Consider the following 288,005-nt stretch of genomic DNA (forward strand, 5'->3'; position numbering starts at 1 on the left):
TCGTCAGCTTTATGTAGAAACAGAAGTAAACTTCAAACAGCCAAGATCGCTAATGTACAGTATTTATTGTTATGACCGGTTCCAGCAACCTACGTTGCCATCATCAGATATGTAACGCACAGATCAACATATTCAAGCACACAGGGATCAGGTATAAACGGGCGTAATACGGTTTTACAAAGATATAGACTATGGCGTGGAATAACATATCTTCTGCAGTACATTCTAGATCAAATGCATATTGTATCGTGTCATATCACAGAATGATATTTCATGGACATCAGAACAATAGTATATCAGCAAGTCAAGCAACAGCAATTATTACATAAAGCATCGTACATATTGCACTGATTATACAAGTTCATGTTCGTACAATGGCAGAACGAAGACTGAGATTCTCAAGTAAACATCATAGATGTTATAACCATCCACCAGATGCCACTATGGAAGTAGTTACAAACAAAAATACGTCCTGCCATATAAAGTATAAAGGCAAACCAACGATCCAAGTATGTTACACTGCACACATGCAATAAATAATCCAAATCACAGTACGTATGACATGTTCGTACCATAAAAACAAATACAATAAAAATATTCATGTCATAAAATGCAAGCAGCATAATGCCTCGACAACCATACACTGTTGTTCGATTCCTTGGTGTAGTTAAGCAAACATGAAGGAACTACAAACGGAACATCAAATATTCCACCCACAACTACTACAAACACGTCGTTACAAGTTTGTGGTAGTTATGCATTGGCTTCTTTAATTGTGCATTAAACGATACACTGAAGATACAGTCCATCCTGTTATCTTTTTTAAGATGGTTTTAAATTATGTGTAACTTAATTTAAGATTATTATAACACAATATGTCTAACGTACATTGTTTTGGATTATTTATTATACGTTTGCAGTACAATATTCTTCGATCGTTGGTTTGCCTTTGTTCTCTAAATGACACCACATATTTTTGTTTGTAACTACTACAACAGTGCCACATGTTGGCTGGTTTTAACATCTTTGATGTTTACTTGAGAACCTCAGTCTTCGTTCTGCTGATTACGAACATGAGCTTGTATAACCTGCATCCACATCTACGTCTACGTCTACAAGAATACTCTGCAAATCACACTTCAGTGCTTGGCAAAAGATTAATCAAACTACCTTCGCAATAATGCTCTATTATTTCACTCTCGCACAGCGCGTGGTAAAAACGGATCACCAATATCTTTCAAAAATGGTTCTGAGCACTACGGGACTAAACATCTGAGGTCATCAGTCTCCTAGAACTTAGAACTACTTAAACCTAACTAACCTAAGGACATCACACACATCCATGCCCGAGGCAGGATTGGAAACTGCGACCGTAGCGGTCGATCGGTTCCAGACTCAAGCGCCAAGAACCGCGCGGCCACTCTGTCCGGCCAATATCTTTCCGTGTGAGCTATGATCTCCCTTACTTTATTATGATAATCGTTTCTCCCTATGCAGCTCAGCGTCAACAAAATATTTTCGCATTCAGAGGAGAAAGTTGGTAATTGAAATTTCATGAGAAGATCCCGCCGCATCGAGAAACGCCTTTGTTTTAATGATGTCCAGCCCAAATCCTGTATCATTTCGTGACACTCTCTCCCATATTTCTCGATAATACAAAACGTACTACTCTTCTTTGAACTTTCTCGATGTACTCCGTTAATCCTGTGTGGTGAAGCCGTCAGCACACGGGCCGTGCTGTCGAACGTTAACGCAGAGCGTGTAAACGTGCCAAGTTCAATGTGCTGCTGAACGCTCAGGAACGATGCGACTTGTGTATACGATACGTGGTATACACGATCGCAGTCCACTCCAGCGGCTGTTGTGGGGCGTTTCTAGTTCGTAAATCACACTGTTTACTCAACAGGTGCGCGTAAAATACCGTTAGCTCTATTAAAACGCACATTTCCTCCATTGTTCATATCCTAGTCACGTTGTTCTTTATGTAATATACACAAATAAAAACGTCAATACATGTTTTAAGACAAAAATCGAAGTACCATGTCCAACAATAAGGAAAAAAGCCTTTAAAAACCTCAATATCGATGTACATGTTTTAAGACAAAAGGCGAAGTACCATGTCCAATCAATAAGGACAAAAGCTTATAAAAGTGCCATTACAAACAGTTCGACACAAATTTGCAATAGTTCTCCACATACGATAAACACTATTTTATCTTTCCCATATTTTAGTAAAACCGTAAGGTCATTCTTACTTAATCACTGTTCCTACCCAGTAGCTGAATCTTTACAACATGTAAATTACGAAACTCAAAAGAAAAAGGAACAAAATATCTTTATACAAGTAGCGCAAGCTGTCCTGTAGATTAAGCCAATCGAACAAACTCACTCCTCAAAAAATGGTGAACTTATATTTACATAACATCATATATTGTAATATATCCTTACATTAAACTAATAATTAAGCATCAAAATCTATTACATACGCGAATGTTTGGAAAAAAAATATTTAGGCATGGCGAGAAGCGAATCATCAACGCTACTCACTACAACAATTTATTTATGGGCAATTCTAAGATGTTGCCAGTTGCTAAATGCTTTAACCGTAACTATGTTACTAACTGAAATTTAACTATAACAAATTGTGCCAAGAACAATGTGTTTTTGGTGGATCCTCAGTGTGTCGTTACTTTCAAATGAAATACTCTCATAATACGCAAGTTACAATAATTCTTTTGCCAAGAATATGATGTCTCTCATTATTTTATTGCAACGAATCACGCAGTTAACAACGGGTTTTCGAGTGATTCTCAATTTGCTGGTGCTCAGAAACGACATATATAGGTATAGGCTTGAACTGAATGCAAATATGGCGCCTCACAGCTCAATGCTTAAGGGAGATGTCGTGGATGTGACGTAGGTGGCGTTGTACCATGTGATTGGTCAACGCTAAGACGCACGCTCAGAATATCTGACATGCTAGATATCGATTGCTCTGCACGTTCGGAAAGACTCCCGAACGTGCTATTCCACGCTATGGCGTCAGAAACTCGGCACGTTCAACGTTCGGATGCACGGTCCGTGTGCCGACGGCTTAAGGATCCCACCCCGCGCAACAGTACTCCAAAAGAGGACGGGCAAGCGTAGTGTAGGCAGTCTCCTTAGTAGTTCTGTTGCATCTTCGAAGTGCTCTGCCAATAAAACACAGTCTTTGGTTAGCCTTCCCCATAATATTTTCTATGTATTCTTTACAATTTAAGTTGTTCGTAATTGTAAGTCCTACGTATTTAGTTCAATTTACGGCCTTTAGATTTAACTGATTTATTGTGCGACCTAAGTTTAATAGATACCTTTTAGCGCTCATGTGGATGATCTCAAACTTTTAATTATTTAGAGTCAACTGCCAATTTTCACACCAGACATATCTTTTCTAAATCGTATTGCAAAAAATGGTTCAAATGGCTCTGAGCACTATGGGACTTAACATATGAGGTCATCAGTCCCCTTGAACTTAGAACTACTTAAACCTAACTAACCTAAGGACATCACACACATCCATGCCCGATGCAGGATTCGAACCTGCGACCGTAGCAGTCGCGCAGTTCCAGAATGAAGCGCCTAGAACCGCTCGGGCACAACGGCCGGCAATCGTATTGCAATTTGTTTTGATCCTCTGATGACTTTACTACACGATGAACGACAGCATCATCTGCGAACAACGTAAGACAGCTGCTCAGACTGTATCCTAAATCATTTATATAGATAAGGAACAGCAGAGGGTCTGGACACTACTTTGGAGAACGCCAGAAATCACATGTTTTACGCGAAGACTTTCCGTCAATTACTCCGAACTGTGACATCTCTGACAAGAAATACGAATCCAGTCGCATAACGGAGACGATATTCCATTCCGTAAGCACACAATTTTATTACAAGCCGCTTGTGTGATACAGTGTCAAAAGCCTTCTGTAAATCTAGATATACGGAATCAATTTGAAAACCCTTGTCAATAGCACTCAACACTTCGAGTGAGGAAAGAGCTAGTTGAGTTTCACAAGAACGAAGTTTTCTAAATCCGTGTTGACTGCATGTCAATAAACCGTTCTCTTCGAGGTAATCAATTATTTTCGAACGCAATATACGTCCCAAAATCATTGGTGTGACCTATGAAACTTTCCAGTCTCTGGGAACGGATCTTTCGTTGGGCGAACGGTTGAATATGGTTGTTACGTATGGAGCTACTGCATTAGCATACTCTGAAAGGAACCTAATTGGTATACAGTCTGGACCGGAAGACTCGCTTTTGTTACGTGATTTAAGTCGTTCCATACTCCAACGATATCTGCTTCTAAGTTACTCATGTTGGCAGCTGTTCTTGATTCGAATTATGGAATACTTGCTTCTTTTTCTTGTTTGGTGAAGGAATTTCGGAAGGCTGTGTTTAGTAACAGTGCTTTAGCAGCACTGTCATCAAGAGCATTTCCACTGCTATCGCGCAGAGAAGGCATTGTTTGTTTCTTGTTGCTAGTATACTTCACATTCGACCAGAATCTCCTTGGATTTTCTGCCAGGTTTCGAGACACAGTTTCGTTGTGGTAATTATTGCAAGCATCTCGCATTGAAGTTCACACTAAATTTCGAGCTTCTATAAAAGATCGGCAATATTGGGGGTTTTGCGTTCGTTTAAATTTGGCATGCTTTTTTCGTTGTTTCTGCAACGATGTTCTGACCAGTTCTGAGTACCAAGGCGGACCAGCTCCGGCGTTTGTTAATTTATTTGGTACAAATCTCTCAACTGCTGTCGAAATTATTTCTATGAATTCAAACACATATCTGATCTACATTCGCGTCAAGCAAATAATTTTTTTTTTTTTTAAATGGGGCTTACGGTATTCAGTCTCGCTACAACTACACTGTGTTCAGTTCACTAATCCCTGTATCCGTTTTGATGCTCGTTATTCGCTCAGGATTATTTGTTGCTAAGAGGTCAAGTATGGTTTCACAACCATTTATTATTGGAGTGGGCTGTTGAACTAACTGCTGGAAATAATTTTCAGAGAATGCTTTTAGCACAATTTCGGATGATGTTTTATGCGAACCTCCGGAATTAAACATGTATTTTCGCCAACATATCGAGTGTAATTTGAAGTTACCATCAACTATAATTGTATGAGTCAGGTACGTGTTTAAAATTACATTCAAACTAATCAGTGCAATATGTATGCTTTTTTGTAATAGTTATTTTTTACTTGAATTGTTGATAAACTGTTTTTTCTCATATTCATGAAGTATCGTTCTATGATACGCCATGGTGTAATATGCATTTCACCAAGATTCAGTGAAATGTACTAGAGAAGGTATGTTACTCCATGCTATAGTCCACTTTTATACAAAACAGTATTATGAACCTTTACATCTGATCCCTGTGTGCTTGAATACGTTGATCTACACCAGTGGAAATTGAAATAAGAACACCGTGAATTCATTGTCCCAAGAAGGGGAAACTTTATTGACACATTCCTGGGGTCAGATACATCACATGATCACACTGACAGAACCACAGGCACATAGACACAGGCAACAAAGCATGCACAATGTCGGCACTAGTACAGTGTATATCCACCTTTCGCAGCAATGCAGGCTGCTATTCTCCCATGGAGACGATCGTAGAGATGCTGGATGTAGTCCTGTGGAACGGCTTGCCATGCCATTTCCACCTGGCGCCTCAGTTGGACCAGCGTTCGTGCTGGACGTGCAGACCGCGTGAGACGACGCTTCATCCAGTCCCAAACATGCTCAATGGGGGACAGATCCGGAGATCTTGCTGGCCAGGGTAGTTGACTTACACCTTCTAGAGCACGTTGGGTGGCACGGGATACATGCGGACGTGCATTGTCCTGTTGGAACAGCAAGTTCCCTTGCCGGTCTAGGAATGGTAGAACGATGGGTTCGATGACGGTTTGGATGTACCGTGCACTATTCAGTGTCCCCTCGACGATCACCAGTGGTGTACGGCCAGTGTAGGAGATCGCTCCCCACACCATGATGCCGGGTGTTGGCCCTGTGTGCCTTGGTCGTATGCAGTCCTGATTGTGGCGCTCACCTGCACGGCGCCAAACACGCATACGACCATCATTGGCACCAAGGCAGAAGCGACTCTCATCGCTGAAGACGACACGTCTCCATTCGTCCCTCCATTCACGCCTGTCGCGACACCACTGGAGGCAGGCTGCACGATGTTGGGGCATGAGCGGAAGACGGCATAACGGTGTGCGGGACCGTAGCCCAGCTTCATGGAGACGGTTGCGAATGGTCCTCGCCGATACCCCAGGAGCAACAGTGTCCCTAATTTGCTGGGAAGTGGCGGTGCGGTCCCCTACGGCACTGCGTAGGATCCTACGGTCTTGGCGTGCATCCGTGCGTCGCTGCGGTCCGGTCCCAGGTCGACGGGCACGTGCACCTTCCGCCGACCACTGGCGACAACATCGATGTACTGTGGAGACCTCACGCCCCACGTGTTGAGCAATTCGGCGGTACGTCCACCCGGCCTCCCGCATGCCCACTATACGCCCTCGCTCAAAGTCCGTCAACTGCACATACGGTTCACGTCCACACTGTCGCGGCATGCTACCAGTGTTAAAGACTGCGATGGAGCTCCGTATGCCACGGCAAACTGGCTGACACTGACGGCGGCGGTGCACAAATGCTGCGGAGCTAGCGCCATTCGACGGCCAACACCGCGGGTCCTGGTGTGTCGGCTGTGCCGTGCGTGTGATCATTGCTTGTACAGCCCTCTCGCAGTGTCCGGAGCAAGTATGGTGGGTCTGACACACCGGTGTCAATGTGTTCTTTTTTCCATTTCCAGGAGTGTATGTCTTAAAGTTGTGATGATGGCAACGTAGTGTGCTGGAACCAGTCATCACAACACATGCTGTATATTGGCATACTGGCAGTTTGAAGGTGTATTTCTGTTTCTACATTAATCGAGATCACCCTCTAACTTCATAATGTCAAGCATATATACATCTTTAGCTTTGCCGAAGTGGCAGACCGAGTGTTATATTAAGTATCAAGTTTTTGTCTATGACATTCTTTCCTTGGTACTACTTTTTTCGCAAGTGTGATTGCAGCTTTGGCAAAATGGTTTAGCGTGTTGGACGCGTTACTTTTGCTTGTATAGCGCGATGCGTTATTTCTTTGTTCCTGCATATGTGAGAACAGCTTGACTTTGATAGCAATACCGTGCTGCAATGTGACACACGCGTTCGAAGATCTGTAAAGAAGTAAAGAAAGATTACGGTGCAACGTGGCGTCGAAGACTAGAATATGGGTGGAGTACATGCTCGACCGGGAACGGGTGGAGGAAGAAACAGGCCGTTCCCCGCATTTGCATTAAGAGATATTCGGAAAATACGGAAAACATAGTTGTGGATGGCAGGGCGGGTATTTGAACTGCCGCCTGCTGTCTTCGCGCTCCCTTTGGCAACAACATTGTTGCAAGGTTCACAAAGGCGCTGTAAGCGGTAGTGGGCAGCTGCTGTCTGATGTTCCAGGAATGACTTCTACGGTGTCACACGATGCAGACTCTTTGAAAAGACAAATATTCCACCAGTTAGATTAATGGTTCTTAAAGCAATGTAGTAATAATCGCCCAGATGAGAGAAATCAATAAGAGAAAAGTACAGAAAATTCACATAGTTCTTTTTTTTTTTTTTAAAGTTTCGTGAATGTTTATACAAAGAGCGACATTTCAGATGGGTACAGTAGGGCCGCTGCCCCACCACACTCTAGGAACAAGGTATCTTCCCAGACGGATCTGTGAATAACACTGACTAGTACCAAGTGTACCCGGGTTGATTTGTCGGGAAATCTCAGAACTATTTGCACACTGATTGCAAAAGTAATACGCAGCGCCACTTCGTAGTTCACATCCTTGATGCGCACTTGGTTTAGAATCATTCTGCATTAGACGTAGTGAAACAACATTTCGAACTACAGCTGTTGCGCCGTTGTTTGGAGTAATACAAAGAAACAACAAATTCTCTTTGGCGCACGAACCCAGCACTGGAAGAGTCCATCCCAAGCAGAAATATTCTAATGTGTCTTGCCCTTATCAGCCTCTGACATACTGAAATGAGAACTAGATCCCTTTATAGAGGGACTCGAACGATATTTAAAAAAAAAAGGGGGGGGGCAGCACTCTGAGAAAAGTACAAAAATGATCCAGGATGGATACGATAAGTAATCAGGAATTAAGAACGGAATTGTTTATTAAAATTGGATGGGAAACAGAACAAAATAGGAAAAAATAGAAAGATAAAATTAGAAGAACCAACGAGAAAAGATTGCCTGAGATGACACAAGATCTAAAGGAAGGACCACGCGTAGAAGACCTCGGTAAAAATGTGATCCGGCTCTGGAAGAAAGCAGAACAGGCATTTACTCTATACCACGCGGTGGAGAAGAAGAAGAAGAAGAAGAAGAAGAAAATTAAGAAATTGGATCCATTCGTGTAATTCTTACCAAGCTGGATTTACAGAGGCAAAACAGAAAATTCGAAAGAGAGTTGTGTGATTCGTTACGGAGTTATTTGGTCGGCGCGATAGGCACGCAGAAATCCACAATCATATTCAGTGACTGATGCGACAACGAACTCGTTCTGCGTCACGTACAGCGGGCCTTAATCGGTCACTATTATTGCACAGTAAAATGAAACGCGTGAAGCTGATATTCAAAGGTTGAGCAAAACTACTGAGTAGACCAAACACTTTTTAAAAAGTCTAGCGCAATGTGAAAGTCAATGAGGCTTACTATAGAATGTCCAGTTAGTTGTTCACAAGATTGTAAGCCCCTGAGTTCTTCTACAGAACTTCGCTTTGGTTTTAAGACTTTTCTGAGTTCTTCCTTTCGTTATACTTGTTATTATCAATATGTTGATTCGAAATGAGTGCAAAGAAAAGAAAATAGAACATTCCTTATAGAACGCATTATGGAAAAAAAAAACAATGAGCAAAAGAAAAATGATAAGCTATAAATGCGCCGCCCGAAGTGGCCGAGCGGTTCTGGGCGCTACAGCCGGGAACCGCGCGACCGCTACTGTCGCAGGTTCGAATCCTGCCTCGGGCATGGATGTGTGTGATGTCCTTAGGTTAGTTAGGTTTAAGTAGTTCTAAGTTATACGGGACTGATGACCTCAGCAGTTACGTCCCATAGTGCTCAGAGCCATTTGAACCTATAAATGCGTTGTTATTCACAAAATATAGATACCCTGTAGCTAGTAGTAGTTGCAACTACTCCCACAAAAATATCAGCGTCCTGATCGTCAATACCTTGAATCAGAATAAATAATTGTCCACTTTTACTGAGCTATCTAGCGGTCGCTTAATGAGCTATTGCGAATATTCCGCGAGTCACCTTGCAAGATAAGTCAAAAAATGTTACTGCACGTCAGATACATCTCGTGTAATCACCGTGGCACTTAAATTAGAGATGTACTGACAGTAGTTCTTTTCGCGTATGGAAAGGAAGGCTATGTACATAATGCCACAAAACGTAAGGCGGCTTACTGAGCGTTAAGTATTAGATGATACTTGTTAACTTGGCAAACTGAATGTAGGAAAATGAATAACAATATTACCATCATATACATTAAATAACAAATACCTTACTAGCTTAACTCTCACTTCAACATAGATTAGAAATACTACGAAACTGATGTAAGCCGCGCTGTCTGATGGCGCCTTGTCACGATTCGCGGAGCTCTCCCCGTCGGAGGTTCGAGTCCTCCTCGTGTGTGTGTGTGTGTGTGTGTGTGTGTGTGTGTGTTGTCCTTAGCGTAAGTTAGTTCAAGTTAGATTAAGTAGTGTGTGAGCCTCGGGACCGATGACCTCAGCAGTTTGGTCCCATAGGAACTTACAACAAATTTCCAATTTTCCGACTAATGTAAATTTCCGTAAAAAGAATTGTAAATGGGAGAGTTGTACATAAGCAAAATAAGAAAACTGCTGCACACCTGGAAGTGACTCCAAGGAATGTGTACAGAACTTGTGGGTTACCACGGCTAACATGCAATGGCAATGTCAGCGGAGGAAAGAATGACTGGGAGAGTAACCTGCTTCCTAAAGGAGAAAACAGGAAACATAGAAGGAATTATTAGACATGCAAGTACGGTAATAACGGTAGTAGGCCTATACAGTATACTTAAGAATTGTCATGCGCTTTTTCTCTGATGTTTCGGCGTAACAGGGAGGAGCAGAGGAAACGCATGTTTTTCACTATTGAATGATTCGGACATGGTTTGATAAAAATAATAAAAACAAGCATTAAGTGATAGATTTTTTTAATGCAGTTTTGAAATATACATACTTTAATCAGGTTCGAAAAAATAATGTCTTGGAGATGACGTCCTTCTGGCTGGATACAAATTTGGATCCTCTCCCAAAAGTTACGCATGGCTCTCTCCCACATTTCATTCGGCACGGCTTCAGTTTACTGACGAATGGAATTCTTCAGGTCATCGATTGTGCGAGGCTTGTTCATGTAGATTTTTGATTTTAAATATACCCAGAAAAAGATGTCGCCGTGTGAGCTGTGGCACCGTCCTGCTGAAACCATATTTCTCTCATGTTCACTTGACGACTTTCAAGTTCTGGACGAAGAAGGTTGTTTAACATTTTAACGTAGCGCTCTGATGTCACAATTACTACAGGTCCCTCCTCTTCAAAAAAATAGGGTCCAACAATCCCCATCTTTGAAATGCAGCACCACACTGTTACTTTTAAACTGTGAAGAGGTGTTTGGAGTAATTCATGTGGGTTCTCCGGCGCCCAATACCTACAATTTTGAACATTGACGCAACCGTCAACATGGAAATGTGCTTCATTACTCATGAAGACTGTAGCAGCTGCATCTTCCGTAAAAATTTTGTCCATTACGCGACAAAACTCTCTGGGCTGCAAAAAATCCCCTTCACTAAGCTGTTGGACAATCATTATCTTGTACGGGTGAAACTTAAGATCATCCTGTAAGGTGCGGTGAAGCGAGCGAGGTGACATAACCAGCGCTACAGCCTGTCGTCGAGCCGATCGTTTCGGACTAGCAAGAACTGCCGTTCTCACTCGGTCTACATTTTCCGGAGTACGAACTGAACGGGGAAGACCAGGTACTTTCTTTTTCATCACAGATCCAGTACTTCTACACGCTGCAACCCATCGGAGTACAGTATTTCGATCAGGCAGTGCACCTTGAAGTCCAACTCTAAAATTTTGACGGAAAAGGCGCTGCACTGTGACTACGGAGTCATTTTTCCTAAAGTACTGCTCGACAACGAACAAACGATGCTCTACGTTCCATAGCGACTGAAACTGCATTGTTTGGGCAGTCGGCCAACATTCATCAAGGTCAATACCGCCTCTCGTCGCCGGGTACTAGCGATTAAAAATACATGCGTTTCCTCTGCTCCACCCTGTACTTGTAATTTCATTTTTTCAGTGTGCAGCTGGAGGCAGGCCACGCAAATACTTTTCATTCGACGGAAGTGTGGACAGAAAACGTGGTTTGCTTTCCGTTACAAACAAAATGAGTTTCAAAGCGGTATTTTAAGTATCCATTCGATAGAGCGGTCCCGGATTAGTCTAATGGGGTAATCGTTTTATCGATATATATTAACAGGGAATGTAAAACACTAAGAATAACGAGTACTCCAGCAGCGACTCAGCAGCTTCTGTTTGTAACGGAAAGCAAATCGACGCTTTCCGTCCACATTTGACGTTGAATGAAAAACGTGATGAGCAGTATTTGTTTGGAACAAACCCAGCTACACATAGCAAAAACGAAGCTGCAAATATCTGTTAACACACCAGAGAAAAATAGCCTGACGACACATAGCAAAAACACGCTGTATATACAACCAGGAGTACCAGTTGCATACTTAACAGATATGATGTCAAAGGCCACCGAACAAACGAGATACGACACAAATTTTACAGTAGCCGGAGATCTTAACTGTAGAATTGATAACGAGAGTACCAAAGCATACGTACTGCTAGAAACACTAGAAGACGATGGTTTCAGAAAGACAAATAGAAAAGAAATACCGCCTGCATAGTACACAATGGGTCCCAGGCGATCGACTTAGTATATTATGAATGAGGAAACTAAGAGTTAAACAAATAAGGAGGACTATGGTAATCAGCAGCGGCCCTCATAAGGAAACATATACCCAAAACGACGAGCTTCCACATCGGAACACCACAAATGAAAAAAGAAGCAATTAGGCCAAACTTCTACTCCCCAAAAATAGAACAGGAAATAATACAGCAAAACAAAGATAGTATCGAAAGGGTGAAAACACTAACGGAGGAAGGAAAACTGGAGGATGCTTTGGAAACATTAACAGAAATACTAACAAAACCCACGAAAATCAGCAGAAGAAGACAAGTGCAAAAATAATTCGACCAAGAATGCTACAGGAAAAGGAAAGAAACCCGAAAGGCACTATATAGAGTAGAAACCCACACAGACAGTTTTTGCTGCACATGCATAAAAAAGGAGAAAATACAAGTCTACAATGAAAAAGAAAAGGAGAAAATTATCAATGGATGCAAAATCAGACCCACTCATAGCAAAGGGGAAGGAGTTCCCCCCCCCCCCCCCCCACAACACCAAAAATTCAGATAAAGAATTGGGAAACAAATTTTAGTAGATAGAGAATAAACAGAAAAAATGACAAGACATGAAATGAAAGCAAAGGAGATCACACAAAGGTTTGAATTAATAACGACTACTGAACTCAGATAAGCAATAAACGAAGAATGCAACAAGAAAGTGGCGGGTCCAGACAACATATATTTTACGTGAAACATCTCAAAGACTCCATCGACAGCATGGAGGAACTATGAAAGGACCTGACGAACAAAGAGCCTACACAAAGAGAAAATTCCTAAAAGCGAGGAGACAGCAAAAATAAAAACCCTTTACAAAGAGAAAATTTTGGAAATTTGTGGTAAGGGCTATGGGACCAAACTGCTGAGGTCATCGTCGCTATACTTACGCACTACTCAATCTAACTTAACCTAATTTACGCTACGGACAACACACACACCCATGCCAAGAGGGGAGATACAAAGAGAAGGGAGAAAGAGCATGCCCGAATTCGTTCAGAGCAGTGCCGCTAGAAAACACTTCCTTCAAAACATTCACGAAAATAAGCAGCAAAAGACTACTCGACGCAGTTGGGGGAATGGCAATTTGGCTATATGAAGGGCACGAGCACGGTACAGGCAGTGAAATACTTAACGGACCAGATTTATGACACACCGCGACACCAAAGAGGTAAGTATACGAAGTCTTTGTAGATCTCAGGAAAGAGTTCGACTCAACAAATAAAGGAAAACTAATACAGATACTGAAAAGAATGACCAGACAAGGAGACCCACTTGTGACAACACGCCTTCAACGAAAATGAACCAAATATACAACACTGTTGATGTATCAGAGTAGGTTATACAGATGAAAGGAGTTCTCCAAGAAAACCTTATGATTCCAACGTTGTTCACCTTTTATACAACAGATATGATGAACATAACAGGGGAAGAGGAAGACTCAGAAGCAGAAGTGATTCTGTATGATGTCGATATGATGATAGGATCAGCACTAAGAGGGGACGTACAGAAAGCATTACAAAGACTAGAAATCTGGGCAAAGGAAATTACTTAAAAGTGTCCGGACACCTCTTCAGCCTGGAATTTCATTGACTGGAGTAAAATTGTCTTCAGTGAAGAGACCCGCCTCGCCCGATGACCAGCAAAGACGTGTCTGAAAACGCCCCAGACACCGTGGGGTACGTACTTGACTGTTTCTCGCCATACTCCATGAGTGATGGACTAGCGTGCCATTTCACTTCATAGCAGGACCCCTTTCATTGTCATCCGTGGTACTCTTGCAGCAGAGCGGTACGTCGACGTCGATATTCTAGCGTTGTTTTGTTCTCCTTCATAACAAGCCATCATGGGCTTACATTTCAGGAAGATAATACCCACCCGCACACGTCGTGAGTTTGTACTGCCTGTCTTCGCGTTTGGGAAACCCTACCTTGGCCAGCAAGGTCGTCGGATCTCTCCCCAACTGAGAACGATAGCAGCTTTATGGACTGCCGGCCGGTGTGGCCGAGCTGTTCTAGGCGCTTCAGTCTGGAACCGCGCGACCGCTACGGTCGCAAGTCGAATCCTGTCTCGGGCATGGATGTGTGTGACGTCCTTAGGTTACTTAGGTTTACGTAGTTCTAAGTTCTAGGGGACTGAGGACCTCAGATGTTAAGCCCCATAGTGCTCAGAGCCATTTGAACCATTTAGCTTTATGGACTGGGCCCTCCAACCAGCTTCGGATTTTGACTATGTAAAGCGCCAATGGGACGGAATTCAGCACGACATCCCTCAGGAGCACATCCAACAACTCTATCAATCAATGATAAGCCGAATAACTGTGTGCGTAAGGGCCACAGGTGGACCAACGCGTTGCTGACTTGCTCAATTCGTGAAGCTCTCTCTTTTGAATAAACCATCCAATTTATCTGAAACTGTGTAATCTTTGTCCGTCAGTTCATGCCCATCACATCTACCAGTTTCCATCCTATTCGGATAATTCCTTCGTGGTGCGTGGTCTTTTTTGTCTTAGAGAGTATTAATACTGGAAATTATACTACTAGAAACAGCATCATCTTTCGGTATGCATATTCAGGAACGAGCTGTAGCAGCCGTCAAAGACTCATACAATATCCCGAACATAAACCAACTTGACAAGTACATTGATGCCACTATTCAAAGCGGCACTGGCGACAATGATAACGTATGTAATAGAGATCATATGGGAGAAACTTAATATCGGCGATATGAGAGCATAAATACACATCAAGACGATATACATGAAACGGATGCTAGGAGTGGGCAAAACAGCGCCACCTGGACGTCATATGAACTCATGAAAGAAATTTGTTTCATGGAGGGCATAAGATTACAGCAGTGGTTGCCTTCTACAGGATCAATCACTAACTGATTAACATCATCGACCGGAAGAAGGAGGAGTTTTACACAATACCAGCCACGCTGGATGACATATGGATGTAAGAACCAGAAGCATGTAATAACAAGACACGCAATACACGGGTTTCACCAATAAATTCCACCAACGAGTGAGGAGCGTAAATGGACGCTATGTGGACAAGAGTGTCAAAAATACCGTGTTACAGCGTGTGTGAAAAGAACAAGACACGAAAAAAATATAACAAAACTTGTGTATTAATGCTCAATATGAGCACAATTTTATCCTTAACACGAGGGTTGGTACTTTAATAGTGGCAACTATTTATCTACAGCTCGTACAAAATAGATACGTGTTTCAAAGTTTTACTGACGTTCAAAGTACTCACCAGCATTGTGTGTAACCCGTTGCCAGCGATGTGAAAGCCGTAGGATACTCTTAGCAGTGCCAGTTGTGTTGATAGTTCGAGCGGCGCAGTCTATTGCCCGACGAATTTGTAGCGCTTCTGAAGCGAATGCTGTGAACTGTTTCCTTCAGTTTAGAAATCGAGTTTAACTCACGAGGGCTTAAGTCAGGGGAGTGCAGTTGGTGGTATAGCACTTAGCAGCCCCATCAGTCAAACAAATCAGTAAGGGCTTGCACTGTACGTGATTGAGCATTGTCCTGCAAAATGATGGTCAGGTCCTGCAGAAAGTGTCATCACTTCTGTCTCTAAGCTGGTCGTAGGTTGTGTTCCAAAAATGAACAGCACAGAGAATGAAGTGATGACACTTTCTGCAGGATCTGACCATCATTTTGCAGGACAATGCTCAAGCACGTGCAGTACATACAAGTTGTGAGTGATTTGTTTGACTGATGGCGCTGATAAGTGCTATACCACCAACTGCACTCCCCTGACTGAAGCCCTCGTGAGTTCAACTCGATTTCTAAACTGAAGGAAACACTTCACGGCATTCGCTTCAGAACCGCTACAAAGTTGACGGGCAATAGACTGCGCCGCTCGAACTGTCACAACACAGCTGGCACTGCCAAGAGTAGCCTACGACTTCCACATCGCTGGCAACGGGTTATACAAAATTCTGGTGACTACTCTGATGGTCAGTAAAACTTTGAAACACGTACCTACTTTTTACGAGCTGTAAATAAATAGTTGCCACTATTAAATGTCCAACCCTCGCATATAAAATGTCTTGTTTTATGTGATGTTAGTATTCCACCACTCAAATGACTTTATCTGCAGTATTTTGTAGTTTTCTTATGCAAGTCCTGTATAATATCTGAATTCCGCTCCGAAGAAAATAATCCATCTCATCGCTGAATCATTTTAGTAATGCAACTGGTATATCGTCTGATCAAGAGTTATAACAGTGCAGGTCGCAGAGTTCCACACGACAATTCGAAATACGCAGTGTAAGGCCGGCCGCAAGATGAGACGCAGGTCCGTGACGTGACGCAGGGTGGCTCACGGTGAGTTTCTGCGAACCACACAGTTGAATGGGGCAGCGCACGTTAGAGCGCAGCGTGACGTGGCGCAGTTCCTGCGCGTGGTGACCCTGCGGAGCGCAGTTTCCTGTACGCAGTTTCCTGCGAGGCTCACGGTGATTCTGGCTGTTCGCGTTCAGCGTTTCGTAGTTCGGAATGGAGGAGAAGCTAATTGAAGCCGTACGTGTTCGCAAAGTACTGTATGATACAAGCCATGAAGATTATTTGAAAACGAAGCTGAAAGCTGAGAAGTGGGAGGAAGTGGCCAAGGAAACGGACATACGAAGTGGTAAGTTGCATTGTAATTCATTGTTAACATTTTACATGAACATAGAGCCCATCACAAAGACTTTTACTACAATTAACATGTACCAAGGTATTGTTTCACAAAATAGAAGGATGACATAAATGTTATGAATTAATTTATATATTTATTTATATATTTGAAACATTATGTCGTAGCACTGTAACTGTATAGATATTCTTAGTTTCTCAGTACTTTCCTTTAAAAACACTTTCCCTTTGCCAAGGAACCATTCCTGTAGTGTTGAAGTATGTAGTGAAGTTCTGTCGAATTGTGAAAGCTTTCTGTGAACATCGTGTTACATTTGATTGTAATAATGGTCGCATTTGATCCTCTGGCATATCTTCCATAGTGTCGTCTCCACATATTTCAGCTTTAGAAGTAATTAAATAGTTGTGCAACACACAAGCTGCTTTGACAACACTGATAACACTTTCTACTTTAATTTCAAATGGTACTCGAAAAACTCGAAAACGCGAAGCAAGTATACCAAAAGCGCACTCTACCGTTTGGCGTGCTCTTGACAGTCTATAGTTGAACACTTTGTTTTCATAATTGTCAGTGACGCTTCGTTTAGGATAAGGCCGCATCAAATGCTCACATAAAGGGAACGCCTCATCTCCTACAAATACGAAAGGGATTGCCTCCTGTATTTGTGGTAGTGCTGCAGGTGACGGAAGCTGTAAAGTGCGTTTCACCATTCTTTTCGCCAAAACGCTTGTGTTGAAAACGCTTCCATCACTGAACCTCCCTTGTGACCCAACATCAACTGTAGTGAATTTATACTCGTAGTCTACGGTAGCCATTAGCACGATGGAGAAAGTGTGTTTATAATTGAAATAGGAGGATCCAGTTTTACGAGGTTTTCTTATTACTACATGTTTCCCATCGATGGCGCCTATACAGTGTGGGAATTGCCATCTTCGTTGGAAACCAGCTGCGATTGATTCCCACTGTTCTTTTGTGGGTTCTGGCATAAATATTGGTTGCATTACTTTCCATACAGCTTGAGATACTTCTGATACGATGTTAGAGACCGTTCGTTCTCCCATTCTGTAGCTGTAAGCAATAGTTCTGTATGTGTTTCCTGTCGCCAAATACCTAGAACGTAAAAGAAAAAAATTAAAAAAGGAATGATAAATTTGTAGCTGTATTTTTTTACGTTTGTAATTAAAAAGTGAATAATTGACATAGCGAAATTCTCATTTGACGCGGTTGTTGCAGGTGTTGAAGCGAAGGCGTTGTGGGAGAAATTGAGACATTCGCTGAGAGATGCTCTCAGAAGACAGCAAAAATCCATGAAAAGTGGGGCACCGGCTGAATCGGTTAAAGAATGGAAATTTCAAAAGCAGATGGGTTTTCTACAACCATATATGGCCAATAAAGCACGAGAGGGGAACCTTATCGAATGCAATGACGATAGTGAAACAACACCACAAACTTTTGCCACTGATAGTCCAACTGATGTAGTCGACGAGGGTGAGGAATCACTGAACATGCAGCAGGGAATCACAAGTGCTCGGGACGATCTTCAGTCACGGGCACTTCCTGAAATTTCACCCCCGCCAGAAGAACCGACATCAGCAAAAAAAATTAAGAAAGACACTATTGCTGGATTACTCAAACGAAGCATTGAACAACATGAAGAACGAAGAAAATCGAGATCAGAGGAAAGAAGAAATCTGTTGGCACAAACGAGTGCTCCAAGTGATCCTCTGTACCACTTCTTCATGTCAATGTACCAGATGACCAGACGCATGCCACCGTCATCTCAGTATGTCGTCAGAAATGACATTTTCCGTGTGGTTACAGAAATGGAGGCCTCGTTGCTGAACATTCCCGTGAGATCTCCACAGTCCAACACAGTTCAGCGGCCATCATCACCGTACAGTAACCAAACCCTCAGTCCATCCTACACTAGTTCAACTCCATCCCAGTCCTTACAATCCAACAGTCCCTCGCTTACAACAGAAGATAATTGTGAGTTTCAACAAAGCAATTTGCTCACATTTATTAATAATTTCTCTGAAAACTGATTTTTAGTAAAAACTTTGCTATTCACATTTGATGTACAGAGTGAATTTATGTGCTATTACAGAACATTTTGGCCATTTCAATATTATTTATGTTTATTCAATAAAGCGTTCATTCAATAAAGTGTTTCGCACATTAATGGCTATACACAAACCAACTCAAATTTTTAATTTTATAGTGCGTTTAAAATTACTTGCGACTTTTGACAGGTCGGCGTTGAGCGAGTGGAGGGGTTGTCGGTCTTAGGAAACATTGTTGCTTCAAAGGATCCGCCACTGTGGCGGCGTGGTCCGCATAACTCACATTGTTACTTCAAAGGAACCGCCGTTGTTGCGGCGTGGTTAGCATCAGCTGGTGTAGCGGCAGCACGGGGCGACAAAGAATCCGTCAAACGTCGCAAGTAATTTTAAACGCACTATAGAGATATAGATATAGGTTAATCATAATAGCTTACCTTAAAAACACAGCTAGTTTCTCCTCGGTTCCAATCGGCCTTGTAGCGTTGCATCCCTCTCTGTCAATTTCATTCTTGATGAGACCATGCACTTCTTGGAATTGATCACGATTTAATCTAAAATAGTTCGTGAATTTTTCATCATCAAATTCCTTAGTTAAAGCGAATTCCCCATGACTTAGTCTTCTTTTCATGTATGCACTTTTTTCTGCTTTTTGTTTCATCAAAGCGATGTAACACACTGTTTCGAATTCGAACTCAGAATCGGAATCCGATTCTGAACTTAAATCTATTAACATAGCAGAAGTAGTCGCCATCTCTGCCAGAGCCGAAGTTCCGCAGCAAACTGCGTATTGAAACTGCGATCCAACTTGCGGTGATTGTCGCCGTGACTCACGCCGCCGTGAGAAATTTGGCGTGAGCCACCCTGCGTCACGTCACGGACCTGCGTCTCATCTTGCGGCCGGCTTAAGGGAACTGACCGAGCAAAGCAATTGTCGCCGGTCGCCTCCCGGAGGGACTACGTCTTCCGTTCAAGTGAGCACCAGGGCTTTCCCGCGAGGGCACGGGGGGACTGCGGCGTAATGCACATCGCTGAGAGAGACTTAAAATGCTGGCTCTATCTTCCCGCAGAAGGCCACAAACATGTCTTCCGTTTCTTTTATCTTGCTTTATGTCCGATCGAAGTAACGGGTACGTTGACTCACAATTCCGCTATCTTCAACGGAAAAAGAGCAAAGAGTAAACTTCCGTGCAATGTTAACCTTCTTATTTAACATGTCTGTCAATGTGATACGCACTCGAGGCATTGTCATACTGTCAAAATGTAAGAATTAAATGCAAGTTTCTTCTTCATGCTGCAAGAGCGTCCACAGGCCATTTCAGGCCACCTAATGTTTGCATGACAGCGCGACGAGATATGAAACTGACCTTTTTTATCATCACGCTCAACATTTCTTCAGCTACGAATGTAAGCGATACGCAAGTTACTACGCAAATTTACCGACAACAAAGGATACTTCGATCAATTAGATTTTGCTGACTTTCCTGGTCTAGCCCGTGGACCAACTCAATACTTTCTAAGTAAATTTAAGTATTCTTCCGAAATGCTTCTTATAGGAACTGACACAGTGAGACCATCGTTTTTTCGTACATACGTTTTACAAGGGGCCTCTGCTTATAAATTGGAAAAAATACGCCGAGTTGTTTTCACTAAACCAGTTATTAAAGATGGTATAGTGGTGATGGTTTTTATGAGTCATCAATCTTCTGACTGGATTGATGGGGCCCACCACGAATTCCTCTTATGTGGCAATCTCTTCATCTTGGGGTAGCATTTGCACCATACGTCCTCAATTATTTGCTGGCTCTATTCCAATCTCTGCCTTCCTCTACAACTGTTACCCTCTAAAGCTTCTGATTTCTTAACTGATGTCCTACCATCCTGTCCCTTTTTATTGTCAGTGTTTTCCATACATTCCTTTCTTCACCAATAGTGCAGAGAACCTCCTCATTCCTTACCTTATCAGTCCACCTCATTTTTAACATTCTTCTGTAGCACCACATCTCAAATACTTCGAACTCTTCTTTACCAGTTTTTCGACAGTCCATGCTTCACTACCATACAATGCTGAGATTCAAACGTACATTTTCATTTTCAAAAATTTCTTCTCCAAATTAAGGTTTATGTTTGATACTAATAGATTTCTCTTGGCCAGGAATGCCCTTTTTGCCAATGCTAATCTGCTTTTTATGCTCTCCCTGCTGTGTCCTTCATGAGTTATTTTGCTGCCTAGGTAACAGAATTCCTTAACGTCATCTACTTCGTGATCACCAAGCCTGGTTTTTAGTTTCTCAAAGTTTTCATTCTTGCTACTTCTCATTACTTTCGTCTTTCTTCGATTTACTCTCGATCAATATTTCGTAATCATTCTGCTCATTCCATTCAGCAGATCCTGCAATTCTTTTTCACTTTCTCTGAGGATAGCAGTGTCATCAGCGAATTATCACTGATATCCTCTCACATTGAATTTTAATTACACTCTTGAATCTTTCTTTTATTTCCGCCATTGCTTCTTCTATGTAGAGACTGAACAGTAGTGGTGATAGACTACATATTAATTGTTTTAACTGTTATAACTAAGAGAGCTTAGATTCGTTTTTCTTCTTGACTTCCTGCTTCATCGTTTTTAATCCGAGCACATCGTACTTGGTCTTCCACTCTTATTATTTCCTCTTGGGTCTTGTACATACTGTATCTTACCCGTCTTTCCCTATAGCTTACCCCCTACTTTTCTCAGAAATTCGACCATCTTGCATCATTTTATATTGTCGACAGCTTTTTCCAGGTCGACAAATCCAGTGATCCTGTCTTGAATTTCTCTTTATTCTTGCCTCCGTTATCAACCGCAACGTGAGAATTGCCTCTCTGATGCCTTCACAATTCCTAAAGCCAAACGAATCTTCGTCTAACAGATTCTCAATTTTCTTTTCAGCCGTTTTGTGTATTATTCTTGTCAACTTGGATGCAAGGGCTGTTAAGCTTATAACACTGCAGCAGCATTTACGTACTTATGTAATCAAATACCAAGTCTGGTTTATTACGTACTATGCCCCAACAGAACAAATCAGTCCCGTCACGGAAAAGCCACGTATAACACTAATGTCTGCTACTGTTATACGATAACCCTAAAGTTGGAGGCAGGTTGTGAAATAAACCTATCTTATTAAAGCCATCAAAATATCCACGGGTGTGCTGCCGGTCTATAGTGCCCAACGGGCACAATATTTCGGCGATCATAGAGGTGAACTGACGGACTGAGCTCCTGTGAACGTGCCGGCACGGAGATCCGTACGCTATGGCTGCTCAGAGGGAACTGGGTTCGGTCGCGGCGGCGGCGGCCGATTTAAATACCCTCCGCCCGCGGCGCGCTCCCTCCGCCGTCCGCGCCCCGCACCACGGTCGCGCGGTGGAACAGATTGCGACGGCGTCTGAGATGACGTCGGTGTGTTGGCTCTGTCCGCTGTGGTCGTCACAACTATACGTTTGCTCGATTTACTTTTGATTAACCCAATCGCTGGTTCCCAAGCCTTGCTAAGATTATAGCCACAGTCACGGTTTATGAGGTCGTCATTGGTGCGAATTTCGATGGCCTCTCTAACAACGCTGTCCCAGTATCTCGACGTCTGTACCAGAATTCTCGTGCGGTCATACTCCATGGCGTGATTTTCCGACAAACAATGTTCAGCGACCGCCGACTTGCTCGGATACATCAGTCGAGTGTGCCTCTGGTGTTCACGGCATCGATCCTCGACGGTACGCATCGTCTGACCAATATACGACTTGCCACATTGACACGGAATCTGGTACACGCCGGCCTTCCTCAAACCGAGGTCATCTTTGGCGCTCCCCACCAGTGCACGAGTTTTATTTGGAGGACAAAACACAGTTCCGACCCGGTGTTTCTTCAGAATGCGGGCGATTTTCCCCGAGAGTGCGCCTGTGTATGGAATAAACGCAGTGCCTACCTCCTCCCTCGTGACTTCATCCATCTCAACAGGTTGTGCTGCAGTGGTTGGGCGGAGAGCACGTTGAATCTGCCACTCTGAGTACCCATTTTTATGAAATACAGTTCTCAGATGTTTCAGTTCCTGGGGTAGACTCTCTGCGTCAGAGATAGTGCGCGCCCGATGTACTAGAGTTTTAAGTACCCCATTCCTCTGTGAAGGGTGGTGGCAGCTGTCTGCGTGCAAATACAGATCAGTGTGCGTTGTCTTCCGATACACCCCATGACCTAGGGTGCCGTCAGCCCTTCTCTTGACCAAGACGTCAAGGAAAGGTAATTTACCCTCCGTTTCAGTCCCCATAGTGAATTTGATGTTGGGGTGTATGGAGTTTAGATGTGTAAGGAAGTCAAGGAGTTTATCCATACCATGTGGCCAGATGACGAACGTGTCGTCCACGTAACGGAAAAAGCAAGTAGGTTTCCATTCGGATGACGACAGGACTTCCTCCTCGAAGTTCTCCATGTACAAATTCGCTACCACCGGTGAGAGTGGGCTACCCATGGCGACTCCCTCCGTTTGTTCGTAGTATTCTCCATTAAAAAGAAAATACGTGGAAGTCAAGACATGCCTAAAAAGTTCAGTGGTCTTCTCGTCAAACTTCTGACTAATCAATTCTAGTGACTCTCGCAGGGGTACCCTCGTAAACAAGGAAACGACGTCAAAACTCACCATGATATCTGACTCATCCAACCTCAAGCTATCAAGGCGTTTAACAAAATCCACGGAATTACGGATGTGATGAGGGCATTTACCCACATAAGGACTTAATATTCCCGTCAGGTATTTGGCCAGCAAATACACTCCTGGAAATTGAAATAAGAACACCGTGAATTCATTGTCCCAGGAAGGGGAAACTTTATTGACACATTCCTGGGGTCAGATACATCACATGATCACACTGACAGAACCACAGGCACATAGACACAGGCAACAGAGCATGCACAATGTCGGCACTAGTACAGTGTATATCCACCTTTCGCAGCAATGCAGGCTGCTATTCTCCCATGGAGACGATCGTAGAGATGCTGGATGTAGTCCTGTGGAACGGCTTGCCATGCCATTTCCACCTGGCGCCTCAGTTGGACCAGCGTTCGTGCTGGACGTGCAGACCGCGTGAGACGACGCTTCATCCAGTCCCAAACATGCTCAATGGGGGACAGATCCGGAGATCTTGCTGGCCAGGGTAGTTGACTTACACCTTCTAGAGCACGTTGGGTGGCACGGGATACATGCGGACGTGCATTGTCCTGTTGGAACAGCAAGTTCCCTTGCCGGTCTAGGAATGGTAGAACGATGGGTTCGATGACGGTTTGGATGTACCGTGCACTATTCAGTGTCCCCTCGACGATCACCAGTGGTGTACGGCCAGTGTAGGAGATCGCTCCCCACACCATGATGCCGGGTGTTGGCCCTGTGTGCCTCGGTCGTATGCAGTCCTGATTGTGGCGCTCACCTGCACGGCGCCAAACACGCATACGACCATCATTGGCACCAAGGCAGAAGCGACTCTCATCGCTGAAGACGACACGTCTCCATTCGTCCCTCCATTCACGCCTGTCGCGACACCACTGGAGGCGGGCTGCACGATGTTGGGGCGTGAGCGGAAGACGGCCTAACGGTGTGCGGGACCGTAGCCCAGCTTCATGGAGACGGTTGCGAATGGTCCTCGCCGATACCCCAGGAGCAACAGTGTCCCTAATTTGCTGGGAAGTGGCGGTGCGGTCCCCTACGGCACTGCGTAGGATCCTACGGTCTTGGCGTGCATCCGTGCGTCGCTGCGGTCCGGTCCCAGGTCGACGGGCACGTGCACCTTCCGCCGACCACTGGCGACAACATCGATGTACTGTGGAGACCTCACGCCCCACGTGTTGAGCAATTCGGCGGTACGTCCACCCGGTCTCCCGCATGCCCACTATACGCCCTCGCTCAAAGTCCGTCAACTGCACATACGGTTCACGTCCACGCTGTCGCGGCATGCTACCAGTGTTAAAGACTGCGATGGAGCTCCGTATGCCACGGCAAACTGGCTGACACTGACGACGGCGGTGCACAAATGCTGCGCAGCTAGCGCCATTCGACGGCCAACACCGCGGTTCCTGGTGTGTCCGCTGTGCCGTGCGTGTGATCATTGCTTGTACAGCCCTCTCGCAGTGTCCGGAGCAAGTATGGTGGGTCTGACACACCGGTGTCAATGTGTTCTTTTTTCCATTTCCAGGAGTGTATGTAGGTGCCCTGATGTTGCTGACAATGGGGCGTAATGGTACCCCCTCTTTGTGAACCTTCGGGAGTCCATATAGTCTAGGCGGTACCGGACCTTGGGGTAACAATTTCTTAGAGTCACCCTCCGGTAAATCTGCGTCCTTGAGAAGCGCCCTCGTCTTATTCTCCACCTTCTTTGTAGGGTCAACGCTGATCTTCCGGTAGGAATCGTCATTTAGCAGGCTCTGCATCTTATCAGTGTAGTGTCCTTATGGGAGACAACAACTGTAGCATTGCCTTTGTCAGCCGGTAAGACTACAATTTCAGAACGCTCCCTCAGATCACGAATGGCCGCCCTCTCTTTACTGCTGATATTTGACTTCATCGGCTTGGATTTCGTCAACGCACGACAAGTTTCACGACGTATTTCCTCGGCTGATTCTGGCGGAAGTCGAGCTGCGACCTGTTCAACAGCACTAACAATTTCTGCGACCGGAGTGAACTTGGGAGTGGGAGCGAAGTTGAGACCTTTCTGCAAAACCGAGACCGCATCATCACTCAACACCATGCCACTCAAATTGATGACAGTCTTGCACGGAACCTGCAGAGATGGTTTGTCAAGGAGACGTGAGAACTTAGCTGTTTGACGTCCCGTAGCCTTCTTATGGGCGGAATCAGCTGACACCCAGGTGACACCATCAATCCAATCCCAGGAACAAGAAGTGAACTTACTAGCCAGTTGCAAATGTAGTTTGAGTAATTCCTGTGAGATAAACTCAAGGCTCCGGCGGGTGAATTGCACTCTCTCACGTACCAATGCGAGGCTGGCTCGTTTCTTGATTCTCTTAGCTGCTGCAGAATCGATGTGATGCATAACCTTAGCAAAATTTGGAACAACATTCTCGGAACGACATCTCTTTAGAAAGGCAAGCGTACTTAGCAAACGACATCTACGGTGGCGCAACTTTTCAAATTTCTTCATGCTGCGATACATCTCTTCCCCGTAAAGGTGTATGATGTGATGCTTGAGTTTCTCCCGGCGTATTTGATAATCAAAATATCCACGGGTGTGCTGCCGGTCTATAGTGTCCAACGGGCACAATATTTCGGCGATCATACATGTCGCCATCATCAGGTGAACTGACGGACTGAGCTCCTGTGAACGTGCCGGCACGCAGATCCGTACGCTATGGCTGCTCAGAGGGAACTGGGTTCGGTCGCGGCGGCGGTTGATTTAAATACCCTCCGCCCGCGGCGCGCTCCCTCCGCCGTCCGCGCCCCGCGACACGGTCGCGCGGTGGAACAGATTGCGACGGCGTCTGAGATAACGTCGGTGTGATGGCTCTGTCCGCCGTGGTCGTCACAACTATACGTTTGCTCGATTTACTTTTGATTAACCCAATCGCTGGTTCCCAAGCCTTGCACTGCGTTTATTCCATACACAGGCGCACTCTCGGGGAAAATCGCCCGCATTCTGAAGAAACACCGGGTCGGAACTGTGTTTTGTCCTCCAAATAAAACTCGTGCACTGGTGGGGAGCGCCAAAGATGACCTCGGTTTGAGGAAGGCCGGCGTGTACCAGATTCCGTGTCAATGTGGCAAGTCGTATATTGGTCAGACGATGCGTACCGTCGAGGATCGATGCCGTGAACACCAGAGGCACACTCGACTGATGTACCCGAGCAAGTCGGCGGTCGCTGAACATTGTTTGTCGGAAAATCACGCCATGGAGTATGACCGCACGAGAATTCTGGTACAGACGTCGAGATACTGGGACAGCGTTGTTAGAGAGGCCATCGAAATTCGCACCAATGACGACCTCATAAAGCGTGACTGTGGCTATAATCTTAGCAAGGCTTGGGAACCAGCGATTGGGTTAATCAAAAGCAAATCGCGCAAACGTATAGTTGTGACGACCACGGCGGACAGAGCCATCACACCGACGTCATCTCAGACGCCGTCGCAATCTGTTCCACCGCGCGACCGTGGCGCGGGGCGCGGACGGCGGAGGGAGCGCGTCGCGGGCGGAGGGTATTTAAATCGGCCGCCGCCGCGACCGAACCCAGTTCCCTCTGAGCAGCCATAGCGTACGGATCTCCGTGCCGGCACGTTCACAGGAGCTCAGTCCGTCAGTTCACCTGATGATGGCGACATGTATGATCGCCGAAATATTGTGCTCGTTGGACACTATAGACCGGCAGCACACCCGTGGATATTTTGATTATCAAATACGCCGGGAGAAACTCTAGAATCACATCATCTTATTAAAGCAATTATGGTATAACGCAACGGAGCAGTGTTACCCTCCGATAGGAATTTTGTTATGTTGACCGTGATATACCTAACGGAGGTGGCGTATCGGAAGCGGAAGTCAGAAATACGTAAATATTTAAACAGTAATAAATAATATTTAACCTGTCCAGACTGTTTAAAGGATAAAGAAATGGTCGCCAGCATAATTAGGCAAGAGAATGATTAACATTCTTGTCCAAGAAAATAGTTATTAGTAACTTTAACAGACAAACACAACCTATATTTTACCACACGCGAGTGCAACGAACTCTTGACACCTGCATATGTTCACGGTTACGATTGGAAGGTGACAGAGCACGACAGACTATTTGCATTAATATAACAGTTAATGAAACACACTATTACTTTCAGGGCTTATTCAAACCGAATAAGTTATGTAACGTTACAATTAACATTCACTGCAGAATCATAAATTGGACATAGGTTAAGTCTCTCTCAGTTAAATACTTTACTGTTTAAAATGAAAGTTAGTTGAAATTCACTAACAGGTTACTTCTCACTGTCTTTTGAGAAAAAAAATAATGGTTTTCATAAATAGTGATCTACCCGTTACTTGCTACCTAGCATTAGCAAAATAGACAGACTGTGGATCCTGTTATACTATTAATAAGCACTTCCAATACACAAGAGAGACAAACACTTACCAAGCATGAACATATAACTTTCCACAACTGCAGTTTTCCACTTTTACTGCAGTGAGACACAAAATTAACATATTTGTAAGAAACAGACTCACCTTTTAAAATTTACTACAGGCAGCACTAAGATCATTAACTAAGCAACACTTTATAAGCCTGTTTTAAGAACTTTTAAATTTTTAAAAGAAACAGCAAATTGTCTTTATTACCACAGTCTTCTACTTTCAAGTAAAGGATTAAATAGGTGCTATGAAACTTCACAAAACTACATTCACTACCTCCCACAATTTCATAAAATCCACAGTAAATCTGAATATTCCCTTCTTACCAGAGATCAAACAACATTCTATTTGGCTTTGAGGCTTTCATTTTTTCCACAAACTAGGACACTAGGTAATCATAGTTCAAATGGAGAGGAACCTAAGAGGTGTTGTGATAGGAAAAGAAATCAAGGTAGGTACATAAATTCAATAATAAGTTACCTTATATTTGAGCACACTAACACATCCAATATGCTGATCCTTCACTGTACATTATTATAGTATTCCGTTACAGTGATTGCGCAATATGGTGGTAACTGCATGTTGGTAGGTGGATTTGCAGGCAGAATTGCTGGACTCTGTCGCGACTGACTCTTGGTTCCACCTTTTCTACCTAGGCCAACCACAATTTGCGCGCGCTACACAGTTCCGTTCCCGAGGGGAACCACTACACCTTTTATATACTAAAGAACTAAGAACCCTAAGTGTGAATCAGCAGTTTACACAACAGCAACCAAACACATTAAATAAAACAGAACATTCGCACATATTGGCATTTCTACAAAAAATTATTCACACAGAAATTACAATTATATACAGTAAGTTTTTGTCTCCCTCCAGATGGGACAAAGAATTTAAATGACAGATGTACTACATTGCATAGAATCAAACCATGACATCAAAGTTTTAACAAAGAAAGGAGTATACAATTTTATGTTATCGATTCAAACACATTTACAGATACTCAATGTTATAACATTAAACCAAAGCAAAAAAGCAAAATAAATCCGTACAGCATTAGAGCTATGGTGTTACAAGCTGGTCGTGCGATGATTCTCCCATCTATCGGCTCTTGCAATCTTCCGAAGTCAGGTGGTGTATCACCAGACTCTCAACTTCTGCACACCAACGTGAATAGCCGTTCTGTTGCCACTTCCCCCAATGATTTTAGAAATTCTGATGGAATTTCATCTATACCTTCTGCCTCATTTGATATAAAGTCTTCCAAAGCTCTTTTAAATTCCGATTCGAATACTTGATCCCCTATCTCTTCTATACAGAGTACTGCTTCTTCTTCTATCACATCAGACAAGTCTTCTCCCTCATAGAGGCCTTCAATGTTCTCTTCCACCTATCTGTTCTCTCCTTTGCATTTAGCAGTGGAATTCCCACTGCACTCTTAATGTTACCACGCTTGCTTTTGATTTCACCGAAGATTGTTTTTACTTTTCTATATATTGAGTCAATCCTTCCAACAATCATTTCTTTTTTGATTTCTTCACATTTTTCATGCATTCACTTAGCCTTAGCCTGCTTCCCTGCCTTGTCTATTAATTTCATTCCTAAGTGATTAGTATTCTATATTCCTGAATTTCCTGGAACATTTTTGTACTTCCTTCATCAATCAACTGAAGAATTTCTTCCGTTACCCACGGTTTCTTCGCAGGGACCTTCTTTGTACCGACGATTTCCTTTCCAACTTCTGTAACTGCCCTTTTAACAGATGTCCATTCCTCTTCAACTGAGCTGCCTGCTGAGCTATTCCATATCGCAATATCTACAGCCTCTGTGAACTTCAAGCGTATCTCTTCATTCCTTATTACTTTCGTATCTACATTTATACTCCGCAAGCCACCCAACGGTGTGTGGCGGAGGGCACTTTACGTGCCACTGTCATTAACTCCCTTTCCTGTTCCAGTCGCGTATGGTTCGCGGGAAGAACGACTGTCTGAAAGCCCCCGTGCGCGCTCTAATCTCTCTAATTTTACATTCGTGATCTCCTCGGGAGGTATAAGTAGGGAGAAGCAATATATTCGATACCTCATCCAGAAACGCACCCTCTCGAAACCTGGACAGCAAGCTACACCGCGATGCAGAGCGCCTCTCTTGCAGGGTCTGCCACTTGAGTTTATTAAACATCTCCGTAACGCTATCACGGTTACCAAATAACCCTGTGACGAAACGCGCCGCTCTTCTTTGGATCTTCTCTATCTCCTCCGTCAACCCGATCTGGTACGGATCCCACACTGATGAGCAATACTCAAGTACAGGTCGAACGAGTGTTTTGTAAGCCACCTCCTTTGTTGATGGACTACATTTTCTAAGGACTCTCCCAATGAATCTCAACCTGGTACCCGCCTTACCAACAATTAATTTTATATGACCATTCCACTTCATACAGAAACCAAGTGGCAGTTATAAGAGTCGAGGGGCATGAAAGGGAAGCAGTGGTTGGGAAAGGAGTGAGACAGGGTTGTAGCCTCTCCCCGATGTTATTCAATCTTTATATTGAGCAAGCAGTAAAGGAAACAAAAGAAAAATTCGGAGTAGGTATGGAGAATGGAGAAGAAATAAAAACGCTGAGGTTCGCCGATGACATTGTAATTCTGTCAGAGACAGCAAAGGACTTGGAAGAGCTGTTGAACGGAATGGACAGTGTCTTGAAAGGAGGATATAAGATGAACATCAACAAAAGCAAAACGAGGATAATGGAATGTAGTCAAATTAAATCGGGTGATGCTGAGGGAATTAGATTAGGAAATGAGACACTTAAAGTAGTAAAGGAGTTTTGCTATTTAGGGAGTAAAATAACTGATGATGGTCGAAGTAGAGAGGATATAAAATGTAGACTGGCAATGGCAAGGAAATCGTTTCTGAAGAAGAAAAATTTGTTAACATCGAGTATTGATTTAAGTGTCAGGAAGTCGTTTCTGAAAGTATTTGTATGGAGTGTAGCCATGTATGGAAGTGAAACATGGACGATAACTAGTTTGGACAAGAAGAGAATAGAAGCTTTCGAAATGTGGTGCTACAGAAGAATGCTGAAGATAAGGTGGGTAGATCACGTAACTAATGAGGAGGTATTGAATGGTAGGACATGTTTTGAGGCATGAAGGAATCACAAATTTAGCACTGGAGGGCAGCGTGGAGGGTAAAAACCGTAGAGGGAGACCAAGAGACGAATACACTAAGCAGATTCAGAAGGATGTAGGTTGCAGTAAGTACTGGGAGATGAAGAAGCTTGCACAGGATAGAGTAGCATGGAGAGCTGCATCAAACCAGTCTCAGGACTGAAGACCACAACAACAACAACAACATTCCACTTCAAATCGTTCCGTACGCATACTCTCAGATATTTTACAGAAGTAACTGCTACCAGTGTTTGTTCCGCTATCATATAATCATACAATAAAGGATCCTTCTTTCTATGTATTCGCAATATATTACATTTGTTTATGTTAAGTGTCAGTTGCCACTCCCTGCACCAAGTGCCTATCCGCTGCAGATCTTCCTGCATTTCGCTACAATTTTCTAATGCTGCAACTTCTCCGTATACTACAGCATCATCCGCGAAAAGCCGCATGGAACTTCCGACACTATCTACTAGGTCATTTATATATATTGTGAAAAGCAATGGTCCCATAACACTCCCCTGTGGCACGCCAGAGGTTACTTTAATCTCTGTAGACGTCTCTCCGTTGACAACAACATGCTGTGTTCTGTTTGCTAAAAACTCTTCAATCCAGCCACACAGCTGGTCTGATATTCCGTAGGCTTTTGCTTTGTTTATCAGGCGACAGTGCGGAACTGTATCGAACGCCTTCCGGAAGTCAAGGAAAATAGTATCTACCTGGGAGCCTGTATCTAATATTTTCTGGGTCTCATGAACAAATAAAGCGAGTTGGGTCTCACACGATCGCTGTTTCCGGAATCCATGTTGATTCCTACAGAGTAGATTCTGGGTTTCCAAAAACGACATGATACTCGAGCAACAAACATGTTCTAAAATTCTACAACAGATCGACGTCAGAGATATAGGTCTGTAGTTTTGCGCATCTGCTCGACGACCCTTCTTGAAGACTGGGACTACCTGTGCTCTTTTCCAATCATTTGGAACCTTCCGTTCCTCTAGAGACTTGTGGTACACGGCTGTTAGAAGGGGGGCAAGTTCTTTCGCGTACTCTGTGTAGAATCGAATTGGTATCCCGTCAGGTCCAGTGGTTGGTTGGTTGGTTTGGGGAAGGAGACCAGACAGCGTGGTCATCGGTCTCATCGGATTAGGGAAGGATGGGGAAGGAAGTCGGCCGTGCCCTTTCAGAGGAACCATCCCGGCATTTACCTGGAGTGATTTAGGAAAATCACAGGTCCAGTGGACTTCCCTCTGTTGAGTGATTGAAGTTGCTTTTCTATTCCTTGGACACTTATTTCGATGTCAGGCATTTTTTCGTTTGTGCGAGGATTTAGAGAAGGAACTGCAGTGCGGTCTTCCTCTGTGAAACAGCTTTGGAAAAATGTGTTTAGTATTTCAGCTTTACGCGTGTCATCCTCTGTTTCAATGCCATCATCATCCCGGAGTGTCTGGATATGCTGTTTCGAGTCACTTACTGATTTAACGGAAGACCAGAACTTCCTAGGATTTTCTGTCAAGTCGGTACATAGTATCCCACTTCTTTGCACACTGATTCTTCATGACTAGTCTAACTTCAGCCTGCTCTTCGTCACTACTAAATGGTCTGATTCTATACCTGCTCCTGGATACGCCTTACAATACCGTATAGATTTCGGACTCTATGTCTGAGCCTGAGGTAATCTAACTGAAATTTTCTCGTATTTCCCGGCCTTTCCAAAATATACCACTTCCTCTTGCGATTCTTGAGCAGAGTATTCGGTATAACTACCTGGAATTTTTTTACAGAACTCAATCTTTCTCCTCTCTCATTCCTAGTACCAATCTCATATTCTTCCGTAACCCTTTCTTCTACTCCTTCCCTTACAACTGAATTCCAGTCCCCCCCTGACTACTAGACTTTCACCTCCATTTCAGTACTGAATTACCCGTTCAATACCCCCATATACTTTCTCTGTCTCTTCATCTTCGATCAACACTGAACTTTTCACAATAACTCACTCCCTATCCTTCCTTCCTGTCCATAATGAATTCTACTATCGTTATGCCATTGTTCTTATTACCCAGTCCTCATCTGACCAGAAACCCTTCCCTTCTTTCCATTTCACTTCGCTGACGTCCACTATCTCTCTAGACTGAGCCTTAGCATTTCCCTCTTCAGATTTTCTAGCTTCCCTGATACGTTCAGACTTCTGACAAACAGCTGATTGTTGGCGTAGGCTTTCTCCAAATGAGTTAGTGCTTAGCCTTTACTAACTTCAGACGCGGACATATATCGCAGCATGAAGGAAAACAGCGAGTAGCTGTTACAGTCTTTATATAGCTGTCACAATCTTTGTGGTTAGCACCCAGAATCTTTTTCGAACCATTAAGTTTATACAAGATACGACAGCGGATTCTATAAGAAGCGATAGGTCAAGCATTTGTCACTAGGGGGAAAATACAGGGCGTCCATAAAATACTCTTAAAATTTAGAACTAAATAGCTTTAAAAGTATACTAGATAATAACAATTGGTTTCCAATATGTGACACGCTAACTCATACAGACTTTCTTATTTTGCAGATGAGGCAGATTTGATGAACAATATAACGTGACAGAAGAAAGCTCAGTGCATAGCCTACCTTATAGAGACGAAATCCGATACCAATTTGCAAGGACACATTCGGACTGAAAGAGAATTAGCGTCACGACCAACTATTCGGGCTTGGCATACGTCATTTATGGAAACAGTTAGTTTTCATCTTGAACAGGGGGTGGATCACTCAAGATCCCAACGTGCTCAAGGTACTGCAGGCGTTTGCATGCAGTCCTGCAAAATCAGTGCGCACGGCGGCTACAGAATTCCACGATCAACGGTAGACGAAGACGTACAGAAGAGGTAACGTCTATATGCATTCAAGGTGCAGCTCCTTCAGCTACTAAAGTCGAACAGAAAAATCTCAGCGCGAACAGTTCGCAAGCCAAGATTGACGCAACGTATGACTCTGGAAAAGTTTAGTTTCTTCGATGAGTCAATTTATCATATACCTAGCAAAGTGAACCGTCATAGCGTCGTGTATGAGTATAAAGTGTCCTCCCGTTACACGTGAAATGGAAAGAGACAGCCCCAAGGTCAGTGTGTTGTACGGACTTATACACAATAGCATCACTGGTACACTCTTTTTCAGCGAGTCTACCATCAACAATATTAGTTACTTTGAAATGTTTCGAGAGTCCGCTGTGACACAATAGGAACGCTTTCAACCTGATGTTTTCCCGCACGATGGTGGATCATCTCACTGGTTCTTCACTGTCCGTCAATTTCTGGATGAAATGTAAATGAATGGATTGAACAAGATAGTCCGATTCGGTGACTGCCAAGACCACAGGATCTCATATTACTAGGCTTCTTCCTATGGACTATTGTACGGGTTCAAGTGTTCTGACCCTGAGGGTTAAAGATCTACAGGCAGCCGCGCATTCCCAGTGCATTTGAACATGTCATCGTAGAGTTCCTGAGGATACATGGGGAACAACTGACTACCAGAGAGACGTTGTCGACGCCACTGGGTGTGCACACTGGGGTGCCTGAATGCGGAAACAATTCGAAGCTTGAAACTATATTAGATAATAATAGGAGGATTTCAGCGTCTGACAAAATAATTCATATTGTCAAATGCTGAAAATCAATATCATTGTCTGTAAATGCATGAGAATAATGAAGTTGGGCATGGAAGGTGTGTACGTGTGTGGTGGTGGTGGTGGTGGTGGTGGTGGTGGGGGGGGGGGGGGTGAAGGAGGATGATCTCGGTTCACTGTTACGCGCAAGAGCAATATGGCTTCGGTAGCAGCAGCTGTGTGTTTCTGTACTGATTATGTTCATTTTTTGCAGGGTGATATGCAGTATTGAGTTCGCTTTGCAGTATCCTAATACTCTAATCACTGTCCTAAGCAACTGCGCAGCTATCTTCAATGATTCCGTATAAGAAGCATACTGTACGTGGAACATAGTAAACATGAACAATCTCTACAATATGTTGAAAAGAGCAGTTGTTATCCAAAGCTAAGTGGTAACAAGCAGCTGAGGTAGCAGACCGATGTGATGACTGTGCGCAGACAGCCGGTGGGCCTTAACTCCACCTCTGATTAGTGGTTTCTGTGGTAACAGTCCTGTAAACAACTAACCGTAAACTACTTTGCTAATCTTATAGATACCCTGCACTTGTAAAAACGATAAAATTCAACATGAATGAGATCTAACACGAACATGATAGCGGAATCACTTGAGAATACGCCAATTACAACTCAGATCCAAAGTCGTCGATACTTCGGTAAAAGTACTCTTGGTATGCCTGCGAAAACTGCGTCGTGCTGTGTTTTCGGTCCATGCTACAGTACGAAAGGGTAACTACCACTCTGAAAGAGCTGTAATTAACGAGACTGCAAAGCTGATTATGAGTTTCATACCAACTCATATCGAAAGCGGCTTTGAGAAGCGGATGATAAAACGTAAGGATCTTCTTAGTTCTAACTGCAGCTTATGATAGTATCTGGCGTGTCACAGCCCTGCTCAAATTCATCAATGTAATTCCGTGTCCGAAACTGACCACTATAATTGGTAACATGCTGGACAATAGATACTGTCAGGTGTTCTCATAGAACTTTAAACGTAGACTTCACAAAATGAATTATAGCATCCCGTGAGATTCTGTTCTGGCTCCACTCCTATCTAATTTGCAGACATACCATCTTCCAGAAGCAAGGTACAGGATATTTATTAAAAGTGATGATACTGCTTTGATCGTCCAGGATCAGAGCTTTAGGGAAACTGAACCAACACTAACATCAGACCTGAAGAAGCTGGTGAGTACTTCAGGCGTAACTCTCCCCGAACGGATCCTCAGAAGAGCGCCTAAAGCTCTTTAATGTCATTCTGTTTATTTTTATATTAATTTTTGCGGCTGATGATTTATAGGACTCGAGTATGGGAGCTTTACATAGAAAACACGCTTCGTTACGAAATCAACCCGAGCTCGTGTGTAATGCGAACACGTGTCTCTTGTTGTTACGGCGTAACGACAAGCGACGGCACGGAGATGACGAACGCAAGAGCAGAGAAGTCAGCCAGTAGTACGCTCACTAGGACCGCACCACGACAGGAGCGGCCTCTACCCGAAGAGCATGTAAGCGCCACTCCTGCCAGCCTCGGCCGGACAGTACAAGACGTGAACTAGCAGACCCGCAGTAGAAGACGCACACTGGTAGAGCCGTTGTTCTTCTGAGACTTGAGCCTTATATTAATTGCTGGTATGGACATTGTATGTAGAAAAGGTCACAGGCTGTTTGCATGTCGCCAATCGCTTGCGACACATTCCTGTAAACCAAAGTTAACTAGTATCAATGTACTTTATTGTAATGAAAACCATTAATGTGATTTGTTTGAACTGTTGTATAGCTATCCGAGAAAGCATCATCCTTTAGGCACCCGAGTGGACAGGACCCCACACTTGCACTTTTCAAATATTACAGTTATTCAGTTGAAAAACGGAAAATTTCACTTTCAAATAACAACAGTACAACTCACATTGTCGCTTTATCACTTAACACACTCCCCTAAAAAGTCTAAAATCTTCCAATCCTGTGTTAGTAGTTAATCTCGTTTCACATTCTTATTGACGTAACTATTGTTATGTAATCACTGACCACGGCATACATTTCATTTACCTTTTACTATTAATACGTTCCACCACAATTAGTGATTCACAAACAAGACACCGTTTCAAGAATAAAACTCTGAACTAATTCTGCGTGCCTTTCCGCCAAATAACTGAATTAATCACACACTTGCAACCCTTAATTTTACTTTCTACCAATTTCTTCATATTGTTTACCCGCGGTGCGGCCGCGCGCGACCGCTCCGTGCTGAAGCCCAAAGACTACTCGATTCGCGCACACCAAGACGGCGCGTGACTACTACGGCTGTGGTGTTGTTGCCATTAAAGTGCTAGCCAGTGCTGCTTCCATGGAAAAGGCTCTCTAGGCTTCGAAAGGGCAGAAGCCAGAGATAAGTAAGCAGTAAAAATGGTTCAAATGGCTCTGAGCACTATGCGACTTAACTTCTGAGGTCATCAGTCACCTAGAACTTAGAACTAATTAAACCTAACTAACCTAAGGACATCACACACATCCATGCCCGAGGCAGGATTCAAACCTGCGACCGTAGTAGTCGCTCGGCTCCAGACTGTAGCGCCTAGAACCGCACGGCCACTCCGGCCGGCTAAGCAGTACAATATCGGTACATTACATAATCAAAGATAACATTCCTTACAACCGTTGTTATCAATTTTCCATCTATGGAATACACAAGCAAACTGGAAACCTAAATTCGCATTTAGAGATAAAGCTCCCCGACATCGCAGTACTTCAAAATACCTAGGTGTACCCTAGGCAGTTGTTTGACAAACAAAATCCTTCTATGCGAAGTGGCGATTAAAATCAAAGCTCAGACCGAAATACCCCTGACAATAACAGTAAGCGCCTGGGGTACCATTGCAACAGTCCTCAAATCATCAGCTTTAGCTCCTTTGTACTCAGTCACAGATTACCGGGATTCAAACTCGCTCAACAGTGCTCACTCTAAAATAATTGACATACAGCTAAATCACATAATACGCCTCCTCACGTGTGTATTCACCCCAAAAACACGTTTTGGCTACCGTTCGTTAGTACTACGTGTTCCACCGTCATCCATAACAACACCACAGTCATTCCCGAAAGTGCAGACAACAATAAAAAACAACCCAGAATTCACAAAGTTCATTATCAGAGCACCAGCAACTGAGGTCTAGAAAACAATCGTGGCTCAAGGTAATCAGCTTGCAGGACAGTCATTTCAACATGCAAGATACCTAGAACAATCAATGGCAGGAGCAAACTCCTTGACGCATCAACAACTAGTTTAAACTCCCTGGGAGAGACCGGCAGGTTTTCATCCACCCAACGACGCAGGTGCATACTCAATCGGATCAGAGCTGACAGGGGCAGAAGTGGAGCATTGCTGCCCTACTATGGATACAAGTCTTCCCCTGAATATGGGTGCGACAAAGACCAACAAACATAAAATCGTAATTATAACATTCGAATGTTTCCTCAGAGCGTTCGAAGGAACAATGGAAGACCAGCACAAGTTGTCTGCATAAGCTTCTAACTGGGTTTCAAACCTGGACTTAAGAGCTACTAACCAATGACGAACACGTGAATGTGTGTATCTGTGTAGAACTATATAAATGGTAATTTATTTATAATGATGCTGTGAAACGAAATGGTATGTCGTGTTGTAAGAGATTTGTTAAAACTCATGTGGGTGAAAGCAAAGTAACGGTAAAATCAACGGTTCGGACTTCTTGTAGGTCAACAGCTGAGGTGACTCATGTTGTACATTTACATTACAGAAACGCTGAATCATATATGCCAGGTTGAAGAGAGAGCACAAGAACGTCAGCAGGCAAATGTGAACAACCGAAACATATATCTCCACAAAGAACTCTTAAGTGAGCACCGATGCACTAAGACAAAAATATTCTCTACACATTTCACTTAACTACAAGTAAAGATGCAACACTGGACTCAACGAACATTCCTCCCACTAAAACCAGAGTATCCAACGACATGTTAAATTCTCTACTCAAATGTTCACTCAAACAAAACGCATTGCACAAACCACCACCGCCGAGCAAATACATACCTGTAACTACAGAATAACAGTCATAAAAACGAACAGCACAAGCATTTATGGGCAACGGAAATCATTTGAAAGAACTCTATTCAAATGTATTCTCCTGTTGACGTTCTTACATCTAGAAATCGCAATGTATAGTTGTATCATTCTCTGAAATGTATTACTTTAGTGCAAAGTGCTATTCTCGAATAGGCTAAGTTCGCATCTTGACTTTTTTCTACACACTACTACAGCTAATAATTTTATGCTGGATTTAGGGTTAAATAAGGAAGGATTATCCTAGATGCAGTGTAAAGATGTTCTAGTTTTGCTGGGTCCCCTACCAACAGAAAAGTGTCACATTACAATGATAACACCGCGTAACAATGAAAAAACTGTCGAAGTTTTTTACTGAAATTTTGTAACTATGATTTGCTGATTTCAAAAAAGGCACTGGTTTTGCTCAATCAAGTCAACTTTTTGAGTTACTGAATTTTCCTGTATTGTGCAACGTATAGTAAAAACCTAAGCAAATATTAATTACTTATTCCACAATTTAGATATTTTTACATTAAAAATTAGGTTTTTTCTTTGCACACAAATGAAGTGGTTTCAGGTGGTAGACGGTGCAAAAATAATCCCGATATATTCTGCTAGATCTTCAGGGTATAAGCACTGGTTACTAAGACCAATGCACTCACAACTTTCATAAAGCGTAATTAGCTACTTTATTTTGGTATGATGGCTGGTGGCCAGGACAAAGCTTGGGCACCACATATAGTATGCAAGACATACATCAAGTATCTGCGACAGACTGCTACTTCTGCGCTAGTGATGTGACTGGGATCAACAGAGAGAATCGGACCAGTCTCACGTATCCTGATCTTGCGGCGGCACATCGTCCTGCAATTAACTGTGGGGGGATTTTAATACCGGTCTATGGGGACTTCCTGACATTACTAACGAAGATTCTGCTCATGTTGGAAAAAGAGAAGAAAATTATTTGCAGTTCATTTTGGTACTCCAATTCCTTTTCCTCAGAGGGAGCTCAATTCTCTAGTTCGCGTTCTAGTTATAATCCTCTGCCGAACTGCTGACATTAAGACTGAAAGATAAAAAAGCCTGCCGGCCGAAGTGGCCGCGCGGTTCTGGCGCTGCAGTCTGGAACCGCGAGACCGCTACGGTCGCAGGTTCGAATCCTGCCTCGGGCATGGATGTGTGTGATGTCCTTAGGTTAGTTAGGTTTAACTAGTTCTAAGTTCTAGGGGACTAATGACCTCAGCAGTTGAGTCCCATAGTGCTCAGAGCCATTTTTTTTAAAAAAGCCTCCTAGTTGACAGTGTTCGATGAACTTTCTACCACAACAGGTATAAAGTGTTCCTCATTTTTTTTTTTCAGGACCAAAACGACTTGATGTACTGTACACATATTGGCACTACCTTGGAGTAGAAAGATTGGAGATAGCCCACTGACAACAGCAAAAAAAATTTTTCCTCTGAAAGACCAAATTTAGAGAAGAAATATTAACGAAGTACACAGCTAATGTTACAAAAATTCAATATATTTCATTCAAAGCTCGCAGCCATTTGAAATCGAATGGGCACAAAAACCTGGCTTTATAAAGAAACACACATGCCAGTTTCGGAATCAGGGGTAATTGTAATTTAATTACTTGTAAGTTGGATGAGAAATGAATGTATTTTTATCTCATAACGCGTGTGTACATTTTTACTTATTTCACTCTGTTCCCCGCTTTGAAAGTTTACAGTTTTGCCCAGATAATATACTACGGCTTTCTTCAAGCACAGGAGATACAATTTTAGACGTGTCTGCTATATGTCTTTAGAAGCGGACACAGTCAAGTACCTCCAGCTCCCAATAGCCAATTCATGGTGCACGATAGGCGTAATCCCACGCAACCATTCTATATATTTTGTTACCTTCCATCTTACCATTCACCTCCTTAATAGCACTCATATTCAAAAAACCAATGCCATTTGTGTCAAGCATATCCCTTGTTTTGTAAATAACAACAACAAAGATGGTAACGAATTTCTCCATTTATTCATTTCACACAGATACAGTTTGATTTTTCAGATAAGTTCAGTTTTTCAGGTACAGATAAGTTCTTGAAATACAATTTGACTCTGATATTTCAATGAAGAGATACTTTTAACGTACACGCTATTACCAATAACTAGGAGAAAAAAAAGAACCTCCCAACAGTGAGACTGGTTGACAATAATTTTACAATTTTTTACCAGCAGCGCTAGTTGAGAATATTTTTACACTTTTTTTCCCAGTGGCACTGGATGAGAAAATTTACGTTTTTCTTTTTTAAATCTACATTAAAAACTAATGCGGAGATAATTTTTTACTACAAGTAAATTAAACAGTCCCAACAGGTAAAACAAAATTCTGATGGACTGTGACACTTAAAAACTAATCAGTCTTGGACAGCTAGCGGCAGGTGAAACTTAAAAACTATTCTATTTACATGGTGCATAGATATATTTAGATGTGTGTACACAGTACACGTACACTGTGCATGAATAAATAAATATTTAGGTCTCAAATATTTGTTTATGCTTTTTACATTAAAATTTTTTTTGTCCTTTTTCACAGCACGCACACATACACAAGGTTTGAGTATATTCTCTCTCTCTCTCTGTCTCCCCTCCTCCTCCTCCTCTCACTCAGTCTCCCACCCCCGTCTCTCGCTACAAGTGAATCGTGTGAGTACCGTTCGCTCTCTCTGTAGCCGCGCCCGTGTTCTTCACCTTCGCAATCTTTGCTGGAGACAATGAGACCGATTTCTGGTGCAGACTCAGCCCAACACGGATCGTAATATCCTACTCTTCAACCACGACTAGAATTTTTCAGTTTTTGTTCAAAGTCTACGTTTATTACTAGAATTAACAGCAATAAAAAAACCGAAAATCGGGTATTTCAGAAAACGGTTATTTCTGAGTGGTTTTAACAGACAGATTAAACTGGAGACAAAAACAATCAGGGCAACCGGTTGATTCAGCGAAAACTGCCGTCCCTACATCTAATACGGCAAAAAAGATGGACGACGGCAATTTGCTGGTCATTCGACGGAACATGAATACGTTGCTGAAGACTCTTTATGCACCAAAGTTTCAAGATTATGCATGAGAGATCCCCTTATATATTACGAGATTAATCTTCACAGAGACCGCTGGTCGTGGTCGTGCGGTAGCGTTCTCGCGTCCCACGCCCGGGTTCCCGGGTTCGATTCCCGTCGGGGTCAGGGATTTTCTCTGCCTCGTGATGACTGGGTGTTGTGTGATGTCCTTAGGTTAGTTAGGTTTAAGTAGTTCTAAGTTCTAGGGAACTGATGACCATAGATGTTAAGTCCCATAGTGCTCAGAGCCATTTGAACCATTTTTTGAATCTTCACAGAAAGTAATCTCGTCGAAACAACATCATCGGCGATAATCCCTGAAGAAGCAATGTACTAGCAGAAGACATACGGTTATACATTACAACCTTTATACGAAAAATTTTGTAACATGTGAAGAGTTAATTACGTTCAATGAACTAGCCAAAGAAAATGTTCGTCGAATGTGTGTCTTATTGTGAAGATGCTCCGGAAGATTATGAGCCACATGACAAAAAGGCATTGTCACGCTAGCAGGAAAACTTTTATCTCTGGTATTCGTATGCCTACAAGAAACAGCAGGTTCATTTGGATCTAGAGTTCAAACACTGGCAGACGAGCATCTCATAATACAGGGTGTCCCAGCTATCTTGTCCACCCAAAATATCTCTGGAACAATAACAGCTATTGGAAAACGACTTTCACCGGTATCAATGTAGGCTGGGGCCCATGAATGTATTCGTTTCGGACCTCTTGATAAGTATGGAGGTGTGATTACACATGTCAATCACATCGCGATTACGGGCAGCATGGGGTTCACGCCTGAGCCTCAGGACGTGCGCTAGCAGCGCATGTCGGGTGTTTCAAGCGTCAACTTCGCGTCTCAATATCTCGGGATGTAATGGGAATATTGCGATGCAATCAACGCCATTGTGTATGTGCTTTGTCATGCTATGGATTGCTGAAGAAAAAATATAGGAGGTCCATTTAAAAAAACATAAGTTTGTGTTAAAAAACACATATGCTTTCGGTTTAGAATGTTTCCAAATATGTACATTCATAGGCCACAGCCCTACATTGATACCGGTGAAAGTCGTTTTCCAATAGCTGTTATTGTTCCAGAGATATTTTGGGTGGACAAGATAGCTGGGACACCCTGTATACTGAAACGACACAGTCGCGTCAACGAAAGTTGACTACAAAGGTGCAGAAAGAGTTTTTAATCAAAGCTTTAGAATAATATGTAAAAAAGAAAGGATTCTGTCAATAATTAGTTTTTGGGATGGACAAACCGACCCACTGTTGGACAATGAATTTTTTTGAAATTGTAGTCCTGCGCCTACTTGTACTATGCATCTTATTCCACAAAAATACACCTCATTAGTGTTACCTTGTGAATTTATTTTTACCATCACGTAAAAAACTTCGTTAAGCGTCTGCAAAATCTATGACTACATCACTGAACAAGGACGCGAAATCAGTAATAGAGAAGAATGAAATAAGATTCATTCAGCTGTTCATTACCAATTGTCTTCTTCCATCTCCCTTCGAAGCTTGGCCACAAAAAAAGAAATTTTTCTGACTGTGAATGAAGATTTCTTTCCAACTGACACAATGAGAAAGAAAAAAAGATGTGACGTTCAAAATACAGCATTTGCACAGTGTGATCAATGGCGTGAAAATTAGTGTTTTCGTTGGTTTTTCGAGACTTATCAGTCTGGCTCGTCTGACACAACACCTATGGTATGAAACAATGGACATTTTTTTCAGTTTTGCGCCAAAATTCAATTTGTAATGCTTTCTAGCTACATAATCTTCGTTAACGAACTTTTACGGAAGATCATGTAAGTAACATTTTATATTTGCAATGAAACCTGAAATACTGCGTGAGGTATGTAATTAGAAATCATAGTTGCACATTATCATTTTCCATGAAAAATGCTAATTAGCATATATCTGATGAAATTTATTTTTAAATGTCATAGATGTTGGAACCGAACAAAAAGTAGATAATAATTACCGAAATGAGACTCGAACCAGCGATTATCATCTCGTGCGCTACCGATAGACCCTCGCGCCCCTTCGAAACCGTCATACCTTCAGTGAATTAAAGTCAAAGTCATCAAGATTTTTTTTAACTTCGCACTGAAATGCTTTTGGCGGTTGCTATCCATGGTCTGAACTTTACGTACCACAAATATAAAAACTTATAAAAAACTGACTGCCAAGTGGCAGTTTTTGAGAAAAACGACACACTAGAATAGATATTAGCGACAATTTTTCCAGTTCTTCATACAGCACAAAAGTGGAGCTTATATGAACTCATCCTCGAAAATAGTAACGAAAAACAAAATAATACAAAAAGAATAAATTTCAGTTGGCGGAATACACAAATAAAAATGCATTTCATAGACTTTACTGAAGCTGCGGAACAGTATATACAAAAAATATTCAAGACGCCCACATTTCCTGTTGTCTACAAATCCACCCGTGGAAAGATTTAGAGGCTTACGAAGGTATGTTTATAGTGTTCAGAAAGAACCATTAACTACCATAGTCTCGGTTTAACAGCTTGTTCTAAGATTAAGAATGTTTACTATTCTTTCTTCGTTACGCTGTCCTAAAATCTCATCATTTTGCCGAATATTGTATGTTTCTTTCAGTAAGTACGAATTTGCCTTTCTCGGAGATTAACCATTATCATAAATGTAGCTCCCGTACGTCGCCTGGCATTCATCATAGCGTTGTATTTCTACGGCACTATACATGGTAGTGTGACGAAATTTGGAGGAACCTTACTGTGGCACTTCAGACTAGACATTTTTTTAATGCGAGGTTTACCGCACCGCCCTGCCACTTGGGTCTGTGCTGACTTCAGTGCAGGACGTAAGCATCCTTCCTCGTTTGCGTCCACTGCGTCTGACGTCTCTGTCGTGATAACTGGCGGCGCAGAATGTCTGCTTCAGGCGACCTAGTTCTGCAGGTACGCTCTGTTTATCTTCACAACGGGCGGCATCTAAACAGTTTCTCTGCACCGAACGGTTACATCACGCAGCAGACACACACAATAGACTTCATGAATGGGTATCACCTACATTGTGTCTGTCAAAGCAGTCTTTTTTATGTTCTTGGTACAAAGACACTGAAAACCAGAAAGCATCCAGTCGAATGTGCCTCAGCAACAAAGTTCGTGTAGCTATTAACACCGGTTAGATAGTTCGCTCAGTACCTCTTCGTGTACGACTACGTCCCGGAAAAATAATTAAGAGAAATAAAAAAACGTACAGTGTACGTGCATCTAAAGAGAAGCTCTCTCAACCTAACCACAAAACTCAGCGGAAAAAAAGATGGCTAGAAATTATCTCCGACTTTGAAGGCGTTCAGCGATATACAGTGGTAGAGTATCTCTCAATATACACACTTTTATATTATGATTGTGTCCAATGACACAACGATACTATCACGTCGTAAACAGAATAAAGTCCAAATCCGAAAGCAGCTTCGGCGATGAAACTTATCACTGAAAGCAAGCTTATCACGAACGGCACAGCCAGACCAGATCTGACTACCGGGACGAAAATTGTAGCTATTTATATAAAGTTTGAATATTCCAGAGCGCTGCTATTCATATATACATTGAATTTTCACAATATACAAACATATTTCAATAACCTTCCAGAACAATAAATACTAAACAACAAATAATTACTGGTGGTCGAGTCTGAACTGGCGTCCCTAACCTACACCACACCGCTTGCACCACAGCTCACGACAATGCTCCCTCTCCTAGAGAAAAAGCGGCCCGATGTCTCACGAGTTCTCACTGGAGCGTACTACAGCACCCTGAATCTAGTCCTCAGCAGTGGTCATCTGTAAGGTAACGCTGGCGGATCCTCTTCAGTACGACGATCATCGAAGGTAGTCCCTTCCATCGAAGCCTCACGATCGTCGAGTGGACCTTCGGTTACCTTGACCTTCCATCCTCGATCTGCGTCTCTCGACTGTACTAGGGCCTCATATGGAGGACATGCATGACGTCTCTGCGTTTTTGTCATATTGAATGGTCACGTTCCTCGACTTCATGTATGAGACCGGCAAACGAGGAAGCAGCACATCAGTAACTTTTCAAATAGTCCCAACTTTTGCGCGTAGGGGTAAAAATCCAGAGCAATCTCTTGGACTGTATCTTACTGGCCGGTGCTTCGCGCTTTGTCTTTCTCCCGGGCGTCCTGGGTCCGTAACTGAACTAGCTACCTTGCTTCTTCAGTCCTAGTGATCACATGTTACACGTACTCATCCTGAGTAGTATCACTATAGTCCACATGATTGTCTTGAGAGCTTCAGCAACTGTTTAGATAATGGAGATAATTCTCGTTTGTTGTTCCATCTCAGTTGCGCATTTTTAATTAGATTACATGTTTCGATCACTGATCTGAAGATGATTCACAGTGATCGAAACATATAATCTAATTAAAAATGTGTAGCTGAGACGGAACAATAAACGAGAATTATGTTAATCCCGAGTATCATCTGGTTGAAAAGGGAGCACTGTATCCACTGTCGTTTTGGCCTCGCAATCGTGGAGCAGAAATAACAGCATGAAGCATGCGATGACTTGCTTCGCTGTGTTGTACGCTGATGTCACTACGGACAGTCCTGTGTCCCAGTCACTATGTACGACATCAATGTATGTCGAGAGCAGCTCTGGCAGAGTATTAGAAATGCGTTAGGAGAGGCCGTTCGTCTGTGTATGGTAGCCAGTTGTAATCCTCTGGATTAAGTCGCAACCAAAATTTACCTCTGGCACTAGTCTCGACTGGAAAACTTTTCCAGATTAGAGATTATCACCGGGGTGCTTCGTGCCTCAAAATGATTTCTTTACTAGTAACTTTGCAATCTGCAGAGCTTCGGCAGTTGGCACAGCCCTGATGATAGCGTAGCTGCTGAGGTAGTCATTGCAACTATTATCCATTGATTACCGTTCGCCAATTCCGGAAATCTCCCCAAGCGTCGACTCTAATTCGGAGGAATGGCGCTGCTGGAGGCAGGATCGGCACCAGATGCCTCGGAAGTAACTGCGGAACATGCTTCCGTCGTTGACATTCCTTACAGTGGCTCACATAGCGTCCAACGGTTCGGTACAGACCTGCAAGTAAGACTTGCACCTGATTCTTTCTGGAATCTTCACGAATCCCATGTGACCAGATGTTGGAGCGTCATGGAAATACTTCACGACAGCTGGCCGTAGTTGCAATGGTATGACGAGCAACAATCTCCGACCCATTGGATCCACAGTTCCGCTTGTACAATGTTCTGTTTATTAATTGCTGTTCTCTTTCAGTAGAATTCTCCTCCTTCAAAGTTTCTATGATTTTCAGCAGTGCTAGATCTTCCCTCCGATCAGCATCAATTCCATTTAACGTATCTATGACTTAAGAATTCATTCACGCTGCTTCGTTCCACTAGAAGATTCCTTAAAAGGCAGTGGGTGTCCTTGTATTGGCGTCCGCTTTTCTATACAACTATGATGTCGTACTCCTGAAGCCACACGGTTCACCTCGCCAACGATCCTTCAGGTTAGTCAGCCAACACAGAGAATGGTACTCCATCACAGCGGTGAATGGTTTGCCAATTAAATACGACCGCAATTTGTGAACGGGCCAAAAACTGCAAAGCACTCTTTCTCGATTATCTCGGACTGGGCGAGTACTCTGGAAGCATAAGCTATCAATTTTTCAGCACCTTCCTGAATCTGCACTATAGCTGCCAGCATACATCCCACAATCGTTCTTCAGTTCAGGCTGGATTTTGTCCCAGCTGTTGAGATCGTCTTCGTTATCCTCGAAGCACTGCTGGGCATTTGGCGACTCGGTCGCCAAATGCTGTCAAATAATTCGTCGGGTGTTGACCAGCATCTCCCGAAAATTTTGATGGATGCCTCATATGCAGCTGACTCCTTGCTGGCTTGGAAACCATTGGTTTCTTGAGTACAGCTTGTATTCCAGTTCCTGTTCGTGTAGGCGATGGGTTTTACGTTGCCTAGCTGGAGCCACGGTGAGGTAGATGTTTTGAAGTACCCAGCGCCTCCACCAAACAACGTCATGTCGTAATCAAGTCCAAATCCGAAAGCTGGGGTGTCAAAGATCTGCCTCGTGATGAATGGGTGTTGTGTGATGTCCTTAGGTTAGTTAGGTTTAAGTAGTTCTAAGTTCTAGGGGACTGATGACCATAGATGTTTAGTCCTATAGTGCTCAGAGCCATTTGAACCATTTGTCAATTAAATACAACACCTATCACAGAAAGCACGTTTATTACGAAAGCAAATATACAGCCACAACAGAACTGACTTCCTTCACAAAAGTTCGGATATTACAAAACGCTAGTATTTATACATACATCGAAAATTCTACACTACACCAAAATTACAAATATAAGATATCTCCAGCGTTTCTAAAACTGATAAATACTAAATAACAAAAAACTGTTGCACGTCTGAACTGGCAACCCGGAGCGCCAGCCAGCGACGCTAACGACTACAATGCACTGTGTGTACAGCAGTTCGCAGCATTATAAAAGAGGAGACACTTTCATGGTGTTCAAAACTATTGCTTGAGGAGCAACCAATCAAAACGTACCTCTGGACAAATTTGAGTTTGATACAGATTTGTGTATATGTTCCCGCGTTCAGAATTCATCTACATTATATAACACTGAAATATTATCTTCAAAATGACTGGTTACAACAAATCGAATACTGTCCACATGGTTGAACGAATCCTATCACCTAATTTGGCAGCATTATCATATTTAACTTGTGTCAATGTTTGCAATAGTTCCAAGCATTATTTGGCACTGTCACCTTCTGCCACTGTTCGATATTGTTTTAGCAAAATCGTTCTTGTTAGTACTGCATAGCAGTAGTATCTTGTGTTCACCACGTATTGTATCCAATGAATTTAGAAAAAGAGAGTGTGATTGTAGGTGAGGGGGGCGGGGGTTTAAAGATCGTGGAACAACAAAAAGAATGTAGAAGGAATCAAAAAGAGAAACTGAAAGTGAAATCAGGCAAATCACCAGTTTATACTTCCTTGTTACAAAAACACAATTTGTTCTCCTAACATTCAATAGGAAATTATGCCACGATCAACAGCATTTTCTTATTTTTTTGTTCTAGCTACCATGATAAAGATCCTCATTTAATGATTTTTGATTCTCCTTGACATTGCTGCTCTATCCCAGTAAATGCTCCGTTTGGAGGCAAAAGAAATTTGTTTGCTACACCAAATAAAAAACAAGAAGATCAAACGATATCACACCTTCTGTAAATAAGCAGCTCAATATATCGGGGCATAATGGAGAAAGAACCAAAGTAAAGCCAATTGCTTTAAAGTGAAATACCATGTAAGATTGGGTTTTAAAAAAAGAGTCGCTTTATTTTTCCATTTTGATCTTGCTTCCTAATGAAGTCTTTCTTTCTACTAAGCAGGGAATGGTTCAACATTTTCTGGAACCTTTAATGTTCCAACATGTTAATCTTAATAAAAAAAACCATTATTATTTCACAAGTTAAATATATAACTAGTGCATGCTAACATGGGTTTTTGTAAGTTGCAGGTGAAATCGGCAGCTGAGAAAATTCCTGTATGTGCTGGATTTTTCGAAAACTCTTTGGTATTGGACAGAGGAGATTAAATACCATTGCAAAAGGAGTTGCATGTGTTAGATGAGTGACAGATAAAAGAGGTGCTGATCATAAGATTGCAACGTATGAAACTAAAAGAATTCTTGTCAAAACTGGAAGTCGCCGAAAGTTATTACAATAGGAACAAAAGACAGATTGTATCTCTCATCTGAATTAAGTATACACAAGCTTTTAAAAATGATACAACAATTCAGCAGCAGCTGATCCGAAAGTTGCAAAATCATGCTTCACCAAAATTTTCAAATCGAAATTCAATTTCGGTTTTGTTTCACCTTCCAGTGATAGCTGTAGTTATTGCATTAGAATGCGGGAAGAAATTCTAAATGCTGTATACACTAACCAGAAGCAGATGTTAATGACAGAACTTCGTGCTCATAGGGTGGAAGCTCGAGATTTTCATAAATTAATGAAGCAATCGCATGGAAGTAAAACCTTTGCATTTGACATACAGCACTGAATATTGGAGAGGCGTTTTACGCCCGACAAGTAGCATTTTATAGCTTATGTGTAACAAATACAGTCACTACACAGCCTATTTTCCTTGTATGGAATGGAGCTCAAGCTGAAAGGGGGCTACAACAAATCACAGATTTTTTTTCTAAGACAAAATCTGACCGATCTACCACATCTCTCAGACTCTCTGCTAATGGGTGTTGTGGCCAGAATAAAAATCGATGTCTGATTCATGCTATTTCATTCTGGCTACTGTAGGGTTCTGCTTCACAGGTAAGGGATTCGTATCTGTATTTTACAGTTCGAGGGCACTCCTCTTTGGCATTCCTTTTTATCTGCGAACACGATATTAGAACGAGATGAGAAAATACTGCGTACATTACAGAAATTTTTAATTCAGAGAAGGATTTACACATTTATAATGTGTGAGAAAGTCGGATTCTTGCAGAAGACTTGGACCTTGAGGATTATAAAGAACTGTGAAAGGCACGGAAAAAGATAGATGGTATCAGACAAGCACAAAATAATAATTTTGGAAAAGTCAAAATTGAAGTGTGTCAGCGATCAGGATATAAAATTTCTAACAGAAATTCATTATTACCTTGACCACCTATCTAAATCATCCACAACACTGGCAAAACATGGGCATAAGATGCTGTCTGCTACTTAAAGTCCTATACTAACATTATCAAGCAAAGTAAAAGAAGAGAAAAGGTGAGATGTGAACAAATTGCTCAGTTTAAGAGTCGGGGTACATTGGAAAGAAGAACAATAACTTAATTTTTTATCATGGGCTTATAGTGTCCATGCAGTAGCTTCTTATTGAACGTGATTATTAACATGAAGAGCCTGGTATGGACAAAATGTAGTACATTTATTGTGTACAATAGTATTCTGCTTGCAATAAATTATTGCGCTCAACTAGTTTTTCATAGCTATTTAAGGTTTTATAGAATTCCTTGTAGTAAATCCTAACCTTACGTTGTTCTAAGTGATATAATTCGCGTGAAGTGATTGTAAGTCTAACGCAACTTAACATTTTCAGGTAATAAAGTTACTATGAATTAATGATGATATAATACTGAAAACCAATCATAATGTGTAATATCCTAGTGAACAGATCAAAATGCATATTTTCCAAAACATAAATGGATTTTCTAACCTCCCAAACAAAATTCTGATGTGTTGCAAGGTGAAATCTAACTAAGTATCTCAACAGCAAACTAATTGTGAAAATAGCATTGTATTTTATTGAATAATTTGCATCAGTTTTCTTGCTTCGTCTGAAAAATTTGAATCAAATAGTTACTCCTCATTTATTTAATCATAAAACCAGTTTTCTGGATTTTTTCGACCATTCTCAGGTGACAACAGACTGTCGGACAAATGCATGCCGCAACCACAGATATAATGACTTGCTACGTACAGGGATATCAGCGATACTAATATACGGTATTTACCAATGAAAGTGTCACTTTTTTTTTATAAAGGAAACTGCTATAGAAAATTGGTTTCATTATTGTATTCAAACATTTGCGAAACAAACTTTATTTAACACAGGGTAAAGTGAAATTGCGTGTCGCCAAACACAATTTGATTTAACCCCTGTGTTAAGTATTACATTACAATAGTGCAATTCGAGTGTCAAAAACATAAAAATTATGTGGATGTTTTCATCCATCTTACCAACAGTGAATGCACTACGTTACTGTAGCGGTCATGCCGTTGCCTGTAAGTTTGTAACAAGAAGTATCTTTTCGATTTTCGCCCCTTGTCAATGAACTAGGGCATTTCCCAAAATAATATCCTCTGCAATGTCGATTAGTTCTGCTTGCATTGTATATGAAATCAGCAAACTGTTTTTTTTTTCTCTTAAAAGGTATATTCAGATAAACCATTTATCTGTATCATCATCACGAAGGACCGCTGAAGGACAAAACGCAGTCTGATACTCTATAAGGTATTGCGAGTGATTTCGGAATGGAGAAATGCCATTCGAGCAGTAGCTGCAAATATGATGAGTGCATTTCAAGCGGTGTAGTAATGTTTCTGCTGTTGTGGGTTAATACGACCAAAATACGATCCCACTTCAGGGTTCACTCCTGTCTGAGTGCACATAAGGATCTGCGGAGTTTGAATTCTCATTCGATCGATGAAACAGTCATCAACGGTGCCACTGATTCGATATATAACGCGGGAATTTTATTGTGCACCTCAATCTCTCTCATTTCGCTGAGTAATAGTGAAGAGAAAGCTACTTCCAAACAAGAGAACTAGAAGCAGAAAAGTGCGAGAGGTCCTTTGCCTCGCCTCAACTCTGAATGCAGGCAAGCAATGTTGCAGAGGTACTGATTTATTTATGACTAGCTGATTACTTGGCGTTTACTGGTTACCACAGACTTCTGTTAGAGACGAAAGAAATCAAATGTTTCTACAGAGTAAACGTCACCATAATATGCTTTGAACATACAGCAGAACACTGTAGACATTATAAACAAAATCTATTAAATATTAACTGTAGTATTAATTTAACACAAAAAGTCATTACAAACGACATTTTCAGCTTCCGTACCACTGGTTAGAATGAATAAAATCTTGGGTCACGAACTTGTGTCTAAATGTGTATGCCTATGTACGTTTGTCCAACGATGCGCCTGGATCGCCTGCAGCAGTTAAAGACGTTACCCCGTAATATCCCACAACTTCTTGTACATAAATTCGTGTATACGTATGTGAAGACGAAGATTAATAATTCGTCACATCGTTTTCTTATTTCAAAATATTAGGTTTGCGGTCCTCTGCTGTTGTGGGCAGGATTCGAGAGACTGTTGAATAGCTGGTACTGTTACAACGTAAGTTCGCTGAATGCCTTTCTCTGCGGTTTGCATTATTAGAAATAATACAACAGCAGAACACAAGTAACAAAATGTGCATACAGGAAGAATAGTCATGCGCGGTGTAGTGTTTTATCATATCGTGATGGCACAGGCCGGATACACTACGAGACCGAGGCTTCACGTTCAGTGCTTACCTTGTGACGCTCAGGTGTACATTCTCCGTACATCAGCAACAGCGTTTCATATTTCAGCAGCGTAGCAAGAAAATCTCATTTACAGTGATTCTGTAAACGCCAACACGAGATTACGTCGAAGAAGAGATGAACCGGCTAAAGTTATTCTTTTATCAGCACTACTCCTCCACAAATGGTGTTCATTGCAGCGGTGTAGTCTGACAGTATGAAACTAACTACCAATCCATACTATCCTTCATCGTTGATAACCGACGAATCTCAGGCAGCAATAAAAGGGATTCAAGTTTCTAGAGAAGAACCAGTTTACTCTAAGTTAGTCAACAGATATAAAAACTTGAGTTTTGGGTCAAGACATGCCTCACTTAGTCGAATCTGCTGAGACGCTTGGACCTCACTCGGAAGGCTCCCCATTGCCAACTCTGTTGTCTGTCCACAGCTCGTGGTCGCGATTCCCGACGGGGTCAGGGATTTTCATCTGCCTCGAGATGACTGGGTGTTTGTATTGTCCTCATCATTTTATCATCATTCATTAATGTGGCGAAATTGGACTGAGCAAATGTTGAGAATTTGTATGGGCGCAGTTGAGCGCCCCACAAAGCAAACATCGACACTGTTCTGCAATGAGGAGGCGATACTTGAAAAAGTGCCCTATGAGCAAACGCTATTTTCAGATTTCAGCTTTTAGCCTGAAGCATTCCTGCCATATCATAATCTGTCGATAGGCTACCAGAAGCAAATGGTGGTACAGATAATTACATCAAACCACTGAAAATTTGGTGATTGGAGCACTAAAAATGAATCCATTTTTGGAGTTTCCACTGCAGGCTATGTGGAATAAACGGCAGGATCTTGAAGCCAGTGACGGTCAGAGCAGAAGAGCTGGGGTACAAGCTGCTAGCGTTTGCCGCAATAAGCTTTCGGCTACCAGGTTCTGAAATCAGTCTATAAGGCTATATGCCTCTGTGCGAGCCCTAATCTCTCTTATCTTTGTGGTCTTTCCGCGAAATATAAGTTGGCGGCAGTAAAATTGTACTGCAGTCAGCCTCAAATGCTGGTTCTCAAAATTTCCTCATTAGCGATTCACGAAAAGAACGCCTCCTTTCCTCCAGAGACTCCCAACCGAGTTCCCGAAGCATTTCCGTAACACTCGCGTGATGATCAAATCTACCAGTAACAAATCTAGCAGCCCGCCTCTGAATTGCTTCTATGTCCTCCCTCAATCCGACCTGATAGGGATCCCAAACGCTCGAGCAGTACTCAAGAGTAGGTCGTATTAGTGTTTTATAAGCGGTCTCCTTTACAGATAAACCACATCTTCCCAAGCTTCTACCAATGAACCGAAGACGACTATCCGCCTTCCCCACAACTGCCATTACATGCTTGTCCTACTTCATATCGCTCTGCAATGTTACGCCCAAATATTTAATCGACGTGACTGTGTCAAGCGCTACACTACTAATGGAGTATTCAAACATTATTTCGGGATTCTTTTTCCTATTCATCTGCATTAATTTACATTTATCTATATTTAGAGTTAGCTGCCATTCTTTACACCAATCACAAATCCTGTCCAAGTCATCTTTTATCCTCCTACAGTCACTCAACGACGACACCTCCCCGTACACCACAGCATCATCAGCAAACAGCCACACATTGCTATCCACCCTATCCAAAAGATCATTTATGTAGATAGAAAACAACAGCGGACTTACCACACTTCCCTGGGGCACTCCAGATGATACCCTCACCTCCGTTGAACACTCACCATCGAGGACAACGTACAGGGTTCTATTACTTAAGAAGTCTTCAAGCCATTCACATATTTGCGAACCAATCCCATATGCTCGTACCTTAGTTAGGAGTCTGCAGTGGGGCACCGAGTCAAACGCTTTCCTGAAGTCAAGGAATATGGCATCCGTCTGATACCCCTCATCCATGGTTCGCAAGATACGTGAAAAAAGGGCGAGTTGCGTTTCGCAGGGGCGATGCTTTCTAAAGCCGTGCTGATGCATGGACAGCAACTTCTCTGTCTCAAGGAAATTCATTATATTCGAACTGAGAATATGTTCGAAATCCTGCACCAAACCGATGTTAAGGATATTGGTCTGTAAGTTTGAGGATCCGTCCTTCTACCTTTCTTATACACAGGCGTCACATGTGCTTTTTTCCAGTCGCTCGGGACTTTACGTTGGGCAAGAGATTCGCGATAAATGCAAGCTAAGTAAGGAGCCAATGCAGTAGAGTACTCTCTGTAAAACTGAATTGGAATACCATCGGGACCTGGCGATTTATTTATTTTCAACCCATTCAGCTGCTTCACAACCCCAGGGATGTCTATCACTATGTCCTCCATACGGGAATCTGTACGAAAGTCAAACGGCGGTATGTTTGTACGATCCTCCTGCGTGAAAGATTTCTCAAATGCTAAATTTAAAATTTCAGCTTTCGTTTTGCTGTCTTCCGTTGCCAGGCCAGTGAGTGACTGGATGGAAACCTTCGACCCGCTTACCGAGTTTACGTAAGACCAGAATTTCCTTGGGTTTTCAGCAAGATCTTTTGCTAAGGTATGACGGTGGTAGTGGTTGTATGCTTCGCGCATCGCTCTTTTTACAGCAGCACGAATCTCTACTACTTTTGCCTGTCCTCATTCTCCCGATATTTCTTGTACCGCAACTATCTTTGCTTCCTGAGCAATCTCCGAATTGCGCTGTTAAACCACGATGGGTCTTTTCCGTCCGTAACCCACGTTTTCGGCACATACTTGTCCAATGCGTGATTAACAATGTGTTTAAAATTTTCCCATAATTCTTCCACGTCCATCGTACCGGAAGTAAATGAAGTCGATTCATTTACTAAGTGGGATGCTAACAACTGCTTATCTGCTCCTTCTAGTAAGAATACTCTCCTAGCCTTCTTGACCGACTTTTTAACTTTCGTAACCATAGTCGTAATGACAATATCATGATCTCTAATCCCTGTCTCAACACTGACACCGTCGATGATGTCTGGTCTGTTCGTGGCTACCAGATCTAAAATATTTCCATTACGCGTTGGCTGTCGATTTAGCTGCTCAAGACAGTTTGCGCATAATGTGTTCAAAAGTAATTCACCTGACGGCTTGTCTGTACCACCTGTAATGAATCCATAGACATCCCAGTCTATACTAGGTAGGATGAAGTCGCCTCCGACTAATATTGCATGATCCGGGTACTTCTGCGATACAGAATGTAGACTCCCTTTGAACGATTCTAGAACTGTCACGGTGGAACCTGGTGGCCGGTAATAACACCCCACAATTAACTTTATTTCCCCTAGCCCTGTTAAACGTGTCCAGATAACTTCACAATCACACTCTACTTCGACCTCAGTAGACACAATATTTTTGTCAACTGCAATGAAGACACCACCTCTAATCTGTCTTTCCGATACACGTTCCAACCCTCACTAAATATTTCAAAACTTCCTATCTCAGAGTTCAGCCAGGCAGAATAATTTGCGCGCCACGCGCTTCCTGGAGGGCAGTAAATTCAGGAACTTTATTCTGAACACACTGAAAATTTACTGCTAATATCTTGATAGCTGAAGTGTCTTTACACTGAGCGCGTCCGTATTTTCCTGCCTGCACGTCGACCGGTGAGTATTCATCAGGACACCTCGCACTACTGCCTAGCCTAAAAAAAACCCATGTGCACGCCACAAGTACTCTGCTACCTGAGTGCATACCCAAAAACCAATTAACAGCTATTTCTGCAGTTTTCTGGATTTTAATTGTTTTATGCTTCTCGAAAAAGACTTCCTACAGTTACAGTAAACGTTTTCAAAAGCTTCTCCTTTTTCTGCTTCTTCTTCTTCTTTCGTTTCAGCTAATAGTTGACTGCATTATATCAGCCATGTCCTCCCTTAAGCTTAAACTTGCGCCCACTATTCAACCAAAACGTTTTCTTTGAGAACCCTTTTCTTTCTTCAATACATGTTTTGTCATTATCAACTTTAATTTTATTGCGAAAGTCTGTGTATTAAGAGTTTCTTCTTGAACAGGTCACATTTCTATACGTATTCATTTCTGATCCCCACTTCTTGAAGATCCCGCTGAACCTCAGTGAATGAAGGTCGATTGGTTTTTAGGGTTCCGAACTTCGGTCTGTAAAATCGGAACCCTTATAGGATCGCTTTGTTGTCCATCTGTCTGTCCAACTGTTAAGAACCTTTTATCCTCAGGAATGTGTCGACGTAAAAAATTTAAGCTTGTAAGTCAATGCAATCAAAATATACGGCCATTTATGTCATCTACTTTGATACTCGCAAACTCACTCATCAAAACATCAGGGTACTTCTCGTTGACCTAGAATCATGGAATGTGATAGGAATCTGGGTTTCACAGAGCAAGTAAAGGAAAATATTTCAAAGTTCTTAATTTGTAATTATATCACATAAAAAATACCTTTCGTCGTTGAAACTTACACTGCATTCACCATTCGTCAAAAGCAAAAGAGAAAAACATTACTGTATGCAATCGTAAAATGTGAGTTGTGTTGTTGTTAGTAAGTAAATAAAAATGTTTTAATAAATCTCCTCTGTTTACATATATAAACGAAGTCCCCTGCAAGCTTCTTTTTGTACATCCCGTCTGGTCTCAGTAGAGATTTCGACACTATCTTAGAATTTCCGGGATCGATATTTTGCTAGTATCGATATCGATAATAGGCAAATATTCTCGATTCCCGGGATGTATGAACTATGTATACAGGGTGTTACAAAAAGGTACGGCCAAACTTTCAGGAAACATTCCTCACACACAAAGAAAGAAAAAATGTTATGTGGACGTGTGTCCGGAAACGCTTACTTTCCATGTTAGAGCTCATTTTATTACTTCTCTTCAAATCACATTAATCATGGAATGGAAACACACAGCAACAGAACGTACCAGCGTGACTTCAGACACTTTGTTACAGAAATGTTCAAAATGTCCTCTGTTGGCGATGATACATGCATCCACCCTCCGTCGCATGGAATCCCTGATGCGCTGATGCAGCCCTGGAGAGTCGCGTATTGTATCACAGCCGTCCACAATACGAGCACGAAGAGCCTCTACATTTGTTACCGGGGTTGCGTAGACAAGAGCTTTCAAATGTCCCCATAAATGAAAGTCAAGAGGGTTGAGGTCAGGAGAGCGTGGAGGCCATGGAATTGGTCCGCCTCTACCAATCCATCGGTCACCGAATCTGTTGTTCAGAAGCGTACTAACATTTCGACTGAAATGTGCAGGAGCTCCATCGTGCATGAACCACATGCTGTGTCGTACTTGTAAAGACATGTTCTAGCACCACAGGTAGAGTATCCCGTATGAAATCATGATAACGTGCTCCATTGAGCGTAGGTGGAAGAACATGGGGCCCAATCAAGACATCACCAAAAATGCCTGCCCAAACGTTCACAGAAAATCTGTGTTGATGACGTGATTGCACAATTGCGTGCCGATTCTCGTCAGTCCACACGTGTTGATTGTGAAAATTTACAATTTGATCACGTTGGAATGAAGCCTCATCCGTAAAGAGAACATTTGCACTTAAATGAGGATTGACACATTGTTGGATGAACCATTCGCAGAAGTGTACCCGTGGAGGCCAATCAGCTGCTGATAGTGCCTGCACACGCTGTACATGGTACGGAAACAACTGGTTCTCCCGTAGCACTCTCCATACAGTGACGTGGTCAACGTTACCTTGTACAGCAGCAACTTCTCTGACGCTGACATTAGGGTTATCGTCAACTGCACAAAGAATTGCCTCGTCCATTGCAGGTGTCCTCGTCGTTATAGGTCTTCCCCAGTCGCGAGTCATAGGCTGGAATGTTCCGTGCTTCGAACGTCTTCCTGTCTGGACACCTTCATTCTGGAAATCTGTCTCGATACAAACGTACCGCGCCACGGCTATTGCCTCGCCATACATCAAATGGGCATCTGCCAACTCCGCATTTGTAAACATTGCACTGACTGCAAAACCACGTTCGTGATGAACACTAACCTGTTGTTGCTACGTACTGATGTGCTTGATGCTAGTACTGTAGAGCAATGAGTCGCATGTCAACACAAGCACCAAAGTCAACATTACCTTCCTTCAATTGGGCCAACTGGCGGTGAATCGAGGAAGTACAGTACATACTGAAGAAACTAAAATGAGCTCTAACATGGAAATTAAGCGTTTCCGGACACATGTCCACATAACATCTTTTCTTTATTTGTGTGTGAGGAATGTTTCCTGAAAGTTTGGCCGTACCTTTTTGTAACACCATGTATATCTACTTAAGTTTGTACGGAACCCTCAGTGAGGGTGCCTCAGTCGCACTTGGCCAGTTTTTTTTTTGTTTAGAAAATAGATAAAAATCCGCTTGCTCAGTCTGTTCCGGCGCATTTGTTTGTCAATACAAAGTAATGCTTATTTCCGACCGGCGAGTGAAAACTTTTCCACGTGCAGGTTCAGTTAGTTGTTACTTTTCTCCTGTACTCACTATTCTCTCGCAGTCAGCCTAAGATCTTCGACGAAAACCTTGATTTCCATAACTTCTCCTTAACAGCTTTCATCACGAGGCATTCTGTCGCGTACATAATCTCTGATTGCGGATTGCACAAGGGTTTCTCAGATTGTCATTCAACGACTGACCCTTCGCTGCCAACAACTCTACTTAGGTGACACGTCCCTTCCATTTTCCTGTTTCTACATGTAAAGACTTATTGTCAGCGGTGTTCAGTTCTATCCACTGTCCTAGTTTATACATACAGCGAAGCGAATCAGATTTTGTCGGTATCTTCCCTGTCGCTGCCAACAGTCTTACCGTTAGTACCACTAGTTCGCTAGCCTCTGTCTGTTACGACATACTTCGAACGCATGTGAACCAATACGTGATTTAGTTCTGCAAGTGTGTGTTTGTATTATTTTCATGTGACAAAATGCATCGCTGATTGTTATACACCGTCGCAAAAAAAAAATCACAACGCCAAAACATAATTAATGTAGAGTAATGAAATTTAGGGCGTACATATATCTAGGCAACATATTTGAGTGATTAACATGCAAGGTCACAGGTTTCATGTAAGCGCGAGACAAGCCATTGAAAATATGAAATGCTGGTACATTGAAGCCGGTGTAACCGCCAGGATGTTCAATGCAAACGTACAAACGCGCATGTCTTCTGTTGTGTAGGTGCCGGATGTGAGTTTGCGGGATGGAGTTTCATACCTGCTGCATTTGATCGGCCAGTAGGGGGACGGTTAATGCTGTTTGTGGATAACGCTGGCCTTGTCGTCCGATGATGTCCCATATATGCTCGATTGGGGACAGATCCGGTGATCGAGCAGGCCAAGGCAACATGTCGACTCTCTGTAGAGCAGTAGTCGTCAAACTGCGGGCTTGCATGCGGCCCTGATGAAGTAGTCGTGCAACCCGTGGTTCTCACCTGTATTTTACAATAATATGCTTCTAGCAACTAATAGCAGAATCCAGAAGCGTCAATTAACATTGAGAGCTAATTAAGCGTGTATTTTCCTAGCTCAGTAGCAAACAAAAATACTTACAGACAGTCATATTTTAAGCGCTCAATTTTAGTCGGCGTTGGTGAATTAGGCCGTGAGCTGCGTAAAGTTTGCCGCTTATATAAGGGGCAGAGTAGTATGTATCGCGGCCACTGCGGGTCTTCCAATGCCGATAATTTACGAGCGTGTGCAACTAGCACTCATCAGCTGCTATGGTATAAAATGTCTAACAGAAGTAAAATGAATTTTTGAAAGTGCACTAAATTACATTCAAAACATTTTTGATAGTGTCTCATATTGCGGTAACTGTTATTAATTAATATAACATACTAATTCATTTAGGTTACCAATTAATAGTACAATCCGTAGGGTGTGGTGAAGTGGCCAGGAGAGGGAAAAGTGCCCATTGCACATCTTTTGCCCTGAACAGCGCTGCTGCCTACCAAGAAGTCGTGACCTTATTTCTCATATACACGCCACTGTTACTGATATTGACAGTAGAAGCTTGCTCCGTCATTTTTTAGGAAAAATGTTTTTATTTTTCAATCGTCTGGTTTAAGATCAGTCATTTATATTATTTTTGTTACTCACTTGAATGGACAGTAATAATTTTTTACAATATCAATGTTTAAACAAAGTCTTTCGGCCTACAAACGTAGTTCCTTGATATTTATTTCAGTTCGATAGTTTCTTCTGTGGATCACTAATGCCGACATCGTGTCCCATCGATAAAAGCGGCCACTACTTGTCACGAAAAGTGACCAAGGTGCTCACCTCAATAAGAGTTAATCCTTCCAGAAAACACGCATAATACAAGGGGTAAAACTAACTTCTACACCTTTTATATGCAACGCTATCGTCCGCTACTCCATCTTTTTGTGACAATTTTGATTTCAATAGTTATATTATTTAAAATCATCTCCGTTCTGTTATACTTGGCCTAATGCAAAAGTCCAATTGAAAATGTCCACCTGCAGCCGCTTGGTATTATTTCACATACTAGGGCTTGATGATGCCCGGAAATGTGGCAACCAAACATGGGCATGACTGTACAATGCGCGTTTACCCGGCTACATACGGAAACATGCATGAGATTCCAATATTTTATTTTATTTTTCACTTAAAAATATTTGGTGTCACACGCTGTAATATATAGATTCAAAATGTGTAATTGGTAAGCTTCTATCAATAACCATGATTCGTGAAAATTTATTTATTTTTTTCCTTTCAATAATCACTTTACCCCCATCCCCTCCCTTCCACCATCACTCCGTCCCTTTGTGAGCGGAGGTGTCGCCCAACAATGTCAATATTAGCTCTTAAACAAAAAAAAGTTGGGTTACGACAGCGGTGCGTGGGCGAGCGTTATCCTATTGGAAAATATCGCCCGGAATGTTGTTCATGGATGGAAGCAGTACAACAGATCGAATCACCTGGCTGACGCGAGCTCTCATCAGAAAACACAACAGACCTCCATCCTGGCCTCCACTGAACTCTCGTTTGACACCACTGAAGGCGCAAACATCGCTGATTTGGGATCACTGGAATGCACGCTACAGGGCGCCTGGCTCGGAGTTGTCCGTGAAGTAACCGACTTGTAACATTCCGTTGTGTCGCTGTGGTGCCAACTGCTGCTGCAGACGCAGTACGATGTTCCAGAGCTATACGCCGAGCACGATGAACTTTTCTCTCGGCCAACCAGAGCCCGATCATCTTGCGACCGGATATTCTTGTGACCACCGTTGCCAACAATCACGTACAGCGACTACATTCCTGCAAGTCTTTCTGCAGTATCGCAGAAGGAACATCCAGCTTTTCGTAGACCTATTACACGACTCGTTCAAAGTTAGTCAGGTGTTAATAATGGCGTTTTTGTCGCCTCGAAGGCATTCTTGATAAACATCAACTCACCAAGTCCAATCTCAAGGGTAACGCTAACGATACAGCGTGTATTGAAAGAAAACCTGATTTGCATCCTCATAGTGGCGCTATTAATACCACTCTTATGTGACTGGCGCGAAATTTGAATAGACAGTTTTTCAGATGTAGAAACAGGCCTACCAACTTTCGTTTATGTCGTGCAATTCTTTCTTGGTCTTGCGATATTTTTCCGTCATTGTATTTCTGGTTACTTGATAGTTTTACACAGTCTTTCTGCCTGAATCAAACTATGTAACGTCGGCATCAATGCTTTTATTTTTATGAAAACGTCGAAGAAAGCTGACGACCTAATTCTGTTGCCTGGGGAACGAGCCAACAACTGTACAAGCAGCTGAGGAAAGCACGAATCACGCATACAGATACTTCCATTTACAACGCCGTAAAATATTATGTTCCGTGTTATCTCGCCTCATATCGCAGGCAAAGTTGGGTTCCTCATGATAAAGGCGGGGAACATTAATGCGCGCAGAATATTCTCCAGTTGATTCTTTTAACACTTGACTCTTAGGCGAAATGTTTGCCGTTTGGAATTTATGCAGCCTTGAAGGACCAGAACAAAAAATGTGAATGAGATGGATGTGAGCGCGAATGTATTCTTCCTGTGAAAACAATGCATGCATTCTCTCGAAGAAAAATGACTTTTCTTGGTCAGCGCCGGCTTTTTATGACTACGGACGACGTTGGCGGGCAGGGGATAGCGTGACAGATTCTGCACGCGACGTCGCCGGCCACGCCCGCCGGAGGCCGATGGATTTTTTGCCCGGGCAAAAATCTCTGCATATCGAGTCGTGCCAGACTTACTACGCATAAATGTGCCTCTAATACGCACTTAGGATAGAATTTATGTCTTGCACGGCGACGGTAATGGAAAGTATAAGGCATATGTTGCAAACTCAAAAGCGATTGTCCATCGAATTAAAAGAATGTGTGTCTTTCGAGATATATAAAACTTAGATGCGGGGGAGAGATTGCGCTGGAATGATAAATCCGTAAATCTGTATAAACAGGTGAATGTTAACTATACAACTGATTTAAACCACTGAGATTGGTTATCAATGTTTGGGTCATTAATATTATCGATTACACTGTTTGTCACAGCAATCTTGAGGTCCCCCGAGAGCAACAACAAAGATAGTTTCTAGATTATCAAATTCTCTCAAACTGAAAAGAATCTATAGGGATGAAATCAACAAAAATGGAATGACATAAAAGGATACCAGTGAAATCTATTCAAAAGTACTGAACCTGGAATATAATGGCGGGACAGGTGGAAGTCTGCGCCGGACTGTGATTTCAATCCGGAGACGCTTGTCGCGAGTTGTCGCTATCCGTTTAGGTCGACCGAGCACACACGTACAGGACCGACACATATTTTCAAAGTCACTGACGTTGGCATTCTAATATCTCCGAACACTACGACTGGATGTTCTTCCATGGGATGTTTGGATTGGGGTGCTGTTCCCAGTTACAACCCCCCCTCCCCCCCCCCCCCCCCCCAAGAGAATGGGTGCAGTATTCGAAAGCAGAAGGAAGGAGACCTCAAGGTCAGTGAACACTCGAGTGGATTGCAAAGGTATGTTCTATGGCCTAGATGGATACAGCGACGGCTCGCGATAAGCGAATACCGGTAACGGTCTAACACATATTTTCATTTGGTACGATATATTCATTTACTAATAAATCTCGAAATTCCGTTTTCTGATTATGTCTAACATCCGCTGAAGTCCACAATGAACAAGGGAACCATTTCCAGATCCGAAGTTCGGTGCAAGTATACTTTTCTTGGCGGTGAACACATCGCCAAGTTAGAGCACATAGCGAAACGAAGAACGTTTACAATTACTTTCGAAGTCATTTTTGCTGTGTGGCTCTCAGCCCGATGCACGTTTATCGCACTGATCCCATTGCGATTGCTTGTGTATCTATGTTGCTGCCTCATTGTCCAAGTTCTCATTTCGCCACACAAGTCCTAGTGATTCCCTCACTCTACGACATCAATGCAGAGACAGTTTTGCTTTAATCAAAGTTTGTGCAGTATGGTGATCAGGTACCTCTCCTCCACTTGCCGGACTGCTAATATAATGGCCTCGATGACGAATGGGACCTTAACTATTACCCTGCTCCTTTATCTCTGAAATAATAATCAAGCAAAATACAAGAACACAGCTTCTTACTTTCATCTTGCGACTGGTTACACATGTAATATCCTGAATTTCGAATTAAATCTTGCTTACATCGATACGGATGCCTTATCTACTGCAGAGAGCGATTGGGAAAACCTCTGTCGTAAACTCTGATTTCCGCCAGCGTATCGTTACTCTGCTGCGGACTGGTCGTCTCAATAAAACCTGCAGCGAGTTCCAAAGCGGTAAAACTCACTGGTGCGCATAGCGCCTTAAACACAAAATAAGAATCGTGCTCTGCAAGTCATTGCAGTAATTCAGTACAGAAGAGAGATGCGTTTTCAGTGGAGTTACAAGCAAGCAACGACGTGCAATTTGTATCACGGCAGTCTTCGTCAGTCTCTCACGGTAATTCAAGAGACAACAGGGGACAGTCAATATTTACGTCCGACATTATATGCTTCCTCACATCTACACTCTGCAAGATATCTTGCGGTGTGCTCATCATAATGCTGTAAGTTCAACCAGTGCCTGTATAGTTGGGTTCGGTTGATTTGGTGGAAGAGACCAAACAGCGAGGTCATCGGTTTCATTGGATTAGGGAAAGATGGGGAGGAAGTCGGCCGCGCCCTCTGAAAGGAACCATCCTGGCATTTGCTGAAGCGATTTAGGGAAATCACGGAAAACCTAAATCAGGATGGCGGGATTGAACCGTCGTCCGCCAGAATGCGAGTCCAGTGTGCTAACCACTGGGCAACCCGCTCGGTCCTGTATAGTCTTCAATGAAATGTAGTCCAATCTAATCCAGTTTTTTTCTTCATCTGGTCACGAATATGCTCTCTTAATAACTGCAACGTCTACGGGATATTTTTGGAATTACTGGTTCGATTGGTTTAATAGCCTCCTCTAGACATGCCTAAGTTACAATATTTTTTTCGCCTATTCTAACCTTGTAAATCCAAAATACCGACAAAATATTGTTGATATTGCCAAAAATGCGAGTTTATCAAGTATCAGACCACATTAGTGACTGGATTCAAGGCTTCCTGGCAGACAGAGCACAACACGCCGCTCTTAACGGAACAAAATCTACAGATGTAAAGGTAATTTCTGAAGAACCCCGAAGGAGTATCTAACTTACGTAGTAGAAAGCATTGGACGCTCTTTAGACTGTTCGCAGATGACGCGGCTGTCTGTAAGAAAGTAGCAACGCCAGAAGACAGTGCTGATTGCAGAATGGCCTACAGAGGATTGATGAATGGTGCAAGCTCTGGCAGTTGACCCCGTATGTCAATAAACGTAACATATTGCGCATACATAGGTAAAGAAATCCACCACTGTACAACTACACTATTAATGACTGGAAACTGTACCTACCGTAAAATATCCACAGGTAACTACACAGAGCGACCTCAAGTGCAACAACCACATGAAACGAACAGTAGAAAAAACAGATGCTATAACAAAGATTCATAGGAAAAATCTTAACGAAATGTAACAAATTCCGGAAAGAAGTGCCTTACAAGGCGCTCGTTCGACCGATTCTTGAGTACGGTTCATCAATCTGGGGCCCTTACCAGGTAGGAGTGGAGAAGATCTAACGAAGAGCGGTGCGTTTCGTCACGGGATCGTCTGATCGGCACAAGAGCGTTACAGAGATCTCAACGAACTCCAGTGGTAGACGATACAAGAGAGGCACTGTGCATAAAGCATAAATTTCGAGAAAGTACTTTCCGGAAACAGTTGGACAACATATTACTTCCTGTCATATACATCTCACAAAATGACCACGACGAGAGAAGCCCAGAAATTAGAGCTAATACAGAGGCTTACCGACAATCATTCTTACCACGCGCCATTCGCTAGTGGAACAACGAAGGGAGGACCAGTTAGTAATATCAGAAGTAGCATCCGCCACACACTGTCAGGTGACTTAAGAAGTATCGATGTAGATGTAAGTCTGAGCGAATAACACTGGTCCATAAAATTTCACTTTTTATTTTTCTCAGGAACGATAGTAGCTGTGGATTTAGTTGTGCTGAACACGAGTACCAAGGTTAAAATTGTCTCATAGCTCATTGTTACCAACAAATAACGTGTCTACGTTCCGTTCCACAGTCATACTTAAGGACCATGGTAAGAGGTACAAAAAATGGTTCAAATGGCTCTGAGCACTATGGGACTTAACATCTATGGTCATCAGTCCCCTAGAACTTAGAACTACTTAAACCTAACTAACCTAAGGACATCACACAACACCCAGTCATCACGAGGCAGAGAAAATCCCTGACCCCGCCGGGAATCGAACCCGGGAACCCGGGCGCGGGAAGCGAGGACGCTACCGCACGACCACGAGCTGCGGACGGTAAGAGGTACAAGCAAAAGCATTGTGACAAGGGTTCCTCTGCTCTAGATAGGTGAGGTGAACGCTTCCAGTACAATTTGGTAACACTGCTTTACACCGTGACTCAAGTGTGCACCATCCAGTCACGTGAAGATTGTAGAAACCAGACTGTGTTGTCTTGTGCTGCGTTAGTTCACTTGCTACTGGAACGAGTGTCGCGGCGGTTGGCAGTGAATGTATGTGAGGTGAAGTGCTGAAACTGAAGAAATGTGTTACTGTGCGCATGTATGCTTTCACAAAAATGTCCCGCACCTGTCATAAAGAACCCGATAACTTTTGCATGTTTCCATGAAGTCTGGTGTACCTGACATTCATCGGATTACTAATTTTTGTATCGTACCTCCCTTAAGAAATGGAGTTAATGCCCATACAAGAGGAATGTTCAATACCCTGACGTCCCATCTTTCATCCGCCCTGTTGCTCATGGCGAAGATTGCCAATTCCTGTTCCTCCCAAATGCACCACCATCAAGCAGGGAGAGTGATGACACATACAGGCGGTAATCGCCAGTGACACTGATCCTACATTTACACCAACATCGTCACCTGTAGAACCACACAAAATCACAAAAAATGGTTCAAATGGCTCTGAGCACTATGGGACTCAACTGCTGAGGTCATTAGTCCCCTAGAACTTAGAACTAGTTAAACCTAACTAACCTAAGGACATTACAAACATCCATGCCCGAGGCAGGATTCGAACCTGCGACCGTAGCGGTCTTGCGGTTCCAGACTGTAGCGCCTTTAACCGCACGGCCACTTCGGCCGGCACAAAATCACACTGGGTGAACTCTGTGATCTGATTGGGGATTCAGATCTTCCAAAGAGTAAATCCGAACTCTTGGTCACACGACTGCAGCAGTGGAGTCTCTTCGCTGACACAGGACGTGTGTGTATGTTTCAGGAGCGCCAGAAAAAACTTGACTGTCGTTCCAGTACTGAAGGTGACATTAAACTATGCAGTGACATTGACAGTAATTGGAAGACCTGTGTACATTATGTACAAACAAAACGAGTGGAGACCCTTTATAGATGGCTCAGAGACAAAGGGTACTTGGTTGTTTGGTTGATTTGGGGGGAGGGGACCAAACAGTGACGTCAACGGTCCCATCGGATTAGTGAAGGCTGGGGAAGGAACCATCCCTGCATTTGCCTGAAGAGATTTAGGGAAATCACGGGTTTGAACCGTCGCGTCCTCCAGAATGCGAGTCCAGTGTGCTAACCACAGTGCCACCTCGCTTAGTGAAGGCAGTACTGTTTCACCTCGCTTAGTGAAGGCAGTACTGTTTCACAATAGTAATGAAAGTCCATCCATCGCTGTCCATATGCTGTCTTAGCTAAAGAAAGTTATAGTACGTTGAAATCCGTTAATGAGCATGAATGGCTGGTATGTGGAGATTTCAAAGTCACTGCGATGCTGTTGTGTTTGCAACTTTGTTACGTCAAGTATTTATGATAGCTGAGTGAGTGGGACAGTCGCCTGAGAGATAAACATTACACACAGAGGGAATGCTCTCCACGACCAGGTCTAGTGCCTGGGTCAAAAAATATGCCAAAGAATATCTAATGGATTCGAACAAAAATGTTCTCCCACCAACCGCCGCACATTAACATGGGAGTCAAGACACCACCTGGTAAGGCTGTGCACAGAATGAAGTAACATTTCAGTATTTGAGTAAGAAGTTTCCACGACTCAGCGCAAAAAAAGATAACAAAGGAGATATTCACTGGTTCACAGATACGACTACTGTTAGGGGACTCACACTGAGTCCACTCTAACTCCTGACCAGCAGTATGTGTGGAATTGTTTTCGTAAAGTGATAACATTGTTCTTGCGAAACAGAAGAGCCGAAAATTAAAAGGATCTTGTGGACGGACTAACTCATACTTACAAGGTCATCAGCTGCAACATGACCATAAAGATGCACTTCTCTACACCCACCTCGACATGTTCCCAAAGAACTGTAGTGCATTCAGTGATGAGAACGGCGAGTGGTTCCAACAGGAAATTTCTCTCATGGAACAGCGGTTCACAGGACGGTGAAGTACTGCTATGTAGGCGGATTTCTGCTGCATGCTACAGAGGTGTGTTCCAGACATCACCCGCAAGAGGAAGGCAAAGAAACGGCGCGAATAAACTAGATAAGTTCAATTAATTTGTATATACTATTGATTATCGTAGCAATATACGTCAAATGCAAAGATCCAACTTACTTGTAACACTGAGCTAGGAGACAATTTTAATCGTGATAGTCGTATTCAACGCATCGAAATCTATAAAGACCGTCTATTTCCATTTCTGCAAAAAACCATCTGTGGACCAGTGTAATTTTCCCTTTAACCCCCTTTCAAAATACATTGTAACTATTGACTGCTGATCTGACACATGACCTTGTAGCATAACGCTTCTTGTGCTTAGGGACTTAACATGCAAGATGCTCTAATTTCGTTTCACAGAGTCGTAGGACGTTTAGTGTATGTCAGATATGTAGAAAGCACAGGAATATTATACAGTTTAACTTTCCGTCTAGTAAGAGACTAATAGATACGAATTTCAAGTTCGGACTGGACAAGAACGATGCAAGAAATCGTCGGTGATTTTTTACAAAATATCGTGCCTTAATACGCTGGCGATTTAGAGAAACCACAGCAGTTACAATAAAGTAGATCCGCAGTCGGGAGCCGTGTACTTCAAATTTTGATGGCCGAGTTGAAGTACACGGCTCCCGAATGCAACTACTGTGCTGTCTCGTTCAATGAAGTAACATGAATAGAAATCATGCCGAGAAATGAACCGTCACCTTTCTACAGGAACAAGCACATAGAAGAACATGTTCCCTTCTTACAGGTCTGATGGGAGCAAGTATAGCAGTACTTTAATGAGACTTCGCTAATTATTAAATTACTATCCGACTAAGTAATGTGGCAACACTGTCTAGTGCTAGCTTCAACAGGGAACATTAACTACTCACTGCTGGCATTACATTTCTGCATCAATACCCTGCAAGCTATCTTACGGTGTGTGTGGAGGAAGATATTTCGTATACTTCTAACATCCCTTTCCCATCTTTTTCTGTTCGTGGATGGCGGAGAGCGAAAAAGACTGCGGTTAATGTCTCAGGCTCGAAATTTTAGCACTAAGTCTCCTGACATACTAGCTGTCTTGCAGCGTCTGTCAGTGGAGCTGAATGATCATCTCCCTGACGCTCTTGTGCGTACTGAACGATACCTCAACGAAAAATGTGTGTATTATTTTGATCTTAAGCTTCACAAATATTCCAAACTGGTGGGAGTCTCATAATAAAGAGCAATAGCAACCACGTTCCTAAGATACTTCTAACCTGAATTTCGGAAGACTGGTATCAATAATTCGGCCTTGTCTGAGCCATTTTCCGTTTCGTTATCAGTATGATCACTGAGCGATTGCACAGATAACTTACATCGGTTTACCTCCTTTACGGAAGACTAAAACTTCTTTCTTGAAATTGGTGGGCAGGGTTTTACTTTCGAGCGTTCTCATTGCTGTCCTTAATATGTTTGCCTTATTTCAGCCTCTGTTTGCAAACACGTTTTGCCTTGGTTTAAAATTACAATGAAGTTCTCTTTGCTTTTGCAGCAACTTGCTGAACCACGGCTGATATTTCTTAACTTATATACGCTGTCGTGATGGCAACAATGACGTTAGTGATGGTGATGTATTTCGGCGCACACAGAGTGTTTTGTACTAAAATATTCTGAAATGAGTGTGGGTAAAAATAATACAACGTTAAAAACTTCCACTACAAAATCTGTAACAACATTTTCCTAAAAATACTCACTCACGCATATAAACACACTCTCTCACACACACACTCTCTGTCTCTCTCTCTCTCTCTCTCTCTCTCTCTCTCTCTCTCTCTCTCTCCCTCCCCTCTCTACGTAGGAAATCCTCTTGTAAAGTCGCCCCAGCAAGATCAGGTTACCAGTGGTGTATCGATACTCCTGAAGCCACACTTAAAATCATTGAAAACCACTCTACATTTTTTTAATATGCGGACAAGGTGAGTGAGGGCAGTAGTACAACAGCTAACTATGACACATACCGTCATTTTGAGATTTGATGGGGGCGAGGGGGAGGGAGAGGAGGGGAATTAAAACAGGTGCTTTCCACATGAAGTTAAGAATGTTATGGAGGACTTCTTTAGCATTTATGGTGAGTTATTGCCAACATGCTCCAATGTATTTGGACATGACCAGGCGAGATGTCACGTCCTGCGAACGATGGTGAATCCAATTAGCTAGAACTGAAGTCTACATCTTCATCTACGTGATTACTCTGCTATTCACAACAAAGTGCCTGGCAGAGGGTTCAATGAACCACCTTCAAGCTGTCTCTCTACCGTTCCACTCTCGAACGGCACGCGGGAAAAACGAGCACTTACAATTTTCCTCTGCGAGCCCTGATTTCTCTTATTTTCTCGTGATGATCACTTCTCCCTATGTAGGTTGGTGCCAACAGATTGTTTTCGCAATCGGAGGAGAAAACTGGTGATTGAAATTTCATGAGAAGATCCCGTCGCAACGAAAAACGCCTTTGTTTTAATGATTGCCCCTCCAGTTCACGTATCATGCCTGTGACACTATCTCCCCTATTTCGCCATAATACAAAACGAGCTGCGCTTCTTTGTACTTTTTCGATGTCATCCGTCAGTCCCACCTGATGCGGATCCCACACCGCACAGCAAAACTCCAGAATAGGGCGGACAAGCGTGGTGTAAGCAGTCTCTTTAGTATACCTGTTGCACCTTCTAAGTCTTCTGCCAATTAATCGCAGTCTTTCGTTTGCTCCACCCACAATATTATCTATGTGATCGTTCCAATTTAGGTTATTTGTAATTGTAATCCCTGAGTATTTAGCTGAATTTACAGCCTTCAGATTTGTGTGACTTATCGCGTAATCGAAATTTAGCTGATTTCTTTTACTACTCATGTGAATAACTTCACACTTTTCCTTATTCAGGCTGAATTGCCACTTTTCGCACCATACAGATATCTTATCTAAATCATTTTGCAAATCGATTTGATCGTCTGATGACTCTACAAGACGGTAAATGACAGCATCATCTGCAAACAATCTAAGACGGCTACTCAGATTGTCTCGTATGTCGTTAATATAGATCAGGAACAATAGAGGGCCTATACCACTTCCTTGGAGAACGCCAGATACTACTTCTGTTTTACTCGATGACTTTCCGTCTATTACTAAGAACTGTGATCTTTCTGACAGGAAATCACGAATCCAGTCGCACAACTGAGGCGATACTCCGTAGGCACGCAGTTTGGTAAGAAGACGCTTGTGTGGAACGGTGTCGAAGGCTTCTGGAAATCTAAAAATATGGAATCAATTTGACATCCCCTGTCGATAGCACTTACTACTTCATGAGTACAAAGAGATAGTTGTGTTTCACAAGAACGATACTTTCTGAATCCGTACTGATTATGTGTCAATAAATTGTTTTCTTCGAAGTACTTCATAATGTTCGAATACAGTATATGTTCCAAAACACTACTGCAAATCGACGTTAGTGATATAGGCCTGGAATTCAGCGGATTACTCCTACTTCCCTTTTTGGGCATTGGTGTGACTTGAGCAATTTTCCAGTCTTTAAGTACGGATCTTTCTGTGAGCGAGTGATTGTGTGTAATTGCTAAATATCGAACTATTTTATCAGCGTACTCCGAGAGGAACCTGACTGGTATACAATCTGGACCGGGGGCCTTGCCTTTATTAAGTGATTTGAGCTGTTTTGTTACACCGAGGATATCTACTCCTATGTTCCTCAACTTGACAGTTGTTCTTGATTGGAATTCAGGAATATTTACTTCGTCTTATTTGGTGAAGGAGTTTCGGAAAACCGTGTTTAATAACTCTGCTTTAGTGGAACTGTCATCAGTGACTTCACCGTTGTTATCGCGCAATGAATGTATTGATTGCGTCTTGCCACAGGTGCGCTTTATGTATGACCAGAATCTCTGGGTTTTCTGCCAGATTTCGCTGTGGAAATTATTAAAAGCATCTCGCATTGAAGTACGTGCTATATTTCGAACTGCTGTAAAACTTTGCCTATCTTTGGCATTTTGCGTTCTTTTAAATTTGGCATGCTTTTTTTCGTTGCTTCTGCAACAACGATCTGACCCGTTTTGTGTACCATGGGGGATCAGTACCATCACTTATTAATTTATGTGCTATATATATCTCAATTGCTGTCGATACTATCTCTTTGAAAACATTCCACAACTTTTCTACACTTACCTAATCAGATCGGTAGGAGTGAAGACTGTCTCTTAAAAAGGCGTTAAGAACATTTTTATCACCTTTTTTTTAAATAGATATACTTTGCGTTTCTTTTTGATGGTTGTAGGCGTTACGGTATTTAGCCTAGCAGCAACTGCCTTGTGGTCGCTAATCCCTGTATTCGTCACAATACTCACTATTTGTCCGGGATTATTTGTTGCTAAAAGGTCAAGTATGCTTTCGCAACCATTTACACTTCGAGTGGGCTCATGAACTAATTGTTCAAAATAATTTTCTGAGAAAGCATTCAGAACAATTTCGAATTACGTTTTATGCCTGCCGTCGGCTTTAAACGTATAATTTTTCCAGCATATCGAGGGTAGATTGAAGTCACCACCGACTATAATTGTATGAGCGGGGTACTTATTTGAAATGAGACTCAAGTTTTCTTTGAACTGTTCAGCCACTATATACTCTGAGTGTGTGTGTGTGTGTGGGGGGGGGGGGGGTGTCGGTAAAACGATCCAATTAATAATTTAGTTCGATTGTCATGTATAACCTCTACCCATACTATTTCACACGAACTATCTACTTCAATTTCGCTACAAGGCAAACTACCTCTGACAGCAATAAATACTCCACCACCAACTGTATTTAATCTATCCTTTCTGAACACTGTTAGATCGTTTGAAAAAATTTCAGCTGAACTTATTTCCGGCTTTAGCCCGCTCTCTGTACCTACAACTATTCGAGCTTCAGTGCTTTCTGTTAGGGCTTGGAGCTCTGGTTCTTTCCCAGCACAGCTACGACAATTTACAACTACAATACCAATCGTTTCTACAACTACCTTACTGTGTTTTACCTGTCCTCTTTTAGACGGACGCCCCTTCTGTGGTTTCCTGAGACCCTCTAACCTAAACCGAGCGAGGTGGCGCAGTGGTTAGACACTGGACTCGCATTCGGGAGAACGACGGTTCAATCCCGCGTCCGGCCATCCAGATTTAGGTTTTCCGTGATTTCCCTAAATCACTCCAGGTAAACGCCGGGATGGTTCCTCTGAAAGGGCACGGCCGACTTCCTTCCCCATCCTTCCCTAATCCGATGAGACCGATGACCACGCTGTCTGGTCTCCTTCCCCAAACCAACCAACCAACCTCTAACCTAAAACACCGCCCAGTCCCTTCCACACAGCCCCCGCTTCCCGTGTAGCCGCCTCCTGTGTGTAGTGTACTCCTGACCTATTAAGCGGAACCAGGAAACCCACCACCCGATGGCGCAAGTCAAGGAATCTGCAGCCTACATGGTCACAGAACCGCCTGCGCCTGTGATTCAGACCCTCCACTCGGCTCTGCACCAAATGACCCCAGTCGGTTCTATCGACAATGCTGCAGATGGTGATCTCCGCCTTAATCTCGGAAGCAAGACTGGCAGACTTTACCATTTCCGCTAGCAGCCCGAAACCAGACAGAATCTGCTCCGATCCAAAGCGACATGAGCCACTACCTGCGGTTGGCTGCATTCTTTTTAGCAAACACTCGATGGAAATGGTAAGCTGCAGCCTGGCTGGCGTTGGAGGTAACTCGAGCGAAGTACCGCCAGCGTATCTTTCACTGCTCGGGAAATTCCATTTCTCATTACAGCAGTAGTATGGCACCTTGCTTTTTTGCTTGAAATCCTACAAATGATTTCTTCAACCGAAGTTTAGGTGTAATGATGTATGAGGCCCAGAAATTCTTGTCACTGTATTTTCTTGTTCTCCTTAATTATACGTCGACATTTCACCTTTGCTATCCGAAAGACTACAAGGTTCTCGGCACATGATCTGCACATGAAACTCAGCAGCGACCATTACTGATTGCCCACCGGCACTCGTCACTCCATTTGCGAGCAGTACATATTTGAAGCCGTCATGGAGACTTTGGCACGAATGTGCCAGTGGTAAAGGTAGACTGCGCAGGTGATGCGACCCGCCAAACTCTTAATGCTAAGTCTATGTTCAGTCAGACAACGGTCAGTTTGCCTTACTGAGGATTCATCAAGGCGGCTTGCTTTCTCTCTCTGCGCTATATGGTGGAGTCCGATCGAAAAGTAGTAACTGGAGTGAAGGTTACCGATCATTTTCCAATGTGGGAAGGCAGGAGAATACAAAATCGATTATGGAGAATGTCCCTAAAGCAGTACTCTCTGCATACCCTGTCTTGCACTCGAAATACACTGCGTAAAAGGAAGCTATAACTTTTTCGAAACCCCGCAATTGTCTCCCATTGCCACGAATAAGTTTGAAATTGGGCTCAAATGTGCCTACAACCTTCCTCTGTGATGGTGCAAAAGCGTGGCGCCCTGCGACGCCATTCTCGGGCTCAGCGATGCTTGAAGAGCGAGCTGTCGACACATGAGAAAAAAAGGCTACAGCTCGGAAGTTCATGTAAGACGTAAGGACGCTTTATGATATTCACATGGCACCAACTTTCAGCACAATTCTCCCTAACTTCATCGTGGACATGTCACATGATGGGGAGATCGTCGCACTCCACCTTACCCACATTTCACCCTTTCTTTTGACGCCTCTATAACGATGTCTGAACTGCGATACCCAGCGTTGAAAACAAGCATTTTTCTTATGGCTGGCCGAGGAAAACATTTCACCCGCCATTCGGAATTGATACGGGGTGGTATAAACGGCGTAAATGTAACCACCCATTCCCTTGAGGCGTTTATTCCCACATATTTCGCAGTCGAAAACAACTGTTCGTGGTGTTATCAGCAACAGGATGACGTTCTTGACAAAGTTCGACACTGCTGTCATGCTCCAGCCGATTCAGTCCAACTCTACGGACATCGTGGGCTGCAACCCCACTGAACGTGATCTGACTCCTTTGGAATGCAGTGAGGCTGTAATTTTTGCTCTGGTATACAGGATGCAACCACTAGGGACTGTTCAAAACCATACGACGAAAGCAGAACGTGATCCAAAGCAGCAAAGCGTGATTACGCTTTCTCAGCCCTCGTGTGGCGTGATCAGAGCTGTGCAACATTGAAATGTGCATGAATAAAACGGTGAAACGTCTCAGAGAGGCACCCCCCCCCCCCCACACACACACACAGTTCAGCAACACCCTCGGTGCCACCCACGCACTTCTGCTGAGCATGTTAAAAATGTACCTTTCACAGACTTCGACGGCCATTCAGCTGAGTGGTGTCTCGTGCCTGCTCTAGTACCGTAGGGCAGGCAACCCCTTCGACACCCCTTGGTGAAGTCTGCACTGAGGAATCTCTGTCCTGAAATGCTGCATAGGCCACTGAAGGAATTGTCTATACTAAGCAGAGTGATATATGAGCCATAGACTCCCACATTTTTTTTCCGAAACATGGTGTTCTCCTTGTAACTTATCTCCTGACTTTTCATCAATAAATACGTGACAGTCCCGGCTCCAGAAAGAACGGCTGCCTTTGCAGTTCACGAAAAGTGCGAGAGATGAACAACTGTTTCCATCTCCACGTGCAGTTCTACCACATTTAGAGCAAGTTGACTCTTGGAAAAGCTCACTGGGTTACGGATGTATGATCTCACTTTCACGCTACAGGACCAAGCCATTGCATACTAAGAAAAAGTTGGAAAACCGCATTAAGTATTTGATGCTACACATCTCAAGTTTAGTGTACACAAACAGGCGATACCTCTCCTTAGTAATCAGGAACATGTTGAAGCACGGTAGTAGTCCTGTTACTCACCGTAATATTTTTCTGAACTAAGCCGCACGGTATCTGAGCCCACTTTTGTTGAGAGGGTGTTATTGTTCTCTGATGGTACACCATCCTGTTGGAAGTACTCCAGGAGCAGTTAGAAAAGTAAAGACAGAACCTGACACGTCTTCCGCAAATGAGCAGATGTCTCGGTTGCTGCATCTAACGACTGTTTCACCTTAGCCGCCACCCACTCCATCAGAAAGTACAAAGTAGCACTGTTCAAGCGTATGTCCTTGTGACCCGTGAGGTTGAGATAAGATACCCACTGTTATATACGTTCCACCACCGTCCGGTATCGATGTAACATGCACAGAGATCATTCTTTAAGGTCCGTTTACACCTATGCTCCTCGTGCCCAGCCGCCGTGCGACTGCAGTTTGCCGCACACCCGAAGTAGAGGCGCCCAGTGTGGACAGAATCACTCGCACGCACATGCTGAGGAAGGGGTATGCATCTACACGCACAGTCGAAAGGCAACTAGGCGCAAGGCGCAGAGTCTTCCAACCAACAGCTGAATTAAGGTGCTCGCTATTTCCATGAGGCAAGTGTTGTTTATCGAATTTCACTGGGTGAGGATTACCTCAAAACACTCGTTATCTATGCTTCCACTTAAAGTCTGCGCCCCATTCCACAACAGCCTTTGCTGCGGGGTTTTCGCGCCACATTGTTTGGATACAAACGTAGTAGTTACCAGTTCTACAGTAAAAATGTTATCACTGTTTCGTCTAGAGTACGCGAGCAAGTTGAACATATTTTCTTATTCGTTCTTATCGTACGGAAAATGTACATCGCCGCACATAGGTTCCTACTCGACTGTTAACTACCAAGACTCTTCCACTCGTCGTAACAATATGTAAGGCAAATTAAAAACACCATGTATAATGCTCCTTTCCTTCGCTCGTTCTTTCTATTACCTGTTTATTTCGCAACTTATCTCCGTTGACTTAAATTTTATCCTGCTTCTACAACAACGCATTTCAAATACTTCTAGAGTTTATCGTGATTCATGTCTTTCTAACACACAATGCTGTATTCCAGACGTACAGTTTGAGAAACTCCTTTCTCAATTATTTGTCAATATTTAACAAGGATTAGTCTCTATCGTCTAATAAAACTTGCTTCTCCCGCCAGCACATACTGTCTCTCTCGTATAATTATTTATGTTCAACAAAACAGAATTCTTTCCGAATATAATTCGTCTTACATGACTTTATTTTTACCAAGTCACTCTTCCCTCTTCTATTATCATTCATCACTTTAATCTCCGTACAGTTTATCCTTAGCTAAGACACCCCTCCAAGCAATTTAACACGTCTTTGTTGCCTTCCTTGATTTCTCTGGAAGAGCTATGTTACCTGTAAAATTAAAGTTACAAAAGAAAAAAAATCTTGAAAGATATCTGAAATAAACACAACGTGGATACGTTAAGTCTTTCACCCAACAGTAAATCATTCGTCCGTTGCTCCTTTCCAACAGTCCCTCTCGTCCACCCACCCCACCACCTTTGTATCTTTTGGCGCCTCTTCACATGCGGCATGACTGGCAGATGCTCAGCTTTTTTTGTTCGTCAGATGTTCGCCAGACGGCACTTGGCTCACCGTCGACTCAGTTAATCTACCCCGCCTCTTTGTGAAGCGTATTACCAGTAACGATGTGTTTATGACGCGTATATTTGAGGCAGGACAAGGAAATGTAATCGGATGTCATAGTTTCGTAAATCTCCACATTAGCTTACAGAGATTAAAGACAGTCGTGGAAAATCTTAACACGGTCGAACGGGTGCAAGTCCAGAATTCTGTTGCGGCTCCAGTTCGCTCTTATCCATTGATATACATCTATTCAAATATCTCAGCCAACAGTCTACGGTTGTTTCTATGAAAGTATCACGAAATAGTTTGTATGTATTCCCTACACATAGCACCGTAACGTGTTCATACTAGGCTCGTAGGAAATAATTTTTAAATGATGTATCGCTTGGGTCGGTGCTGTATGTGAAAAGAATCAAGAGTTCTATAATTTGAGCAAAATCATTTTCAGTTTAGCAAAAGTATTTACACAATATTAACATTGCCGCGATTTTTCTGACCGCACTGTGGATACGGATGCCTACTCCACTAAACGGCATAACACCACACATGCAGGCGTCTTAATAATGCTCATACAGGTTTTACAACACTTGAGAACGGAATAAATTCTTGACACTAGGCCGTACTTTGTACTTGAAACCTAAATGGAGCACTAATTTTCTGCTTAACCTTTAATTACAAGGTTGTAGACTTAGTTTATTATAATATATATAAACAATATTCATTTAAGACTTCTCACAAAAAGCAACTCCATCTTCCAAAATAATTATTTGTATCTGTCTAATCTTAAAGGCATGGGAGCTTTAGATTACAGTTTGTTCTGGCAAATTTAAAATGTTCAGGAATAACACTAATGACGTAACGACCTTTCAAGCTATCACCACAATTTTAATTGAGCTGTTATGTTTGCAGCACTGAGTGCATAATGGAACACAGTTTCCTACTATAGTGGGCAAATCAATACTCAGTTTAAGAACACAGTTCAGGCTTGTCCAATATAAACTAGTAGCTTGACAATCAGTTTACACAAAGTACGAATAATTGAGGCGCATTTACTGTAACATGCAAATCTCACAGTCAAAATGACTGTACTTCAACGCTATCACAGGCAAGTTTCGTCCTCAAAAATCATAAAATTAGAGAAATACTGTTGTATACAAAGTCGTCCAGACACACTTCTTCCCGAGTACCTTCCGCGAATGTTACGCAACGTCCCCGCCGATATACACCGTATGGCAACTTCCGAAGTACAGACGGAGATTTAGATCCTTGTGTGTCTCATTTCGCTGTTCATTCATTGTGTTAACGTTGTCGAGATTCAACAGATATTCCGACTTCTACATTGCAGTCAAAGTAACATCGATGACTGCGAAGTACTACAAAAACTCACATGGTGAAGACGTACTCCTAAGATCCGTGACGGGGCGGCCATCATACAGGTTGCTTATTGAAAACTAGGAGATTTGGTCGCAGTGTACGTAGATTATGTAACACTAGCAAAAAGAGCGTTATTCGTTGTTGTTGCTTTCTCAGGGTTTAATATTTTGTTTTATGTGATCCGTAAAACACACACACACACACACACACACAAGCGCGTGCGCTGGCATGCACGCACCTTCACATAAACATTGAAACAACTCACGCAGCAAAAATGTACTTGGTTAATGTCGTTATAAAATTACAAAGAGGCTCCTGTTCTGAAATTAAAGTCTCGCAAGAGCTAATTAATCCGCCACAGAAGCGGTGCGTAGCAACCATTTGTTAAATTTTAATTTCCACTTTCTCGTGGAGTGCCGGTCTTGGAACCTCTCACCGCTACAAGTGAGCCCCCGCTGTGCTGTGCAGTGACGAAAATACAGTATCTCTAAGCTGTCATAAAATCTGTGATCTAGTACAATCAGATCGTACAGTGAGTTCCTCGAGAAAACTAAAGACGCTTGATGTCGCAAAGGGATCATTACATTGAGATGCGAAAGTCGTCGGATAGCGATATGCACATACACAAATGATGATAGTACCGCGTACACAAGATATAAAAGGACAGTGCATCGGCGAAGCTGTCATTTGTACTCAGGTGATTCATGTAAAAAGGTTTCCGACGTGATTACGGCCGCAAGATGAGAATTAAGACTTTGAACGCGAAGTGGTAGTTGTAACACTGCACGAAATAACCGCAGAAATCAATGTAGGACGTACGACGAACGTGTCCGTTAAGCCGTCGGCACACGGACCGTGCATCCGAACGTTGAGCGTTGAGCGTGCCGAGTTTCTGACGTCACAGCATGGAATAGCACGCTCGGGAGTCTTTCCGAACGTGCAGAGCAATATCTGGCATGTCAGATATTCTCAGCGTGCGTCTGAGCGTTGACCAATGACATGGCACAACGCCACCTACGTCACACGCACGCCGTCTCCCTTCAGTACAGAGTTGTGACGCGCCATATTGTCATTCATTTCAAGCCTATACGTATATATGCCGTTCCGAGCACCAGCAAATTGAGAATCACTGCAAAACTCATTGTTAACTGTGTGATTCGTTCCAATAAAATAATGAGAAACATCATATTCGCGGCAAAATAATTATTGTAACTTGCGTATAATGAGAGTAGGCTATTTGAAGGCAGCGACACACTGAACATCCACCCCAAACGCATTGTTCTTGGTACAATGTGTTATAATTAAATTTCAGTTATTAAAATATCTACGATTAAAGTTTTTGACAAGAGGTAAAGTACTATCATTAGATATAGCACATCTGATGTTGGTATAGCGTAATGAATAGCATCATTGTGTGCTACGGAGGATTTTTTGTTGGGGCGGTGGTTCGCGTCCTGACACGACAAATTTTTTTTTCCTAACATTCGCGTTTTTATTAGGTTCTGATACTTTATTATTAGTTTAATATAAGTATAGACTGTAATGTTTGATTTTATGTAAATACAAGTTCACCTTGTTTTGAGGGGTGACTTTGTTCGATTGGCTTAATCTAAAGGACAGCTTACGCTACTTGTATAAAGGTATTTTTTCTCCTTTTTCTTTTACGCTTCGTAATTGACATGTTGCAAAGATTCTGCTACTGGGTACGAACAGTGATCAAGTAAGACTGACCTTGGGGTTTTACTAAAATGTGGGAATGATGAAATAATGTTTATCTTATGCGGAAAGTATTCCAATTTTGTAACGCACTGCTTGTAATGGAACTTTTATAAGCCTGTGTCCTTATTGATTGGAAATGGTACTTTCCTTTTCGTGGACGATGGAAGATATGTGCATTTTAATAGAGCTAACGTGGGAATTTTATGCGCCCGTTGAGTAAACAGTGTGATTAACGAACTAGAAACTTCCCTCAACTGTCGCTTGAGTGCGTTGCGATCGCGTATACCACGTTGGGGTCCACGTACCGTATGCACAAGTCGCATCATTCCTGAGCGTTGAGCAGCACGTTGAACTGGGCACGCTCAACGATACGTTCGGCAGCACGGTCCGTGTGCCGACGGCTTTAGGACAGTGCGGCGAACTGTGGCGTTAATGAGCTAAGACAGCATACGACTGACGCCAAGTGCCTTTGTTAACAACACATCGCCTGCAGAGGTTCTCCTGGGCTCGTTACCGTATCGGTTGGATCATCCTAGACGACTGGAGAATTGTGGCCTGATCAGATGAGTCCCGATTTCAGTTTGTAGGAGCTGATGGTAGTGTTCGAGTGTGGCGCAGATCCCACGGAGCCATGAACTCAAGTTGCCAACAAGGTAATTTGCAACCTGGTGGCGACTCCATAATGTATGGAATGGACTGAGTCCTCTGGTGCAACTCATCAGTCAATGACTGGAAATGGTTATGTTCGGCTGTTAGGAGACCATTTGCAGCCATTCATTGACTTAATGTTCACAATCCACGATAGAATTTTCACTGGGCCAAAATTGTTCGCGGTTGGTTTGAAGAACATTTCGAACAATTTGGATGAATGATTTGGCCACCCAGAACGCCCATCACGAATCCAATCCAACATTTATGGGATATAACAGAGAGGTCAGTTCGTGCACAAAATCCTGCACCGGCAACACTTTCGCAACTGTGGACGGCTATCGAGGCATCGTGGCCAAATATTTCTGCATGGGAGTCCCAACGACTTGTTGAGTATATGCCACATCGAGTTGCTGCACTACGCCATGCAAAAGGAGGTCTGACACGATACTACGAGGTACACCATGACTTTTGTGGTCTCAGTCTATAAAGGTCAATCATTGTACGAACTTATCTTGTATCCTTAGGGTTTCCAGAACGTAGTCATTTGAGATTATCAGGAATTTGAAAGCATTGCAGGCGACAGTAACTTAAAGAACTTTTAACTGGTTTATCAGCATCAGGCTGAAGTGTAGGACGTTGACTCGAGATCAAGTGAGGCAGCTGCTTTCTGACTTTACGCTCGGCTAGTGGTTGACAATCTTGAAACGTTAAATGTGTTATTACACTACCTTCGAAAGCAGTATTAACTGTGCGATGAGTAATTATTAAACTAGTATCATTTTTAAATACGGCCGTTAAGCGCAACAGTCTGTGATTTAAGCATGCACGTCGAGTATCTGCAAATGCCTTATTTAATTAAAAATACTGCAATGTGAAATAAGCACAGTGATATGTCTTCGGCCTACAAAAGACGCGACAACGGACCTAATTTATTGGTGGATTAGTGGCGTTTATGGAGGAAACACTATGAGCAATGGAATGGCCAGAAAAACGACGATAGCGTTTAAAGATGGTCGTACAAACGCTTATGATGGATTTGATGTAATAATAATTTTTTATTACGCTTGTGTTTAACATGAAAACTGCACTTACTTCAAACCCCGCCTCGTACTTAAGCAGTTGAACAGCAGGGAGGAGTTCATTTATTCAGGCGTGGTGAATATGGGTGCGCGGAATCTAATGGAAGTGATGTACAATGATGTTACGACAACAATGGTCAACATTTTCAACAGCGCGCTTTAAGAAAAAGAATTCTGTTCTCTTCTCCACAATAATGTATGGGTAAGGGGGTCACTTTATTGTACTTCGTTTTTTTAAGTTTTCTAAATATGTGATTGTGCACTAGATTTGTCACCGTTAAAGCCTGGAGACTAAGAGACAAGAAAACGTTTTTTTGGCAACATGGAGTGCCATGGGTCAATTTAAAAGTTTCTTTAGAAACACGATATATTCCGCATTACATATTGTGTGATCTCCAGGAATTGTCCCTATCGTACGGTATCAAAAGTAACTGGTCTTGGAAACCAAACAAGTTTCACTTTAAGTAGCCGCTGGACACCTGAGGTTTCTTGAATTAAAACATTAAGCAGAACAATTTGATCGACATGTGAAAGCTTTTCGGAGCGTACGCGTTCACGCTTTATATGCCTTAGCAGGAATCGCTGTTAGTCAAACAGTCTTAACGGTACTCGCGCAAGAAAAAAAAATAAAAAATAAAATTAAAAAAAACCAGGAGCCGATAATGCTATCGTGATGTAGCCGTAGCGCACTTGGATATAGCCAGAGGATAGTGAGTGCCGCGGTCGCGAGACTACACTGTTCAGTCGCATTAATGTGACCACCTGCCAAAAGCCTCAATAACGACCTTCTGCAACGTGGGCGTGCAGGAAGAGAGTCAGTGAGGTTCTGGAAGATACCGACAGGGATGTGGCGCCATGTCGACTGTGCCGTGGACATCAGCGCTGGGTTTCTCGAGTGCGGATCCAAGGCGCGAACAGCTCGATCGAGGTGGTCTCACAGCTTCTCGACTGGGTTTAAATCCGGATAGTTTGGTCGCCAGGTGACTACGGTGAACTCATCCTGTTGCACTCTGAACCACACACGTACACTGCAAGCCGGGTAACACGTTGTCCTGTCCTGCTGGAAGATGCCATCGTGCCGAGGAAAAAAAAACACTCTGCACTTAGGGATGTACACGGTCCCCAAGGACAGATGCATACCTGTGTTGATCCGAAGTGCCTTTCAGAATGACGAGATTACGCATGGAATGCTAACCGAGTCAGGGATTAGTGAACACAGGGTTGTCGTAGCGAGACAGAATACTGTACCCCCCAAATCCTCCAAAAATAAACGAAAAATATACCTATTCAAAAAAGCAGATAAAATTCACTTAACGCCTTCCTGAGAGACAATCTGCACTCATTCCAAATTAATAAAATAAGTGTAGACCAGATGTGGCTTAAATTCCAAGAAATAGTATCGGCAGCAATTGAGAGAGTTATACCAAATAAATTGACAAAAGGCAGAGCTGATTCTCCTTGATACACAAAACGGGTCAGAACACAGTTGCAGAAACAACGAAAAAAATATGCAAAATTTAAACAGACGCAAAATCTTTTACAGAAGCTCGAAATTTAGTGCGGACTTCAATGCGAGATGCTTATGATAGTTTCCAGAGTGAAACTTTGTCACGAAACCTGGCAGAAAATCGAAAGACATTCTGGTCGTATTTGAAGTGTGCTAGTGGCAAGACACAATCAATGCTTTCTGTGCGCCATAGAAATGCAGATACTATTCAAAACAGAGCTGTCGAAGCACAGTTACTAAGAACAGCCTTCCGAAATGGCTTCGCAAAAGAAGACGAAGTAAATATTCCAGAATTCGAATCAAGATCACCTGCCAACATGAGTAACGTAGAAGTAAATATCCTCGGAGTAGTGAACAACTTAAATAATTTAATAAAAGCAAGTCTTTTGGTCCAGGATGCAAATCAGGTAGGTTCCTTTCACAGTACGCTGATGCAACAGCTCCATACTTAACAATCGTATACAACAGTTCGCTCGACGAAAAATCCGTACCCAGCGACTGGAAAGTTGCACAGGTCACACCGATACGCAAGAAAGGTAGTAGGAGGAATCCAATAAATTACAGCCCCATATCATTAACGTCGATATGCAGCAGGATTTTGGAACATGTATTGTGTTCGAAAATTAAGAGTTACGTCGAAGAAAACGGTCTATTGACACACAATCAACATGGATTTTGAAAACATGGTTCTTATGAAACACAACTAGCTATTTACTCATATGAAGTATTGAGTGCTATTGACAAGGGATTTCAGATTGATTCCGTATTTCTGGATTTCGGGAAGACTTTTAACACAGTACCACACAAGCGGCATGTAGAGAAATTGCGTGCTTATGAAATATTGCCTCAGTTATGCGAATGGATTCGTGATTTCCTGTCAGAGAGGTCACAGTTCGTAATAATTGACGGAAAGTCATCGAGTAAAACAGAAATGATTTCTGGCGTTCCACAAGGTAGTATTATAGGTCCTATGGTGTTCCTTATCTACATAAACGATATGGGAGATAATCTGAGCAGCCGTCTTAGGTTGTTTGCAGATGACGCTGTCATTTATCGACTAACAAAGTCATCAGAAGATCAAAACAAACTGCAAAACGATTTAGAAAAGATATCTGTATGGTGCGAAAATTGGCAATTGAGCCTAAATAACGGAAAGTGTGGGGTCATCCACATGAGTGCCAAAGGAATCGGTTAAAATTCGGTTACACTACAAATCAGCCACATCTAAAGGCCGTAAATTCAACTAAATACCTAGGAATTACAATTACGAACAACTTAAATTGGATGGAACAAATAGAAAATGTTGTGGGGAAGACAGCGTTTTATTGGCAGGACACTTAGAAAGAAGAGCAGCACGATTTGTATTATCGCGAAATAGGGGGGGGGGGGGAAGTGTCACTGAAATGATATAGGATTTGGAGTAGACGTCATTAAGACAAAGGCGTTTTTCTTGGCGGCGGAATCTTCACCGAAATTCCAATCACCAACTTTCACCACCGAATGCGAAAACATTTTGTTGACATCGACCTACATAGGGAGAAACCATCACCATGAGAAAATCTGGAAAATCAGTAAGCGTACGGAAAGTACAGGTGTTCGCTCTTTCCGCGCGCTATACAAGATTGGAATAATTGTGAAGGTGGTTCGATGAACCCTATGCCAGGCACTTAAATGTGATTTGCAGAGTATCCATGTAGATGTAGATGAAGAGTAACAGTTAATGCCTTCTCTGGGAAAATGCTTCTGTAGCTATCGAGGTCACATTGATAATGTCAAGCCCATAGTTCTGCATGTCGCATAGTTATCGCTGGAAGACAATACATAACATTTCATAGGCGAAGAACAAAGATAACAAACCATACCGATATATGGACGCATTAATACAGGGTGTCCATAAAGTCCTTTTACAACTTCAAAATTTTATTACAACGGCAGTTGTTGAAGTATTTTAACATTTTTATTGTAGTATGGCTCAAATGGCTCTGAGCACTATGGGACTCAACTGCTGTGGTCATTAGTCCCCTAGAACTTAGAACTACTTAAACCTAACTAACCTAAGAACATCACATACACACCCATGCCCGAGGCAGGATTCGAACCTGCGACCGTAGCAGCAGCGCGGCTCCGGACTGGAGCGCCTAGAACCGCACGGCCACCGCGGCCGGCTATTGTAGTAAGTGTTTATAAAAGTTTTTTTTGACAATGTTTAATAGATTTCTATATGGGCGCCTTTAGTTCCACAAAGCACATCAAGACGGCAATCGATTTCTTGCCATGTTCGCTGTAGCATAGCGTCATCAATGGTGGCCATGACATTACGAATTCTTTGCTTCAAGTCAGCAATGTCCCCTATCTGAGTTTGATACATGATATCTTTTACATACCCCCATAAAAAATGTCCAAGGGAGTGATATCTGGCGAACGCGGTGGCCAAGGAATTGGCCCATCCCTCCCAATCAATCTCCCTGGAAATGTTTCATTGAGGAACCGACGAACATGCAGCCCCGATGTGGTGGTGCACCATCTTGTTCGAAAATGATACTTGGTTGTAAGTCAATCAATTGTGGTGCTACATATTCGATCAGAAGGTCGAGGTAACATCTTCAGTAATTGTTGCACACAATTCCATACCACACATTCACTTTTGGACTATCCCGGTGAAGCTCCCTAGTCAAAATGGTTCAAATGGCTCTCAGCACTATGGGACTTAACATCTGAGGTCATCAGTCCCCTAGAACTAACCTAAGGACATCACACACATCCATACCCGACGCAGGATTCGAGCCTGCGACCGTAGAGGTCGCGCGGTTCCAGGCTGTAGCGCCTAGAACCGCTCGGCCACCCCGGCCGGCCTGCTCCCTAGTCACATGGGGGTGTTCAGAGCCCCAGATTCTCACATTGTGTCTGTCTAATGTCCCAGAAACGTGAAAAGTTGCCTCGTGACTGAAACAAACTCGCTTGAGGAATGCTTCATCCTCCAAAAGGCGTTCCAGAATGTTGAGTGCAAACTCTGTCCGTTTTGGCTTGTCATTTGGCTCAGGTGTCTCTAACAGTTGCACTTTGTAAGCGTACAACCGTAAGTTCTTGTGGAGGACCTTAAGCACAGCTGAAAGTGGTAGTGGTAGTTGGAACTGTCTGGCACCAGTGCGGATGGACTTCGTAGATGAGCGAGTGAAGACGTTTAAAACGCGATCGATATTTTTCTCGGATGTACTTGGTCCCCGCTCCTCTCTTTATTCAACAATGTCACTGTCTCCATAATTTTTTTGTGCCACGTATGGATTGAAGGGCGCGATGGTGGATCTCTTCCATACTTCGTTCTGAAGTTTCGTAGAGCCTGAACATCCGATTTTGTCTCAATAAACCAGGACACAATTTGTGCCTTCTCTTGAGGAGTTGCCATTTTATAGAGGTTCAGTTCCTTCCATCAACAGAGTATCTGAAACACAAAATTTTACTATATATTAAAACTTTGGTAAACATTGATTACGATAAAAGAAATTTTGTTAAAATATTTCACCAACTGCCGTTGTAATAAAATTTTGAAGTTGTTAAGGGACTTTACGGACATCCTGTATATCTCCGAGAAGGATTTAACGAAGCTACTGCCGTGGTTTTGTTTGCACTTGTTTCAGCGGAAGGTAAGCCCGTAAATTAGACAGACTTGAGCTAAGTGTCACCATCCGTGTTGTCCCGTCAGACGTGTGGGTGCTAAAATTAAACCAAGGACCGGCGTGGAAAAAGAAAGATTTCGAACGAATTATGACGGCGGTAGACAGACAAGGGGAGCACATTCTGGCGGCGGACGCAAGCGTTTTGGCATTGCGTGGTTCTGACGTCACGGGGAAGACCACGAATAGCAGGAGGCACAGCTGATCAGCAGCCGGCAGTTGCGTAACCCGCGAACCAAGCCTTACGCGATATAAATACCGCGCCCCGCGAGGCGCTGCCAACGTACATCGCACGTGCCGCACACGCTCCTTTTGCAGGGAACCGCTGCCGGCACGCGCGCCGGCGACGCCTGCTTGTCCAAGCCACAGCGCACACCTTCCGTTTATTCTCGCGTCCTCGTACAAAAGACATCACCTCTCCATCGGGGTCCTCTTTCACGGCAAAGGTACGTAGACGCGAACGAAAGTAATATAATTAAACGTCTGCAAATACAGTGACGGAAAGTCTTGTATCATTAACACCTTGACCGAACGCTACCAAACTGATGCTTCATTATTTCCATGCCTATTAGATACCAGGAGTCATATTTCTTCCTTATGCGACTTCCTTTTTTCCAGTATGTTTCAATATAGAAAATAGCTAGTCTCCAGTTGAGGAATCTTGTGAATACGTGGCGATTTTGGGTGCGTCTGGCGTTAGTGGAAATTTTCGTGTGGAGATCGTAAAACAGCACAGCACGTCCAGAAGACGACAACATGCAGTTCGCTGCCATCTGCTGAACTTTGAAGGCCGATTCTTAGGCATGACGGACTTGCGAGAATCATATTGACAGATCGCAGAGACGGTTGGCTGTGTTGATAAAACTGCAGACCCAACTGTGAGAAGATGGTGTCTGGACACACTGTGCCAAGAAAACGCAGCATGAGTCCTTGAAAAAAGGAAAAAAAAAGCAACGAGAAGATTGATCGACTAGCACTGACGATTACTCAGATGATGGCAGCTGAAATCTGGACAGAGGTTACAGAAAGTGTGTCACCATGAAGCTGGGTTAACATCTCGAGATGTCATTACTCGCTTACCGCTGACATACCACAGACAACAGACGTGCACAGCGTGGAACCAGAGCCAACTGGGACAACGAGTGGCGTTCTGGTGAAAGGTCATAAGAAACAGCTGTTATTGTGACCTACAACTCTCCAACTGCTGGAATCATGATGTGTCGAGGAATTGTATACGATGACAGCACTGATTTGGTAATCGTTTAAGGAAGGCGGAAGGCTCGCCAGTATGTGGGGATAATATTAAACCCTGGGAAGAATCTTAAAGGGGGGTGTAACGGAAAATGTAAACATTTATTTAAAAAATCACTACGCCATATTTATGACTGTACAAATCTAAAATTTTACACATGTAAAGCAAAAGAGCTGTGTTTTAACGGAAAAATATAATAAAATATGCAGGATTAATATTTCGCCAGAAATTTGAATTTTTAATTTATTTTTTGACGTTTTTATAAAAAGTCATAACTCAAATTCTAATCATGCAATTAATCCGAAAATTTTATTGTAATGTCTTGAGAAGGTTATAAGCCACTGAAGTACAGTTATTAATTTATGGTACAAATTGTATCATTAACAGAGTTTTTCACTATGCACATCTAAATTTTTTTTTTACATACAATCATCTAAAAATCAGAATGTAATTGCAGGATCTCGTATTTTTTAGTTCCAGGGAGACAGCAACACGTTTCGAACAGTTCCTGAAAATTTCATAGCATTAGCGCATATACCTTTTGAGAAAATGCTTCTTATAACGTAAAAACCGTAAAAGAGAGAAAATGAAGTTCAAAGATTTTCTTCTCATACTTCTGCATGTAGCAATCTTACCTCAATTTTAAAATCTTCCATACTGATACTACTCATCCTCCAGGTTTCTCTTCTCTCCTCTTCGAATCTGCCTGGCCTGCATTTGCAGGTAAGACACTGATCTGTTAGCTTTCTTGACCCTGCTCTCGTCGATGGTGTAAAATTATTTTGTTGTAACTCTCTTCGGCAGTTAAATTCTGACAGAATTTCCGTAATTGTAATATAAAACTGCATCATAGACACCTATTTTGAGTACTTCAATTCCAAAGAATGCCCATTTTGAACATCTAACCCAAATTCAATTATTGAGGCTTTCATTTGCATTTTGTGTCCTTCTGTGAAGACGCTTTCTCAATAAATCAGGGTTTGAAAGAAACCTGAATGTGGGTTTAATTGCATTCATAACAGGTTCTGGTAATGAGTGTTTATGTGTATACGTCTCATTTGTTGTTGAACTTAAACCAATCGACTTTCGGACACAGTTGTACATTGGTGTTTGGTCAGTGGATAGTTGTGGAAAAAATTGCCCACACAGCACGTTTCATTTCCCTAAATTATGTGTGTTTTCCTGATAGCTCTCCTATAAAATAACGAATTAAATAATGAATTTCTTTCAGATAAAGCCTGCCTTTTCCTCCTAGTGGTTTTCCATCCTCAAGTACTTCACCTTTCTTCTCTTTCACCAAGCGACGAAGCCTACCACCAAGCCTCTTTTGGATGTGGCCAACACATTACAAATTTTCTGTTGTATTGTACGGATTTTTATGTTACAGCTTTGAACGAAGAGGGGTCCTCATCTCCAAGGGATTTAGTATATCTAACACCAAACTGGCCCTCAGATCTGGAGAACATCCTCACAACTGCAGCAGCCTCCATGCCCCCACTTCAGCCACTATAATTTTTAGAGCACGCTACTGCATGGTTTTCTTGTTACAGTTTCTCACTATCTTCACTGTTGGACATTTTCCTCGTTGCACGCCGTTGGCAGTATTTAGACATAATTTCTACATCTAAGACTTTACCTCAGTCAATACCAATAACAGATGCAACACCATACAGAGATGTGTGACCCCTTTTCATCCAGGCCCCTTCTACAGACACACACAGATCAGTAGCATTTGTAGGAGATTCACTGTCATGAATATCCACCCCAGGATTTATTTCTTTTTGGTTTATTTCCACCAATTCCTCCACTGCTTTCTTCATAGAAACTTCGGCAGTATCGCATACAGCATCAGACATTTCTTTATTTATTTTTTCAAACCTTACACAAGGTGGAGGCATGTTCTGAAAACCACACAATAAATTACCTCCTTCCCTGCCCTGTCCAAGGTACCTCCGAGCATATGCTAATCCAAAATTGCTTTCATAGCTACCAGCGTCAGTCTTTTTTTTATTTTTTTTAAACGAAGAACATGAAAATTCATAGCCACAAGAATTACAAATTAATTTAAAACCACAAGCTATTCCCACTCTTCTTTCTTCAACAACGATCTTGCATTCCGTATTTTTGCAGCTAAGACATAAACATGGAAACTTTATAGCCTGGCAAAGGAGCTCTAAATCAATAAATTTGAATCCAGTGGAATCCATATCAACATCATTCACGCACTTGTACAATTCTCCTGTCCCAAGTTTCGATGCTGACGCTGAAAGCTTATGTTCTTCATTTCGAGCTGCTTCCTCTATTTTGTTGGTAAACCGATTTCCATGAAACCACCGTTTCCTAAACACGGTTTTTCCACCACCCATTATGCATAAATCTTGACTTGCGAATTCAACCTTCCACCTACTAGTGTGTGTTAGTATTGTCAAAACGTAAATAAACCACACGCAAAAATGTTTTCAAGCAAAGATATAGATGTCAGAAAATAGCCTTCACACTGAGAAAAATTCCGCTGAAGCAAGCAGTTTCCCAAATGTCGGAAAAGGCGGGGGGTGGCCGCTAGTGCAGAGTTAGCCAGTTTAACAATTTGAAGGCATTTCTAAAGCTATCACGACAAAATTCACACACAACACAGATTAAACTGTATAGATCAAGAAAATAATGTTTTTGAAAAATCGATTTTTTGGACCAAAATCCATTAATTACCCCCTTAAGTGATTTTGCACTTATCATAAACCAGGGTACCAAATGGCATATTCCAAGCCGAGGAGTGCACGGATCCTTGGCTGGCCTGAGCAGTTCCCTGATTTGTTACCGATTAAGCATCTCTAGGATGCGATAGGGGGACTTGTAGTTTCAAAGCAGTCTTGGGTTTGCAATCTTCGTGAAGTGACAAAGAATGTGTTTCAGGCATCACAAGAAAATCTCAGAGCGGCAATCAGAAGCTGTTTCCTTCCATACCACAACGAACACAAAATTCGAGCCCATTGTGGTCTCACTTCACACTGATGATGATGACGATGACGATGATGATGATGATGACAGTCATCTGTTTCGAATGGAAAGAAATCTCAGTCACTTAATAGCCGTTATCACATGAATACCTCCACAAAATTTGATAAGTATAGGACAAGCGCTTCATGGTATCAAACTTTCCATTTTCCGTCGGTGAACCGTGAAAAATATTTTAAATAAAAATAGACTTTCTCATCTGGTCATACTGGATTGAAAATTTCAAGGCATATCAATAAATTGCAGCATCTACAAGAAAATTTTGATTTCAAATCTACTGATAAAATCTAATTAATGATCAATGCAAGTTTCTCGCCTGAACCGTTAATGAAAAAAGAAATGGATAACTTGACACAGTAGATAATTTTTAATACTTCAGTGAAGTTATAGAGTAACTGAATTTTAGAAATAAACAGATGAAGCAACGTGGCCACACTGGAAGAGCATACCAATTAACGAAAAGTAACAATAGTGGTTTGACCCTCTCAGTGAACATCAAAATCAGACACTACACGACAGAAAACAAGCTAGCAAATCTTTACACTGCAGAAAGTATGCTCTCGACTATGCTAGCGGAAGCTAAGAAAAACCAGAATGAAAGAAAGACGTTTCATACAGTCTAGGAGACAGGAAGTATGGATCAATGTGAATTTACAGAGGAAATAAAGTTCTCAACAACGATGAAAAAAGTGGAAACATACCCGAAACCGTAAAAAAAAGTGAAGTTATTTGTTACCGTTGTTAGGATGGACAGCAGCAGACTCGCAAAAAGAATTTTCAATAACAATTAGAAGAATAAAACAGGCAGACAGTCCTTGTGTCCAAGAGAAACACGAGAGAGAAGGGGTTGAAAGAATACATGACACAAAATAAGAACACATTTAGAAATACTGACACAAAATTTCAAAGAAAGCCAGACAGAAACATAACCACTGGGAGAAAGGTAGAGGAGAACCAACAAAAATTAACACACTGACTTATTTGATGTGATCCTTCGGTCAAAAGCGGAACAAGAAAATAAGATTATGATGAAGAAGAAAGAGTAATACACAGATCATTGGCAAAACTCAACAGTTTGAACGTGAGATGTAATCACCAGCACTTTCACGGTGACACACGACAAAGCTGGAAACAGGGCTCGAAGAAGGAAGACACCGAAGTTGTGGCGTAGTTACTAGTTTCGTCGTAACTGTGGAAATGAAGTTTGTTAGGTCCCAATGTAGTACGCCAATCATTAGCCGTTACAATGGAATGGACTCAAAATGTCAGTTGTCAGCCTACCATACGATTCCATGGACCAATTCGCTGCAAAGCAGTGCCATGATAAGGCTGGGGGAAGAGAGCTCATTTCCATTTTGCGGGAGAGGGAGGTGTGGAAAAAACTAAGTAAAACGTCGTATAAAACAGAACTATTGAAATACCATGTTTGTTAATCAATAAACACACTAATAACATACTTATAAATGGCACCTACTAGCTACAATCAACTTAATCCCTTGCCATACTTTGGCAAGTCTGATTTGTGAAAACAATTTTGCATCAAACATAAATATCTCGAATCAGACTCGTGAAAACAAATGAGGGCTGAAAGTAAACATCGCGAGTCACACTCGCGGGAACGAAAATATCGCTAAACGTAAACACTTTCCGAGGCTAACTAAAAATGGCTCTGAGCACTATGGGACTTAACATCTTAGGTCATCAGTCCCCTAGAACTGAGAACTAGTTAAACCTCACTAACCTAAGGACATCACACACATCCATGCCCGAGGCAGGATTCGAACCTGCGACCGTAGCAGTCGCGCGGATCTGGACTGCGCGCCTAGAACCGCGAGACCACCGCGGCCGGCCGAGGCTAACTCATGAGACAAACACTTGACAGTTAAATAAATCGTGGTTTAGTTCTTACCATTACGCCTCATTAATTGGTCACAATTCGTTAAATCTGCGTTACAAAACAACCATGCTAGAGGTCATGTACTTCCGTATCTGAAAATAAATTTAATAAACTATTACGTAATGTTAGGAGAGGGGCGTTTACATGAAGAATCCGGTGATGGCGACATGACCGATTACAACAGAAAGCGTGCTAAACATTTACTTGTCGACGACGACAGTGAAGAGGAAACTTCCACACCCAAATCATGTGTATCGTGGATTTGGCAGGAAGCGAAGAAGACACCAATCATTTGGACATAGTCTGAGACTCGTGGCATAAAAGCTTGTGTTTCAAATCACGTAAGTGAACACTCAGGATTATTAAAACCGGTTTCACTGGCTTCCACGAAAATGATCGGAATAACAGTGTATCAGAAAATGTTGTCATGGACTTGTTAAAATCCATACTGAGTAAGGGATTGTTAAAATCCATACTGGAAACTAATATACTTTGTTTCTTGACAACTGGTACTCCTTCTCAACTTCTTTTTAAAATTACAGCAGGAGCACACAGATATTATTGGGACAGTACGCAGCAATAAGCAAAATATGCCAATACATATTCGGAAACAAATTTTAAAGAAAGGAGAACGTTTATGGAAAAGTTGTAATAATATGTTAGTTATGAGATGGAAAGACCAACGTGACGTGTATTTGACACCAACGAAACACGAAAGAATACAGATGGTGAAAAGATAGAGAAATAGGCAAGAAAAACAATGAAGCCCAAATGCACTCTCGAATACAAATGGTGAATGGGGGAACTAATCGTCAAGATCAGATATCGGCCTGTTCCCCAATCATGAGAAAACCCGTCAAAGCATACTGAAAACTTACTTCGTATGTCGGATATGGCTCTGTTCAAAATGTACATTATCCATAAAACAATACTCGATCAAAGAAAGGAAACATAGTTGGTTACCGAAAAAAAATATAGAAGACGTAGTTTTCAGAATTTCTAATTACTGGACTAAGAAAAGTGTGGAAAACTGTCACTAGTTGAAACACATCTTAGCGTCCAAGCGCACGCAATATTGGGCCCAGTTCCTAAAATATATCGATCCGACGCCTTTATTTAAAAAAACAACTAGGACGTGCTAAGTTTACATACAACACAAGGGTATGGAGCGAAACGACGTGGTAATGCACGGATTGTAAAGTGGCTGTACATCTACCACAATGCTTTCGAAACCACCATACCAGGTACTATAGGCAATTTTTAGAGTTGTAAGTTGGTTGGGTAGTTCCATATCCCATGGATCATTTGCACGATGCATCGTAGTGATGTGGAAGGAGTCTTTCTACATTCACTTTTTTATCATTATTATTACTATTAAATATACAGATGTGAGCTAGTAATTCCAAACTGCAACATTTTACGCATTGCAATAACCGAAATTCTTCTATGGAATAGAAGGAGTTGTCAAAGAGAAATTTTTCAGTTTGTTTTCAGATTTTAGTTTTACGTCACTGGGTAGATGATCAAAAAATTTTGATGCAGCACTGTGCACCCCTTTTTGTGCTAGTAATGAATATCGTTTTTCCATCTGGTATTGTACTTATGTACATCATTGTTCCTTCTGGACTGCAGTAGATTATTTAGAACAAATATCCAGTTAGATATTCATAATATCTACTTTTAGGTGTCGTGTTATTGCAACCATTCTCAGTAAGTCACTCCTGGAGACGCCCAAGAAGATTATAATCTCTATTAAAATATTCCACGAGAACAGTATCGTAAACACACAGCTATCTAACAGGAATTCGCATGTCAGCTTGTGTCACACTTCTCTTGCGCATCGCTCTGGCCCGTTAAGCACGCGTCATCTCCAGCCGCTTACGGATCTGTGGATGGTTTTTAAGGCGGTTTTCCATCTGCCTCGACGAATGTGGGCTGGTTCCCCTTATTCCGCCTCAGTTACACTATGTCGGCGATTGCTGCGCACTTTCTCCACGTACGCGTACGCCATAATTACTCTCCCACGCAAACATTGGGGTTACACTCGTCTGGTGTGAAACGTTCCCGGGGGGTGGGGGTGGGGAGGGGGGTGTCCAATGGGGGCCAAATCGCACAATAACCCTGGGTTCGGTGTGGGGCGGCGGTGGGGTGAGTGGACTGCTGTAGCCTGTTGTGGGATTGTGTACCACTGTGGGCTACGGTCGTTTCTGGGTCCCCAGTTCCATACAATACAAGACAAGACAATACAATGTCATTCATACGTGACGCAGGCAGGCTGCTACGTACAAAACCAACACGTTCTAGAGTTGTCTATCAAATTCTGATTCGGTCTGTTAAACCGGATTTCAATGCATTACCTGCAACAGTAGCCAAACGGTGTTGTAGGTACTTTAACGTTCGGGAGAGCCCTGTCGACAGGTACCACTGCAACCAAAATGCATGAACATTCTTTATTCCACACGCCTCTAGGAATGAAAAGAGGAAATATTTGTAGCCAAGAAATATCGTTGAAACTACAAGAGATTCAGGCAAGCAACGTAACGTGTTGAACAAAGATCCTAGTGCGGTGGACTATGCGCTCGTAACTCGTCCACAAGGACCTAACGATTCCACGTCCCTATGATGGGATGGGAACAGGACAGCGCGTGTCGCTTGGGTCAAGTGTGGCCGCGAACAGGGAACAGCCGGTCGAAATGTGGGGCACAAGTGTAGTAGGCGTCACTTCCACCATGCGGACAGGCCGACACGACGGCTTCGCATTATGAAGCGCGTGTCCTCTGCGTTCGCTACTTCAAACGTTGTACAGGCAAGTGTGCTGTAGCTGTGTCGTTGTGAGAGTAGTATAAAGTCAATGAAAGGAAAAAAAGTTCAAAAAGCAGCACACGAAAGACCGGCAGATGCCGCGTTGCCTGACAGTAAATTCACTGTGACAGACTGTAAATTGGCCGAGAGTTTAGTGGCGGCCCACAGAAAGCAGCCAAACTCCTTAGCAATTCTCTGGACTGTTCGTGCCTATACTGAGCCTATTATAGTACCCAAGAATACGTAGGAAAAGAAGAACAAACCGCAAAAGGCAAGAAGAATGTTGGAAGGAACATGATGATGGACGAGAATACTACCGCTTCAGCAGTGCCAGTGTCAGAGCCAACACTCGCTATTCTTAATGCGTTGCTGGTGACACGCCAATGCAGTCATATCCACCGCCAACAGAAACGACGCACATGATAATGAATTACTCATCAACAACTGTACTTAACGTTTCACTCAAAACACATTCGTTGTTCATCCGGATGACTAACAGCTGGCAAACTGAATATAAAATTATAAACAGCACGGAAACGATGCAATTAATCAGAAACCTACAAATTTGTGAGACAGACCCGCTGGCTAATACGTACCTTAAAGGAGGGTGGGGGGTGGAGGGGGATATTTAGTGCTGCCGATAGACATGAAAGTACAAACACTATCCTAGCTTTCGGAGCTATTCGTTCCTTCTGCGGGGAGAAGAGTAGGGTAGGTTAGTGAGGTCTGAGGTATGTTCCCTTCCTTTTACCTTCTCGAATCTATCATTCAGTCTTCCCTGGTGAAGAAACTAATACGGGGGTGTCAGCACAACCTCGTATGCCTCCGAATATTTTATGTGAAAACTCTTGAAGCTTGTTAAACAAAAAACTTGACTAATACATTGAATCTTTGTTCTTCATGTCTACATATTTATTTCTCAACCTAGCCACCATGCCGACGAACACATTTCTCTGAACGAGAGAACGATTTGTTCAGAGGTGCTCTTTACGTTTTGGAAACAGATGAAAATTGGATGGTGCCAAATTGGGACTGTATGGAGGATGATCGATGACACTGAACCCACCCCAGGCGTTGGATTGTTGAAAATGTCGCATCGCTCGTGTGTTTGGCTTTGTCATGCTGAAGGAGAGGGTGCTGCACGTGTGGACGAACTCTTCCAGTTCGCGGCTTCAGTTTTCTAAGAGTCTCACAGTACCATGCAGAGTTTATGGTGCTACCTTTACGCATGAATTTCAAATGCAAAACTGCTTGAACACCCTGGAACACCGTGAGCTGACTTTACGTGCTGATGACACAGTTTTGAACTTTTTTGGCGCGGTGGCCCTTTTGTGGCGGAAATTCATCGACGTTCTCTTGTTTTCGTGGTCAAAATGGTGAACCCAGTTTTCTTCACCTGTCACAATGTTGTTAAGGAAGCCATCGCCCTCACACCTAAAACGAAAAAGATATTGTTGACTGAAGTTCAATCTCCTTTGTTTCACGTCAGGAGTGAGCATTCGAGGCACCCATTGTGTACAGTTTTCCGTAGAGCAGTTCTGCAAGGATGGTCTGTACACGTTCTCGTAATACGCCACTCTTACCTGAGATCTGTGTCTGTGTTACATGACTGTTTTCTCTGATGAGTTCATGCCCCCCCCCCCCCCCGGTCGGAGTTTCGAGTCCTCCCTCGGGTGTGTGTGTGTGTGTGTGTGTGTGTGTGTGTGTGTGTGTGTGTGTGTGTGTGTGCGCGCGCGTGTTGTCCTTAAAGTAAGTTCGTTTAATTGAGATTAAATAGCGTGTTTGCGTAGGGACCGATGACTCCTGGGAACTTACCATTCCAAGCTCTGCCACACATGTTGAGGTTAGCCCCACGGTTTCCTTTATTACTAGCACCAACAACCCAACGCTGTACATTACTAACGTCGATACAGTCATCGGTGTACACACTTTCATTCTGGGTTGCAACTTTCATCAGCGAAGCGGAAAAGTCCACCGAGTAATACCTCAACAGATATTTGAAATAGAATAAAAAAAAAAAAACATAGGCATCACTTTTCACCACGCCCTCCTAATTCCAAATGTTAATAGACCGTCGTGTGTTTTTATAAATGTGTACTGGCAGTATTGGATATTTCAACCTCTGAAGTAGTTTTTTCGAATAAGTTTTCCTTGTGATATGGTTCAAATGGCTCTGAGCACTATGGGACTTAACATCTATGGTCATCAGTCCCCTAGAACTTAGAACTACTTAAACCTAACTAACCTAAGGACATCACACAACACCCAGTCATCACGAGGCAGAGAAAAATCGCTGACCCCGCCGGGAATCGAACCCGGGAACCCGGGCGTGGGAAGCGAGAACGCTACCGCACGACCACGAGCTGCGGACCCTTGTGATATGAAGTCCACTGACACGGAGGACATATGCATGTTATTAAACGCAATATCAGTACTATGGAGTATCAAACATTTCGTTCTTGCTTTTCCTCAAAACGGAGATCCGCTTTCATGTTTGAAATCCGCTTTAAATCAAACGATGTAAGTTTCGATAACAGTCAGTGCCATAACGCTGCAGTCTCATATTAGTCTGAGCCTTGACAGCGATTAATTTTTGCGATGCCTTCCATTTGCTGCTGCCATAAGTGGAAAGCTTTTCGATTTATGCTCTTACGCCTATAAGCACTCAAGAGCGGATACTGTACTCCTTTTTATCAGCGGATTACAGACAGTGGCATGGCGGTGTGGCTGCGCACGAGATGCGGACAACAGCCTGACGAAAATAGCTGCCAACCGATCAAAACCTTTGAAAATTCACCCACTGAGGTGAAAAACCAAACAGGTAAGAAAATAGACTACAAACTGAATCATGTTCTCTTGAAAACTCCAGAGGGGTGGAGGCGTGGGGGTAGGGGTGCGGGCAGATATGAGATCACATCCACTTAAGAATAAATCACCCTAAAAAATTCAAGTAACTCAGGATTAATGTAAAAGACAGTCATAGGAATCTGACATCAGGTCGCCATTTCTTTATTATGTTACCGTCACCGAGCGAGGTGGCGCAGTGGTTAGCACACTGGACTCGCATTCGGGAGGACGACGGTTCAATCCCGCGTCCGGCCATCCTGATTTAGGTTTTCCGTGATTTCCCTAGATCACTTCAGGCAAATGCCGGGATGGTTCCTTCGAAAGGGCACGGCCGATTTCCTTCCACATCCTTCCCTAATCCGAGCTTGTGCTCAGTCTCTAATGACCTCGTTGTCGACGGGACGTTAAACACATATCTCCTCCTCCTGTTACCGTCCTAACGAGATATAGCAATTGTCATCCATAAAAGATGCAAATAAGTAAAGGAAATAAAGCTTCTTTCGAGAAACTATTTTCAAACTAAAGTGATGGAGCCTTTTCTCAGGAGAATTAACGACTAATACACGGTTAACAAATACTTGCACTGTATCACACGCCTACAGTAACTCGCAGAGCGTAAACCCAGAAGCAGAACGTAACACATCACTAGCTTAAGGGTTTATAGACACTATAACCGGCGCTTCAGTCCTCATTGCTCTACATATCGACCACAAAACTGTTATTGCGGCAGGCAACGAGACAAGTATGCAAGGCTCCAGCGGCTGTAGGAACAAATGCAGCCGCCACGATTAACTCAACGGGCCCACACCAAGTGTACTGTCACCACAGTCTAATATGTACAGTCGCGACACTCTCGCTGATTTTTGTTATACACCGCGACAACAGCGCCCCAAGCGGTGGAGAAGCTACGCTGCTGAATATGTTATTCAGTAAATGTACACAGTATCGTTTATATTAATTTTTAACATGATTTTTACGAAAGGCAGCGTATGTAGCGCAATCAATTGCAGTAATAATAGGAAGAAGACACCACATTCATCGTTCTTCAGGTTTCCTAAGGACCCTGGGAGGTATGAAACATCACATTAGAGCGCTCTTTATTTACGATTTTTTTCTAAACTGTATTGAATTACTGAATTTCTTTTTCTTTTTAGGAGCAAGAAATGGTTAATAAATAGTAGAAGACAGGACCACCTGCTGCAAAAAGATGTCCTTTATTTGCACATTAACGTGAAGTTCTGTCGTTACATTTAGAGTCAAACCAGTTCATGAACGCGGAAAAGAAGACATTGGTGTGGAATGCAGTTCCTACGTTATTTGACATGTCGAATAAGCCACAACTAGTGACGATGAAGAGACAGTTGCCATACAAACGTGAAAGTGTTACTGCAAGTACAATAAAACTGCCCTGACACAGAAGAAACAGCTACCACAAGTGTTCCTACACGAGAAACACATATAAAATCACTAACAGCGGAATCTGCAACACAGACATCTTTTGAAGATGAAATACTTAGATTACGTGAAATTATTCGCGTGTTGGAAAATCGTGTGAAATGTAAAAACGTGCAAATCATTAGACTTCGTACAAAATTACTAAGCGACAAGGAAACTGCCCATCGTAAAAATAAACTGCAACCACAACGTCACAGGACACAAGTACAAAAGGACAAGCTCATTTTAAATGGTTCCAAGTACTTGAAAAAAAGATGCTCTCGATTTATTGATAAGCCAAATCAGTGTACCACTGAATGGAAAACGTGGTGCGAAATGGAAAGATAAAACTAAATTATTTGCACTTAATTTGTTGTATTATAGTACTCGGACATACAGTTTTTTATCACACTGTTTTAGCCTTCCATCAGTACATACCTTACAAAGGTATGTGGAAGATATACAATTAAATTGTAGGATAAATAATAACATATTTCATCTTTTAAAGCAGAAAGTGCAGCAGTTACAAGAAAGTGATATAATTGTTAATTTGTCTATGGGTGAGATGTCACTAATGGAAAATTTGATATATGACAGCTCTAGGGATCGTGTTATTGGATTTGAAGAAATGGGTTTCATACGTACATCTGTGGTTGCTAATGCTGCATTAGTTATAATGATTAACGGCATATTCTCACATTTTAAACAGCCATTAGTATATTATTTCTCCAAAGGACCAGTAGGAGCCACCCATCTGACGCGCATATTTTTTGAAGTAGTCAAAAACCTCACAGAAATTGGTTTGGTTGTAAAAACATGTGTGACTTACCAAGGCTCGAACTTTGTGGAGTGGAGGCACAGACTGGGTATCACACCAGTTAATCCATGCTTAGTACACGAAGGGAGTAAGATCTACTTTTTCTATGACACCCCACAGTTGATAAAAAGCATATGTAATAATTTATTCAGGTATAACATTATCCACACAACAGATGAAGGATGGATTGGCTCTGTTTCATGGAAGGACATTTGTCAGTTGTACTCAAGTGATTGTGAAACGAAGTACAAATTGGCCCCCAAGCTCACTAAAAGAGCTGTCCAACTGCAAGCATTTTCAGAAATGAAGGTAAGCACTGCAGTTCGTGTGTTGAGTCATACAGTAGCAACAGGCATTGAGACACTTCTTACTTGTGGCACCATATTATTATCTGCTACTGCTACTGCAGATTTTTGCCAAAAAGTAAACGATATTTTTGACACATTTAATGCATATAGTGTTAAAGGGCCTGTATCCTTAAAGAACTGCATTACAAGTGCCTCAAGACATTTGGAAATATTAAAGACACTGAAGTCATGGATACAGTCATGGAAATTTGTAGATGTTGATGGGAAAAAATTTTCATCTAGGATTAAGTGTGTTAAAGAACTTCTGGGTAACATAATCGCTTTGAAAATGTTTCTTGATGATGTTTTGGATAGAACCAAGTTATATTTATTAACACGCAAAATTAAAAAGATGCACTGGAAAACATTTTCTCAGTGATAAGGCATAAAGGTGGTTTTTGTAGCAACCCATCACCACGACAGTTTTGTGGTGCATTCAATAATTGTGCTTTAAGCAAATTAATGAACACACACAGTGTAGCTACTTCCAATTGTGAGGGGATCAGCTGGGGTCAGACAATAGTGGATATGAAAGCAGTACCCAAATTACTTGTTTCACCACTGTTGGACATCAGTAACGCGAGTTCAGTGATCAGACTACCAAATGTGGAAGTCCAAACAGACCTCAGAGAGGCAAACAGCATGAGATAAGTGTTTGGTTATGTATTAAAGAAACTGGTTACAATTCATCACTGTTATAAATATAGGACAGTACTTGTAGATGGCAGCCAAGACTTAGATGCAAATGATAAAATTTATTGTCATTTTAAAAGTTATGAAGGCAACTTTGGAAGCCTATTTATTTGTACAGAAGATGTCAAAGAATGTTTAACTCAGTGTGAGACTAAGATGACTTCTATTTTTGATGAATATGCTCACATAAGTAATTGTGGTGTTTTCTTTGTGAACATGTTGATGGACATCCCCAATTTTCCACCTGGGTGCTATGCTGAAATCAAGCTGCTGTTAATAAGACTGTTTGTGAAAGAAAAATTAAATTCAGGAATCGAGACTTAGTCTGTAGGAGCAAGAGAAGAAATAAAAATGTGATGAAGCTGGCTCACTTGGGTTTCTAAAGTGTTAGGACTGACTCATTCATTTAATTTTATTTTCGGTAAATGTATCAATGAGATATAATAAAGTTTTAAAACAGTCATGCTTTTTATTGAGAAAACCTGATACCAGAAAGAATAAGATGGAAATTGTATTTTGTGAAGCAGGCTTCCTGCAAAACAGAACGCAATGAAAAGTGATATGTCGCTTAATTTTTACACAAGGATATACAGTGTGTATTCTCTTACTTTCAGTGGGGCCGGCCGAAGTGGCCGTGCGGTTAAAGGCGCTGCAGTCTGGAACCGCAAGACCGCTACGGTCGCAGGTTCGAATCCTGCCTCGGGCATGGATGTTTGTGATGTCCTTAGGTTAGTTAGGTTTAACTACACTCCTGGAAATTGAAATAAGAACACCGTGAATTCATTGTCCCAGGAAGGGGAAACTTTATTGACACATTCCTGGGGTCAGATACATCACATGATCACACTGACAGAACCACAGGCACATAGACACAGGCAACAGAGCATGCACAATGTCGGCACTAGTACAGTGTATATCCACCTTTCGCAGCAATGCAGGCTGCTATTCTCCCATGGAGACGATCGTAGAGATGCTGGATGTAGTCCTGTGGAACGGCTTGCCATGCCATTTCCACCTGGCGCCTCAGTTGGACCAGCGTTCGTGCTGGACGTGCAGACCGCGTGAGACGACGCTTCATCCAGTCCCAAACATGCTCAATGGGGGACAGATCCGGAGATCTTGCTGGCCAGGGTAGTTGACTTACACCTTCTAGAGCACGTTGGGTGGCACGGGATACATGCGGACGTGCATTGTCCTGTTGGAACAGCAAGTTCCCTTGCCGGTCTAGGAATGGTAGAACGATGGGTTCGATGACGGTTTGGATGTACCGTGCACTATTCAGTGTCCCCTCGACGATCACCAGTGGTGTACGGCCAGTGTAGGAGATCGCTCCCCACACCATGATGCCGGGTGTTGGCCCTGTGTGCCTCGGTCGTATGCAGTCCTGATTGTGGCGCTCACCTGCACGGCGCCAAACACGCATACGACCATCATTGGCACCAAGGCAGAAGCGACTCTCATCGCTGAAGACGACACGTCTCCATTCGTCCCTCCATTCACGCCTGTCGCGACACCACTGGAGGCGGGCTGCACGATGTTGGGGCGTGAGCGGAAGACGGCCTAACGGTGTGCGGGACCGTAGCCCAGCTTCATGGAGACGGTTGCGAATGGTCCTCGCCGATACCCCAGGAGCAACAGTGTCCCTAATTTGCTGGGAAGTGGCGGTGCGGTCCCCTACGGCACTGCGTAGGATCCTACGGTCTTGGCGTGCATCCGTGCGTCGCTGCGGTCCGGTCCCAGGTCGACGGGCACGTGCACCTTCCGCCGACCACTGGCGACAACATCGATGTACTGTGGAGACCTCACGCCCCACGTGTTGAGCAATTCGGCGGTACGTCCACCCGGCCTCCCGCATGCCCACTATACGCCCTCGCTCAAAGTCCGTCAACTGCACATACGGTTCACGTCCACGCTGTCGCGGCATGCTACCAGTGTTAAAGACTGCGATGGAGCTCCGTATGCCACGGCAAACTGGCTGACACTGACGGCGGCGGTGCACAAATGCTGCGCAGCTAGCGCCATTTGACGGCCAACACCGCGGTCCCTGGTGTGTCCGCTGTGCCGTGCGTGTGATCATTGCTTGTACAGCCCTCTCGCAGTGTCCGGAGCAAGTATGGTGGGTCTGACACACCGGTGTCAATGTGTTCTTTTTTCCATTTCCAGGAGTGTAGTTCTAAGTTCTAGGGGACTAATGACATCAGAAGTTGAGTCCCATAGTGCTCAGAGCCATTTGAACCAACTTTCAGTGGAATAAGTGCGATTTTACGCTAATTCTTAATTATTTCTTCAAGAATATGTTACAGCTTATGTCACTTCATTCAATAGTTTGTGCTCTGTTTACTTATATTTCACGATCATTTATGTCTCTCGCTGTTCTCCTAACACTTGTGAAGTAAAAATATACTAAATATTTTGTAAATTACGTACAAAACGAATTAAAAACAAACATTATTTTTACGTCGCATCTACCATCAGAGGAAGGCGAGTTTTCTGGCCGCTATGGGCGCTAGTGTCACTTGAACTGTCAAATGGTAACAACTTTCACAGCAGTGAGTGCCACGACTGTACATATTAGACTGTGCTGTCACTTTGTCACTACTGCCAGTGCTGCTGCCTGTCGTCTGTGGATAGTGCACGTCATTTTGGAAGTTACCACTGTATCGCTCCTGACAACACTTGGCGCTAACACAAGACAGAAGTCACAACGGAGGAACGATCGACAGAGTGTTTCACACCTAACGTAGCGGCCTTTTTTTCTGAAGACAGTGGGTTCAAACGTATTTCGTTCGAATGTTCTATACAAACTTGTAAGGACGAATTTTATGTTGAAGCTCACATTGTCTACCTCTACTGGAAACTGGAAGAAACAAACTCAGCTCTATAATTAAAAATGCCAATTAGTGCAAAATCAGAGTAATCGTAAAAACCTCTCAAAACAGCACTTTTTTTTTGTGCCTTGCGCTGACGGCCTGAACAATGCTTAAGGAAATAAACACCAATTTTGTGAGAAACAATGGTACTGTCTTTTTACAACTTTTATTAAGTATTTTCTGGGCATTTTAATTCCCTGTAGCTATGATTTTTAAAACAAAATCTATCTTTCTCTTTAAAAATTATTAAAAAGAAACTGGGCAAGGAAGGGAAGGGCACACAGATCTTTGTTTGGAATTACAGGAATTGGGGTTCGTGGAACTTCCCAGACATTCCTCGCTACAAGCGCGAAACATGTATGACTTCTGCAGTAATAATGATTTAAACTAGTTGTTGCGTAATACGAAGCCATCTAGTGTCACAATCGTGGACAGTTAAGGAGTAGCCGAGCTCTCTATACTGGAAAAAGCACGTGTCAGTCTATTGCTCGACTAGAGCCACAGACACTAATTGTCCAGCTTGCCACTGGAGAAAATTCTTGTCTGGCTGCTGTTTAAACAGGACCCTGCAATGACGGTGCGCGCCCGCGCTCGACACCCACCCACCCACCCACACACACACACACACACACACACACACACACACACACACACACAGAGAGAGAGAGAGAGAGAGAGAGAGAGAGAGAGAGAGAGAGAGGGGGGGGGGGGGGTTAGCGGTACACGTTTGGCTACTCACATTAATACAGCATGCAGCGGAACAGCATATAATGGAAAATACAAGTTAGCATATTGTGTCGTATCCCTTAGGCTAGGTCAGTCACACAATCCTGCCTTCTCGGAGGACAAGCATCCAAATTGAAACGCTGGCCACAAAAGCTTTGTTTCACTGTTGCAAGCAGATGAAAATCTTACGATGTAGGATCTAAAATTGGCGATGCTCGTGGTTACAAGCTCTTGAGGAGGAGCCACGCTATAAAATAGATGAAAATATATTTTTCAATAATGCATTACAGAATTTTATATCAAGAAGCATTTCAAAGATTTTCCGCGAGGATTTGAAGAATAAATAAACATTTTTCAACTGCTGACATTAAGTGAAGTTCTTCCAACAGCTAGTCTTAAGGCTGTGCCTTGAAATTCCTGTTAGCTCCTTGTAGCAGAGGTTTGGAGACGTGGCTCCTCCACAATACAACTCCTAAAGGCTTCTAGAAGGCTTAATGAGCTGTGGCTACGGGAGTCGTACCAACCTCGATATGGTTTTCGCCTTCTGCTGCATACAACGAAGGATAATCAACAGAGTTCGCTCTCTAATTCTTGTCTATGTATCTCTCAATTATTCTTCGATGCACCACTAATCGACGTTTAATACTAACGTCGGGATCGTGTTACAAGATACTCCTCTACCTCTGGCATCGGCAATTCCATCCACTGTAGTAAAGAGATGCTACGATAGCAAGTCGGAGCAAGAGCGCACTAGGATACGGCAACGTGTGTCCCTACCTAGCGTTCCGAACGATTAGATGAAATTAGAGGGCGAGACATGTGTCGTTATTTTCAGTTGTTACAAAGATCTTTGCTTGGAAACACTATTTGCTTGTTAATGTGGGTTATTTGCATTTTTAATTTTTTTTTACCTTCTACATCTACATGACTACTCTGCATTTCACATTTAAGTGCTTGGCAAAGGGTTCATCGAACCACAATCATACTATCTCTCTACCATTCCACTCCCAAACAGCGCGCGGGAAAAACGAACACCTAAACCTTTCTGTTCGAGCTCTGATTTCTCTTATTTTATTTTGATGATCATTCCTACCTATGTAGGTTGGGCTCAACAAAATATTTTCGCGTTCGGAAGAGAAAGTCGGTGACTGAAATTTCGTAAATAGATCTCGCCGCGACGAAAAACGTCTTTGCTTTAATGACTTCCATCCCAACTCGCTTATCATATCTGCCACACTCTCTCCCCTATTACGTGGTAATACAAAACGAGCTGCCCTTTTTTGCACCCTTTCGATGTCCTCCGTCAATCCCACCTGGTAAGGATCCCACACCGCGCAGCAATATTCTAACAGAGGACGAACGAGTGTACTGTAAGCTGTCTCTTTTTTTGGACTTGTTGCATCTTCTAAGTGTCCTGCCAATGAAACGCAACATTTGGCTCGCCTTCCCCACAATATTATCTACCTTAGGTACCTTTTGACGGTTTTGGCAATGTGTGCATCCGATGGAACTGCGAAAAACACGTATTTTGAGAAACGACTGCTGAGGACAAAAAATTCATAGTACTCTCTTGCAAACGAGAATCTGACCACATTGGTAACAGTTCACACCTCTTCCCAGAATGGGAACATGGAAATCAAGAGCCGCTACTGGTCTAGAATGTACTAATGTCCGAGAGTTAAGCGAAGTCGGAAATAGAGGAAAAAGGAAAGAAAGCAGGTGAGCAATCACTGTAAACGGCCGTCAATATTTCCCTTAAGGGAAAAAATTTGTTGTCTGTGAAGAAAGAACGTTCCCTACTTCGAATATACATTCAAGAATGATGAAAAGAATTATATCCATAATGCTTGAGCGATGTTTGCACTGTCCTTGTAGGCACAATGTAGAGTCTTCGTGGAGGTTTTAACGTAATGACACAGACAAACCGTTTCTTCCAACACCTTGTAGCAGGTAAGAAAAGACCTCCAACTCAGCAACCTCGAATCCGCTGTAAAGTGTCATTCATAAGCTTTGAAGATGGTTACGACACACTGAAAATGCTCGTCATCAGGCAGTAAAAGCTCGACCAAGAGTCAGTGAAGCACGGAAGTTGGCTTCCATTGTTTGCGTGCAAAGTTATTCAACTACTGCAGCCAGGCACACACCAGCGAATAGTAGCAGTGCGAACACAGCAAAAACGAGAAATTGCTCCATATATCTGGATCGGCCGGTGGTCGCCTGCGTAGATTCGGTGTGTTTTTATACGTTCCTGTAGGTGGAATTTTTTCTTTTCAGATGATTCTGTTCGCCAGTCCTGCACTTAGAAATACGGTTGTCATGGTCTAATGGAAACGTTATAGAATGTACGAATTCAAGTATACGAAAGATAGAAACCGGTGCTCATATACTAATGAAAAATGCTAGTGAGGGAAAGAAATGTGGAAATTTATGGACTTGACTTCTGAGGGTTACCATAGTTAGAATATCACAGCATCTCCCAATTCCTCAACTTCAAGCATCTGAAGAGGGCTGATATTTTCTTCGACATTCATTCTTGTAAGTGCTATCTATCTAAAAACAAAACAAAAAAACTATGCAAGAATTCAACTGACGACTGATTCAATTAAAATTACAAAAGCTCCATTCTATTTTTTCTTTGATGCATCATAGTCTGTTCAGTTAGATGCGACATTTTACTTAGGGGAAACCAGGTGCTTTTTAGCGCCGTAACTTGTGCTGGTGTCGGCAGATGTTCTTGCAACGAAGCCACTTTGGAGATAATCACAGCCCTCCTGTCCGGCAGAAAAGCACAGCCGCGCCGCGTGCACGATGACTGGCTCCAGTCGCAGCTGTATAGTGCCAGAGTCCCAAATCAGAAACACTTCACAAGGTGCCAAGAACACTGCGGAGGATGGCACTGTGCAGGGCGCTACCGAGAGAAATCACTCTACAAGACGGGATATTTTGAACACCGAGATCAAACAGCGTGTGCAGGGCTGTAGGGCCACTGCTGCAATAACGTACAGCTGTTTACAGAGTGGCAGCTTCCTAAAGAACCGTACATGAGCAGCAAACAGCAGTAGGCCTATACATAACACGTCCCGCTCATAGCAGTGCGGCGAAGATCCGGATAGTGGTTGCCCGTACATTCAAACGAACGTCATGGAAAGAGATAAGTTTGATGGTAGACTCTTGGAAGACACCCGACCAAAACACTCAAACCAAATCATACACATACTAGTGGATGTTATTGAGAATGTAGAATCCCAAAGAGGTACAAAACAAGGATCAGATCACTATCTTGCGTTGAAAACTACTCGTCAAAGAATAGAATACAGTAGTTGCAGGAGAAGAGAAGCAGACCGAAAAATAAACGCAGATCTGCTGGAAGATGACCACTTTAAGGGCAGATATGCAATCGAAATTGGAAACAAGTTTGCTGTCCTGGAGATGATGTACACAAGTTATGGTCCAATCTCAACTCAAGATCGGAGTCAAATAAGTCGCAGATGAGGTGCTGAAACCACTGGAGAGGAGGAAGAGGAGGAGAAGTACAGGATGGTTAAATGATAGATGCGGAGATACTTTCAGTAAGAGAAAAGCGCCTAAGAGTGTTTTGGCTGACAAACGGAAAGCACAAGGTAGGGATTCATGGAAGCAGCTAGACAAGCAAGGAAAGTCTTCCAAAGAGTAAAGCGAGTATGTATAAACAGCAAGACAACACTGAAAAAAGATGATCGAACAACAGGCAATACAGGAGACTTTTGCAGGGCAGATGAAAGTTCTTTAAGAAACGATACAACAGAAGGACTGACATAATCAAAGGTCATGCAGCAGAAATAATAACAGATGAAACGTAAGATATGAGAAACGGGAAAATACTTCGAAAATGTTTTGAATGTGGACGAAGCCATCAACAGCGTTGCGGCAGAAGAAGAAGAAGAAGAAGAAGAAGAAGAAGAAGAAGAAGAAGAGTATAGAGAAAACAGAGTGACATTATCAATAGGGGGAAATGAACTATCGAGCATGGAAGAGGTAGAAATCATAAAAATACAGAAAAGAGAAAAGGCACCAGGAACAGATGGCATACTTGCAGAGATGCTGAAAGAGGGAAGAGAGATCGTACAAGAGAGAGTGCACCACTTCCTCTATTTAATTTGGAAGAGAGAAATGATCCACGCAGAATGGAAGAAATCTGTCATCTGCCAGATATTTAATAAACGAGACCCAATGAGATGCAGCAACTATAGAGGAATTACCTTACTACGTACAGCTTATAAGACCTTGAGCGTCTTGTTGCTTTTCGAAAGAAAAAATAATCAAGGTAGACCAACTATACATAATAAAGCAAGTGCTATCAAAGAGCCAGGAATTTCGCAGAGATGTTCACTGTCTTCTTGTGTACTTCCTTAAAAGAGTATGACAGCGTGAACATGCAAGCGATATGGCAAGAAATGGAGAGCTCGCAGGTTCCCAGAAAACTAACAAAACTAACACAAGCATACGTACATTATACGAGAGACAACGTGCACGGTGAAAGTTAGTAAGAAGGTTTCAGAGAAGTTCAAGGAGAGGACGGCAGTGCGACGGACCCCCCTTCTGTTTAATCTGATACTAGAAAATGCACTGAGAAACATAACAAGCCTACAGCTACGCAGAAGGATCAACACCCTGGCCTATGCGGTAGATATAGTTTTAATAGCAAAAAGTAAGCAAGATACCGTTCAGGTGGCAAGAGTGTTAATGGAAGAGGCAATGAGAACAGACCTGAAGATGAATATGCATAAGACAAAATACCTCATAGTGGGCAGAGAAAACGATAACAGACCGTTGGAGATGGCTGGTAAAATCTTTGAAAGGGCAAAAGCGTTCAAATATCTTGGGGAAGTACTCACTGAAAGTAATGTATAGACCAGCGAATAAGGGCGAGGATTCAGGCCCTCGTAAAGTTGCCCAAATCCAGGCTTCTATCGAGATCCAAGAAGATTAGGATCTACAGGACTGCAATACAACGTATGTGGCAGAGATCATGACTCTAACCCAAACCATAGAAAGAAAACTCCTGACATTTGAGAATGCTGTTCTGAGACGTCAGTGCAGGATGGAGTCAACTGGTGAAAAAAGAAAAACCGCAAATTGCTAGAGTTGAAGAAATTGCTGGACATTGTGGCTGTGATTAGAGAGAGGAGACTGAAGTGGTATGGGCACGTAATGCGTCGAGAAAGTCAGCTCATCAAGTAAGTAGTGGTAGAAGACACCATATGCAACAGACAGAGGGGAAGATACGGCCGAGATGGATTGACGCGATCAGAGAGGATATGAGTATGATGGGACTAGATGCAGAAGAATGCATGGACCGAAGGAGATGGAGCAGGCTGATTGGCGAGCCCAACGATCGCCTGCTTTTTGTGTGCCCAATCTAGTAAACGTAACGTTCCTTGTGTGTGGACGCATCGTGTTGGACGGGTGCAGGGAGCTACATATTCTCGTTTGTGGTCGAAGGAGTACAGTTCACGGTCAGAAGTAAGAAGATGAGGTACCACAACCAGAAGTAGGATTTTTCATACACGCAATCGATTCTTACCGCCTCGTTATGGACGATGACAGCCCGTATTGAGATGTTCTGGTGGGTTTATTACTCGCAGGTGAAGTTAGCCATCGCCTGAACGGGCCAGTGAGGTCTCTGAATCTCAATCGAAGAGGAAACTAAAATGATTCGATTCAACTTCAAAGTACTTCTTTTTAAATACATTTTGTTAAACTCTAATACTCAATAGCTTGTCACATCATCATTCGCTATTTGACATCTACTGCCGAATGCCACCCCTACATTTACGGTAAATTATCATCTTTAATTAGACACAACCACATTGCACCCGGACGTTTTCCAATGTTACTTACCAACTTTTCACTCCGTTTCGTTCGTTCCCTATCGCTTAGCATCACACGTCGCTTGGATACATGTCCCATCCACTTCCATTTCATTTTCATTGCGGTGACAATGACGTCTTGCAAATTCACTCTGTTTCCCAGCCCTTTTCCTTGTTTTCCTCTCTCTACTGGTAATTCCCAACATACATCTCTCCGCTGCTCATTGAGTGAACCCCAGTTTCTGTAAGGTTCTCCCATAAAAGACGACGTCCTTCGATCAAGCCAAAACTAGTGCTACATGTAGATTGTAATCTTTCCTTTGACATCTCGGAAGCTTATCTTTAAAAACTCTATGCAAACTTATGTGCAAAACGTGGGGACAAAAGTAGCTTTCGCATGGTGTGTCACTGCCAAGCAACATACAGTATGGACGGCTATTGAAAGAAATACGCCATGAGACGAGCACAAATGACACTTTCATGCAACGACAATAATTACATTAAGTCCCTGTATTGATTCCCTGGACATTATGAAAGTCGGGACATGGTTCTTAATAGGGTGTAATATCACCACGGACAGCAATGCACGCGGTGCAACGTGTTCCAACGCTGACCACGTAGTTAGTAAGGAGTTCTTGTGGTAGGACTTTACATTGCTCCGCAAGTGCGGTTGACAACTGCTGGATGATGCTTGGGGCATGTGGACGTGCTACAGTAAGTCTCCCCAACGCATATCAGAAGTGCCGGCCGCTGTGACGGAGCGATTCTAGGCGCTTCAGCCCGGAACCACGCTCCTGCTACGGTCGCAGGTTCGAATCCTGCCTCTGTCATGGATGTGCGTGATGCCCTTAGGTTAGTTAGGTTTAAGTAGTTCTACGTCTAGGGGACTGATGACCTCAGATGTTACGTCCCATAGTGCTCAGAGCCATTTGAACCACAAGTTCTCGATGGGATTTAAGTCGGGAGAAAGGGCAGGCCAGTCGATTCGCCGAGTATACTCTCTTTCCAAGAGCTCCTCCACCTGTACGGTCCGATACGGTCGCGGACTTGAAAATGAAGTCAGGGCAGAATGCACCCCTGATAAGAAGCACATGGGAAAGCATAACAGTGCTATAATGTCATTGGCCGGTGAGTTTAGCGTGTTCAAAAATTTGGAGATCAGCACGCCCATGCAACATTATGCCTTTCCACATCTTAACACTTGGACCACCAAAGCGATCATATTCGACACCATTCCTGGATGCATTACGTGTTCCCCCCTCTCGCCACATGAGGTAACATCCAGAATCATGTGGATCGTTTTGGTGGTCCAGGTGTTATGGTGTCGGAAGGCATATTGTGTGCGCGTTTTGACCTCCAAATCTTTGACATGAAACATTCAGTTGTCGACGTTATTGTGACATTGTACTCCTTCCCTATGTGCGTCTTTTCAGGGGTGCATTCGGGCCTGACTTCATTTTTATGGGTGACAATGTGAGACCACATCTACTGCACAGGTCGAGGAGCTCTTGGAACGACAGGATAGTCGGGGAATGAATTGGCCTGTCCGTTCCCCCGACTTAAATCCCATCGGGGCCGTGGGGTTGCGGTAGGGAGACGTATTGCACCACGTCCACATGCACCAACGACTATCCAGCAGTTGTTAGACGACGAATCGAATCCCCCTACAGCAAGAACTCCCTATCAACCTTGTGGCCAGCAGGTGAGCACGTAGAAGAGCATTTATTGCTATTCACAGATCACACACCCTATTGAGAAACATGTCCAGAAATTTTAGAAATGTACATCAATCAGTCGCTTATAATCTCTTTCTTGCAGATCTAACTAGATTTCAACCATTGTGTGGCTATTATCAGTGCGATAAGACGCAAGACAAATCGTCATTATTGCTTGCATCTTACCATGATAGCCACACAGTGGTTAAATGTAGGTAGATCTACAATAGAGAGATTATTAGCGACTGACTGCTGTACATTTCTCAATTTTAATAAACACTGTCGCTGAGGACACACGTCCCACATAGAATTGAACCTGATAACCTTACGCAGCCTCTTGTAATGTCCAGGGCGTCATCATAAATCGCGGTGACTTCAATCTAATTGTTGTTTTTGAATAAAAGTGCCATTTCTGTTCATCTCTGTAGCAGTTCTTTCTATGTGTAGTCCAAGTTTCACTGAGGTATGTTACTTGGGAGTGACACATCATGCGGAAGTTACTTCCGTTCTTAAGTTCTGAACATCTGTATAGTTTTCAAAAAGCACACCGCACAATTCTTAAACGCTTGCCTGCTTACTTCTTTTATTGTACAATGAGAGAACAAAAGTCACGGGATATCTCCTATATCGTGTAGGACCTCCTCCGAACGGCGTATCGAGCGAAGTCGTACAGTGATTAGCACACTGGATTCGAATTCGGGAGGAAGACAGTACAAAACCCCGTCCGGCCACCCAGATTTAGGTTTCCCTGATATCCCTCACTCGCTTCAGGCACATGCCGGGACGCTTTCTCTGAAAGGGCACGGCCGATTTCCTTCCCCATCCTTGGCACAATCCGAGCATGTGCTCCGTCTCTAATGACCTCGATGTCGGGGGGATGTTAAACCCCACTCTCTTTCCGTCCTACTTTTTTTTGTGCCGGTACAGAGCACCAACTCGGCGCGTCATGGTCTCAAAAAGTCGTTGGCAATTCGCTGCAGAAATACTGAGCCTTGCTGCCTCAATAGCAATCCAGAAATGAAAAAAACTTGCCGGTGCAGAATTTTGTGCACAAACTGACCTCTCGATGATGTCCCATAAACGTTCGATGAGATTCATGTCGGGCGATACGGGTAGCAAAACCATTCGCGCGAACTGTCCAGAATGTACTTCAAACCAAAAGCTAGCATTTGTTATCCGGTGACATGGCGGATAGTCATCCACGAAAATTCCACCGTTGTTTGGGAACGTGAAGTCCTTGAATAACTACAAATAGTCTCAGTTGGTTCATTTGAACCGGAGGAACAGATCTATTCCATGTAAACACAGCCTACACCATTATGGAGCCACCACTAGCTCGCACAGTTTTTTGTTGACAACTTGGGTCCATGGCTTCGAGGAGTCAATACCGCACCTACCATCAGCTCTTTCCAACTGAAATAGGGACTCCTCTGACCAGATCACGATTTACCAGTCGTCTAGGGTCAACCGATATAGTCAAGAGTGCAAGAGAGGCGCTGCAAGGCGACGTGCCGTTAACAAAGGCACTCGCGTAGGTCGTCTGCTGCCATAGCCCATTAACGACCCATTTCGCCGCACTGTCCTAACGGATACGTACGTCTCACACTGATTTCCGCAGCTACTTCAAGCAATGATGCTTGTCTGTCAACACTGACATCTCAACGCAGACGCCGCTGTTCACCATCGTCAAGTGAAGATCGACGGACACTTCTTTGTCCGTGTTGAGAGGTAATGTGCCTGAAATTTATATTCTCGGCACACTCTTGAGACTGGGAACTCGGAATACAGAATTCCTTAACGATTTCAGAAACGGAATGTCTCATGCTTCTAGCTCCTACTACCATTCCGCGTTCAAAGTCTGTCAACTCCCATCTTGCGGCCATAATGGCATCGCAAACCTTTTGACATCTCCGCCAAAGCAGTGCCCTTTAGTACCTTGTGTACGCAATACTACCGCCATCTCTATATTTGCATATCGTTATCCTATGACTTCTGTCAACTCAGTGTACGTTCTGTAGCAGCAGTAAGCATCTGTCGTAAATGGTAAACTCTATTAGTAACTACTTTTTCTTCAGTTGGAAAATCATCAAATAAATACTTGGATTCCAAGAATGTTTGCAGTGAATGAAGTATTGCTCTCAGATTTTGAATTTCTAGTCTAAGGACAATATCCTGGGTTCCGTGGAGGCAAAACACTGAAAATAGACTGTGATGAAACAATATTAACATGGCAATATTTTCATGAATGATCAAAGAAACAAAAACGGGAATATGCAGTACCAAACGTCTGCAAAAATATGACTTTCGTTCTTTAAAACGTTAACTGCGAATTATTTGACTTTTGTACTCTTAAAATAGCAATTTCTTTCTTCAAGTAAAGTTCCATGAACACTGAATTTACCGATATCACTCATCTGCTTTGATACATGACGTTATCTAAGCGGTCGATATAAACCACATCACAGTCGTTGCCTTCACCAACACACGAACAAACTTTCACAATTTAACCTTACTTAGACATCGGGCTGAGATGCAGATTAGTCTGTCGCCGTTACCTACATTCCTCTGGCTAAATAAATGGGCAGCTAGATGCCAAATAAACACAATAAAGAAAAGTACATTCCAAAAAATAAATTGGAATCAGAATTAACAGTCAGCATTCTGTTTGTGCAAGTACGTCACATGCCAAATCACGATTACGTAACGGACCGAAGCCGACGTCTGGTATCAGTAGGTTGAGTCAACCCGACAGTTTCTTTAAGTTCCTCACTTTGCTGGGTTATTCGCTGGTATTGTATTTTGTCCAGGGGCAGAGGTCTCAGAAAGGTTGGGAACAGCGGTTCCGACGTACATTGGGGAAGCGACTTACAGCTTCTCACAACCACTTTTCAGGACTGGGGTCGACTGATAAAAGGGCTTCGTAGAAAGCATGCTCTCTCTCAGCCAAACTAATAGATTGTTTCGATAATTTTTTAATTTGAATATTCGGTCTCATAAATTATGTAAATATATGTTTCGGAAGGTGCTGTATACCAAATACCTTGTTACTAAGTTTTAACAATTTCCGTAGCCCTTCTGACGTCCTATTCCCATGTTATGTTTCACTTTTGTAGACCAGTGTAGCTGTTTGTCATTGACATACCGTACATTTGTGTGAATCATTATCGACTGTCGATATTTCAAATGCAGATGAGTGCTGGAGAAGCTGAGTGAGTGAGTGGTTTACAGCACGCCTAGATGAGCGCGTCTTCTACTTTTAAGATCGAGTACGACTTCTCTCAACACTACATACGGTGTCAGCCAAAGTATGCCAATACACGAAAGTGGACATTGCAAACTAAAAAATATTCCTGGAAACATCCGATTAATCTTGTTTTCATCGAACTGATACATACTGCATCAGACATTAACTAGTGTACTATAAACGATTAATGTCTCTGATCTGTTGAATGAGTACTGAACGCGAATTGTCGTGTTGCGTGGTGTAAGTGCAAGTGGTGTGCTTACTCTGTGTTATTGTTAGAAAAACTTGACACGAATTAATTGGCCAATGCAACTTCCAATACCAATAAAGAAATACAGTTATTGCAAAATACATTCAGCCCCTTAGGCACCGAATCATCTGGCCCTGTTCAAAACTGATAACTTTGGCCCCTGTGCACGTAACAAATAAATTAAATTGTCTTACCTCTACAGCAGCAACGGTGGAACGCGATATATTCTGGTCTCTCATTATATATATATATATATATATATATATATATATATATATATATATATTGTGAGAGACCAGAATATATCGCGTTCCACCGTTGCTGCTCTGGAGGTAAGACAATTTAATTTATTTGTTACGTGCACAGGGACCAAAGTTATCAGTTTTGAACAGGGCGAGATGATAAATATATGCTATCTACAAGCTCAGCAGTTTGCAATGTTAGCCATACTACTTTGAAACGCATATGAAATTCATCGAGAACACTTATGAAAAACCCAACTTCTTTGAAAAACATATGACCTGGACAGGGAGGCGGTATTGATTATGGTGAATTACTAACTCTGAGTTTTTTTTGGCAAAATTATATTGCAAATTAAGTTTATCTTTTCAAAAACATCTAACAAATGAAGTTACATTACTCACAATTGATTCACAAACAATGAGATTTAGACAGTAAGTATTATCTAACCTCATTAAACCAGTATAATTGCAAATTATCACATTACATACAGCTGTTAACAAATCTTAGAAGCATTACAAAAATGAAATACCTAACTAGCCTTTTTACCAAAACAGTCTACGTACATTCTGAGGTTACTCAATAATTACAAATTGTCAGCCAACTCAGCTATACTAACGCGCTGGTAAAAACAAAAATCATAATTGTTTAACATCTTTAACACCTTTTGCATGAAGACTTCCGCTTCCAAGTTCAACAATATTGACATACCTAAATTAATCTAACCCTTGGTGGCTTCACACAACACACCACAAAAACTGCCCACTCCATCGTCTTTCCCTCACAAACAGCTACCTGCAACTGTGCGCCCAGCTCTCTCTTACTCCAACACTACAATCTCAGACCCGAAGCAGTATCTTTGGCTCTGCGGTCGCGCACTGTCAGCGATTCGCACTATCGAGCCTATCAGAGACATTAATCGTTTTAGTATACTCCTTTCATTTTAATTGATTAATATTCTTATCTTATTCCGGTGCCGTGCCACATACAAGTGTGCCCCAGTCGTCTTCTTTCAGTGTGTGTGTGTGTGTGTGTGTGTGTGTGTGTGTGTGTGGGCACGCACGTTTTCTTAAGCAAGCCGTTTGACACAACCTAAATCAAAATTCACTGTCCGAGTTCGATCAGTCCAATTCATTTGGATCGGAACACCAATGTAAGTGCATGAACTCCGAGTAAGCAAACTGAACAAATTTGGGTACCTCTTCCTCAATATTTTCCTTACTTGTCTACTACTTCGCTCTGGTGTATTTCTATATGATATTGAATAAATATTCCCATGTTAATATCTCGTAAGCTACCATGGTAGAACTTGTATTAGCATATTCCACAACTGATGTAACATCATCGCCAGAATTCCCAAAGCATGGGACAAAATAAGTGAAACTTTTTGCTAGAAAACGATGAGTAGCGATGATACAGTAGTGTAATATCACCATGTGCTTTATATGCAGCTGTCTAGAAGCATTTCCGGAGCAGATGAGAGCATGAAATGGTAAAGGAATACTGAAAATACCAACTCAGGGGGCCAAGCGATGGAAGTGTTTCACACTGTCCCAACGCTAATTTCAGTACTATGTAACCATATATTACAGAACGACATTTACAAAGTTAAGGATAATTATTAATATATTCTACAATAGGGTGCTTAGTTCTTTGCCTCAGCATTGTGTAACAGACGGCACTGAAGATGTACTAAGAACTAAGAAATGAAGAGGAAAATTCCAATGCGCATGGTAGTTAAATATGGCTAGTTAGGCTGGGATTCTCCTAGCGAGGGTAGAAAACGCATATAAAAATGTTGCGGCCATATCAGGACAACAAAGCCACATAAACTTACTACAGAAACGTCTGTACTACGTGGAAACAGCAGTGACGAGGGAATGGAGAATGTGAACGGGTGAATATAATATAGTCTAAAATTGCGTCGGACAACATATGAAAATATCCAGTGATTGTGTATCTCATCCTTTGATAGAAACAGTAAAGATCTGGTACGAAAAACTCAAAGAGCATAGATTATTACCCATCAGCTGGAGAAAAAACAAAGGTGTTGCCACCAACTGCCGTGCATATGCCTTTCTACACACTCTGGACTTCTACAAGTGCAACGTTACACAAATAAATAACAGAGCTGATTTTAAGATCTAGACTGAGGAAAACGAATATAAAACATCAATAACCCACACACACAAAAAACTTAAAAGATCAAATAAAATGTTTTACATAAATCTGCCACACAGGGAAAAAAATACACACGACAAAACATTTTAATCGAAAGAGCTGAAATTAAAAGTCTCCTATATAATTGTGAAACTAGGATAATTATATGTGAGTAAATGTCTAGTACTAAATTATAAATACGGCCAATTAGAAAAACTGGTAAGGAGAAGTCTTGCAAATTAAGAAGTTATATTGCTACATATCAGAACACACACGAATATGTTAGAAATCATGCGAAGACATAGTTTATGTTTCTATGTCTATAGCGAGTCGTAGTTAATCAAACGGATTTTTAGACGCATTTAGGTAAAGAAAACAACAACAACGACCACCACCTTGAGACAAGAAGTGAAGAAAAATTTGAAAAGGCAGAGTAGAAGAGAACAAGGAACGACAGAAGAAGAATTTTTTCGAAGAAAATCTTGAAAAGAATTGAAGATAGGAAGCAAAAGAAGACTAGCGCAAAATTGTCCAAGAGGAGAGAGATAAGAAATATTAGATAACAGGAAAGGAGCAACACGGACTTACGTATTGAAATTGTTCGCATTGATAGAAAATTTAAACGCTAAAAGGAATGATTTATAATAATGTTGTGTTTCTGTTCCCTCAATCTCAGTTCCTTCGCGCAAAGGTAAACGCCAACCTGGATAAATACAAAAGATGTTGGCAGCTGCAGAACGTAGAGATCGTATTTGTGATAGGTTGCCGACAAAATGGAAGGAAGGAAGGAAGATAAATGTTTGACGTCCCGTCGATAAGCGACGAACTCTGACATAGGCAGGAAACTGTTATGGGACAGCGAAACATTTTATTAGGCATTACATTTTATTAGGCATTACATTTGATACACTCTTTTGGCAGACAGAAATACACCTACCAAAATAGCTGTTGCAGAGAGCAAAATAATACAAAGCTGGTATCCAGCGCGTTGCTGCAACAGAAGAAATAATAGTGGAAATGTCGTTTGAAATAGTTATCTTGTTTAATTAGGAATGAGAATAAGGATGATATTTATTTTACTGTCGATAGTGAACGCATTTACAGACATTGAATTATATATAAAGGAGAAATATAAAAGATGTTCATTTCAATTTTGTTGACTTTGTTATTCAAGAGCTTTAAGGTAGTTTTCGCACATATCTCCAAAGAAGCGATGTTCTGAGGCAAGGATTGAGCTCATCAGCTGGTGTTGATGTAGATGTCACTGAAAGGAATTGTCTAAGCTCGCCAGATAATATAATGAGAGCGCCACTGAATAGCTGTGCATCTGATCGTAAGAGTTCGATCAAAAGCTTCAACTGATTTCATATAAGCCATGGTGCATTCGTCCCACACAATGAACTTGCAGAGTCTCATAACTTTAGCCTTTCCATATTCTTCTGAAATGTTACATGTTGAAGCTTTTGAGAAACGCATATCCAATGGGAATTAGGGCGTAAAATTCTCTGCTCGTTCACCATCTAATCAAATAACCGCAATGCCTGATGAAGCAAGAGCCAAAGCAATTACATTTTGAGATCGAATGTGAGACGACAGCAAACAGATGAGGAACGTTTTTTCAGTCTCAGCAGGCACATCAAAGAAGAACAGACCACCTCTGCCAGTTGACACGGCATTTGTAATTGTGTCGTAGGCCAATTTTTGTTCCACAAGCAAAGTTTGTTCGTTTGCTTCAACAAATGCACGCAGATCATTAGCACTGTACTGTTGTTCTCTCACTACTCCGCAGTTCAAATGGTTCAAATGGCTCTGAGCACTATGGGACTTAACTTCTAAGGTCATCAGTCCCCTAGAACTTAGAACTACTTAAACCTAACTAACCTAAGGACATCACACACATCCATGCCCGAGGCAGGATTCGAACCTGCGGCCGTAGCGGCCGCGCGGTTCCTACTCCGCAGTCATAAAGGTCTAGTGCACAACGTTCTGGCGCAATCATGCCAAGACGAATGAGTTCTTTGTTGTTGATGGTTAAGCCTAAGTCCTCGATTTCGAGCAGAGATTGATTGAAAATATTGTCCAAAAAATCCCTGGAACTTTTATTGCTGTTGGCACGAACATGGCACAAAATGTCTTCGCTCAAATCCTCTCTCAATTTTTCGCACAAATCTTTAGGGCTGGATGGCGAACATGAGGTCAAAATGATGGCGAATAATGTTCGAATTGGGTACTGATGACCTCAGATGTTAAGTCCCATAGGGCTCAGAGCCAATGTTCGAATTTGTCGTGGATGACAGCTGGCACATGCATCCGTCAATGTTGTTTCCCAGCGTTCGTCACTTTCGAGCAAATGAAGATTGTGACGCAAGCTTCTCTCTACGTAAAGGCTCGTTTACGCTGGGGCAACATGTTCCAACATTGTGGCATGCTACAGAAATGTGGCGTGCACAGTCTTGTAGTATGCTACAGAAGGCAACGTCTTGCGGCCTATGTTGCACGCGGCAGGTTAATTTATATCAAAGCAACAGAATTTGTGAACACAGAGTCGTTCCTGCAGGAGAGTGGGTGATAAAGTGATTGCGGCGGCTACTTACTTGGTCATCGCACTCGCCGCTAACGATGGAAATGAAAATAAACGGAAAAGGAGACGATGATGGAAGAGAAGAATATTTAAAGAAGGCCCACGAACGAGTATACTAGGAGATCCTGCAGCAGATGATGGTGCATTATTTAGTAATTTTACGAGAAAGTCCAATGAAGACTTCAATTATTTATTACAGTTAACTAACCTTTTTAGTCTAAAGAAAGATACCAATTGCCAACACAGTGTTTCATCAAGAATTCGACTGACCATCGCATTACGAATTTTAGTCACTGGGGATTCGTACAAGTCACTAATGTACTTATTCGAAGTATCATATTCTGCTACTTCCCTCATAGTGAAGTTTGTGAACCTATTTCATCCGTGCTGAAGAAATACCAAAGTACACAACGTTCAATACTCACCTTATTTAAATAATTTTTTATTTTCATTTTTAAGTAAGTTATAATTGAAATTAAATAACTGGTACAAAGTATTTCACTTATTTTTTAAATCGCAAAAATTGATGGAGCTCTTCTGATGTGCCTCGTACTTCAATGAATTCCTCACTCTCACCAGTATCATTGTCAACGTATACAATTTCGCAGTTAGCTTCTGCACAGTTTTCCAATATAGCAACCACCAATGGTGAGATGCTGGGAGTTCGTTTCTCACACTCCCCCAACGCTGCTCTGAATAGCGCATTTCCTGTGATGTGTTTCACAAACGTTTGTGTTGTGAGGGAAAAATTTCTCATTTCATTGGCGATGAACTCTCCATACACACTCCATTCATCTCTGTTGCTAACAGTTCTTAAAATCTGATAACCTTCCTCAACTCGAGCATTTCTCGCCATTTCCTGAGCTGTTCTTTTTTCGGCTGTAGTAATGCTCTTTCTCTGCGTTTCCTCAGAAGACGTAGTTGATGTTTGAGGCACATTGTTTTCAGAAGGCTGACTTGAATCTTCATCTTTTGTTTCTGTGTCCTGTGTGTCGTCATTCTGAAAAAATAGGGAAAGTAATGATAATGTTTTACTTTTCAGACTCCGAAGGATACTGAAGAATGGAAGAATGTTGCCAGAAATTTCGAAGTTAAGTGGAACTTCCCTCACGGTGTAGGAGCCACAGATGGCAAACATGCTCAAATTATATGCCCTGCCAATACTGGAAGTGAATCTATTAACTACAGAAAAACATTTAGCATCGTCCTTGTGGCGATTTCAGACGCAAATTCCTGCATTCAATATTTACATGTTGGTTGTCAGAACAGCCTATTAGATGGAGGAGTTATTAAGAACACTTCGTTTCATAAAGCGTTAACGGAAAATAAATCAAACATTCCTCTCACAGAATCTCTTCCAGGAAGAAAATTTGACACCATTAGTTTTATTAGTGGTGGAGACATTTCCATTGATCACAAATGTAATGAAACCGCATGCTGGAAAGTTACCAAGATCGGAGGAAAGAATATTTAATTACCGACTTTCTCGCGCAAGACGTACTCGTATTGTCGAAAACGCTTTCGGAATAATGTCCTCTGTTTTAAAATGTTTAGGAAGCCAGTGTTACTTAAAGTTGAGAACGCTGAAACAGTTACAGAAGCTTGTACGTATCTCCATAATTTTAAGGCAAAGTGCAACGTCCACAACTATTTATTCATCTCCAAATAGTTTGGACACAGAAGACATAGATAATGGTGTAATAACTCTTGGAGAGTGGAGAGAAGATACTCGCCACCATACAGGCTTAGTGAATTTATCAAAGGTACCTCGAAGACCTTCCTGTGATGCACAAGCAGGACGAGAGGAATTCAAAGAATATTTTATGACACCCACATGGAAAGGTCGAGTGTCAAGAGAGATAGTATCATCCTGCACCAATATATATTAATTATGTTCGTACTACAATGTATATTCATTTACGTAAATGAATAGATTTATCTAGATGAACTCGAACTGTTTAGTTACTTTCTTCCTACAAACTTGTTTGTGGGGTCCACTGTAGAATATACTTCACCCGAGAATGTTCTCAGTGTGGGTTGAAGGGTGGGGGAAGTTGTTCAAAGCAAAGAATATTCTCCGATTTCGTATGAATAAAGCCAAAGAAGTTTCTCACAAGCGGAGAACATTCTCTGTTTCTGTGAGTGAGCTCCGTAGCATACTTCGAGCTGAGTGAGTTGTGTTATGATTAAGCGTTACCGAGTGATTTTAGCGCAAATGGCGGAATTTATGTTTCTTGAAAGGCAAAAAATGATATACGTAGTACGCAGGAACACAGAAGAAAGGAACTGTAGAAGTTTGTATAGATTTAACAGTCAAAGCATTAATTGGCTGGTGAATCACTTTCTTCCGGAAAATCACGAAAGAAGAGGAGGCGCCCTTTCCAATGAATGCAAAATGAAAATATTTTTGCGCTATTTAGCGGATCCAGGCTTTCAGATAGGTGTAGGAGAAGATTTGGGAGTACACCAGACTACAGTATCACTAACATTTTCGTATGTTCTACAACAGGTCAACAGGAAAGCACCATTGTGCATCAGATTTCCGAGAAATATTAACGAACTAGAAACAGCGAAAGTTAAATGGCAATCGAGATACAAGTTTCCATGTGCGGTAGGGGCCCTAGACTGCACTCACATACCTACAATGAACCCTTCTTCACATGGAGACGAATACGTTAATCGAAAGGGCTTTCCATCTATAAATGTGCAGCCGACGCGTGACAACAGTGAAATGTTTACGAGTGTTGATGCTTCATGGCCAGGGTCTGTACATGACGCTAGGATATGGAGAAACTCCGATGTGTATCGTATATTGCGTGAGAACCAGTGCAACGCCCTAATTTTAGGAGACGAAGGATATGGCATTGCACCGTGGTTAATGACACCATTTTAAAATCCCGAAACACCTGATGAGAGGGTATACAACAGACTTCACTCTAAGGAAAGGGTGATAATCGAACGGTGCTTTGAACAGGTGAAAAGGCGTTTCCCAATTCTGCAAAATAAAATAAGGCTTGCCCAAACAAAAATCCCCAGTGTGATAATAGCCTGTTTTGTTTTGCACAACGTAGCAAAACATGTAGGGGATGAGGATTTTGAGGCACCTAGTGATGACGACAACAATCTTCCAGTACTGGGAGAAGAGGAAGCAGCAAACGTACGCGTACGTGGAACAAATAGAAGACGGGAAATTGTAAATGTAATAGGACGACTGTAATGTATGGGAGTCTGTCCAAACATTGAATAATTAACCCAATTTGTATATTTTTTGTAATTACAATAATTATTCCCTCATGAAAATAAAGCACAGTGCTCTGATGTTACATAATAAAATGCTGTTTAGTGGTTTTTTTTTCATTCTCTATCATCGATTTTACTTTCAACAAAAATTGTTTAACATGTAACTATTCAAACTGGAACAGAATTTTCAGGTACTACTGTAAATAGCTTTGGGCACAACAGGTTAACATGAACTGCTGGAACCTTAATGTAATTTCTGTACTGTAACTTCAGCAGATTGATGGCACAAGTTTACTTTACCAAAAATGTTCCAAGGATGTGGTGAAGGTATTTGCCAGCTGCTACAGTGAATAGGTGCACAACTGTCTAACCTGCAGCATTTAAAATACAAACAAGTTACTCTTTTTGCTTTACTTCACCAGAAATTGTTTAAAGAATGTGGTGAAGATATTTGCCAGGTGCTACAGTAAATAAGTTGGTTGGATGGTTTGTTGGATTAAAGGGACCAGACTGCAACGGTCATCGGTCCCTTGTTCCAAAACTTAAGAACTACTACACAGAGTAAAAAAACGGATAGAGACAACAGACAACAAAGGACAAGAAAAACTCAGACAAAGAACAGACATAACAAATTAAAATCACACGGAGTGTGGCAGTGGTTGGCCGACCATAGAATAAAAAAAGGAAAAGCCAACCACCGAGAACACATTAAAAACTCAGTTTAAAACCGTAGGCCAAAGGCCAGAATCAACACAAAACAATAAAATAAAACAAACACTCATATTAAATGATAAACACCCCCTGCCCGAATAAAACGTAAAACTAAGCCAGCCATAGCAGGGTCATCAGTTAAAAGGGCAGGGAGCGTATCAGGCAGCGCAAATGTCCGCCTGACCACAGCTAAAAGGGGGCAGGCCAACAAAATGTGGGCCACTGTCAAAGCCGCCCCGCAGCGACACAGAGGAGGGTCCTCCCGACGCAGTAAGTGTGTGTCAGCTGGGAGTGGCCAATGCGGAGCCGACAAAGGACGACTGAGTCCCTGCGGTTGGCTCGCATGGATGACCGCCATACAATCGTCGTCTCCTTAATGGCACGGAGTTTATTGGGCGTGATCCGATCGCGCCATTCAGCGTCCCAAAGCGCAAAAACTTTTCGGCGGAGGACCGCTCGCAAATCAGTCTCTGGGAGGCCAACATCCAGAGATGGTTGCCTGGTGGCCTCTTTCGCCAGGCGGTCAACATGTTCATTGCCCGGGATACCGACATGACCGGGGGTCCACACAAAGACCACAGAGCGGCCGCAACGGGCAAGAGTATGCAGGGACTCCTGGATAGCCATCACTAGACGAGAAAGAGGGAAATACTGGTCGAGAGCTCGTAAACCGCTCAGGGAATCGCTACAGATCACGAAGGACTCACCTGAGCAGGAGCGGATATACTCTAGGGCTCGAAAGATGGCGACCAGCTCAGCAGTGTAAACGCTGCAGCCAGCCGCCAAGGAACGTTGTTCGGACTGGTCCCCTAGAGTGAGCGCATAACCGACACGACCAGCAACCATCGAACCGTCAGTGTAAACAAAGTCAGAGCCCTGATACGTCGCCACGATGGAATAAAAGCGGCGGCGGAAGGCCTCTGGAGGGACTGAGTCCTTCGGGCCCTGTGCCAAGTCGAGCCGAAGGCAAGGGCGAGGAACACACCATGGGGGTGTACGCAAAGTGGCCCGAAAAAGGAGGTGGAACAGTGAAAACCCTAAGCCCGGAGAGAAGCTCTTTGACTCGGACCGCGATCGTACAACCTGACCGGGGCCGACGTTCTGGCAGATGGACGACCGATCGCGGGAACAGGAGACGATAGTTTGGATGCCCGGGCAAGCTAAAAACATGGGCAGCATAAGCGGCCAGTAAATTTCGGCGCCTGAACCGCAATGGAGGGACACCTGCCTCCGCAAGTATGCTGTCCACTGGGCTGGTCCGGAAAGCACTAGTGGCAAGGCGTATTCCGCTGTGTAGGATTGGGTCCAGTACCCGCAGCGCAGATGGGGATGCTGAGCCATAAGCCAGGCTCCCACAATCCAGACGAGACTGGATTAACGCCTGAGCCGTAACAGGGTAGATCGGTCGGCGCCACAGCGGGTGTGACTCAAGCATCTCAGAGCATTTAGATGCCGCCAACACGCCTGTTTAAGCTGCCGAATATGAGGCAGCCAAGTCAGCCGGGCATCAAAAACTACACCCAAAAACCTGTGGGTCTCCACCACAGCAAGGAGTTCGTCAGCAAGATAAAGCCGCGGCTCAGGATGGACTGTTCGGCGCCGGCAGAAATGCATAACGCGGGTCTTGGCAGCCGAAAACTGAAAACCATGCGCTACAGCCCAAGACTGCGCCGTGCGGATAGCGCCCTGTAGCTGACGTTCAACAGCTGCAATGCCAGTAGAGCGGTAGTAAAGGCAGAAGTCGTCAGCATACAGGGAAGCGGAGACAGAATTTCCCACCGCCGCAGCGAGTCCGTTTATTGCGATTAAAAACAGGCAGACACTGAGGACAGATCCCTGTGGTACCCCATTCTCCTGGACTCGGGAGGAACTATGGGAGGCCGCGACTTGCACGAGGAAGGTACGATACGACAGAAAATTTCGGATAAAGATCGGCAGAGGGCCCCGAAGACCCCATCCATGAAGCGTACAAAGTATGTGATGACGCCATGTCGTATCGTACGCCTTCCGCATGTCGAAAAAGACAGCGACCAGGTGCTGACGGCGGGCAAAGGCAGTACGGATGGCCGACTCCAGGCTCACCAGATTGTCGGTGGCGGAGCGGCCTTTACGGAAAACACCCTGAGACGGAGCCAGATGGCCCCGAGACTCCAGTACCCAATTCAAGCGCCGGCTCACCATCCGTTAAGCTTGCAAAGAACGTTGGTGAGGCTAATGGGGCGGTAGCTGTCCACCTCCAAAGGGCTCTTGCCCGGTTTCAAAACGGAGATGACAATGCTTTCCCGCCACTGCGACGGAAACTCACCCTCGACCCAGAGACGGTTGTAAAGGTCGAGGAGGCGTCGCTTGCAGTCCACTGAAAAGTGTTTCAGCATCTGACAGTGGATGCGATCTGGCCCAGGAGCGGTATCAGGGCAAGCGGCAAGGGCACTGTGAAATTCCCACTCACTGAATGGAGTATTGTAGTATTCAGAATGGTGGGTGCGAAAAGAAAGACTCCGGCGTTCCATCCGCTCTTTAATGGAGTGGAAGGCCAGGGGGTAATTGGAAGAAGCGGAACTCAGAGCAAAATGCTCTGCCAAGCGGTTGGCAATTTCGTCGGAGTCTGTACAAACTGCTTCATTCAGTGAGAGCGCAGGGACGCTGACAGGTGTCCGATAGCCATAGAGGCGTCGGATCTTGGCCCAGACCTGCGATGGAGAGACATGGAGGCCAAGGTGGACACATACCGCTCCCAGCACTCCTGCTTGCTTTGGCGGATAAGGCGGCGGGCCCGCGCACGCAGACGTTTGAAGGTAATGAGGTGTTCAATGCAGGGATGTCTCTTGTGACGTTGGAGCGCCCGCCGGCGATCTGTAATCACTTCAGCGATCTCAGGCGACCACTAAGGCACAGTCCGCCGCCGAGGGGACCCAGAAGAACTGTGAATGGAAGATTCGGCGGCAGTAACGATGCCCGTGGTGACCGATTGAACCACCACATCAATGCCATCATTAGAGAGAGGCTTAATAACGGCAATGGAGGAAAACAAGTCCCAGTGAGCCTTATTCATTGCCCACCTGCAAGGGCGCCAAGAAGACTGACGCTGTGGCAGTGACAGAAAGATCGGAGAGTAGTCACTACCACACAGGTCGTCATGCACTCTCCATTGGACAGATGGTAAGAGGCTAGGGCTGCAGATCGAAAGGTCAAGGTCAATGGCGGAGTACGTGCCATGCGCCACACTGAAGTGTGTGAAGGAACCATCATTTAACAGCGAAAGATCGAGCTGTGCCAATAAATGCTCAATGGTGGCGCCTCGACCTGTCGCCACTGACCCACCCCACAGAGTGTTATGGGCGTTGAAGTCGCCCAGTAAGAAGAAAGGTGGCGGCAATTGGGATATCAGCACAGCCAGGACATGCTGCGCGACATCACCATACGGTGGAAGGTAAAGACTGCAGACAGTAACAGCCTGTGGCGTCCACACCCGAACAGCGACAGCCTCTAAAGCTGTTTGTAGAGGGATAGACTCGCTGTGAAGAGAGTTAAGGACATATATGCAGACGCCACCAGACACCCTTTCATAAGCTGCCCGGTTCTTATAATAACCCCGATAGCCACGGAGGGCGAGGGTTCGCATTGCTGGAAACCAAGTTTCCTGAAGAGCAATGCAGAAGAAAGGGTGAAGGCTGATAAGTTGGCGGAGCTCAGCTAGATGGTGGAAGAAACCGCTGCAGTTCCACTGGAGGATGGAATTGTCCATGGCTGAGAAAGGCGTGACGGGACTGGGAAGGCAGATTACGCCTCTGGGTCACCTGCTGCCTCCGATGGAGCACCCGTGCAAGTGCTATCCATTGCGTCTGAGGGACCGGCGAGATCGAGGTCCTCAGCGGACGCAAGAATCTCCACCGCATCCTCAGACGCAGAGCCCGTAGGTAGCGGTAGAGTAGGTGCCACCGCAGGTGCCTTGGTTTTACGGGTCTTCAATGTCGTTTTCTCTCGCTGTTCCTTTGATTGTTGTCGTTGAGAGGGCTTATTGGAGTCAGTCTCCGGGACTGAAGATGATCGCGAAGCTCGACGACCAGCGACCTGTGGCTTCTTCAGCCACTGGTTGGTGTCTCCTGTGCCGCTGGTAGGAACCTGGGAAGGGAGTGACCCAAAGGATCCCTTCCGAGCGAGAGAAGCCTAAGAAGACTTACGCTTCTCCGGCTTAGAAGTGGGGACTGGTGTCCCCGGTGGTTTAGTGGGTGCTGCTCCCGAGGTAGATGGTGTGGGAGCAACAGCGAGAGAAGGGGCCCCCATCGTCAAGGGGACAGGTGAGGTCCTCTGACTCTGAGAGCTGACTGTTTGTGGTGCTGCTAAAGGAGCTGGAGCAGGAGTGACAGTTGAGGCATAAGATGTCATCATGCGCACGGGATGTAGCCGTTCAAATTTCCGCTTAGCCTCAGTGTAAGTCAGTCGGTCCAGGGTCTTATATTCCATGATTTTGCGTTCTTTCTGTAAGATCCTGCAGTCTGGCGAGCAAGGTGAATGAGGCTCTCCACAGTAGACACAGATGGGAGGCGGAGCACATGGAGTATCGGGATGAGATGGGCGTCCGCAATCTCGACATGTGAGGCTGGAAGTGCAGCGGGAAGACATATGGCCGAACTTCCAGCACTTAAAGCACCGCATCGGAGGAGGGATATAGGGCTTGACGTCACAACGGTAGACCATCACCTTGACCTTCTCCGGTAATGTATCACCCTCGAAGGCCAAGATGAAGGTACCGGTAGCAACCTGATTGTCCCTCGGACCCCGATGAACGCGCCGGACAAAATGAACACCTCTACGCTCTAAGTTGGCGCGCAGCTCGTCATCAGACTGCAAAAGTAGGTCCCTGTGGAAAATAATACCCTGGACCATATTTAAACTGTTATGTGGTGTGATGGTAACGTTAACATCCCCCAACTTGTCACAAGCAAGTAACCTGCGTGACTGGGCGGAGGATGCCGTTTTTATCAAAACGGACCCAGAGCGCATTTTGGACAAGCCCTCCAACTCCCCAAATGCTCTACAAAGAACTGAGACTTCACGGAGACAAAGGATTCCCTATCATCTCTGGTACAGACGAGATACCGGGGCGAATACGTGTCACTGTCATTCATTGCCTTTCGTTCCTCCCATGGTTTGGCCAGGGATGGGAACGCTTTGGGGTCATAAACGTTACCTTTAAAATGAGCCCTCGAACGCTTAGAGACTGCTGGTGGCTGGCCAACAGCAAGAGATGATGTGCCACGCTTCGTTGCGTGTCATCCACCCTGATGCCACCTACTCCGACCAAGGGCCCTCCCCAAGGGCGCCACCCAGCCACAGCAAGGGCCACCTGGCAGGATGGCCATTGTCGGGAGTCCCGATGCCCCAGGAAGGTGGGCATCTACTCCTTGGCATACATGGGGAGTAAACGGCGCAGGCATCAGTAGAGCGATCCCTGTGTTGTCAGGGGGCTACAACCAACAGGGTACATGGCGGCCCCACCACAACGGATTGGCTACCGTGCTGGATCTTAGGTGCAAAAATGTATGAGGTCGTCGTCGCAGCGAAAAGCAACACTGCACAGTGCAGCGTGGAAATCGCACCCATGGACGTATCCTCGCCCAAGAGATAGAAAACGAGCTGGACACCATTGCAACGACGAGAAAGCCGGCTAAAGGTCTCAATGCACAACAGATACAGTGCACCATGTAAGGCGTCCTTCCCCAATTGGCTCGCTCTTCGGAACAATTTAGAAAGATGGAGGTCAAACCCGAGAGGGGACCATCACATAAGGCCGAAACATTTGAGACTCCTTTTAGTCGCCTCTTACGACAGGCAGGAATACCGCGGGCCTATTCTAACCCCCGAACCCGCAGGGGGGAGTAAATAAGTGCACAACTGTCTAACCTGCAGCATTTAAAATACAAACAAGTTACTCTTTTTGCTTTACCAGAAATTGTTTCAAGGATGTGGTGAAGATACTGGCCAGACACAAGAATATAAGTGCATACACTTTTTTAACATTTCAAATTGGATTATATTACTCTTATAGTTTCATTGAAAAGAAATTTGTACTGAATAATTTTTGTAGGAGGATATGGAATTTGGTAAATGAGAAATGTAAATGAACATTCACTTAAAAAAGATGTTTTTATTAATAAAATTCGGTACGTAAATAAGACACCACACAATTTGTTTTATTTTTTATCTTAATCACGCATCAATTTCTGCTGCTTTCGTTTCAATATGTCCAATTGGTACAATAGCACCAGCCTTTGCAGCTGTGAAGTAGACAAATTAAGTGTCTCATCTGTTTCCACACTTAATCTCCGACGTTTAGACACTCTCTCATGCCCCGAAGCAGGCGATTGAGAAGGTATGACGACTTCGGGGCCCATGAGATCCATATGGTCGGCTGCAACAATTAGTGGTAGCTGCAAAATTGATTCTTATTCATACAATGTGCAGTCTGTGTCAGCTACTTCCGAATTCCGTGGTGAAGTGATGACAGAGGTGGTACCATCACCTACTGCACAAGCTCCTAATAAAAATTTAAAAAGAAGTAATAGTAGTGTGTCAGGATTCAGTTTCTAGTTAGTAAATATACCAAACAGGTTTACGCAAAAATGTGGGAGGGGTTCGTTCAATTTCATGCATAGTACATTGTGATACTTTTACTGAAAAGTGGTGATATAGTAGACGAAATTTACCAAACATTGTTTCATTTTCACATGTTAAAAATACGTATTTGTCTGAATCACAATTTCAAAGCATTAAGCGCGTAATTAAAAAATCGGAAAGTATGGGACTTACCAGGAACTCTGTGGATAGTTGGGTTGCAGTCATCTCCGTCCAAAAACTTTAAAAATATCTGCTCCCAATTTTTCAGGGAAATCTTAATGTCTCCCGTCTTATTAACATGCGTCTTGGCCTTGATACGGGATTTCATGTTGTGCAGTTTCTTCATTATGTGCCCGTCCGTAATTTCTTTCCCGAAACTAACCATATAACGGTGTTGTATTTCTTTAATACAATCCGCCTTCTCTCTTTTTGCGGCCGGAGTTTGCGATTTACTGATGATTGCGGGGTAATCTTTAATAATGTTGACAAAGGCTAATTCTGAGTCTTCCATTTCGGCACAGAAGTAACTGGAGAAAAACTTTCTGATCACAAAACACACGCAAACGAAACAAACTGAGAACCAAAGATGTTGGATTTTAATCTCTTTGCTGAGAAGTTACTCAGTAAGGAGTGGAGGTAGAGAGAAAGTACTCCAGGGTCAGTGATTATGCCTCCTAGTTTTTATTCATACGAAACTGAGAACTTTCTTTGAGAATATTCTTTTGCTCTGAGTATCAACTCTGGAGAATGTTCTCGTTTTTATTCATACAACCCATTAATGTAGAGGTACTTTGTTACATCGATATGTTTATATTGCAATGATATTATTCTTATGTGTATTCTTTCTTGTGTCACTTTGATCTTTGACGTACATGTAACTCTGATTATTTTTGGGAGCGTAAGCGGTTATTAGAGCGTCAACTCTTGGTCGTCATGTTGAAAAGACGCAAATTGTAGTCAGTTTATGAAATGTGTATTTTAACAGTGAGGAAGATATTTTCAAGTATGTTTTATATTGTGAAGTGATGTTGCAACAAAAGTAATAAAAAAGAAGTGGAACTTAAATTCGGAGTGCTGATTACTTTTTACATCACCATTGTTCTAACTTGCAAAAGTTTAATCTTCAAGAATGGTTTATGAAACACATCTATAAAACTTTTGAATATCGCAGAATATCACCTAGGCCTCTTTGCATCCGAGCTTGGAATCATCACTACCTAGATTTTCGCCGATTGAGCCATGAGTTCACAACGAGACAAGCGCGGGAAACACGAAAAGATGAGTGCCTAGTTTACCATTATTTCATGAAATGACTTTATTAACTGTGCTCTAATGACACCTGCCACATATAACATTTTTGTTGCCCGAAAATGCAATATTTAGCAGCGTGAGCAACACTACAATCATAATTAATTTTTGACCTTTGTTGTGGTAGGATTGTTAGACCATGGAATAGATATACTACAGCACTCAGTTAAGAAATATGAATAGTTATTCAAATCGCGGTACTTACAACTGAGCTGTCCATTCCTGCACGTAGTTCTGTCACATCTAAGATGAATTTTAATGATTCATATTAGAAACATTTTTTTTCCGTATTACCCGCTGAGCCGCCTTTTTATTCGTCACACGCGTGTGTTCGCCATGAAACGCACTTCTCAGATTTTTAATCTTCTTCGACACAGCATTCTCATAGATTTCATATTTTGAAGCGAGATTTCGTACAACGTCTATTTTCGCCATATTATTTTTATAATTAGTTTCACGTATGTTCCACAGAACCTCAGCTTATCTGTAGTTCTCTATGAATGCTAAATGCTTCTCGTTCGACCACTCCATATTTTCGAATTTACCGCTGCCATACAGAAAATGTCGCACACGAAACGAGCTAACTACGGCACATTGCGACTGCTTGCGACATGACGTACGATGTGGTCTATGCCGCATGAATCATGTGACAACGACCGTCATGTAGCATGCATCACTGTTGCATGCCACAATGTTGCAAGATGTTGCCCCAGCGTAAATGAGGCGTAAGGCACTCTACATCATCAACCGCTCTCAAATTTGCAAACGAATTAGGTCCTTTGACACTAGTCCACAGCATTCTCGAATAGTAACACTCGGCGTTATTTGAATGTAACGCACAAATACCGCCCAGTGCGTCAGAGGAATACAGATTTTGATAGCCATCAAACATGCTTGCCTTGCTTACGTCGTTGGGATTTCTTGGATGCACCATTCCATGTACAGTACTTTGGAATTTCTGATTACAACAATGTCTTGGCATATGCAGCTTCTTCACGCAGCGCAAAAAATGCTCTACGGGTTGCGTGCACTGGGTCATTGAGGAAATAGAAAAATTACTGTTTGCACTGGCAAATTTCGATTACATGTAAACCACAATTATCGGCATCGAAATGAGTAAGATAAAATAAAACGCTGATCTGTATGTTTCTGTCACATTCAAACACCTCACTACGCACTTGGCGGTACGACACGCGCGACACCTACTGTAAGTTAATTGCACTATGCCTATAACCTTCGCGCAAGCTCAAGCTATAAGTTGACGAAGTTTTATCGGAATCATATGAACGTTATGGCAGCGCATAAAATACGAACACACATTGATTTTTATATATTAGATGTAAGCAGCGCCCTTAGGGCTAGGCATCGGCTAATAATTCATCTCCATGGAGCAACGTTATTAACCTAATTCCCAATGCATATAACATCTGCATAATTTAGCATGCAGCGTCACGTCTCGCCGCAAACATACCCATGTCACAGGTCAAGATGCTACACGATATTCTGGAAAACGTAGCTTGAACCGCCGGTTCTAGGAAAATAAAAACGTACACCAATTGTCAACTGTGACGTTTTACGGCACAATATGATCAATAAAATGATATGGTATTTTTGATATTGTAAGTCACGAACTTCGTTTTTCTGACGATTCTAAGTAAGATAACCATGAAACAATCTGAATTACAACACTGGCAGCTATCCCAAGCTATCAAAATCATGTACACGTGTGCTTGGAACTATATTTTGACGTTGGACATTCGACCTGGGGTTGTTGTTGTTGTAGTCTTCAGTCCTGAGACTGGTTTGATGCAGCTCTCCATGCTACTCTATCCTGTGCAAGCTTCTTCATGTCCCAGTACCTACTGCAACCTACATCATTCTGAATCTTCTTAGTGTATTCATCTCTTGGTCTCCCTCTACGATTTTTACCCTCCGCCGACCAGAGTGGCCGTACGGTTCTAGGCGCTACAGTCTGGAGCCGAGCGACCGCTACGGTCGCAGGGTCGAATCCTGCCTCGGGCATGGATGTGTGTGATGTCCTTAGGTTAGTTAGGTTTAATTAGTTCTAAGTTCTAGGCGACTGATGACCTCAGATGTTAAGTCCCATAGTGTTCAGAGCCATTTGAACCATTTTACCCCCCACGCTGCCCTCCAATGCTAAATTTGTGATCCCTTGATGATTCAGAACATGTCCTACCAACCAGTTCCTTCTTCTTGTCAAGTTGTGCCATAAACTCCTCTTCTCCCCAATTCTATTCAATACCTCCTCATTAGTTATGTAATCTACCCATCTAATCTTCAGCATTTTTCTATAGTACCACATTTCGAAAGCTTCTATTCTCTTCTTGTCCAAACTATTTATCGTCCATGTTTCACTTCCATACATGGCTACACTCCATACAAATACTTCCAGAAACGACTTCCTGACACTTAAAGCTATACTCGATGTTAACAAATTTCTCTTCTTCAGAAATGCTTTCCTTGCCATTGCCAGTCTACATTTTATATCCTCTCTACTTCGACCATCATCAGTTATTTTACTCCCTAAATAGCAAAACTCCTTTACTACTTTAAGTGTCTCATTTCCCAATCTAATTCCCGCAGCATCACCTGATTTAACTACATTCCATTATCCTCGTTCTGCTTTTGTTGATGTTCATCTTATATCCTCCTTTCAAGACACTATCCATTCTGTTCAACTGCTCTTCCAAGTCCTTTGCTGTCTCTGACAGAATTACAATGTCATCGGCGAACCTCAACGTTTTTATTTCTTCTCCATGGATTTTAATACCTACTCCGAATTTTTCTTTTGTTTCCTTTACTGCTTGCTCAATATACATCGGGGAGAGGCAACAACCCTGTCTCACTCCTTTCCCAACCACTGCTTCCCTTTCATGCCCCTCGACTCTTATATAACTGCCATCTGGTTTCTGTACAAACTGTAAATAGCCTTTCGCTCCCTCTATTTTACTCCTGCCACCTTTAGAATTTGAAAGAGTATTCCAGTCAACATTGTCAAACGTTTTCTCAAAGTCAACAAATGCTAGAAACGTAGGTTTGCCTTTTCTTAATCTAGCTTCTAAGATAAGTCGTAGGGTCAGTATTGCCTCACGTGTTCCAATGTTTGTATGGAATCCAAACTGATCTTCCCTGAGGTCGGCTTCTACCAGTTTCTCCATTCGTCTGTAAAGAATTCGCGTTAGTATTTTGCAGCCGTGACTTATTAAACTGATAGTTCGGTAATTTTCACATCTGTCAACACCTGCTTTCTTTGGGATTGGAATTTTTATATTCTTATTGAAGTCTGAGGGTATTTCGCCTGTCTCATACATCTTGCTCACCAGATGGTAGAGTTTTGTCAGGACTGGCTCTCCCAAGGCTGTCAGTAGTTCTAATAGAATGTTTACTCCCGGGGCCTTGTTTCAACGCAGGTCTTTCAGTGCTCTGTCAAACTCTTCACGCAATATCGTATCTCCCATTTCGTCTTCATCTACATTCTCTTCCATTTCCTTAATATTGTCCTCACGTACATCGCCCTTGTATAGACCCTCTATATGCTCCTTCCACCTTTCTGCTTTCCCTTCTTTGCTTAGAACTGGGTTTCCATCTGAGCTCTTGATATTCATACAAGTGGTTCTCTTTTCTCCAAAGGGCTCTTCAATTTTCCTGTAGGCAGTATCTATCTTACCCCTAGTGAGATACGCCTCTACATCCTTACATTTGTCTCTAGCCATGCCTGCTTAGCCATTTTGCACTTCCTGTCGATCTCATTTTTGAGACGTTTGTATTCCTTTTTGCCTGCTTCATTTACTGCGTTTGTATATTTTCTCCTTTCATCAATTAAATTCAATACTTCTTCTGTTACCCCAGGATTTCTACTAGCCCTCATCTTTTTACCTACTTGATCCTCTACTGCCTTTTCTACTTCATCCCTCAGAGCCACCCATTCCTCTTCTACTGTATTTCTTTCCCCCATTCCTGTCAATTCTTCCCTTATGCTCTCCCTGAAACTCTGTACAACCTCTGGTTTAGTCAGTTTATCCAGGTCCCATCTCCTTAAATTCCCACCTTTTTGCAGTTTCTTCAGTTTAAATCTACAGTTCATAACCAACAGATTGTGGTCAGAGTCCACATCTGCTCCTGGAAATGTCTTACAATTTAAAACCTGGTTCCTAAATCCCTGTCTTACCATTATATAATCTACCTGAAGCCTTCTAGTATCTCCAGGATTCTTCCATGTATACAACCTTCTTTTATGATTCTTGAACCACGTGTTAGCTATGATTGAGTTATGCTCTGTGCAAAGTTCTACCAGGCGGCTTCCTCTTGCATTTCTTAGCCCCAATCCATATTCACCTACTACGTTTCCTTCTCTTCCTGTTCCTACTGTCGAATTCCAGTCACCCATGACTATTAAATTTTCGTCTTCCTTCACTACCTGAATAATTTCTTTTATCTCATCATACATTTCATCAATTTCTTCATCATCTGCAGATGTAGTTGGCATATAAACTTGTACTACTGTAGTAGGCGTGGGCTTCGTGTCTATCTTGACCACAATAATGCGTTCACTATGCTGTTTGTAGTAGCTAACCCGGACTCCTATTTTTTTATTCATTATTAAACCTACTCCTGCATTACCCCTATTTGATTTTGTATTTATAACCCTGTATTCACCTGACCAGAAGTCTTGTTCCTCCTGCCACCGAACTTCACTAATTCCCACTATATCTAACTTTAACCTATCCATTTCCCTTTTTAAATTTTCTAACCTACCTGCCCGATTAAGGGATCTGACATTCCACGTTCCGATCCGTAGAACACCAGTTTTCTTTCTCCTGATAACGACGTCCTCTTGAGTAGTCCCCGCCCGGAGATCCGAATGGGGGACTATTTTACCTCCGGAATATTTTACCCAAGAGGACGCCATCATTTAACCATACAGTAAAGCTGCATGCCCTCGGGAAAAATTACGGCTGCAGTTTCCCCTTACTTTCAGCCGTTCGCAGTACCAGCACAGCAAGGCCGTTTTGGTTAGTGTTGCAATGTCATATCAGTCAATCACCTAGACTGGTGCCCCTGCAACTATTGAAAAGGCTGCTGCCCCTCTTCAGGAACCACACGTTTTTCTGGCCTCTCAACAGATACCCCTCCGTTGTGGCTGCACCTACGGTACGGCCATCTGTATCGCTGAGGCACGCAAGCCTCCCCACCAACGGCAAGGTCCGTGGTTCATGGGGTATCAGCATCTAATTATGGTTTGTGCCGTCCTACGTTCCGATGACAACTCCAATCAAGTAGGTACACTTGTAAGTCCTGAGCGACGACAGCATTTTTTATTTTAATTTTTTTTAAATGAGGTATTGGGTAGACATCAACGTAGGCCCTTACGATCGAAGCTCCTATACATCGAACAAATAATCAGTAGGCATCTAAATTAGCCCTCATCCGGGTAAGTCTAGTTTTAGTTAGCTCTTCCCCCGGTGACAGCAGAATGGCTGAAACATACAAGATTCATCTGTGAGCATAATCACTGACTACAGATATGTTAGCGGCAAGAATGCCCTTGCAACCCACTGCAGCGACAATGTAACGTACAGCAGGTGACGCTTCAAAAATATTCTGAGAGGAAGGCGACCTCACTTCACTCTAAAACAATCCCAGTTGTAAAGTTCTTATGAATCCTACGCAGGTCAATGAACGCCATTCAGCAGAAATTTCCCCCATCTCATGATCTTGTCGCATAGTTTCACATACTCATGTGACTCAGTGCCTAACTTCAGACAATACTCGTAGGTGTTCCTTGCGGGTAGCTACACAACCATGGTAACCAGAAGTACGCTCCGAGCGCCATAACGTCACGTTGCTACAAATAGATAGTCAGTACCGAGACAATGCAATTGTTTGGCGATGGTGGCGACAAAACTCGACCGACGAAACTGAATTTCTATTTCAAGGCTTATCTCTAGACCTGTGTAATTCAGAGGAGACAAAAGGGCCACACTAACTTGTCACAATGGTCTCTCACAATCTTTTTGGCAATCTCGATCTGGCTCAGAGATGGTGTTGTTATGAATACTATTTTGTGGTACATTTTACGCAATAACTAAAGTGTCAGCTTGATCTTTAGTACTATGTGTAGTGTGTTTTACCCAGACAGATACGCTTAATTATCGTGCTCTCGTAAATAATTTTGTCGACGGTGCACTTCAAACGACAATTCATTCTTAGCTGGCTAAGGCTGATAGGAAATTTGCTTTACAACAATTAGGAAATGAGAAACTGAATTCTGCTGAACAAATGGTTCAAATGGCTCTGAGCACTATGGGACTCAACATCTTAGGTCATAACTCCCCTAGAACTTAGAACTACTTAAACCTAACTAACCTAAGGACATCACACACACCCATGCCCGAGGCAGGATTCGAACCTGCGACCGTAGCAGTCCCGCTGTTCCGGACTGCAGCGCCAGAACCGCTAGACCACCGCGGCCGGCCTCTGCTGAACACCGGACATCAAAAACAGGCTAAGTTGCAAAAAAAAAAAAAAAAAAAAAAAAAAAAAAAAAAATATATATATATATATATTAAATGCCATCGCCAACAACCACAAATGGAAGCTAAATGCTGCAAACACTGATAAGTGTGCATATGAGGCATGGAAGACTGCAGGAGGTGTGTGGTGAGGCTAAAGCGCGCGAAGTGCCACGAAGCTCTTACAGTTCATCGTGAATGCTAGCAACGACAATAACACCCCGAGAATTCAAACATTATTCTGTTATTAAAATCTGTTGATTGTGCCTTCAATTTGTTGTTTTCAGTTTTTTTTGACACTTTAATGTAATAACAACGAAATGAAGCAATGAGCGAGAAAAATGGAAAATCAGTTTGTGTTAAAATGAAACGACGTAGAATTGAGGATAAGTCTCATCTGAGTCATAAAAACATGCTTTTAGAAGGAAAAACTGAGCCTAAAGAAGAGGTATGTATAAAATAGAATTAGTCTGTATGATCACAGAATCTATGTCTACGATATTCCAGCGCCTGTGTTGTTCAGACGTACGATGCAATAGGCACTACGGCGACAACACCTATTACGAAATACATGAACTGTGTTATACAACCATCAGCTGTATAATGGAAAGACGACAATGAAAATCTGTGCCGGACCTGGACTCAAACCCGGATATCCCGTTTATAACGTGCGGGCGCCTCACTTTAGGCTATCCGAGTACGCCTTACGACCGCACTCAAACTTCCATATGTCGTTAACCATGTGTCTATAACCTTGGTTCAAATGTGTGTGAATTCCTAAGGGATCAAACTGCTTAGGTTCAAATGAAATGGCTCTGAGCACTATGGGACTTAACATCGGAGGTCATCAGTCCCCTAGAACTTAGAACTACGTAAACCTAACTAACCTAAGGACAGTACACACATCCATGCCCGAGGCAGGATTCGAACCTGCAACCGTAGCGGTCGCGCGGTTCCAGACTGAAGCGCCTAGAACCGCTCGGCTACACGGCCGGCATACTACTTAGGTCATCGGTCCCTAGACTTATACACTACTTAAACTAACTTATGCTAAGAATAAAACACACACACACACACACACACACACACACACACACACACACATGCCCCAGAGATGACTCGAACCTCCGGTGGGAGGTGTAACCTTAGTCATACACACTGTATATTTCCGTACAGGAGAGACATTTTTAATTGGAAGTCGCTTGTCCGGTATCGGCGGATAAATAAGATATTGCAGTGCCTGCGGCGTTCAGAGATACGATGCTATGTTTATCCGGGCATGATTGATAGATAGATAGATAGATAGAGAGGGAGAGAGACAGAGAGAAATAGTGTTCCCAGAAAAGCTGAGTAATAAAAGTTATCATTAATATAACCAAGGACTTGGTTTTACCGTCACAACCACGTGAAAATAAATTGTCAACTCAGAAAAGTTACCTACAACAGATGCTGTCTTATAGGAAGGAAGGTAATAGAATATTCTTCGAAGAATTCATCAGTTAAAATAGCTTCAAGTAAAAATAAGATTCCAAAATAAATGACAACATGAGGATGTGCTCGTAATTATTGAAAGCGTGAGATTTTTTCAAAGATACATACCTCGTTTTTGCCGATAAAAGTAGGGCACTCAGCACTTTCTACATTTCTCGAGTAAAATATTACTTTTCAATCATAAGAGAAAGGGAAAAAAACCGTAATATATACATATAAATTAAAAGTCCCAGACGCGTTTATCTCAGGTAGCATTATAACGATTTTTACACGCTTTTCACTGACAGACTGATTCATGAAGATGGTTTGTGTATTCCTCTGCCTGCCTGTGAAGGATAATCTCAGGCACTTCTGTACAGATTTTGGTAGGGTTTTAACTGGTAGACAGTGTGACGCCCGAGGAATGTTTGTGCGTATAATTTATTACCGCTACGACAGATAAAGTCTGGACGACTTAGATACTACGTGCTACCCGTGTGAAGCCAGGGCGGGTCACTAGTAGTAAAATTAATCTCATTCTAGATAGAGAAATAAATAAAGTGGTTCATGTTTCTTTCTCAAAAGATTATGGAGAAAACAAATGAAACTGAATAACAATCTGTTTCCAGATGCTCTGCCGAGTTGTTTTACCATTTTCTGCACAATATTTCGACTACCCATGCAGCCGCCGTATACAGGCGCTCTGGGTGTTGCTGTTATGTGTACTCGCTGCCTGGACTCCAACCAGACTGTCGGGTACTGTTCGTCTCACGGCGCTATTTACGACGCCCACTAAGCACCCGGCGAAGGGCCTACCCGACGGGAGGCTCTAGTCACACGACATTTATTTATTTTACTACTCTCTTTGACGCTCTTTCGTTTTTCAGAGCTTGCATTGATATTCCGTGAAACGCAAATTCTCTCAGCGTTTTCTATTTCTGGTGGATGTGATAGCCGACGCCATTTTAATAAATTGAGTGCCCGACCCAAAGTCTCGTTTAAACTGAACCTCTCATCCGTGTTTACTAGGTTCCCTGTTATCTTTATTCAGATAAGACTTCTTACTTATACTGTAGCAGAAAACTGGCGTCTGCACCACTAAACTGGTCTCATAGTATTTCATTTTACGATTGTATTTGAGGCGGTGCTCGGCGACAGCTGATTTGCTCGGTTGTTTATTCGAGTATGTCGCTGATGTTTCTTGCATTTCTCCTCGACTGTTCTGATAGTATGCCCCACGTTGAGACATGCCATATTCGCATGGAATGCAATACACATCCGGATTGCGATACACACACAGATTTCGGACATCTAGATAGTCTTTGACATTCCAAATAATATTTATTATCTTAGCGAAGGGAGCGAAATACACCACATGCTACGTTTCTAGAGTCTACCTATTTTTCGGATGTTGGGCCAGCGTAAGGTAGACAAGCGACTTTTAGCTTCTATTCCTCGGTCTCAGTCTGAACTTCTTGGCCGTTTTTGATACTGACTGCATCGCCCGTTCAGTTTGATGATCCGCGTACGCTTCCTCCGGAACACTGTTCGCAGGTGGTGTAAATTTGTGGTAAGTTATTATGGGACCAAACTGCTTAGGTCATCGGTCCTATAGCTTACAAAGTGCTGATCTAACAAACTAAATTACGCTATGGACAACACACACACCCATGCCCGAGGGGGGACTCGAGCCTCCGACGGGGGGAACCGCGCGGAACGTGACAAAACGCCTCAAACCGTGCGGCTACCTCGCACGGCGCAGGTGGTGTTATTTTTCAGCGTGGCTGTCTTTGTCTGGAAGTGCTTGAGCTCTATGGATCGCCGAAAAAGTTCTGTGAAACAATCGTCGAACTCTTCCGCGATTAGTTCCAAGGAAACTGACAATGGAAGCCTCGTAAAAAGGGAGACTACACCGAAACTGGTCATAATATCCCTATGCTGGGGCCGCAATAGATCGACGCGGTAAACTAAGTCAGAGGAGTTGCGGATGAGATGTTCGCATTTCCCCACATATTCTGCAAGAACGCGTTTCAAGAATTTTTCCAGCTTGCTTTATTAGGTTGGTGCATAAGTTCGTAGCGTTTTTGTTATGCCTGTTGGTACTCCGGCTGCTAGTGGTTGTCATTTTTTATCTGTAGTTCACTGTTGCTATCTGAGTTTACATATTGTTATTTTGTCACATGGAGACAGTGAGTGGAGCTATGGGTGCCAGAAAATGCAGTGCGGGAGAAATCGGAACATTTACGACGTATTCTTCTGTTTGAGTTGAACAGAGGGGTGACAGCAGCGGACGCAGCCAGAATCATTTGTGCCATGTAAAGGGACAATGCCACTGGACAGAGCATGGAAGTAAAATGGCTTTCTTGTTTTGAGGAGGATTGTTTTGATATTAGTAACTCTCCACGTCCAGGAAGAACTTCGGGATTTGATGAAGATCGTTTAAATGTGTTAATCCGGAATGATCCATGTCAGTGTAATTGAGAACTGGCAAATGTGATGAACTGTGATCGTTTCACCATCGTGTAACATTTGCATGCAATCGGGTGTATGGGCACCGCATGCTCTAAGCCAGAATCACAAAAATCAGCAGGTGTCATATTTGAATCTCTGCTTGATCTTTTTCAACTGGCTTGTGAAACATCACCAATCGTTCCTATCCTTTATCGTTACTGGTAACGAAAATGTTGTCTTTATGATGACATAAGGAAAAGAAACAAAGCAATAACTCCCCGTACGAAGACCTACACGCACCCACAAGACATAATGTAATGCACCTGGTGTGGTGTACTACGAATTGCTTCCCCGAGGTGTAACCATCTCTGCTAAGATTTATTATCAACAACTAAGACGTCTTGTAAACGCGATCCAAGAACGACGACCAGGAAGACTGCGTCAAGTGATACTATTCCACGATAACGTCCTCCCGGTTGTGAACAGTGAAGAAGAACATACAGGGTTATTACAAATGATTGAAGCGATTTCACAGCTCTACAATAACTTTATTATTTGAGATATTTTCACAATGCTTTGCACACACATACAAAAACTCAAAAAGTTTTTTTAGGCATTCACAAATGTTCGATATGTGCCCCTTCAGTGATTCGGCAGACATCAAGCCGATAATCAAGTTCCTCCCACACTCGGCGCAGCATGTCCCCATCAATGAGTTCGAAAGCATTGTTGATGCGAGCTCGCAGTTTGGCACGTTTCTTGGTAGAGGAGGTTTAAACACTGAATCTTTCACATCACTATGCGTGAAACTTGCCCGCACGCGTTCAACCGTTTCTTCGCTCACTGCAGACCGACCCGTTGATTTCCCCTTACAGAGGCATCCAGAAGCTTTAAACTGCGCATACCATCGCCGAATGGAGTTAGCAGTTGGTGGATCTTTGTTGAACCTCGTCCTGAAGTGTCGTTGCACTGTTATGACTGACTGATGTGAGTGCATTTCAAGCACGACATACGCTTTCTCGGCTCCTGTCGCCATTTTGTCTCACTGCGCTCTCGAGCGCTCTGGCGGCAGAAACCTGAAGTGCGGCTTCAGCCGAACAAAACTTTCTGAGTTTTTCTACGTATCTGTAGTGTGTCGTGACCATATGTCAATGAATGGAGCTACAGTGAATTTATGAAATGGCTTCAATCATTTGTAATAGCCCTGTATTGTTGATGACTGAAGTCTCTGTTATATGTACCCGCTGCGTTTATTACACTTACAAAAAAGCGCTACGAACTTATGCACTAACTCAATAGGTGCGCCAATATTAAATATGGGTCTTAGAAGTAGTCCTCTCTTTGTGCCTCAGGAACACCATAAAGTCGTGGTGGCACTGTTCCTCGTGTTTTAAGACCCTTAATGATGTTACTTGGGAAGCCTGAGTCACTGAGAAGCAGCATCATCTTACTCTCGATTTCATTCGTACGACCCACAAATGTCTGTGACTATGCAATGCCATTCATAGGATCGAAAATCCTCTTACTGTAGTCCTCCCTTAACTTTAAGATCGTAGCGTTGCCCTTGTCGAGTGGCAGAACTACAGCAGCCTTGTCCTCTCGCAGATTTCCCACTGTCACCCATTCGCCCTTTGATCTTAGCATTGGTGCTCTACGGGTTTCGGAGCGAACCTGTTCTGTTGCTTCCGGTGGGATAGAAGCTACAACATGCTCCGCAGAGCTGATGTAATCTGCTATTGGTAGCATTTTTAGAGTAGGAGCGAAATGTAGTCTTTTAGCAAGGACCTTCGCTGTATTCTCGACCAGATGTCTGTAAGTGAAATTAATTACAGTACGGCAACCGCATCCTTTGTCTTGGCTTTTTGACCAGTACATCGAATGTCGCTTTCTGGCGTGCCTACGTTTTCGACTGTACTTATTCTGCTTGTGACCAAGTCGTATTATCAAACTGTTCTGGCTGTCCCTGCCGGCCACGGCGGCAACGTAGTGATGCGCGCCAGTCCAACAGCTGCTTAACAGATGTCGCCTTCGGCGGAGGAACTACCTTGGCCGCATCCCCCGCAGGCGCCAATCCGAGACTATGAGGACATCACCTGGACGGGCTCGCTATCCCCTATAGCGGCGACCAGTCACGCCACTCCAATGCATTCATCCACGCGGTGATATAACCCATGACCGAGGGCTGCAGAAGCAGTCTCATCACATAGTCGTGACTGGTAGTTCTTCAGTTACCGTGGACTAACTGGGACGCCATAGCAATGACCTACTATTATCGTAACCAGAACAGTCAAATACTGGATCGCTATTTGGACTTAGCCTCAGGCACAGATTGTCTTGCTGGAAGCACAGGATACATGTGTTCAGCGTTCTATTCAGTTATATATAAAGTTGAGTTACTGGACTTGGACTAACTTATTGTGTAACTGGACTTGGACTAACTTATTGTGTAATGATTCCAGAACGCTACACTGGCGTCAGCAGAGTGACATACTTCACCAGCCAGAGAGCAAGTTGCAAAACAATCTAGTCCCAAGAATCTGTTGAAAGTTTAGCCGACATGACGTAAAGATGGAGATGATGAGGCGCTTTTGAAGTGTCATTTAGTATTCGTCGGTTATCACGGATTCTCTCTCGCACTAGAACAAGGCACGCATGGCCCATAATCATATTTGCCGCTGGGATGTTGACGTGACGGTCTCTTTTTAGCGAAAGTAAGTACAAATTGTTCTTCTCGACACCTTTTTTGGAAGGTCAACGGACTAAGAAGTCGACCTTCATTTTGGCGCACGTTATCCAACTTGTGTACCTGGCACATCATCTCCTCCCCATAGAGAGAAGTGATCTCCCTTAGTTTTTTCAGCGCGATTCATTAATAATGTGCTCCTGGGTGTTTCGCCGAGTTGTTTCCATTTTCAGCACAAAATGTCGACGAGAGACCCAGCCTGAGATCTACTTTTTCCTTATGCGATGGAAGATATTATGAACAAATCAATAGCGTGGCGATGAATAGTCAGTCTGTTATCGCTTGTCCTGGCAGTCGTCTATATGGAACACTTTCAGTCAAAGGCATTAGAATCCACCAAGTTGAAAACCAACGTGTTTCTATGAGAATGTGGACGATGTATTTGCAATGTGGCCACATGTAGGGGAAATGCTTCAAGAGTTCCTGGAACATTTAAACTCGCATTCATCGTAATATAAAATTCACGATGGAATTTGAAAAAGAGGGCCAACTACTTTTCCTCAACGTTTTAGCTAAGAGAAGAACGGCCAGATTCTTGTGTCACGGTGTATATAGGCAATCTATGCATCCGATCTCCATCTCCACACTTCGAGCCATCACCATCCGCCACAAAGAAATTCGGTGCTAAAGACTCGGGTTCATGGAGATTGAACATTTTCAGACATGGGCAGCCTCGCCGAAGAATTATAACGACTGCGAGCAGTGTTCCGGACAAATGGGTACAAAGGTCATCATACTGAACGGGAGATACAACGAAAATCAACTACGCCTGAGAAAGAGATTTGGACTGAGACCGAGGAAGGGAAGCCAAAAATAGCTTATCTACTTTATGCTGGCCCCATGTCTGGAAATGGTAGACTCCTACGGAAACATGGCATCCCGTGTATTTCGTTCCCTTCAACTAAGACAAAAAAAAGTATTCTTTGCAATGTTGCAGACGACCTAGGTCTCCGAAAGCCGGGTGTGTGTCGCAGTCCATGTGAATGTGTCATGTTTTATATGAGTCAGACTATCAAAACAGCCGAGGAGACATCCAAGAAACATCAGTTACACACCTGACTAAACCATCAAGCAAATCAGCTGTCGCCGAGCACTGCCTCGAATATAATCATGAAATGAAATATGATGAGAATATTATGGTGCAGATGCCAAGTTTCTTGGGCACCGTACTTTGGAGTTTATCTAAATAAAGATGTTGGCCGGCCGGAGTGGTCGAGCGGTTCTAGGCGCTACAGTCTGGAACCGCGCGACTGCAACGGTCGCTGGTTCGAATCCTGCCTCGTGCATGGGTGTGTGCGATGTCCTTAGGTTAGTTAGGTTAAAGTAGTTCTAAGTTCTCGGGGGCTGATGACCTCCAAGTCCCATAGTGCTCAGAGCCATTTTCACCCATTTTTATAGGAATTATTCTGGTTAAGTTTGAATTCTATATACCACTATCATTATTACGTGTTATGAGTGTCGGAAAGAAAACTTTCATTTGCCCAGAGTTCCTCCAGAGTACAAACCGTCTATGAATAATGAGGCTATTACTTACTAAAGAAGCAGTACAAAGGATTAGAATAAAGAATAAAATATTCACTTATCATGGACACAAGTTTACGATTGGAGACCTAAGATTAGTCCTCACAATGCCTAGATATAAAAAGAGTTGACTCCAAAATTGAGTGAAATACTCCCATTTAATAAAGTGAAGTCCTCGAAGGTGTTCTTTAAGTTTTGGAAGCAAATGAAAATCGGATGGGGCCAAATCGGGACTGTGTGGAGGATGATCGATGCCAGTGAATGCAACGAGTCGAGTTGTTGCAGGCGTCGCAGTGCTCTTGTATGGTCTGGCACTGTCGTGCTCAAGGAGAGGGTGCTCCATGTGTGGACGAACTCTTCCAATTCGAAACTAGATTACAGCGCGTTCTTTCTCACGCACCGACGTAGCCGCGTTACAGTACATTTTGTCACACGCTACAATTCGGAGCCCTCTAGCGACAGACGTCTGCAAATATGTACATATGAAAAATAAAGATGTAGCATGTTAATAATGTTTGTTTCATTCAAAAAAAACTTATGAGTTTTCACGTTAAAAACTCGGAGGCATTCGTTTTCAGCACGCTCTCCTACAACTGGTCATCGGCATAACAAAAGAATTCAAGTACATATTAAGGAGTAATAAAGCAAATTACAACAAATTAAAAAGCTGAATTTAAAATATCATGTAGTCTGCTTCCTCGCTGCCCCTAGTTGGATGATATTCTGAACTAAGTTAGTTATTTAGTGGCACACATTTTTACACACTTCACAATGTGAAGAGAACAAAACAATTGGTACCACGCGTTGCAGACGGCACTTTCGCTTTTCGCGCGCAGTGGGTCAAAGTTATTGGATACTAGCATGAATAAGAGGTCTTCTCCTATACTGGCTTTTGTAAGATCAAAGGGAAAGTAATACAAGATATTATCTCCGCACAAAAAGAAGAATACGACATCACGAATAAAACATCGAGTGACAACGAAAAGTAAAAGACATCGAGCAAGATCGAAAAGCAAAAGAATATATAAATTTCTTTTGTGAAGACTGAAATACTATGAAAGATGAAAGCAAATAATATGATATGCAAATGCAATTCAAAGATTCGTGTGAGGTGCAATATGTAGAATCACATGGCGATAACGAGAGATGAATGAAAAACACAGATGAAAAATAAGTAATGCCAGATCCCAAAGGAACTCGCAAAATTATTTACAGTACAGCAGTGAAAGAAGAAAAAAAATGGTTCAAATGGCTCTGAGCACTATAGGACTTAACATCTGAGGTCATCAGTCCCGACTGCCCGAGGCAGGATTCGAACCTGCGACCGTAGCAGCAGCGCGGTTCCGGACTGAGGTGCCTAGAACCGCACGGCCACAACGGCCGGCAGTGAAAGAAGACATTTCCGCAGATGTGGAGCAATGCCATAATTGTTATTTTACAGGAAACGGAACAGTCTAAATGTAGACGGCTACAGACCCGCAACCATCCACTTTGCACGATACACATTAAAATTTTCACAAACCACATAGGAAAGACATTGTATTGTAATCCGGTAAAGAAATAAGCGCACTTTAGATTATATACTACAATGGAGGATTTGAAAGTAGTAAACAAAAATACACGACGCAGCAAGAAAAACGAAATACCACTTTGTCAGGAAGTAAGGGATTCTGGAAAAGTTTTATTCTCAATTTCAATAACATCTGCACTAACATCCTTTGAGCAAAAGACAGCGATTCAACCTATGTGCGTATACTTAAAAATACACGGGGTGTTCTATAACCACAGAGTGAAAATTTTGCGGGCGATCAAGGCTCCAGAAACAGTATTTTGAGACGGGGCATCAATGGTTGGAAATTAATATTTCAGGCGGTAGTAGATACTGAATAAGCAATGTGTACGAGACAAGTGTCATCAAACTGCTGATGTTTCTACATAAACGTTTGTTTTGCTAACTTGATAAACCAAACACAACAGTTTGAAATGTTTCCACAGTGAAATGTCTTTTCTTCGGAATTGCATGAGGGCGCTGGTGTAGGAATTGAAGAGGAACCTAGTTATACTGTCCTAGCAGTCAGTTTCACGGAAGAAAAGTCGGGTCTTGTGGGTAGTGGTACAGCGCGTGCCTGGAAACCGAAACGTTGCGGGACGAATCCTGGCTGCAAAACGGAATATTTCAGCTGGCTTCAATCTAGCCTTCACCTCTCAATTTGCTAAGATTCTACAAGAGCGAAATGTGGTTCGGATTCCACGTTAAACTGTGGATGTCGTTTCTCGGTAGAATTACCGTGGTAGATCAGGGACACGTAAGTAGCAGAAGTGGCGTCTAATCGAAAAACGTGACCAGATCGTAGAACGAGACGGAATTGAACGAAAGATGACAGGAATATCTGGCAAAATTGTATGCGCCGTTGTAATGAGTGTACTGACGTCGACGACCATCACTTTGTACAGTTGCTGCAAGCTACGTTGTTGCTAAAAGATGAAACTTGTTTCTGTCAAAAAACTAGATATTCATTCACAAATATTAGTTCTTAAATCAATATACTCAAATAACGAAACTCTTCCAACCACATAATTTTGGTCCTAAAAGTCTGAGCACGTTAGATCCGTCAATACTACAGTTTCCACTGGGCTTCTTCAGGACGGTGGGAAACGCAAACTCGAAATAAAAAATAAACTGCTTCCGATCTCTACATCTGTATTACGCATGGCAGCTCACGTTGTGTGGAGGAGGATACTTGTGGTATCATTATCGTTTCCTCCTTCGCTGTTCCATTCGTGTATGCTGTGTGTACGAATAATTGTCGGTAAGCCTCCGTACCAACTACAATTGTTCCGTTTTTCTCCTTGCATCACTTCGCGAGACGTATATGGGAGGAAGTAATATGTTGCCTGAATTTCCACGGAACGTATGCTCTCGGAATTTTAACAATAAACCTCTCTGTGATGCACAGCGCATCACTTTTACCATCTATACACTGGAACCTGCTGAGCATTTCCGTAACGCTCCCTGACGCACTAAACGACCCCTTGACGAAACGTGCCGTGCCTCCTTGGATATTCTCTCTCTCTTCCACTAATCCAACCTGATAAGGTCCACAGACTGACGGGACACACTCAAGAAGGGGTCGGACGAAATTTTTGTAATGCACTTCCTGCTACGGTGAATAACATTTCCATTATATTATTCCGATTAATCTAAGTCCGGCATTTGCTTTACCCAGAACTAATTCATGTGATCATTAAACTTTTAAGTTACACTGGGCGGTTATTCCTAGGTGGTATTTCATGGCTGTATTGTTTCCCTTGATTTAACGACAACAGCGTATCAATGGATCTATGCGTAAAATGGTGTATTTATTTGCTTTCAGGGTCAACGGCCAGTCCCTGCGTCAGTCATCGATCTTCGCAGTCTTGCTCCTTTCCGCCAGTCTTCTGGTGCTGTAACCATCCTATTGACAACACCATCGCCTCCCAACGTCACAGCGCTGGGCGCCCACAATCCAAACATCCGAAAGTCACAAAGCATCCAACGTTGTATAATAGATAACTTACGAATACTGCGAACAGTAATGACTCTTATTTGTGGTACTTTCGAAGTTAATTTTACGACAGGTAATCATGAAGTTTTAATTACAAATTACGTTATTAATTTTTTTCTTTGTATGCGCGTACGTGTCTGTAGGCATGGTACACAATGAAATCCCTACGCCACAGAATCGTAGCACACCGCCAGAGAAACGTTAATGGTGCGGCCCATTGATAAAGTGGGGTATCCCGAGTTCTTAATCTTTGAGTAAAGATAATGAGGTCGTTCTGTAAAATTGCGGATAAAAAGATACGAACTTAATCTCGTTCTGAACTGTAGAGATTCCCGACCTCTTGTTTTTATTCTGCCGGGAGCTTACTTTTTCTCCCTAGAACAAGAAATCAAAGTGTGCGTAGCAGCTACAAGTATGTCTTGCGTAATGTTGCCTGAATTTCAGATCACTTCAAATTGATTTTCACCGTTAGCTGCAAACGTCATTGTGGAAATTACAAATCCATCAAAGGGGCTCTGGCAAGACGTGTAATTACCTGCTTTACACAATATTCTTACTGCTTTGTGATGCTGAAGCAATACTTCATTTAAGTTTTATTAATACGTAAAGTAATGCCACTGGATGCTTGTTAGCGAAACTAAGCAAATTTCGCAGGTGCCTCGTCTTGCGCAATTCTCCTAAGTTCAAAATTAGCGTGTGTAATTTATGTACGAATTGATTAAACTCTTTTACCTGTTCTACTGAACACCAACGACTCTTGCGCACAGGTTTTCTACTAGCGTTTTCACCACTGAAGTCTATTTGCAACACCTATAGGTCTCTTTTTTTGTTATTGTTTCAAACTACGCAATGGGAAATTCCGCGAGATTTATACTAAAACTGTTTGCTGTGAACGACTTACAGGCTGTTTCAGTTAACATTGTTCTCTTCGCGAACAGTCCCTTCAAGTTAGTGCATGTTGATTTATATGGGTCATATAGATAAAGAACGGTATTGAACCTTGTGGGGTTTAATACTTTATGTTCCTCCAGTCGAGATTTGGCTTCGGTCTTGTGGAACGGTTTGCAAATGTAGGGGCTCCGCTTCCTGCTATGAAGTTAAAACTCCAACCATGGAAAAGGGATACTATTTCCACCTAACATCCTAGTTCCATAAATAGAATCTTACAATCCATATAATCAAAAAAATTTTTCAATGTAAAGAGTGTTGTGTAGCTGAACCATGCCTTCATTCATGTGGTGATACACTGATATTGCCTGTAGAAATGTCTTTACACAAAAAAGTTAACAAGTTCTGTTCGCAAGAATGGATCGGTATACAATTGGAGGTTAGTTTCTCAATTTCTCTGTTTAATTGGAAGCAATGAATTGTTCTGCAACTGCATGTGAAGTTCTTATCTGCGATTTACAGATAAGTGTTACTACTGAAGAGCTAAGCATGTAAGGAAATATATCATGTTATTTTCTAATTGCAAAAATATTTCAGGGTTATCACCAAGAAGAGGACCGACACTGTTGTAGAGGGGCACTGCATTGGTAGATGGATGGCCCTGGGAACGGCCCTCCACGAGCTACATTAATAAATACTAAAGCTTGCAGCGCCTTTTTTTCTTGCTATTCATTTCAGATTCTTGGGAAATCATAATCTACCCTATTTTCTTCGTAACAATGGACAGCTATTAAGACGATTGCTATTTTAAAGAAGGTAAAGTACGATATCTAATGGTTCAGTGGTAATCTGGTAGAGGAGGTAATCTTGTCGAGGCAGCGAAATTCAGGAAGCCATGGCAAGAGCACCGACGAAGGAAAACTTCGCGCCAACTCGATGGAAAGTGCTCTGCAGCCAGATAATTCACCATTTTTCGTCGAAAACTTAGGAAGCAATAATCATCGTTAATTAAAAGAAACAAAGCGGATCTAGATTTTTTATTCTACGACTGTCCTATCTGAGCGATCACTCGCTGAGATCTGCTTAACTTTTGCTGACTTGTCGAGGTGAGGGCAAGAGAATACTTCACGCGCTGTGACCGAATGCTTTTTTAAATCATCGTGCACTTATTTTTCAACATAGTTCTTCTACAGTTCAGTGTAATTTACCTAACGTTTTTCCAGTGGGTAGATTCCATCCGCGATGGGCCATTCTGGAAGGTCTATTTACACCCATCTACATTCTCATAACCTTTTCATTTGATACAAAACGTTTACCACTATGCAGTGCCTTTCCGTGTTGGAATAAATGGCAGCTACGGTATGCCAAGTATGTTGGATGTTTAAACGATTTGTAATACAAAGCCTTCGCTTTTCCTATTTTCTAGCCGCCTTGATGGGCATGTGAACTGTCTTATTTAGAAAGATAATATTTGCTTTTGTGATCCAAATTTCTTGCTCCGCATTTTTTTTATCCACTGGTCTGGAGGATTTGAGAAATATTCGTCAGTTATTATTTTTAAGTATACGAGGTAGACATAATTCCAGAAAACATTTACCAAAATCACACTGGCAGATTAAATCTGATTTACCATGTTCTCCCTCAAGACTACTGGCTTCGAGCGTCTGTTTACTGTTTCAAAATAAAATATCGAAACATCGATCGCAGGCATCGCTGTGTTACGAAGAAATCTACGGATCACTGCATGCTGGCCCTTATTTTGAGTGGATCAGAGGTAGGATTCTTCCTACACGTCGATCAGGGGGCCTGAAGATGGCGTAATGTAGCGCTGAGACTCGTTGCTCAAATAAAATAACTGGAAATTAGACGAGTGGAGGTGTTTTGATTCGACATTTTATACTGAACAGCCGAAATCCCGCAACGATCTCTATAAAGATGGACTTACAGAGATTTACTGTTTAGTTTCTGGCGTGGGGTGATGCACTCACGACTCCCCCGCAGTAGCAAATTACTGCACAGAATCAGTTGAATTCTTTTTGAAACTGCCCAGACATTGCTGGAAAATACATTTTCGTATTTTCCATCGGTCAACGTTCAACAAACGGCAGTGGTCATCTTTTCTACAGTTAATTTGCAATATAAAATGTACCGCATTCTTTCTTCCAATGTGCCTATGGCACCTGGTATTTCAATCACATTTACTTACCGACTGTCCAATACCATAGACCGATTTAGATTTCTCTCAGACTAACGAGTTCGTCGCGGCGATTCAGGCGTCGGTTCAACCGCGGCTATCGCGCCGTTGAATTGCCAGGCACATGACTGAATCGCGCGGCTGAAGTACTGTGGCACGACATGTCTGTGCGCTTGTGCGAGCGTTACGAAACGGATTCTAACGAGAAGTGTAGGTTTTCGCTTTGTAACTGAAAAGGAAACACAGATGCCACCGTCAATTATAAACAGTTGAGAGAAAACTGCAAAATTTCTCAACTGCTTCAGAATGTCATTTTGATGAGTTCTGTGCTGTGCTGTGCTGAAGGGTAACCTGACAAAGAAAAGTACGTAAGTGATGACTAGTATGAAACCACGAGACCAAACTAATATTTTTGGTGGGCAGAGCTTTTGTAGTAGCGTGTTTTGCCGCTAGGAGCACATAGAGCTAACATTCCAGAGTCAGCCGAGTGCCGTCGCTGGAGGAGGTCAGGACTAGTCTCGGCATAGTTTATAGTGACAACTATTTAGTGTGATCGTCGTTTTTGCAATGGCTGATTTTGGCGAACAGCGCACAGTAGTGAAATAATGTAACAGAAACTCTTAAGTGTACTACTAGGACGATGCCACGGGAAAAACTCACGTGCTTGAGTGGTTTTCCCGTTTCAAAAATGGCAAAATGTCAACTGATGACAAACCTCGTCATGGTCTTTCTTCCGCGGCCCGAACACATGAAAATGTTGAAAACATGCATGCAATCACCAACGAAGATCGACGACGGACCACTGAAGAAACTGTGGAGCTGTCGAGAGTGACTTCTGGAGTTCAATGCAGCGAATTGTGACAGAAGATTTGGGAATGACAGGGGTGGCAGCCAAATTCGTGCCACGATTGTTGACTGCTGAACAAAAGTAAGGTGGCTTACAAGCATGCTGTACTTTGAAAGAAACGTCCCTAAATGATCCAAAATGTTTTCCAAAAATTGTCACAGATGACGAAACTTGCAGCTCTGCTTACGACCCTGAACCAAAGCAACAACGAAGCCATTGGAAGAGTTCAGGTTCGCCTTGCCCCTAGAAAGCTAGTCAGATGTGAGAGGAGTTGTCCATTCAGAGTTTGTTCCGCAGGGTCAGGCAGTTAACCAGGCTTTCTACTTTAAAAAGTTTTTAAAAGACTGCGCAACAGTGCGCGACGTAAGCGGCCTGATTTGTAGCAGCAGGGTGACTGGCTTTTCCTAGATGACAATGCCGCTGATAACGCAGCACTGCGTGTATGACAATTCTTGACCAAAATTGGTGTGACCTCTGTTCCTCATCCTCCATACTCATCCGATCTTGCCCCCTGCGACATTTTTTGTTTCGTAGCCTGAAAAGAGACATGAATGAAAAGCATTTGCTGACGCTGCTGAAGAAAAAATCCTGAAAAATGGAATAAAATATTAGAGAAGTGTATTAGTGCAAGTGGAGAGTACTTTGAAGGGGATTGAAGGTTTATGCTTAAAATGTGAATAAACAGGTAAAACAGAAGCTCTGTTTCTTTCGGGTACCCCCTTGTAGAATATTAAAATACGATGAATCAAGTCTTCAACATTTAATATATACAGAGAATAAATCAGTACCCACTGACGAATCAGATGCTACAGGTGAAAATATAGCGTCACGGTTTGATGTACAGTACTTCGGATTGGGTTGGATGCAAGAATAGGTTGATATCGATATACGGGTATTTGTCTACCACAATATTACTACATCTGGCAACGAGGCCGTTTTGGTAGGTTTATCGTGAGGCAACGCGTAATCGCGTTGGCAGTACATGCACAGCTGACCTGAAAGCATTAACAGTGCAATGCGTTTCCCTTAGTCACGACTGTACTTGTTCACTGCAACGTCACCTCGTGTTTCTGATAATGGCCAAGTGCAACAATATCGTGGTTGAGTATTACAGGTGTGTGTTAAGTGAACTGAAAATTATAGTCTTCTAGTGAACTGTAACACCTGCTGTACTTCCTCAAAACTGACGTAATTTCAAATTTTGCGTCTATCTTCAAATGTGGCATAGTTTTCAAATCGTCTAATAATGACAGTAGTGAATGCTTGTCAGGGTTATCTGCTTCAGGCTTTGATGAATTTTGTCTCTTTGTGTTTGCTGCAAGTACTTGAAAAAAAAAAAAAAAAAGTCTTCTCCTCTGTCATCCTCCCTCTCTGACGAGAACTGGAGACAACTCCACCCTGAAGGTAAGGATCATTTGTCTCATCCTTATGAGCTGCTTCCAACTCTCCTGGTTTAGCGGCCATTACAAGAGACGGGAAATTTCGCATACGGAAATATAGGAATTTTTGTTGTGATGATACACCTAGCGGGCTGGACTGTCCTCGCCAACGAAACACCAATGTGTTACTGGCTTTGTAGGCTTCCAACTGTGTTGCCACCTAAGCTGCACAAAGCATTGTGCCTGCCATTTCTCAAGTAGGAATCTTTTACGCACGCGAATATTTCGCCTATTTTAAGTAAAATACGTAACTCCAGCCCTATACAAAATTAAGAACAAATTTCTTTAAGTGCTTACACGCGCAAGAGGCATCTATACCGTAAATTAATTTGAAAATATTGATGAGCTTTTTTTAGGGGATGAAGACTTTAAACTTCTTCCTGGTTACAAAGTAAATACACTCCTGGAAATTGAAATAAGAACACCGTGAATTCATTGTCCCAGGAAGGGGAAACTTTATTGACACATTCCTGGGGTCAGATACATCACATGGTCACACTGACAGAACCACAGGCACATAGACACAGGCAACAGAGCATGCACAATGTCGGCACTAGTACAGTGTATATCCACCTTTCGCAGCAATGCAGGCTGCTATTCTCCCATGGAGACGATCGTAGAGATGCTGGATGTAGTCCTGTGGAACGGCTTGCCATGCCATTTCCACCTGGCGCCTCAGTTGGACCAGCGTTCGTGCTGGACGTGCAGACCGCGTGAGACGACGCTTCATCCAGTCCCAAACATGCTCAATGGGGGACAGATCCGGAGATCTTGCTGGCCAGGGTAGTTGACTTACACCTTCTAGAGCACGTTGGGTGGCACGGGATACATGCGGACGTGCATTGTCCTGTTGGAACAGCAAGTTCCCTTGCCGGTCTAGGAATGGTAGAACGATGGGTTCGATGACGGTTTGGATGTACCGTGCACTATTCAGTGTCCCCTCGACGATCACCAGTGGTGTACGGCCAGTGTAGGAGATCGCTCCCCACACCATGGTGCCGGGTGTTGGCCCTGTGTGCCTCGGTCGTATGCAGTCCTGATTGTGGCGCTCACCTGCACGGCGCCAGACACGCATACGACCATCATTGGCACCAAGGCAGAAGCGACTCTCATCGCTGAAGACGACACGCCTCCATTCGTCCCTCCATGCACGCCTGTCGCGACACCACTGGAGGCGGGCTGCACGATGTTGGGGCGTGAGCGGAAGACGGCCTAACGGTGTGCGGGACCGTAGCCCAGCTTCATGGAGACGGTTGCGAATGGTCCTCGCCGATACCCCAGGAGCAACAGTGTCCCTAATTTGCTGGGAAGTGGCGGTGCGGTCCCCTACGGCACTGCGTAGGATCCTACGGTCTTGGCGTGCATCCGTGCGTCGCTGCGGTCCGGTCCCAGGTCGACGGGCACGTGCACCTTCCGCCGACAACATCGATGTACTGTGGAGACCTCACGCCCCACGTGTTGAGCAATTCGGCGGTACGTCCACCCGGCCTCCCGCATGCCCACTATACGCCCTCGCTCAAAGTCCGTCAACTGCACATACGGTTCACGTCCACGCTGTCGCGGCATGCTACCAGTGTTGAAGACTGCGATGGAGCTCCGTATGCCACGGCAAACTGGCTGACACTGACGGCGGCGGTGCACAAATGCTGCGCAGCTAGCGCCATTCGACGGCCAACACCGCGGTTCCTGGTGTGTCCGCTGTGCCGTGCGTGTGATCATTGCTTGTACAGCCCTCTAGCAGTGTCCGGAGCAAGTATGGTGGGTCTGAGACACCGGTGTCAATGTGTTCTGTTTTCCATTTCCAGGAGTGTATTGACAAATTTGCAACATCAAGTTAAAAAATAAACTGCCGCTTTCCGAAGCTTATACATAACAAACGGAATGTGAAAGCAATTTCCAAAATATCCAATAGCGAGCGCCGTATTTTGGTAAACAACAACACAAAAGTATTTCAATGAGTTCAATAATTTTGAAACATGAAGTTATACGTTTGCTGCACTTCTCCATGCTACTCTATCATGTGCACGCCTCTTCATCTCCGGATAACTACTGCAACATACATCCTTCTAAAACTGCTTACTGTATTCATCTCTTCGTCTCCTTCTACGATTTCTAACCTCCACGCTCCCCTTCAGTACTAAATTGGTGATTCCTTTGATGCCTCAGAATGTGTCCTACCAACCGATCCCTTCTTTTAGCCAGGTTGTGCCACAAATTTCTCTTCTTCCCAATTATATTCAGTAACTCCTCATTAGTTACATGATCTACCCATCTAATCTTCAGTATTCTTCTGTAGCACCACATTTCAAAGGATTCTATTCTCTTCTTGTCTAAAATGTTTCTCGTCCATGTTTCACTTCCATACATGGCGACACTCCATACATTTACTTTCAGGAAAGACTTCGTGACACTTAACCCCATGTTGATGGTGTAGGGACAGCAACCAGCCCCAACACCATCAACATTTGTCTTCAAATAACAGCCACTGTCTCCAACCCTGTCATCATATGACAATATTGCACATACACCTATATTCGATATTAAAAAATTTCTTTTCTTCAGAAACGCTTTTTTTGCCATTGCCGTCTACATTTTACATCCCCTCTACATGTTATTTTGTTGCTCAGATAGCAAAAGTCATCTACAACTTTAAGTGTCTTGTTTCCTGATCAGCATCACTTAATTCGACGCCATTCCATTATTCTTGTTTTGCTTTTGTATATGTTCATCTTATACACACCTTTCAACACTGTTTCGTTTAGCTGGTTTTCCAAGTCCAAGACTGTCCCTGACGGAATTACAATGTCACCGGCAAACCTCAAAGTCTTTATTTATTCTCCCTGAACTTTGATTCCTTCTCCAAGTTTTTAACTGGTTTCCTTTACTGCTTACTCGATGTACAGTTTGAATAACACTGGCGATAGGCTACAACCCTGTTCACTTCCTTCTCAACCACGGCTTCCCTTGCACGCCCCTCAACTCTTTTATCTGCCATCTGGTTTCTGTACAAGATGCAAATATTATTTCGCTCCATTTCAGAATTTCAAAGACAGTATTCCTGTCAATACTGAAAAAGCTTTCTCTAAGTCTACAAATGCTATAAACGTGGATTCGCCTTTCCTTAAACTATCTTCTAAGAGAAGTCGTAAGGGTCAGCGTTACCTGGCGTGTGGTCAAATTTCTCAGGAATATTCCCAGAGGTCGGCTTCTACGAGTTTCTCCATTCTTCTGCAAAGAATTCGAGTTAGTGTTTTGCAATCATGACTTATTAAACTGCCAGTTCGGTAATATTCCTACCTGTCAGCACCTTCTTTCTCAACAGCTGTACATGAAGGAGGCGGCTTCTTACACATATTCGTGAAATTTGGATGAGTTTCTGCTGTCGAGACACCGGCTAAAACAAACATTTGTACAACGACTTGGTATTCCAGACTACACTACTGGCTATTAAAATTGCTACACCAAGAAGAAAAGCAGATGATAAACGAGTATTCATTGGACAAATATATTATACTAGAACTGACATGTGATTACATTTTCACGCAATTTGGGTGCATAGATCCTGAGAAATCAGTACCCAGAACAACCACCTCTGGCCGTAATAACGGCCTCGATACGCCTGGGCATTGAGTCAGACAGAGCTTGGATGGCGTGTGCAGGTACAGCTGCCCATGCAGCTTCAACACGATACCACAGTTCATCAAGAGTAGCGACTGGCGTGTTGTGACGAGCCAGTTGCTCGGCCACCATTGACCAGACGTTTTCAGTTGGTGAGAGATCTGGAGAATGTGCTGACCAGGGCAGCAGTCGAACATTTTCTGTATCCAGAAAGGCCCGTACAGGACCTGCAACATGCGGCCGTGCATTAACCTGCTGAAATGTAGGGTTTCGCAGGGATCGAATGAAGGGTAGAGCCACGGGTCGTAACACATCTGAAATGTAACGTCCATTGTTCAAAGTGCCGTCAATGCGAACAAGAGGTGACCGAGACGTGTAACCAATGGCACCCCATACCATCGCGCCGGGTGATACGCCAGTATGGCGATGACGAATACACGCTTCCAATGCGCGTTCACCGCGATGTCGCCAAACACGGATGCGACCATCATGATGCTGTAAACAGAACCTGGATTCATCCGAAAAAAATTACGTTCTGCCATTCGTGCACCCAGGTTCGTCGTTGAGTACACCATCGTAGGCGCTCCTGTCTGTGATGCAGCGTCAAGGGTAACCGCAGCCATGGTCTCCGAGCTGATAGTACATGCTGATGCAAACGTCGTCTAACTGTTCGTGCAGATGGTTGTTGTCTTGCAAACGTCCCCATCTGTTGACTCAGGGATCGAGACGTGGCTGCACGATCCGTTACTGCCATGCGGATTAGATGCCTGTCATCTCGACTGCTAGTGATACGAGGCCGTTGGGATCCAGCACGGCGTTTCGTATTACCCTCCTGAACCCACCGACCGATTCCATATTCTGCTAACAGTCATTGGATCTCGACCGACGCGAGCAGCAATGTCGCGATACGATAAACCGCAATCGCGATAGGCTACAATCCGACCTTTACCAAAGTCGGAAACGTGATGGTACGCATTTCTCCTCCTTACACGAGGCATCAGAACAACGTTTCACCAGGTAACGCCGGTCAACTGCTGTTTGTGTATGAGAAATCGGTTGGAACCTTTCCTCATGTCAGCACGTTGTAGGTGTCGCCACTAGCGCCAACCCTGTTGAATGCTCTGAAAAGCTAATCATTTACATATCACAGCATCATCTTCCTGTCGGTTAAATTTCGCGTCTGTAGCACGTCATCTTCGTGGTGTAGCAATTTTAATGGCCAGTAGTGTATTTAAAAAAGCGATTTGAAGAGAACTACTCCGCAGGTCAAGTATACAGTTGACTTACGCAACTGCGCAATACGGACTAACACAACAAACCTGAGACCTCTCTGATACGAATGTCACCTCTGCGCCGCGCCGAGAAATTTCACCCTGGCCGCTACAGACGCTGGAATCGCGGGCCGGAGTGTTTTTTAATTATTCGCGTGCCTGTGGGAGCGCTCGGCCAGCCCGGGAAACAGCGCAGGCCGCGACAATTACCGGCCTGCGAATAGTCCGCAGTGCGCAGCGCCGGCCGCCCAGGTGCCGGCGTCGTTAATCACTCCGTGTGCTGCGAACATCTGGCCTACTGAAAAGCCGCCCCACTCTGTATTTTACCTTAGAGATATATGACGCCCTTTCCGCCGTGCGTACAACGTAAGTGGCAGGATTAACTGCACCACCGCTAGCCGTAGAAACAGTTCCCTAAATGTGCTGTACGAAGAATCACCATTTCCCTTTCTGTCCCTACTCCTATTATCGTGACCTTGTGCAGCATTCTATATAATTATTTCTCTTTCTCGCGTCTTTCCGTCCCGCAATCGCTCCTATTAGGATAATATTTTTCGCAGTTCTTACATGCTCAGTTTTTTGGTACTGGACGAAATAACTGACCATCCTAATACTTCTAATAAAAAAAAGAAAAAGAAAAAAAAAAGCACGACGTACCATGGAGAAATTATCCGAATGGGACGGAAATCGGTAGATGTTATGTACATGTACTGACAAACAAATCACTACAATTTCAGAAAAAAACTGGATGACTTATTCAAGAGAAAGAACTTCACAAATTCAGCAATTTGGTCCACTTCGGCACTTATGAATGCAGTCATTCGGCTTGGATGTTGCATGATGTCATCTTGAGGGGTATCATGCCACATTCTGTCCAATTGGTGCGTTAGATCGCCAGAATTCCGAGCTGGTTGGAGGGTGGTGCCCATAATGCTCCAAAAGCTCTGAGTTGGGAGGAGATCCGGCGACCTTCCTGGCCAAGGAAGTGTTTGACAAGCAGGAAGACAAGCAGCAGAAACTCCCGTCGTACGCGGGCGGAGATTATCTTGCTGAAATGTAAGCCCTGGATGACTTGCCATAAAGGAAAACGAAATGGAGTGTAGACAATCGTCGACGTAACGCTGTGTTGTAAAGTTGCCACAGATGACAACCAAAGCGGTCCTGCTATGAAAAGAAATGGCATCCCAGACTATAACTCCTAGTTGTCGGGCCGTATGACGGGCGACAATTAGGCTGGTATCCAACTGATATCCGCAGCGTCTCCAGGCAGGCATTCGCTGTTCATCGGAGCTCATTTCGAAGCAGGACTCATCACTAACGACAATTCTACTTCAGTCAATCAGATTCCAGGCCGAAGACGTTTCTGGAGCCGTCCCGGACAGTGGTGTGATACCGACCCTAACTGTCGCCCGCCAAGCGGTCCGAAAATCTGAAATAATGGTCTGGGGAGCCATTTCTTTTCATAGCAGGATTCCTTTGGTTCTCGTCCACGGCACTCTTACAGTACAGCTGTGCGTCGACAATATTCTACGGCCTGTTTTGTTGTCATCCATGGCAAGCCATCCTGGGCTTACATTTCAGCAAGATAATGCCCGGCAGCGCACAGTGATATTCTACTGCTTGTCTTCACTCTTGCCAGACCCTATCTTGGCCAGTATGGTCGCCGGGTCCCTACCCAGTTAAGAACGTTTGGAGCACAGGGACAGGGCCTTCCAACCATCTTGGCATTTTGACTATCCAACGCGCCAATTGCACACAATTTGGTACGATAACCGTCAGGAGGACTTCCAACAAGTCTGTTAATCAATGCCAACCCGAATAACTGCTTGCGTAAGACCCAGAGATGGACCAACGTGTTACTGACTTGTTCAATTTATGAACCTCTTTCTCTTGAATAAATCATCGGATTTTTGTGAGACTCATCATTGGCTTGTCCGTACATGTACATCACATCCATCGCTCTCCATCCTATTCGGATAATTCCTTCATGGTGCGTCGTTTTTTTCTAAGTGTATAAAAACCTCGTCTCTAATGTTTGCTTTCCAACTTATCTGTAACTCACTGACATTGTGTTTATTTTTCCTCTTGTACTACTACGCTTCGGACATGGTTTAATGTTGGCGACAGATTAAAACTGTGTGCCGGACTTAAATCCTGACGCTTGTTTTTCGCGGGCAATTATTACTTTATCTACTGATCTATCCATTATGTCTGGATAGACCAATGGGTAAAGTAGAAATTACCCAAGAAAGGTAAGGCTCTGGGTCGAGTCTCGGTCCGTCACACAGTTCTACTCGGTCAGGAAGTTCCAAAACAGCGTCTGTTCGACTGCAGTGACGGTTAGCCCGTCCGTGAGAGAGCACTGAGAGTTCCTGTTGCTACTAAGGCGAGTACACCGTTTGTTTATTATATATTTCTACGAGCTTCAAACAGGAGTGACTTTTTTTCAGTTACCTTTGTAGTCACTAGTATATTTTTGTAATTTCTTGCGTGTTTGAGTGCTTGCTGGGAGCAACCTTTCATTTCATTTTAAACACAGCGTAACGTACAGTACCACCGTTGCTATCGACCATTGTATCGACCCTCGTATCGTACAGGCTTAGTGTCAAATGGCTCTGAGCACTATGGGACTCAACTGCTGTGGTCGTAAGTCCCCTAGAACTTAGAACTACTTAAACCTAACTAACCTAAGGACAGCACACAACACCCAGCCATCACGAGGCAGAGAAAATCCCTGACCCCGCCGGGAATCGAATCCGGGAACCCGGGCGTGGGAAGCGAGAACGCTACCGCACGACCACGAGATGCGGGCAGGCTTAGTGTCGATTAGACCGTCATGAGAGAGCACTGCGAGTTCCTGCTGCTAATAAGGCGAGTACAAATGGTTCAAATGGCTCTGAGCACTATGGGATGCAACAGCTGAGGTCATCAGTCCCCTAGTTAGAACTACTTAAACCTAACTAACCTAAGGACATCACACACATCCACACCCGAGGCAAGAAGCGCAAGGCGAGTAAACTGTTTGTTTATTACATATTTTTACGAGTTTCAAACACGAGCGAGTTCAGAAATGGATAGGCACTGTGTACAGATGTGAGCTGAGTTGGTGACCCTTCGCTCACAGCTGCAGGCATTGTTGGCTTCTGTCACACAGCTTGAGGTTGCTGCCAAAGGGCATCACCATGGGGGGTCGGACGCAGGGATGCGGGGGACGTCGAGCACGACCCACGTGTCTCCCCCCCCCCCCCCCCCGCCCCAAACGATCCACTGCTGCAGCCGCCCAGGGTACTTCCTGCACTGAGGTTGACCTCTCGCCCGTGGTCGAGTGGGAGATCACTTCGTTTGACGAACAGGTTTCAGGCGTTATCTGTGGCTGACGAAGTCTCTGAGCCGGATGCAGTCGTCCACCCTGTTCCAGAGGAAGCTCCTGGCCCGAAAGGTCTGGGCATTCACAGACGGTGGGTTTGCTGGTAGTTGGGAGCTCCAAAGTTAGGCGCGTAATGGGACCCCTTAGGAACATGGCTGCCAAGGAGGGGAAGGAAGCCAGTATGCCCTCTGTGTGCATACCGGGGCGCAGTCATTCCGGATGTGCAAAGGGTGCTTCCAGATGCCATGAAGAGTACAGCCAACTGCAGGTGGTAGCCCATGTCGGAACCAATGACGTGTGTCGCTTTGGGTCGGAGCAGATTCTCGCTGGTTTAGAGCGGATAGCGGAAATGGTAAAGACTGCCAGTCTTGCTTCCGAGATTAAGGCGGAGCTCATCATATGCAGCATCGGCGACAGAACCGACTGTGATCCTTTGGTGCAGAGGGAGGGTCTGAAACAGGGGCTCAGGCGGTTGGTTCTGTGACCGTGTACACTGCAGATACCTTGACTTGGGTCCAGAACACACAGGAAGCGGCTACGCGGGTAGCAGGGGCTGTGTGGAAGAAACTGGGCGGTTTTTTAGGTTAGAGGGTCTCAGGAAACCACAGAAGGGACGTTCGTCTAAAAGGGGGCAGATAAAACACAGTAAGGTAGTTGTAGAAACGATAGGTATTGTAGTTGTAAATTGTCGTAGCTGTGTTGGGAAAGAACCAGAGCTCCAAGCACTAATAGGAAGCACTGAAGCTCAAATAGTTACAGCAGAAAGCTGGCTAAAGCCGGAAATAAGTTCAGCAGAAATTTTTTCAAACGATCTAACACTGTTCGGAAAGGATAGATCAAATACAGTTGGTGGTGATTTATTGGTGTCAGAAGTAGTTTGCCTTGTAGTGAAACTGAAGTAGATAGTCCCTGCGAAATAGTATGGGTAGAGGTTATACTTGACAATCGTACTAAATTATTAATTGGATCGTTTTACCGACCCCCAGTCTCAGAAGATATAGTTGCTGAACAGTTCAAAGAAAACTAAAGTCTCATTTCAAATAGGTACCCCACTCATACAATTATAGTCGACGGCGACTTCAATCTACCCTCGATATTCTGGAAAAATTATACGTTTAAAGCCGGCGGCAGGCATAAAACGTCATCCGAAATTGTACTGAATGCTTTCTCAGAAAATTATTTTGAACAATTAGGTCATTGAGCCTACTCGAAGCGTGAATGGTTGCGAAAGCATACTTGACCTCTTAGCAACAAATAATCCCGGTCAAACAGGGAGTATCATTACGAATACAGGGGTTAGCGACCACAAGGCAGTTGCTGCTAGGCTGAATACCGTAACACCCACAACCATCAAAAAGAAACGCAAAATACACCTATTTAAAAAAAGCTGATAAAAATAATCTTAACGCCTTTTTCAGAGAGAAAAATTGTTAGTGCTAGTTTTTCCCGTGTGCCGTTCGAGAGTGGAACGGTAGAGAGACTGCTTGAAGGTGGTTCACTGAACCCTCTGCCAGGCACTTAATTCAAATGGTTCAAATGGCTCTGAGCACTATGTGACTCAACTGCTGTGGTCATCAGTCCCCTAGAACTTAGAACTACTTAAACCTAACTAAGCTAAGGACATCACACACATCCATGCCCGAGGCAGGATTCGAACCTGCGACCGCAGCAGTCGCACGGTTCCGGACTGCGCGCCTAGAACCGCGAGACCACCGCGGCCGGCCCAGGCACTTAATTGTGAATAGCAGAGTAATCACGTAGATTGAAAGATTCGGTTTGGAAAAAAAACCCTTTGTGATATCCTTTCCTCCAGGATTACTGGCCCAGCAAGATATGCAGACCAGCTTCTGTATAGTTTGGAAAGAAGGAGAAAGCTATTGCTAGCAGTATTGCTGTGGGGTACTCGTAGTCGTGATGTATAGACCAGTCGGTAAGAGCGTTGCACGTGAAAGACAAAGTCCCTGGATCGAGTCTCGGTCCGATGCGTAATTGTAATTTGTCAGCAATCTTCGAAACAGCACACACTCCGCTGTAGACTGAAACATTTTTCTTGTAAGCTGTCAGTATATATGTGATCGCTGAGGCCTGTTGATCTGCAGTCATATTAAATTGTGAGTGCATGTTTTGTTAATGCATCCTTGTCAACAGTCGAAACTTATCAACATCATTGTGTATTAGACGGTTCACTGGAAAACTACATACCGCCATTGACGATACAATATCGCGTAACTTGAATTTTCGTTTTTTTCTAGACTTCGGTTCATAAACGCAGCGCACCTGCTGTTGCTGTGGCAATGACGAATTTTTAATTCTTCATAATAAAAATTAATCTGAAAGAATAGTGTGTAAGTCAAACAAGGTAAATAAGAGATGTAATTTCCGTGTAACTTCCAAAGAATGTCGAGAACTGCGCGAGTGTTAGCGGACGCTGTTATCGTCTATAAAGAGGTTGCAACGCCGGAAGACTTGAGAAATACGACTAGAAGCTATTAACCACACTGAAAAGACAAATATTCACTTTCAAGCACAATTTTCTAGTGGGCAACGAAGAAGGCCAGTTTTTGTGCAGTGTTTGCATGTACAAAGGAGATTACTAGAACAAATCTTATTTAGAACGTTGGAATCGTCATTCCAAAAAGTTTCGAGTTGGATTAATACAAAATACAGGAAAGTTAAGATAGTGGTTTTAATGCTTGAGGTATTCTACAGTTCGCATGCACGCACGCAAAGAACGTCCATACAACCACGTGAAACTGTCAGGAAAGATTCGCCGTTGGGATATTGTTCAACTCACGCTTCACGTTGGCTTGAATGTCGGTTATGTCGTCAAAGCATTGGCCCTCCATATGAATTCCTGCACTTTTTCGTTTTGTGGCAGGTCTATATTGATAAAACGAAGTCTCGTTACCCGTGCTCATTTCTTTCAGAAAAGAAATTCCGCGTTTTGCTTTTCAATCAAGTCGCGGCAAGAGCCCATGTCGTCGATTTTGTTCTGGAATCAAAATGTGCAGGACAAACTTTTCGTGTTTGCAATAGTGTTAAAGCGCACATACGAGACCGCCTTTTTCTAACTGGGAAGGTTGGGGGTTCTGAATGGTTTGGGCGGATATATCGTGGTTGTCAGCGGCTTCTACGATCTTTATAGAAGATAAAATACCTAATAAAATCTATAAAACCATTACAGGTAAGCATGTCCACTCACGGCGCTGGAATCTTCTCCACCGTCGCAACAGCTGTGTTCGCAGATCTCAATAAAAGTTTCTGCAGACGGTACCTTCTAGTGGTACCACGCATTAAGGCAGCGGTAGTCAACCTTTTCCACCTGCTGTCCACTTCTGTATCTCTGTTAGCAGTAAAATTTTCTAACCGCCCACAGATTCCACAGTCATAGTGGTTTATAAAGGTAGTAACTTCACAAAATTTACAAAACAAAGTTACAGAAACTTAAAGCATACAGTAATAATTACTTACCAAATACTTTACGTTAATATTTTATGAAAACCTAAGGAAAATATTTTTAAAATCCCTACCGCCCACCGTCCAGCAGAAAAGCTTGAACGGCCACTCGCAGACGGCAGAGACCAGGTTGACTACCAGAGTATTAAGGTTTCTTCGCATATGGAACGTGGGAAAAGTGCCAGTTTTCATAGCTTTGTGGAAGCTATTAAACTGATTTTATTTTCATGGTATGTACCGGATAGATATGCAGGGAGCTGCAGGAATATAAGTAGTTTTCGTCCCGAAAGTCATTTCCTACGAATTTTTAAGCCAATTTTCACAGGGTATATAGCGTCTTTCCTCTAGTTACGCCAATTTGTCTTTTTCCAGTATTTCTGTTCAATTTTCACGCAAGTTAAGCCATTCTTTGCATACCCTCGATGTCCCCTGGTAACGCGGCCTGATTTGAAGACCGTGCAGTTTGAGGACAGGATCTTCCAACCCACTGTCCCAGCCCTAGAGTCAGCACTTTGGCGAAGGGCTAGTGCGTGAGTAACGTTCCAGCATGGGCCATACAAATGTTATGTAGGCACTCTCTTTTGTGGGCAAACTGCAAATCCCCAGTTAATGAATCGAATCCTGAAATGTTCACAACTGAGCGAAAGAGTCATTCCACCTATTTTAGACATTGTTATTCTCGAATAAACGTCTCGAAACGAGATTTTCACAGCATCTATATCAGTAAACGTGTACGGGCTTATTTTGAAGGGGAGCAGGAAACGGCAGAAAAAGACTTAAGGGGAAAAAATAAATAAAAATTAAAAAACCACACAACGTAACTGTCACGATTATATTAAAAAAAATCACCAAAATAAAAGCGTTCGAAAGTGCGCGTTTTTGCAAATCTGCAAGATCAAATCTGCTGCTGGGTGACTTTGAGTATCGTATTGCCCCATCCCGTGTATTGTGACATGCATGAATCCTCGTTAGAGTGCTGTCCAGACTGTGGACGAGACGTCGCTGCTCAAGCCTATTCCACTCTCGAAGGCGTCCACCCAAGTGTCCGGGACAAGGGGAAGGAGGGAGACGACAGCGGCGGGGTGGAGGGGGACTGGCGCTGCTGTGAATTATCATCTTGAAAGACGAAAATTTTGCCAAAATATTGGCTGCTGGGCTGGAATAATGAGCGTGGTATCGCCATAACAAAGCCGGCATCTCGCATCGATACCACAGAAGCTTACGATCTCTCGCTGCACTCCGCAACGACGAATGGTGACGCCGCACCCTCTCCCCCAGAGCCGCAGCACCACCACTCGGAGGCCGAAATAAAACGGAAAGAGAAAGGTTCGACCACAGTTCGTGGTCTCCGATCAAAAAGACGAATCGACTAGCTAGATTTCATGTGTTACTCACATCTTACATAGAACTGTACTTTTGAACATTGAAAACTTTGTACTTCGAGGGAAGAGTTTAGTAAATACGAGCATCAAGTGTTGCTTTAATATTCAAAGTCACTTGTAAAAATTCAGCACATTCTTAGGGGTATGGACTGTGTTAAGTACACCTTTTTATCATTCTTGTAATAAAGTGAACTAATATTTCACCTGTAGTAGTTCCGATCAACTATCTCCAAAAGCAATCAGAGAGCCTACAGTTATGACCGGACGATTGTGGTTTTGTCAAGTCATAACAATGAGTTGGAAGAAATTACCGTCGACAACTATGAAGTAATGAGATCCCATACCTGATACAGGCCCAAAACATACAGATCCACCTCCATGCTGAACACATGGGATGATGTACCTGGGATGTGCACTGGTAACTAGCTGTCTTCATGCTATTCTTCAGTGATCATCAAACATAAGTCGGTGAAGATAACCCAACGCCAATGATCCATATTCCAATCAAGGTATTCATTTGCTCACATCCTTCGCGCACCGTGGTGCTAGGAATGGGGGTGGAGAGGGGGAGGGGGGTTTGTACTGCTGTTAACAATGGAAGCCTAGAGGTCAAACTGATCGTGTGGACAGGTTGGGTACTGTCTGCGTAGACCCAGTACACCAACCTGACTCCAAAACGACACCGCGCAGATGTGTTGCCTTGTCGTCGGTGTAGCAAAGAATCATAATTAGTAGGTTGCGGTTATTGACCGTGGGTGACCATCATGTGGCGGATCTTTAACATTTTGTCTCTCAAATACAAACTGCATCTTCGAACGTGTCGCTGTGGCGCACATAATTTGGTGGGCAACTTCCTGTGGTAAAAATCCTTACTGCCATACAATGACAATGAAATGATCCTTCGAGTCATGTTAACACATAGAAAACTGTACTCTAGAAGTAATATCCTACTGCCGGTTAAAGAGACAACGCACTCTACGGAGCACTGAGAATGTAAATTTATTTTCGCCCTCACTACACACATGGTAATCGCCAGTAACGATTTACAGCGGCCAATAACAAGTATTGAGAAAGTGGTTGCCGATCAAAAATACAATAGCTATGGAACTCATGACGCTGTCGTAAAATCCAGTTTGAGCAGTCTATCTGTATGGTGCAACTGACTATATTTATGACACATTAATCCTGCGGTCAAAGGCTACCACATTTGTGAAGTGGAAAAACTTTATATTTTTCAACAGTATAGGCTAATTGTCAAGACTTTGCAAGCGACGAACAATTTTCGAAACTGAAGTGGATATTACAAATATTTTTATCCTATATAATTTCATGACAAAAACTCCATCATTTGTGAAACGTTTAGGTTGCAACTAAGGGTATTATCCGCTAAGTAATTACTTTATAACAGAGACAGACTGTTCCACTTCAATGGAGGGCACCAGATTTTACCTAAGCGGCTGTAGATTCAGGATAAAAACTGTGTGCTACCTCACACGACTTATGCTATTTTCTCCGAAAACTCTGAAAAATTGTCATAGGAAAAAGGAAACATATCAAAAGTCCCTGTTTTGATATGCTAGCGTATATGTCCTAAAGGCGCAGCCTATGAGGAAAAATGCTTTATGAATACAGTTTGAAAGACAGAAGACAAATACGTAGAAATTATAGTGAGAGGGCATTTTTCAGTCCTCTTCACTGTCTATAAAAATTATGAACTATTTTGTTCACAGTGTTAACATTTAATTGCTAATCTGTGACTGCATGCTACTGTTTGGTGTATTTTAAATGTTATTGTTTTACGTTATTTTCAGTTCTGAACAATTGGATTATATCAGTACTCTGGTTGTCAGCTTGTTTATAATTTCTGCACGTTGTTGCACAAGTACCCCCTCTCAACTGTGGGAATCTAACTTTTGACATGTATGGTATTTTAGATTTTCTAGAGCGTTACCTCCTTATGTCTGAGATATCTGTAGATGTTAATCGCTGAAGGAAATTAATTACCTGGGCTTTGAAAAATCTATGTCAAAGACTATGAATAAAATAGTTTAAGTATTATCAGGATCACTGTCAGCCGTTGGCGACAATGTTTCAATTTAAGTATTAAAAAATTGAGCTTATACATAAACTTGAGCACGAACTCTGAATAGTGGTATGGGTTGTTACTTAATGTGCGATCACAGCAGATTTCGGACAGTTGTTGCCAACACTTCCGCAAGTCTACCACTCCTTGTAAAATGAACTTGGTATGCAGAATCTCATAAATATTAGTGGCAAATCAATGAGCAATGCAGAAGTGACAAAGCCAATCTGTACCTAACTTACTTGATCGAAGTCAATGACACAGTATTTATCCGTTAATACAAATACGTTTGACAGTAACGTGTCTAAAGCCTTTTCCAAATCAAAACAATCATAACAAACTGGCGATAAATAGCGTTCTTAATATACTTTTCTGAAAAGTGGCACAAAGAGTAATTATTGTGGATAGTTTGGTGGCTGGTAAATATGACCAGAAATACCTGCGGATTTCGGCATGCCGCACACGTCTCTCAAGGCGACTTCTACGCCAAGCAGCAGTGCCGGCGGCAAACCAATTGCGTTATTATATATCACATAGAGATCGATGTGTAGGATGACGAGATTTGTGGGCAAACTGCCTGTGGCAGTCTCCACAACATAACCACGCAGTTTCATGTGCTGCACTTTGCGGCAGATATGAAAAATACATTGTTGGACAGTAGAGAAAACTTTTCCCAAGTTTTTCGGTTTCACTTGCCACTTAATACAGAGTATTATAAGGTCCGACGTAATAAAGCTCAAAGCTTGAAACTCCAGTCACAATAGAGACTGACGCCTCCCTGGCAAGGAATACGTGATGTTTACGCCACACTCGGCGGAGAGTGAAGTGGAGCAAACTTGCTCGTTCAACAATTACCAACTAATGGTAATTTAGCTGCTCTCCTATGTAAAATTGATTTTAGGCTAATAATGAGATTCTTAAATAAATGTAGCATTATCCACGAAACACCTGGAAAATTCCTAACACAAAGATAAGAGATGGCTACAGGGCCTTCAGGCCAAAACAAGGTGAAAGAATATTCTTCGCAGCGCGCCTTGTAATTTTCCTTCGTGATTTCTTGTCAGACCAACAAAATAGTTATCTCTGTTATTCTTGTGGTCTTCAGTCAGCAGGGTACTGTGATGCAGCTCTCCATGCTAGCCTATCCTGTGAAGCCTCTTCCATCACTATATATACCGCAACCTACATCCACTTCAACCTGATTGGTTTTCCTCTACAATTTTTAGCCCCCCTCCTCTCTCAATCACTAAATTGGCACTTCTCTTATGCATCAGGGTATGTCCCATTAACCGATCACTTCTTTCAGTAAAGTTGTGCCATAAATTTCTTTTTTTTTTATCAATTCAATTCAGTAACTCTTCAAATGTAACTCGATCTACCCCTCCAAACGTCAGCATTATTTTATGCCATCACATTTCAAAACGTTCAATTCTTTTCTTGTTCGAACTGCTTTTCGTCTATATTTCATTTCCATACAAGACTACAGCCAGACCAATAACTTCATAAAAGGCAACCGAACACTTAAATTTATATTAGACTTTAATAAATTCCTCTGTTTCAGAAATGCTTTTCTTGCTGTTGCCAGTCTGCTTTTTATATGTTCCCCATTTTGGCCACCGTCAAAATTTTGCTGCTCAAATAACAAAGATCATTTACTACATTGGTGTGAAAAATTTAAGGACGGAAGTAAACTTCGCGTGTTATGTCACTGTCAAGTAACACAGTTCCACGGAACTTGGACCACGCATACAGTAAAGTACAATACAGAAGGCATCTGAAAGAAGTACGCAATGGACGAACAAAGCTACCACTTTTACTCAATAAAATAATGACATGTCATCGCGATTCATGATGGTCCCCTGGACAATACAAAACGCGACACGTGGGTGTGTGATCACTATGGACTGCAATGCATGCTCTGCAACATTTTCCCTTGTTGGCCACAAGGCTGATAAGGAGGTCTCGGTAGAGCGTCCCATTCTTCCACCAGCGCAGTTCACAACTGTTGGATGGTCGTTGGTTCATGCGGACAGGCCGCAATACGTCTCCTCGACGCATCTCATATGCGCTCGGTGGAATTTAAATAGGCGGAATGGTCAGGCCCATCCGTTCGCCGAATATTTTCTCGTTCCGAGAGTTCGTCTATCGGTGAGACCGGACACTGTCATCGACAAAAATTATGTCAGAGTCGAATGCACTCCCTAAAAGAGCGCATAGTGAAGGAGTACTGAGACACAATAACGTTGACCTATGACTGTAACGTGTTCAGAGATTTTGATGTCAGTGCGCCCATGGAACCTCATACCTCCCCACACCGTACCATCAAATGAAAATGTTCAAGAATGCTGTACGTAGATGCATATGGCGAGAGGTGGGAACATGTAACGCACCTACGAGCATTGTCGAACAAGATCGTTTTGGAGGACCAGGAGTTATGGTGTGAGGAGGCACTATACTGTATGGGCGTTTTGACCTCCAAATCTCTGAACACCGTACAATCACTGGTCAACGTTGCATGGGGGCTTAGTTAATATATAATGAAAATAATTTTAATTTTTAGTTTTAGTAGCTGTTTGTCCGATTACGAAGTCTCGTAACGGTTGGCCCTGACTAGTATTATTACACTATATGACTGCATAGAACAATAACAAAGAATGAAATGGAAATTTTCATTAACACAATTAATTAATTAAGTCCCCAGCAACTATAAAACCTACGAAACCAAAGCACAAGTGTAACTGTTCTGCGTGTGGAAGTATAACTCAACGTACGCATCTGGCACGGTTCTTCTTCAATAACACAAGAAATTTTAAATATCATTTATACTGAATTAATTAAAGAAATTAAAAATACCATAATTACTCAAGAAAACCAGAATTACACTCTAATACAAGAACACAAGCCAGATGCTTTGTTGACTGAACCTGTAATGACGCATTATTCAGGACATTGAAATAATGAGAAAGAAAAGAAAAGTAGTTTGTTACCTTAATTTATATTGATGAAAAGCACTCTAGAAATTACAATCTCTCCACACCGACTCGCTACTATCACATCTCAACAAGAACTTTTCAGTATCACATCTCAGCAAGCACTGCCTACTAGCTCATCTCAACACGAACACTCCTCACTACGACATCTCAGCACTGACTACCACGATTCCTCGACAAGCACTGCCCACACGACATCTCAATAATCACTGCCAGTGGAGGCGGCGGAACAATGCTCTCTAGCGATCTCTGGCGCTGTGGCTCAGTGTAGCCACCTTTCATATGCCCTTTCTCCACGGCTAGAATTTGATGGTATTTTTGCCAGCATTGGTGGTGAAAATACCACCAAATTCGTCAAAAAAATACAGACAAAAATAAAAGATAATATTAATTCGTAAATATCATATAACTAGATAAAATTTTGGCTTTGCACTGACCTTTCAATAACCTATTATATAGAATACAGTAAGCAATACAAATTCTTTCATACATGTGACTTTACATAATAGTTTACACAAGTATTATGTGGTTAAACAATTCAATCAATATCGTCAGCAATGATGAATATGTGCAGGTAAGAGTCTCATAACTTTTCACAACCAGTAATACACAAAAAATCAGTTTATACAAATATTCACATAAACGCTTTCCATAGCTCAAGAATAAGCAGTTGACAGTTCCAGCAGTAGCACCCAGCAATGGTCAACAGGTGCAAAACCAACAAATGACATTTTTTTTTAGTAGAAACAGTCCATCAGTGGCACCCAGTAATGTTGAATAGGTGCAGACACCAACAAGTAACACCATTTCAGTATAAGCAGTTCCATTAGTGGCACCAGCAATGTTGAGCAGGTGCAGACATCAACAGGTGACATCTTTTCAGTAGAAGCAATCCATCAGTGGCACCCAGCAATGTTGAGCAGGTGCAGACATCAACAAGTAACACCATTTCAGTATAAGCAGTTCCATTAGTGGCACCAGCAATGTTGAGCAGATGCACACAGCAACAGGTGACATCTTTTCAGTAGAAGCAGTCCATCAGTGGCACCCAGCAATGTTGAGCAGGTGCAGACATCAACAAGTAACACCATTTCAGTAGAAGCAGTCCATCAGTGGTACCCAGCAATGTTGAGCAGGTACACACAGCAACAAGTCACATTTCTCAGCAGAAGCAGTTCCATAAAATTCACTATCACTGATCACACTGTTCATCAGAGTTTATAAGCAGAAATTAAACATGTCCTAGTGGCACCAATCATGTAGGAAAGGTACAAGTAACAGTCCATAATTTTTACAATCACTGATCACACAGTTCATCAGCAGAAATTAAACATGACTAAATGTCACACATCATGTTGAAAAGTGCAGCACCATCACTAATCAGACAGTTCAGGCATCTTCTTTCTACTTGAGTGTTCTAGTCTGCCATCTTCATCCTCCTTGTTCCATATGGACCAACAAAAAAAATATGCTCCTCACTTACTTTACCTCTTATCCACCAAAACTCCAATAATCATCAGCATAATCTCAATACTTCACTAATACCTCTTCAATACGTCGATACATATAAACCTTATCATCAATATCATTTACCCTACCTCTTGTCCACGAAAACTCCAATAATCATCACTTAATCTTAATACTTAAATAATACCTCTTCACTACGTCGATATATATAAACCTCAGCACCAATATCATTTCACTTCCATAACAACTCTTTCCTCTAGTCAGTCTCCTCGAACAAGTACAGACAAAATCCTAGTGCAACTTCAATTCATCATCCCATACAATCCAAAGACACAGTGTCCACACACAACCTCTGTGTAATCCATCTGACCCAAATTTTCTACTCATTATAAATTATAAGATACATTTTGGTTCCTTGTCCATCATTAAATAAAAGAAATGCATACATGACCTCTAACAGACTTAGTTCGAATAACTCTCAGTAATTAAGTACGATTACGGAGTGTGAATGATCATAATATTTCACAGTGTGTACACCACTTCAAGAATCATAGCAGAAGCAAACATGTGGAGTATTTTTTGTGTCAAGTGTCACTTCCTATTTCAATTGCTCACGAAAAATGCAGTGTAATAACTGTCAATGGTCTAAACCTAGTTTTGGTATGTCATGTCGTTAGCTTCCTTCCTATTAGCATAAATTTATACAGCTTCCATAAAACCTCAGCTCATGTGACTTCTATGAAGTTTCTTGTACTCATGTCGTTCGTCGAATTATAGCAGTTCATTTTCTTTATCTTAAAAATATAAGGCACTGAGCATAAGCAAAACATGCAATAGCGAGTAAATATACCAGTAGAGAACTGAATGTCAACAAGTGGATGCAGCACAATTCCTACAACGAGGCTCTGCCAAGCGAACAATCTATAATTAATACCACAGTGTAACCTAAACTCTATATTTGTACACAGTATATCAGCATTTCTATATACTAAATTGAAGAGTAGTTATGACAACAAAACAGAAATGTGTAAATATGCAATCCATACGCACAGCAGCAAACATATATCTTACGTAATAAACAAGTCATTAGCATCATATCAGCATAAGCAAATAAATGTTCATATGTAATCTTAATAAGTAAACATGAAGGCGCAAGCAGATAAATCACAAAGTGTAACCTACATACCTAACTACAGTCAGCACAATTAATCAGGTGACAATTATAATTTAAATAAATAAGCACAGCAGGCACATAATAAAAAAAATATGTCATCAGTGAAAAAGCAGTGCAGCCAAGCAATGCATAATATATACAAATAACAACCCTGTTCATTAGTCAATCATTGTCAAAATCAGTTAATGTGCGCAAGCACGTCGCTTCACTAGTAAATTCATAGAACATGAAATTTAGCACAAAGTATGAATCACGTAATCGCGAGCAGCAAATTACGTCTAAAGTACGTACCTAAGTGGAAATATGTTACCTGAAAAATAAACTCAATTAATCGTTACCTTTTTGGTTTTTTACTTTTTTTTTTTTTTTGAAATTACGTTCTTCCTGAAATTTTTTTCCATAGCAAGTCGTCTTAACGTCGGACACACACAGAATTTACCTGAAGGTCTTAAATATTTTACACAACCGTATCCTGAAAAATACTGAACGTTAATAACATAATTTATAAAGTCACCATAGCTTTATACTAAATTTAATCCGAGAAATTCCACTGTGTATTTGTTTACGTCTGCCAGTGCATTCGCACTGAGCGCTCGATCAGCTGTAGGCGCGTGACGTAGGAAGTGATTGCGGTCAACGACTGCCTTGTGCGGCGCGCAGACTGTTGCTTTGAGTATGTGCCGCCGCCAAAACACAGCGCGGTACTCTTGCATTCTCCGTGTGTTTACATACAACTGTTGGTTTCTCAAAAGTATGTCATTCCACAAAAATTTTAATGTTTGATATGTGATGTATTCCCTTAGAGCGTCGTGATTTAAGAGTTTCTACTTCAATAGTGTTATCATGAATAATTTTGCGAACTCTATACGGACCGTTATAAAGCAGAAAAAATTTGCGACACAAGCCTTTTCCTTTGTGAGACAAACGGTGGGACTTAATTAATACCTTTTGACCAACTGACAAAGTTTTTAAACGACCAGGACGCTTAGCTGATTTCTCTCTTCTAGCAGCCGCAGATGCAATATTTTGTAGAGCCAGGTTGACAACTTCAGAATGCCGCAGTTTCCGTGAAGACGGAAAAGGAACGATTTCAGAAATGCGATTTGTTGGTACTTTATTTTTTAATATCAATAGAGGCGGTAAAGAAGTTGACTCATTAGGAAGTTCATTCAGAATGTTTTGAAAAATATGAAGATACTGATCCCAAGTTCTGTGATTCTGATGACAATAAAGACGGCACAATTTATTGATTTCCTTCATCCATCTTTCTGAAGCGTTAGATTGAGGGTGAAAAAGTGAAATGAAGATTGGTTTAATTTTACGACGCCGTAGAGTACGAAGCCAAATTTTAGAGCGAAACTGTGATCCATTATCTGATATAACCTTATCAACATGACCCACTTCTTTAAGAAAATGTTTGATGAAAGCATTAGATACTGAACGAGCTGTTGCTTTGCGTAAAGGTGTAAAACACACATATTTTGATGTCAATTCCACTGCTACAAAAATGTACGCAAAACCATTAGTAGAACGAACCACTGGACCGAACAAATCGACTGCAGCCATGTCCTTTAATTTCGCTGGAATGATAGGAAACAACGGTGCTCTGTGAGAAATTGTTGGCGGCTTAGCCTATTAACATAATTTGCATTTGGCAAGAACAGATCGAATACGTTTTTCCATATTACTGAAGTAACAATTTTCTCGTAATTTACGAAAGCATTTTCTGGGACCAAAGTGCGCATAACTGAAATGTGTAAACGAGGTGTGGCCAAATCATCCAATCTAACAAAGCGTCTAAGAAAATTACAGACACCAAGGAAACTACGAACATCACGTTTTGTGGTAGGAACAGCATAATTACGAATAGCGTCTAGTTTCTCTGGATCAGGAAGAATACCTTCTGTAAAAATAATGTGACCGAGAAATTTCACCTGTGAACGACCAAATTCAGATTTTTCTAAGTTCACTGTAATGCCAACTCGTGCAAAAATACGTAATAATGAATCCAAAATTTTGTTGTGCTCATTCCAAGAACGTTTAACAATAAGAATGTCGTCAACATATGAAGTAATATTGTCACGAAGATAAACAGGTAAAATTTCGTTTAAACTACGAATGAAAGCTGCTGAAAATATAGTAAGTCCAAACGGTAATTTCCGAAGTCACTTTTGGGTAAAATCGTCATATCCAGTTAATCTTTACCTACTGTTTAGACAGATGGATAGTAGAAGAGTTGTTTTTATAGATGCAAAGAATAGTGAAAGAGTAGGCAGCGGTGCTGAAAACTAAAAGGGAAATAGCACCACTACAGCTCGGGGCCCTGTGAGCGCTACGGCACATATTCACTTAGTGTAGTGAATCCCCTGAGGACTTTAATAGCTGCACATAATTTCCAGTTTGTGACACTGTGGCAAATCTGGCGGAAGTGCGCACGTAAATCGATCCAACCATGAACATGGACGTATGTCATTCCTAGAATTGCAAAAGATCTTAAATTTCCGCACAGTCAAGAAGTGTTTACAGTCAAAGCTTCCGCCTCGCGGCGACAAAGACCTACCGCGTCTGTCCCAGTCCCAATGTCGATTATTGTCAAGTTCCCGCGCCTGGCGCTCTCTTGTTACATCCCGTAAATGAAACAAATTACTTTCTTCAAAGCCCTCTGCTATCTGTGATACTAAATTTCGTCTGCTGTCTTTTCCTGCGATTTCGCTTTCAATATATTTGTCTTGCTTTTGTAATGCCTCAGATTCCCTTTTGACGCGTTCATTAACTTTTCCCTGATTTTCAACATGCTTATTTATGTTCTGGTACTCTTCGGTTTCTGCAAATGGCAATGGTGCTGTATCATCTGAGTCTCTGTCCCCATTTAAGTTAAGACTTGTCAATTTATCTGGAATCTCCTCAACTCTTTCCGATAAGTTTACGTCTTCCGTCAGTGTCGCAACTCGGGTTTCGGTATTGTCACATTTAGTAGTTGACTGTTCACACTGTTGCGTTAAGTCATTTGTTACGGATTCCTCGATTCTCTCAAATATTTCTTCCTTATCATGTGCAAGTTGTAAATTTAACTCTGAAAATTTTTGAACTATCACGCAATCTTTTTCTTCCCGTTCTCTGTCCTGTTCCTCTTGTCTGATTACTGTTGAAATTAAGCTATTATTGTGAGCATTCAAAACCGGTTGTACTTCTTCTCTAATTTCTTTGTTTGATTCATCATTCGTATTTTTGAAACATGTCCCTATTCGTGAGTCTAACCGTGTTGTCACTGCTTTCATCGTGGTTCTAATTGTTCCTATATCTGTTTTAAATTCAGATCGAAACTGCTCCATTGTTCCCATACCAGTTGTAATTATTCCTATTTGTGATCCCTGTGAGTCTAACCGTGTTGCTAAAGTTCCTATCTCTGTTTTAATTGTTTCCATTCGTGCTCCCAAATTTAATATAGCACTCATCAACTGCTCCGTAATAGCCGGTTCGAAATTCTTTTCGCCCCCAACATTTCCCGCGAAACCAACTTCTTTCGTCATGGCTGTAAAGCTATCTGTGTTCGATACTATTTCAGAATCTTCTGTCGTTAATCTCGGATTCTGTGAATTTTCTGATTGAGAAAAATTTTGAAATGGTTCCGGACTACTTTCCCGACTTATTACATTGTTTTCCACTTCATTATCCATCATAATGTTTTCCTCTGTTGGCGAGTTCGCCATGTTAACAATTTCGTCATTCTCACTATCCATCATTTTCGCCTTTTTCATTGATCGCGTAATCATTTACAGAATATACAAAACTCATCGCTATATGAAAATTACACACAATGACACTTTATCATCAACAATATCATTCACACGAAATGCTTCCCTCAAACACGATTAACGAACAATAGAAGTATGACAATTACCAAATCTACACATGCAATATAGACTACAATTACTAACTACAAATTACTACAACAATCCTACTGTCTACTATTTTTACAATCAGAAGAATTCCAAGGGACGATCCGAAGCAGCGGTCGCCACGTGCATGGGGGCTTAGTTAATATATAATGAAAATAATTTTAATTTTTAGTTTTAGTAGCTGTTTGTCCGATTACGAAGTCTCGTAACGGTTGGCCCTGACTAGTATTATTACGCTATATGACTGCATAGAACAATAACAAAGAATGAAATGGAAATTTTCATTAACACAATTAATTAATTAAGTCCCCAGCAACTATAAAACCTACGAAACCAAAGCACAAGTGTAACTGTTCTGCGTGTGGAAGTATAACTCAACGTACGCATCTGGCACGGTTCTTCTTCAATAACACAAGAAATTTTAAATATCATTTATACTGAATTAATTAAAGAAATTAAAAATACCATAATTACTCAAGAAAACCAGAATTACACTCTAATACAAGAACACAAGCCAGATGCTTTGTTGACTGAACCTGTAATGACGCATTATTCAGGACATTGAAATAATGAGAAAGAAAAGAAAAGTAGTTTGTTACCTTAATTTATATTGATGAAAAGCACTCTAGACATTACAATCTCTCCACACCGACTCGCTACTATCACATCTCAACAAGAACTTTTCAGTATCACATCTCAGCAAGCACTGCCTACTAGCTCATCTCAACACGAACACTTCTCACTACGACATCTCAGCACTGACTACCACGATTCCTCGACAAGCACTGCCCACACGACATCTCAATAATCACTGCCAGTGGAGGCGGCGGAACAATGCTCTCTAGCGATCTCTGGCGCTGTGGCTCAGTGTAGCCACCTTTCAACGTTATTGTGAAACTGTACTCCTTTCCCCATGCGCGTCTTTCCAGGGGTACGGTCGGCCCTGACTTAACTGTTATGAATGACGATCCATGACCGCATCGAACAGCGTAGGTGAAGGAGCTTTTGGACAGAAAGTTTAATTGGCGAATGGACTAGCCTGCCCGTTGCCATCGAGCATGTGTGGGATGCGTTGGGAATCCGTTTTGTAGCACGACACTTGCACTAAAGACTAACCAGCAGTTGTCAACCGCTCCACAAGAACTTACCAGCTACGTGGTCAGCAACGGGAGCACGCTGCAGAACATGCATTGCCGTCCATGATGATCACACACACTATTAAGAGCCACGCCTTGCCTTCCGTAACGTTCAGGAGATCATCAACAATCGCGAGGACTTCAGTGTAAAAACTGTCTTTGAATAAAAGTGACATTTCTATTCGTGTCATAGTGTATTTCTATCACTTAGCTTTTGTACTACACTGTAGCAATTCTTTCTATTTAAAGTCCAAATTTCATCGAGCAATGTTGCATGACAGTGACACATCCTATGAATATTACTTTTGTCCCAAGTTTTGCAGACCAGGGTACTTTTAACGTGTCATTTCCCAATCTAATTCCCTCAGCATCGCCAGATTTACTTCAACTACATTCCATTATCCTTCTACTACTTCTATTAGCTGGTGTTCATCTTATAATCTCTTTTCCAAGAAGCTTTACATTTACTTCATCTGCTCTTCAAAGTCTTTAACCGTCTCTAACAGAAAATGTCATCGGCGAACTGCAAAGTTTTTATTTATTCACTCTGAATTTTAGTTCCCATTCTAATTTTCTCCTAGATTTTCTTCGCAGCTTGCTAAAATTACAGACTGAATAACCTGTCTCACTCCCTACTAAACTTCGGCTTCCCTTTCATGTCCTTAGACTCCCATAAGTGGAAGCTGGTATCTGTGCAATCACCTTTAGCCCTGCATTTTATCCGTGCCATCGTCAAAGTTTCGTAGAGTGGAGTGTAGTCCAGTCAACACCGTCAACGGCTTTAACTAATCAAATACTATAAATGTACTTTTGCCTTTCTTCAATCTATCTTTTATGATAAATCGAAGTAGTAGTATTGCTTCGCCTGTTCCTACATTTCTCCGGAAGCCGAGCTGTTCTTCCCCATGGTCGGGGTCTATGAGTTTTTCCATTCTCCTGTAAACAATTCGTGGCAATATTTTGCAACCATGAACTGATGGTTCGGTTGTATTCACTCTTGTCAACTCGACGCGCAAGTCGTGGAAGTGTCATCAAATACAGAAGAAAGAGTTACACCAGGCAGATCAAGAACCCCAGATGGCTGCAGTGCACTGTGAGACACTACATTGACAACAAAGAGCCGTATTCAATTAAGAATGAAGTAGCGAACTGCGATTATGGTTCCACATCACCTGTAGAATATTTCAGAATAAATGTAAATTTGTGCCATAACGGTACATAGCAAGTCAATGATGAGAGAAAACAGTGTCTCACCCTGCACGGGAATCACGGTAATACAGTGCGAGCGTAAGAGATTTGGGCGGCTCCTGGAGGCATGCTATGATTGCGGAAGTAGTTAAGGCGACCGCTCACGACAAGGGGGAAAACCGGGTTTAAGTCCCGGTCCGGCACAAATTTACATTTGTTCTGAAATATTCTACAGCTGGTGCGGAGCCATAACAGCAATCTGTGAGATCGTTCCAAACCCCAGGCCGAGATATCCCGGCCAATAATGCCACATGATCATTTCATTCTTTCCACATGTGTCAGCACCTGCCTTCTAAAGAGTTACATAACTGAATTTATCTCAAATAGACCCCCTATTTCTGCGTATAAATATACAATATTTCCTTAAACAACAACAATTGATGCCAGTATATTGGCGATAAAAGACATTGTGAAAAGGTAACTCAGTTTCACTGCCTTGGTCACAAATCGTCTTAGTGGAAAGATACTTAACATATGTTTAACGACTCAGATTTGTGTGAGGTGAGAAATTCAGCTCCTTACCCTACGTACAGAGTGGACTCGGAATCCACCGATAAATTTTCACGGTACTCTGGTATAAGTCATCTGTGGTCTCCAGTGGATCGTTGAGAGTAACTGCATTTCGTTTGATTTCTTTGCCCCATGTATTTTGATATCTGTACGCCACTGAAAAAAAAAAATATTTGCAGACAGTGCAAATTTCGACAGTGTATAATTCGTCTTTCTTGCAAACAAACTTGTTCCATTCGCTCACGGTACTTGCTGTTGACATCTTTACTCTTAGCCCTGAAGCACTTCGTACCGCAACGAAAGAGCAACGACAACCACATCTGCACCTGTGTTTTGTGTCGTGCGTTTTGGTGATTGTATTATTGCAGCATTTTTCCACTATCCCCAAGGTATTTTCACAGACTCAAACATACCTGGTGTAACAATCCGAATAAAATATAATCAAATTATTACTCTGCAATGAGCCACCGGAGACCATTGGTCCCTTATATCAAAATACTCGGAAAATATCTCGGAATAGCCTCTGAAATTTTCTCTGAGTAATTCACGTTCATCCCGTATAAATGGAGCTGTACTGCAACGGTGTTACTTGAGAAAGCCGTTGCAAATTTAGAAACGGATGCAAATTTGCGCGAGAAAACGTCCTGTTAAGATATCAATGATAGCATTTTTCTTAGAACGGCCCAACAATGGGTAAAAAAACACTACACACAATGTTTAATGTTCACTCAAGAAAGTCCAAAGTGAACGAGCTCTGTACTCAGGACACAAGCAGAAATGTGAACGTATTTGGGTGCCTGTGAAGGTCGGGCTAGGAATGTGCCATCCATAGTGCTACTACAAGTAAAGGAGTTTCAGTGGTTCTTGCCGACACTTCCACGGTTCACATGTCGTCGTTCCAGCACTTCTACAGTGGTTGTTCGCTCAACAGCAGACGTATGACTGTTCATCTGCTCAACTCTCTTGCAGCGCGCGAGACAATCTCTAAGTCATCCTACTTGTGCAGAAATGTTTAGCAACGATCATACGAGGAGCGAACATGAATTTGCATTATTATGGGCAACAATCAAATATAAATTCAAGCTTTGCACGGCAGGGAAATCACTTGTCCCTAACTAACCCGCTGCTTACGGTTTATGCTGTTACTCCTTTGTAGAGCACCGTCAGAGTACAAAATACAACTCGGCGCACAGTCTTGAAAATATGGGAGCTCGATCAGTGACTCGTTTTCCATTTTTGGAAGAGAAAAACGCTTAAACTTTATGTGGGATTGTCGCTATATTTACAGACGATACCACTAAGTATGACACTGCGGTTAAGTGGTAATGTGCAAACGAGTCTGCGTGAGACTTGCGTTTAAGTGTAGGAGTCTGTAATTAGTGTTTATTGTGTGTGTGTGTGTGTGTGTGTGTGTGTGTGTGTGTGTGTGTCGTTGGGTTGGTAACACTGTGCAAGTACACAGCGCACTCACGTTCCTTCAACAAAATTTGCCATCCCGCCTCTTCCTGTACAACCAAATGAGGAGACACAGGCTTAATCATTCGGATAAAAAAAAAAAAAAAAAAAAAAAACAAAGAAGGGTCTCATCTCTGTGACATCACCCGTGGATTCATCAAATCCATGCAAGATCCTCCCTCAGCAGTTATTCTTTTTAAAAGCTTAAAAGAGAGAATTTCATAATGTTTCGATCACAACAAATGGTGATTTCGAAAAATTTATTAGCGATGTTGGTTTGAACACCACACTGCTTTACAAAGTGTTCTTCTTTTGGTTGTGGTTATGTCCTTGCCTTCCCACAACCTTTGAACTGACTTACCCAACCAGTTGTAAGGAAACCTACAGTTTAACATGGACTTCGAATCATGGCGCAGTCCGGCACGTTCCACTTTAATAAACAATTCCAGACGTGAAAGAAATGATAAGTCAGAGTTAAAAATCGTAGATCTGACGAGGATCGAATCCCTCGTAACTTGGCACTTAATCAGTCTCTTACTTTACACGATTATCTCACTTCTCATACAATTGCGTTTTTATGAGCAACTTAAAACAATATCAAAATTACGATTTATAAATAAACTTCTTACACGATGGAAAAACAAAAACAGTGTTGCTTTCAACGAGAAGCCATACGTAACTTGATCGCTAATTACAACTGGCAATTGCAGTTTTCGTACAGTAAGGACTTCCTTCGATACTCACACATGAAAAGAAACTGGTAAGTGGTGTATTTACACTGTCACTCTTATCAGGTGGCATTGCTGCATCTCCTGTTTCACATTCCGAGAATCTTCTTCATGATTTGGTAGGCCGTAAATAATCATTCTACAGTTCTAAATAATCATTCTACAGTTCTCGATGCGATCGCCTGCGGCTTCTCTAGAGTACAAGCTGTCTGCAGAAGAAGTCTCGAAAAGTAATTTTCAGTTTCACCTTTCCCTACTTCAACCTTCTCTCGAGAACATTTAATAATCCATTTCCTGACTTTTTTTATTCGTTGAATGTGTTTACCATTCGACTTTTCAGCTATTAAATATGCACAGTTTATTCATTTAAAACATTGGGACTGCTGGCTGACACTTCTGTCTGATTTCCGCTGACCTCGAGAAGCTCGCACATTTTCCAGAATTCTTGGGTTTGGCACTCGTAATTTTGGCCTAATCTCACGTTGGCTGGTAGAACAACACATTTTTTGACGTGAAATACGACAGAACATAGCAACACTAGTGTCTGCCTACGTACACACATTCAGCCATGAGGACTTAAACGAATAATATTGCTCCCATATTTAGTCGTATTTTAGCCGGCCGCTGTGATCGAGCGGTTCTAGGCGCTTCAGTCCGGAACCACGCCGCTGCTACGGCCGCAGGTTCGAATCCTGCCTCGGGCATGGATGTGTGTGATGTCCTTAGGTTAGTTAGGTTTACGCAGTTCTAAATCTATGAGGACTGATGACCTCAGCTGTTAAGTCCCATAGTTCTTAGAGCCATCTGAACCATTTAGTCGTATTTTACTTCAAGAAATGTACAGTGCTACAATCCAACGTAAGATTAGGGCCAAAACGTCAGTGCCAAATCCAGGCAGACCTGGAAAATGTGCAAGTGGACGACACTCGCTGATCTCGGCAGAAACCATACAAAATCCCACCACTGACGACCTTTTAAGTCAATAAAAAGAAACGCATATCGTAATACAGAAACGATTTTTTAGCTTAAAAACTGATTTTAAATATGACCACACAAATGAAAAATTTATTTATGTCTTTTTGTTTTAACTTCGCATATCGAATAAAAATATGTATTCAACTTCTTTGTGGTTAACTTTTAGAAAGTTAGGGTATACGGTGTTGATGTTAAGACATACTCAATAATTAATATATTCGCCCAGCGTAGGAAATGAATTAATTACTCAGATTAAGAGTCTCAAGTTCTACTGATTTTGTGTATGAGGGGCAGTAAAATGAAAACCGGAGAGCCGCCACAATGGAATCACGGAATGGTTCCATTCAAAAGTAATCACCACACGTTTTAAGACGTGTATTCCAGTAGGAGAACACGGTCGGCCACTGACAGATTCACAACCGCACCCACTCTCGCACTTCCTCGACCAACTGAAACCGTCGTTCACGCATGTCTTTTTTCAGGTCGCCAAAGATGTGAGAAATCACACTGTGAACGTTCCGTGCTGTAGAGACGAAGTTTCAGTGTTTCCCAACCAAACCGCTGAAGCGTAACCTTCGTCCGATTGGCAGTGTGGGGGGCGGCCGTTATCGTGCAACAGGATGATTCCGTCCCACAGGAGTCGTGGGCTTTTTGCTTTATGACGCGTCGCAGTTTCTGCAAAGCGTCTTCATAGTGCTGCTCATTAACTGCGGTTCCAAGCTCGGGGATCTCGACGAGCGGAGGGCCCCTGCGGTCGAAGGAGGAGGCCACCATGATCTTAGTGGACCTTGAGTGGACAGCTTTGGATTTCTTTGGAGAGGGAGATGTTTCCACAGTTGGCTTTGCCGTTTGCCTAGGGCTGTCGGACGGAATCGCTGAATAATACTGCAACACCCTCTGTACAGCCCGGATCTTTCACCGTGTCATTTTCACACCTTTGGCGACCTGAAGTATGATATGGGTGGACGTTCGATTTCAGTCGGATAAGGAAGTGCGAGAGTGGGTGCGGATGTACATCAATCAGTGGCCGACCGCGTTCTACGAAACACGAATTAATTGTCTCGTTTCCCAGTGGGATAAATGTCTTAACGCGTGGGATGATTACTTTTGAAATGAACCATTCCAGGCTTCTGTTGTGGCGGGTGTCCATTTTTCATTTGAATGCCCTCATATTTGGATGGGTCTCATTCTTATGTTAAAGTACAGACAACTGTTTCTACTTGGGACGTTGTCCGGAACACCTGAGCCACAGAGGACGGGAGCAGCAGCCACGTACCTGCAGAGCGTCGTCGTCGTCGTCGGCGCCGCTGTGCGCCTGCTCCGGCGGGGGCCCCGGTCCTGGGGAGAAGGCGCGCAGCACCACGATGCACTCCACCTGCGCGTCGCCCACCGCGCCCGTCTGCGTGCTCACCTCCATTATCGCGGGCAACAGCTTACCGGCGGACCGCACTAGCTTGGCGTTCTTTGCGTTTCTCGACACGACTTCAGCGATAACTGCCAAACAAACATATCGACATCTCATTACAGTTTGTGGGAAAGCAACATCGCTAACGCCACACTGTAACCTCATCACCCACATTTCGATTATTTATATCGTGTCTTGGTTGGAATAGTTGTGTAAGACGCTCTCCATGTCATATGGAATAAATGTTGCCACTCGAGGAAGCTGTTTTGTATTGTTCCGCAGTTCAGAATTTCATTTGGACCTCCAATCAATTGCTGTTTATTAAACTGCCCAGCCAAGTCAATATCAATCGCCTTCAAACTGCGATACACAGGTACACTGCGCCGCCAGCGACGACGCCATGCACGTCGCAGAGGCATTGCTGTGGCACGTTAACACAAGTGAACGTAGCAAGCCAACGCCCAGCGAGACACCCAGAGCTATGCATTCGCACTCCTCGACGTTCGCACTGTTCCACTGCAGCACATGATGAAAAATATACTAGCTTTCTTTTTCTTTTTTAATGTTTGGTTCCGCTGACAATATTATTTTCACCAAGACTGTACATTTGCTGAGAATGTAATTTATACTGCTATTGGTCAGTTTTGGTTAGTTATTTTCAAATGGACTTGACAGTGGAAGAGGACGAATACAAGTCATGCGACATATGAAAACCAGGCAGCGTGAAGGGAAATATGTTACATTCTTGGCTTCGTAGACTAAAGATTATATGAGTTTTGTAGCCTCTGTGATACACAGCGTGATTAGATGCCATGGTTGTTTACGTGTATAGGTTTTGGTGTATGGGTGTCATAATTTATTACCTCAATCCCTGGTCCTGTACAGTCAAGTCCATTTGAAAATACCTCTATCACCGAAATTGATTAATTGTAGCATTCTCAACATATGTACAGTTTTTGCGAAAATAACAAAGCCTTTCAGATAAAAATTTAAAAAGCGATCATACAAAGTAGTAACATTGCTTATAAGCGTCAGAAAAAATTTGACAAACTATAACATCCTATTGTAAAACTGTTCAATACTTTTGAAGTGGGCAGACACCAATATAGCTATAAAGATTGTGGGGAAGCGGCCTGAAACGTTACAGGAGAAGAAAACGACGTAGTGGCGTTTTTTGAATGTGTCGGGACACAGGATAACAGTCGTTGGTTTGCTTGAATGGTGAAGACAATGAAACCATTATTTCCGTTCACAAACATTTTCAATTGTGCAGTTTTGATTATTTCCCTATAAGTTTATTAAAAAAATGGTTCAAATGGCTCTGAGTACTATGGGACTTAACATCTGAGGTCATCAGTCCCCTAGAACTTAGAACTACTTAAACCTAACTAACCTAAGGACATCACACACATCCATGCCCGAGGCAGGATTCGAACCTGCGACCGTAGCAGTCGCGCGGTTCCAGACTGAAGCGCCTAGAACCGCTCGGCCACACATGCCGGCTAAGTTTATTATTTGATGGATTTCTTACAAATGTAAGTTCGTCCTATATGTAGTAATATTTCTACTGTAGGTCTGCTGGATTTTGAGATTGCGACAAATATTAAATTTGTGCGTCAGCGTGTAGAATGACGCAGGACTGTGTTGTTTTGCCCTGCTCCTTCGCACGCCCTATCGATGTTCAAATGCAGCATTCCTTCTTACAAATGGATATTTACAATTTAAAATAGTAACTAGCAACTACTAACACTATGTTCATGTCTTTCTGGAACATTTTTTTGGAGGCAATGGTGAATAAGGACACACCGATTTGAGATATTCATGGAATGAAAGTAACATGAAATCTGTAGTAACCCTCGTGAGAAAGTGTAATTTGGGGTGGCTTATGCCTCTTTGAGTTTCAAGAAAGCGATGACGAACGAGAAACTCCAGACGAGTAGGTGTGAAACTACGTTTGGCTATATTTTCACCATGTGATGAAGTAGAAGTAACAGATACAAATATTTTTACTGGTGATGATTATCCATCTTCTATTTACTGCTACGATTTATTCGCCTAATGAAAAGGCAGCGGAGTATGTTTGAGGTGCACGAGCTGTTCAAAACAGAGCCAAGCAGATTCTGCTGTAGTTTCTAAGCAGACATACAGACAGTCGATTAGGCAACGACTGACTCACTATCTGTATCGACAATACTATCCAGGCTGATACTTTAAATCTGACATGTCAGTTTTTTAAGTTCCCAGAGGTAATGTCACATTTTAAATTTTGTTAATAAGCTTTGTTACTTTGTTAGGGATATAGTTCTTATCTTTAACCCAGATACTATTATAGTTCAATTCTTTTATCTTGGCGGCTCGCGCAGACGCGGGAGATTGCCGCGCTGCCAGTTGAAAACAACGCACGCGCCAAGAGATGCAGCGCCATAGTATAGTATACTGTAGTTCTCAAACTTACGTTTAGGCGGGAGCACGCAGTTTGTGAAGTAAAGCCACCACGCCCGCATTAACCCTTTCGCTGTTACAGAGACGTGTTCCCCGCATTCAGCGCTGTGCGCGATTTTGTCATCACTGCACTGCTCGCCTGTGGTAACACATGGTGTTCCGACTGCTTTGACACACTTATCATTCGATTTCACAATAACTATTTGGCCCAAAAATTTCGTTTTTACACATCTTCTCGACTGATACCTTCCCCCCATTAATGACTTAATTTTGTTTCGATGTTCAACGCAGTTATTGTGCAGCATTAAATGTAGTAAACCACTGCACGAAATTTTGAAGAGTTTGCAGAGGTAAAAGTCCATAGCTTATACTTTCCGTATGGTCGATTTTAGTTGCCAATATGTTGAGAATGAAATGTGGACAAGATACCTAAATTTCATATAAAATTTACTGTATAACAATATCTCATTTAATTTAAGTACCAGATAGTTGTCGTATGTAATACTGAGAAATATTCCGTCTTTTGCGACTGTAATAAAAGTTTTATTTATACCAGAGACATTTCGCTTTTTTCTAAAAAGTTCTGATTAAAACAAAGTTGGCGAAGTACACAAAACTGAATTGTGGACGTAATAGAACATAGAAATTGAAATACATTGTCAGTGAGGCGAAGTCGGCAAACAATTTGTGTTTGTCACAACGGACAGCAAATACTTGCCAAAACATAGATCAGCCGACGAAAACATTGTATATGATGATGTTGCCAAAGCAGCGAAGCAAAGAATTGCGTTAGACAATCAAGTAGCTCGGCAACATACGAGCCGAAATTCTGCTCTAAATAATACTTTTAATACTGTCGCAAAATATATCTCAATATGAATAGTAAAACAGCGACTGCGGAAGAGAAGATATACAAACAAAGCTGATAACATGAATATTGTAAGTGTGCCTTTTCATTGTTTTTAATTGCTGTGAAAAGAAATATTGGAGGACAAAATTAGAAAAACAGAAAACTTATGATTATAATGAAGAGACAAAGCACTAGAAATTAAAAAAAAATGCATTCGAACGAATAAAATTCATGAAGTAAGACACTTCGATGTTTTTGAATAAAAAAGCACCACACAAGGTTTGAACTCAGAACCTGTCGCTTAGTAGCCATGAACCTTAACCATTACGCTAACGCAGCTCGCCGTTCAACATACCTCATGGAGGACTCTAAAATATCACGCAAAATATCGACAAACACTGTTGGTATGACTATGAATTACTCACGTTTCGTCGAAGTACAATAGGAAATAAACAATTACCGCTGTTCTTTATTGCGAAAAAGCGGTTCGTGAGAATGACACAAACACCTTTCCTTGCTATCGCCTGAATTAGGAGGCTTATTGCTTGTTTGGTTTAATTAATTAATAGAATATGAAGCAACTGGTATAAAGAATGCTTTTTCCAAACTTCCTATAAAAGAAAGTCTGATATCAAGACAATGCTTTTGTTCAATTACTTTATTTATGACTGAACGTTTCTAAAACTGAAGACACTCGTCGGTGCTCTGCACTGCAGTTGAGCTCTGGCAACGTCGTTCTCTGTTCATTGGCAGACTGTTTTTTGTGACGACAGATGCGCAGAACGAACCTAAACTCAGCCGCCGTCGTAAATGATGCGCACTATAGTTTCATCTGTATGTCAATAGTTTAATAGTACAAAAGGAATACCTCTGCTACGAGAAAAGATGTGTCATTTTGCCCTACTGGGTAGCCCAAAACGGTACTATGAAATGTATGTAAAACTACAAAACTACAAGAAGTAACAACATGTGTAGTTCAATAGCAGTTTGTACGGCCTAAGTATGTTTCTCTGTTATATTGTCTCAAAAACAGTTGCCAAATAAAGCAAGCCAGATAACAATGAATCACTGAATTTGCACATCGTTTATACCATGTCTCTGGTTTACATCCCACCCTCAAGATCTAACATTTTTTCCAATGATTCACACGGATTGAACAGATCTTTGTGAGAACACGCTTAGAACTGTATTCTTATTTTTTACTACATCTCTTTCAAAATATCTTTGTACATTTTACAAAATGGCATAAACTCACTTTTTATACCTTACATATAGTATAAATTCGATTTTGGTTCCTGTTTCAGAGTTGTGCAGTATTTTAAATCCTAATTCTATGTTCATGATTTTATATTTTCCTTCGCATTTCCCAGAAATGGGAGCAGGGGCTTGAGAAGAAGTTCAGAAATGTGATTATACAGTAAAATACTGAGCTGTTATTCGATTCTGAAGAAATTTGATTAGGAAACGAGCCACTAAATGCAGTAGGAGAGTTTTGCTGTATGGACACTAAAATGACTGGTGACGGACAAAGTAGAAAGGCTCTAACATGTACACTAGCAATTGCAAGAAAAGCGTTTTTGAAGAAGATAATTGTATTATCATCGAAAATGAATCTAAGTGTTAGGTAGTCTTTCCCGAATGTTTTTGTCTAGATTGTAGCACTGTACTGAAGTCAAACGAGGATGATCAAGCGATTTTCCTCCGTTTAATCCGCCAACCGTCTTCAGAAAGAAAGATATAAATAAATACAGCCGCGCGGAGTGGACGCGTGGTTTGAGGCCTCTTGTCACTGACTGCGCAGCCCCTCCCGCCGGCGGTTCGAGTCCTCCCCTCGGGCGTGGGTTTGTGCGTTGTTCTTAGCATGAGTTAGTTTAAGTAGTGTGTAAGTCTAGGGACCGATGACCTATGCAGTTTGGTCCCTTAGGATTCACACACATTTGAAATAAATACGTGTGGAATGCAAAAGGACAACGCTCAATAACTGCGAGTGTAACAACTTATAAAAAAAATAAGCTCCCAATTTCGAGATACTCTTGGTGTTTAAAGGTACTGATATAGGCTCTAATCACTTCCCAGTTACTTTGAAATATGGGAAAGAAGGAGGAAACAAACGAATGTAAAGAAAAACAAAAGTCAAAACTTGAAATATAAAATTACTCTACTACAAGAAGAAAGCACAAGGAAGCTATATCAACAAAAATTCACTTGGGAACAACAAATAATTGAAACTAAAGATAATATTGAAGAAGAAAGGGAAAGATTAAAAATGTTGAAAATAGCTAACTATGTAGAAGGCAAAATGACAGTATCAAACTGCAAAAGGGATCTGAAAATATGGAACACAGAAACTGCTTACATTATTAAAGAAAAAGAACAGCTTATTTTCTGTTGCAGTCGTGGGGTTTTGTGTGCCCACTACATAAATTTAATAATTGACTCCAATTTGTCCTATGGTTTTCCTTATTCCAAATATTGTGACGCTGTTTATTTTATCTCATACTGACCGCAGTTTCTGTTGTATCTTGTTACCGAAGTGCGCCCAACTGCGGAAGAACGAAAACAAAAAGTTGCAATAATGAAACTGATGACAGACCTAGTCGTTGTAGACAAATGAGTTCATTATCCCGATTCTGCGCTTGCTGCTAAAAGAACTTCGTACGAGATCTGTTCAAAAAATTCCGGAAATTTCGTAATTTCGCGCCAATGGTGTGTTGGAGCGAAAGCAGTTGGCATCCCTACACAAGCCTCTGTTTAATGTGTAGCTGCCGGAAGTTTCATTGTTGAATGTCTGTTAGTTATTCTTCAGTGCTGTATTAAGAAGAACGATGTGTTGCACAGTTTGCAGAGTTACAGCAGCAACGTTTGTGCATTAAATTTTGCGTGAACCTCAAGAAAACCTTTACAAAGACACACCAAATGACTCAGGAAGCCTATAGTGATGATTGCCATACTCGGTGCTATGATTCACACGGTTTAAAAAACGGCCGGACGGAAGTTAAAGATGACCCACGTTCAGGACGCCCACTGACGTCACCTACTACGCTCATGTCAGGAACGTCAACGAAATTTTATGTGCAAATCTAAGATTGATTGCAGAAGAATGTAACATTTCAGTTGGTTCATGCCACGAACCAAGTTCGTGCCACGGCTCATGAGTCAAGACCAGGAATACCTTCGCCTCGCAATTTGTGAAGTGCTTTTGGATCGCGCAAAAGAGAACGAGATGTCCCTTAAGAGAATCATAAGTAGTGATCAGACGTTGATCTTTGGTCAGGTGTTGAGACCACGGTTCAATTTTCACAATGGGTCGGGAAAGGTTCAACAAGACCAAAAAAGGCTCGTCAGGTCATGTCCAATATCAAAGTCATGCTGATAGTGTTCTTTGACTATGAATGATTAGTTTATCATGAACGCCTAACGTGCCTCCGAGTCCTTCGCCATATTAATACGAAGAATAAAAAGTAAGTAACTGTCAATGCTTCATTACATTACCCATGAAGAAACCGTCCAATGGGTGACGTAATACAGCACTGACAGTGGCTAGCTGGCTGTTACCTCCCTGTTCCACGGGACTCTTCGTCACGTTCGAAGCCTCTGTCACGATTAGCAAAAATTTTTCTCGATTGTCTGATGATACCTAGTACAGGCGAAACGCCTCACGTGTGAAGATTAAATAAACCTATCTTGTGCAACCAACACCGTTTTTTTTCTGTTCTAAAGAATAAATTTGAAGTCGAAATACCAACAGCCTAATCGACTGGAGTAGAGGGATAGCTAAAAACTATCACTTCCCCTTTGAGAGGTTGCGTAAACGGTTGAAAATTGAATTTCCTTCGCCATATTAATACGACGAATAAAAAGTAAAAAGCGATCTACAGCTCATGCCGTATTTGCTAGAATATCTGGTAATTCAGGTGTCAAACACACACTAAAATTTAAACGGTTATAAAATCAGCGTCGGATCAGAAAATAACGCACTTTCAATGGTTGGTTGCAGTAAGCAGAGGTTCGAATTAACAAATGACGGTGACCGAAACAACAAAGTTTGTTTCCATATACAGAAGATCAGCGTTCATGCCACAGTGACACAATGGTCCTACGTTCACCAACACAGAGATCATCTGAAGTGGCAACATAGCTAAAAGACCTACGTAGTCGGACTGCAGCCTTGGCAGCAGCATCATTCTCGAACACTCCGAAGTGACCAGGGACCCACATGAGCATCACGTTGGCTCCATTATCAGCGTATGAGTGGAGACATTCTTGGATTCATTGTACTAAAGGATATGTGTATGCCACATAGAGGCTCTGGAGGGTACTAAGTGAATCGGGACGTAACACACAACTGAGAAGCCTGTGTCGTCAGACGTACTGGGTGACTTATTAGAGGGTAGAAATCTGCAGTAAAAATCGAGCACTCTTCTAGAAGCCAGTTTCTAAAATGTTTGTTGCCAGAGACAAAGGCACATCCGACACTTCAGTCAGTCTCAGACCCATCAGTGTAGACGAAGGTGCTGTCTCCAAGTTGTGTGCAAAGTTCGATAAACTTACAGTGATACACTGAATCTACAGTAGTGTCCTTGGGTTGGGAACTAAGTCCAAGATGAATGCTGGCCTCTACATGAAGCCGAGGCAGTGAAGGGCTTCTCATCCGTTGGGAACATGGCAGGTAACGTAAGGTTAAGCTTCCAAAGGAATATACGAAAGCGAACTCCAAGAGGCAACAAAGAAGTTGTGCTCACCCCGTATTGGCGGCCAACGGAGTCATCCAAAAAGGGCGCATAGGATGGCTGGTTGGGCATAGAAGACAGACGGCACGTGCCTCTGCTGAGGAGAACATCACGCCAGTATGACAGACTCTTGGACAGACTCAAACTGGGATAGTGTGGAAAGCTCACGTGTAAAATAGATGGTCATGCAGACAGGTAAACGAGACACCAGTAGCCCATTTTTGATAGGACAAGGGATCAGAACGAGTGGAGGAAGATTTTCTGATCTGCTCCCCATGACATACCACTTGAAACAAGTATGATATTTAGAGATTGGCTGCTGCCAGATATGATTTGTGGGAGGACACACAGTTTCCTATCGAGCGTAAGCCCCACGGATTTCGTGGTTTCGACAAACCGAAGAGGAACAGGGCAGAGATGTAAAGACAGTGGAGGGATGAACTCCTTACTCTGCCAGAAGTTCAGACAGATAGTTTTTTTAGTGGAAAAGTGACAACCGTTGTTGATGATTAAAACGGTCTAGACATCACTGAAGTCATCACTCAAGTAAACAGGTCCAATGAGAGCTGCAAGTAGGTAGTGAAGTCATCAACAAAGAGGGAGCCTGAAATGCCTGGCGTAAGACAGTCCCTGATAGAGTTAATTGCTATGGACAATAGGGCAATGCTAAGCATAGAGCCTTCTCCAGAATAAAAGAGTTCGACAAAGCCGAACCGACAAGTACGTTGAAAACCTGGTCTTTTAAAACTCCGAAATAAAATGGGGCAGGCGGTTTCGAAGCCGCAAATGTGCACTGGACAGAGGACTCCCATCCTCCTGGAGGTTTCATAAGCCTTTTCTATATCAAAAAACACAGCTACAGTCTGGCATTTCTGCAGAAAATTGTTCACAATATGGGTTCACGGGATGACAAGATGATCAACTGCAGAGTGGTGCTTACAAAATACACATTGCACATTTTTTACCAAATTCTGAGACTCAAGCCACAATACCCGCTGACCACTGATCATGTATTCGATCATCTTGCAGACACTGCTGGTGAGAGAAATTGGGCAGTAGCTGGATGGAAGATGTTTGTCCTTACCAGGCTTGAGTATGGGAATTACAGTGGCTTCGTGCCAACATCTGGGAAATGCGCCATCTGTCCAGGTGCGATTATAAAACAAAAAAGGAAGTGCTTGCCGTCAAGACATAGGTGCTGCAACATCTGAATGTGAATAACATCCAGTCCTACAGTGGAAGATCACGACAAAGTGAGACCACGTTCGAGTTATCTCATAGTAAAAACAATAATGCAGCATTCGTGATTCTGAGAGGGGAAAGATATCTCCTGAGACATCTCGTTTCCAAGGTATGAAGGTGGGATGGTAACGGGCAGGGATCGAGATATCTGCAAGGTATCGACAAAATGACATCGTTCGCTACAGCCACGACAGGAATCGGTAGCTGTACCTTGTTGCCATAAATCAATGTAGGTCACCCAAAACAACAGAAGAGGGAGTAAAACGGTTAAAAGAATTAGTAAAAAAGAGGTCCCAGTATCTTTTCTGCTATCTCTGATAATACGATGACATTCTGTGCACAACTGTTTATAACGAATACAATTCTCCTTTGTGGAATGGCGTTCAAAGACACGGAGCGTACCTCTCCCTGTGCAAATCGCATCACAGCATTCCTCAGTCCACCAGGAGACTGGGACACATCATGGTAGGAAAGATGTTCGGGGGATGGAATACTCTGCAGTGATAAGTGTAACATTCATATGGTACTCCACCTGGCCATCACTGATGTGGAAACGTTGTTCGTCGAAAGTTGCCACTGAAAAGTAGAGCCTCCAGTCAGCTTTAGAAAGCTGCCAGTTGGTCTTGCTCACCGATTGGACATGAGTTATCAGACGAATTATGAACAGGAAATGGTCGCATGAGCATGAATCAGGACGGCCCACTCTACATGGCGGGCGAGCTGTGCAGTACAGAACTGGTGGGCAAGATGTGTAGTACAGAACAAGAGATCCAGGTGCGAGAAAATGAGTGTGGAATATGAAAGAAATGTGGTTCACCAGTGTTGAGAGAAATTAGAGTAAGCTGTTGAGAATATCTGCCAGGGAAGAGCCTCTCGGGCAGGGTCTCAGAGAACCCGAAATGGGATGGTGGGCACTGAAGTCGCTGAGCAGCAGAAAGAGTTGTGGGAGCTGAGCAGTAAGCTGCAGTATGTCTGCCCTGGTGAGAACAGATGACAGCCGTATGAAGAGTTTACAAAAAGAAATGGTATAACTTGGGAGAGAAAGACAGACAGCAACAGCTTCAGCTGGGTGCTCAATGAAATGGTTTGGCTAAGGATATCGTACTGAATGACCATCGTGAATGAGCAAGTTCCTTCCTCGGAAGAAAGGTCAAAAGGTAATGTGAAGCATTAGAGGTCAAAACAGTCTTGAGAGATGTAATTTCGTTTCTTGGAGGCATAAAACAACTGGGCACTGTGATCGCAATAGCAGCTTGCCATGAATGCTCCATTGGAGAACAGCCATATTACATGATAGGAGATATTTCTCTTTTACGAGACAATTACTTCAGTGGTTGTGAGAGCCAATTTCGGATGCGTACTACTACAGTGTTCTGAGGCTGGAGGATCCTGTTCCATTAATGCTTCGAAGGTACCAGTAATATCCCTAGGTCGGTCAGGTGACTCCAGGGTATAGAATCAGTTGGTGACTCGCAATGGTGAAGTGGAGGTTGGCTGGACAGAGATTTCACGCGGTGTCACTGGTGCAGAGGACCTCCAAGTTGGAGAAAGAGAAGAACGTTTGGCTTTGTTCGACTTCTTAGGAATTTTGTGTTTGTCAGACGAAGACCCAGATGTTTGCTGACTTGAAGTGCACAAAAAGTTATCTTGGAAGTTTTCCCTTTTAAATTTCTGTTCTTCTGTCTCATCACAGGTGACTTCACGGGTGTAGGCAAACGTTTTGGTGTGTTGAGCAACTGTAGTGGACAGAGGTGAGGATGTCACCTTAGCACTACGCCATTTCACAGCCATATAACTGAACCGGAGGTCGCAGGTCAGTGTGGCCACATTTTTCGTGGGTTGTGGCGTAACAACAAAAATGCTGAAACTGCCAGATGGTGGTATGCATGCTATTAGCTGGCTAACATTTTGCGAACAACATTGTGCGGTACCTTTTCCTTCACCTGGATCTCCTGAAATACTCGCCCACCAAGGTATATGGGGCATCTGTGGGCTGACGTGGCACAGTTACCAGTGCAGTTGATGCAGCAGGGAGGAGGAGATGGGCTATCTCTCTTATGAACATCCTTGTTGCAAGTTACATATTTGGCTGCCTTTTTACAGGGCATGTGAGTGTGGTTATAATGCTGACAATGGTAGACTGCCTTCATCTCTGACGAGAACTCCATTCGATCAAACACTAAGAAAAGGTTGCAAGCAGATGCTAATTCTGCATCAACCCTCTTCATAACCCAATGGGCTGTGGTTACGCCCTGATCAGGGAGGTAATGTGTATCTCCGTCAGTCACACTATCAAGCAGCTGAGTCTATATGACGCCATGCAAAGAATTCAGGGTTCGATGAGCCTCTACATGAACAGAGTATCTGTGGAGGAGCATAGCTTTAAGCAGTCTTTGGGCTGGAGAGGCACTGCCTGTTTCTATAAGCAGAATTCAATTGCGTAAGCGAGTGAAAGACATTAGTGGGCCTACAACTGTATCCAAATCTTTATGAATGACAAACTTGTTCACGGAAGAGAAGTTCTCACCTTTTTCCAGAATGAGATTTTCACTCTGCAGCGAAGTGTGCGCTGATATGAAACTTCCTGGCAGATTAAAATTGTGTGCCCGACCGAGACTCGAACTCGGGACCTTTGCCTTTCACGGACAAGTGCTCTATCAACTGAGCTACCCAAGCACGACTCACGCCCCGTCCTCACAGCTTTACTTCCGCCAGTACCTCGTCTCCTACCTTCCAGACTTTACAGAAGCTCTCCTGTGAACCATGCAGGACTAGCACTCCTGAAGGAAAGGATATTGCGGAGACATTGCTCTCATTCATTAAAAGCCTTGCAATCTGAGAAATCAGTCTAAATTCCAGTCAAATTGAGTACTTCAATACCCCTCATGATTTCCTAGTAGAAATTCATCTTACTACGGACGAAAATGTCAAGAATAAAATTAAGGAACATTTGAAGGGATTTGGAAAAATTTCAAACACTATTTCCCTGTTCTGTATAGTTATAACAACTGGATTCGCAATCACTTGGAAAAGTCAGTTTTGAAATCTACATGAAGTGTAAATTAAAAAGAGCAGCTACTCGAATCTACCAGTGACTAAGTTACAGAAAATAAATATTTGTCACCCATAAGTTTCTGTTTAAGCTTAAAGTTGGAGTTTCCTATGCTGTCAAATAAGCGGTAACAAGATTATTACCTGTCGTGTCCACATACCAGTGCTAAAAAGGCTTTTCCTTCTTAACGTATATAAAAAATAAATCCGAAACAAACTTCACAGCGAGAGTAATTTGAAACTGTGTTTACCTTCTGTCGTTCCTGATTTTAAAGTTACGTCACGTACAGAGCAGGCAGATCCCCCCTCAACGAATTCCAAGGAAGGGTTCAGCCAGTCAGTTCCATTGTGAAAACTTTTAGATTAACAGAAAAGTGTGAAACACATTAATATTGCATACCAAGACCTAGCCATTGTGCCAAAGCTTCATCAGCCCTTTTGATGTGGTACAGGTGAAATGTAAAGAGTTATAAAAACATTAGGGCTATTAAAACATTTGTTTGAATCCAATTACTTCCGTGCTACAGTAAGTACTTCTTTGTGTTACATACGCCATTTTACATTACTGTTCCAAGCACATCAAACCTTCATAATTCTCAAAGGAGTTCAGGGGATTCAGAAAGCAGATCCACTCGTTAGTGACAGGTCAGTCCCACCTTCCCAGCGCTGCCTGTTTCCCGGTTGCACTGAGCCCTGTTGACACCCAGGGCCGGCCGATGGTGGCCGAGAGTTTCTAGGCGCTTCAGTCTGGAACCGCGCGACCGCTACGGTCGCAGGTTCGAATCCTGCCTCGGGCATGGATGTGTGTAATGTCCTTGGGTTACTTAGGTTTAAGTAGTTTAAGTCTAGGGGACTGATGACCTCAAATGTTAAGTCCCATAGTGCTCAGAGCCATTTGAACCATTTGACACCCGGGTTCGGCCGGGTACCCGACGAGCCGCAGGTCTCGACGGCGCGTCGCGGCTCGCGCACTTCGTTGCCGGTACAGTTGAGCTCAGCTACCCGTGGTGCGGGTAAGGGGACGGAGCGATATGCCGCTGTCGGGCTCGGGCGGGTAAATGCACGGCTCTGACAGTAGGTCTACCACAGCGAATTTTTTTAAGGGTGCAATAATCGCTCAAGCAGTCACACTGCAAGGATCGACATGCCAAACATTTTAAAGTTATGATATGTTACTTCCTGGCAGATTAAAACCGTGTGCTGGACCGAGACTCGAACTCGGGACCTTTACCTTTCGCGGGCAAGTGCTCTACCAACTGGGCTACCCAAGCACGACTCACGCCCCGTCCTCACAGCTTTACTCCTGCCAGTACCTCGTCTTCTACCTTCCAAACTTTACAGAAGCTCTCCTGCAAACCATGCAGAACTAGCACTCCTGAAAGAAAGAATATTGCGGAGACATGGCTTAGCCACAGCCACAGCCTGCCTGGGGATATGATATGTTGTGTGCACTGCAACAGTAATAATTACCACAAACTGGATAAAAACGTTAGTAGTAGAGCAATGAGGAGGCCACCCCACTCTCCATTGTTGCCAAATTTATTCAAGATGGCGGATCCAAGATGGCAGCGATAGATATGACAACATCGCAATGACGTCATGGTAGGATTTCAAATTTTTGCGGGAAGATAGGTCATTTGGGCTACCTCCACTAACCTACCCCCTCCTCTCCCCCCTCCAGAATATGGCGGGAAGTTCAGAGTCCAGCAGGACAACTCAACACACCACGGCTACCTCCACTAACCTAGGAAAATGGCGGGAAGAAGGTCACTTGGGCTACCTTACTAACCTAAGTCATCCGACCAGCACCTCTTCCTAGGAATTGGCAGAAAAAGGACTCAGCCTATGCTGGGCTGCTGGATAGGATTGACCGAAGTCTTTATTTTGCAGGCAGTCTTTATTTAAACAATTAGAGGCAGTACCACCATCCAGTGTGTTCACCACGAGGCCCGGAGTCGAACTGACCTACTACACACTACTGCCACCAGAGGGAGCCGTCGTCGCAACCCGTGACGTAATCCAAGATGGAGGTCGGGGTGTGGGAAATTGGCGGGAAAAAGGAGTGTACTTTATTTACTTCTGAACAATAATTTATTAACGAATGGATTTGACATAGGATATTTATTACACTGATACAAAACACTCACCCTGACGTGCTTGGGCTCACAGTAAATAGTCTGCAGACCTGCAAAAAACTCGTACAACTGTCGAAATAATCCAGTACTCTGATGGACAGACACGCAAACTACTCGTAAATTACCGAAATAATGAATAGCAACCCCACAGACCTGCAAACTAATCGTAGATTGCCGAAATAATGCATGGAAACGCTCTGCAGACATGCTTGCTAACTATTGCCTGTTGAAATAATGCATTGCACAGCCTACAGACCTGCAAAGTACTCGTAAATCACCAAAATAATGCAGTTTACTGATGTGCAAACACGAAAACAACTAGTAAATTGTCAAAATAATGCATGTAAAACGCTCTGCAGACACGCTCGCTAACTATACACTGTCGAAATAACGTGTTGCACAGCCTGCACACCTGCTCATAAGATAATGCAAAAATCACGAAAAAAACTTGTAAATGGTCAAAAAATAATGGTAACGGGGCATGTGAGCTGCATCACCACGAAATGTTCACACAGCGACCAGGACCTGTTTACGAAAATAGCCCAGAATAACACCGACTACATTCTTCCTGATGGTCCTAACGAGACATCACATGTTCACTTCCTGGAAATCGTGACGCCCTGCTGTCAACATACATCAGAAACGTTAAACATTCTCACCGCTAAAAGCCTTCGTCACGTCTGTGCACGCTTGATAAAACACTGTTAATCATAAGAGCATTCTTAATGTTTGGGAAGAGAGCACTGACTAAGCACTGACGGGAGGGGAGGGGGGGGGGTCGGAACTATTACGCAAACAGAATTCGAAGCACTGTCCTACAGGAGGGAAAAATGGCGGGAATTTTCGGTATCTTACAGCTATTGGTCTAGAGATATCCTAATGCCACATTGGCAGATGAGTGACGGCATCCCCGCCAGTGAAGGATGGTCTGCTTCAACTTGTCTTTGAACACATGCTTTCTCAGAGCTTTCTGTAGACACCTTGCCTCCATCTTGTTCGAATCGGTTTGTAGGGGCTCCTATGCCCCAGCACAAAGGATATCTTGTGAATGAATGGAGTGTTCTGATTGGATTTTACTGAACTTACCCTCCAAATAACTGATGTGACAGATGTGGAAGCACTGTCTTTTTTTCTGTAGATGAGACTTTTAGCAGCAAAAATATTTTGTACAGATCACCATATTGCATTGACAATTAAACCCTGCAAAGTGGCCTACAGATTGTCAAATACAGAAAAGACTCTTACTCACACTGTTCTGACACTGAGGACAGAAGCTGGAATATTAGAGAGAGAGAACCCAATCTCCAACCTGACAATATACCACCACGTACCGTGTCGATGTAGTAAACACACAATTCATATCCTGCACCATAGAAAATCGCCCCTTTTGCATCACGGATATAGTTATCGACTGACAGACACTTGTACATATAAGGCAAACACATATAGCATAAGCATGTGCACCGTAGTTATACTCCTCGCTGTACTAGATATTTCCCACGAGGTCGGGTGGTCATCTCCCACCCCTCACCTAGAGTGACCACAGCGCACTCAGCAGATGGAAGTCACTTTCAGAACTGTTGTACAAAGGCTGAGTTGGTTCCCGTCGGGGCGAGTCATCACCTTTTCTGCTCCCAATCTGCTTGCTTGCTTTCTACACAAATCTCCAGATTCTTGGATTACAAGAATACATGTATTTTCACATGGTTTGCCTGAATATTATACCATATACACAATACTTCTCGTTATCAACCACATACTAATATCACTTACATAGCAGTACCTCTACACACCTGAAATTTTAGTGAGGTGGATTGTGCTGTAAACCACTAAGTAACTAGAAACTTATCTCGCCTGCAAAGACCTTTACATGATAACTCGATAAAATAAAAGAAACTGATGTTTCCACTCATGCATACCAATGTCGGTTATGTAACAGATTCCAAATCATCCCTATAATTTACATAGTCAAATAAGGTGTTTCTCATGCCTAGAGAACCAGCAAACGTGCCTTTCACCTGCTAGATGCACAGACCACAATCGATGTTCCCTCAACTAAATAAAGGCGCAAAATGTGCAGAAGCAGTCAACTGGGCATTTTACATGGGAGGGAATAATGGTCCAGTGCAAACACACGTCCATATTGAATCTTCTCAAATTTTCATGCTATCACGAAAGCTGTCAAACACATACTAAGTATTGGTTCACTACTCGGCCCTCTAGGGGACGACATGGTTAAGTCAGCTACATTCCTACACCTCAACAGGCCTCTCCATTTGGACAGCTTCTACCATTAGCTGGAAACATGAATCATTCTCGCCACAGGTCACCAGCCACTGCCCACCAAGCATGCATAGACAGAATTGTCCTAGAAAAACCGGCCACATATCTATTTTATCCCTGTACTTACAATTAAATATTACGATCACGGTCTCAATTGGTCGACATTTGACAATAGGCGAAGTATCAGAAATACACCATGCTGATGGATGTGGCTCTGGAAATAGAAATATCTGTACCATTCTTATGACTTGACATACTCTTCCCTTTGCTATCACAGTATTCCATGTGAAATCCATACCTTCCTTACGACTGGACGTAGTCATTTCCTTTGCACATGTCGGAACACAAAGACATATTTTAAAAGCCTGATGCTCAAGGTGAACCTATCATACAACCCCTACTACTAAGTATAATACTTGGCCAATAACTGATTGCCTGCGATACGAAATAATACTGACCAAAAATCAGTGATGGGTGGACATGTGTCGTAAGTTTTCTTGCGAGTGGTACCACTGTGTCTTAGAAAGAGAGGCATAATCATCTTACAAACCGCCAGATGTTAAAAAACAAGATCGCAATGACCATATTACTATCACAAGCTGTGTTGATTCTACAGGTGCATACATATATCCATGTTAAAAGTTATACTGGCTTTATAAATCGAGGTATGGCATTACCTCTGAATGAAGTGGTTTTATCCAGACAAATACCGTGACACTGACTATAGACGGTGATCGCCGGAGTGAATTATAATCAGACCAGCAGTGCGGTTACACATTGCCGACGGTGCAACCTCGTAATAAAATTACCGAATTTATAATGTGATTCGGCTAAGGAATATTGTATGAAACCGTTATTTGCACTCCATCACACCACCGCTCGATATAATTCTCCAGTATTTGTAATGCATTCTATCTCGATGTCACGTCAGATGTTCGGTGATATATCGACTGGGTTATAGGGGGTGGTTGACTGACAAGGGAACCTCCCCATCGCACCCCCTTCAGATTTAGTAATAAGTTGGCACAGTGGATAGGCCTTGAAAAACTGAACACAGATCAATTGAGAAAACAGGAAGAAGTTGTGTGGAACTGTGAAAAAATAAGCAAAATATACAAACTGAGTAGTTCATGGCAACATAGGCAACATCAAGGACACTGGGAATGCAGGAGCGCCGTGGTCTCGTGGTAACGTGAGCAGCTGAGGAACGAAAGGTCCTTGGTTCAAATCTTCCATCGAGTGAAAAGTTTAATTTTTTATTTTCAGTTTATGTGACAAACTCTTATGTTTTCATCACTTTTTTGGGAGTGATTATCACATCCACAAGAAAACCTAAATCGGGCAAGGTAGAAGAATCTTTTTACCCATTCGCCAAGTGTACAAGTTAGATGGGTCGACAACATACTCCTGTCATGTGACGCACATGCCGTCACCAGTGTCGTATAGAATATATCAGATGTGTTTTCCTGTGGAGGAATCGGTTGACCTATGACCGTGCGATCAAATGTTTTCGGTTCCGATTGGAGAGGCACGTCCTTTCGCCTACTAATCGCACGGTTTTGCGATGCGTTCGCAAAACACAGACACTAAACTTATTACAGTGAACAGAGACGTCAATGAACGAACGGACAGATAATAACTATGCAAAAATAAAGAAAGTAAAATTTTCACTCGAGGGAAGACTTGAACCAAGGACCTCTCCTTCTGCAGCTGCTCACGCTACCACGGGACCACGGCGCTCCTGAGCTCACGTTCTCCTTGATGTTGCATATGTGGCCCATGGACTACTCAGTGTATATTTTGCTTATTTTTTCACAGGTCCACACAACTTCTTCCTGCTTTCTCAATTGATCTGTGTTCAGTTTATCAAGGCCTATCCACTGTGCCAAGTTATAACTAAATCTGAGGGGGGTGCGATGGGGAGGTTCCCTTGTGAGAAGGATCACAAACAGTTGATGGTATGCTGATTGAGGTCGTAAGAAATGCACATTAGCTTTTCAGATCTCTAGTGTAACACTCGCCAGTAGAAATGCTGTCCGGGATTTGGAATCAAACCTGTGACGTCAATATCCACAGGTGGAGAGGTCTCGCGCCAGCAACGGTAAACACGCGCTCGCGGGTCAGAGGCATCTCGCGTATGAGACTGGCGTGGGCGTGCCGCCTGGCGTGCGCGCCTCAGAGTCCTTTAGGGGGCAGTTTGCTGATACGTCATGGTTGACGATAGTTCTAAAGTAATTTTACGTGTAATGAGTGTTTGTGCACTGCATTATTTTCTGCTGTTTAAGCGTTGTGAGAGTGTTTGTATAACGTCACACATGAAATGTTTTTTGACGATTTACGAGTTGTTTTCGTGTCTGTTGCATTATTTTGTGAGCAGGTGTACAGGCTGTGCAATGCATTATTTCGACAGTTTACGAGTTGTTTTCGTGTCTGTACATCAGTGTATGGCATTATTACGGTAATTTACGAGTTGTTTGCGTGTCTGTACATCAGTGTACTGCATTATTTCGACAGTACACTGCTTCCTCTCTCCAGCAGCCCAGAGCAGGCTGAGTCGTTTTCCCGTCATTTTCCCCCACCCCAGACCTCCATCTTGGATTACGTCACGGGAGGGGCGACAGCGCCCTCTGGTGGCAGTACTGTGTAGTAGGTCAGTTGGACTCTGGGCCTCGTGGTGGTACTGCCTCTAATTGATTAAATAAAGACTGTCTGCAAAATAAAGACTTGTGCCCAACCTATCCAGCAGCCCAGCACAAGCTGAGTCCTTTTCCTGCCAATTCCTAGGAAGAGGTGGCGGTGAGATGACTTAGGTTACTGGAGGTAGCCCAAGTGACCTATTTTTCCGCCATTTTCTTAGGTTAGTGGAGGTAGCAGTGGTGCGTTGCATTGTCCTGCTGGAATTTGAACTTCCAGCTATTTTCTGGAAGGGGAGGGGGTTAAGTTAGTGGAGGTAGCCCAATTGACCTATCTTCCCGTCAAAATTTGAACTTCCCACCATGACGTCCTTACAGCGTTGCCATAACTATTGCCGCCGTCTTGAATGAATTTGGAAACAATGGAAAGTGGGGTGACGTTCTTGTTATTCTACTACTATCGTTTTCACTTACATATGAGTTGTGGAACTGCAAACATGAAACAAACAGCAGTATAAGTTCTGTATGTCATAGCATAGCAAAAAACCATTCCAGGCAGAATTTAGGGATTAGTTGGTACATGAAAAAACAGACTGTGAACAGTAAGACAGTCTGAATCTTCACTGGTCAAAGTAATGCTTTTGCACACAGCATACAATTTGAGTGTCAGTGAAATTAAATGGATTGTTGTCAAAATGGCATCAGAAAGTCTGTTCAATCTAGTGATGGTTTACCAAAATCCTAGACATTGCGATAGTAATGTGATATTATACAGTAATGAGTGGGCTCCATCTAAACAATAATTCAATGCTAACTGTAGCCATGTTCAGCAGAAATACTCTAACTCCCTTAGTGGTAATAGACGGCCATGCTATCTGCAGCATGACTTCCCATAAGCAGTGAAGATACACACTTAAGCGCCAAAGAAACTGGTATAGGCATGCATATTCAAACACAGATATATGTAAACAGGCAGAATACAGCACTGCAGTTGGCAACATCTATATAAGACAACTGTCTGGGGCAGTTGTTATATCTGTTACTGCTGCTGGGTCATTCCATGTCAACACAGTAAAGTAACATTTTCAACCTGACCATCTCAGATTTCTTTCAAATTTGGTGCATTCAATGACCCAGATATGAGATGGAAAAATACCAGTTTTCAGATGTGTGTTACAAAAGTGAAGGTCTGTTAAGTTTGGAATTAGTGCGAAATTTACACGCATCTGTCACAACATAAATGACTGTAATTCTGGTTCTAATTCAGTTACAGCACCGAAAATGGTACCATTGGAAAGCTAACGAATAGACCTTTACATTGATATGCTTCATTGCAAGTTTCTGAGAATTTTCATACTAAAGGTCATTTAACCTTTGACCGTGAGTATCTCATAACATCCCATCTTCCATTTTTTTCAAAAAAATATATTTAATTGCTCCAGTATGTTAATATAAATATGGTAAATATCAAGATGGCACACCAAAGGCATCATGCACAAAAATTATTTTGTCAGCATCAATACACTACCGATATGAATAAGGTAACACACGTACTGTATATGAAACACAAATTATGATAAAGTAAAATCCATAAGTCATATTGTACAAAAATATTATTATAGTGGTATTATGAATTATTTACATTACATTACATTATTTACATTACAGTTGTAATGAAAAGGCAGTGAAAAGTTATTACATCTCTCCTCACAGTTCTCCAACTAAATTGTTAATGTTCACCAGATCTGATGCAGGGAGATTGTTATGTCCTTCCAGTTGGTGCCACTGAATCCAGTCTTGTGATAATGTCACATTTTCTGATGACACAAGTGTCTGGTTTGACAGGAAACACAAACGACAGAGATAGTCCATGTGGATGCAATGAGTTGACCTTAACTGCATCTTTTTCTTCACATGTTTGTAAGACATATTCAACCCACCAATGACTGTCATACATACAGGCAACAAATCCATGTATATTTGTTAACAGCATTTCATTCACCATAGCAATCACTGACTCTTCTCTACTCTCTAAAGAAGCAGAATATATCTCTGTCTTTACTAAACCTTTGTTAATAGGTATTACACAATGAAGCTTATGGGTACCTGGTATCGTCCTCCAATTTTTCAAACGTTGTTTCAGTTTGGCCGTATCTTCATCATGATGGGAAACCGATGTACAATGGAAGACACATGAAGGAATATTTTCCTTGCACCACTCGAACAACTGTTGTAATGTCAAAATATGATTTTCGTAAGGTCGTTTGAGGCTGGCAAGTTTTGCTAATCTCTTTACAGTCCCTGCTACCCCATCATAAGGTCCTCTACCATGTGCTGTAGCAAAAAAATGCCATTCTGCTGTAACATCAAAGTCTTCTTGATGGTAGGACAGATTCATGAAGTTCTTTCTGTTTTTGTATTGGGCAGCACATCCATCCGAAAGGTAATAAATGTGCTTTGGATTTGAAAACTGACACTTTAAGAAAGTGATGAAATTTGTCTGGAAAGAATAAACACACACTGTATCATGTTGAAGGCAGTCAGATATTTCCATGTATGATACCTGTCATATTTCATTAGTGCTTGCGTCCCTGTAGTAAGCTACAAATGGGTGAATTGTAGACTGTGAATGATTCCAGTGGAATCCTTGTACCTCATCATGAATGGTGAAGGAGTAATTTTCTGCAAAGTCAGAAAGAACTAGAAACTCATTTACTTTGAGCCCTTCTTTAGTGATTTTACAGAAATGTGACTGCTGCTGGGAGATAAATGAGTGCAGTAGGAACTGTTGTAACCTCCATGCAAACACCTCAATGAAATCATCTGTTGACTTTGTTATAGCCTCTAGAACTACCCTGCCTTTAGTTAACCAACTTCGTCAATGCAGTTCTTACCAAACAGACCATACATATAATCAGTTAGTATTGTCATGCCTGAAAATAGGGACATGAACATAAGAAACATGCTGGTAGTGCATGATTACATGTAACAAATGCTACACAGTGCTTGTATGATGGTAATATGTATTCTTCACTCTTTGTTAGTGCTTTAAGTTTACAACCTTCATTCATTAACTTGGAGTTCACACACACACACACACACACACACACACACACACACACACACACACACACACACCATGTGTTCCACTGGCATTGGCAAGAACACAGAGCTTTGGCCGTAACTCACAAAATTTGGAGAATCCAATGTTTATATCTACGTATTTATCTTTGAAATATGCATACAGTTCCTTAAGGTCGTGCAACACTAGCTGCTTTTGTTTATGTACCACAATTCCATTTTCTTTCACAGACACAAAGTCTTTTCTTCCAGGCATCATACGGCTCATGTCATGATCACAGTAATCACGCACACACTGAAAAGTTTTCTCACGTAATGTCCTACCTGACTTTGGATTTGGTGTCACTAATATACTATGTCCTGTTACTAACTGTTTCTCTCTCTGTGCCATGCAATCTGAAGCAGAAAATTCTTTCACAGTTTTCCTTCTACTCCAGCTCTTTGGAAGAACAGTTAGAACTTGTGTTTTGTCACACATACAGTCTGAATTTTGAAACTTGTCTTTCAGCTGGGTGATAATTTCACTTTCTCCATTTTCACTCTCTTCTTATTCCCATTGTGCCACAGAAGTATGCTCCAACACAGAGGCTATTTTTTTTCAGTTTTTGCTTTGGGTACTTTTTCTCACTCTAAAGCCTCTTTTTCTTCATGGGAGATTCACCTAAATACTGAAGGCTACTATTTAAAGCATTGGGTGGAAGATCTGATGCTACTTCATCTTCACTTAAATCTTCTCCGGAAGTACCTGGCACAACTGAGGCAATGTCTGCAGTGACTGTTGGGTTTTGTGATTTTTTTTTCTACATTTACTGCAAATTTTCCCATCTAACAATGCTTTAGGATATTTGTTTATCATCCACTCCTGAACATTCCTTAAATTCTTCTGCACTCTTGCATGACCTCCTTCCCTAAATGTATTGCAACAATACAATTTTGACTTGAAATCAATTTTTTAACTAAATATTACTTTACGACACATTTACAATGCACTTTGTTAAACTAGCCACAGCCATAATACATATGAAACAAAATTTGCTTAATATATAGAGATCAGTGGGCTACTGGTGACTAGTTGAAATAAGAGTGTCTCTGATTGACTGTTCACAAAAACTGGTTGAAATAAAAATCTCTCTGATTAGCTGTTCACTAAAACAGGCTACTGTTGATTGGTTGAAATAAAAGTGTCCCTCATTGGCTGTTCACAGCTAGAAATGTTAAAGAACTGGTCTGAATAGAAGTAACTGCTATTGGCTGGTGTTATAGAAAAAACTGGATGCATAGCTGCTTGCTGCAAGTTGACGGTGTACTTAAGTTGACAAAATAATTTTTTGTGCATGATGCCTTTGGTGTGCCATCTTGATATTTACCATATTTATAGTAAAATACTGGAGCAATTAGATATATTAAAAAAAAATTGAAGCTGCGGTGTTTTGAGACATTCAAGGTCAAAGGTCAAAATCAATGACCTTTAGTATGAAAATTCTCAGAAACCTGCCATGTGACGTATCAATGTAAAGGTCTATTCACATTAGCTTTCCAATAGTACCATTTTCATTGCTGTAACTGAATTAGAACCAGAATTACAGTAATTTATGTTGTGACATACGCATGTAAATTTAGCACAAATTCCAAACTTTCCAGACCTGTGACTTTCTTCATAGCTGTAATACACATCTGCAAGTTGGTATTTTTCCATCTCTTATCTGGGAGATTGAATGCACCAAATTTGAAAGAAATCTGAGCAGGTCAAGTGGAGAGGTGCGTAGAAATGACATGGAATGACCCTGCTACAACAGCAGGTTATCAAGATTTAAGCGAGTTTGAATGTGGTGTTATAGCCAGTGCATTAGCGATGGGACACAGCATCTCTGAGGTAGGGAGGAAGTGGGGCTTTTCCCTAACAGCCATTTCACAAGTGTACTGTGAATATCAGGAAACTGGAAAACATCAGATCTCTGACATTGTTGCAGCTGGAAAAAGATCCTGCAAGAACGGGACCAATGATGACTGAAGAGAACCGTTCAATGGGACAGAAGTTCAACCCTTCTCCAAACTGCTGCAGATTTCAGTACTGGGCCATCAACAAGTGTCAGCGTGCAAACCATTCAAGGAAATATCATCGACATGGGCTTTCGGAGCCGTAGGCCTACTTGTGTACCCTTTATGACTGCATGACACAAAGCTTTACGACACCAACATTGGACTGTTGATGACTGGAAACATGATGCCTGGTCGGACGAGTCTCGTTTCAAATTGTACCGAGCGGATGGACATGTACGGGTATGGAGACAACCTCATGAATCCATGGACTCTGCATGTCAGCAGCGGACTGTTCAAGCTGATAGAGGCTCTGTAATGGTGTGAGGCATGTGCAGTTTGAGTGATATGGGACCCCTGACACGTCTAGGTATGACTCTGACACGTGACACATATGTAAGCATCGTGTCTGATCACCTGCATCCATTCAAGTCCATTGTGCATTCCGGTGGACTTGGACAGTTCCAGCAGGGCAATGCGACACCCGACAAGTCCAGAATTGCTATAGAGTGCTCCAGGAACACTCTTGTGAGTTTAAAAATTTTCCTGGCCACCAAACTCCCCAGACATGAACATTATTGAACATACCTGGGTTGCCTTGCAACGTGTTGTTCAGAAGAGATCTCCACCCCTCCTACTCTTACGGATTTACGGACAGCACTGCAGGATTCGTGGTGTCAATTCCCTCCAGCACTACTTCAGACATTAGTCGAGTTGCAGCACATCCGCATGCTCGCGGGAACCCTACATGATATCAGGCAGGTGTAACAGTTTCTTTGGCTCTTCAGTGTATAATGATACAGGATGCATGCATTTACAGAAACATACATGTGAGAATCTAATGTATGTGGACTATGCAGTCCAGCATCTGTTGGTGAATGCATCAGCTGGCAGCCATATGTATATGGTGATAATTATTGAACTATATGAAAAAAAACCTATATTAGTTACAAACAATGGCATGCACGCACTTTATTCAACATGTAAACATCATCACTACAGATATTTGGAATTAGGTTATGACATGTTCTATATGCCTGCCATTACTGGCGACGATGTGGCACAGACAAATAGTGAAATTCTGTATGATCCACTCAAGTGTCAGAACATCGATGCTGTTGACGCCCTCCTGAATGGCTGTTTTATCTCAGCAATGTTTTTGGGGTTACTGCCAATCCAGGCCCATGCCAGTGGCTTCTGGGTATCCCACAGCCAGAATGCCATCCCCGAAGTGCTCCTCCAGGGCATCGAACACTCCCATGATTTGACGCATTCGAGCTCCGTCTTGCATGAACCACATCTTGTCGAAATTAGGGTAACTTTGGATAATGGGGATGAAATCATATTCCAAAATCTTCACGCACCATTCGGCAGTCACTGTGCGATCAAGGAATATCGCACCAACTATTCCTTGACTGGACATTGCACACCACACAGTCGCCCATTGAGGGTGAAGAGACTTTTGATTGTGAAATGCGGATTCTCAGTCCCCCAAAAAGAACCAATTTTGCTTACTGATGAACCCATACAAACGGAAGTGGGCTTCGTCACTAAACCAAACCATGCATGTACGTACTAATTCCCATCATGCCTGACAGCCAACCATGCAGTTTGAACGTCCTAATGCAAGCCGTTCAGAAGTTATGATGATTTTATTTCATATAGTTCAATAGTTGTCCCTCTGTAAATAGCTTCTATGAGAGGCTATGGAAGAATTTGGTGGAGCTTGCATGTCAGAATGTACATGGCAGGCAGAAGAGGTTGTTCAGCATTATGACATTCTGTGCATCAATAAATAACAAAATGTATTATTCCAAATATATGTATGGGACTACATCATTTTTAATCACATTCATATCTATCCAGCCATATGCAAAGCTTTATAACGTATCCATGCACAATAAATAAAAAAGTTTATGTCATGTTTCTTTTCTTCTTTTTTCTCTTATAAAATCCCTTATCTGCTTGCACAGGTAATATCACACATAGATGGATGAAATGCTTGCTTCGTAGTAACTGACTTGCCTGCAACACTACAGGAAAAAAAGAAGATTGGTCCACTTCTGCCCTACAATACATGATCTGTAATTGTGAGCCTATCAGATCATGGTAACAGGATCATTATCATGTGATTACTTACACACTGAGATAAAGATAGCTTCTAACATGATATGTATTTTCAAAAATATTATTTCAGCCCAATTAGCAACTATTATAAGTGATATTGTCAAGTACTGATGGAGTAACATACAATATGTTTCATGAAAGTGATGCTGTTCTATCACCGAAAGGACAGAGCTGAATATTGTGTTTATATTTGATGATGTTGCTGTGGAAAGTAAGGAACAGAAACGATAATATTTCTGTATTGGTAGTCAAACAATGCTAGCTCTTTTTCATTTAAGTCAAACTCACTTGTGGATTCCAAAACAACTTTAAGAGATAACGCAAACCTTACTGTCACTTTTGAATAAGATAATATGAATTTTGAACACATTTTCAAGCATGTAGGAACCGACATAATGCTCAACAAATTTAGAACTGTATGTGGAGTTTGCAGATATCACACAAAGTACAAAGTTTTGGTCACTGATAAAACATGACAGTTGAATGAGGGATTATACAGATGAAACTTCCATTTTTTTTTTAAATAATGCAACAATATTTATGGGTACATAGAGTGGTGCAAACTAACAAGTGACTGTACATAACCCTCAGAGTTGAATTAATTAATATACTTATAAATGTACACAAAAATATGAAATACATTGATGTAATGCACAAAAGTACAAAGTACAAAGTTTTGGTCACTGATAAAACATGACAGTTGAATGAGGGATTATACAGATGAAACTTCCATTTTTTTTTTAAATAATGCAACAATATTTATGGGTACATAGAGTGGTGCAAACTAACAAGTGACTGTACATAACCCTCAGAGTTGAATTAATTAATATACTTATAAATGTACACAAAAATATGAAATACATTGATGTAATGCACAAAATCGGCACTGGAAAGGTATGGCAGAACTTTATATGTTAACAGATTGGGTGATGGACCTTGAAGTTGTGAAAATTGAAACAATAATTGTCTCGCAGAAATAAATGCCCATCAGAAAGCCACACTAGGATTGTTAACACAAAATTTGAGTGGAACGTTCAATAGATTAACATAAAATTTGCTGAATTCTGAAGCACAACCAATATGTTAGCTGCAAAGGCTGTGGTACTTGAAAATATGCCAACAGAGATGAAACAAATAAAAAGAAAATATGAAACTAGTCAGAGTGTATTTAAGCTGCATACATGTCAATCATGATAACAAAATGCAAAGTCACCAATGCATGTAAAGCAGTTCGATGCAAATTATGATTGCTCAGAGCAGGACAGCTGGAGAGAGAATCATCTTCCAGAGAAACATATAAGCCTGCTACTGAAACTAACATTACCAACACAAATGACTAACATAAATGGTGAAGGAAATACAACTGGTGATTTCATTACTTGTCACAACAATATCTAGGTAGATATAACATATGGACTCCGCACGAAGAATCACACATGTTGGTGCCTTTTCTGTAGAAGTAACCAACAACACAACATACACGATTAATGAACGAGATGAATTTCCTGTTTCAGTCCATCATCATGATTAATATTTTGTGATTAACACTGTCTAGATCACTTATTAAAATTTCCTTATTTCTTACATCACCTCAGTTACTACCATCATCAGGCATCAAAATGCTTAGATCTTATAAAGGAATGTTCTTTTAAAAGTTCTAAGCTTTTTGTTACTTGATCATGACAGGAGCCAAAATGTCACAATAAATAAAGAAATGTTAATAAGTGATGTGCACAATTATATTCACAAAATAACACACATTGGGAATACAGTATACCTGGTTTTCTGCATTTAACATTGTTAAAAACTTCAAAACATTACAGGTATTTAGTGAAAGAATTAGGAATGTATACAGAAATACTACTATGAGTAATGTACATCTGGAAAACAATTCCCTCATAGCATAAATAAAAAGTTCACACAGTAAGAAACACAAAAATATTATTAAACCAGCTGTACAACAAGTCTACCCAATGAACTATAAGAATGATAAGACTGCACACAGAATTGGCTTTCACAGGAAATTCGGCATACATGAAGAAAATCATATCAATCATTTCAGAGCTCAGAGAAATGCACATTATCGAATAATTATGGAGACAGTAGTTCAAGAATGTAACAAACCAGCAAGCAAAACATTCCTATGCAGGTGTGTTACAATGGTAGACTTAGATGACTTATGGCACGTTGATCTTATGGATATGAAGCAACATTTGCAGGAAAATGAAGTTTGAAATTAAATTTAATGTTCATTGATACATAGTTCAAATTTGCTTGGACCTTATGTGTACAAACAAAGATGGAGAACGCAGTAGCACAGGCGATGGACATGGACCAACTGATGCAGAAGGGGACAAATCACAGAGCATCAGGCCAGCAGACCTTCGAACTGATAATGGCAGTGAATTTTATAATAGATATTTCAAGGTACTACTGCAGCAGTATGATATACGCCACTACTCATCATTCTCCAAGATGAAAGCAAGTATCATGGAACATTTGAATGGAACAATAAAAACCCACATGCCAATGTGTTTTAACTTTGTGGATCATACGAACAGACTAATATCCTTTGACAAATAATAATCAAACATTACATCATACACATTAAACCAATTGATGTTTGAGATAATGAGCTTCTAGATATTGTTTACAGTTACATTAAAATGGTGAATTTATGTAAACAAAAACTTAATGTAGGTGATTTGGTACATATTTCACCATACAAGACTGCATTTGAGAAATCATACTTAACAAACTGGTCAACAGACGTGCTTACAGCATCCAATGTATAGCAAACGAATCTGAAAAAACACACACATCAAAAAGAGTTTTGCATCACCCCAGTTCCCAGAACTCACGAAGATAGACGTTAACTCTGGATATCGTATCACAGCACAGACATAGTCCCTTTGACTGTTCAGAGATGTCACTAACACCCCCCCCCCCCCGGCCCCTCCAATGATGTAAACAACCATGCATGAGCAGTGTCTATTAGACGGAGGAGGTTTGACAGCGCTCAGTTCCAATCATTCCATCAGGAAAGAGGTACACGGCTCCTGTTGTCTGTAGTTCAACCATGGGTAGAAGGTCAATACCGCTGTTCGATCGTGTCCACATTGTTACTTTGTGGCGGGAAGGGCTCTCAACAAGGGATGCGTCCAGGTGTCTCAGAGTGAAGCAAAGCGATAGTGTTCGGACATGGAGGAGATACAGAGAGACAGGAACTGTCGATGACAGCCTCGCTCAGGCTGCCCTGCCCAAGGGCTGCTACTGCAATGGATGACTGCTACCTATGGTTCATGGCTCGGAGGAACCCTGACAGCAACACCAACATGTTGAATAACGCTTTTTGTGCAGCCACAGGATATCGTGTGACGACTCAAACTGTGCGCAAGGCTGCACAATGCGCAACTTCACTCCCGACATCCATGGCAAGGCCCATCTTTGCAGCCACGACACCATGCAGCACAGTACAGATGGGCCCAACAACATGATGAATGGACTGTTCAGGATTGGCATTACGTTCTCTTCACCAATGAGTGTTGCATATGCCTTCAACCAGACAATCATCGGAGACGTGTCTGAAGGCAACCTGGTCAGGCTAAACACCTGTCCAGCGAGTGCAGCAAGGTGGAGGATCCCTGTTGTTTTGGGGTGGCACTACACGGGGCCGACGTACGCCATTGGTGATTATGGAAGGCAGTCGTAATGGCTGCACGGGCTGTACGATATGTGGATGCCATCCTCCAACTGATAGTGCAACCATATAGGCAGCATATTGGCGAGGCATTTGTCTTCATGGATGACAATTCGCGCCCCCATCGTGCACGTCTTGTGAATGACTTCCTTCAGGATAGCGACATCACTCGACTAGAGTGGCCAGCATGTTCTCCAGACATGAAGCCTATCGAACATGCCTGGGATAGATTGAAAAGGGCTGTTTATGGAAGATGTGATCCACCACCCACTCTGAGGGATCTATGCCAAATCACTGTTGAGGAGTGGGATAATCTGGACTAACAGTGACTTGTGGATAGTATGCCACGACAAATACAGGCATGCATCAATGCAAGAGGACGTGCTACTGGGTATTAGAGGTACTGGTGTGTGCAGCAATCTGGACCACCACCTCTGAAGGTCTTGCTGTCTGTTGGTACAACATGCAATGTGTGGTTTTCAAGAGCAATGAAAGGGGCAGAAACAATGTTTATGTTGATCTCTGTTCCAATTTTCTGCACAGGTTCCGGAACTCTAAGAACCAAGGTGATGCAAAACATTTTTTGATGTGTGTACATTTGAAAGGATAGCAATGGTAATGAAATACCAGGAAGTTCCTACACTGAAGAATTATAGAGAAGCATCAAACAGCAAGTGTTTCTCAAAGAGACGTTGAGGGAGCAGTGTGTTTGTTCAATGGCTAGATTTCCCTTTACCACAAAATAGTTGCATGGTTGTCAAAGAGATGGTACATAACAAAGTAGCACAGCAAGCATAACAGTCTGAGCATAATACTCATACATGGTAGTGGCAGTATTACCCACAAACTATCTGTAGAATTATGCATTCCAACATATAACTATTCTGAGCCAGAAGCAAAGCTGGAAAAACGGGTAACACATGGTGATAAAGAAATTATCTGTTGAACGAAGCTTGCAGTGAACCTGATATTGCAAACACAACAAATAAAGATCAAGCAGAAGCAAATACGTGCAAGAAGAGAGAATTGGTATACGACAGTGTATTGCTTTATTTACTGTTGATAAAATAATGTGTGCCTAACTTTACATGTACGCAGGATAAAGTCTCTGAAAGTTGTGAACACCACACAGTGAGCACTAAAGAAAACCCAGGAGGGTTTAAAAAATGTGCGTTCAATCACTGTCAGCAGCTGAATGTACCATGAAGCAGAAAAGAATGAAACTGGTTAAAATACCATGGCTTCTACTGACACATCAGACATCAGCTAGAGTCCTCCCATTCACAACCCTGCACTGGCATGACTTTCAGCTACAGGAACTGCTGGAGGTGGTAGCCACGTGCACACGAGGTGTGCTTGCTTTGGCCAAAAGTTAATGTGTGCATATCTGCAGCTCTACTTGTCATTTTTACAGTGAGCAGCAACCTCTCTTTTCCTTACATTGTTGGTATTCCAACCTGGAGTTTACATTCATAAAACTATCACACAAAACAAAACAAAACACACACACACACACACACACACACACACACACACACACACACACACACTTATAAATGATCAGACCAACTTGTCAAATGAGACAGTTTTTAAATTAATAGACCACTTAATATAGCATTAAATATAGACATACGACCATACCTCTACCTACGTCACCAACTCAGTAACCCCCCCCCTCCCCACCACAACCCACCCACACTCAATTCCCATTCCCCACTAATACCTGCTCCCAGTTGCTCTGCCTATAGACAGTGTTTACACACTTGTTTGTGTTTTCACTAATGGAGCTTCTATTGGTGTAAATATACATAAACTCCATAATAACCACATAAAAATGTATTACACCCTGCTATTCCAAACTCTAAGACACAGTTTCTACTTCTATATGTGGCTGTTGGGAAAAGTATATATACAGGTTGATTTTACTAAATGGTTATGACGTTCGGTTTTGTGGAGCACTCAACTGCGCGGTCATCAGCACCTGTACAAAGTCCTAATTTTTTCACAGTCCAATTTTTTTTCACACAATCCAACTGAGCCACTGTCATGGATGATGATGATGATGATGATGGGTATGAAATGACAAGGACAACACAAACACCCAGTCCCAGGGCAGAGAAAATCCCTAATCTGGCCAGGAATCGAACCCGGGACCCCCTGATCCAGAGGCAGCAATGCTAGCCACTAGACCATGAGCTGTGGACTTACTAAATGCTGATGACCTGCAGGAAATGGTTCTTAAGGGGGTAAGGAGAAAAAGAGGTCATATAGACAAAATGCATTGTGTCTATGCTTCAGGGTATTTATCATATCATCATTCCTGTACAGTACAAAGTCATGCACGATATACTGTGATGAGAAAGCCATTACACACAATGTTCGAAGTAGCTCCCATGGCCTTTAAGCAATTGTGCACATGATACAACAGTGACTGATGCAGAAGTTCAAACGTACCACCTTGCAACTGAAAGGCACCACCTTGCAACTGAATGGCATCACACAACTTCTTTCATGTGACCCCCCCCCCCCCCCCCCAAAGTAGAAATTTAAATGGTTGAGATCTGGCAATTGCACACCAAGAATAGGTTAAGCATACACAACTTCTTTCATGTGCCCCCCAAGTAGAAATTTAAAGGGTTGAGATCTGGCATGCTGCTGAGCGACCTCCATCGATCCCTCAGCCAGGACAGAGGTAGTCAAAATGTGTCTGAATAGAAATGTGTAAAATGAGGTGGGTACTGAGTGTGGAAGGGAGGATTGGGAAAGGGTGGCTGAAAATTCTGAAGGAGGCAGCAAGCATGCAAGATAGTCATGCAGTAGGAAAAGGCAGCAGATGCACAGGATAAGGATGGGCACTGGAGTCAATGAGTTTGTGCTATGGACAATGACAATGATGTGATGGAGTGGACAGAGAGGATGCAAGACAGAGCTAAGGATGACTGTTGGGTAGATGCTGTGGTCGCCGAGATCGAGGCCAGGAGGATTACATAAATGAAAGATCTGTTGCAAGGGTAACTCCCATATACGTTGTTCAGAAAAGCTAGTACTGGGGAAAGTAATGAGATGCCACTGGTTCTGAAACAGCCATGGAACAGAAGCATTTTCTGTCTAGCAGTGTGTTCCACCACTGGGTTGTCAGCTTCGCTCTTGGCCACAGTTTGGCAGTGACCCTCCATTCTGATAAGACAGCTGATTTGTGGTCATTCCACCATAAAATGCCGTGAAAAAAAAAATTGGAATATGACATGGTTGCTTTCACAGGTGGCCCTGCCTCTACTAGGATAGAATACGACTGTGATAGGATTACAGTAGGATGTGCTGGGTGGGTGAATAGGAGAGGTCTTGCACCAGGATCTTCCACAGGGTTATGACCACTGTGACACGGGTTTGGGAGTGGGAGTGGCATTAGAATAGACCAGGACATTGTGTATATTACGTGGACGGTAGAATAACAATTTTGGAGGGGCAGGAAGGATTGTGCGTAAGATGTTGCTCATTTCCAGGTGCGACAGAGTGTCAAAACAGTGGTTAAGGTTATGGTACAGTTGCTCTAGTGTGGAATGATAATGGTGACAAGAGGGTTGCTTCTTTGTAATTGTTTCTTGGGATGGTGTGAGGATTAGGAGTGTGTGAGGATATAGTGCATAAAACTGTTTGTGGACTAGGTTTGGGGGTTATTGCTTGTCTGTGAAGGCCTTTACAAGATTTTCGGCATACTGGTCAAGGGAATTCTCGTCACTGCAGATACATCGTCCTTCGGGTGGCCGAGCTCTATGAGAACAAGTTTTTGGTGTGGAAGGGATGACAGCTGTCAATAGGTAGAGACTGTTGATAGTGGGCTTCATATGGATAAGTAGAGCCATCAGAGAGGTGAATGCCACTGTCCAAAAAGGTGGCACAATGGGCTGAGGAGGTTGAGATGAAGCATATTAGAGGATAGTTGTTGACATTGTGAGGGTATTGTGGCGCTGAGTCCAGGCCATTAAGATCTCATTAATGAACCTGAATCAGACAAGGGTTTGGGGGATAGGGAGACGTCCTCTAAGAGAGCCCTTAAACAGATTGACATAGAAAACTGCCATATGGGCAACCATGGCCATTCTGCGGATTTGTTTATATCTCTTCCCACCAAAGGAGTGGTTGTGTGTGAGGTTGCAATTGGTTAGATGTATAAAGAATGATGTAGTGAGTTTGTACTCGGAAGAATGCTGGGAGAGGTAGTGTTCGATGGAAGCAGTTGGGCAGTTCATTGAAGACCCACAACATGACCCCTCTGGAATTCATTTGTCATGAACTGCACTTACAGACACCATCACGCTCGTTTATTTTCATATCCAGAAAAGTGACACACAAGTTGAGGATAACAATGAAAACAATTATTTATACAATTATTTAATTGAATAGATAAAAAATCTACTCACCAAGCAGCAGCAGAACGCATACACAAAAGACCGCTGTGATTGGTAAGCTTTTGGAGCCAGTGGCTCCTTCTCCAGGCGAAGGGTTGAAGGGGAAGGAAGAAGGGTGAAGGTAAAGGACTGGAGAGGTGTAGGAAAAGGGGTAAATTTTGGGAAAGTTACCCAGAACTGTAGGTCGGGGGAGACTTACTGTACAGGATGAGAAGGAAAGACCGATTGTTGGGGACTGCATCAGACGAGATTTGATAATCTGAGAACTTAAAGGCAGAAGACAGGGTAATATACAAGACAGAACTTACTACTAAAACATCAAGCTAGAGTTAATAAGCGTGAGAAGCTAAGTTCATTGTACATAGCAGAGGTGAGAGGGAGCAGTGAAAAATAGACGGGAAATACAATGCAACATGTAGAAAACTAAACGGAGTGAAGCTAAGAGTAGTTACAGTGAAGAAAAGCTGAGATGGAAGAAATTAACATAAATCATGGCCAGGTGGGTGGCGAGAATTAAGGACATGTTGTAGTACTAGTTCCCACCTGCAGAGTTCTGAGAAACTGGCATCGGGGGGAAGAATCCAGATGACGTGTGTGGTGAAACAGGCACCGAGGTCACGAATGTCATATTGCAGCAGCGATGGTCACAGGGGTAGTAGCCATAGGATAAGGAGATGTGTGCATAAGGGGCATAGGGTCTGACAAGAATATTGCAGAGACTGGGAGGGCGATAGAAAGCTATTCTAGGTGTGGTGGGCAAAATTTAAGACAGAATGGATCTCATTTCAGGGCGTGATTTTAGGAAGTCCTAGCCCTGTTGAAGTAGCTGATTAACACATTCCAGACCAGGATAATACTGAGTCATCAATGGTGAGCTCCAAAGCTCTTTTGTGGAGGGATCAGCAGTACCAGGACTGGATGTGATGGTCTGGGAAATCTGCTTTTTAACTAGGCTGTTGGGGTAACTACGAGCAGTTAAGGCTGGGGCAAGACTGGTGGTGTACTGCAGTAAAGAGTCTGCATCTAAAAGTGTCTGCATCTGAACAAATACTTTTGCCTCAGATGCCAAGGCTGTATGGGAGGGAATGTTTGACATAGAAAGAACAGCAACTGTCAAAATATAAGTACTGTTGTTTGTTGGTAGGCTTAATGTGGAGACGGAAGTGTGTACCTGGCCTTCGGTGAGGACGAGATCAACATCAAGGAAAGTGACATGGGATTTGGAATAGGACCATGTGTAATTTAATTGGGAGAAGGTATTCAGAGATTCCAGGAATTTTAGCAGGTCAGGCTCACCATGAGTCCATATGGTAAAGATATCATCAATGTATCTAAACCAAACCAGGGGCTGAAGACTTACGGATCCCAGGAAAGCTCCTTCCAAGCGACCCATGAAAAGATTGGCATAGGTAGGAGCCATCGTGGTTCCCATGGCCGTACCCCTGATCTCTTTGTATGTCTGCCCCTCAAGGTGAAGTAGTAGTTGGTCAGCATAAAGTTGATTAACTAGGAAGTATGTCATAGGTTTGGAATCAGGTGGGCGCTGACTGAGGAAATGTTCAGCAGCAGACAGACCATGTATGTGGGGGATGTTGGTATAGAGGGAGGTGGCATCAATGGTGACAAGCACTCCCCTCCTACATCAAAGATACCAACCATTAACTAGATTGTCTGAAGTCCGTGCCTGTCCCACTCCCACCACATACCTTGCTTGTCAATTCTACCCCTTTTCCTAGACCTCTGCAGTCCTTTCCCCTCACCCTTCTTCCTTCCCCTTCAACCCTTCTGCCTGAAGAAGGAGCCACTGGCTCCTAAAGCTTGCCAATCACAACAGTCTTTTATGTGTATGTCCTGCCACCGCTTGGTGAGTAGATTCTTTATCTATCCAATTAAATAGCATAATTTGAAGAGCTGTTCAATACAGTACTCATTTTCTTTACTTTCTGTTTTATAATAATATGACATTACCCTTTATTACTTGCAATACATTAACTTCATTTGTATATTTCTAAAGTGATAATACATGAGTGGTTATTTACCTCTATGTAATGGCAGTAATGTAGAAAAGGCAGCATTGAATACATAAAAAATTTAAAAGCTGTAAGTAAATAAGTTATGTTCAATCTTACAACACATTTTAAATGCTCAAAATTGTTGTTAACAGTTTGCTATAGCACAATACATCACATAATGCTTGGGATACTTAAATCACAACCTATGATGCACAAAAACTGCCTTTTCTTTCAAGTTGCTATAATTTTTTGGCTATCTGACTTCAGCACAACTAAAAGACAATGAAACACATTAACTCTCGGCCAGAAGGCCTTCTTCTGAAATAGACAAAACACACACACACACACACACCCAGCAGCCATAGAGAGTGGTCACATGTGTGTGAGCTGTGTTTGTGTGAATGTGTTTGTGTTGTCTCTTTCGGAAGAAGGCCTTCTGACCAAAAGCTAATGTGTTTTAATAGTATTTTTATTCTGCCTATCTGCATCTAGTTGCAGCATTTAGTCAGATTCAGCATTATAATGTGTGTGTTCAAAGCTGAATTTATTGATGACAAAGAAGTGCTTCCTACGTGGCCAACTGGTAGGCCTGTTGATAAAATACCAATACTAATTTTTTTGGAAAAAATATTGATACATATTGGTGATATTTTTTTCACCGATATATCAATATCAAGCGCTGATATCTTTATTTAGTATTATATATTTTTCGCAATTTTTGGTAGATATTTGAAATTGTTCTCTTGAAAATGTAGTGGAACATAATTTCACTTTCACAGTGTGAAGAAGTCTTACTACACTTTCAGCTTTCATCATGTCCAGTCTTTCTCTTTCACTGTGTGAAACAATTTAGGTGGCACAAAGAAGAAGTCTGATGGCACTAAGGAGAGTGGAGGGGGAGGGTGAACGGAATAACAAGACTTTTGATTTGAAGAAATAGCACACCAGAAATATTAAACAAGAATTTTTGAAGCAACTGGTGTGCTATGTCTTCATATTGGCATTCTTCAAAAACAGCTGCTGAAAATGATGAACAAAAATCTAAATGACAAGGCTGGTCTTTGCGGTGAGCGAAGATGCATGGAGGGAAAATACTGACATGATCAGTGCTCATCACTACCAACAGAAACTGCAACATTTAACTTAACCGCACAATTCTGAAACTACAACTTCTAGTTTGCTGGCTTTTGCACAAATGAAAAAACAGGGAAATCAACATGAGGTGTTTCGAACAAATCGATATGTGAGGAAACTGAACGATGGACCCACTGGACACCTTTTCCACGCATTTGCTATTGTTAGCGAAGTGGTTATCGCCAAATGTGAATGTGCGTCATTTTCCTTTCAATTCTTTTTCTAGAGGGGGATAAGCAGGCTGCTAGCTTGCTGATGTACAGAATATCTAATAACAATTCAATACTTACATATACATTTACAATGTGCAGCCAATATTTTTATGGGCCAGTATATTGATATTTTTTCAGTCGATATACCGAGGACCAATAATGGTATTTTTTTAAAATATTGATATATCGGATTCCAAATATTTTTCAGTGTATCAACTGTCCTACCAGCTGGCTCATGTGCTCCTTGCAATTGACTGAATGTTTATTTTTGACATTAAAATTCCAAAGATTGTGACTAATTACAACTGGTTCTTAACAGGACACGTTTTTTGCAAATTAGTCCTGTCAGACATGGTGCCACATGTAACATACAAGGCATGACGGATCTATGTGGACGTAATTTATCAGCTACTGAAAAATCATTCAAACTCCATATAATGTTGGAGTGGCTCTTTCTCTATACAAGTGTTTCAGGACATATTTTCCCAGACAGATGATAAACAGAATTCAAGCAGGATGAACTAGCCGTTAATACTTATGGGGGAAGACAGGATGCAAAATGTACATCATCACCAAAAAGTCAAAGAATGAGTGTGAAGAACACTGACAAAACCAATGTGCACAAATAAATAACAAAATGGAAACCAGCAATACAAACTGTACAATGGGAGACCATCAGCTGTTGCCACTGACAAAAATTATCAGATGCAGCTCACCATAAATCCTGTGATGATAGTCTCTGACATAATTGATTTTAACATATCTTAAAATTCAGGACAAAGCAAGAAAACCATAATTTGTTGTTTTGCCAAAAATAATTCCTGGCGTGAAACAATGACCTACAAAGATGACATATGTGTTGACACTTTTCATGTGTGCATTTTTACTTATTGCTGAAATGCTGTATCTCCGGAGTGGTATTTGGTATTTTGGGAAAAACAGTTTTTAATTGTAATAATAATATGGGTAGCTACAACAAAAGAACTTTGACCCATCTTTCCAAAACGGGGATTTTTTAAACAGAGAATGCCCGCCCCGACAGCTGAGTGGTCAGCCTGACGGATTGCCGTCCTACGGACCCAGGTTCGATTCCCGGCTGGGTCAGAGATTTTCTCCGCTCAGTGACTGGGTGTTGCGTTGTCTTCATTATCATTTTATCCCCATCTGGCGCAGGTCTCCCATTGTGGCGTCAAATGTAATAAGACCTGCACCAAGGTGGGCGGACCTGCCCCCAAAGGGGCCTCGCGGCCAATGACGCCATATGCTCACTTCCATTTCCAATCAGAAAATTACGACCTTTCAAATTAAAAGAAGTAACAAACATTGTGAACCATTCCATAGACACAACATTTCAAAGTTGTATGAAAGTAATGGATATTGTGTGGGGAAACATCTTCAGTGTTCTGTATTGCAGGTCAGAAAATTTTATGGACAAAATAAGAAGATAATGGTTTAATACTTTGTCTTGAATTTTAACACATATTAAATTCAATGATATCTGAGACTATAAAGGTAAGACTTTCATTTTCTTTACTTGCCTGATATGATACTGACGACTACGGCATTAGTAAGTGGGTGACAGCTTGATTCATGCAGACAGGCAGGTCACAAATTTGTGAGTTTGCACCAGAATAAAAGTGACCACAATGAAATTCAGGTGATGGTGCAAAACTAAAGGGATTGGGAATTTCATGGAAAATGTGTACCTGAGTACTGGATGCTGATTCAAGGGAGATAATGGTGAAGTCTATTCAGGTCTGCTTAAAGTGTTTGAAGTCAATCATGATGCTTTACACCCTGACCCGGTGACACAAATACAAATGGAGACTTACCTTTACGATAAAAAAATGAAGAATCAGTCCATGGAATGCTTAACATCTCATCTGCAAAGCCTCATAAATTTAATAGAAAAAACACAAAATATCACAGTGACTGTTTTGTTTGAGAGAAGAGACAACATTAGAGTGAGACAGCATCCAAAATTTACTATGATGATGTGTGACATTGTATCACTGTGCCCCTCACCCATTGTACAGCTAGATGTGCTGCCCTCTGACTTGTTATATTTAATAGTCTTTGGCCAAAATGATTTGATGACAAACTTACGACAACACTGGCTGGAAAGGAGAGAATATAGGTCGGCACACACATTATTTTTTTCAAAGAGAGTTATAGAGATGGTTTTAACAATGTTGCAAATGTATTACTTTAATGGAGAGTATGTCGAGTAGGTATTTTGTGCACAGGAAGCAATGCCAACTAAATTTGCAATTTTGACGCTCTACATAAAGTAGTAGAGAAGTTATGACAACTTTTGCGGGAGTTTCAATAGTTACAGCACTTCTTTCTGTGAGAAAGACATGTGGAGGAGGACTATGGGGCAATAACACCCACAACACCATCTCTACGTATCCATGGATACTTTCTGTGAGAAAGACATGTGGAGGAGGACTATGGGGCAATAATACCCACAACACCATCTCTAAGTATCCATGGATCCATATACAGACATCAAGCTGCCCATGCTTGCACTGAAATGTCTGAAATATTTGTCTATGAGATAAGCACTGTACGGTGGGGTGATAACGTGTAGTATGAAATTGTCACTTTCTCAACCAGTGTAAGAGCATAAATAAGCATGAAGGTCATCACTCCTTTGGTTTTCAAGAATGAATGTAATGTGAAGAAACTAGGAACATACAACAACTTCTACACTGTAGCTGCCACAGGAACTCCCAAGACCAGATTATGTTAATTACAGCACACACAGAGGCATTTAAACAAATATTGTAGCCATGCTCCACATATGAATGGAATGGGAAAAACCCTAATATGTTGCACAGTGGGAAGTATCCAACACCCCCCCCCCTCCCATACAATAGAAGTGGTTTGCAGAGTATGTGCACATTCACCAATACCTTACAGAAAAATAAAGAAGTCTGTACATCCACCGAGATACACAGGGTGTCTCACTCAAACCTCCCTGATTTCAAAGACCCAGGAAAAAAAAACCCACAGTACATACGACAATGAAAAATGCACCACATTACAGAGCATCTCAAAGAATTTATTTCTTTATTATCAATACACCTCAACATGTAAACCATTTGTAGCACGAAGAATATCGAGTCTATATTAAATTTCTTGCCAAGTTCTTTGTAACATTTCCTCTGTTATTGTTGCAATTGCATTAGTGATACGATGTCGCAATGTAGTAATATTGTCCACTATGGTCGCATACACTTGGTCCTTCACGAATCCCCACATGAAGAAATCAAGTGGCGTAATGTCGGGTGAACATGGTGGTAAGGCAATGGAGCCTCTACGTACAAGCCAACGATTTGGGAATTTCCTATCCAGGAACTTTCGAACAGCCATTGATCAATGCGGTGGAGCTCCAACTGTTGAAAAATGATGTTGGGTTGCAAGTCTTGTATCTGAGGGTACACAAACTACTCCAACACGTCCAGATACACTGACCCATTCACAGTTTGTTCCGCAAAGAAGAGCGGTCCAACAATCCTGTCGTGCATTAGCCCACACAAGACGTTTAGTTTAGGGCTATAGCGAACATGTTCAATGACAACGTGCGGATTTTGTGAACCCAAATCCGAACATTATGCCTATTAACCCTTTCTGATAGATGAAAGGTTGCCTCATTTGAGAATAAACATCTTTCCAGGAAGCTGGATTCCATATCAATACAGTGCAGCATATCCGCAGCAAATTATTGTCAGCATGGTTCGTTGTTCGGCGTCAGATGTTGCAGAACTTGTACTTTGTAAGCACACATACGAAGACGCTGATGAACTACATGATGCAATGTTGATCGAGGTACATCAAGTTGCCTAGATTCTTGACGAATTAACTTACGTGGGCTTCTGAGAAATGTTTGTCTGATCTCCTCCACTGCCTCTTCCGAAACTCTGTAACATGCACTGCGACAATGTTTCAGAACACTTGCTGTTGCCAGAAACTTCCTATACCATTCCTGTGGATCACATTCATACAAACAACGATAATTTCTTTGCACAGTAATCAGCGATTTTGTTTCTGCAAACCACGCTACTGCTTGCGTGCGCTGCTGTGGAGTCGCCATTTTCACTTCATGCGACCACGCTGCACTCTGGTCAAGATACTTAGCACTTCTGACACGGGAATATAAATTCTTTGAGATGCTCTACAATGTGGTGCATTTTTCAATGTCGTATCTGGGCCATTCCGTGCCAAGTGGTCTAATATCGAGAAATGTTCCCACATGACCATCATGGATTTTGATGAAATTTTGTATGAACATTCACACATGTTCTCAATGAACACTGGTAAAGTTTCAGTTTCAGAAATTCAGTACTTTTGGAGATACAGTCACTTGTTTAAGACCATAGCACAGCTTTCTATAGTGTGTCCTTGAATTTTCAGCAACTTTGAGATAAGATATCTCTGTAAGTATTTGCATGAAAGAAACAAAACTTGGCCATCTTATACAACTTTTAGAGCTCTTTAAAGTAAAATATTAAGAAAAGGATTTCTGAGCAATTTTCATATAGATAATTTGAAGGAAAGTTGGGCGAAAAAATAGCTGTTTAAAAAAAATGCGAACTTTAGTTTTTTATATCTCCAAAAGTAATTGTGGGATGTACATGAAACTTTGCACACCATAACTCACCAACACAAGGTCTTAGGAAATAAAATTTCATTCTCCTATTGCTTTCCATTATTTCACAAATCTAGGGTGAAGTTGACAATTTTTCAAAAAGTGCTAAAAATGGGTATTTTTAGTCAAATTTTTCAAAAAAGTGCTTTCTTCAAACTCTTCTAAACTATGGTCATTAGAAAGAGCATATTCTAAACTATCTAAAAAAGTGGATTTGGTTTTGCAATGCAAGCATATAAGGCCCTAAAAAGTAGCATCATCAAAGAGGTGCATTGGAAGTTTGAACACATTTTTCTGGCACTCAAATTATACCTGAAACCTTTTATTATGCCTAATAAATGTTTATTAATGCCTTGAATAATTGAAATAAAAAGATCTGGTAAATAGGCAATGAGACTGTCAGAAAAACTTGAAAACTATGAGAAGTAGCCCTTCTGCTTTTATCGTAAGTGTTCATCTGCATAAAACTCTTCTAATTTTTTTTTTTCGGGGGGGGGGGGGGGGGGGGGGGAGAGAGAGAGAGAGAGAGAGAGAGAGAGAGAGAGAGAGAGAGAGAGAGAGAGAGAGAATTTTTTGTACTTCTCAAAACTGTAAATATTTGCAAGTGGAAAACGAGGTCCAAATTTTTTGATTCAATTGTATAAAACATTTTTCCAAAAAAGAATCGGTTTGCTTGAATTGTGCATCAAGTGATGTAAATTTTCCAATCAATATTGCAGAGATTTTAATACCTAGGTGTTGTAACCTGTGCATTTTTGTCTTAAAGTTATTAGGGAAACATGTGAAATAGGTTGGTTAAACATCTAAGAGTTTTAATTTTGTATTTAATCACACTTAAATGTAGCCTACTACTTTGGTAAATACATAACCACTAGTTTCACAGAGAAAATTCACAAGATTCACTGTTTATAGAAAATATAATGGCAACAATTACTTTAACAATCAGATTGTTTCATTATTGTGAGCCTTGTTTGAACAATCAGTATTTCAGTGGTGTGTTTGCAGCATAGTGAGTGGATTCTCTTGACTGAGTGTGGCTTGTTAAGTGATTCGTAACACCATCAAAGTTTGTAGTCTAATTTACAAAAAATTGTTTTGATTGTGTCTTTTATAGCATATATCTCTTATTAGATTTTTTCATTGGTGTTATACGTTTGTATAACTTCATTCAGTAGCAATTTGTCTGAAATTTAAGCAGATTACAATTTGCACTTAGAGGCCAAATACATTATTTAGTTACTGATTAGAGATGGATGCAGAAGGGAACAGCATACCTTCCTGCTCAATTGGGCAAGGAGATAGTGGAACAAAGTGTCATGTCACTTTCTTTGCCAAAAAAGCTGCTGTAAAATGGTTTGCAGATTTTAGTGATGAGGAAAAAGAGTTGTTGGCCCGACATTCTGAAGCAAAGCTGGACAATATCTCTCAAGTTTGCCTACACCATGAAACCCTGTTATTGACACAATATGAGAGGCTACAAAAAATGCTTCAATCCCTTTGGGAAAGTGAGTCATAATGTTAAGGCAGGAATTCGCACTCTTGATACTGAAACAGCTAATAAGGCTTCTGATATGTTGAAGAAGCAGTTTGTTAATAACATAAAGCCAGGTCAGAAAATTTGTCCGGCTTGCAGGACTACCTTAAATAAACACTTGGACGAAGCTTTATCAGCCTCACCATCACATTCTGATGAGGACTTTAAACCAAAAGAAGAATTAAATAGTTGCTTATTGTCTATCGTATTTCACCCCTGAAGAGAACAGTAAGCTACAGAGATAAGCACCAATATGTGAAGAAGAAAATTCAAAAGGCTCAAAATGTGATTAAAAACAGAATTGTAAATGCAATGGGAGTAAACCGACAAATTGAAGATGCTAGTGAAATTAAGGAATGTGGAAACTGTGCCGACTATGAACATTTGCTGACTGAACTGAAAGCCAAGATGCAGAATGCAATTCATAAAGAACAGATGCAAATTTTAACCTTGGCTGTAAATTGGACAGTCAGACAAACAGCAGCTCAGTTCGGCATGTCCAAAAGAATGGTGAAGAAGCTTAATGCAGAGAAGGGCATTCTGACACTTCCCGAAAATAGGCAAAGCAGGAAATTACCAGCAGAAGTTGCTAGTAGAGTGCGAAATTTTTTTGAAGATGATGAGTATAGTAGGGTGTGCCCTGGAAAAAAAGATAATATTTCAGTTAGACTTTTAGATAGAAAGACATACATGCAGAAAAGATTGTTACTTTGCAATTTACGGGAAATATATGTTATCTATAATAATATAAATGGTCCAGAATAGGGTTCTCAAAGTTTTGTGAACTTAGACCCAAATGGTGTGTAACATTAGGATCAGCTGGAATGCATGCAGTTTGCGTCTGTGCAATTCACCAAAATGTTAAGCTTATGCTTAGTGGAGCTGGTATACGTGAAAATTATAAGGAGATTCTCAGCAAGGCAGTTTGAACTCTAACCAGTGCAGGCTACATCGCTGTGAAAGGTGTCCTGGGCCCGAAGCTATAGCATCTGAAATTGCCAGCTATTTCCTAGATCATGAGCCACAGCAAGTTATTGTGTTTAAGCAATGGATACATACAGATCGGGCCACACTGGACACGAAGCAAATGGTAGTGGATGAATTTATTGGAGAATTAAAAAATAAAATATGGAGTCTGTCATGCCATCATTACATTGCCAAGCATCAAAGCTTGCATCTTAAAGGCCTTAAATGTCATCTGAAAGACGAAGAGCTTGTTGTCCTAATGGATTTTGCAGAAAATTATTCTTTTATCATTCAGGATGCTGTGCAAGGCTTCCACTGGGACAATAGTCAAGCAACAATTCATCCATTTGTTATCTAATTTCGTCAAAATGAGAAAGTAGAATCTTTAAATTTTTGCATTATCAGTGATTGTTTGTGGCATGACACTATTACAGTTCACGTTTTTGTCAAGGACCTCATCAAATATATAAAAGCATGGTTCGCACAGATATCCCACATTCATTATTTCAGTGATGGCTCCAGTGCTCAATATAAAAAATTCAAGAATTTCCTAAATTTGTGCTATCATAAGAGTGATTTTGGAATGACAGCCGCATGGAATTTTTTTGCTACTAGTCATGGGAAATCACCTTGTGATGGGATTGGAGGTACAACAAAGCGGTTAGCAGCAAGAGCAAGCTTGCAACAGCCACTTAATGGACAAATTCTTACTCCCCTAGATCTGTTTCACTTCTGCTCTGAAAACATTAATGGAATTAAATTTGTTTTAGTCAGTAAACATGAAATTGAAAAAAATATTGTGTCACAAGAAGAGAGGTTTAAACTTGGACAAACTGTAGCAGGCACTAGAGAAAATCATCAGATTTTACCTATTGATGAAACAACAATTCAGGTCAGCAGAGTTTCAAATGATTCTTCATCTTTTCTAGCTAAAATGGGTCACGGTAATGAAGGAGGCATATTAATGTCTGCTCTCCAACCAGGACAATATGTTGCATGCATCTATGAAAACGTGTGGTGGATTGGGAATATCTGCGAGACCTCCACAGAGCAAAGGGATGCATTAATAAACTTTATGCACCCACATGGTCCAGCAAAGTCATTTTATTGGCCACCAAGAAGTGACAAGTGCTGGGTTCCGGAACACCTCATTATTGCAGTTATGCCAGCTCCATCAGTAAATTCGTCTAGATGGCAATACACCATTCCTCTTGATATTCATCAGAAAATTAATGTAGCATATCAAAAATTGAAATAGGTTAGTGGAAACAATCTAAGGAACCCAAGAGTGCCTTCTAATTTTACACAGAGCACTTAAATAATTTTACTATCAGGCTTGGGATCCTGTGGTAAAAAAACCCACCTGTGGCTGTTGTTGCTAAGCTATCAAGTGTGGCCCCTATGGCAATGGGAATGCTGCTTTTCTCAGGTGAAATGACACTAGCAGTGGTTAAGCCACCATTGACCATAGCAACTCATTTATACACTTCTTTTCCATCAGTAAGCTGGTGTTGTTCATTAAACAGGCAACTAATAGTTAGATGATTACGCAAATAAATTTTACCATTTACATTCATTCTTAATAATAATTGTGTGTGTGTGTGTGTAATAGGTAGATAGATAGATAGATAGATAGAGAGAGAGAGAGAGAGAGAGAGAGAGAGAGTGGGGGGGCGGGGGAGGTGAAAATTGAGAAATAACATTGTTTCTATTTTTATTCTTTTGCTATTCGGACTTAAGCTAGGTCCTATTCATCCCAGACATTAATAAACATGTATAAGGCAAAATAAAAGATTTCAGGTATAATTTGAGTGCCAGAAAAATGTGTTCAAACTTCCAGTGCACCTCTTTGATGATGCTACTTTTTAGGGCCTCATATGCTTGCATTGCAAAACCAAATCCACTTTCCTAGATAGTTTAGAATATGCTCTTTCTAATGACCATAGTTTAGAAGAGTTTGGAGAAAAACCTTTTTTGAAAAATTTGACTAAAAATACCCATTTTTAGCACTTTTTGAAAAATCGTCAACTTCACCCTAGATTTGTGAAATAATGGAAAGCAATAGGACAATGAAATTTTATATTCTAAGACCTTGTGTTGGTGAGTTATGGTGTGCAAAGTTTCATGTACATCCCACAATTACTTTTGGAGATATAAAAAAACTAAAGTTCGCATTTTTTTTAAACCGCTATTTTTTCGCCCAACTTTGCTTCAAATTATCTATATGAAAATTGCTCAGAAATCCTTTTCTTAATATTTTACTTTAAAGAGCTCTAAAAGTTGTATAAGATGGCCAAGTTTTGCTTCTTTAGTGCAAATACTTACAGAGATATCTCATCTCAAAGTTGCTGAAAATTCAAGGACGCACTATAGAAAGCTGGGCTGTGGTCTTAAACAAGTGACTGCATCTCCAAAAGTATTGAATTTCTGAAACTGAAACTTTACCAGTGTTCATTGAGAACATGTGTGAATGTTCATACAAAATTTCATCAAAATCCATGAGGGTCATATGGGAGCCTCTAGACCACTTGGCATGGAATGACCCATCTACTGTGGTTTTTCTCTCCTGGGTCCTTGAAATCAGGGAGGCTTATGTGGGTTATCCTGTATAACAGCAACTGCACAGATTCTGAAGGCATCCATACAGTGAATGTCTATGGATTGTGTTCAACGTGGATTCCAATGTTGTTACGAATGATACACAACATATTCTTCTGAGATCATTACACTTTGGTTAAAATAACTTCATGACTGATGTTTCAGCAAGTGAAGTGATAGGGGTCAGGTGTCCACCAACCACAGTTCTTCTGAGGACTCCACGTGCTTGTCATTTTACTTGTTTTGTAGATATGTGCAGAGTATTAGAAAGAGAGGCAGGTTACATAGGGTGGAAGGGAGACATTCAAAATGAGGAGTTTACATTTCTAGTTTGAGTACAGGTCATCAAGAGCACCCATAGCAAGAGCAACAGTGACACAACCCTACCCCTCCCCACCCAGCTCTCAGGAAAAGGAAAATTGATAGTGTAGTCACATGTTTTCATTTTAAGAAAATGATTTAAAAGTCAGTGTCACGAAGGTTTTTAAAAGGTTGTAAATGGAACTTTTTTGTGGCTTCTTACAAGTCACCGTTCATCTTTCTAGATATCAAAAATACTATACAACCCACTAGGCCCCCACCTATGAACTATCGTATCAGCGTCCTTGCATGTCATACTCGTATGCTATCTGGCAACATTGCCGCCCCCCTCCTCCGACTGGGCACACATACATATGTCAACAACAAAGACATAAGGTAACATTTTTAGTTTTACTTAATTCAACAGGCCATGACTTATGAGAAAATCTATTATGCAGAAGGTAGAAGTCAGTATTACTTTAGCACTAACATAATTTATTGTACACAGGTTATGGTTGGTATCATAGACAACCACCTTCTATTATCATTGACATGTGCATACCCAATTACTGGCATACAATAGTAGAGAAACATATTTAAAAATAGGAATTTCATCCCTCAAAACACCCATACAGCTGGAAAAATATGACCACTTAAAATCATTAAAATTTCAAGTGCATGAGAGTATAGCCTGGAAATGTATAGGAACACACTGGGAGCACGAGGAGGGCGGGGGCACTCCAGTGACAGTGTGAATTCATTTAGAGGAATTTGCTGTATTCACTTGGCAAAATAAGGCAATATGGAAGTACAACAATTCATCTTTAATTACGCAGCAAGAATATACTGGACTATTCTGAAGCATTGTTTTTTAATAATCAAAAAAGAACATTCGCCACCATGCAATGCAGTATTGGCAGTTCAACAACAACAAAAAAAAAAAAAAAAAATTCATTACTTGTGTGTTGCATGTACACACCACAATTTATTAATATCTTAATTTCTGTTATTACTGCATGTTCCAGGTTGACAGCTTCTTGCCACAAGAATGTAGCAACAAGGACAAGAGTCACTTACAAACACCAAAAATCCTGGGAAGAGCAGCAGAAACATTACATGGCTGCTAATTGAGTGGCAGTCTACCAGAAATTTTAGTTTCAAATATAATGAGACAGACAACTGGAAAACTCACACTGCAAGGCAAATTCTCACATTTTGTATAAGCTTAAGCAAGAGGTACTTTCATGAAAAAAGCCAGAAGCAAAAGTTGTTCAAACAGTGTACTGACTTCAGCCAACAAAAAGCACTTATATTGCGAATATTTGTCTTAAGAGACTGAGATATGTTTTCAGGCAATTTCTCAATTACCAGACAGGATACTAAAGTTACCAGTTTCCACGTGTCTGTCTGGCATTTATATTGAGCTTTACAGTATAGATACAAAATAATAACCCAAACACATACACAGTTGTTCACTCCTTCCTTTCCTTTCAGTTCTATCCTGATTCATAGTAATTATTCATAGTAGTGTTAATACATTTACATACAAATATCCATCTCCAATCTATCCAGAAATGGATTGCGATAACATGCAATGCTCTCATATGGTTTTTTGTGTAAATGCAGCTAAGCCGTATCACAGATATTAAATGTAGCAGACAAACCCATAATGTAGCAAACGTATAACCCTAGAACAGGTGCCTCCAAAACATCAAACACTACAATACTCATCAAATTTAACAAGCACCAAAATGTTCAAATGGCCCTGAGCACGATGGGACTTAACTTCTGAGGTCATCGGTCCCCTAGACCTTAGGACTACTTAAACCTAACTTATCTGAGGTCGTCACACACATCCATGCACGAGGCAGGATTCCAAACTGTGACCATAGCGGTCGCGCGGTTCCAGACTGTAGCGCCTAGAACCGCTCAGCCACCCCGGCCAGCTAACAAGCAGCATGCACTTGACACAAAGTGGTGACGATGAAGTGTTATTCCTATTAAATAATATGGTGCTTCAGAAGCTAATTGGTGATCAGTGGAGGTGACGATAAATTTTTACAACCATCTTCTACCATTTTTTGGCTGAGTCACTAAGATGTCAAACACAGTAAAGAACACCCCATTTGGTTTACAGCTAAACACGTGAGATCTAAAATTTCTTGTCACTTTTTTTTTTTTTTTAAATTAATGTACTGTCACAAATTCAGTTGCCTGGAGTAGTTTCAGTTTATGTCAGAGCAATAGGCCTACCTATTAAAACTGTCTCCATTTCAGTATCATACGTTGATAGTTGATGATTTCATACCACTTAACAGCTTTAGAGGTCTTTCTCGGTTGAAACCAGTCAGAAGAAAATGTGCCAAACAAACAGAACCTCTTACAAAGTAATAAAATTAATAGTCTTTGAAATGATTTACAGACACAACGCTCACATTTTTCCTGGGTTGCACTTCGGTTTGAAACAGTATTTACACTTAAAAAAAAAAAAATCATTCCAATGTCAACATCCGATATTATTAATTATTTGAACTATACAGTGCTAAATGTTACTTTGTATAAATCATGACATAGCCTAATTTTTTTTATTTCAAAAAATCCTTCACTACAGTTTCATTTATTTTGTGCCACAGGAATCTTCCTAGCTATCTGATTGGAATGGCACTTTATATGAACGTATCAGAATTTTAACGAAATACGCTACATCTTACCAATGTAAGAACATGGAGGAAAATGTGGTTTTTTTGGATGACAGAGCACTCTTTTGTGAACTATTTTCTTTTTGCGTAGGCTAAAAGGAATTCTTTCCAGACTTTCTATTCCACAAAAGCTATGCGTAACTACTAATCTCTCTGTAATCTGATAAAAGAAAGAAGTGGACAAGGCTTATAACAAGTCTTGAACGAAATGTAAATAACAATGACATTGACAGACTAGTAGTTGCACACATTCTTCTGTGTTGCATTTAACTGCCGATATGGGTCATAGAACAGTAAGTATATCAGCTGACTCGTTACTGAGCCTAAAGTGATCAACAAAACAAAAACAGATTTCACCGCACTCAATCGCAAAAGGTGACGGCTTGATGCCCCTACTTTAATATAATTCATTTTACAAAACGAGGAATTTTGTAAAAGTAACGAAGCGTCCTCCTGTAATAACAACCATAACACCTCAAGTCTGCATTATTCGAGACCTTTGAGCTACGCATACTACTGTTATTACACCCTGTATGATAAAGCACGCCGGTAAACAAACACATAACCTCAACGACACCGTGTTATAAATACAAGCTCTGTACACGGTAACACCTGTTTTTCTGTGTTTCTTCTTAGCTATTGAAAGTCTTAAAAATTAAAATTAAAAAGAGAAACAAAACTTACAACGTGATTTGCGACAAAAAGCTGTAAATATATTCCATACAACTGCCATCTACAGTACCAAACGCCAAGCACTCAAACACGCATAAGGTATTTCATATTTCCCCCTCTGATGAACGATCAACGAATGTTTCGATTCTTTCACTACATCGACTACACCAAGCGTTATTTCCTTGCGGTTCAAACACGCCAGCTCCCACTATCAGTTGCAGATGTAAAGCGGATAATAATCAGTGGAGTAAGTTTTGTTGATAAAGGTTAGATAAATTTTCAACAAGTCTTCCACCAATTAGGCAACTTCATTAATGTAACTGCCGAAGAAAATAGGCCTTCTGGATTAGAGAAGATCAATTTGTTAATCACTTGTCGATATGATTAACTACTTTATTTGTAGGCAGTATTTTAATTGAAAATCGTTCATTGCACTTCTTAATTGTTATCTTTCGTCAGAACAATCATTTTTGTGGTGTCATTCATTGTTGCATTCTAAGACAAGCTTAATTAGTCTTGTCTGCCCAACTATATGCATGCCTAATTATCGTTTCTAATTTGATAATAAATACCCATCAAAAATAAATTTTGCCACTCAATAATCGCATCTATCATGTTACACACAAGAAAGCTGGTGGTCGTCTTATTCCAGGTAAGAGTGTTCGAATAACAATGTTACCGAGTCTGAAACTGCAGGGTTAGATACTGGTGTCCATGACGACGTGTAATAATATGGACACATGCAATAACTACGATCTTTCAAGACACACAGGATTGGAAAAGAAATTTCAATATCTGCATCCATCCTCTTCGAAACTCTGTGAAACAAATGGCCGGCCAGAGTGGCGACGCGGTTCTAGGCGCTACAGTCTGGAACCGCGCGACCACTACGGTCGCAGGTTCGAATCCTGCCTCGGGCATGGATGTGTTTGATGTCCTTAGGTTAGTTAGGTTTAAGTAGTTCTAAGTTCTAGGGGACTGATGACCTTAGAAGTTAAGTCCCATAATGCTCAGAGCCATTTGAACCATTTTACATTCCAGAGTATCACCTATTACTGTTTCTTCCCGTCCAGTTCACGTATGAAGCCTGGGGAAGAGAGACAATTTAAATGCGTCTATGTGCGCTGTATTCTGTCTTATCTTGTCTTCTTCGTCTCTGCGGATGCTATATATAGGGAGCTGTTGGATATATCCAGATTCCCCAATTCATACTGGTTCTTCAAACTTTGTAAATAGGCATTCGTGAGATAGTATCTCCAAGTGTCTGCCACTTAGGCTATTTGCATCACTGTTATGCACTCCCGTGAGTAAACCTCTGACCATCTGTGCTGCCCTTTTTTTATGAGGTCAATATCCTCTGTAGCTATTGTTTGACAGTGCCTCACGCACTTGAGCAGTATTTTAGGGTTGTGTTGCATGAATATTTTGTACTAAATTTACTACGTAGACTGGTAACATATTCCTAATATTCTACCAACGAACCACAGTCTGCTACCTGCTTTATCTACGGCTGAGCCCGGGTGATCATTCTATTTCATATCCCTAAAAACTGTCAAACCTAGGTATTTGTATAAATTGACTAATTCCAGTTGTGACTTACTCATATTATCTTTTATGAACGTACAGTTTTACGTTTTTGGAAATTATAGGAACTTGTCACACTTTGTGCCACTTCGAAATCTCAAATCAATCTGACTGGATATTCGTGCAGCTTCTTTCACATAGTTCGGTACTTCATTACCAGGCGTTGGACAAAAATATGGAAATGTATGCTTGAACGTAAATGCAGATGCTATCCAAGACAGAAAATTGCACTCTTGAATTTGACTACAAACGGCACCAGTGCATTGTTCTCAATACACTGCAAATGTCAGTCGTTGTCGGAACAGTGCTCTGAGTAATTGTGAGTTCATTATATCGAGCTACGTGAATTCGAACATGGGTAAATAGTTGGTGCTCTTACGGTGGATGCTACTGTAACCAAAGTAGCGGGAGTGTTCGGTGTTCCAAGAGACACTGTACTGAAGATTTATATCGCATCAGTGAAAGCGAAAAATATGATCCGCTAAGTCACAACGCGGGCGACAGTGTATGTTGAGTGACCCTAAGAGGCGATCATTGAAGAGGATTGTGAAGAAAATAAGTACCAATGGAACACGAAGAGAGTTCTAGAAGTAGGGAATTGTGTGGCTATCTGTAATTACAAACCCTCACATTAGTGATGCAGATGGCGGTAACAGGAAAACGTAGCGCCGATGCTATAAATCCTGGACTATGGAGCAACGGGAGAAAGTCTTTTGACAGTATGAGTTATGCTGCATACTGTTTCCAACTTCTGGGCTAGCTTATGTTCCTAAAAGTGAAACATAGTGGGCCTTCGATGACGATTTGGACAACTATATCATGGTACTCCATGGCCATACGTGTTACTCAGTTACGTCACAATACTGCCAAAGATTATGCTATCATTTTGGCTGATCAGAACCCAAAGACCTTGTAAAAAATAACTAGACTCACTGATGGCGCTGCAGTCGCGGGATAATTTGAACCTTCGGCTGGACGCCATTATAGTGGTTGTAATCTGATGTGTTGTGTAGTACTGTTGTTTACGAAGACCCTGATTCAACGTTGTATATTTGTTGGGACGTACATACAGTATTTGTTACTCGTAATTCTACTGTCTGTGCGTTCCAATCAAAATAAGTACAATGGTGAAGAGTCTTGCAGCGACTAATTGTACAAATAAATTCGAGAAAGGAACGAATATTACATTTCACAGGTAAGGGAATATTTTAAATTGTTTTGTATGTCAGTGCACTTGCTTAATAAATGTTTTTGTAACACGGTATTAGTATCATGTCTGTGCATCTATTTGCAGGTTCCCTTTCTCAAAACCACAGCTGTTACAAAAAATGGTTACACGCTGTCAGGGGGCAACATTTCCGACCGACAGAATACCATTTTATATGTTCTGATCATTTTGAAGAAAGTTGGCTGATCTGTAGTGTTTTCATGGTCTAGGTTAGGTTGAAACTTGATAATTTGGTCGTGAGTTGCCAAGCACTATGCCATATATAACGCACTTCTCGTCATAAAATCTAAAGCAAGGTAGAGTCAGAAAATATCTATTAATATAGTGGGCAAATCTTCGAGTATTTTGATGCATTTTGCGTACATCTATCGTAAATGAACTACGAAAAATGCTAGGGGTCCAGTACATAACTTTTTAGCTACGGCAGATTCCATGTAGTACGTAAGATAAATTCATAAACAGTGACTAGTTGCTGTTTGTTCATAAATTAAAAAGTATATTGTAGTAACGTATTTAAATGAGGCATTATGTTTATGACCTAACTCAAGGGAAGGCGTTTTATAACCAAAAGCGATGTATAAACATTCGAACTCCGCGCGTCAATTTACCACTCTAATGGCCGCCGGCCAGCTATTCAATTTGTCCGCTCTTCACAGTCGACCACTCGTGCGGTTGTGGGGGCCTGTCAGAACCATTCCATAGTGCAATGTTTGTTCCCCAATGGTGATATTGTGTTCCAAAACGACAGGTCCACTGTCTGCAAAGCTCGCATCGTTCAAGACTGGTTTTGTGAGCACAAAGATGAATTACTGCATCTTCCCTTGTCCCCATAGCTACCAGATCTCAATATTGTTGAACCTTTGTGGTTTACTTAGGAGAAAAAGGTGCTTGATTGCCGTCCACCACCATCATGATTACCTGAACTTGCCACTATTTTGCAGAAAGAATGATACAAGATTCCGTTGGGAACCATACGGAAGCTGTATCTATGTATTTTGAGACGACTGGAAGCTGTTTTGAGTGGCCAGTGGTTTCTTATGCCAGTATAGTAATGTGTTGTGTTCTTGGTGTTTCGATTTTTTATCCACTCCCTCTAGATAAGAACATCACACGCAAAATGTGTGAAGATAAAAGAAAATATGACATCTAGGTAACCCACACACCATTTTACTCCGATCTATCTGAGTCTTGTGACACACCCCTCAGATGTATGTTTGCACAATATAAATTACTTTGTTTAGTTGTTGTAGAGATCACTTCTATCTCTACCATCAGATTTTAATATTATTTTGGTTTTCAATATAGACCAACTTTTCACACCAGCTTTAGTCACTAGTTTTTATAACTTACAAGAGGAGGCCGCCAATTGTGAAATTCAGATTCGATTCATGCTGCGCATAATAAAAGCTCATGGCCAGAGGTGTAATGTGGCAAAGCACCAAGATGCACTTCTCAGCCGTTGTCGAGAAAATCGACAGTTAAAAGAAACCGTTCCGGTGAAATACTCTCTACGCCGGATCGAATCTCGCGCCATGCAATTTTTTTTATTATTAGTTTTTTGTAATATATATATATATATATATATATATATATATATATATATATATATATATATATATATATATATATATAATTGCTTATGCATGTTGGTGAAGGCGGATCGCTCTCCAATTGTACCGCCTCCATTTTTCCGTTTGTTTAACAGGGTGTACCTAAGCTCTCACGTCCGCACTGATTTTCGACGATGTTATAAGTTGCGCTAGGGACCGCATTTACCTTCTTTCGAAGTTAGCAGGTTACTACGCTGTTATGCGGCAGCTCGTTTCGGCCCATTCAACATCTTTCCTTCAAGTGTAACGAGCGAGTAACGGAGTTTATATTTCATACCTGCCACAGCAAATTTGTGTTCGTGGGGTCTCTATTCCAATTCGAACGTTTGACATACGCTATACGTATTCGTTTCGGAATATCGTTTCTACGTCTTCCGTTAACTATACGTGTTTAACATTATGAAGACAATTAGTAACATTTGTGAAATACAACTTTGTTTGCGGAAAACATAATGATGTTCGAAGTCGCCAGCTTTTCCACGACAAACGACGTTCAACAACTTATATGCATAATCGTTGCAACTAATTGCCGGGAAATATATATATACATATATATGTATGTATGTATGTGTGTGTATACACATTTGAATTACAAAAAACAAATACTAAAAAAAAGGTTGCATGGCGTGAGATTCGATCCGGCGACCTGCGGATTACGAACCCGAGCGCTTACCGCTGCGCCACGACGCTGTAGAAGACTATTAATCGTAGAGAGTATTTCACCGGAACGGTTTCTTTTAACTATCGATTTTCTCGACAACGGCTGAGAAGTGCATCTTGGTGCTTTGCCACATTACACCTCTGGCCATGAGCTTTTATTATGCACAGTATGAATCGAATCTGAATTTCACAATTGGCGGCCTCCCCTTGTTAGCCTATGCAGTCAAAAATTAACCATGCTGGCACTGAAATGCCCTCTATAAGGTAATAGTTCCACAGATATCTACAAAAATCTATCCCAAAGTAAAAATAATTATACAGTAGAACCTCAGTTATTTTAGACACTGCGTCTTAAACGGTACCATTTGACACAATGTTAACAAGAAGATATCGGACTTTACGACTTTTTTCAATGACTTTGGGTAGTAGCATGATTTTACCATTACTTAATGAAAACTCCAATCAGCATTACAAGATGATCTCTTTCAGAAATCAATTCTATTCTCTGCCTTTTGTGTCCTAATCCACAGCCTTAAGGGATGCAACCATATCGTTTCGTAGCATGTTATGGCCCATCTGTTTCAGACTCACAAAAATATATACAATTTGCCATTAAAATTGCAGCACTGTGTAGCAAATGTAGCAAATATCAAACTGACATGAAGTGCACAATATTCTCATATATGCAAATGATTAGCGTTTCAGTGCAACTGTATAAAGGAGTAAAGGAGGTAGGAGCAGTGCTATTTACAAGTTGTACATAAGGAAAGATTACACAGCACGTTTCTAGTTCAGAAATAGCATTTGAATATAGATAGTTTCTTTAGACAACCTGTTATGCTTTGTGTAATAAGGACCTTCTACCAGCACATGCCAGAATCCGAGAGCGACAGCATCATGGCCTCAAGGACCTCAGCAGCCCCACGAAACTACCACATGAGATGACAGACACAAGATTACAGTTCACTCGACCGTGCAGGCTCGTACCTTGGGTCAGGAAATGGGCTTGTTTGCAGCGAGATGAGTATCGTCACAAAGAGTGAGGTGAACTCTGGAGCCGCACGGACTATCCAGATGGCGAGAGTTGTAGCGGTTGCCCTTGGTGCAGCAGCAGAGTGAGGTACGCCCAGCTGTAGTGTGCCCAGTGGCAACACTGGACAGAGGAGTGTTTCATCATCGTTTCAGAACTGTCCTTGCTGTGTACAGCATTGTGATGGACGTATACACATGTGAAGGCTCCGAGGGTAACAAATGTTGCCAGACTTCAGTTGTCATCATCATGTGGGACCAGCAACTAGTGTCATGATAAGGGATGTCATTGGGTACAAAAAATGACCACCTCTGATTCACGTAGTCCATAACATGGAAAGCAGCTGTTACTTTTATGATGAGTTGAGGCTGGAGGCTGTGCCATTAGATTTCAACAAGAGAACGCAAGACAGCATGTTGCTCGTGCAACTGACTGCAAAACATCTACCGCCAACTGTATGCAACTGGTATGGTCGTAGCACGCAAACGGGTCCGTAACAGGCCCGTCACAGGAGAAGCGGGTGCAGTTGGTGTGTTAGCTGCTGTTGCCATGAACTCACACATGAGTACACGGGACATTGCGAGAGCCGGTGGAATGAGTCAAAGTAGTGTCATGCGCATACTACATCGTCACCGCTTTCACCCGTTTCACGTGTCGCTACATCAGCAATTACATGGTGATGACTTTAATCATCGAGTGCAATTCTGTCAATGGGCATTAACAGAGAATGCGTTGCAGTTCAACCTGTTTACCGATGAAGCGGGTTTCACAAACCACGGGGCAGTAAATCTACGGAACATGCATTACTGGTTCGTGGACAATCCTCGCTAGTTCAGACAGGTAGAGCGACAGCGACCATGGACTGTAAATGTATGGTGCGGAATCATTGGCGACCACCTCATTGGTCCTCACTTCATTGCAGGGGCCCAAACAGCTGCAGCCTACATCGCATTTCTACAGAATGATCTGCCAACGTTGCTCGAAAATGTCCCACTGGAAACGCGTCGACGTATGTGGTATCAGCATGATGGTGCACCTGCACATTTCGCAATTAACACTAGGCTGACCCTTGACAGGATGTTCGACGGGCGTTTCATAGGACGTGGAGGACGCATAAATTGGCCAGCCCGTTCTCCTGATCTTACACCTCTGGACTTCTTTCTGTGGGGTACGTTAAAGGAGAATGTGTACCGTGATGTGCCTACAACCCCAGAGGATATGAAAGAACGTATTGTGGAAGCCTGCGGCGACATTACACCAGGTGTACTGCGGCGTGTACGACATTCATTACGCCAGAGATTGCAATTGTGTGCATCAAATGATGGCCACCACATTGAACATCTATTGGCCTGACATGTCGGGACACACTCTATACCACTCCGTAATTGAAAACGGAAACCACGTGTGTACGTGTACCTCACCCCTCATGGTAATGTACATGTGCGTCAGTGAAAAAGACCAATAAAAAGGTGTTAGCATGTGGACGTAATGTGCTGCTCCGGTCTCTTCTGTACCTAAGGTCCGTTCCCTTTGGATCCCTACGTAATTCGGTGCTCTCCGATACACACGATCGAACAGCGGAGGAGTGGTACTCAAGCGTCAACTTTAGGTTACAATATCTCCGGATGTAATTAACATTTTACAATGCAACAAACGGCACTGATTACGTATTTGTTTATATGTTCAGATGTGCTAACAAAACTAACGGGGTTCCATTTAAAAAAACGCAGGTTTGTGTTAAAAAACATACTTCCGTGCAATTTTTTATGGTTTGTATTAACCAATTACACTAGCCCCTCTCCTAACGTTCGGTGTGTGGAATCGATTCGTCAGTATTTGATGTGGTTTAGGAAATACATCCAGCGGTAATGTTAGGTAACTCACCCTGTATATTCACACTGAATCTCTGGTCACTGATTCCCTCGACTACGATAAACGACTGGAAAAATTCGTATCTGCCGGTAACTAGGTCGGTCGGTCGGTTCTCTAACTAATTTTCAAAAAAGAAGTTTTGAACAATTTCACACAAATCCCTTTCCTTGGTATCAATTTTATTTGCACGACTTTCATAAGCAGTGTGTCTATCGTACTTCTGGGTCAGGCTTTCTTGTTGCCTGATTTCCGATTACGTCGTTGATGACTTCATCACACAGATTTCCCCTCCACTACACCCCCCCCCCCCCTCCTTGACTCCACAGGAAAATTGCCCTATGCATAAATGGCGGGAAATTAAAAAAAATGGTTCAAATGGCTCTGAGCACTATGGGACTTAATCTCTGTGGTCATCAGTCCCCTAGAACTTAGAACTACTTAAACCTAACTAACCTAAGGACATCACACACATCCATGCCCGAGGCAGGATTCGAACCTGCGACTGTAGCGGTCATGCGTTCCAGACTGAAGCGCCTAGAACCGCACGGCCACACCGGCCGGCGGAAATTCAAAATAATCCAATTGTGCTAAGCATAAAATTGCAATAAATTTAAAAATCCCAATAGCTCTAAATATAAAACCCAAGATGACGGTCCTGAGGACAGCCTCTGTGATGTCAGAATCGAAAATGGCAGCCCAAGGTGACAGACCTAGTCGAATTGTCGTAAGCATAAAATTCAAGATCGTCAGATTCCAAGATGGTGATCCAACATGGTGAATTTGAGGCTACTTGTCAATCCTGCATGGCTCTGAGTTTAGGATCCAAGATAGTAATCCAAGATGATGGACATGACGATTTTGGTACACTCTGCATGGTTGCCAGGTTTCCTGGTTTTTCCCAGCCATTATGATGTCACATTCCAAGATGGCGACCCAAGGTGGTAGACCTGAGAATATTGGCTCAGCCTGCCAGATTTCTGATGCAATCACTGATGATGTCACAATCCAAGCTGGCGAACCTAGATTCTGGACTATTACAGCCTGCATTGTCCTACATTTAAAATCCAGGATGGAACACTGGCACAGCCTGCATGGCTGTCGGATTCCCAGCTCATCGGCACAGCTCACATTGTTGCCTAGTCATTTCTGTGAAGTAAAGAATCTTAGAAGGCAGATCCTGTGGATACTGGCACAATGGCCATGTTTCCCAGCGAACTGGCGTAGCCTACGTTGTTGCCAGGTCACTTAAGGTTAGAATCTTGTCGTAAGTTTAAAATTTTGGAAAATTCAAAGAGTCCATTGGCTTGCCGCAAGCCAGACTGTTCTAAGTTTAAAACTATGTAGCCGATTTGTGCTATGTGTGTATAGCAGGATAAGAGAGGAACAGCTGCATCTTCATTTAAACAAATGCCACACTACTCCCTGCCTCTGTAGCCACTGCAGCCGTTCGTGGCAGAGAAGTCCCGGGTCCAACAGTGGAGCGAAGAACCAAAACGCCATATCGTGTATGTCCGCCAGCTGGTGTCACGCGACTGCCGCAAAAATACCTCATGCTTGCTGCCGACTTGACTGCCAGACGCAAGGTGAAGACTGCGATCTCCCGGACCACCACACAGCACACATGAACTAAGTTAAAAATTGCAGGCTATTCAAAATTCCAAGATAGCAGTTCTGATTTATATTTATGATGGTGCTGTAGTCATAGCCCATGTGTCCTAAGTTAAAATGATGGGAAAGTTTCGAAATACTAAAAAGTCATTCTTTATCTCACACCGAAAAATAACCGGAAAGTACAAATTCTCCTAAGTTTTAGTTGTGCAATGGCCCACACTTACACCCCGCATCACTGTGTTATTGCAGCTGTCCAGGTAAGAAATTCAAAAATCACAGTTGCACTCTTGTCCTTTGTGTAGGATGTGTGCAATGGCTCATTTGCTGACAGGTTCAGGTACAATGTTTTTAAAATTCAATACAATATGTTTAGATGCTAGAGGGTGACCAATCTTAAGGCTGACTGCCCCAAATGGGTGAGTGGTGGGGGGGGGGGGGATATTCCACCCTTCAGCCAAACGAATATATAAAAATTTTATAATGACAATTAGCAATTAGACACAAAATAAGAGGCTGTTTCTACTATAACTAAAAATAAATAAAGGAAAATATATACAGTTTAAAGACACATCGCATTAAATTGAAATTCGTCTGATGAAAAAACATTGAAGCACTGCACTTTCACAAAAAATCTGAAAGACCTGCACAGGGTGGGAAATATTGTCAGAGGAGAGAGTATGTTCCATAGCTGTATCGGTAAAAAGATTGGTGTCTGTTAGGTAAAAAAATTATGTAGATGATAGGCAGGAGTTGAGGTGGATAGTGGCAAATACAGAGGTGAGGGGTCGTGTGGTGTGTGGTTACAAGAGGAAAGGGATAGGGATGGGTGGAGAGGGAAAAAGGAGAGAGGAACCCTGAAGAGATCTACGAAAAAACAAAACATCTGGCATGTTCCCTCCGCATTTGAGAACGGAACATAATTTACGAATTGAATCGCCACTATCAAAAACGCTACAAATACAAGTGTCGGAAAGAAAGACACATTACAAGAGTAGCGCTTAATACCCTAATTGTGCAAGCATTCTGAGATAAAAACTTTGCCGCCATTAGCAGAAGAGTGCAATGCCATCTAGCAGATGGATGCTGAGGCTGTAATCGGGAGCAGCCACAGAAACACACACGAGAGTGCTTGACTATTCACATACAGGGTTATTACAAATGATTGAAGCGATTTCACAGCTCTACAATAACTTTATTATTTGAGATATTTTCACAATGCTTTGCACACACATACAAAAACTCAAAAAGTTTTTTTAGGCATTCACAAATGTTAGATATGTGCCCCTTTAGTGATTCGGCAGACATCAAGCCGATAATCAAGTTCCTCCCACACTCGGCGCAGCATGTCCCCATTCTTGGTAGAGGTTTAAACACTGATTCTTTCACATAACCCACAGAAAGAAATTGCATGGGGTTAAGTCGGGAGAGCGTGGAGGGCATGACATGAATTGCTGATCATGATCTCCACCACGACCGATCCATCGGTTTTCCAATCTCCTGTTTAAGAAATGCCGAACATCATGATGGAAGTGCGGTGGAGCACCATCCTGTTGAAAGATGAAGTCGGCGCTGTCGGTCTCCAGTTATGGCATGAGCCAATTTTCCAGCATGTCCATATACACGTGTCCTGTAACGTTTTTTTCGCAGAAGAAAAAGGGGCTGTAAACTTTAAACCGTGAGATTGCACAAAACACGTTAACTTTTGGTGAATTGCGAATTTACTGCACGAATGCGTGAGGATTCTCTACCGCCCAGATTCGCACATTGTGTCTGTTCACTTCACCATTAAGAAAAAATGTTGCTTCATCACTGAAAACAAGTTTCGCACTGAACGCATCCTCTTCCATGAGCTGTTGCAACCGCGCCGAAAATTCGAAATGTTTGACTTTGTCACCGGGTGTCAGGGCTTGTAGCAATTGTAAACGGTAAGGCTTCTGCTTTAGCCTTTTCCGTAAGATTTTCCAAACCGTCGGCTGTGGTACGTTTAGCTCCCTGCTTGCTTTATTCGTCGACCTCCGCGGGCTACGCGTGAAACTTGCCCGCACGCGTCCAAATGTTTCTTCGCTCGCTGCAGGACGACCCGTTGATTTTCCCTTACAGAGGCATTCAGAAGCTTTAAACTGCGCATACCATCGCCGAATGGAGTTAGCAGTTGGTGGATCTTTGTTGAACTTCGTCCTGAAGTGTCGTTGCACTGTTATGACTGACTGATGTGAGTGCATTTCAAGCACGACATACGCTTTCTTGGCTCCTGTCGCCATTTTGTCTCACTGCGCTCTCGAGCGCTCTGGCGGCAGAAACCTGAAGTGCGGCTTCAGCCGAACAAAACTTTATAAGTTTTCTACGTATCTGTAGTGTGTCGTGACCATATGTCAATGAATGGAGCTACAGTGAATTTATGAAATCGCTTCAATCATTTGTAATAGCCCTGTACACACAGTGGAGGTATGCATGACTGCAGTCGAGCGGCACCATAGGTGGAGTCCTGGTGCTGTGACAGAACGGCAGACAGTGGCATGACTTACGTCTACTGGCGCACTCGGACTGCTAATAACATAGATTTTTTTTCTGTATGTACCTTTTACATCCAATACATCACAGCCTCTTGGTTGACGTGGATTGGATTCCTGAGGCATGTGACACCAAATGTTTATGAAATTTTCGTCCGATTGTAGTTCAGCAATTACGTTGTTTTCAAGCATTCCAACAGAATACACGGCAACCATCTGTCTCTGGAAGGACGTGACCAAACAGGTGAAGAGGTGTCACTAGCAGCACCTCAACGTCATCATGCTACCCTTACAGACGTGAGCCCAATTGTCACACATATCTGTATTTCCGGTGGGGAGTGGGACTACTATTTGCTAGTAAGGTGTGTTTTCGGCGAGCTTACATGATAAGCACATGTCTAAAACTTTCTTAACTGCTGATGACATTGACACATCTCGAATATGTCACAAAACGTAGAATCCATCCTGTAATGCTTACTATTTTCCAACAAGAACTGTACTTCGTGAAGTCAAAGACCAATTTCTTGGTGCTTACAACTAGCACACTATGTTTGGAAAATGCACGGTTAGTACAACTAAAAATGAGGCAGAAAGATCCAGAGCGTAGAAATACGAACATCTGGATGGAGGTCAACCAAGAAAAACAACTGTCCAAAACGACAAAAGAGGAAATGGACATACACAATAATACCATAACCCAGTCCATTTTGCGTCGGAATCAGCGCATTTTGTGTCGAAATCACTGAATTTTGTGCCAAAATCAGCGAATTTAGTGTCACACCATTTTGTAAGTTCCCAGTTTACTCAAGATTTATTATTGCACCAGGTCATATGGAGTACATGAAATGATTACACTTACAGATCAACAGTAAAAGTGGTTTCGAGGTTCCAGGTAACGACCCACAGTGCAATACCGATATCAATGCGTGGTGTAGTCTCCCTGGGCGGAAATGCAGCCGCTGACTCTGGCATCCAGTCGATGGTACAGATGGCGAATGTCGTCCTGAGATACTTTATTCCAAGCTTTCTCTACCTGCTCACGTAGTTCTGTAACAGTTGTGGGTCGATGAGTCGCACGAGTCACTTCTCGTCCGGCCGGCCGGAGTGGCCGTGCGGTTCTAGGCGCTACAGTCTGGAGCCGAGCGACCGCTACGGTCGCAGGTTCGAATCCTGCCTCGGGCATGGATGTGTGTGATGTCCTTAGGTTAGTTAGGTTTAATTAGTTCTAAGTTCTAGGCGACTGATGATCTCAGAAGTTAAGTCGCATAGTGCTCAGTCATTTGAACCATTTGAACTTCTCGGCCCATCATCTCCCACACGTGCTCGAATGGGGACAAGTCTGGAGACCGTGCTGGCCAGGGAATTTGCTGCACATCTTGCAGAGCACAATGAGTTTCACGGGCAGCGTTCGGGCGAGTATTATCCTGTTGTAATAATATATCACCTTCCTGTTGCAAGAAAGGCAGCATTCTGCATGTACCGAGTGGTGGTCAGCAACATCTCCAGAAATACCAAAGACGTACGAGAGTTGCGGCTTATCACACTGCAGACCATAAGGCCTGGGGTAAGGCCAGTGTGTCTTGGACGAACGCACTCTACGAGACAATGTTCATCAGGTCTACGTCGTATGCGCAAACGACCTCCGCTTGCGTGTAGGCAGAATCTGCTTTCGTCGCTGAAGGCCATAGCGCGCCATTCTATCTTTCGGGTGATCCTCTGACTGCAGCAGTCGAGCGATGCACGTCGATGCTGTGGCTAGAGACAAGAGGTGTGCGTGCACGTAATCCCATTGCTAGTAACCAGTTCGCAACTGTTCCTGTTGACAAGTTTGCTCTGTTATTTTGAAGAATCAACCTCAGTTGCACAATTAATATTTTGAAGAATCGGCCTAAGTTGCATATTAGTCTATCACAGTTGATGATGAGGCTGCAATATGCTAAAAAAATTCCTCTTATCTGTGCTGTGGTATCTGTACGATCTGCTACTGCTGCCCTTACAATACGACGACCCTGGCGGGCGTCTATCCTGCGTGGACATCCAGAACCTTGTCAACGGCTGTCGGAATGTTCACATGTCCACTGATACCAGCGTCGTTGCACAACTAACGCAGCACATTCAACTTGTTTGGCAGTGCTCCGAAAGGATATCTCGCCACTCGGAAGGCCACAATTTGACCAATTTCAGACTCGCTCCGTTGGTTGTAAGAAGAACGAGTGCGTTTCCGTGGCATGCTTGCTTGCCTACTTCACGCGTTTACACCACACAGAGTCTTCTGACTGTGCGTAATCTCTGTCAGAGGGTAGATACAAATGGCGCTCTGGTAGCTACTGCCACTACGCTATCTGTTAGCGGAACTACGCTATCTGTTGGCGGACGCCGTTCAAATTATTATCAGTACATCTCCTATCCCCCTGGTGGCATATGTCGTCACTGGATCAAAACTGACGTTGTCTTTCCAGGTATTTTTTTTTTTGCTGGCAGTGTGTTTTGGAGTACGATTGGCGACATGTAAGTAGCAATGAAAAAGTTACAGTTACGACTCTTTTAAAAATCTGCGTAATACCATATTTTAAACCATTTTGTTTAAAGAAAAACCACGTAACTCCACTATATTTTTTTCTTTCCCTCAGAGGTGTGTGTGTGTGTGTGGGGGGGGGGGGGGTCTTTGCCCCCAGGAATGGACGCCCTAGGCCGCAGCAATATTATTATACTGGTCAGAAGGATAATCGTTAAGAACGTAACCGGACAGCAATTTGTTGAAATTTTTCTCCTTCTACCCCCCAAATTACAGGCGCTAGGCTACTGCGTAGTTTATCAGTACTGTAGGGCAGGTACTGCCCGCTCGATCTGTCTGTATCACGGTTCTGTTCTTTTCCTCTGCATACATACCCTGCAAACAGTTGTGAAGTGCGTGCAGAGGCTACGTAGCACTGTATAAGATGTTACACTTTCCTCGTGTTACAATCGCGCATCGAGCGCGGGAACAATGACTTCTCAGATGCCTCTATAATTAGTGTAATCTGGTCTTCGCGGTGTCTGCAGGAGGGGTACGTAGGGGATTGCAAAATATTTCTAGATTCAGTACTTAGTGCTGAATCTGTAAACTTTCTAAGGAGGGTTACATGGGAAAAATGGCGTTTATCTTTGTGAAAATGTTCAGACAGAAGTAGTACCCGAAATTTGTTTCATATACTGACGAACCTTGCCTCCAACGAACACACTTTTTTGTGGAGGGGGTTAAGAAGCAAGCCCTGACAGCCAAAAGGACAGAATACAGATGGGACTATGACGTTTAGCGTCAGCCACTACTTTCAAAGATGTGTTATATAATGTAACGCATATGCTCGAGAAATCAGCCACGGGTAAGTTTTAAAATGTATCATGAGAGTTGAGTCTGGCGGCAGGGGCTTTCCACGAGAGCCACGTGAGTCCAGAAAGGCCCGGCCAGCAGCGGCCAGTAGTAGGGTTTTTGCCCATTGGTGGGTAGCAAGACCTGCAGCCAAGTCCACAGTGCGTGTCTGGTACAATGGCGGCTAAAGTATGAAAGATGGCCACATTGAAATACTTGATACTTCTATTATAATTTGATGTTTCACAGTACGACAAATCCAGAAATACCAGCGTGCTTGCGGCATTGAGGCGCATTTATTAAAACTTTCATATTACAAATATCATAAATACTGTAGAAGTTAGCTGAATAAAGTTAACAAGTAAACTAGCTATAATCACTGCAAATTAATAACTGCTGAATACTTCACGCGATCTTTATAAACGAACCATTGGAAGATAGCTAAGGATCTGACTACCATTCCTCGAAGTCATACATCGATACATATTTTATTTATTGAATTATTGTGTTTTATACATTTTCTATTATGTATATGTGTCAGATCATAGTGTGCTTCATAGATACATAGCACATGAAAGCAGTATGGTAATTTTCAGATATAGCTGTATATGACCATGCGGCTTTTATTTCAGTTAATAATAGCTGTTTCTAAATGATAACTGAAATTTCTGTTCACCAGTATTAAAATTTTTGTAACTTAAAACCGGTAAATGATCCTTAAGATCTAATACCATAAATAGATTTGGTGTGAAAAGCTGCATCAGTTGAGCAGGCTCAACTTATATTTCATATGTTCTTTATTGTTTGTTATAAGTGCGTATAAACTAGATAACGTTTAATTATTTATGTATATGCTCTTGTGTGTACAGTATCGTGTTTGGTCTCTACAGAAGCGAGGGAGAGTGTTCTTCAATTTAAGTCCTATAACTAATCTGTAACTTTATTGTTACACAAATGGTGCTCCCTTTCATAGCTTTTTGTAAATCGTGCTATCTGATGAGAGGGGCGAGTGTTTCTCATTGGTGTGAGCAGTGAGGCTTTCAGACATTTGGTTTCGTGGAGTGGGTCTTGGAAGCAAAGTGGGATTTCTGGGAGAGATAGACAGTTGAAACGCTTAGTGTGGAGACAGGATAGGGGGAAGACTTAGTGCCGAGACGGTAGAGAGGAGAGACTTGATGTTGCATAGCAGTTGCTGCAGTAAAGTGATAGCTAGCAGTCGCCAATACTTTCAAAATTTGCCCGTACTTGGCAAATTCCGCGGCTAGTGGGAGTTTGACGCAGTGAATTCGTAGCAACTTTTACTGTGAGTGATCATTATAAGTTGTACTTGAAGCAACTTTGAAGTGATTTACTTGCTGTTCTAGGTTTATTTTTGACTGGTTAAAAGCATGGGGCTGTTACTTGGCGAATTAGTGACGACATATTGATTTCGGGGGATTCTAGTACCATTCTGATTATGCAGATTTAAGCAATCTTAACTGCGATTGAATATTTATCAGTTTGTATGTTTTAAAGTGAATCATACTAAACCACCCGTTCTAGAAATTCTTTCAAGTGATTTATTAAATAAATTATCACTCTATTCAACATAGATTTGTGATGTAGTCTACATTAATTTATTATTAGCAGATAACAACCTTTATTCCCTTTGTTATTATTAATTTAATTGTAATTGTATTTTGAATTTCTTTAAAATTTCGCTTTAACTTTCCAATGCTTTATCTATTTGGCCAGAGTATCATAATCTGTAACTGTTACTTTAGCTACCTTAGCTAATGAGCATCAAAGAAGATGTGAGCGTCTCGACCCTATGATAACGTTGAGTCACATTCTCTGAACGGAGCCGCACATAGCCCAAATACCAACGACCACAGATCCGGTAATTTTGATATGTCGCAAATATGTTTTCTCGGCAGGACATCTGATTAGAAAATCTATCCATATTCCTTGCTGTATTGTTTACGATGTAGGAGCAAATTTGCGGCTTTTCTAAATTGGAGTATTCGCTTCAAAAATGTAATAAAATTGACTGTACAAAGAACCCCAAAATTTGTATAGAAAATAATTTCGGAAAAAAGTGATTCGGACGAGACTGATCAAAGTTGCGACAAATACAAAGAAGAGGATCACAGTGACAGTTGTCTGTTATGATTTGCGAACTTATATGCTTTATATTTTACGTGTCTACTAATCACGAACAACCTTTGCTGTCATACCTGTGCTCTCTGAGCGATTTTCCCATACTCAGAGCTGCGTCTGTTATGCTTTGCTATCTTGTCTAAACTCTTCAAGACAAAAACGGCCTTGGTCAACGTGAAACGAGATATCTCACACTCCACGTGGCTTCCAAGTTTTGAAGTAGCAAAATGCGATGTCTATTCCATTTGGACTCTTCTGGATTAACGGTGTGTTTTCGCTTTGTGTGATATGGTGTGCTTCTGAACGATGCTGCATTGAATTATACTGAGAAAGATGGAGAGAGGCAAATAAATCAGCTTATAGTTTGTATAATGAAGTGCTATTGAGAATCGCACACAATATTTTTATATGGCGACTCCGTAATACAAGGTAATGTGTTTTTTTTTTTTTTAATTTTACGTTTTGGGGAGACATACAGGAAACGCAAAGTACCTAAAGCAGGACGAAGAGCCGAGTGGTACCCGTGACTGCGATTGATGTGGGACAGTTTCAGTTCGGTTTACAGGCCATACTGGTTCTTAATCAAATTTAGTGTGATTTTTGTTCTTTTTTAATTCATGACTATTAAGAAGAATAGGTCTTTGTATGATAATCATGTATGTGCCACGTGGTTCATGTAATGTTTAACATGACGGTACTTTCGTGCTCACTGCCTTTGCTGCCTGAGCAGCGTAAGGATATTTATTTCTTTTAAAATATTTTTAAGAGTTTTTCACTTTATGATGTTGTGGGATAATTAAAAAGTGTGTACTTTTTACTCTTTAACGTTGAGCAAGCAGGGGTCGAAGCAACACACCTGAATATACATCACTGTGAGCGAACGATTGACCGGCACAGTCGGAGCAACAATGTTTTTCAGCGGCAGCGACCGTGAGATTTCCTGCGCCACTTGCCTTTTAATTATAAAAAGAAAAAAATGGAAGGAAGCTTTAGAAACATTGAGTCTGGATGTCGTATGTCATAGCGGAAGGTTGTCTGTGTAAAAACTATTTACAGTAATTACGATTATGACAAGCTTCTGTTAATTGTGATATTTGGTTACTGAAAAGTGGAAATAAATGTTATGTTGGTGGACTGCTACAGTTAACTGCGCTGTCTGAAACGTGTATTCGATAAATCATTACCCTGTTTTACTGGGAGCTTGAAGGAAATTTAAATGAAATAGATTTTGTATAAGTACAAAAAATTAGGCAGACAACGATAATATTGTTTATTAATCTCAGTTTAGGAACATATTGGAGTTATCCAAAAATTACTAGCTCCATATATTGAAAGTTTGTTTAACCAAAGGGCAGGAAAGCCATGAAAATTACAGAAACAATTCAACGGATATTTAGTTAAAGTAAATTTGATTTCACGTTGATGCTATCGCAACCATTCCATGACCGCAGCGAACGAGTAAGGAGTAATACAGTCCCTAGCGAATACTACAGCGACGAAAATAAACAGTATTATGAAGCTGATATTTTAAGTTGTCTAAAATGCAAAAACTGTAAAATATTCCCGAAAAAAGATGCATCCAAAATGAAATTTTATTGATATACAACATCTCAATAAATATATATACAAAACTATAAAATTAATATGTTTGTGGTGCAACAGTCCACGGTCCTATCACGGCAAATGTTAATCTTATTGTGCTGTGTGAAAACACTTGTATTGATAGGGAACTAATAGGAAGTAATTGTCAGAAAATCTCATATCTTTATTTATTTTTCATTCCTTTGATCAATTTAATTAAATATAGTGTAATTTTTAAAAATGGTAGCACTGAGTAGTCATGAGGCTTTGCACTAATACCTTGGATAAGGATAATACGAGGTACAATTTTATACCTTTAGCTCACTAGTTTTTCATGTTGTACGAACTGTACAGCCCGGAGATTCTTGATCTAAATGACGCTTATGGGATCCAATGTTAGTTTCAGTAATGAGAAATTTGCTCAGTTAACAATAGTAAACGCAGAAGCGAAATAATATCCGACGCGTTAAGTATGAGTGTCTGAATCGAGTAGGGCTGTCAGATCGCGAATAATGTTATCTTTTGGTTGTTATTCAGTTAGTGATGTGGACATCTTTAATAATAGCAATGTTATGTGGAACGCATGGCCACTACTACACAGAATGTATTTACAGACACCGAACAACTGGTTTCAATGAAATTTTCATGTACAATAAAAAACGTCTAACATTGAAAGAAGAAATACATGCAAAAATAATACGGTCGTTCAAAATTTGATAATTCACGGAGACATTGAGTAGTCTGTATCTGCATTCGGTCGGGGTGGATAGTCGTCATCTACTTTCACAAGCTACGACATGGTCGCGAATACAACAGTGACCCAGAAAGTGTAGAACAAATTTCTTTATTTCTGTCTATGATCACAAATTTGTTAGGTCCTCAGACTACCGATTTCGGTCAGCAATGACTATCTTCAGATCTGTTTTAAAAACATGTCCTAATATTATGGAGTCATATTGGAGTTGTCAAAACACAAACACAAAATCAGCTTAGCATCGTAGCACGTTCGTAAAATATGGTATGCACTAGAATCGTCTTGTTAACAGCGCTGCTGTCCATAACAATCTGCTGCTGTGCTCAAAAGTCGCAGTTTCCGACAAACTATTCAAGGCTCTGTAACATCATAGATTAAGGGTCGACCAACGACAGCAATCGCACAACTTGCGTACGGGCCGCTAGACGCCGCCGCGAGCGCTAAGAGTGCATTGCGATCGCAGGCGCGCGTGTTGCGTACGGGCCGCGAGGTGCCGCCACGAGCGCAACCGTATATAAGTGCCGACGGAGTTCGGCCAGCGCTCATTTTGTTGGCATCTCATTTTTGCCTCTTCTCCTATTTGCTTAACTGCTTAGCTCTTATTCGTTTATGGCTCATGTTATTGTGCTCTCTTTCGGCCATTCTAATTGTTTTGATTTACTCCCAATTGAGAAGTGCTCATTTTGGCATTTGACTTTTGCATATTTCTCATATTACTAATAACATGCTCCTTAGCTTTTTACAGTTGAATTGATTGACGTAGTCTCATGTACTGTTTGTTCATTTTAGCCTGTTCATATTTTGATGTTCTTTAAATACTGTAATAATTATCGGAAGCATTTCTTCCCTTAAACTTGTGTAAAGTATTCTCGATGTAGCATTTGTTCTGTGACACAGGTGTAAGGTTTCAAATATAAATTATATACGAAACTGTGCTTTAAAGGGAATTTATTTTTTCAGTTTGTACTACATCAGACGGCAATTTTGTGTTGTTGTTGTTGTTGTTGTTGTGGTCTTCAGTCCTGAGACTGGTTTGATGCAGCTCTCCATGCTACTCTATCCTGTGCAAGCTTCTTCATCTCCCAGTACTTACTGCAACCTACATCCTTCTGAATCTGCTTAGTGTATTCATCTCTTGGTCTCCCTCTACGATTTTTACCCTCCACGCTGCCCTCCAATGCTAAATTTGTGATTCCTTGATGCCTCAAAACATGTCCTATCAACCGATCCCTTCTTCTAGTCAAGTTGTGCCACAAACTCCTCTTCTCCCCAATTCTATTCAATAACTCCTCATTAGTTATGTGATCTACCCACCTTATCTTCAACATTCTTCTGTAGCACCACATTTCGAAAGCTTCTATTCTCTTCTTGTCCAAACTAGTTATCGTCCATGTTTCACTTCCATACATGGCTACTCTCCATACAAATACTTTCAAAAACGACTTCCTGACACTTAAATCTATACTCGATGTTAACAAATTTTTCTTCTTCAGAAACGACTTCCTTGCCATTGCCAGTCTACATTTTATATCCTCTCTACTTCGACCATCATCAGTTATTTTACTCCCTAAATAGCAAAACTCCTTTAATACTTTAAGTGTCTCATTTCCTAATCTAATTCCCTCAGCATCACCCGATTTAATTTGACTACATTCCATTATCCTCGTTTTGCTTTTGTTGATGTTCATCTTATATCCTCCTTTCAAGACACTGTCCATTCCGTTCAACTGCCCTTCCAAGTCCTTTGCTGTCTCTGACAGAATTACAATGTCATCGGCGAACCTCAAAGTTTTTACTTCTTCTCCATGAATTTTAATACCTACTCTGAATTTTTCTTTTGTTTCCTTTACTGCTTGCTCAATATACATCGGGGAGAGGCTACAACCCTGTCTCACTCCCTTACCAACCACTGCTTCTCTTTCATTTCCCTCGACTCTTATAACTGCCATCTGGTTTCTGTACAAACTGTAAATAGCTTTTCGCTCCCTCTATTTTACTCCTGCCACCTTCAGAATTTGAAAGAGTATTCCAGTCAACATTGTCAAAAGCTTTCTCAAAGTCAACAAATGCTAGAAACATAGGTTTGCCTTTCCTTAATCTTTCTTCTAAGATAAGTCGTAGGGTCAGTATTACCTCACGTGTTCCAATATTTCTACGAAATCCAAACTGATCTTCCCCGAGGTCGGCTTCTACCAGTTTTTCCATTCGTCTGTAAAGAATTCGTGTTAGTATTTTGCAGCTGTGACTTATTAAACTGATAGTTCGGTAATTTTCACATCTGTCAACACCTGCTTTCTTTGGGATTGGAATTTTTATATTCTTCTTGAAGTCTGAGGGTATTTCGCCTGTCTCATACATCTTGCTAACCAGATGGTAGAGTTTTGTCATGACTGGCTCTCCCAAGGCCGTCAGTAGTTCTAATGGAATGTTGTCTACTCCCGGGGCCTTGTTTCGACTCAGGTCTTTCAGTGCTCTGTCAAACTCTTCCGCAGTATCTTATCTCCCATTTCGTCTTTATCTACATCCTCTTCCATTTCCATAATATTGTCCTCAAGTACATTGCCCTTGTATAAACCCTCTATATACTCCTTCCACCTTTCTGCTTTCCCTTCTTTGCTTAGAACTGGGTTTCCATCTGAGCTCTTGATATTCATACAAGTGGTTCTCTTCTCTCCAAAGGCCTCTTTAATTTTCCTGTAGGCAGTATCTATCTTACCCCTAGTGAGACAAACCTCTACATCCTTACATTTGTCCTCCAGCCATCCTTGCTTAGCCATTTTGCACTTCCTGTCGATCTCATTTTTGAGACGTTTGTATTCCTTTCTGCCTGCTTCATTTACTGCATTTTTATATTTTCTCCTTTCATCAATTAAATTCAATATTTCTTCTGTTACCCAAGGATTTCTACTAGCCCTTGTCTTTTTACCTACTTGATCGTCTGCTGCCTTCACTACTTCATCCCTCAGAGCTACCCATTCTTCTTCTACTGTATTTCTTTCCCCCATTCCTGTCAATTGTTCCCTTATGCTCTCCCTGAAACTCTCTACAACCTCTGGTACTTTCAGTTTATCCAGGTCCCATCTCCTTAAATTCCCACCTTTTTGCAGTTTCTTCAGTTTCAATCTGCAGTTCATAACCAATAGATTGTGGTCAGAATCCACATCTGCCCCTGGAAATGTCTTACAATTTAAAACCTGGTTCCTAAATCTCTGTCTTACCATTATATAATCTATCTGATACCTTTTAGTATCTCCAGGGTTCTTCCAGGTATACAACCTTCTTTTATGATTCTTGAACCAAGCGTTAGTTATGATTAAGTTATGCTCTGTGCAAAATTCTACAAGGCGGCTTCCTCTTTCATTTCTTCCCCCCAATCCATATTCACCTACTATGTTTCCTTCTCTCCCTTTTCCTACTGACGAATTCCAGTCACCTATGACTATTAAATTTTCGTTTCCCTTCACTACCTGAATAATTTCTTTTCTCTCGTCACACATTTCATCTATTTCTTCATCATCTGCAGAGCTAGTTGGCATATAAACTTGTACTACTGTAGTAGGCGTGGGCTTCGTGTCTATCTTGGCCACAATAATGCGTTCACTATGCTGTTTGTAGTAGCTAACCCGGACTCCTATTTTTTTATTCAGTATTAAACCTACTCCTGCATTACCCCTATTTGATTTTGTATTTATAACCCTGTAATCGCCTGACCAAAAGTCTTGTTCCTCCTGCCACCGAACTTCACTAATTCCCACTATATCTAACTTTAACCTATCCATTTCCCTTTTTAAATTTTCTAACCTACCTGCCCGATTAAGGGATCTGACATTCCACGCTCCGATCAGTAGAACGCCAGTTTTCTTTCTCCTGATAACGACGTCCTCCTGAGTAGTCCCCGCCCGGAGATCCGAATGGGGGACTATTTTACCTCCGGAACATTTTACCCAAGAGGACGCCATCATCATTTAATCATACAGTAAAGCTGCATGTCCTCGGGAAAAAATACGGCTGTAGTTTCCCCTTGCTTTCAGCCGTTCGCAGTACCACACAGCAAGGCCGTTTTGGTTAATGTTACAAGGCCAGATCAGTCAATCATCCAGACTGTTGCCCCTGCAACTACTGAAAAGGCTGCTGCCCCTCTTCAGGAACCACATGTTTGTCTGGCCTCTCAACAGATACCCCTCCGTTGTGGTTGCACCTACGGTACGGCCATCTGTATCGCTGAGGCACGCAAGCCTCCCCACCAACGGGAAGGTCCATGGTTCATGGGGGGGAATTTTGTGATATGAGGGAGAAATTTGAGGGGCGAACCCATGGAAATAGTCTTAAGTGATCCTCTTTAAAAATAAAAATTTGTGTGACACTGAAAGACGTGACACTGTAGGCACCGAAAATATATATATATATATATATATATATATATATATATATATATATATATATATATATATATATATATAATTATACGTCACAGCTCGGAACATTAGTTTGTGTGGCAAACACGCAGCTCTGTGTATCTCGGTCTCGGCAGTGCAGAGATGTGCTCGTTTACTGAGAAGTTTGCAGCATCGAGGTTGGAACATACATGAGTGGATCAAAGTGCGCGTTGCAGTTAAACCCACTCAATACCTTGCAAAGTGATCGAGCCACACATTCATCTGGAGGGAAAGATCAATTTCTTCTTAGAGGATCTTGGTACGTAGGGTCGTGCGTGATGTTCGTGTATTGAGCTTCCCATCTTCATTGTTTGTCATTGGATCATTGTTAGCCTCCAGAGGAACAGAGATATGTTACTACAAACATGTGTGCGACATTTCAGAGGCGCAGTTGGCTCGGTTTTCCCCTCGTGGACGGTAATACCTATCCACCCCGAGCTGCTCTTAAGGATGAATTTCTTGTAGGAGAAGATATTCATTACTTGGGCTGGCAGTAAGGCCTCCAGGCCAGTACCCATAAATCATGCCCAAGGTGCATTGGGGAGACGAAGTGAAGACATTCAGCCGCTGTCAAAGGCTCTCCAGACCTAAATGCAGCTCTTCTTCACGAATGAGATTACCTACCAATAGAGCTCCCGAAGTAACTCTTAGAAAAAAAAACATCGAATTAGGTGCAAGCACATGTGGCAGGTAAAGTAAGCATATTCTATTGTGACGTAACTGCTTACTAACATGTTGATAAGCGAGCGTAAATACTGTTATTGCTTTTGTATTATCCGAAATTCTCCTGATGGAGGAACAGGGCTTGTGAAGTGTGGAGTATTGAACTCATTGAATTCTCCATTGCTGGAACGTGGCGAGAACGGCCAACTGCAAACTTAGGACGTTGGGTGGCCGAGGAGCGGACTTCTGGGTCGTTTCCCTGATTTCCCTCCAACGACACTAGAGCCATGTGTGAAGGTTGGCAGGGTGCTCCCAGGGCAGAGTACCATTAAGCGCCTTCTCAGCGCTGTGCGAAACGCAAGTGATTCCTGGGGTAGCCAGAAACGGTCTCTGTTTTTCCTAGAAGCATACGCAGAGAAAGAGCCACCGCCATATTACCGTCCACACAGAATAAGAACGAGCTGCATTTTGCGCTCAGGTGAATTTTCAGCAAATTGGGGTGAAAAGCCATCCAGTACCAACATTTAGTCAGTATGGGAAAACAACAAGTGCTTTTGGAGAAAATTCTGCATGCTTCCTCTGTAAGTTTTAATGTGAGGTGAAATTCCCGGCTGTCGCGGTGGCAAAACTCGGGACTGGTCCCTCCCACCGGTAGCGTTTAGAAGCGGTGAGGAACATAGGAGAGGACGGTCAGACGGAGTCAGGTTCGAGGACGTGGTGTGTGCTGTTCGAAGATACGCGAGGTGTCGGATCCTACTTGGCGCTTCTTTCGCTGTTCTTTTTGAGTAAATGTCGCGGTTAGCAACTGCGTTTCGTTTTGCCTGAGAAACTCATAATTTGCGTCTTTATTTCGCCACGTGAGTTCCCGTTTTATGGTGGATTTCTTATGCTGGCACAGTCAGTCGATCTTCTCCAGTATCACTACATTTGTGAGCTGCTCAGAATTTGAAAGGTTATAGGCTTGTCGAGTAGCGTTTTTTTACAGAGCATTCAGGTGTCTTCAGCATTTATTCAGTGCAGTCAATGTAGACAGGAATTTTATCTCATTACTGGATGATATCTTTCTGTTTGTAGTTGCATGCATAGTAATTTTTGTATTCATGACGTGATGAATTGTCACTGTAGTTTCCCTTTGTCTGTGAATCATTTTACTCTTGAAGCAACAGATTAAAGGTTAAATTTAACGAATATAATTGTTTTTTCTGTCCTACAAGCATCTGAAGAGGCGACCATTATCTAAACTAGATATCAACATGCGGCTCTGTATGCCTTAATTGTGCACTTGCTGTGTCGGCGTTCCAGTGTAAAGCAGGGGCTATCATTACCTGGAATATTTTGTAATTAACCAGGTAAGATAACTGTTTCATTCTTTTCCTGTATGAATTTCTGGGGGTTTATCTGTTGGATATTAAAGTTCACCTGCTTCTGCATTGATCAGCGCGAGTGGTTATAATTGACAGTGTCGTTCTGTGGTGTTGTAAAGGTACCAAGTGTCGAACAGCTGTAGAATTAAATGTGTTTTGAGTCCGCAACTGTGACAGGCACTTGCATTCACTATTGTCGAACCCCATATGGTTAACAAGAACCTTGAAGCACTACAAACGCGCAAATACCACAACATTAAACTTTATTAAATATTATGCTGTGTGTTTGTATTAGGATAGAAAGCCTTTGCATTGTTCTGTAACCTTTACAGTGTACTATTCAGGAAATATACTATAATTTTTGACGGCTTACACATGAATACTAAACTGCTCGAACAGTGGTAATCGACAACCCCTCTGCGCCGTTGTTTGCAATACTCATGTGTACGACGGAACGCCTGCCTGTCAGGTGCACATTTCCATGTACACTCTGTTACAAATGTGTTCCTAACCTTTAGCGTTGAAACGATATATATAGTACAGGATCCTGAACTTACTGCTGAATGATTTATAACTAGCGGTCGGCAATGAATATTTAGGTTTTACTGACATAAATGATGTCACTCACGGAAGAGCAAAGTCTGCATACATTATAACGGATTTTGCCACTCCCTAGCTCACTAATGATGCGGTGGATCTGGTTTGTATTATTTACTTAATTATTTATTGGACGGCACCAGGTGAATAAAGCATTGTCTTCTGTAACAACCAGATACTGTTCAGTATCTACTGCGGTTCCATACATCGACGACTTCACGCAAAACACTGGAAAAAGAACAAAGTGTGTGAACATCACCGGCGATTGCGTATTATTTTTCTATGTAGTGCGACAACCGTCGCTGTACAAACATAAACAGTTTAGAGCAGTGGTCGTCAATCTTTCCTGCGCAAGAGCCAATACAGACAGTGTTGAGTGGCATCTTGAGCCGCTTATGTACCGATCTTATTATCACTTGGGAACTTACATAAATTAATATTTTTGAGCCCCCGATACTCCATAATTGCCTGACGAGGTGTTGTGCTGTCTCTGTGAGCGGATGATTAAATGATTAATAACAGTAATTGTACTTACATTGTGCAATATAAGAGACGATCACAAATCTTTACTAGGTGTTTTGAATGTCAGTTTTCGTCGTATTAGAAAAGCGTGTAATCTCTCAACAGAAAAAATAATTATAATGTTCACATTTAGTGTAACCTCCCAACAGAAAAACCTCGTTTAAGTGCCCAATAGAAAAATTTCTTTCCAATAATAAAATTTCAAGTTTTAATGTGACCTTCCATTAAAGGCTGACTGCATATCGAGATTAATAAGTTTTGACGTCATCAGCGCTGCGTCATGGCCCTGTGAAATCATCCTGAATAAACTGAAAAATTCTTACCACACAATGATGTCGCCGGATAACGCTATCTATATATCTGCTCCTATAAGAAATTTTTGGCACAGCCCAGTGCAGTGCTGGCCACTAGATTTTCATTTGTAGGAAAACAACTCATTTTCTTTTGCTTAATCAACATGAGTATGCACAGGAAAAATTCGTAAACTCTGTAAACTCAGATAAACGACTGGCAAAAGTTTTCTTCAGAACAAAAGTTATTATTGAAACATTTCTGCAAGGAATTACATGGGACTTTAACATTACAATTGTGGTTAAATCAGTTGTGGCAATTAACATAGGTGCGTGGCAACAAAGAACAATAATTTTTTTTATTACCTTATACTACATCGCTCAGGCACCGCCATCGTTCTGCACGACAGGCCCAACACAAGTCAACCGCTGCACTGCCCTGTCCGAACTCCAGAACTCAAGTGCTCTGTGCGAGCTACAAAACACGACTGCTCTGTGCGAGCTACTAAACTCGACTTACTGCCAACACTGCTCTGACCTGCGATTCTATTTAGCATAGATATTCCAGGCAGCGCGCAAGCAATCCATCGTAATTACATCTGCTCAAGTGCGCTAGCGAATAGTAATGAACCCCTAAAAAGCATTAATTTTATTTCGTATTTCTTGCTACAAGTATGTACCGCATTTGAAGATGAGCGTCTGTAACAGAAATGGACGAATCCACGTTACTTCCGTTTGCAATTTATACCGCAGCAGATGATCCGTAAGAGTCGCGCACGCCCGTGAGTTGTCGTTAGTGGAAGACAAACAGTAAAACATTCTCCCTCTCACATCCCCTAACCAAGCAGTGACCCCACGCAGATATACCACTCTGTCCCAGAGGTAAACGGCCAACTTTACTTAGCTCATGGCTGAATTCACGAACGTCAATTAAAATTAACCAGATCTTAAAATACTACTGCGGTTTTTTTTTTTTTTTTTTTTTTTTTTTTTTTTTTTTTTTTTTTTTTTTTTACTGATCAGGAAAGCTACACGCTTAAGAAGCTCTTACAGTTATTGAAGGTTTTGGATTCGACTGTTAGCTGCTAGGTGCACATTATTATAAAATAGTCTGAGAACCGCGGGCCGCAGGAATATTTGATTCGGGCTGCACGTGCGCAGTTCGACGGCCACTGATTTAGAAACATGTGTATAGGTACCCATTCAAGCCGTCATATCGCCTGATATGCTCCTTTCTTGCCTTTGGTTCCTTAATTCAAGATCCTCCTGCGTCCATACCACTTTTACTTCAAAGTTGCAGGATACCCTGTAAGTAGTGTGCATTAGTTACTTCTTTTCTTCAAGTAGAGACCTTCCGTTTTCTACAAGGATAGTGACGAGACACAGACAATTCTCTTATTTTATGAGCGTAACAATGAATAAAATCTACTTACGTAACTGTACCAGTGGACAATGATGGGTTTACGCTTTTTGAGGCCCTGGACGCAACAAAAATCGTGCCCCCACCCAAAAGAGAATAAAAAATTATGGCACATTTTATTCAAATTTTTAAACACTTGAAATATTGTGTAATATTTATGATTTATCTAGAATAAAATTTGAGTTTGATGTTTGTATAATTTATTTTCTTCTCAGCGACTGTCTCATTTTAGAGGAGGGTCAGCTTGTTCAGACATTAAGTTTCCATCCTGCGCAACATTCGGCTCCTTGAGCGGTAACTTCCACTGTGCTCATGTCGTTCCTTATGTAACGTAAATAATGACAGCATAATAATAATCACAGAGTTTCGAAGTAATAATTGGACAGAAATAGACATCGTGCTAAGATCCGTCATCTCTATTATTTTATGAAACTTGAGTTTCGTAACTTAAACGCATAGTTCATTCTAGAACCAAAACACCACTAATACAAAAGCACTGTTTCCGAAATACAACTTACCTCAGCACGTGTTGCTGCAGCTGAAACACTTGTCAAACAATGCTTTCTAAAGAGAATGTTCACACAACGATTATGAAGTTCAGCGATTACGGCGTATTCTTTGGAGTTTTTGACAATAGAGTAGTCCAGTGGTAAAAGCAGCGAACACATGCCAAAAGCATCTGTACCTGGTTTATACACAGAGTTTATTTTAGTCATTTCTTGCGTACTCCTGTGAAGAATAACGTCTATTTTTTTCTGATTTTTCAAATTATTTTTATGTTAGTGTCTGTAACTGACAGCGTTGTGTAAGCTGACTTTGTACTGCTGTGCTCCAGCCATGGTCACAAGCAATACGTAGCACCAGAAACAGCAGTACTTAGTTTGCGCTGATCGCATACTTTAGTCGTATTACAGGCTTCTACTTCGAAGAGGTCAGTAGCTGTTAATTTATTGTCTGCGTTGAATACCGCTTTTCATTTCTCCATTTCTAGCGCATTTTCGGAGCGTTAGGGTGGCATTTTCTGACATTGTAGTGTAGTTTTAAACGGTCAAGTCCCACAGTTGCCTGACTAAATTTGCTTTTACGATCGTTCCTAATAGTAGTACACCAGTCCTTGCAGAGTGAGTGATAGCCAGCAGTGATTAGCTTGTATTAGGTTGCTAGAATACGCTGGTATGACAAAAGTCATGGGATACCTCCTAATATCGTGTCGGGCCTCCTTCTGCCTGGCACAGTGCAGGGACTCGACTGAACAAATCGTTGGGAGTCTCCTGCAGAAATAGCGAGTCATGCTGTCTCTATACCCGTCCATCCTTGCGATAAGTGTTGGCTGTGCAGGATTTTGATCTCTCGATTATGTCCCGTAAGTATTCGATGGGATTCCTGTCAGCGATCCGGGTGGCCGAATCATTCCCTCGAATTGTCCAGAACGTTCTTCAAACCAGTCGCGAACAACTGGAGCTGTTTATATAGCGCATTGTCATCCATAAAAATTCCATCGTTGTTTGGGTACGTGAAGTCCACAAATGGCTACAAAAGGTCTCAGTTGTTTCAGCTGGTCTAGAGGATCCAATCTATTCCACGTAAACACAGTCCACACCATTATGGAGCCACCAGAGCTTGCACAACGTCTTGTTGTCACCCTGGGTCCATGGCTTCGGGGAGTCTGTACCACACGAACCCTGCCATCAGCTGTTACCAACTGAAATCAGGACTCATCTGACGATGCCACGGTTTTCCAGTCGTCTCGGATGCAGCCGACATGGTCACGAGCCCAGGAGAGACGCTGCAGGCGATGTGGTGCTGTTAGCAAAGGCACTCGCGTCGGTCGTCTGCTGCCTTTGTCCATTAACGCCACATTTCAAGCCATTGTCCTAACAGATAAGTTCGTCGTACGCCCCACATTGATGTCTGCGGTTATTTCACACAGTATTGTTGGTCTTTTAGCACGCAAACGTCGCTGCTCTCGATTGTTAAGAGATGGCCGTCGGCCACTGCGTTGTCGGTGGTGAGAGGTAATGCCTGAAATTCAGTGTTTCGGCGCAACTTGATGCTGTAGATCTGGGGATATAGAATTCGCTAACGTTTTCCGAAAAGGAATGTCCCATGCTTCTGGTTCGAGCTACCATTCCGCGTTCAGAGTCTGTTTATTCCCGCTGTGCGGCCATCATCACGTCGGATACCTTTTCACGTGGACCACCTGAGTAGAAATGACAGCTCCGCCAGTGCACTGCTATACTACCGGTATCTGTATATATGCATATTACTGTCCCGTGGCTTTTGTCGCTCAGTGTATTTCTTGTTGTGCAGATGAACGCAGGTAAACACGGATAGGGACTGCATCTGTTGTTGGACGTGGTTGCAGGGGAACTGGCTACGGTCTGCAAACAATTGGAAGCTACACTGCCCACGACCGACAGGCATCAGGTTACTCGCAGCTGTGGTGGCAAAAGTGTTTTGATGCTCCTGACCTGGCAAATCAGAGTGAATAGCCGTTATCCACGACCGATAGGCTGCGGTGGCCTATACCCGGATCACATTTATAAAGTGATTGACAGCGAAGAACAGTTGAGTGTGGAGGAGGGCGATATTGTCGGTTTAGCGGTGTATGTGCGCGCGCGTTCCTTACTGGTCTATCTTCTCACGCCGGCTTTTAATGTGCGGTATCGAGTTCCCTTTACAAGCTCATTATATCCTTGTGGCTTAAAAAACGCACTCCCATGTATAAAATGATACCGTATTCCTATTATTTGTATATCTCAACAAAAGCAATAGGAACAGCACTGTGCCGGCCGCTGTGGAAGAGCGGTTCTAGGTTCTTCAGTCCGGAAACGCGCTGTTGCTACGGTAGCAGGTTCGAATCCTGCCTCGGGCATGGACGTGTGATGTGTCCTTAGGTTAGTTAGGTTTAAGTAGTTCCAAGTCTAGGGGACTGATGACCTCAGAAGTTAAGTCGCATAGTGCTTAGAGCCATTTGAACAGCACTGTTTTTGCAATAATCAGAACTAATCACGTTCAGCTGTCGTATTCGATACGTAAGGGGTGTTAAAACGGATCTGGATGTAAATACAGTAACTAACAACATGAAAATAATATAAACTGATTGAGTACTTAGGAATCACTCTACTGTGCATGCAGAGTGTCACACTTGTGCAGAGGAGTATTCTTTCATAATGAGATGAGATTTATTGTACAACTGCGGTACACACCATTCAGTCAAAAATACGAAATACAAACATAAATAAAGACGAATTAAGGCCAAGGGTTAATGCCACTTAGTTCAGAATCACTTCCTTCCTCGATACTGTAGTCATCTGAGCTCTGGTCCGTGGACGAACCACTGGAATTGCCCAAGGATTTCATTATATTTTCTATATTACTCTCGACACTCAATTCGTTTTTCCAAGCTTCCTTAAAAACCGTTTTTGCGTGACGAACAACATTTCTCCACTTCTCTGGCGTTATTTGTGCCATTGCTTCCTGTAACAGTGTTTGAATTTCTGTCACAGTTACAGTGGCAGTGGTATGGCGGAAGCCTACGAACCTTGTGGCCATGTTCTTTAGCTACCTCGTCCAGTTTCTGTTGAAACTGTGGCTGATTTTTCTTTACTATTTCCATGAGCTCCACCTTAAATAAATCGTCCTGAATTTTCATGTTGTGGCGTTTCAACGATTCAACAATATAAGCTTTTTCCCTTACCATTGTTGGAGCTTTATCTTCAATAACTGAATGATATCCATTACAGTCCACAGACGGCCGATCTAAGTTTTCTGGTAGGTGCCCCTTGAACCACTTCAGAAAACTATCATGGTTCATCTCCTCGTGGCAGTCGTTTGTTTTCCTCTATTTGTAAACGAGGAGACAGTTAGGTACGAAATCAGATGTAATTCCAGCATGCATGACAATAATTCTTGTGCCCTTTCGCACTGGAACAGCATAATTTCCACATATACTGTCATCTGTCCAGTCTTCTCTGACAGAATGACTGGCGTTTATCCTGGTTTCGTCGAGCCACACAGTGTCTACAAACGGCAATATAACGATAGTTCTTAAAAATGGACAACGCCGCACTATGAAGTCGCCTCTCTCCATTGTAATTCTCCGTCCATCTATTTTTTATACCGAAAACCGTGGGCTCTAGCAACCGTTAACAAAGCCGTTATGCTGCCACTGGATAACTTTGGCTCGCGAAGAACAACGCACAGTTTTTAAATAGTTGTATGTCCTTCTCTCTCGTAATATCCATACTTGTCACGCCGAACAGCATCTTGTTGGAAAGCGTCCAAATTTGTTAGATGTGGTTCTGTCCTTCTCTTCTTTCCGGGTGTCCGCTGTTTGGATGGACCAGGCTCTTTCCCTTCTGCACAGTACTTCTTCTTACAAATTCTGACGACAGTATTTTTGTGTATCTTCAAGGCGTCTGCAGTTTTTTCGACTATCTTCGTTAGAGGCAATAAAGTTGCATCATCATCGCTCTCTTTCTCTAAATATTCTCGCACCGAGCACACAGACTCACGTGTCTGACCATGCAAAATCTGAGTAAATCACTGAACATTCCGTTTAGCACCCACACTTTTTTTGTTCACTTCCACTACGAGCTTCAGACCTTCTGTAGCGCAAAATAAACTCGCCAGACAGAGGAACAAAGCACACAACGAAACGGACAACTGTTCAGGTTACCAGCCGCTAGGGTCGTCCAGTAGCCGCTACCTGCAGTGGAAGAGAGACTTGACAACGGTGAACGGAACTGGAGGAGCGGCCAAGCGCGTTCACTGATTGGCTATTGCTGTGGTAGCAGCCCTGTGAACAGCTAGACGTCAATCACTTTGTTATTGGCTGGCTCTGAGCACTATGGGACTCAACATCTTAGGTCATAAGTCCCCTAGAACTATGTGAATGGGGAGCACTGCACCAACGTTTTAAATAGATGAATGCTGAATAAAGAATGCAGCTTTATGAATTTGTACAGCCTTCCCTCCTGTCAACAATATTCCTTAACAAAGAGTTGGCAAACTCGAACGATGGGATTTGTCTTGTAGATGAGAGCATTGCCACAGCTAGAATTATACTTGCTTGTATTTTTCTTAATTCAGATGTATATGTGTTCCTAACTCAAAAAATTTTGCCCAGCAGCTCAGATATTGTCAAAGCATGTGTGTTATGATCGCACATGGCGGTCTCAGGGGCAGCAATATGTTGCTTATTTTTGTAATCAGCATCACTGAAATCCCACAAACACCTATGCAAAGCATAGATATCCAAAAAGCGAACATATTCTCTCTTCCTCACTTCATATTTCAATTTGTCTACACTCTACGAACACACATAACCTCAAAACTCCTGCAACTAGTGTCGCCAATGTTGGAACACGCCGAAAGTGGTTAGTTTCACCGAGTTGCGCAAACGCGGGCGCGCATGCGCAGTTGCCTGCAACCTAGTGTCGTGTAAACTAGGCTTAAGTGTTTTGATGCGCCTGTCCTGGCATGCGAGAGTGAATGGCGAGCAATGTGGGCTTGTGAATCTCTGGGCGAAATGCGACATGGATAATGGCTATGCGTTTGTCCCTTTAAACCTTAAAAACGTATTTGAGGTTATAAGGCAACGGAATGATCCACCTAAATTTAAATAGGGAAAATGACCGTGTGATCCAGTGCCGACCTGATCTCGTTACGTTACAGTGGTTGACCTTAAGTGTGTTAGTCAAGAGTGATTAATCCACTAAATTTCGGGCATGTGGCCACGAAAATGTTACTTTTTCCGCTGATATTTCGGCAGTGTACTGTCCAGCTAACCTCAGAGTGTGTTGCAAGGCTGACAGCAAAGTATTTTTTTTTCTTTTTCTTTATTGTTATTTCAATTCCCCACAATTCGGCCGGCTGGCACAGGCCAAAAACCGCTCTTCAGCCAAAGATTACAGAAACTGTATTTAACAATGGTTAAAACACATAAAGGGTGACAATAACAGATGGTTTTGTGAAAAAAATATATAGGTGGACGATAGTGACGATTTTTACACAAAAATAATTGACAATGAATGAGGATTTGTAAAATTCAAATAGGTGAAAATACTGATGGTTTGTAAAACTAGTTTGACGATTTTACATTACAGTGAAAATAAAGTCACTCTTGAATGTGAATAATGCCATGGTGTAACGTTGATGCTAGGTGATACAGGAAAAAATTGTCATGATGAAACGGCAAGGCACCAAGCAGGCCTTATACATGATCCACCGCAGTGGTATTGCGCATGTGGATCACAGATGCTGGTCGGCGGCAAAGATGTACCCTTATACATACCCCACCTGTGGTGAAAACGTTAACATTCAGTTCGCTTATCGATGTGTGTTGGGCGGCGGTAACACGTTGATGACTACTCTGCTATTCAATTATACCACGAGCCGGATTCCAGGCCTTATACAAATTAAAGTTATTACTTAATCTAATTTCTATGGCTTCTTTGTAAATAGAATCCCAAATGGGAGAGGTGGATATTGAAATCTTCACGTCACTGTAGTTCGTCGAATGACTCTTATCTACAAAACGTTCTGCCACAGCTGACTTACCCGGCTGTAGTAAGCGTGTGATCTTCGGCGTTCCATGCACCTTGTAGGGAAGCAGCCTACTCACGCTGTAGTAAATTCACATCAGTTTCCATTGTGTGCCAGCCAGTCTGCTGTAACTAGCTTTGACGTCATAAATGTTGCGCAATACCTTAAAAATCAAGCAAATGACCTAAAACTTTTATAGCATGTCAGGAATAATGATAAATTAATGTATGTTAAACATCAGTTCAATAACTTAAGCCATTTCCGAAATTTGGACGTTTTTCTGCAAAAATAATTGGCGCAACAGAAAAGAGCTAGAGACTTCAAAATTTATATTTAGATTCACTTTCATAATGATTTAATAAAAACTGTACTTTGGATTTCACAAATTAAGATTTTAATGGAAATTCATGATTTTCTGGTTTTCGTCTCAAAACTGAAGGAAGCAAGATAGATTAAGTAGGCTAGTAATTAAGGCTAGGATGTTTAGATTTAAATAGGTTGGAGGTCCGCTATGACTAGGAAGATGTGTGAAGTTTCTTTTGAATACCTATAAAATTGTAGCGATAGCGGATCTCAGAAGGGACAGTTCAGAGCTCATCTGCTGCGTGCAGTGCAATTAAATTAATTCTCTCGCCCACAATATTTAACTTAGCCACGTCAAAATTTTATTATCAATACTTACCTGTGTGCTGAATGCACAGTTAAATTAAGAGCTTATTCGGCCATCAGCAAGAGAAGCTATAATTTATTATGTAACTTGAAGTGGTGCGTTACTAGCCCAGCGGCTAGTCGGGACAGCCGATTTGATCAGGCGTTCCCTCAGCCGTCCGCACCGCGGCTTTATATAAAAGAGCGCGGCGCGAGGAAGCAAGGCCCCAGTTCTCTCCAGACGCTGAATGACACGCCATCTGTGTCGGCAGTCGCGCCGCATCGGTATCACTGCGACAAACAGCCTCGGGTGCCGTGTTAAGTTACTAGAGATGCGCGTAACCATGAAATCATTTCAAGTGATTTTCATTTTCTAGCTTCAGTTTGCGTTTTGTCGTATTTTCACGTGCCGTCGCGGGACAGACATTCTACCAATTATTTAGCGTGGCGTTTGATGAAATATTTTCATCAAATTATGGCGAGCATTCTTTTTAACATTTAATTCGGACATTTATAGTTGCATCAGCGCATTAGACTCTGAACTGCTCTGTTAGTTAGGTTGTAGGGATATTGGTGTTTTTCATATTTGAATTTGAGAATATACTCAACTATTTTGGAAAATCGTTTTTGATTGGAAATCCCGGACAATCTCCTGATTCCTCAGAGTTATAAGCTGCAGCTATAACATTCTTCTCAGGTGAAGTGGGCACTAGGAACTCTTATTACAAGCTTCACGTTTTGTTAAATCGCTCTCTGGGGGCTAACACGTAAATAGAGAGCCAGTGTTGAGAACGGCGAAAGACAGCTTTAACAATATTCTAATAGCCAGAAGCTGATTCAACAAACAAACATTTATACAGCTATTATATTTCCCTTCTTAGTCGCCGCCCCACATATGGTGCATCGGCCGGGAAATCAACTAAGTGAAAGTGATTTTAACTATTCGGATTCGCGAGTGGAATGCGACACGCAGCTGAGTAATAGAACAGTGAAAGTGTTACGTGTGCATGTGGACGACGCAATTGGATTAACAACGCATCTGGATTGACGGAGCTGGCACTGAGTCTAGCGGTGCTGCCGGCATCGCGAGTAGCCAGTTTCGCCGCACCGCAGTCGGAGCCGCAGCAGCCGGAGACGCGCCTGTAGTTACGGGCCACGCTAACACACAACAGCCGTCGGAGTGCCGTCTGCAGTTCAACGTGCCACGTCGCCTCAGTAATCCTGGTACGCCGCGCCGACAACGTCGTGCAGAAGGAACTAAGTTAAGTGAAAAGCTGTTAAAAATTTTACTAACCTGCACTAAAAGACTGTCGGCGATGGAACCGCCAAAAGAAACTGAGTTTAAACTTAAATTAGAACCTATGTCTGTTGAGGGAACTGTAAATCCAGACAACAGTTCAAGGGTAAATATGCATGAAAGTAGTAATGTTAAGGTGAAATATGAAGTATTGTCTACTGACAGTAGTTTAAAAAGGGGCAATGATTCAATAATAGAGACCCCTGTAGTAAAACAGAAACCAGAAATTGTTAATTTATTGGATGATAGTTTCTCTGATGAATTAAAAATGAAACAACCATCAGAGATGGTAGAGTTTAAACAGGAGAAGTTAGATATGACTGATCAGTCAGAAGTTTCATTTAGTTTTGATGATTCTGGTATTGGAACTAGTTTTTCGTCACCTGAGTGTGATAAAAAGTCAGCTAGTGGGCAACCAAAAGATGCTGGGGCTGTTGATTTAAATGTTATATTACGAGCAATAGCTGCCAGCAATGCTGAATTAAAGTCTGAAATAAGTGAACAGGTCAAAAGCAGTAATGCAGAAATGTCAGCCAGTAATGCTAGAATGACAGCTGAATTAAAATCTGATATAATTGAGGTAAATAACAGGATTGTGACCAGTCAAACTAATTTTAATAAACGATTGGAGGTAATGGACGATACCTTCAAGGCTGGTTGCAATAAGTTGAAAGAGGATCTAGACGGTTTGAATTGTAAAAATGATTACAATCATGAGGATATTAAGAAAAAGGTTGCTCAACAGTTTTCTGAAATGTATAAAACAGTTAAATCCGAAGTTGCTGAGGTTCGCAAAGACTTCCAAATGGAAGATGCGAAGCTGGAGCACAAGTTAACAGAAAAGATCGAGGCGGAATCTGAACTGTGCTCAGATAGATTTAAAGATGTTAATATAAAGGTAAACATATGTCAAGCTGACATAGATGCAATCAAAACTGATACTACTCATATTGTACAAAGAGTAGATAATGTGGAAATGAAAGTAGAAAATATTAGTACTAACATTGCTAACATTGAGAGTAAAGTAGCTTCAGTAACTTCTGGTAATGGTAGTATACAACAAGTTGTAGCTGCAAACGCCGCTTTTATCGGGTGTCGGCAGTTCTTACGGTTCGATCCAGATAAAAATATCCATCCACTAGATTTCTGGAACGATTTTGAAGATGTGATTCCACCAACTTGGTCTGAACGAGAGAAAATCTCATTTATTAAAAGCCATTTAGCAGGTGACGCCATGCGTTGGTCAGCTGATGTTATGTTAAAGTGTAAAACATTAGCGGAGTTTAAAACAGCTTTTATTAATGAGTATTGGTCTAGTAACAAGCAAAATGAAGTGTTGAGAGAATTTTGGAGTGGAAAACGCTTCAATGCAGGCAAGGAATCAATTAAAGAGTTTGCTAGGTCATGGATCTCACGTTTGTCACATTTGGACGAAAAGCTAAAACCTGAAATGATTATACTAGGTCTTGAAGCCAAACTGCCATGGTATTGGCAAACTAGAATTATATCTGCCCCTAGAGATAATCTGGATCGTTTCATTGAATATCTGGAACGTGTAGAACGTGTTGCTGCCAATGTGGAGCAAGCACGTAATAACAGAAATGCTAATAACAATAATAGTAATTTTAGGAACGAGCAAAATGGCAATGTAAACATCAGAACAGTAGGTGTTCGCCATCCTAAGAGAGGTAGGAATTGGGGAACTAATTATCAGAATCAACAATGGCATCTAAATGACAGTAATGTTGTCCCAAACAGAAATATGCAGGTAAACAACAGCGCGGAAAGCAATACTATGCCAGTTAACTATAATGAAACTAAAGGAAACAGCAGTAGGCCGAGGCAGGAAAACTAGTTCCCGTCTATGAGGACACTGGCGCTCACCAGGCGGTTACTTTTCCTAAGCCAGTAGTTAAGGGAATTGGTAAGACAGATCAAAATACTCAGACTGAACATGTGGATGAAGAGTTGGTAGCACCTAAGGATACAACAGAAATATTAGATCACTCACAGTATTTGATAGATACCGTGTTAGAGACGCTTTCTAAGTGGGAAGAGAAAGAGAAGGCGCAGCAGTGTAATGATAGGGAGGAGCTACAAAATATTGAATTGTCAGGTGAAGAAGCAGAAGAAATTCATGCTTATATTTACGATGAAGATGATGTGCTCTTATCTAAAGTGCCTGTGCAGGATGTTGATAATGTACTAATAGATTTAGGACAGGAGATAAGTGAGAATGTAGAGGGTAGGCTGTTGAGGGTCGATGAACCCAGTAGCTGTGACCAGTTGTCACTTGAGAAGGAAACCGACGATAATGGTGAAAGTGGTTTAGCTGTAACTAATGTTATGCCCGGTCTGGAGGCGCAGAATCGCTCAGACTACAGTAATTTGGGTTATGTTCAGCACACTAAATGTAATGAAGTCGTGCGGTGTTTCGATTTAAAATTAATAGACCGACTGGAAAAGGCAGCTGAAAATGTAATTCAGGAAACCCCTACACACTGTAACCTAAATGTAATGAAGACAGATGTTGATCACTTTAGTTGGAGACAAATCCAAAAGGAACTATTAGATGAATTTGAGAAACCACCTGTACTACCTAGAATAAGCCACCCTATAATAATAGTGAATATGTTGGGTATCAATGTACGTTGTCTCTTAGACAGTGGAAGTGAGGTGAGTGCAATATCACAGTCCTTCTTTGATGCATTACCAGGTAAAGACAAGCTTACAGTAATGAGAGTATCAGGACTAAGAATAATTGGTGCTACTGGCAAGGTGTCAAAAACAGTAAAGCAAGAAGCTTTACTGCCTTTTAACATTAATGGTAATTTAATTGATCATCCATGTTTAATTGTAAACAATCTCAGTATTGAGGTTTTAATTGGCATAGATTTCCTGTCAAAATATCAGAGTGTTGTTGACTTTGAAAGAAGCCAGTTAAAAATGGTCTTGCCAATAACCGGAGTAATTACAGTACCTTTTAGTGATAACCATGTAGTAACTAATGATGAAACTTGGGAGCTGCCTATACGAGTTTTGAAAAATAGGAGGTATTGGGACGAGGATGTTAATCTTAGTACAAGTAAGCTAAACACAGAAGAAGAAGAAGGAGCAATTATTGTGGACAAAATAGAAGCTAAATTGCAGGAAATCGATAAGATTTCAGACGATCAAAAGGAAGAACTGAGACAGGTTCTAAAAAGGCATCATAAGGTATTTTCAGATCGACCTGGCATAGTCAAAGGTTATGAATGTCAATTAAAGGTGAAACCCGGCCAAGTGTTTTTCAGGAAGCCATACCAAATACATGTAGCTAGGAAGGAGGCAGTTCGAAAGGAGATACAGAGAATGCTAGAGTGGGGTGTGATTGAGAAAGCGGTCAGTGAGTACAATAATCCTCTTGTAGTTGTACCAAAAAGAGACGGGAGTGTCAGATTGGTCTTGGACGCTCGTTGGTTGAACGAAATAGTGGTTAGGGAAAGTGATAGACCGCAGAACATGGACGAGTTATTGCAAAAGTTCCGGGGAGTAAAATTCTTAACTTCTATGGACATCACGTGTGGATATTGGAATTTGCCACTGGCGGAAAGTTCAAGGAAGTACACAGCTTTCTTGTACGAAGGAGTTTGTTACCAATACCGTGTGGTACCTTTCGGACTTAATATCTCTGTTTGTGCTTTCGTACGTGTGATGTGCCATGTTTTAGGACCAGCTTTAAGTAATAAAATAACAGTCTACGTAGATGATCTGTTAATAGCAACTCCTACCTGGGAAGAACACATAGCCTTATTAGAGGAAGTGTTAGAGGCTATTGAGAGAGGTGGCATGAAACTAAAGATTGAAAAGACAGAGTGCGTTAAAGAGGAAATAGGTTTCTTGGGATATAGGATAAGTGGAAAAGGTATTCTGCCTGACCCAGGAAAGCTAGCAGTCATTGAAAAATTTGAGGCTCCCAGAAACAAGAAGCAGTTGAGATCGATGTTCGGTCTTTTCGGCTTCTATAGGCGTTTTGTTAGTGATCAGGCTTTTAATGCTCCCTGTCTTCACCTCCTGCTGAAAAAGAATACCCCTTGGGTTTGGACAGCAGAATGTCAACAGGCGTTTGAGGTGCTGAAACATTCTTTAATTAATAGTCCTATTTTACATCATCCTGACTTTGATAAACCATTCTGTATGTCTGTTGATGCTAGTGGCTATGGTATAGCTGTGGAGATATTCCAAGTAGAAATAGAGAACGAACAAGAAGTGCACAAGACTATAGCTTTCGCAAGTCGATCCTTACAGGCAGCAGAGAGAAATTATGGCATCTCAGAACTGGAAGCATTGGCAATTGTATTTGGGGTACAGAAGTTTGAGCAGTATCTATTAGGTCACAAGATAATGGTTTACAGTGACCATAAGGCGTTGACCTTTTTAAAGACCTGTAAGTTGAGGAACTCTCGTTTGGTAAGGTGGTCATTGTATCTCCAGCAGTTTGACCTTGAGGTTAGATATATTCAAGGGAAAGACAATCTGGTAGCTGATGGGTTATCTAGAAGTGCGGAGCTCTGTGATGACGCGGGTATTACAGCAACAGACCTAAATGAAGTTCGAATGTTTGCATTGCACGAAGTAAAGGAAGAAAGTGCATTAAAGAGAGTGATTAAGAACTTGAGACGTGAGCAGAATGCAGACGACCAACTGAAATTAGTGAAGAGCTATTTAGGAAATGCGAACTATCCTAAGGTTTCACAATACTATTGTCTGCATAAAGGTATTCTGTTTTGAAGGAGAAAGGTAGGTGTTTCTGAGTGGAAGCTGTGCTTTCCCTCACAACATGTAGACTTACTAATCGACTACGTACACCTGAGGTATGGTCACTACGGTGCAAAGAAGTGCATTGCAAAATTACAAGAGAGGGTTGTGTTTGACAACATGTACCGCCGGGTGGCCAAGCGCCTAGCATCTTGTGTAGTGTGCCAGAAAGTCCGTGCTGCTAACACCAGAATACAAGGAGATATGCATTCAGTAGAGCCAACTGAAACCCTAGAATTACTGGCCTGTGATTTGTTTGGCCCTCTTCCTGTTTCGAGAGGTGGTTGCACCCATGTTTTTGTTGTTGTGGACGGATTCAGTAAATATGTTAAGCTATACCCAATTAAAAGAGCAAATGCAAAAACATTAGTTGAAAAGTTGGAAAAAGATTTCTTCGTGAACGTTGGCGTTCCGAAGAATTTGCTGTCAGACAATGGGCCTCAATTTACTTCTGATAGATTTAAAGAATGTCTAGCTAAAGCCGGAGTGAAACATCTGAAAATATCTGCGTATTTCCCCCAAGGAAATATGAGTGAACGTATTATGAGGGAATTGAATAGGCTTTGCAGAACTTATTGTGCTCGGAAACACTCAAGTTGGGCAGAGCACATTAAGTATTTTGAAAATGTAATTAACAACTTAAGACATGATGCCACTGGTTTGGCACCTTGGGAATTGATGTTTGGCCAAGAACCGCACAATGTAATTGCAGATATGGTAGAATTCCCCATTCTAACGCATATATCCACAGACGAGAAGAAACTAAAGGCTAGGGCAAATATGAGAAAAAGAGCGTTGGAAAGGAAGAAACGTCATGACGCAAAAGCTGTACCTACTAGTTTTGAAATAGGTCAGTTAGTCCTTGTCAAAACCAAGGAAAAATCAAAGAAAGTAAATGCAGAAACAAAGAAATTCATGTTCGTGTACCAAGGACCTTTCAGGATCATAGGAAAACCACATGCCAATGCATATAGGCTAGAGTACCCTAAAAGTAAGAAGCTATTAGGTCTCAGGAATGTGGTTGACCTAAAGAAATTCATAGGTAGTGAATGAATGCTGTAGGGAGGAGGTTGTTCTGTAACCTCTACACAGTGTGGCAGCTGTGCAGTCCCAGCTGTGTGAGATCTTCTTTCCCGTTTCAGGTCTCACTCATTCTTCCTCTTTCCTATCCACCAAAATTTCGACCTCTTCTTTCTAACATATTAAATTTTCCGTTATGATTATCAAGTCAGCATTCAACTAATGAATGCTGTAGGGAGGAGGTTGTTCTGTAACCTCTACACAGTGTGGCAGCTGTGCAGTCCCAGCTGTGTGAGATCTTCTTTCCCTTTCAGGTCTCACTCATTCTTCATCTTTCCTATCTACAAAAATTCCGACCTCTTCTTTAAAACAAAATTTTCTGTTATGGCTATCAAGCCATGAATTATGTAACCATTCTATCCACCGATTAGTGAAACAAAATACCTGATATGACAAACCTAATAGGGACAAACAATAGAGAAGTATGACGTAAATTAAGATACAAATGTATTTGAGTAACAATTATGTATAGAAGCTTGGTAATATTGTAAGTACAAGTGTTGTTTTATTGGAAATGGTCCACCAACAGTAATTTAAAAAGATATACGAATTCGTGTTCAAGCAGGAACTGAAGTGGTAGTGAAACCTAGTGTTTGCATTAGAGCTAACTAATAAATAGTAAGAAAGAGATTGCTTAGTGTTAGGAAAAATATGCAGATAAGTTGTAAGATTAAACTCACCTGGTGTAGCAAGGAAAGGCAGTGTAATAGAATTGAACAGTGTTTGTGGTTGAGACGTGAAGGACACGTCTTTGCAGTATTTATAAGGTTGGAGCTGGCCATTATTTTGGTGTAGTGTGTGACAGGATACACCTACACGTATTGAGGTTATGAGTTGGAGGCGTGAATGCGACCGTAGGTACCCTTATTTCAGATGAGACAGAGCAGCTCATGGTGTCCTATAGGTTTAAGGAAATTAGCATTACGCTCGTCCATAATTACTTGATGCATTTTAGTGGTAAGTCGAGAGAGACTACCTGTGGTTTCAGCGTCCGATCGAGTGGAAATGGATTGCCACGTGAGCAAACTAATCAGCTGCGATACACTAAAGATATGAAATAAATGTGCTATCCTATGCTTTAAATATTAATAGAGTGAGTGTTAAATAAGTACATACACTAGCAAAGTAAATAAGTAACATAATGGCAGACGTAAAACATTATTTTAGCTCAGCATAAATACACTTCAAAGTAAGTAAGTACCTAATTGCAGATGTGGAACTGACACAACAGCAGAGGACCAATAAGTGGATTTAGTAGTCAACTAAACGTAGTGTGTTTTGAACACTCACAACTGTACTATTACCAAAAGTTACTCACATATACAAAGAAGCTGAGAAAACAACTACTAATCAAATATACTCATACTATCTCTAAGATTAAGGTAATCAAAGATGAGTCAGCTAAGTGAATAAAATACAAATGTGTCAGGAATGTACCGAGCATTGGTTCAGTATTCCGGCCTAGAAATGATAAATTCAGATTAAATATGATTTATAATTATATGCCTTGAGCATAAATTTTCTCTAATACGTGACTAACGGCGTTTTGAGCCATTTGCTTACCGATTTTATGACAATTAAGTAACCGCGAAAGTAATACTGAAAAAGTTCTGTTAACTTTGTTCCAGCAAAATACTGAAGGATAACATGTATATATCCCCATTTCATTGTGACCCACCCTTAGATATTAAGTGAA

General features: G+C 42.2%; 2 protein-coding genes across 2 annotated transcripts; one reads left to right on the forward strand and one right to left on the reverse strand.

Annotated features, from left to right (window-relative positions):
* Positions 1-16,674: 16,674 nt before the first annotated feature.
* LOC126235326 (transcription factor Adf-1-like) lies at positions 16,675-41,542 on the forward strand. The gene is made up of 4 exons (XM_049944049.1): positions 16,675-16,807; positions 18,047-18,663; positions 35,917-36,039; positions 41,519-41,542. The coding sequence occupies exons 1-4, from the start codon at positions 16,675-16,677 to the stop codon at positions 41,540-41,542; spliced, it is 897 nt and encodes a 298-aa protein (XP_049800006.1).
* A 47,010-nt stretch (positions 41,543-88,552) lies between these two features.
* Positions 88,553-242,800, reverse strand: LOC126235327 (uncharacterized). The gene is made up of 5 exons (XM_049944050.1): positions 242,731-242,800; positions 216,290-216,445; positions 191,089-191,306; positions 124,232-124,545; positions 88,553-88,577 (listed from the first exon to the last, which is right to left on the reverse strand). Exons 3-5 carry the CDS (start codon positions 191,227-191,229, stop codon positions 88,553-88,555), a joined length of 480 nt encoding a protein of 159 aa, XP_049800007.1. The 5' UTR covers positions 191,230-191,306; positions 216,290-216,445; positions 242,731-242,800.
* Positions 242,801-288,005: the final 45,205 nt, after the last annotated feature.

The sequence above is a fragment of the Schistocerca nitens genome, chromosome 2 (genome assembly GCF_023898315.1).
Source record: "Schistocerca nitens isolate TAMUIC-IGC-003100 chromosome 2, iqSchNite1.1, whole genome shotgun sequence".
Taxonomy (NCBI): domain Eukaryota; kingdom Metazoa; phylum Arthropoda; class Insecta; order Orthoptera; family Acrididae; genus Schistocerca; species Schistocerca nitens.

What these genes read in the sequence shown, in the direction of transcription:
- LOC126235326 (XM_049944049.1), top strand. Translation starts at nt 16,675, where the DNA reads ATGGAGGAGAAGCTAATTGAAGCCGTACGTGTTCGCAAAGTACTGTAT. An exon ending in GGAAACGGACATACGAAGTG is followed by an intron (nt 16,808 to 18,046) that starts GTAAGTTGCATT and finishes CGGTTGTTGCAG; the next exon opens with GTGTTGAAGCGAAGGCGTTG. An exon ending in CCTCGTTGCTGAACATTCCC is followed by an intron (nt 18,664 to 35,916) that starts GTGAGATCTCCA and finishes TCTAATTTGCAG; the next exon opens with ACATACCATCTTCCAGAAGC.
- LOC126235327 (XM_049944050.1), bottom strand. Translation starts at nt 191,229, where the DNA reads ATGGAGGTGAGCACGCAGACGGGCGCGGTGGGCGACGCGCAGGTGGAG. An exon ending in ACGACGACGACGCTCTGCAG is followed by an intron (nt 124,546 to 191,088) that starts GTACGTGGCTGC and finishes CTATTTTTTCAG; the next exon opens with AATGACGACACACAGGACAC. An exon ending in AATGCGCTATTCAGAGCAGC is followed by an intron (nt 88,578 to 124,231) that starts GTTGGGGGAGTG and finishes TTTGTGTTTCAG; the next exon opens with ATACTCTGTTGATGGAAGGA.